The sequence below is a fragment of the Pan paniscus genome, chromosome 12, assembly GCF_029289425.2.
Source record: "Pan paniscus chromosome 12, NHGRI_mPanPan1-v2.0_pri, whole genome shotgun sequence".
In the NCBI taxonomy this organism is placed as follows: Eukaryota; Metazoa; Chordata; class Mammalia; order Primates; family Hominidae; genus Pan; species Pan paniscus.
The window spans coordinates 14,633,173-14,921,530 of NC_073261.2; the positions used below are offsets into that span (position 1 = coordinate 14,633,173).

Sequence of the window (288,358 nt, forward strand, 5' to 3'; positions counted from 1 at the left end):
GGTGCCCATTCTGTGTGGAGAAAAGAGGAGCCCTTGCCTCAGCCCCCAGAGGCTAGGGTGGGGTGGCTGAGTTTTGGGGCCAGGTTAGACACCTCTGGGGAAGCCTGAAGTAGCATGGATGGTTTCAAAGCCAGCGGATGAGGTGGCAGGACAGTGACAAGACCCCAGGTCTCCATCATGCACCTGAGCTTACTGAGCCTTCACCTGGTGTCTCTGCTGAGTCTCTGACAGACCAGGAGGGAAGGGACTGGGGGTACCGACCCCCAGAGAGAGAAAGTGGCAGTCAGAGGACCTGGGTTTGAGTCCTGGTTCACCCCTTCCTGGCTGTGTGGCCTTGGCAAACTACTCAGACTCTGGGAACCTGTTTCACCTGCAAGATGGGGATGAGAATCAAACCCACCTTGCAGGGCTGTGAACATGCGTTCAGACCAGTGCATGCAAAAACCTTCACATAAAAACCCTTCCTAAAGATGGGGAGACAAGTCTCCATGAGCAGCAGGTAACCAGGGACTGTGTAGGGGCTGGGGTCCTGTTTTCCCTGCAACCTGGGAAAGGCCTGATGTGTGGGGCTGGAAGGCCCTGGGCAGGTCACCTGACCTCTCTGGGCCTCTGTTTCCATCACACACTGATGGGCTGAGCACACTGGGACTCTGGCTGTGCAACTCCTTGGCTCTGCATTTGTTCACCCAGCGTTCCTGAGGGGCCCTTGGTAGGCAGAGAAAGTTTGTGGGCTTCAGGCATGGGCCCCAAGATTCAGATACTCTCAAGCCTCCTGGGGAGTCTGACTCAGGGGAGCAGACAGGCCCACCAGCCAGGGTGATTCTTGCTCAGCTCCTGGAGGGTGGAGCTGGCCCCACAGGCCTCCCCAGAGACACGGCCCTGGACTGCCACTGATTACTCCCAAAAGGGACATCTGTGGCGGTAGCGGGACCAAGATGCCACGAGCAAGCACCCGGAGGCCCCCAGTGTGAGCCATGGAGTGGAGGGGAGGGGAAAGGGCAGAGTCAGGACGTGTAGGAATGGTTGCTTTTTTTGAAGCACAAGGGACCCTTTTCTCCACCGCAGCTGACCTGATGCTTATGCCGGGAAGGAGGAGGGGCGGGCTCTGTCCTTGAGGTCCCTCAGGAGTAGAAAGAGATCAGAGTGGGAGACTTGGGTCTGAGGTCTGAACTTGAGCCTACACCAGTTTCTCCATGGTGTTTCCATCACGTCCCCCACCTCTTGCCTCGAGCCTCACACCTTCCTAACAAACCCTCCCCTGGAGAGGAGACCCCGGGTCCACAGCACCCCGGCCCCATTGGCTTTCTCTCTCCAGGCCGTTTTAGACCACTCCCACTGCCTGGACTGCTTTTAGAAGCCCCCACTCACCCTCCAAGGCCTTACGGAAGCACCGCCTCCTCCAGGAAGCCTTCCCTGACCTCCCGGCAGAGTCAGCAGAGCCCACGGTACTTGCAGACTGGTCAAGCTGGTCTTGGTATTTCTCACCCCAGTTGGAATGGTTTGTTCCGGCTTCCTGACTAGATGGGAACTCCCTGAGGGCAGGCCCTGTGTCTCATTCACCCCCAGGGCTTGTGGAATCATTGAGTGAAGCATGTGCCAATTTACCCATCATCAGGAGCCTCCGGGAACTCTGGCAGACTTTCGGCCGGCAAGCCCACTTCTTCCATCTGCCCAGCAGCGAAAGAGATGAGGGATGCAGTCAGGCTTTCTTGGGCTGGAGCAGCCAGTCTTCAAGGTCCCATCCTCCACCTGTCTGTCTGCTCACCACCTCCCTCCTCTGTTCCCACTGTCTGCCAAGGCGCCCCCACACTCCTGTCCTCTCAGCCAGGGCTGGCCTCTAGAAGGGTCTTTGCTCCCAGATGGGCGTGTCCCCTTCCCCTGGGCAGGTGCTGAGGTCTCTTTCCACCACCGGCCTCTTGGGCCCCAGAGGGCTGAGAGCCCCCCACCCCAGCTCCTTGCCCTCCCCGTCCCAGAGTGGCTGAGCCCTCCACGTCCTCCGAGCGGGGGCTGCAGTGGCTCTGTGTCCAAGCAGGGGTTCTGGATCTCCCCCAGTGTGGGGGCCACAGGCCTTGGTGGCTGCTGGGGAAGCCCGGGGCCGGCCATGCTGGGCGCAGGTGGCGGCAGGGGTAGCAGTGGCGGGTGGGCGTCAGTCGCTGAGCACGGCCCCTGGGAGCTCGCTGGTGAGCGTGTGCCAGCGCTCGATGCGCTTGTCCTTGTTCTTCAGGCAGTCAAACCAGTGCTTCAGGCGCTCCCCCTTGGCGGGGATGCCCAGAACCACACCACCTGCAGGAGGACAGGAGGGGCAGCTGGGGCACAGGGACCCCCAACTCCCAGGCGTGGGGCCCATGCCCCCTCCCAGGTTCTGTGCTCGAAGGCCAGCCTCTCCCACTGCCCACTGGGTTCTGAGCATGAACAGGACCTGACCTCCATGCCACACTCTGGCCCCGTCAGGGCCCAGCCATCCTGTCTCTCTTCCACCAGGGCAGGGATAGGGGCAGGGTGCAGAGGCAGCATCAGGGGTCAAGGAATGGGGGCCTGAAGAGGGGAGAAAGGGCCGCGCAGCCGCACTATGCACAGCCACCAGGCCCACTGGGAATTTGGGGCCTCTAGGGCTCAGAGTCCAGCCCGAGGCACTGCCCATCATTGTCTCTTGTCTGTGCTCCACCACAGAGTGCTGTGTGACCCTCCCAGAACTCCTTCCGTCTCTGGGCCTGTCTCTTCCTGGGGCACAAGGGTCAGGCTGGAGAAGGTCTGACCTAGGGGCAGGTGGTCCATGGCTCCAGCTTTCCCCATGGACCAGGAAAGAGGGGCTGTGGCCTGATCCAGGACAGGCACACAGTGAGACGGTGTTCCCACTATGCCCCCTTACCAATGAAATCGTTGGATTTTCCAATGTCGTAATCCCAAACGGTGACCTCCAGGGACTTCTTGGCCAGGTCCCCATGCTTGATCTCGTAACAGAACTCCTCCTGGCAAGAAGGGAGTGTTAGGGCTGATGCCACGAGGCCTGGGCCTCGGCCGGGGGCCAGGAGGGGTATGAGGTGTAGGGAAAGAGGAGGGACAGGGGTGATCAGTGCTCAGAGTGGATGATGGGTGGATGCTCACATGTCTCGCCCACTTCCCCGAGCGCAGGACCTGCGCTCCAGCCAGAGGCTGCAGAAACGGCACCAACAGCTGGAGAGTGAGAGCCGGACCCTGGCTGCCAAGATGGCTGCCCTTGCCTCCAAGGCCCATGGTGTGGCCGCCTCCTCGGCCATCCTGGAAGAGACCCAGAAGCACCTCCAGAGGTGGGGTCTGTCCTCCCACCCACCTGTGTGTCACTCCTCCATGTGAATTTAAGGTCCCACAAGATGGCACCCACAGGACCGGGGTGTCCAGACCTCCTCCCTTATGAGTAGAGTCATTCTGGGATAGGAGGGTCGGAGACCCCATTATGCTTCCTTAGCAGGACCCCCACAGTGCGGTCAGGCTAGTCATCTAGGCCATGAGGTGGGGCCCTGGCGCCCTTCCACTGCCTCCCTTTGTCAGATGGGGCTTTGCTCTATTCCCTGGTCTTGTTCTTCACGGGCCCTGGCTTGGCCAAGGAGAGAACCAGGAGCCTTGTGCTCACTCTGTTCCCACCCTCTCCAATCTCTTCCTCCTCCTAGACTGGAGCTTCTGCAGGGGCATCTGGCCATCCGGGGCCTGCAGCTGCAGGCCTCAGTGGAGCTGCACCAGTTCTGCCACCTGAGCAACATGGAGCTCTCTTGGGTAGCCGAGCACATGCCCCATGGCAGCCCTACCAGCTATACCGAGTGCTTGAATGGTGCCCAGAGCCTTCACCACAAGCACAAGGTAATAGCCCTCTTCTTCCTACAGGATTACCGACATCCGCTTCCCAGACCTTAGAAACCCTCTGCCCCTACTCAGGTGTCCTGGCCTCTAAGCCCTCACCCCTGGGTATCCCAATTTCCAAATCTCTGCCCCAGCTATTTTGACCCTGGGGGTCTTGCCATGATTGGGGCCTGGAGCCACATCCATGGCTCTGCTCCGGATGCCCCTGGGTTAAGAGCAACAGCCTCTCAAGCCACTCTGTGGCAGGAGCTCCAGGTGGAGGTAAAAGCTCACCAGGGGCAGGTGCAATGGGTGCTGAGTTCTGGGCGGAGCCTAGCAGCCTCAGGGCACCCCCAAGCCCAACACATCGTGGAGCAGTGCCAGGAGCTGGAAGGCCACTGGGCAGAGCTGGAGAGGGCATGTGAAGCGCAGGCCCAGTGTCTGCAGCAGGCTGTCGCTTTCCAGCAGGTAGGATGCAGAGAGGTGGGGTTGGGGGAAGAGGCAGAAGTCAGGGCTCCTTGAGGGGCCACCTGTGGGACTCTCAGGGAGGCGGATCAGTGGTGGGGGCTCTGGGCTGGGAGCTGATGGGTGCCCCTATGGGCACAGAAGCCCCTTTGATGCTGGAGAGCAGGGGCAGATGTCTCCAGGGCTGACGGAGGGTCCTGTCTGAGATCCTCCAGGTGAGTTGGCCCCACTCTTGGCAGTACTTTCTGGATATGTCAGAGCTGGAGGGCTGGGTGGAGGAGAAGCGGCCACTGGTGAGCAGTCGGGACTATGGCAGAGACAAGGCAGCCACCCTCAGGCTCATTAACAAGCACCAGGTACCACGTCCTGAGCCTCCCCTGCAGTGTGGTCTGGGTGATGATGGACCACGGGGAGAGGGCTGTCACCCTCCCTCTCTCAGAGGCACGGAGCCCTGCTCTTGCTTCCTGGAGACGCAGACAGCCCCATCCCCACTGCCCACCCAGATCCCACAGTGCCCCTTCTTCCAAGGCAACCTGGGCACTGTGATGTACACGCTTTCTCCCTTCATCTTCTTACGAGTCTTGCCTCTCCCTGTGGCCTTGGGGTTTCTCCGCCTCCTCTTGCTTCCTCTCTACCCCACCCCTGGCACTTTTCTCCTCTGTCAAGGTCACCTGCCCAGCCCGCTCCACATCTCCCACAGGTGTCTTCCTCCCAGGCTTTACCCGTCATCCTCTGAGTTAACCCAATGCCCTTCATGAAGCCGACCTCCTCCCACAAACATCCCCTGGCTGAAGGGAGGGAGGTCTCGAAGTCCCCTTCCTCACTCCTGAATTCGGACTCCCAGAACCACACAAGCTTCAAAGCCTGGAGCCCACGGCAGTCCCGGTTCCTGCTGTCACTGAACTGTCCTCCTGTCTGGGCATGTTTCCTGCACAGCCCCAGTTCCAGTGTGTTCTGCGACAGGACCTTCAGAGACGGTCTTTCTAAAGGCCTGTAGCCTTGGCCTCACGGAGCACCCATCTCCCGGCTATACTGGACAGCTTGTTTAACTCTGCCTCTCTCTTACACATGGATGTTGGGGTCCAGTCTAATGCCTCCTGTGCCCTCCCTTCCTTGGCCCAGATTAGCCAGCATTCACCTTTCCCTGCTAAATAATGAGCCCTCAGTGGGCACAGACCAGGTGTTCACTTTATGGAACAATAAGTACTAACTCCATCAGTAATGGGTAGATGGATGCTGGGTGGGTGGATGAATGAGTTGAGGTAGATGGATGGGCGTGTGAGTGGTGGGTGAATGGATGGGGATTGGTGACTGGATGGGTGGGGGACGGACAGGTGGGTGGATGAGTCACCCAGGCTGAGCCTGGCATGGGTCCTCATGCATCATAGGCTCTACAGGAGGAACTAGCCATTTACTGGAGCTCCATGGAGGAGCTTGACCAGACGGCCCAAACCCTCACTGGCCCCGAAGTCCCTGAGCAGCCGCGTGTGGTGTGGGAGAGGCTCCGGGAGCAGCTGCGGGCACTGCAGGAGTTGGCGGCCACACGGTGAGGACACCATAACCCCTCTCATCAGTGAGTACAGGAGGCCTAGCCACAGCTGACTGTTCCCATTCCATGGCCCAAAGTCAATCAGAACCCATGACCCCAGGCTGTAGAGATGCATTGGGAAAAGGGTGTGTGTTGCTCACCTCTTTCCATAAATTCTTCAGTGAGGCCCCACAACTCCCTGCAGTCCATCTCCCCACGTCCACACCCTCCTCTGCCCCTACACCTGCACTGCTGTGTCTACTGCTCCCTGAATCGTGAGCCGCAGGCTTGGACAGAGACCATGAGTAACCTCAGTTTTCAGACTGGCCCCTCTGGCTGGCCCGACTGGCCCCCAGGGGGGTGGGCAACTCACTTCTGGGGAACCACGGACTGTCACCACAGGGACCGGGAACTGGAGGGGACCCTGAGGCTGCACGAGTTCCTGAGGGAGGCCGAGGAACTGCAGGGCTGGCTGGCAAGCCAGAAGCAGGCAGCCAAAGGAGGGGAGAGCCTGGGGGAGGACCCCGAGCACGCCCTGGTGAGAAGAGGGCCAGGGTCAAGGAGGGTGCCCTGGGGAAGAGCCTATGGGGTGGGGAAGCTGGCTCTGGCGGGGCGGAGGAAGAAGGTGGCAGCAGAGCGGTGAGCCCTGGCTGAGGTGGGGCCTCCTGAGTGGAGCGGGCAGACGCCGTGGCTGTCCAAGCCCACATCACCCAGTTGGGCACTGAGGTGCCTCAATTCCCAGGCTGCTTGACGCCTAACCAGCCGGGGGCTACCCTGTCACCCACTCCCCTCTTCTCAGCACCTCTGCACCAAGTTTGCAAAGTTTCAGCACCAAGTGGAGATGGGCAGCCAGCGGGTGGCCGCCTGCCGGCTGCTGGCAGAGAGCCTGCTAGAGCGTGGGCACAGTGCTGGCCCCATGGTCCGTCAGAGGCAGCAGGATCTGCAGTGAGTGCCCAGCGGGCCAGGCCAGCATGGGGTTTGGGGGAAGGAGCTGGGCAGGCAGGGCCCAGAGTGGTAAGAGAGGATGGCATGCTGTGAGGGCCACGCTGGCCCTGGCTGCCCACAGGGCTCTGCACGGGGCCTAGCTGCAGAGAAGCTGAGCCCGCCACAGGCTCTGGTCTGTGAAGGGAGGTGAGGCTGGGTGTGCAGGTCAGAGTCCTGCTCCCAGGATTGAGAGCAGGAGCTGTGGGAAGATGGTGGGGCCAGACATCAGGGCCTTCCCCTGAGCTACCCCAGCTCCTATGCTCACTCGGGACAGCCCATGCCTCGTGTGGTTCCTAGCTGTCCACTTGGCTGATTTGGATCCACTCCCAGCCTGTGAGCTTTGAGGCAAGGTCATGACTTGCTCATAACCCCTAGCCCAGAGCCTGGCCTGGCAGAAGCCTTAGGAGCTCAGCCAGTTGCAGAGTTAGCGAGGAACGGAGAGATGTGGCCTCTGCCCACAAAGCGTCTGTGATCATAACCTGGGTGACGCACTATGAGTCAAAGCACAGGATGTAAGGAGTATCACAGCACAGATACCATGCAGTGCCGAGCATTACAGCAGCAAAGCACTGAATTCATGGTAAAGCTAGAAGACAGGCTCCCAGGAAGAAGGTGCGTAGGCAGGGCCACAGGCGGGAGAGGTTTTAAGAAGGAGGAGCTTTGGGCAAGTCCCGATACAACTCAGAGAGGAGCGGGCTGACCAGGCCTAGCGGGAGGAAGGAATGAGACAGCCCGGCAGCTGATCCCCGGCTGGTCTTCCACACGCCGTGGGCAGGGCCGCCTGGTCGGAGCTGTGGGAGCTGACCCAGGCCTGAGGCCACGTGCTCCGAGACGCCGAGACCACCCTCAGAGTTCACAGAGATCTCTTGGAAGTCCTCACCCAGGTCCAGGTGTGAGCCGGAGGGGTGGCTAGAAGTGGATACACTCCAGGCTCAGTGCCCACCCTCCATCCCTCATCTCCTCGGCATTCTCCCTTCCTCAGGAGAAAGCCACGAGCCTCCCCAACAATGTGGCACGGGACCTGCGTGGGCTGGAGGCCCAGCTGAGAAGCCACCAGGGGCTGGAGCGAGAACTCGTGGGCACCGAGCGGCAGGTGAGCCCAGCTGGCTGCCTCTCCGACCCAGGCCCCTGCAGCCCCCTCAGGCTGGCCCGCCTGTTCCTCTAGATTTTCCACTCTCCCTCAGAGCCTCCCATGGGCCTACTGTGCATGGCAGGACATGGCCCAAGGGGGCCAGAGTTCCCAGGCGAGGGATACATCTGCGAGATAATCAGGAGGACATGACCCTTGCCTCCCTGTTCCCTGCCCCTCCCGCAGCTGCAGGAACTGCTGGAGACTGCAGGCAGGATGCAGAAGCTGTGTCCGGGGCCTCAGGCCCATGCGGTGCAGCAGAGGCAGCAAGCTGTGACGCAGGCGTGGGCAGTGCTGCAGTGACGCATGGAGCAGCGTAGGGCCCAGCTGGAGCGGGCATGCCTCCTGGCCCGCTTCCGCACGGCGGTGAGGGCTTCTGCCCCTTGGGTGGCGTGTGTGTGCATGTGTGTGTGCTGCACCATGCATGGGCATGCACGCATGAGGCCCTCCAGCTCCGGAGGGAGAAGCATGGACTCGGGTGGGAGAGCACGAGCACACGGGATGTCAGTCTGGCTGGTCAGGGGCTGAGCACATGGGCGTAGCAGTGACACCTTAGGGTCTGGGTCAGTGCCAGCAAGGTGAGTGGCAGGGCAGTCATGCAGCGTCCCAGCCAGGGCTGGGAGTAAGAACTGCCCAGGAAAGCTCATAACTGGAGACCCAGATGTTAGACAGTGACCTCTGGATCAGTCAGTATCTATTTAATGTCTGTCTTCAGCTCCGTGCTGAAGCCACGGGTGGAGAGAGGAGGGCAATATAGAAGCTATGGACAGTGGAACTGCTGCCCTCATGGATCCCTGCTTCCTGGGGAGATGAGCCCGAAACCCAGAGAATCAGACTGGGACAGTAGGTCCTGGCCACGGGATGTCCCCGGCATCCCACTGTCCTGGGACCTGGCAGACCAGGAGGCCCAAACTGACACTGCAAAAAGGCTTGAGTTTAGGGACCTAACTGCTGATTTGCTAGCAGTGTGAGCTTGAGCAAGGCACTTAACCCTGGGTTTGTCATGCACTTAGAGTTTACAAGACTCTTTGTGCCATTTACCCTTCCTTCCTCCATGCAATGAGATATTTGGACAAGGGCCTGAAGTCCCTCCAGCACCAATCTTGTATAGTTGTACCCAAATCAGCAGAAGACTGTAAGGGTTAAATTAGTAATTCAGAGAACAAGGAGAGCAGTGCAATGTCAAATACCAGGGAAGGCTTTGCCAGGCAAAGGCGGCCAAGGGGCCTTTGAAGAGCAGGTGAACTTTCTTTCCCCATCAAGCAGTCTTGATGGGGCTGATCTTGCTAGCCGCCAGTCCTCTCATGGCCTCATCCAGGTGAGCTCTGTAGAGATGGGAAGGCAGGAGGAACAAAGGGCAGAGATGTGTCGTGGTGAGGGTCTGGCTCATGTAGGGGGTTCGTGGTTCTGGGAGGATCGGGTTGGATGAGAACGGAGAAACCAAGTGACAAAGGGCCACATGTGCCTCACCCGAGGCCCTGACCCAGGTCGGCTTGGGCTGTGTGAGTGGACTCAGGTGGGCTGCAGTTGCCTCAGCACCTGGTTTCCTGCTGCCCAGCCCAGCCCTCACCCGGCTCTCCCTCCATGTCCCCGGGATCAGGTGCGTGACTACGCCTCCTGGGCAGCCCGCATGCGCCAGGACCTGCAGGTGGAGGGGAGTTCGCAAGAGCCTAGCAGCGGCCCGCTGAAGCTCAGTGCCCACCAGTGGCTCCGGGCGGAGCTGGAGGCCCGGGAGAAGCTGTGGCAGCAGGCCACCCAGCTGGGCCAGCAGGCACTTCTTGCTGCAGGGACACCCACCAAGGAGGTGGGCCCCCTCCCCTGGTGCCCCCACATACCCTAGCTGACCAAGCTTGTGCCTGGCCACCTGGTGCCCCATCCTACTGTGCCATGCTGGCCTCTCCTCAGGAGCTTCCCTCAGGATCCAGTCCTCACCTCACCCACACCACCCTCCCCAGCTGAGGCTCCTCATGTGTCCATCCCCAGGTCCAGGAAGAGCTTCGAGCCCTGCAGGACCAGCGGGACCAGGTGTATCAGGCCTGGGCACGGAAGCAAGAGAGGCTGCAGGCCGAGCAGCAGGAGCAGCTCTTCCTCAGAGAGTGCGGCCGCCTGGAGGAGATCCTCGTGCCCCAGGAGGCAGGTCCCCTCCCGCCCTCACACTCCGCTCAGCCTCCTGCTCCTCCTTTCCATTCCCCTCTCTGCTCAGTCCCTTTCCTCCCGCCTCTCTGGCTTTTTCTCTAATATGAGGCAGCTGTGCACAAGTCCTTCCAGGTGGCCATGGTGAAGTGCTGAGGCCCCTGAGCGTCCACTGACATCCCCAGCCCCTATCCCAGACTGAGCCCCGAGGAAGTTGGCCAGAGGCTGGTCATGCTCCCCACATGGTGCAGAGGTTGAGGTGTCGCAGCCTCCCAACCTGGACTCCCACTCCTCACAGCTCCATGCCAAGCTCAGTGGGCACTCCTAAGGCCCTGCCATACCCAGAGTGCCCATGGGCACAGACTGCAGCTGGAGGGGCTGGCTGGCTGGAAGGCTTGGTGGCCTCTTTGACTTTTCTGTGGATCCAGGTCTCCCTGAAAACCAGTGCCTTGGGGAGCTCGGTGGAAGAGGTAGAGCAGTTGATTTGCAAGCACGAGGTCTTCCTGAAGGTTCTGACTGCCCAGGACAAGAAGGTAATGGAGTCAGGAGGCCTGGGCGTGGTCAGAACGTGGTGGTCGGGAGAGTCCTGAAGGGGGTCACGGGGCGCTTGGTGCGTTCCTGGAGGCAGTGCTGATGAGCCTGCGAGGCTGGGGGCCTGGTTGGGGTTGACTGAGCAAGTTGTATGTGTGGCTCAAGAAGAGGGCCCAGGGGGAGATGGGCCACACTGCAGAGACCCACACGGGGCATTCGGCTCTGTCCACACCGTGTGGTCCTTGGGGAGCAGACTGGTCTGGCTTGTGGCTGGGAGGATCAGACACCCCTCAGCCGTATGGGGCTGAGGTAAGGGCTCTGGGGCCCTCAAAGAAAGGACTGTGAGCCCTGCAGGCCAGGCCCTGCCCCAGCCCAGGGTGGGAGAGCAGCAGCTGTGCCCCTGCCCCACAGGAGGCAGCCCTGCGTGAGCGGCTGAAGACGCTCCGGCGCACCTGGGTGCGGGACCGGCTTCCCATCCTGCAGCAGCGCCGGGTGAGACTGAAGGAGCTGGCGGAGAGCCGGGGACACACCCTGCATGCCTCCCTGCTGATGGCCAGCTTCACCCAGGCCGCAACCCAGGTCAGAGGGCACCCCCAGCCCAGGGCCTTCCACTGGAACCACACTCGACAGTTTTCAGCCACCTTCACACCGCAACACTGTGAGGCGGAAACAGGTTCGGGGGTGGATGGCTTTCCCAGAGGCTGTGCTGGAGCCCAGAACATGGGATCTAAGCCCCTTTGCGTGGAGACCCCACCAGTGTCCCGAGCTCTAGCAGCGCCAGGGCAAGAGAGGTGGGGAAGGGAGCAGAGCAGCCCAGGGCCCCAGGAGTAGGGGCCACACCTCCAAAACGAGAGCCCACCCAAGGCCCTGCCCGGCTGCCTCCTGCAGCAACCTTCCGGAGCTGGAACCTTCAGGGCTCATTTACCAGGTGCTGCCCGCCCCACCCCTGAGGCCAGCCTCCTGGGAATGGCTGGGGGCTAGGCCTGTGGCGTCTGGGGCCTGAGGCTGCAGAACATTGCAGCATTCATGTCCCACCCCCACCCGTCTGAGGACTGGATCCAGGCGTGGGCCCAGCAGCTGAAGGAGCCGATCCCTCCTGGGGACCTGAGAGATAAGCTGAAGCCCCTGCTGAAACACCAGGCCTTTGAGGCTGAAGTCCAGGCCAATGAGGAGGTCATGACCTCTGTTGCCAAGGTAACAATAGGGCCCTCAGCCCCATGCCTGCCCCAAAGTGTGGCCCAGGGGCCATGTCAGTCTTAGGAGGAAGTGCAGCAGGCAAGATGTCCTGTGTCCCCTCTCTTCCTCCAGAAGGGAGAGGCTCTCCTGGCACAGAGTCACCCTCGAGCCGGAGAGCTCTCCCAGCGGCTGCAGGGCCTGCGGAAGCACTGGGAGGACCTGAGGCAGGCAATGGCCCTCAGGGGTCAGGAGCTGGAGGACAGGCGGAACTTCCTGGAGTTCCTGCAGAGAGTGGACCTTGCAGAGGCCTGGATCCAGGAGAAGGTGTAGCCCCAGCTGGGTGGGGGCTGAGAGATGGGGGGAGGAGCCCTCCCTTGACAGGAGGGATCCCCAGCAGCAGGTGCCAGGAGCCTGGGCTGGTGCTCAGAGCGCTCCCTCCCCACCCTCGGCCTTCACAGGAGGTGAAGATGAATGTTGGTGACCTGGGCCAGGACCTGGAGCACTGCCTGCAGCTCTGACGGTGGCTCTGCGAGTTCCGAGGAAACTCGGCCGGGGTAAGGGGGCCTTGCTGGGTAGAGGTTGGCCATGCATCCGGCACTGAAAATCCAACTGAGAGCAGGGAAAGAGTGTGGGCTGTAGAGCAGGGCGTGGGCGCCATGCCTGCTCCTCCTATGCCCTCGGGCAGGCTCCCTCCTCTCACCCGCCTTCACTCCTTCCTCTTTAGAATGGGGGTAGCACCCACCTCAGAGGTAAGAGAGCACGTGTGTGGTGGCAGGTACGTGAGTCTCTAGCTGTGATAAAACTGCATAGACCTATCCCCCACTGCCCCGCACAGATGCGTACTTGCAAAAACTAATAAAATCTGAATGAGGTCTGGTCTAGTTGGTAGTATTACACCAACGTCAGCTTTGTGGTTTTAATGTTATCATTATATAGGATGCTGCTGTAAGGGAAGCTGGGGAAGGGCACAGGGACCTCTCTGCAGGACTTTGGCGATTTCCTGGGCATCTATAATTATTTCAAAAAATCTTTAAAAGATAGGACATATGCCTGGGTGTGGCAGATAATCAGCGCCCACCTTCAGTGTGACTATTTCGGCGTCTCAGCGTCTTCTCCTCACCCCACACCCGCCCCCTCACACATACACACGCCAAACATCTATTTCTCTTATGTGGTATACAGGGAAAAAAAATGGCAAATGTATTGACAATCAGGTGTTAAAGACCAAATGTGCTAACCTTGTCCCCCGGTACATGTATGTATTACTTTTTAAGAGGCGGCAGTGCTTAAACCTAAGACATCCCTTGTTAATGGTGGAATTTCACAGACGCTGTGCCAGATACTGCAGTAGGAAGAGAGCTAGACTCTAAAGGAGCTGGGCTTGAATCCTGGCTCTGCCGCAAAGGAGCCAGGTTAGCCTCTGAGCTCTGCTCCGGCATCTATAAAAGGAGGGGAATGTCCTTCCCTGCCTACCTTGCATGAGGCACTTCATAGGAAAGTGCTTTGGAAATTTAAACAAGCTCTACAGATGCCAGAGGCAGGAGATCTGCAACCACACCCTGCGGTGGACCCCTCCCTGTGTACCTTTAAACCCCATCCAGTGTCCAAGCAGCACCAGCCTCAGCTCAGACGAGTCCTGGGGTGGGGACACCCAAACCCCAGGAAGCCAGAGCTCACTGTTCCATTCTACAACCTCCCTTTGCTTCTTTTCAACCAAGAAGCTGAATTTTCATTTTAAAAGTTTCTGTGGCTGGGCACAGTGGCTCACGCTTGTAATCCCAGCAGTTTGGGAGGCCAAGGCAGGCAGATCACTTGAGGTCAGGAGTTTGAGACAAGCCTGGCCAACATGGTGAAACCCCGTCTCTACGAAAAATACAAAACTTAGCCAGGCTTGGTGGCAGGCACCTGTAGTGCTAGCTACTCGGGAGGCTGAGGTAGGAGAATCGCTTGAACCAGGGAGGTGGAGGTTGCAGTGAGCTGAGATTGTGCCACTACAACAACAGTGCAACAGAGGGAGACTAGGCAACAGAGGGAGACTCCGTCTCAAGAGTCTCTGTTAGTAAGCATGTGCCCACTCTCCCCCTCCTACATGGTACCCAGTGCAGGGATCCCATTTTCTGGCCTTAGAGATGACTCTGGGGCTGCAGGCTCCAAGCTGATCTTGCTCACTTCACCTGGACGGGGTGACCTCAGGGACCTGCCGCAGTAGAGGAGGCAGGAGGCAGTTCTTCCCACTGCCCAAATATGCAGTTCCTCGTGCTCCGGGGCCCAGGCATGCTTCCAGTGCCTGCTGAGGTGGGAAGAAGGGGCTGTGCATGGGGGGTGCCAATGCCCTCACCCATATCTCCCCTGCAGGACACAGTGGGTGATGCCTGCATCAGGAGCATCAGTGACTTGTCACTGCAGCTCAAGAACCGGGACCCTGAGGAAGTCAAGATCATCTGCCAGCGGCGAAGCCAGCTCAACAACAGGCCAGTCCCAGGCTGGGGAGAACCAAAGGGCCGGGAAGAGGGGTGGAAGGCCACCTCAGGCTCCACATGACACCACCACCCCCTTGGCCAGGTGGGCGAGTTACCATGGCAACCTGCTCCGGTACCAGCAGCAGCTCGAAGGGGCCTTGGAGATACACGTGTTGTCCCGAGAGCTGGACAATGTCACCAAGAGGATTCAGGAGAAGGTACGTGGTGGAAAGAGGTCCCGGTCGGGGCTGTGAGCAAATGCAGTCAGGGGAGGGGGCGCTGCCTAGAGTCTCCCATGCGTCTCCCCCCTCACTGGCCTCTCCTGTTCAGCTGGGTACTTGGAGGTGGGTCCCAGCAGTCTGCACCAGGGACATCTGATGGGCTGGCCCTCGGGATCAACTCAGGACCATAGAAGCACCCATTGCAAGCTCAGTGGGGGATTCCCTGTCTCCTTTCTCCCCCAGATCTGGTCCCCAGATACATGGCAGGTCCAGAGGCCAGAAAACACACTCTCTGTTTCCTCCCATCCCTGAGGAAGCCCAAACCCTCGGGAGGTTTGCCCTGGGACTGTGTACATAACCACAGAGCCCCGGGCTGGAATCTGGCAGAGTTAGAACCCGGTCTAGGAAGCCCTTGTGTGAAACAGGTGCTGCTGCCTGTGCTGGGCATGCCTGGCTGTTTCCTCCGCTGGCTTCTGCCCTCAAATGACAGCACAGGCCTGTCTGTCCATCCTTGCTCTATTTTCTTTCTCGCTCCTCAAGGGATGAGAGTTGAGTGAGACTGTACAGGGAAGCAGCACACACGTGAGGTTCTTCCCTCAGAGGAGACTCCAAATCCAGAGTTGCTCCTCAGAATCGTCCCCCTCACATAAGGAAGAAATCTCTGGCCCTCAAAGTCGGGGCCAGGAAATCACGCTGGGGACTTGCTGTGCACACAGAAGCCACTGGTTGGGCCCTTTGCCAGGAAGGAGGAGCCGAAGCAAAGGCCCAGCAGGTAACTGGCCATGCCCCTCCTCCAGGAAGCCCTGATCCAGGCCCTGGACTGTGGGAAAGATCTGGAGAGCGTGCAGAGGCTGCTGCGGAAACACGAGGAGCTGGAGCGGGAAGTGCACCCCATCCAGGCCCAGGTAGAGGTGCGTAGCTGGCTGTAGAGCTGGGCCCAGGGCATCTCCTCAGTAGGACTCTGGGCACAAGTGGGGAGGAGGGGCTTTGGGATGCCAGGGTGGCCCAGAGCTCCCCTGCCCCAGCCTCTGACCCCGGCTTCCCCCACAGTCCCTAGAGCGTGAAGTGGGCCGCCTCTGCCAAAGAAGCCCTGAGGCAGCCCACGGCCTCAGGCACAGGCAGCAGGAGGTGGCTGAGAGCTGGTGGCAGCTCCGGAGCAGGGCCCAGAAGCGGTATGAACCCACAGGCCTTGCCCTTGCCGACCCATCCTCCAGCATCTCAGTCCCCACAGCTCCCCTCAGCCCGTGTTCCCCTAGGATTCCTTCTCCACCCTTCAAATAACTGTACTGTCCTCCCAGTAACTCCCAGCCCGTGGGCCCTCCTGTGGTTGAGGGGATTAAGGGACAGAAGACACCAGTGGGCATGGGGGAGAGGGGTTTGAAGGCCTGACGACTAGCTGATGAGTGCTGTGGGCAGGAGGGAGGCGCTGGATGCCTTGCACCAAGCTCAGAAACTCCAGGCAACGCTGCAGGAATTGCTGGTCAGTGCCCAGAGGCTGCGGGCTCAGATGGACACGAGCCCCACTCCTCGCAGCCCTGTAGAAGCCCGGTGTATGTTAGAAGAGCATCAGGAGTGCAAGGTGAATGGGCAGCTGGCCCAAGCCTTTCCCAGGCTCTCAGCTCCGCCCTGCCCTCCCCTTCCTCTCATCTCCTTGCTCTTGGGCCTCCTGAGTGTCCCGCCCTGCCTATCTCCTCCAGCCTTCCACTCCTCAGCTGCTTCCCCACCTCTCTCCTGCCTGCTGGGCTGCTTCCAGCCCCCAGTGATCTGAGCCCAGTCCTGTTCCAGGCCGAGCTGGACTCCTGGACAGACAGCATCAGCCTGGCCCGAAGCACTGGGCAGCGACTGCTCACAGCGGGGCACACCTTCAGCTCCGACATTCGCCAGGTGCTGGCTGGCTTAGAACAGGAGCTGAGCAGCCTGGAAGGGGCCTGGCAGGAGCATCAGCTACAGCTGCAGCAGGCCCTGGAGCTACAGGCAGGCACAGTCCCATCCCCAGCCTGCATCTCGCCCCCCCCGAACAGGGCCTGCGCTGACCCCACAGCCTCTGGTCAAGGCTAAGACTGGAGGGGCTGCTGTGCCAGGGACTTCCCCACCACTCAGCACTCTTGCCTTCCAGGACCCTGGTTCCCTAACTTGTGCCACTGGAACAGTCACTCCAACTGCAGTGGCTGGACCCTCCACCGACTGTCTCTTGCCTTTTCCTTTGTTCTCAGCTGTTTCTGAGCTCAGTGGAGAAGATGGAACGTTGGCTTTGCAGCAAGGAAGACTCCCTAGCCAGTGAGGGTCTATGGGTAGGTGCCCAGCAGGAATGGGCAGGAGGGGGGAATTATAAGAGCAGCATTAGGGGTCAAACCAGCCAGTGCTGCCTGAGCTCCCTAGGCCAGGGATCCTCCCCTTCTGGGCCATCTCCCCACCCTGGGCCACATCCGTCACTGGGCAGTTACTTACCCGTCATCTAGAGCAGTTCCCATGCAGCTGTGGGCAGGCCCCACCGCGAACACCAAGGAGCTTCTAGAGTGCCTGTGTGGGCCTGACCCATTCTTGCCACCTCACCCCTGCCCTCCTCGCTTCCCAAATGCCTAGAGGTTGGCTTTTCCCGCCACTGCCCCAACCCTGAAGCAGACGAGTGTAACTTATAGGAGACCTCAGAGGATAACTGGGGACTAACATGGTCCTCCAGGGAGTGCAGAGGAGGGAGCTTTCACCTTACATGAAAAAGCTCTGCTTGCCTCAGAGATTCTGGCTCTTGATCCCTAATCCAAATGCCTCCCCTGGCTGGGAATCACTGTCCTAAAGCTGGAAACAGCCTTGAGGGATGTGAGGGATGTGTTTGGGCGGAGCAGCCGCTCTGTGGATGAGCATTTGGTAGGATGGTTCTACGTGGGAAGGCAGGTAGCCTGGGATGGGAGGGGGAGGCTCATGGACAGTATTGGGTTCCCCACTCCCACCAGGACCCCTTGGCCCCCATGGAGCCCCTTCTGTGGAAGCACAAGATGCTGGAGCGGGACCTGGAGGTGCAGGCGGGAAAGATCAGTGCTCTGGAGGCCACGGCCCGCGGCCTGCACCAGGGTGGGCACCCTGAGGCCCAGAGTGCCCTGGACAGGTGCCAGGCCATGCTTCTGAGGTAGTGGTGGCTCTGGGGTGAGGGGTGCTGTGGGCAGGCTGGCACAGGCATCTGGCATCCCGGTTCTTCCCTTCCCACCCTTCCACTACTTGGCCCAGGCTCACCAGCCTTGTCCAAGGACTGAGGTCAGATGCCGGGGGTCCCCACCACCCCTGGCCCTGCAATGTGTCTGCCTGTTATGGACATCAAACACCACGTGGAAAATCCCACTTCCTTCTTCATTCAGTTGAGATCAAAGGGAGTTTAAAGAGAGGCTTATGCTAGGAGACCAAGAGGAAATCATCTCACGAAACGGAAGGTCTCAGGGCACAGAGGTCAAGCATCGGCCTTCCAGGGTCACAGCCCTGAGTCCCTGTGCTGCCCACTAATGGCAGGACTCAGACAAGTTCCTCCTCACGGCAGCTGAGCCTCACATCCTGGGCTTTAACGGCTGTGATGAGGACGAAAGCACTGTGCTGGCCCCACAGGCAGGCTAGCAGAAGTCTTAGCTCATCTAACTGAAGTTCAGACACAGATGCATGTGACCTGCATGGCCCATGAGACCCCAGCTCTGCAGTTTTTTTTCCCTGTAAAAGCTCATCGGGTTTGGCTGCTTCATGCAGCTCCTCAGACTTTTAGATCAAGGCAGGTACGGTCAAAAGCCAGATCCCAGACTGGTGGGGGCTTTTGTCCTTCTCAGAGAGCCGATCAGAGAGCCAACCAGCACCCACAAATGCCATGGCTCCTTGTGCTGGTGTCCTGGCAGTGGTCGGGGCCACCCCCTCTCCATTCTTGCAGGTGGACCACACCTGGGTACCTGTGGAGGTCTTTGAATTAACAGAATGCAAACTTTGCTTTGCTGGTCTCTGTCACCACCCCCTCCCCCAGTCACCTTAGGTGGTTCCTGGCAGGCTCAGCTTCCCCCAGCACAGTGCCACCCTGACTTCTAGCCCCTGGCTTCTGCCCTCCTGCAGGAGGCAGATCGTCCCCTGTGCTTGTGTCTGCCCCAGTTGCCTCCTCTCACAAGGTCACACTGGATTAGGACCCACCCATATGACCTCATTTTCACTTAATTACCTCTTTTAAAGACGCTGTCTCCAAAAACACTTCTGGAGTTAGGCCTTCAACATAAGAACTCAGGGGTACAGGCTGGGTGCAGTAGTTCATGCCTGTAAACCCAGCACTTTGGGAGGCCGAGGTAGGTGGATCATTTGAGGTCAGGAGTTCAAGACCAGCCTGGCCAACATGGGGAAACCCTGCCTCTACTAAAAATACAAAATTTAGCTGGGCCTGGAGGTGTGAGCCTATAGTCCTAGCTACTCGGGAGGCTGAGGTAGAAGAATTGCTTGAACCCGGGAGGTGGAGGTTGCAGTGAGCCGAGATTGTGCCACTGCACTCCAGCCTGGGTGACAGAGTGAGACTCTGTCTCAAAAACAAAAACAAACTTGGGGGTACAAAATCCGGCGCATAACAGACACAAATACAGAGGGGGAGTGCAATGTATCTTTATTCCAAAGGAAACTCCAGACTCGGAGTATATTCATACCCGAGAAAGCCTAGGCTGGACGGGCACCCCACCTGGCCCCGGGGGTGGCTCCAGGCCCATGAGCCTCTCCTCCTGGCAGGAAGGAGGCGCTCTTCAGGCAAGCCGGGACCTGCCGCCATCGCCTGGAGGGGCTCCGGCAGCTGCAGGCCTTCCTGCAGGACTCCCAGGAGGTTCACCTCACTTGGAGAGGGAGGCGGTCATGGTGGGGAAGGAGTCGACCCAGGGAAAGGCCACCCTTCCTCTGGGGTATCCCAGAGGTCAGGGGAAGGGGAAAGCCCTGGACAGCAGGCCTGTCCTCCCCACGTGCCCAGGTGGCTGCGTGGCTGAGGGAGAAGAACCTGGTGGCCTTGGAGGAGGGTTTGCTGGACACAGCCATGCTGCCAGCACAGTTACAGAAGCAGCAGAATTTCCAGGCGGAGCTGGACGTGAGCATGCACCAACAGCAGGAGCTGCAGCGGGTGAGGCCCTGCAGGCAGGAGGGTGGTGGGACAGCTCTCCAGGCAGAACACAGGACAGTGCCCCAGAGCTGGTGCTGAACCACAGTAACGGTGGCCAGCGTTATCCAGTACTTTTTGTGTGCAGGCACCTGGCTAAGCGGTTGTTTAGGCAGAAGTGTAGTGAGAAGAAGTTGCTTTCCGGCGGGTGGGGGGGGGGTGGGCACCCTCTCCAAAAATGGCACCTTTTCAGTAATTTTAAAGATAACATTTTGATGTGAACAGGACATAGCCACCAGTCCTGTGAGGGAAGGAGTCAAAACATAGCCACTTTGAGACAGGGTCTTGCTCTGTCACCCAGGCTGGAGTGCAGTGGCAAGATCTCAGCTCACTGCAACCTCCGCCTCCCAGGCTCAAGTGATCTTCCCAGCTCAGCCTCCCAAGTAGCTGGGATCACAGGCCCACACCACTACATCCAGCTACTTTTTTGTATTTTTGGTAGAGATGGGGTTTTGCCATGTTGTCCAGGCTGGTGTCAAACTCCTGAGCTCAGGCGATCCACCTGCCTCAGCCTCCCAAAGTACTGGGATTACAGGAATGAGCCACTGTGCCCAGCATAGCACTTTTTAAAACATTCTCTTTTCCACCTGCAAAGGCAGGTCCTGACCCCAGGCTGGCTCCCTCTGATATAAATCACCCTGCTAAGTATTTTATATGACTTATCTCATTTAAACAAAATAACCATTATTTTTTCTATGATACGGATGAGGAAAATGAGGCTTAGGTAAAGAAAGTTGCTCAAGATCATGCAGCTGGACTGCAGGGACTCTGCAGCTCTAGTGCTGGTGGTCAGAGTCAACACAAGTGCCCTGGTACCGGCAGTTCTGAGTCCACAAGGTGTGTTTCATGTTGTGGCTGCAGGAGGGACAGAGGCTGCTGCAGGGGGGCCACCCAGCCTTGGAGGCCATCCAGGAGCGACTGGAGGAGCTGGGAGCACTCTGGGGTGAGCTGCAAGACAACTCCCAGAAGGTGGCCAAGCTCCAGAAGGCCTGTGAGGTGAGGTTGTGCAGGCCGAGGGTTGGCTGGCCGGGCTCCAGGCCACTCCCCTCCTGCCTACCTCACTGTCTACCCTAGGCTCTGTGTCTGCGGTGGAGCATGGAGGAACCGGAGAACTGGCTGGAGCCCATCGAGGTTGAGCTGAGAGCCCCCACTGTGGGCCAGGCCCTGCCTGGGGTGGGCGAGCTCCTGGGCACACAGAGGGAGCTGGAGGCAGCAGTGGACAAGAAGGCCAGGCAGGCTGAGGCACTGCTGGGCCAGGCCCAGGCCTTTGTGAGGGAAGGCCACTGCCTTGCCCAAGATGTAGAAGAGCAGGCCCGGCGGCTGCTTCAGAGGTAGATCCACCCGTGCCCTCAGCTTCTCTTCCCTGCCTTCCTGGAGGGACCCCCACCCCTGCCCTCTTAACTGATGTCTTCTCACTTTCTCCCCTTGCCCATGGTGAGGGCCACAGCTGGGTGATCTGTGTCACCAGGTATCCCTAATACTGACACCCTGGTCCCTGCCTCCCTTGGTCCCACCCTCCACCGCTGCAGGTTCAAGAGCCTGAGGGAGCCCCTGCAGGAGCGCAGGATGGCCCTGGAGGCCCAGAGCCTCCTCTTGAAGTTCTTCAGGGACGCCGACGAGGAAATGGCCTGGGTGCAGGAGAAGCTGCCTCTGGCCACTGCCCAGGACTATGGCCAGAGCCTGAGTGCGGTGCGGCACCTGCAGGAGCAGCACCAGGTGTGGGCCCACCCGGGGAGGGCCGGCCTCGCACGTGAGCAGGGCTTCTCAGCCAAGCAAACGGCACTCTCTGTGGCCCAGCCAGGAACTCTCTGCCTGTGGGGGCTTTTGGGATGCCCTGGATTCTTTGGGAGTCATGGGGACAGGGAACTCCTTGGGGACAAGTTAGTGGGGTCCCGTGAAACTTCAAGCACAACTGTGGGAGTCCCCCAAGGGTCAGCAACATCCGCATCCTCCTGCCTCCTCCCCCACAGAACCTGGAGAGTGAGATGAGCAGCCACGAGGCTCTGACCCGGGTGGTGCTGGGCACTTTGCCGCCCACGAGGTGGCCGCCCGGGTGCAGCAGCTGGAGAAGGCCATGGCCCACCTGCGGGCAGAGGCGGCGTGGAGGCGGCTTCTGCTGCAGCAGGCTCAGGAGGCCCAGCAGTTTCTGACTGAGGTAAGGGGAGTGATGGGCAGGGCACAGCAGGCAGGCCTGGAACACAGGGCGAGTGCGGCCGGGAGGTCACTCCGGGGCTCCTGGCCTGGGCACCTTTCGTCTCCTCCACTCAGTGGTCTCCTGCCTCCAAGGGCTTCCTTCCACATGTTTCCCAGAACACAGCTGCTGGCTGGGTTGGCTTTTGTCTTTTTTCCCTCTAGATCAGTGGTTCTCAACCAGGGCTTTACATGAGAATCACCTGGAACCTTCACTCGGACAATTATACCTCAATTACTTCACGATGGTGAATACAATGGTAAAGGAAGAAAAACTGAAGTAAATAGGCTAATAAATGAGAGGGAGAAACACTGCAAGGAATATTTGCTAAAACTTGGTTTTAAGTGACAAAATCTATGCCTATGAACCAAGAATAAAATGTCTATTTTGCATGGAAAAAAGCAATCACCTGGACCCTTTACAAAACACTGCCGCTCTGGCTGTGTTCCGGACCAGATGAGGCTGCTTAGGAGTGGGGCCAGGCCGAGGGAGCATGACAGCTCCCAGGTGATTCCCCTGTGCAGCCAGGCTGAGAATCGTGGCTGTAAATCCTGAGCCCTGGAGGGTGCCCCGGGAAAACGGATCTCCACTCTGTCACCCCCAGCTCCTGGAGGCGGGATCCTGGCTGGCTGAGCGGGGCCATGTCCTGGACAGCGAGGACATGGGCCACAGTGCTGAAGCCACACAGGCCCTTCTGCGGCGGCTGGAGGCCACCAAGAGAGACCTGGAAGCGTTCAGCCCACGCATCGAGCGGCTGCAGCAGACAGCAGCACTCCTGGAGAGCAGGAAGAACCCAGAAAGGTGGGCGGAAGCCACACCATCCGGGAAGGAGCAGAGAGAAGCCCCCTACAGAGATGGCAGGAGACTGCTCCAGCCTGGAAAGGAAGGGCTGCAGTCCAGACTGTCGCTCTCTTCCCACAGCCCCAAGGTGCTAGCCCAGCTGCAGGCAGTTCAGGAGGCCCACGCAGAGCTGCTGCGGAGGGCGGAGGCCAGGGGGCACGGCCTGCAGGAGCAGCTGCAGCTACACCAGCTGGAGCGAGAGACCCTGCTCCTCGACGCCTGACTGACCACCAAGGCGGCCACCGCCGAGTCCCAGGACTACGGGCAGGACCTGGAGGGTGTCAAGGTGAGTTACTCCTGAGCAAACCTCACGGGGAGTGGGCAGAGGCTGAGGAAGGCCTGCCTTGGGATGAAAGGGTTGCTGGGGAGTCAGCAGAAAGGAGCCTGGAGAGGGTGTCCTAGGGAGGATCCCGATGGTTCCAGAACCTGGGCTGAGGGATTTCAGAGCCATCAGAGTCTGCTGAGCTCTTCATGAGCTTTGAGAGCTCATGATACCATCTCGAGTGACCCTGCTGGGCCTCATACCTTTGCAGGTGCTGGAAGAGAAGTTTGATGCTTTCAGAAAGGAAGTGCAGAGCCTGGGCCAGGCCAAGGTGTATGCCCTGAGGAAGTTGGCAGGCACCCTGGAGCGGGGTGCACCCTGGAGCGGGGTGCACCCAGGCGCTATCCCCACATCCAAGCCCAGAGGAGCTGCATTGAGGCCGCTTGGGAGAGGTTGGACCAAGCAATAAAAGCCCGCACAGAGGTAGGTGATCACAGGCCGGGCCAAGCTAAGGGGTGTCACAGTCTTCAAAAAATCCCTCTAAGCCCTCCTTACCACAGGCTTTGGTTCCAACAAGACACACACCCTGATGGCCTCAAGTGAATGCGTCTTCTCCCTCACCTGCTCAGCTTTCTTCCAGGAATTGGCTGCAGCCCCGGACATTCCATCTCTGTAGGTCCTGGGCTGGGGCTGCCTCCTGAGCTGACCCGGTCCCCCAGCCCCATGAGAGGCACTGCAGGTGGTACTGCCAGGGCCAGCCAGATCCCCGAGAACCGGCCTGCTCCCTCACGTGGACCCAACACCTCACGTCTGCCTTTCCCTGAGATGCACGAGGCCCTCTCCTCTCCCCGCCCTCCCCACCCCCTGGCCTGCCGCAGACTCATATCATCACGTTCACTGAGGGCTGCAGCATGGAGGATGGTTTCTGTACCTGGGGACACATCAAGCCCCATGGTCCTCCTTGTTCAAAAGGAGGTGGCCCAGAAGGCCATGTCTCCAGGGAGAAACGAATCCTGGGAGCAGAGAACAGCCCTGAGCAGGTCCTTTCTCCTCTCCCAGAACTTGGCTGCAGCCCATGAGGTCCACAGCTTTCAGCAGGCAGCGGCTGAGCTCCAGGGAAGGATGCAGGAGAAGACGGCCCTGATGAAGGGAGAGGACGGAGGCCACAGCCTGTCATCTGTGCGGACCCTGCAGCAACAGCACAGGCACCTGGAAGTGAGGCCCACGCCCTGCAGCCTGCCTGTCTGAGCCCCTGCCCGAAGGCGGTGGCTGAGGGGACCTATCTCAGCCCTCCCACCCCAGCCTGCTTCAGCCTCTTCTCCAGAAACCCAGATCCTTCCCCGAGGGGCCCTAGGACTTGGCCCAGCTTGTGCAGCAGAGTGGAGGTGGTTCCTCAGAGAGGCCTGGTGCTCCTGAATGCAGAGCATGCATCGGCTCAGTTGGGGGACTGAGGCCTGATCTCATGCTCTGGTTGCAGAGAGAGCTGGAAGCCATGGAGAAGGAGGTGGCACGGGTACAGACGGAGGCCTGCCGACTGGGCCAGCTACATCCTGCAGCTCCGGGGGGCCTGGCCAAGGTACAGGAGGCCTGGGCCACCCTGCAGGCGAAGGCCCAGGAGTGAGGCCAGTGGCTGGCGCAGGCTGCACAGGGCCATGCCTTCCTCGGGCGCTGCCAGGAACTGCTGTAGGTGTCCTACCTCAGCTGCCGGCTCAGCTCTACCCTGTGGGGTGGGGGTATCCTGGCTCTTGGGGGAGCTGGACCCTCCCTCCCCTGCTCCCCAGCCAGCCCTGACAACAGCTCCCTTCCCTGCCCCACAGAGCATGGGCACAGGAGAGGCAGGAGCTGGCGTCCTCCGAGGAGCTGGCTGAGGACGTGGCGGGGGCTGAGCAGCTCCTTGGGCAGCATGAAGAGCTGGGGCAAGAAATCAGGGAGTGCCGCCTTCAAGCCCAGGACCTGCGGCAGGAAGGACAACAGCTGGTGGACAACAGCCACTTCATGTCTGCGGAGGTGTGAACTCAGAGGGTGGGCCTGGGGTTGGGCTCGGGATACAGCCTGATTGCCCAGGGCCCCTCACAGGCATGGAAACCAGCGGGAAAGGAAGGCTGGGCGCAGACAGGGAGAGAGGCTAGGAAGGGGCAGGTGCGGGTCTCACAGCCTTCCCTCTGCACTTCCATTAACACTTGGCTCTCCAGCCCTGCCCTGCCCATGGTGGGAGCCCTACCCAAGCTGTCACCCATAGCAGCCCCTCCCCACCAGGTGACAGAGTGCCTGCAGGAGCTGGAAGGGCGGCTGCAGGAGCTGGAGGAGGCTTGGGCCCTGCGCTGGCAACGCTGTGCCGAGAGCTGGGGCCTGCAGAAGCTTCGGCAGAGGCTGGAGCAGGCTGAGGCCTGGCTGGCCTGCCGGGAGGGCCTCCTGCTGAAGCCCGACTATGGGGTGAGTGGGGGTCCTGCCCCTTAGCTGGCTACCAGGCTCTGGGCCCCCCCTAAGCTGGGCCTCACCTGAACATGCTTCTTTCCAGCACTCAGTGTCAGATGTGGAGTTGCTGCTGCACAGACACCAGGACTTAGAAAAGCTGCTGGCAGCCCAGGAAGAGAAGTTTGCCCAAATGCAGAAGACAGAGGTGACGACTGCCTCGGCTAGGGGCTGAGGGCTGGTGGGGGAACAGTCCCTCTCAGCCTGCAAGTCAGTGTCTCCCAGGGCACTGAGCCCTCACCCGGCCCTGCCTTACCTGCTCCTTTCCCTGGCCAGCTGCGGTGGTGGGAGAGGCACCATTGTGGACTGGGTGTGAGCCTCTAGAGCCAAAGCTGAAAGAGCTAGTGATGGGCAGGCAGGCCCCCTCTGACTGGGAGGGCTGGGGGAGGGGAGGTAGACGGGAACCCGAGGTGTGGCTGGTCTCCCTGACCTGGCTCACCTTGCCCACCTTGCTCACTCCCCAAGATGGAACAGGAGCTCCTGCTGCAGCCACAGGAGCTGAAGCCCGGGAGAGCTGGCAGCTCGCTGACATCCTTTCAGTGGAGGCCCTCTGGACACCAGGGGCTAGGAGCACAGCTGGCTGAGACGAGGGACCCCCAGGCAGGTGTCCCCATGGGGCTGCAGGCACCCCTGCCGTGGTCTCCCTGGAGCATGCAGTGGGGCTGGGGCTGTGGGGGTGAGGGCCCACACCCTGGAGCCAGTGCTGGGAGCCCGGGCACAGGAGCTGAAGGTCATTAGGAATAAAGATGGCTGTCTACAGCCATACCACCCTGAACATGCCCGATCTCATCTGATCTTAGAAGCTAAGCAGGGTCAGGCCTGGTTAGTACTTGGATGGGAGGAATAGAGAGAGCCGGGGGCAGTGGGTGCCTTGCCCACCTTCCTGAGGGTGCTGGTCCTGACATTTCTGGGCCCCATCTTGCATTTTCAGGATGCAAAGGGTACCCCCACCATGGAGGGGTCTTTGGAGTTCAAGCAGCACCTGCTGCCTGGCGGGAGGCAGGTGAGTGCCTGGAGATTCCTTCTCCAGGCAGCTCCCCACTTGCAGCAGCGCTTGAGTGGCTCGAAGAGCCATCTGGGCCTGGCACCCTTGCACTGTGAACTTGGGCAGATGCCACCCCCCACCATGCTGTCCAGGCAGTTTGGCTCCTTGGGACCCTTCCCAGCTTCTGCCACCACCCCCACCTACCCACCCCCCCAGGAGGTGCTGGGATTCCTCCTCCCCACCTGCTCTTCCCCTTCTGCTTGGTTTCCCGTCAGAGCCCCTCTGTGGCTTCCCTTTCCCCATTGGGACTTTGGTCCAATCCACCGCTTTTCCTGGGAAGCTCCAGACACACGGTGAGGCGTGGACAGGCCCTAGCTCTGGCTTCCTGCGTGTGGCTCATGCGACCTTCCCGCCTCCTCTCCACAGCCTAGCTCGAGCTCCTGGGACAGCTGCCGCGGGACCTTGCAGGGCAGCTCTCTGAGCCTGTTCCTGGATGAGAGGATGGCAGCGGAGGTACCAGGCGGGGTAGGGGAGATGCAGACATCAGGGTGCTGGGAAACAAGGCAGAGGGGCCCCAGGACAGAGGGACCCCACAGGGAAAAGCTGAGATGGCCGCAGTGACCCCTGCCTCTCATCTCTCCTCAGAAAGTAGCTTCCATAGCCCTCCTTGACCTCACGGGAGCCCGGTGTGAGAGGCTGCGGGGCCGCCATGGCAGGAAACACACATTCTCCTTAAGGTGAGCGGAGAGACATGGACTCCGGCATCGCCCCCAGCAGCCACCTGGCTCAGCGGGGGCTGGAGGCATGGGGGTCCCCAAAGGGACAGTGGAGTTTGACCTGTGACTGTGTGGGTGCCAGGCTGACCAGTGGGGCAGAGATCCTGTTTGCAGCACCGTCCGAAGAGCAGGCTGAGAGCTGGTGGCGAGCCCTGGGCAGCACTGCAGGTGGGCTTCAGGGGAAGGATGTGGGGAGGGCGGCCAACTCCCTGGGCCCCAAGCTCCTGGGCCCCTAGTGTTTTATGCATCCTAGGGAGGTTTCACAGTTAGCATCTCTAACCTCCAAGAAGTGGGACTTATTGTTTTTTCTCAAAGAATTTAGGTCCTGGAGAGGTTACGCAACTTGCCCAAGATCACATCGCTAATTAGCAGAGATGGGGCCAGTTTTGAACCCCCAGCTGTGTCCTGGTCCTGTTCTGCCCCTTCTGGAGTCTGCCACTCAGACTGCCCCAAGCCCTTCCTGCCACAATCCTCATGGACTGTGTTCCTCCAAGGGCTTTCCAGGCTCTGTTCTTTCTGATCTGGGTGCTTCTCTAACCTTCTAGTCCTCAGACAACTTTGAATGTCACCACCCTCGAGTTGTTTTGCAGACAGTAAGCAAGCCAGGTTCTACTTGGAGGAATATATAGAGACAACCCTTTGGACTTTCTTCCGGGGTCAGCGTGCTCTGCTGAGGCTCCGTGTGGACAGTGTGTTCAGGGAATGTGTCTGGGATCCTAGCTCTGTCACTGGTTCCCCTGGACTCTCCTCCCAGGAGTCTGTCTTCCCAGAAACCCAAAGGGATCTTGAGTTGTTCGACATTCCGGAATCCCCCACCTCCTAAGAAAGGCTCAGCCTTTCTTAACTCACCTGTGAGGAGTTTCCTAAGAGGCAGGATGCATGGGGGAAAAAACCTGCCCACAGGTGCTCAGCCCACCCCACACCCCCACGTGGGAAGGGCCTGGCATGGCCAGGCTGCCTAAGGCTGTGCTGAGCCTCCAGAAGCTGGAGGAAGGAGCAGCCAGACCTGGCGCCTGCAGATGGTCTGGGCCGGGCTAACAGTGGTTATTCCCTTGCTCTGCAGCCCGGAGTCTGAGCCCAGAACTCAAAGCCAAACCTGTCAGCTCTCTGAATGAGTGCACGACCAAGGATGCCCGGCCTGGATGTCTACTCAGGTGGGACACCTGGGTGGGGGAAGCAGGGCGGGGAGCCCTGGGCTTCAGTGGCTGGCAGGCGCTGTCCTCTGAAGCCTGAGGTTCTGGGCCTCAGAATTACTCTGTTGGGCTGTAGGGAAAGGCTTTTGGAACCCTCAGCTGCCCCTGCCCACTCTCAGCTGAGAGGAATCCAGGCCACAAAACCCAGATTTCCACAGACTCGACAGTGGTCCCCTCCCAGGGCTCACTCCATGCTCTGGTGTGAGGACCCTGTAGACGAAGCTGCCCAGGCTCCCTGTGCCCTTCCTGCTCGGCTGCTTGTGGGAGGAGCAGCCAGGTTTCCCTCTGCCCAGTGCTGAGAGCCTGCCTGGGTTTGTTTCCCGTGCACTCCTCACTTTCCTCCCTCCTCTCCCCTCTCCAAGGCACAGCACATTGGCAGGACAGCCAGACCCTGCCCCACCCTTGTTCCAACCCATTCTCTACCTGGTCCTCCCCTGCTTTCCCCAATCCCCACTCCATGGCAATGGAGAGGGCCAGCACGTCCCGGCCTGCAGGCCAGGGAGGAGATGCGAAGGTGGATGTGCGGGGGCAGGAGGCTCTTACCTGGCTCCTCAGTCCCTCCTTGTAGATCCCAGCATCATTTCGATGCTCAACCCCCCTCACCCACATCTCCTTCCCTTCCAAACCAGAGGGCTTCAGGCTCTCCAGGGGGAGGGGACACCTGAGGTTAGGTGAAAGTGGAGGAGGGACTGGAGACAGGCAAATCCTCCATGCATGGGCCCCATGCCAGGATGTGCCTAGACGTGCACACGCATATACAGCCGTGTGCCTGGAGGGCTCATACCATGAGGGGTGGCAGCCACGGCTGTGGTCTCCAGTGTAACCATCTGCTCCCAGTCCTGCAGAGCCCAACATATGATTTGATTTAGATGATGTGTTGCTGACGGGACAGGCCTTGTCCTGGACACAGTGGCTCCTGAGGCTACCAGGACAGCCATTTTTTCTGCTGTCTCTAACCCAGGGCTGGGGCCGCTAGGCCAGCTGACAGACGTCGAGTTGGGTTATGAAAGTCGAGGCAATTCCCACCCACTCACCCGTCACTGTGGTCGCTGCCGCAGCGCCTGTCAGCTCTGTAATCCACTCCCACGCTTATTCTAGGAGGCTGGCTGGTCCAGGGGAGGGCAGGGGCACCAGTGTTTGTTTGTTTGGAGAAGATTCTGGGGTGGCCATACCCTACTAAATTCATTCCATTTTCCCAACAGGTCTGATCCCTGAGGTGAACCCCAGTGCAACACCAAACTTCAGGGGCACAAGCGAGGACACATCTAAGGGACCAGAATGAGACTCAGCTACAGGCAAAAGGGCTCCTTCCCGTGGCTGCTTCAACCCAGTTCCCCAGGCCCAGCTTCTGGAATAGACAGTTCCTTCTGGTTAGATGGGTCCTACCATGTGGCAGGAAACAGCCATTGCCTGGCCTCCCCCTGCATTCCTGTCTGGGTGAAGAGGAGACGTGTTACGGCAGAGCAGGTGGGCAAGGCCAGGGCTACCCCAGGCCCATGTGGCCTCCTCCTTGCTTGGAAGGGGTGACTCTGAGCACAGGTAGACGCAGATGTGTGCAGAGAATGTGCTCTTCGGAGGAAGAACACTGATGAGCGAGCTCTGTACCAGCCCTTGCCACGTACAGCCCAGAGCCTAGAATGACATGGCCCTTCTCAGCAGTGATAACAGATGGTCTCAGCGCCTCACATTTGTATGAGTCTGTAACGTATCAAGTGCTCCAACTACTCAAGGTAGCGCAGAAGGGAAAACAGGCACAGGCCGGGGGGTTTTGGGTGATTACACAAATGGGCTTGGCCTCCTTACCCCACTGCAAACTGCTGAGGCGCAAGGGAGCTCCCAGCCCTCAGCCTGGACCCTGGGACAGTGCCACCTGAGCCCGAGGCTCTGAAGCACTGCGTGATGACAGTTCCCACCTGCAACTCAGCAGCCAGGGAATGAATGAGAGTTAGTTAGTTAGGGGTGGCAGGGGCCCCGGCCATCAGTGGGGCCTGCGCTGCCGCCTCCGCTGCACTGCCTGGCGCAGAGCCTCCAGCAGCTGCTCCTGGTTGTTGCAGACATTGTAATGTGTCAGGTGCAGCAGCTTGTCCACGTCCTCCTGGCTGTAGGTCACCTTCGTGTAGTGGTAGGGAGAGTCCGATGAAGACAGGTTCACCTCCCCAGCTGCCGCCTCCTCGGGTGGCCGCCAGACCCCTGTGGAGAGTGCAGCCTGGCATGGGGAACACGTTGTGGGGAAGACGGGTTTGGAGAGGCACAGGGGACGGAGGAGGTGTGGGGGACTGGGGCAGCAGGATGGGGAGGTGAACAGCAGCTCACCAGGGGCCGAGTACTCCCAGAAGGAGTCGCTGACCAGAGGAAAGTGCGGCACCACAGGGGCTCCGGGGCAGGTGGGGTGGGAGAAGGTGTGGCACTCCCGAGGCTGGAGCTGCTCTTCGGGGCTGGGCGAGATGGGCGGGAACGGGATCCCCTGCTCTTGGCAGAACCGGCCCAGGAGCTGCAACTGCTGCAGGGCAGGCAGAAGGGGCTTCAGAGGGACAGGGCCCCTGGCATCCTCAACACTGGGGCTGACGTAAGATGCACAGGACCTGGGGCTCAAATGCCAAAATGGTCTCCAGTGGGGCCTACGAAGCCAGTTGTTGGAAAAAACTCTCCACACCTGACAGGCCTCGGTGGCAGCTCCTCGGGCTAGACGGAGCCGGGTTACTCCCAGCATTCCAGTTCTGACACTGGGAGCCAAAGCAGACTCAGCAGGTGGGCCCAGAGGCCCAGGACCACACCTCGCAGGTCAGTAAAGGGGACCCAGATACCAGGAGAACCTCGCCAGCTTCCCAACTTCCGGAAAAGAATGAGCTCCTCTGGTGGCAAATTAAGATTCCAGTGTCCCAATCACAGCTCCTAAAGGAAGCTGAACCAGACACTGGACTCCAAAGCCCCTCTCTTCAGGGGACAGGGGCCACCCACCGCCTCCCTGGTGGGCTGCCCACCCTTCCCAACCTGGAAGGCTCCGTGGAGGTTGTAGTCCAATGACAGGATGAGGTCCATGTCCCGAGTGGGCTGCAGGAGGGGCAGGCAGCTGGTATTGATGAGGTAGCCAACATCCAGCAGGCACAGGTGGGGCTCCGAGGGTGTCAGCTGGTTGGGGAGCCCATCCAGAGTGGTAGCTGGAAGGTTGGGGAGAGCAGCAATTGTCACAGATACCAAGGGTACCAGATTCCTGCTGGAAGGAGAGACTCTGGCCTCTGGTCCCTGCTGAACCAACACCCCCACAGCCCTGCAGGTGGGCCCTGGGTCCCCAAGACAAGGAGAAAAAGACCCCTGTTCCAAGTAGTCCAGGCAATCAAGCTCAAAGCAGGAGAATGGGAGTGGACTGTGAGGGGTATCTGGACTGGGGACTCAAGGCTCAGGTGGCCATAGGAGGACTTTGGAGAGAAGCAAGTACCTTTCCATGTGGAGAAGTGAGGATGCTGAAAGTAGTCTTTGTGGAAATGGAGGCCACGCAGGAAATTATGTGTGGCCTGGGCCAGTGGACGCCACGGCAGAAGATTGGTGAAAAACTCAGCTATCCTGCCGGCTGTTGAGGGTGGTTCTTCTATCTTCAGAAGGGGGACCTGCTCCTTGTCTACACAGGCAAGGTAGGGAAATAGGGACTCCTGCACCTTTATCCCCACCTTGGTGGTGACCCTGGAGGGGGAAGAGGTGTGAACCCCCCGCCCCCTGGTGCAGCCCCAGCTGGCTGCCCCTTGGCACCCTTATGAAGGGGGTCGGAGCACTTACCCAGGTTGGCCTGGTTCCTGACCCAGCGGTCCCAGAACTGGCTGGGCTCTGAGGCCCAGTATAAGCTGTCCTGGAGGTTGGCTGCATACAGGTTGCTCCAGATACCTGAAAGAGCAGCCGTGAGGGAAGAGGGCCCCCGACTCTTGTCCCAACCCTACCCTTCCCCATGGCCAGTCCTGGCCCAGGAAACTCTTCTGACCGAGGCTGCCCTCTCACCCAGGACCCATTTTCCCTGCTCGGCCCAGCTTCCCCAGCCTGCCAGTGCCCCTCACCTTCTAAGAAGCAGATGCGGGACTCAGGAAGCCTCTTCATCAGCTGCCCCATAACTCGGAGCCAAAGAGCTCAGAGGGGATGAAGGCCCCGTACTTGGGGAAGCCGACCTCGTAGGGAGAGAACTCGCACCACCCTGTGAGGAGTCCACCCCTCAGCCTCGTGGTGCAGAGCCCTTAGGCACCCACACCCCCACCCCGACCCAGGGTTTTGCTTTAGGGCAGCTGAGGACCAGGAGGCCCAGGCCTTGTGGCCTGGGCTTTGTGCATAGGACCTAAGGCCCCTGCCTCCTTCCCAAAGGGCTGAGGGACCCCGGTAGGGTGCCAGTCTCCAGAAAGCAAGGGACCTGGCTCAGGAGAGGTGGGTGTGACATCTGCAATCTGCACACAGGCCCCGTCTCCCCTTATTCCACCAACTGCAAGGGCACAGGTCTCAGCTCTTGGGCCACTCACCCCCAAATTCAAGTGGTCAGGCTCTGCCCTTTGGTGTTGAGGGCACAGTAGATGGGCAGAGGGTTCTGGCCATGACTCAGGGCCTCCCGTTGATCTGAGAGCTTGTGATCATGGGGCTGGGGAAAGATGCGTAGAACCTAAACCCACAGCAGCCTGGGTGCCCAGGGCCTTTCCCACCCTGCTGTCCAGCACTGAGCCCCAGCTCCAGCCCTTGCCCTGGCTCTGCCCCCAGGCCGCAGCCCCCGCACCTCGTCATGCAGCAGCGCCTCGTTGATGAGGGCCCACAGGTTGGTGAAGCAGCTTGGGTAGCCCAAGCGGGCACGCTCGGCCAGCTCCTGCCGGTACCGCTGCAGCTGGCTGGGGGCCAGCACACCCAGCTTGTTCTTGGTCACCTGGGTCTTCAGCAACTCAGTGGGCCCTGCCAGGTCCTTCTGAGACCACTCTGTGTCCTCATAAAGGTTGGCCAAGGCCCTGGGAAAAGCCAAAGCCAGAGGGCTGTCACTGAAGGACCCCGTCTAGACCCCACGTGCCCCGGGCTTTCTAGGACAATGGCCTGGCAGGGACCTTCCCAGGGTCCCCTTGAGCACGTTTCTCCCTGGCACATTCATTCTCCCAGCCCTTCTAGTTTTCTCAGAGGCCTAGGAGAACCCTGGCACCAGCACCCCCTGCCACACAGGGTCCAGCATCAGCCTGCCCCCAGCTCACCAGGTGGAGCCCGAGGCCCCGGTGATGTAGGAGACGCAATCCAAGAGGCCCAGCTCCTTCAGGCCAGCCAGCTGCCCATACAGGGAAGTCATTGCCCGGATCCCACCACCAGTGGCCATAATAGCTACCACTGGGATCTGGAAAAGAAGAGAGCCAGGCCTGTAGAGGCCCTAGGGATGGGGAAGGCCAAGTCACAGGAAGAAGAGGTAGCAGGTCAAGTGGCCACCCAGCCCACAGCTAAGGCCTGATCACAGGTCTTGGGACCAGTTCTGAGTCAGCCCTGGGGGCCAGAAACAGCCTTTTGAGTGCCCAGCTCCTCCAGTCCTAAGGGCTCCAGGAAAAAATGGCCCAGGCAAGTTCTGAGCCTCATCTCCTTGCCCTCAGCCCCCGAGCCTGATGCTCACTTTCTGGAAGCCCCAGGGCCCGCCTCAAAATTTTCCCAAATTGCCATCACTCCCCCAGGAGATGGCCCAGGCTAATATGAACCTCCTGAAGCACCCTGGGCCAACAGGCCTCATACCAGATATCTGTCTCCCTCCTCAGACAGGCTAGGCTGAGAACCAAGAAACAGAGTAGGAAAGCCAGCCCCATGAGGTAGCTCCCATGTGGGCTCCAGGTGCCTCAAGCAACACTCTGCCTGTACCGAGTCCCTGCTAACACCAGGTGAGAGGAAGCAGGATGGGGACAGGCAGCTACGAGCTCTGGTCTAGATCGGGGACAAGCAGCTCCAGTGTTCAGCACCAGGAGCTAGGCCCAAGCAAGCCCGGGGACACCCCATCCAGCCCAGCCCCCAAACCTCATCCTCCTGCACGTCTCCATCCAGCTGCAGGGCCTGCCTCAAGGCCGCGGCCACCACCTGCTTCCTCCTGCTCAGGAAGGCCTGCTCCTCTGCACAGGGCCCGAAGCCCAGTCGCACGGCCAGCTCCCTCAGTCTGGCTGGGGAAGGAAGAGACTGTGAGACAGCTCTCAACCCTCCCCAGAGAATGGAAAGCCAGGTCTGCCTCACCTGTAATACCTACTGCCCTCCCTCTTCTCTCCAACCCTCAATGCCACTCCCGTGTCACAAGACTAAAGTTTGACACCTGGGGAGAGTGTGTCCATGTGGACATGCTTGGGAATGCAGCAAAGCAGACTGGCAGGACCCAGAATGCCGTGGCCGAAAGAGGCTGCTTGGGGTCCCAGGTGCAGACAGGCCCCCAGGCAGGCCCCATACCATAGATCCCCACCTCCAAGTCTCGTGTTCTGTCCCTTACCCACGGAGTTCAAAGCACTTTGGGAGGCTGAGGCAGGCATATAACTTGAGGCCAGGACCAGCCTGGCCAATGTGGGGAAACCCCGTCTCCACTAAAAATACAAAAATTAGTTGGGTGTGGTGGTGGGCACCCATAATCCCAGCTACTCGGGAGGCTGAGGCAGGAGAATCGCTTGAACCCCAGAGGCGGAGGTTGCAGTGAGCCAAGATCACGCCATTGCACTCCAGCCTGGGCGACAGAGAGAGACTCCGTCTCAAAAAAAAAAAAAAAAAAAAAAGGGCAGGGGGCGGGGCAGAAAAGGACCAATAATCCTGTGTCTGTGAGGTGAGAAGCCACTCTCTCAAGACAGAGGGCCAGGGTGGGCGACAACTCTACAAAGATCATTTAAGGTCCAGCCATAACAGCTTCCACCCAAAAGGGCGCAATTTCCCCTCTTCTCTCCCTTGGTTTTCCTGCCCTCTCTGCGCCCCAAACCATGTTACCATTTTCCATCCTCGCCTCCCTGCGTTTTCCAGCCAAACATTTATCAAGTGCTCCCCGGGTGCCTGGCACTGGGCCGGTCACTCACCCCTCTGACCATAGGTGCTAAGACTCCTCCCAGTACTCCTCCCGGTACTTCGTGCCCCCCCCCGAGCGCAAGCCTGAGCCCCTTCAGAGAGCATGAGGATGAGGGGCGGCTGTTTCTCCCCCTCACTCCTCCAGGCCTCCTCCAGCCCCGCGCCCTGGTTGTTTTCCAGGGCCTTGCCCAGTCCCCAGCCAGGCCTCTCACCCTGCTTCTTTTTTCAGCTCCACTCTCATCAGGGGCTCATGAAAACCGTGAAGGCCCCAGTCACAAAAGGTCGGCCACCTCCACCCAGCTCTGGTCCTCTTACCCTGATCCCCGGCGCACCACCCCCGCCCCGCCACTGTCTCCACAGGCGCCAGGCCTGAAGCAGGGATGCTCAGAGGACACTCCCCAAAGAGCCTGGCCCCAGCACCTGCTCAGGGTGTGACCCACGGAGAAGCGGGAAGCAGGCCCCTCCCTTTGTGGCCTGGGTCCCAGCCCCATCCAGGCACCTTGCTTCCTTCCCTGGGAGGCCAGTTCCTGGGACGTGGGGAAGACAAGCCTCACCACTTGACCAGAGGGCAGGGCACTCAGGGGCACCTTTAGTTGCTCCTCGGGGGCATCCTGCAGGGGACAAAGAATGGAGACCTAAGAATCTTTACGCTTCCACTCCTAGCAAAGACCTCACCAAACTCCCGCCGGCAGCCATAGAGGTCTGGGAGGGATGGGAAGGGGAGGCCAGCATGGGCCCACACATGCTGCCAGGGTGCCCACTCTGCCAGGTGGAGCAGAGGTCAGACTGGGAGGAGGTGCAGAGGGAGGGAGGAAGTTCTGGGGGCCCCACCTCGAGGGAGCGAGGCACACTACCTGCAGGTGAATACTCAGTTCCTGCTCCCAGCAGGCTGGGCAGTGGAAGCGGAAGGTGCCAGTGCCCACAGAGGCCTCCTGTGGACCCTCACAGGACCCAGGAACCACAAGCTGAACTCTGTGCTCTGAGGCTGGAAACAGGAACCAGAGCAGAGAGGCTGGGGACGGTATCTCTGCCCACAGAACCCATCTTGCTGCGTGGCCTGGAGGGCACCTCCCTCTCCCCGCTGAAATGGTCTGGTGGAGATGGATCCCCCACCACGGTCCCCCGAGAAGGCCTAAGGGGAAAGCTCAGGCCCCAGGGAGAATTGTCCAATGCTTAAAGGGGGAAGACAAGAGCTGAGAGCCAGGGGCTGTCCCAGTGGGTTGGGGACTCACACTTCTGGTCTCCTGTCTCCTCCAGTTGAACATGCAAGCAGGAGAGCTCCCAGGCCTGAGTCATGAACACAGCCCCTCAGACACTAACCCCACCCCCCATTCAGGGACCCCACCCTCGCAGCACCCTGGCTGCTGCTGGTCTGCACTTCATTACCTGGGCCCTTGAGATTGTATTCCCTTAACAAACTGAAATCCCAGGGTCCCCAGGCTGAGGCAGCGGTGGGCCTGTACCTCAAGTCGCTGGCATGAGGGAGTCCCGGGGACCCCAGACCGCCTCCCAGAGCACTGGGACACTCACCACCAGAACGCCATTGCTGACGAGCCACTCGCCACGGTCAGCCCTGGAAAGAGCCCCCAGAGCCCCCTTAGCAGGAGTCCAGGTTCCCACCCCACAGAGACCTGGGCATCCCCCAGGCACTAGTGCTGTCCTTCCCACACGGCACTCCCACCCAAACTGCCCCAGGCCCCTGACTCACAGACTCTGCAGGCAAAATTCAACTTCCAGGCGCCCCTCACCCTGGGAAGAGAGCCAGAAGTAAGTTAGAAAGGGTCAGAAGGAGTGCACATATGTCAGTGAGTATGAGAGACATGCGTGTGTGTGCATGTGTGCGCGTGGAGATTTCAACCCAGACACCAGCTAGGGCTGCCGTGGAAACACCGCCTTGCCTGAGGGCTCAGTGAGAAGCTCTCGCGCCGGAACTCCCCAGCCCGCAGAGTCCCCGCATCAAACAGTACTGACAACACAGGGTCATCTCCGGTCACCAGGTCCCGGTCAAAGACTTTCAGTTCCATGACATTCTGGAGGGGAAAAGAGTGACAGGGCTGCAGGAGGGAGGGGACAGAAACGTGAGCAGGGCAGCGGCAGTGGCTGGCGAGGATGTGGGTAGAGGCAGCGCTGATGCCTGGCCCACCTTGAGCTGCCTGTGGATCCTGAAGTGAAAGCTCTGGTTCCAGACAGGGCTACTGCTGTTCTTGACCGTGCGTGTCTGGAGCCTGTGGCTGCAGGCCGTGGGCAGCCAGAGAGTCACGTAGCAGTCAGAGGGGGTCACTGCGGGAAGGAACAAGTGCCCAGCGGTGGACAAGAGCCCTTCCCAGCCGCCCAGACCCACTTCCTTCCATCACCTAGAGCCTCATGTGGGTTAAGACTGAGGGGGAGGGGAAGTGGGGGCCAGAGGCAGAGCCCCAGCTGCCACCTTCCACCCAGAAGCTCCTCTCAGCTCCCTCCTCTAGGCCCTGCCCACTGGCCCACCCGCCTCCACCAAATCCAGCCACAGCACCCTCCTCCTCAGCACCCTCCTCCTCCCTCAGCCCAGCACAGGGGCCAGGGCAGTGCGCACTCACCTAGGTCCTCAGAGGGTAGGCGATGGGCCTGCAGGACACGAACCGTGAGCAGGCAGGTCCTGGACACCTCTGCCTGCAGAGGTGGGAGAGGGGAGACCTGCTACGGGCTGATGAAGCCAAGGGTGACAGGGGCCACAAAGGAGGCTGGAGCAGTGCCTCAAGGCCTAATCCTGAACCCCAGGCCCATCCTCCATCTCATCAGAATCCTGAATCAACAAGAGGAGACATGATATCTCCATCATGACGCCTGCCAGCACTTACACAATGCTCTGCGCCGGCTCTGGGCCAAGGGCTTTGCATACATTAACTCATTTATCGCACAACCACCTCATGCACAGATACTATTTACGATGGCCCACTCCACAAGGAAACTGAGGCACAGAGAAGCAGTCACTTGCCTGAGGTCCACAATTGGGGTTGGAGCCCGGGCAGGCTGGCTCCAGATTTATGCCTCACACAGACCTGCTTCCACCTTCTCGGGCTAGTATCCTTTAGGCTCTCCACCCCACATCCCCAGCCCACACCCCAGCTAAGCAGCTTTCCGGCTGGTCTTGGGTGGCAGGGGACATAAGCTATCGAGGGAGGGGAAGTAGCACATCAGGGCCTTGGGCCCCAGGCTGAGCTGCTCTCGTACCCTCCCTCCACCCCGGTCAGAAGAGCATCCTGGAAATGGGCTCTCTCCTGGGCAGGGGAGGCGGCTCCTAGCTCAGACCCCTCACAGGCTGTCATGTCCTCCAGGTCCTGCCAGGTCAGGCTGAAGATGGTCCCCTGGTAGCTCCCTCCAAACCCATGCCCCTGGTTCTGGGAATGCAGCCTGGCAGGCGCACCGGGACCAGGGAAGCCTGTGCCAACTGCTTCCTTTCGGCCTTCCACCTGCCTCCGCAAGGACCCTAACAGGTCAAGTCCAGGGAGCAACCAGGTCCAGGGCAGTGCTGGAGGGCCTCATCCACCAGGGTCAGCCCAGGGCCCTCACACTCCAGGCAACTGAGTCAGAGGAGCATGGAGGAGCCACTTGCTTCCAGGGCCTCAGGGCGGCAGCTGGGAGCCTCTGAGTCTCCAGGGCCCAAATCTATGGTGCCAGGGAGCTCTGCCAGGAGCCCGTTCCCAGGACAGAAAACACTCAGGACGGATCCCTCATCCCCAAGCCTCCTTCTCCCCTGGCTTCTGCCCACTACCCTGGTCTTGTGGTCAATAAACTCCCCTCCCTACCCCTGGAGAAGACCACAGCTCCCATAAGAAACATATTAACTAGGCCCCAGGTAGAGACCAGGGGTCCCAGTAGGGACCCAGGGCCCTGCCAGGCCTTACCACAGCCATGAGACTGAGTCCTCAGGAGCAGGAATGATGGGGCAGTGGCCACAGGATCAAGGACTGTCAGCTTTCTAACCCAGAGCCAGGGATGTGATGTCCCAATTGGTCCCAAGTCCCTCCTACCCGCCGCCTCTGCTCCACCTAAGCTCCACACCCACTCCTGAACCAGCCACCTGTCCAGGAAATGAGGTACCCTAAGCCTATACTAGAGCTCCTGATACCTCTGTGGCACTCGCCAGCCTTTACCAGCTGGGCCTGCCCCACCCAGCCCTGCAATCCCAGCCTGGAGAGCTTGCTGCCAGGGGCTGAGCAGAAGGAAAGCAGGGGTGAGTCCCAGAACAGCAGCCAAGGGAAGAGTGGAGTTCCCTGTCACAGGCCTTTCGCAACTCTGGCACCTGTTGGACAGGAATGCCCAGTCTTGATGGCAGGGCTCCACCAATCTGAGATGAACACCCGGGCCCCCTCACGACAGGCAGGGGAGTGGCTGTCACATAAAACAGCCCTTCAAAGCTAGGGGCTGAGTGGCCAGGGATGAGGCCTGTGGGTTGGCACTCAGGGGCAGGGGGTTCTTCTGCCTCCAGGGCATGGTTTGTTGGGGGGTCAGCGTGTGGAAACCAACTCTTTCCTCAGAGGGACAGCCCCAGGAGAGGCGGGGGCTTCCGTCCCTTCCTGCCTGTGCCTGTTATGGGAGAAACAGGGGTTATCCCCAGGGCACCAGGTCCCACCTGCTGCCCCTGAACTGGGGGAGGACAGTAACCAGAGGAGAGCTAGGAATAGCTCTCAAGGTCCTGGGCCAAAGAGGTCCGGACCAGAGAGCTACAAGACTCAGGTCTGCTTGCTTGTCCCAGGGAGGGGCTGCGGTGGCTCTCATGGACAGCGGGACTTGGGCAGCGGACGGCTCTTTGGGCCCAGGCTGGGATCCAGCCCTCACCCCCAGTGAAGGTCACCCTGAAGTTTTTACCTGAACCTTCAGGCCCTCCTTAGACCACAGAAGGCAACTTCAAGAGGGAGGATCAGAACATACGACTCATAAGCCAGGCGCAGTGGCTCACACCTGTAATCCCAGCACTTTTGGGAGGCCGAGGCAGGTGGATCACGAGGTCAGGAGATCAAGACCATACTGGCTAACACGGTGAAACCCCGTCTCTCCTAAAAATACAAAAAAATTAGCCGGGCATGGTGGCACGCACCTGTAGTCCCAGCTACTTGGGAGGCTGAGGCAGAATAGTGTGAACCTGGGAGGCGGAGCTTGCCGTGAGCTGACATCACACCACTGCACTCCAGCCTGGGTGACAGAGCGAGACCCCATCTTAAAAAAAAAAAAAAAAAAAGGACGTACGACTCACAGCTACCTTTTATTCAACATGTCCTGTGTGCCAGCTCCATGCTGGTCCTCATAGACATCATCTCCAAGCCCACAACAGCCCCGTGAGGTACAGCCATTATTATCTCTTTACTGACAGGACACCAATGCCCGAGACGCAGTGACTCGCCCAACATCACAGCGCTGGGGAGAGGTGCCGCTGCACCTGATCCCCACTCTGCTCACCTGTGTGGCAACTTCCTGAGAACCCTCACCCAGACCTGCCTGGCACCTTGAGTCCTTATAACCACATTCCAAGATCCTCCACAGCTGATCTCAAGCCATGCTGGACCCGGGGCCAGCAGCCAGCATGCACACTCCAGGCTCTCTCGAGAATTGACCCGGCCAGGGAGGGGCTGGCCCCATCCCCCGAGGCGTGCTTGGTCGTGTTCACCAGCGCTCCATCAGTCAAGGCCTGAAGCCTTGGTGAGGGAGTCGAGCAGCTGGAAGTAACTATACTTGAGGTCATATTCCATGTCATACCAGAAATTCACTGTGGGAAGAACGGGGATCTGAGCATGAAGATCCCTCTTCTGACCCAGAGCCTCCCAAGCCTCCCCCCAGAGGCCCTGCTGGACCTTGGCAGGGCCTGTCCCCAGGCGGCCTGGGCAACTCCTCACCTGCGATGCAGCCCTGGGACTGCTGGACGTGGTGGAACCACAGAGCCGGCAGATAGAGCATCTCACCGGCCCGCACCGTGCAGCGAAGGGCCTGGGCCTGACTGTAACTAGGGTACCGTGCTAGGTCTGGCGCCAAGGGGTCCAGTGGGATCCAGGGCACCTGGGAACACATCAGATGCCAGGGAGCAGCCCCCCAGACCCCCCAGGACTTCAGGCTCTGTCCCTTCCAAAGGTCAACACCACAGGCCCTGCTTGGCTCAGCACTGAAAGGCCTCAGACTTAGGGACTTTTCAGAGCAAGGTGCCACCTCCCCAGATCTTTTGCGCCTGCTCTTCAGAGCCAGGCTTCTGCCCTTCTCCCTCCCTAGAGCCCAAGAACAGGACAGACACCTTCTCCATGGCCTCTTCATCCACCACCTTAAAGGTGCCCTCTTCAGTTGGCTGGTAGGTTGCCGGCGTGTACAGCTCTGGAGCCCAAGGGAGAAGGGTGTGGGGGAATTGCAAACAGCCTGGAACTTGCCAGACCCTCCTCTACCCCAGCCAGCCCTGGGCAGGGGCAAGGGGATCAGGGGCCCTGGTGCACTGGGGATGCCACAGCCACACCTCAGGCCTGGGAACTGGCCTCCCAGGCTCTTGCTGCCTCCCTCCCCCTTGGGCCAGCTGTTCCCCAGCCCCTCCCTGCAGGCCACATCCCCTACCATAGGGGATGAAGGGCCGGTCGCTGGGCGGATGGAACAGGAAATGCTTCTCTCCTGAGACCACGCAGTAGAGGTTCTCATAGTGGTCCTTGTGCACTGCCAACAGAAAGAAGGCCCGGGGGCAGGGTATGGAGGGCAGGGGCACGGGAGGAGGCAAACCATCATGCTGAGAGCCCTGCACCCCAAGACGGCCTATGACAAAAGAGAAGCACGCACAGAGCCAGTGGGCTGGAGATGCCAGGTGTTCTGATGGGCATTCTGGAACTCTGCCTACCAGGGACCTGATGCTCACCAGGCCCTGGACTCCTCTTCAACATGAGGGGAAGTTCTCCTACACTTACCCCCTGGCCCAGCGGGCCTTCAGGGAGGTTTCTTTGGGTCTAGAAGAAACAATGCACCCGCCCCCAATGCCATGGGTCCATTCCCCGACCTCAGCTGTCAGGGGAAACCCTCTGTGGTGCCCGAGTCCTAGAAGCCAAAAGAAATCTTAGAGAACAGCCCAACCTCCACCCAGGGCCATCCCTCCACTCCTGGCCTCGTCTTCCCTCCCTCTGCCCCAACCTGCTCCTTCCCCACCTTTGTATTCCCCTTACACCTACAAGAAGTCACCGCAGCCGCCTCCCCCAGCCAGAAGTTCACAGCATTGGGCATCTTTCCTGCAGGGCAGAAGGCAGAGAGCAAGTTAGGAAGGCCAGGCTGGGGAAAGCTGCCATCCAGTGATGCCAGAGCCAAAACCTGGGTGAGCACAGAAGAATCCCAAGAAAGGGGTCAGGGAGAAGAGGCAGAGGTTGGGAAATCTTGGGGAAGGGGTCCTCCCTCCCTGGGGCAGAAGGAAGGACAACAATCTTTGGCAGTTCATCTATGATTAAGTCAAGGCCTGGGAATGTATTTAGTGAGCTGCACCAGATGCTGACAGGACCAAGCCCATAGGCCAGGTCATCACCTAAGGGAAAACAGGCTGACCCCCCTCCTTCCCATATCTTCCCTGTCCAGGGCCAGGACCACCCCACCTCCACTCACCCAGGGCTTCGGAGGCCCAGGGCACATGGGATTCCAGATCAGGCAGCAGCTGGGGCAGCTCGGTGGGCAGGTTGGAGCACTGCTTCTGCACATAGAGGACTCCAGGGTGCTGGGCCCGGCCCTCCGGCACATCCAGCATGAAGCTCAGGGGCAGGCGGCGCTCAGCTGGCATCATGAAGTGATCCCCTCTCACGGCATCCGCGTAACCATCTGGGGTCACGGCCACACTCACCTCTGTGGAGCCCACTGTGGCTCTAGAGGAATGGACACTCAGCCCATGCCCAGATGCCAGTAATCACTGCTCACACCTGACCCCAGGGCAGCTCCCACCTGAAATAGGGGAGGGACCACTTCTGGAGGGCCGGCCAGTGCTGCAGAGTGTTGCGGATGATGCACGGCCTGTTGGGGCAGACCCAGTCCCGGCAGAAGTGGAGCGGAGTTGGGGGTTTGTCCAGGTAGGGCACAGCAAGAGGCACGCAGAGCTCTGAGAGAAAGAAGAAGACAGGGGATGGAAGGGCTGATGTCTGCAGCACCCAGTCCCTGCCCAAGAGATGCCATCCCTGGAAAGGCCGCGCTGTGTCACTGGGAAATGCTCGTTGGTGACCAAAGGACCCTGGACAACCAGTAATAGAAAGATGAGGACGGAAAAATGAAAGCAGAAAGCATCACACACACACACCCGCATGGGCCCCGACCATCCACGGGGCCAGAGGCTGCTACCCAGCCCATAAGCCAAATCCCCTGTGGGGCTGTGTCTGCACAGTGGACCCTATGCCTTCCCACCCTGGAGAGGCCAGCCTCCTAGCATCTACCAGGAAAGGCCACCATGGAAGTGGCATTGGGAGCTCCAGAATGAGTAAGGCTGAGGCCCCATGGCCACGGGCTATTCTGGGTGTTGTGTGGCTCTGGGAAGCCCCCTTTAACAGTGACATTTACTGAGCACCAGGAATGTGCTCAGAACTTGGCTTGGCTAATCTGGGGCTATCAGGGATGACACAATCATCATCTTAAGAAATTTACAACCTTCTTACCCAGGAAGACAAACTACCAGATGACACCAATGGAGGAAAAGGAAGGGCTCGGCTATGGTTTGGGTCCTGCTGAACAGCATCACCATCTCCAGACACCCAGGGCCACCACGTACACTTCGGCAGGCTGCGTGGTGTGCCGCCTGCGCAGGGGTCTACAGTGGCCCTGTGTCACCTCTAATCAAAATCTTTTTGACTCAGCTTTCTCCTTCACTCCCGTCATCCTACTGGTTGGCTCTGAGTCCTGTTGATTCTGTCTCCTATGTCTCTCAAACCCACCGTCTCCTCTCCTCCACTGGCATCCACATTCCAGCTACCTCCTTTGGGTCCTCACTCAAATATCACATTGATAAGACTTCCTTCTCCGACTATACTTTCTAAATTTATAATCTGTCCCCCTGCCGCAAATCTTTATATTCCTTTCCGTATTTTTTCTCGTTAGCATTCATCACCATCTGACATGCTATATATTTTAGGGCTAGACGTGGTGGCTCATGTTTGTAATCCCAGCACTTTGGGAGGCAGAGGCAGGAGGATTGCTGAGGCCGGGAGGTCAAGACCAGCCTTGGCAACGTAGGGAGACCCCATCTCCACAAAAAAATTAAAAATTAACTGGACATGGTGGCATGCACCTATACTCCTAGCTACACTAGAGGCTGAAGCCAGAGGATCACTTGAGTCCAAGAGGTAGAGGCTGCAATGAGCTATCATCATGCCACTGCACTCCAGCCTGGGTGACAGAGCAAGACTTTATCTCAAAAAAAAAAAAAAAAAATGAGTGTGGGGTTTGGCCACTGCACACAGCTAGGCATGTGGGCTGCGGTGGGGCAGGCAGCTTCAGGTGCCAACACAGGTGCTGGTTTCCTGCAAGGCTGCAGCTAGACCAGGTGTACCATAAGCAGCTTCCACAGCTGACACTGGGAAGCATGGTGGTGCCTGGAAGCTTGCAGATACCAGGAACCGCAGAGCCCTAAAGAGGGTGTCAGAACCCCAGCTTGGGGAGCTCCTGGGTCTGGACTCCCCAAAGGGCCGCAGCTCTTCTTTCCTTCTGGTCACCCACAATGTGGCCAGCAAGACGCATGGTTCAGCCCTCTTCATGTTACAGCTCTTTTCGCCCTGCCACTCAGCAGGTCCCAATTCTTGTCCTGCATCCAGGAAGAATGAGGTACACACAGACAAGCAGAGGGTAAACAAGACAAAGAGGAGCTTTACTGAGCCATAGAATAGCTCAGAGGAGACCCACAGTGGGCAGCTCCTCCCCGCAGCTGGTCGTCCCATCGTCTCTTCTGGTCTGGCTGAGTCAGGGGCTTTTTATGGGTCTCACAGGGGAGGACGTACATGCCTATTGGTCCATGGGCAGCCACGGGTGGGCCGGAAAAAGCACCAAAAGTTCCCATTCCGGTCCATGGAACCGGCAGCCCAGCCCCCAGGCTTCAGGCCTTCCCTGGCTTGAAGGTCGGGCTTCACCGGGACCCGCCACCTTCCACCCAGGAACCTGTCTGCCTCTTGCCACCATTCACGGCACCCAAGCTGTTTGTGCCAAGGGGTGCCTGCAGGCCAGCACTGAGCTGCCCTCAGCCCCTCTTGGCCTCCCTCCCATGCTCGTTGGCACCCAAAGGCCAGAGGGGGCCAAGGAGGCAGGGGGCTGGTGTGTCAGCACTGCAATAGCACCCAGGCTCGGCCTCAACTTTGCTCCATGATCTGAGCAGGTGCTGACAGTGAGGAGAAGCCAGACAGCAGGATCAGGCACTTCCAAGCCTGCGGCAGCAGGAAGGGGCCTTCCTGGGTCCCCAAAAGTGCAGACATGCCTGGGTCCACAGCTGCAGCTTGGGAGGCTGCAGCTGCATCTAGGAGAGTGGGGCTCCTGCCTGCTCCTGGCTCCCAAGAGCACAGGGGTGCCTGAGTTGCAGTCCTGGCTTGGGTGGCTGTAATTGCGCCTAGGGAGTTCCCACTCTACCAACTTGGAAGGGGTGGGGCTCCCATTGTCCCCAGTTCCCGCCAGCTCTGTGGAACATGTGGCCCCAGCTGCCTCTCCTCTTCGCATTTTCCCCACAGCGGTGGAGGGCAAGGTGCATATGGCATGGCAGCTCTGACCACCCCAAGCAAATGAGCCTAGTAGTCCTGTGTTCCGGAAACAGTGAAGAAGCCAGTTTGCAGGAGCAGGGTCTTTGTGCACATGTGTGAGTATTTTTGTACTCACAAGTACAAGTCCCTACAAGTCCCAGTTGCACCTTTGGCAGGGTGCTTGCAGGCTTCTGGGATGTGGCAGGGAGCGAGGTTCAGGCTGCAGCAGAGGGTCTGGGCTTAGGAGCAGGTCCTGCCCAGCCATGTGAGGGTGGGGGTGGTGCAGTCGGCTGCCTCGGGGATGCAGGGAACAGGGGACTCACTACCACCACTGCTGCTCCCAGAGCCACTTCTGCTGCCCGACTTGTGCCTCCCCACTGCAGCCAGCATGATGACAGCATCTGCTTCAAACTGCCCGCCACTGTCATCAAAACTACTGGACTCAATCCTCTTGCCTCAGGAGGTGGGACTACAGGCACATGCCACCACACGATGGTGTCTCACTATGTTGCCCACGCTGGTCTTGAACTCCTGGCCTCAAGAGATGCCTCCCACCTTGGTCTCCTGAAGTGCTAGGATTACAGGCGTGAGTCCTGCACACAGCCTGGGATTCTGAAAATGCATGGAAACTGCCATTTTTTCACCCTTTGGACTTCTGCAATTAGGGATTTGTTTTACTTGCTCACCATTTCCTTTAGAGAATGGCTGCTTTCCTCTCCTGGGGCTTCCAAGTGAGAAAATTTCAAAAGGGATCCAAACAATTGCTTTGACCCCATAACTCTGCTAAGAATTTAATAAGGCCGGGAGCAGTGGCTTATGTGTTCCATGGCGTTCCAAAACTTTGGAATGCTGAGGTGGAAGGATTGTTTGAGGAATCTGAGACCAGCCTTGTCTCTACTAAAATTCAAAAAAATTATCCAGGCGTGGTGGCACATGCCTGTAGTCTCAGCTACTCCCAGGTGCTGAAGCAGGAGGATCTCTTGAACCTGGGAGGTCGAGGTGCAGCGAGCTATGATTGTGCCACTGCACTCCAGCCTGTGTGACATAGTAAGACCCTGTCTCAAAAAATATAAAGAATTTAACCAACAAACATACTCACACATGTGCAGAAAACGCTGCTCCTGCAGACTGGCTTCTTCACTGTTTCCTAAACACAACAGGCACACTCCCACAGAGGGCTTTGCCTGCACTTACCTTCTAACCTACTTCTTCTACTCTACAATGTACTCATTCAGTACACCTGTGGTTAATTGTCCACCTTCTCACTTAGAATGTAACAGGACATAGACTGTAAAAGACAGATTTGTTTTGTTCAGTGATGTATCTCAAACACACTGAACAGAGCCTGGCACACAGAGATGCTGAATAAGAATTTGTTAAATCAATCCTCAAAGTATTCGTTGCAGCATTATTGAAAACAACGGATTGGACATGACCTAAATGACTAAGTGAATACAGCACTAGCACACAGACGTGAAAAAGACTGAGGTAGAGGAATGTGAAATGATCTCCAAGATACACGGTGCAGAAGAGTGTGTTTAGCAGGCTACTATTTGTACAAAAAAAGGGTAAAAAGTCGTGTGTGCACGGATATAAACAATCTTTCTGTAAGAATGCAAACTGGGGCTGGGAGGGAACCTCGCTTCATTTACATTGCGTACCATTGTATATTACATACCCATCACATACACATGAGCCTGTGTTGCTGTTCAGTGGTAAGAAATCATTTAAAAATAGAAAAAAGAAGGAAGGAGGGAAGAGAGAAAGAAAGAAAAGGAATAAAAACCAAGCAGGGGAAGAGCCAGGGACCATTTGGTCAGCCTGCAATCCTCCCGAAGTGCGACAAGGGAGTTGAGGTCGGAGGCGGCGCACGTGGGGGAGGAATCCGACCACCACCTGTGTGCCTTCGATGAGCTTTCAACAAGGGCAACAGCAAGCTGCTCAAGACTGTAGGAAACACAGGGCTTCGCCGCGACCACGGTCAAGACGGCACCGGGCCTTGGGAATAACGTGAACAGAATCACCCAGGAAGCCGCGGGAGCGCGCGAACACGGGAGAAGGGAAGCAGGTTGCCACAGAAGAGCAACCCGAGCGGGGCCTCGGGGCAGTCGCACACACGAGGTTCCGAGCCCCCGGTGTCAGCGGCATCCCAGGGCCCCTCCCGTGTTCGGAAATCGCCGCAGCCTGTGGGAGAGCCACTCACCCCTCGCAGCGGCCAGGAATTCTCGTAACTCGCTCCGCGCGGCTTCCAAAGCCGCCTCCGCCATGGCTGCGTCAGCGCCGGCTGAGACCCCGCCTTTCCCCGACGCCCCGCCGCAGGCCACACCCCCAGCACTCGCCCCGCCCTTCCAGAGGCACCCGCCGCAGGCCACACCCCCAGCACTCGCCCCGCCCTCCCCGGAGTCCCCGCCGCAGGCCACACCCCCAGCACTCGCCCCGCCCTCCCCGCCGCAGGCCACACCCCCAGACCCTCGCCCCGCCCTTCCAGAGGCACCCGCCGCAGGCCACACCCCCAGCACCCCGCCCCGTCCTGCCCCTGGACACATACCGGGTTCTGCCACCGAAGCGGTGGAGCGACTGGCAGCGCCCGCTTCGGCCTGCCCCACTGGGCCGGCATCCCAGGGTTAACAAACAATTGTGTTTATTGACAAGTTCATACATCAGTACAAACGGGCACGTTAAAAACAGCCCCCCCGCCCCATGCAGCCGAGGATGAGGCGGGAAGCGCTGCGACCTGCACAAAGTATAAAAGTTATAAATAAGGGGCTTTCAAAACAGGGCGGGGGCAAACCTGGAGTGGGGCGGCGGTTGCCGGTGGCCTCAGACATGCAGAAGGGGACGGGGCGCCGGCCGGGCCACGAGGCCCCCCACCCACATGGGGCAGAGGGCAGGAAAAGGGCGGCCACATTCGCACAAACTTCTGGCGAAGGGTAGCTGCCTCCTCGTGAAGGACCTGGCCCAGAGGGCGAACCTGAGTCCCACCTGCGGTGGGCGCGGCTGGTGTGGGAAGTCGGGGCACAGCAGGCACGGGCCCGCCCCCGCCGCCGCGGGAGTTCCAGGGCCATGCGGGTGGCGATGCTAGAGGAGTGGGGAAGGGCCAGGTTTGGAGCAGCTCAAGCGCACTCCGGCTGATGCCCCGGAGCTGGGAACCTTTTGTAACCCTTTTTCTTTTTTCTTTCTTTTTTTTTTTTTGAGATGGCGTGTAGCTTTGTCACCTAGGTTGGAGTGCAATGGCGCGATCTCGGCTCACTGCAACCTCCACCTCCACCTCCAGGGTTCAAGCGATTCTCCTGCCTAAACCTCCCGAGTAGCTGGGATTACAGGTGCCCACCACCACGCCCAGCTAATTTTTTTATTTTTAGTAGAGACAGGGTTTCACCATGTTGGCCAGGCTGATCTCGATCACCTGACCTCGTGATCCACCCGCCTCGGCCTCCCAAAGTGCTGAGATTACAGGCTTGAGCCACCACACCTGGCCCGGAACCCATTTCTTTATAAGCCTCTGCCTATGGTGCAGCAGGGCGGGTGAAGGGGCTCTCGTGGCCTGAAGCTGTAGTAAAGCTGCTCTGACTTACCTGCAGCAGAGGGGAGCAGTAGGGCCCAGAAAAACCTTTCCTCAACTCTTCAACTGCCTCACGACATGGTCCCACTCTACCTCCTAGGGTCCCCTATCTCCTTTCCCTCACCCCTAATTACTGCCCTTTTACATTCTAACTTATCCCCTCACCTCTGCCACTTACCTGTCCCATCTACCATTTTTCTAGTGTCTCCTTTGGCCCCAGCACCTCCCTCCTCTCAAACTCCAGTATCCAGCACACCCGTGGGTGCCCAGCACTGCCTTTGAGGAGGCTCCTTCTACCTAAACCAGGTGTCCTATGGGCCATCTCGTATCAGCTAGGCTGTGGACACCAAGAATCCAGAATCTGGGTTCACTTAGTGTACTGCACCCCTTTTCTGCTCCCTGATAGGTGTTCCACATAAGCCAGGGTGGTGAAGCTGAGGCAGGATGTGAGGAAACCAGGCACACAGCAGCCAGCCGGATACTCTGGCAACCAACACTCAACAGCGTGCTGTGCAGGTAGGTGTGTGTACATGTGTGCGCGTGCATGCGTGTGATCTCATCTGTGGCCAAGGTCCTCAGGAGGTAGGCCAGCGCCCTGTAAACGAGGGATGTTCCAACACAGGCTTCTGACTAAGCATCATTCAGGATGCAGGGAGAAGGTGGCCTCTGGGCTCCAGCAGCCGGCTGGGGTCCAGGGTGGAGGACAGGGAAGAACAAGGGGCTGAGGAAAGGAGGCCAGAGCTTCATGTTTGCCCAGGTGAGGGCTTACTGTCCTGCAGCAACGTCCCACAGCTGGCTCAAGTTCTGGCCAGGAGAGTAAGGGGTCACAGGGAAATACAATGCTGGGCCCCTCTTGGAGGGAAAATGGGAGTGGAATGTGCGGGCTCAGGTCCAAATACCAACTCAAGTCTCCTGATGGCTGGGGACACCCTGGACGGCCAGATGGCTCTGCCTTTCTGAGCTGCCAGGTATTGGGGAAAACCACCCTGCTCTGGCAGCCAGGGGAGTGCAGCTGGTGTGAGAGGGGAAGTGCAGGTAGAGGTGAAGGCCCACAGTTGGCTGACGGGCACTGAATACCACATCACCTCTCACCTCGACCCCAGAGTATCCTGTGTATGCTCCACCACAGGGAGCTAATCCCTGCAGTAATTTCAAATGGCTTCTAAGAGAGGGCCAGCCCTTCCCAGATTCCTAGATGGGGCAGGCTGCCCTCCTACCTCTCACAGCACCAAGATGACAAAGACCCAAGACCTGTCCCTGCCACTGGAGGGGCTGTGGAGGCAGGAGTTCCAAGGAAGTGAGGCAACAGTCAGGGAAATAAATTAATAAATGCAGGCCCCCCACGAGGAGCGGCTGGGAAGGCTGCTTTGCCTCTGAACACTGCTCCCTGCATTCCACTCCAAGCAGCCCCGCAGGTTTTGGTGAGGGGCAGAGGGGCTGCAGTTTGGAATCGCTGGGGCATTCATTCACTTGGGACAGGCTTCTAGAACTCAGAGTTTGCCTTCCATACGCCGTTCCATGGCTCGAAGCAACAGTTCTGAGTATTGCTCCAGCAGGGCCTGTGTCTGCTCGGCTCCCACAGCCCCAGGGCTGCTGCCTGGGCTGGACAGCACTGCCCCAGCCACAGCTTCCAGCTCCTGTCGCACTGAAGAGAAGGTGTCTCTGAGGAGCTGGGCAATCCGACTTTGCTCTGCTGAGGGCATCTTGCAGCCAGCCACCTGAAACAGCACCCCCAGAAGTGAGGTGGAGGAGCCTGTCAACAGACATATAAAAGGGAGGGGCCCCACCTGGGTCCAGCCTGCCTCAGAAGGGACTAGCTGGGAACTCTACCCGCCAAGATCAGCATGTATGGCCAGGGAACATGGGATGCAGGCAGACTCTGGGGGTGACGCCCAAGGAGGAACCCAATGGATTGCAGAACCATCTACATCTCATAAGCAACTCCTTATGACAACTCCGGCAGAATCTGCTTTCTCTTTCAAAGTTTGGGCCTTCTTGCACTGTCCCCTATGTCTAAGGGGGCCAAATAATTCATGGATATGAAAAAGGATGCCATTAATAATTACACTGGGACAACGACATAAACTGGGATTGTCCTGAGCCAACTAGGAGGTGTGGTCTCTTCAGGCCTCACCTCCTGAGGGAAGTCTCCAGCTCTTAACCAGAAATGACCACAGGTGCCCGGTACAAGAGGCTAGCCTGGCCTCTAACCCCCTCACCTATGCTGCCCAAGATGTTCTTGAGTGTGCCATCCTGTCAGCACAAGAGCCTTAGCATACTGTTCTGGACATGGTTATCCGAAACACCCAGCACTACTGATGTGCCCGCCCTCCTGCCGGGGGGCACCTAACACCCACCGAGTGGTAGAGCCGCACTGCCTGGCGCACGCTGCCGCGGAGCTCTGCCACCAGCTGCTCACACTGCTCCAGGCTCACCGCTGGCTCTGAAAGAGACAGATACAGCTCAGTGAGGCCCAGCATGTAGCCCTTTCAGGCCTCTGCACCCAAGACACTCAGAGCGGGAGAGACCTAGCCCTCAGCATTGCACCCCCCACTTGCCCTCAGTCCCTTCCTCTTGGCTTCTCTTCCAACGGCCTCCCCAACACCACACAAACAAGGTCCAGAGGAGACGGCCAGCCCCAAGTTCAGAAGCCACTGAATGGGCAAGTGAGTCACAAGGAAATCATGAAGGTTAGCAGGAGGGTCTCACCATCAGGGGTGTGACTTACGGACCTGCGACAGGAGCAGACAGGACAAGAAACACCAGAAGCTGTACCCACAGAAATGGGATGGAGCCAGACAGTGGCCAACAGAGAGGGGAGAGTAAGGATGGGGCAGGAGATGAGAGCTGGGGAGCGGTGCACACCTGAGTCCTGGCTCAGGGCTGCCCCTGGCTTGGTGCATTCCATGGGGTTGGGAGTCTTCTCAGGGGGTGGGGGCTGCAAGTTTTCAGGGCCTTGGAAGAGGCTGCTGACTGGCAGTTGCTGGGCACAGGGGCTGCTGGGCCCAGGATGAGCCTGGCACTCTGTCCTAGGCTTGGGAGTGGTGCCCTCCCCCAAACAGGCCCATCTCTCAGTTGTACTGTGAGCTTTTCCTAGGCCCACCGGGAAGCCAGGCTTTTCTGCCTCGCCAGGGGCCCGGCCTTTGGTGACAGGAGAGAATGCAGCCAGGGTAGGATGGTCAGGCAGTGGTTTGGGGATGTCCAGGACCAGGTGAGCCCGGCTGGGCAGGGCCAGCTTGCTGAGTGGTGAGACTCGGATGGGGGCATGAGCTTGAGGTTCAGCCACCAGGCCCAGGTTCTCCCCAACAGAGATACTGCAGGATATCTTGGCCATGGAACTGGTGGTGGGGTTCTGATAGGAGTGAGGCCGAGACGGACGGCCATCAGCTGGGGGCAGGGAGCCCAGACCATCCTGAGCTTCGATCTCCCGAGACAGCAGTGCGCCTGGTGAAGGGGCCTGCAGACTGGCCTCATGTCTTTCTGCAAAGGAGACAGAGGTATACACAGGTCAGGTGTTGAGGAAGGCATCCCAGGTGCCAACACCCAATCCCGAAGAGCTGCTGTTCCCCTCCACATGCCCATTAAGGGACACCTAGTGGCCAGCACAGTGGCACATCAGGGCCACACCAGGCCCTCCCTCCTCCAGCATGTACATGTGTTCCATACACCCTGCACCCTGGCACTGAACCCATCAGGCTCCTCACCCTGTGGCACCAGACTGTGCACAGACTGGGTCTTCTGGAGTCCAGAAAAGGGGCTGGCTGTGGCCACTCTCTTGGGAGCCCAGCTGCTGTCAGGGTTGAGACGGCATCGTGGCAACAGCACAGAGGCTGCCTGCTGGGGGCTGGGGTTGCCAGAGGACGGTTCCACCTCCGGGGGTGCTCCAGGGGGATTGGCACCATTGCCTCTCGGCTGCTCACCAGATGCCTGTGGCACCTGGGCTGGTCTCGACATCAGTGCCAGGCTTGAGGAGGCTTCCCTACAGGGAGGAAATGTGGGAGAAGGCCCAGAGAAGGCTCAATGCTCCTCCCTGCCAAAATGGCGAGAAACTCATAGCACCAGGGCACTAGGAGAGAACCAGCACAAAGCCAGATAGGGCTGGGGAAAGGCCAGTTAGCCCAAAACCGGGAGTGCAAAACACCCCGCGCATGGAGAGACAGAACACTGGAGAGGAGAGGGCAGCAGCCCTGGGAGGCCAGGAGAGCCAGAGCTGCTGCTGGGGGGTAGGGGGCCTCTGTACCTGAGTGGGCGGGTCTGTACTTGCAACAGGAATCGTGAAGAGATACTCCGAGACTCTGACCTCTCTGGGACCTGCACTGGGGCCCCTACCAAGGTCAGAGAAATCATGAATTGGGGCAAAAACCAAGCCCTTGCCCCAGCTTTTGCCTCCTTGAGACCCCCAGCCACAGCCTATACCCTGGGACCCTCCTCTCAGGTAGGCAAGGAGGGGAGAAGGGCAAATTGCAGGCACTAAATGCTGGCCCTCTGACCACACCTGGAGCAGCTCCACTGGCCAGAGTCTCAAAGTGCTGTTTTAGAAACTGCTCCTGGTCTGGAGTCTGGGGGCTGCCCTCCTGTAGCCCATAGGGGCCCATGCCTCCCTCCTCTTCTTCCTCTTCTTCATCGCCCTCAGCTGGCTCTTCAAGGTCTGAGGAGATGCCATCCACACTGAGGGGCTCCGTGCTCTCAGAGTCTGGGTGTGGGGAGGGGAGAGAGGCATCGCACTGCACCCATCTGTTGCCAGAGCCTCCCCACCCACCTCCAGGCCCCACCCCCCATGGCCCCTCCCTCCAGGCTACAGCTTCACCTTCAGTGGGGTGCTCTGGGCTGGAAAGGCAGCTGCTGCTGTAATCCACAGAGCAGGCACTGTCAGAGCTGTGCTTTTCTGAGCTCCTGCTGCCTGGGTACACTCTTCCCAGAGTTCCCCGGGCTGGAGCCTGCACTTGGAACTCACTGTCAGGATTCCAGCAGGGAGAAGAAAAGGCAGTGAGCAGGGGTAGGCAGCAGCCCCGCTGGACTCCTGCCTGTGATCAGGGTGAGGGATGAGGCAGTGGTGAGCTGGAAGGAAAGCCCTGAGTATCCTGGGGGCCAACCCTCCCTCGACTAAAGAACACTCATAGGGAGGGGAAGATGGGGGCACGAGGTCTGGCTAGGGCAGGATCCTTGCCTGGTATCCATGGTGGGGTTTTCACTTGGCTCCGGGTAGACAATACCATCTTCAATGGGTGCAGTTTCCAGATCTTGGGCAAAGACCCCTTCCTCTTGTGACAATAGTCGGATAATATGGGGATAGGAACAAGGTTGGGAAGCCTGAGGCCGAGGGGGCTTTTCATTCTGGGAACACACAAAGGGATGTTAACAGAGCAGAGGTGACAGATGAGGCAGTGGTAGCTGGGGGGTCAGCCCTGAGTATCCTGGGGGCCAACCCTCCCCTTGGAGAAGAGGTGGAGGTGAGTAAGGATGCGGTGTGCACTCATTCAAGGGGAAGCTGAAGGACAGACATCGAGAAGCCAGGCTGGGCTCCAGTTGCTGATGTGAGCTTCTGGATGAACTGTATTAGCACTCTGGGCTGCCAACCTCCAGCTACCACTTAATACCAAGAGTCCTCCAAGAAACCCAGCCCAGGGCAAAGGCCACTTTTGCCTCTCTACCCCAACCCCTCCCCTGCCTATCCTGATGACCAAACCATACAGCCCAGCCACCCCCATCCTGGCTTTGCAGTTCAGGTTACCCATGTGCCACAGGGGCAGAGCAAGCATAGCTGGACCAGTGCTCAGGTCCCAGCTAGTGGCAAAGGCTGCCTAAGGCCCCTTGGAACTCTCTAGAGAGCTGGGAGAAAGCAGGCTCACCTGGCTAGTGAGTGAAGTCTCAAGGGCCTGCTGCCCATGCTTCCTGGGACCAGATGGGATGATGGCCAGCGAGTCCTGGCTAGGGTCCTGCAGGCTTGGGGCCAGTGTTTCCAGCTGCCGCAGATCCAGCATGGATCTAACGCTCAGTTCCACACCTGGCTGAACCCAGCGCCCTCTTCTTCTGGGTCCCGGGTTGGCTGCAGGAGCTGGGTCCAGGAACCCCACGGACTCCTGTGCCTGGTGGGAGGTAGGGGGTGGGGGAGGAGTAACAACAACCACACAGTCAGATCAACAAATATCCACATATCCCTTACTATGTGCCTGGCACACTACACATGCTAGCTTACTTCATCCTCACAGCAACCTTTTGAAATGGGCACTAGTATCATCCTTGTTTTACAGATGAGGAGACTGAAGCACAGGGGGCTTAAGTGACCAGTCTGCGTCCCACAGACAGTAAGTGGCCTGCAGGTTAGTCTGGCTCCAGAGTTCACGCTCTTAGCTGCATTCCGCATCCTCTGGCACAGGAACCCCTAGTCTCAGCCTTCACCTGGTATCGTGGATGCCTCAGAGCTGGGGGTCTCTAAAAGTCTCCTACTCTGAGGACAGCCCCAGCAGCAACCACTTACTACCAAGAGTCCCCCAAGAAACCCAGCCCAGGGCAAAGGCCACTTCTGCCTGTCTACCCCAACCACTCCTTTTGCCTCTCTACCCCAATCACTCCAATAGCTGGGGGCCCCAAAGTCCCTTCACAGCACCAAGGACAAACCTATAGCCCAGGCCTGAGACCCCTGGCCCGGTCAGGGTGCTCCAGAGACACCACAGCATCATCACTCTGTGAAACTGTTGCTGACAACGGAAGGTACTGGTGCTTGGGAACTTGCTCTGAACACCTTGATCCCCCTTTGGCCACCCCAGGGCAGTCGCTGAGTTATGGGTCCCCTCATGGCCTTTTCCCTCTAACTATTCTGGAAGTTCTCCGCTTACCTCCTAACCGGGGTCTTTAGAACTGTTTCTCCAGATCTCCGCTCTTTGGATCCTTGATTTCCTGCATTTTAGTTCTAACTATCTGGCTTAGGGGTCCTTTGTCCTCTCCACCTTGAGCTCTTCTCTGATGATATTTACTTCCAGGCACCAGGCAGCTGAACAAGTGCCCCACCTCCCCAGTGCTGACTAACCCTGTGCTCCATCCACCCCAACTGGTCCACAGGAAGGAAATACCTGGGCTTTCTTCACCCCGCACCCAGGACCGGCCCAGCTGCTTCAACTTCCCCGACAAGCCCTTCCTTGGACACAGGAGTGCAGCGTGTGGGCAGACCCCATGCCCCAGTACCCTACCAGGCCCAGAGAGCCCTGTTCTCACAGCTCCCTTTGCCTCCTCTAACCTTGGAAGAACATTTTAACAATGGCGACTCACCTGACTCATCTCCCAGTGGGACAGGCTTCGGGGCAAGGCTGGGCTGGGAACCGAGGCTAGACAGAAACAGGCAGTCAGAGGAAGTGTCTCCTGCCCCCCCGCCCCCACCCAACCCTGGAGCCCTGGCCCCATCAGCCCATACCCTGTGTGGCCACAATGATGCCTCAGTTTCCTCAGCTCACACTGCTCTCACCCCACAGTCTCAGAAAAACCATATCTAGCCATCATACCAACTAGGACCTGTCTGCCCCCACACCCAACTGCCACAGACCCAGTGCCTTCTTGGTACTCTTGGCAAGGACGGGCAGTGCTGGAAGTTCTTCTTCAGTCCCCTCATCTTCTCCCTCCTTGTCACTGTCTGATGAGAGAGCCGGTCCAGGAGACAGCATTGATGGGGCCTGGTGCCTGAGTCCGAGACAAGGAAGGGCATGGGGAGAGGAGACTCAATAGGGGGAGAGGAGGCTCAATGGGGGAAGAAGGAAGAGGAGACTCAATGAGGGGAAGAGGAGACTCAATAGGGGGAGAGGAGACTCAACAGGGGGAAGAGGCTGACATCATGGATCCTTGTGTGAGAGGTAAGGTCTTGGGAGACAGAGTTGCTGAATGGCAGGCCCAAAGCATGGAGGAAGTGCAGTGAGGTCCCAGCAAGCCGTCTGCACACCCACCCATCACTTGCCCACATTCTGTTCTCACCGGTTGGGTCCAGAAGCCCTTCGGGGAGAGGATGGTCCTTGCTGCTTGCCGCCCCACTGACGCTGGCGCAACTCGGCCAGACGGTGCCTCATGCTGATGGTCATCTCAGAGCTCAGGCGCCACACAAAATGCAGCTGGGGTAAAGCCACACAGTTGGCTGAAGGAGGGGCAGGTGGAATGGCTAGCGCCATTCGTTCCCCTTATCCATGGACGTGTATCAATTACTTGCACTTAGTTTAGAATCTTTAGCCACTCCATGTTCATGGTTATTTCATTTATTCAATGTAGTAACATGTTTAAACCTCTCCCGTCCTGGAAAAAAAAAGTCCTACATTTAACCCTATCTCCCTCTTTAGCTTAAAGTCATCTGTAATCTTCCTTGCCATTTATTTACTCCATGTCCCAGGTTGAACAGTATCCACACACCCCCAAAAATTCATGTTCTCCCTAGGAATCTTAGAATGTGACTTTATTTGGAAATAGGGTTGTTGCAGATGTAATTAGTTAGGAGTGGACCCTTAATCCACTATGACTGGTGTCGGTGTCCTTAGAAGAAGAATAGAGGGAATGCAGAGGCACACGCAGAGAGGAGGCCATGTGATGATGGGGGCAGAAACTGGGATGATGCATCTACAAGCCAAGGAATGTCAGGGCTTGCAGGAAACCCCAGAAGCGAATGGAAAGGCATGGAGCAGATTCTTCCTAGCATCTTCAGAGAGAGCATGGTGCTGCCAACACCTCGTTTTGAACTTCTAGCTTCCAAAACTGTGAGAGAAAAAATTTCTGTTGTTTTAACAAGACACCCAGTTTCTGGTATTTTGTGACAGCAGATCTAGAAACTGAATATACCCTTTAAACCACCACCGTTTTCCTTTTGGTTCCAAGATTCTTTCGTGTATGACCTGCGAGAGCCAAATCCAGTCTTTATTTGGCCTCTCTGGAGCACGTGCAACTCATTTATTCCTTATTGATGCTTCTCCCCCACATCCTTCTCGGCCTCCTTCATTGCTTCCTAATCTCACAGCCAGCTACCGCATACTGGAGTCCCTGGGTTCATCACCACCTTTTCCCACTCTGTTCCTGCTCCACCGCAATCTCATCCAAATACCAGCTCTCCTCCCACCCCCATGCTGATGATTCCCCAAGCCCTCTGGCCTAAGCCTCTCTCCTGAGATCTACTTTGAGTTCCCCACTGCCACCTGGACATTTCCACCTAGAACTTGTACAAGCACTTCAAAAACTACATGGCTAAAATGGAAGTCATGGTCTAGAAGCCTCCTTCCCAAATAAACCTGCTTTTCCTCCTGTAACCTGCATGTCAATGAGAGGCTTCACGTTCACACAGGGGCATAAGCCAGACACCTGGCATCTTCTTGGGCTTCTCCTCTGCACCCTTGGCCGTGGTCACTGAAGCCAAAGGACTCTGCCCATAAGGGTTTGGGGAATGTATCCTCTGCATCCCTGCTGCAGCTGCTTCAGCTCAGCCTCTTACCACCTCTTGTGGCTAGCGGAGACCTCCACTACACCAGACTTTCATGCTGCTCTGGGAGCACTTTCTTATACCACCTTGTTTTAAGCCATTCCCCTGCTTCGAATGCTTCAGGGTTTCCTGGTCACCTGCAGGATGCTGTCCTTAGCATTCCTCCACTTGGAATAACAACACCTTGTAGCATCTGGCTTTCAGGAGTTTAGAGTGGAGGGGCTCTGCATTCAACTCCAGGACCTACCACATACTCGGTGCGTGGCCCTGGGCAACATACTTACTCTCTCTGTGCCTCAGATTCCTCACCTGAAAATGGAGATAATAATAGTACCTACCTCATAGGGTTGTTGTAAAGATTAAATGAGCGAATATGTTCAGAGTACCCGGAACTGTGTCCAGCATGTCGTAAGTGGGCACTAAATATTAACTGCTGTTGCTGTTAAGTATTACCTTTCCCCACTCATTTCTGTACAGCTTCCCATGTGCGTTGTTTTCCAGCCGATCAGAACACTCTTCCATCTTAGAAGAAAAAAAAAGAAGCCCCACCTGTGTTCCCCTGGCTCTTGGCCTTGACACACACTGTCTGGAATACCTTTCCCACCACCTCTCACCCCATGCTCCCTATGAACATACTTCGACTCATCTTTTCTAACCTAAGTGCCCTCCCCTGCAGTCAAGCATGCTCTTCACTGAGCCTTCGTAAGGCCCTTGTGCTCACCTCTATTGCAGCACAGATCACACTGCCTTATAAAGGACCATCTCCTGTCTCTCTGTCCATCTTTCAGAGTTTGCTGTATTGATCTTAGTGAGGTCAGCACGTGGCACTCAGCTAGACAAAGAAAGCAGGCTCAATAAAGGCTGGTAGAATTAAGTAAAGAATTGTATAAAGGCATTAAATAGAGATGGGGTACAAATATGTCCCAGGCTGCCTGGGATACTCCTGGTTTAGGCCATGGTCCTGATATAATTACTAACAACACCCTCTTTCACTGTCAAAAATATCTCCTTTGGACAATACACTATAAGGTCACTCTAGGTATTAGAGCTGTGATTCTCACCCTATCAGGCCCAATTTTCTCTTTGCTTAACAGCTATTTTAGAATACCCTATGCACTATCTTTAAATGGGATTGATAGGCAATAGAAACTGCCAATAACAGAATTTCAAAAAAACCAATGTAATACCCTAAATAGAATGCTAAATGGAAAATGAAGGAGATTTTTTAAAAAGTGGCTTAAACTAAAATTATGTGTGCAGTATTTTGATGTGTAAATGCTTAGGTCTTACACTTCTGGCCAAGATGGAGTAACAGAGACCAAAATTACTTTCTGACCTAAAACAACAAAAATACTGGAGAAAATATATGAAACTATGGCCCTCAAGCAACAAAGGGAATCAATCACTGGCATCAAGCATCAAAAGGCAGTGATCCTCAAGAAATGAGAAACAAATGAGGCTAGCCCCACAATTGACCTCCCAAACACCTTAGAAAACTTTCCAGGCCACAGCACAGGAAGAAAGAATGCAGATGGAGCTCAGAGATCTTCCTGAGTTGAGAGGACAGAACTGTGAGTCTGGGAAGGCCAATGTGGCTAGAATTCATAGGGCAGAATATTGAGGAGGAGAGGGCTGTACAGAGACAGAGCTCTGGAAATCTGAAGATAATACTTACCCTCCTTGACTGTTGAACAGAGTAGTGATCAGAGTATGCAGGTATGAAAATCGCCTGAGAGGCTGGACCCAGTGGCTCGCACCTGCAATCCCAGCACTTTGGGAGGCTGAGGTGGGTGGATCACAAGGTCAGGAGATAGAGACCATCCTGGCAAACATGGTGAAACCCCATCTCTACTAAAAATACAAAAATTAGCTGGGTGTGGTGACACACGCCTCTAGTCCCAGCTACTCAGGAGGCTGAGGCAGGAGAATCTCTTGAACCTGGGAGGCAGTGGTTGCAGTCACCCGAGATCCAGCAAAGCATGGGCAACAGAGCAAGACTCAGTCTCAAAAAAAAAAAAAAGAAAGAAAAAAGAAAACTGCCTGAGAATGGAAAAAGAATCATCCACAAAGAGAGCCAGCCCCTCTTCCCCCCTGGCTCTTGGGACCCCGATCGCAAGGTGGGGAGGCACCTCGCGAGGCGGAGACTGAGAGCCAGCTCCTCTTCCCCCACTGGCTCTTAGGACCCCCATCGCAGGAAGGGGAGGCACTCCCCGTGAGGCGGGGACTGAGAGACAGCCCCTCTTCCTCCTGGGCCCTTAGGACCCCCATTGCAGGGGGAGGAGGCACCCCCCGTGAGGCGGGTACAGAGAGCCAGCCCCTCTTCCCCCACTGGCTCTTAGGACCCCCATCGCAGTGGGGGGAGGCACCCCCGTGAGGCGGGGACTGAGAGCCAGCCCCTCTTCCCCCGCTGGCTCTGAGGATCCTCCGTGGACTCACAGCCTCTTTACCATATTGTGAGTAATATCATCTCCCCCTCTGGAGATTATGAACTCTTTCACAGACGGGTGTACACCCATCTGTATTGGGAGTAATATTATCCTCTTCCTCCCTGAATATTAAGAACAGTATCACAGGGGCGTTTCTACTCCCTGCGATATCGCGTGTCATATCCTCCTCTCCCAAGTTGCAATTAGAAGGAATATCAGTGGGGGCGTGTCCACCTGTAGGGAAAAGAAAGAGAGATCAGACTGTCACTGTGTCTATGTAGAAAGGAAAGACATAAGAGACTCCATTTTGAAAAAGACCTGTCCTTTAAAGAATTGCTTTGCTGAGATGTTGTTAATTTGTAGCTTTGCCCTAGCCGCTTGGCCCCAGCCACTTTGAACCAACCTGGAGCTCACAAAAACATGTGTTGTATAAAATCAAAGTTTAAGGGATGTAGGGCTGTGCAGGACGTGCCTTGTTAACAAAATGTTTACCAGCAGTATACTTGGTAAAAGTCATCGCCATTCTCTAGTCTCAATAAACCGGGGACACAATGCACTGTGGAAAGCCACAGGGACCTCTGCCCTTGAAAGCGGGGTATTGTCCAAGGTTTCTCCCCATGTGATAGTCTGAAATATAGCCTCATGGGATGAGAAAGACCTGACTGTCCCCCAGCCCGACACCCGTAATGGGTCCGTGCTGAGGTGGATTAGTAAAAGAGGAAAGCCTCTTGCAGCTGAGATGGAGGAAGGCCACTGTCTCCTGCTTGCCCCTGGGAACTGAATGTCTTGGTGTAAAACCCGATTGTACATTCGTTCAACTCTGAGATAGGAGAAAAGCTGCCCTGTGGCGGGAGGCGAGACATGTTTGCAGTAACACTGCCTTGTTCTTCTTTACTCCACTGAGATGTTTGGGTGCAGAGAAACAAATCTGGCTTACGTGCATGTCCAGTCATAGTACCTTCCCTTGAACCTAATTATGACATAGATTCTTTTGCTCACATGTTCTGCTGACCTTCTCCTTATCATCACCCTGCTCTCCTACTACATTCCTTTCTGCTAAAATAATGAAAATCATAATCAATAGAAACTGAGGGAACTCAGAGGCTGGTGCCGGTGCAGGTCCTTGGTGTGCTGAGCGCCGGTCCCCTGGACCCACTGTTGTATCTTTACACTTTGTCTCTGTGTCTTATTTCTTTTATCAGTCTCTCGTCCCACCCAACTAGAAATACTTACAGGTGTGGAGGGGCAGTCCACCACTTCATCCACCTTCTATCATATTGAAAGTAACATCATCTTCTTCCCTCCAGGATCGTGGGAATAATATCCCTGGGGGGTTTCCACTTTCTGCCATGTATGTAGTCATATCACCCCCTCTGCCGTGGAATATTATTAAGGACCATCTCACACGGGGGTGTATACTTCCTCCGATATTGGGAGTGACATCAACCTCTCGGTCTCTGAATATGAGGAAGAAAATCACAGGGCGGGTGTACACCTCATGCTCTATGATGGGGAGTCATATCTGTCTGTTATGGGGAGTAATATCATCCTCTCCCTTTCAGGATACTAATTACAATTTAACAGGCTGGGTGAACACAGCCTGCGATGCTGAAATTATTATCATCCTCTCCCCCTCTTCCTCCCCTGGCTCTTAGGATGCCCATCACAGGGGAGCGAGCCGCCCCCCGCGAGGCAGGGACTGAGCCAGCCCCTGTTCCCCCCCTGGCTCTTAGGATCCGTATCGCGAGGCAGGGTCTCAGAGCCAGCCCCTCTTCTCCCACTGGCCCTTAGGACCCCCATCACGGGGGGGGGGAGGCACCCCCCGCGAGGCGGGGTCTCAGAGCCAGCCCCTCTTCCCCCACTGGCTCTTAGGACCCCCATCGCAGTGGGGGGAGACACTCCCCGCGAGGCGGTGACTGAGAGCCAGCCCTTCATCCCCGCCCAACTCTGAGGATCCCCATCACACGGGGGAGGCACACCCCGTGAGGCGGGGACTGAGAGCCAGTCCCTCTTCCCCCCCTGGCTTATGACCCCCATCGAGGATTCTAAGATCCTTAGGATCGACCTGGAGGGCTGTGGGTATTAGGTGTCCAAGAAGAAAACTCAGATCTGCCGACGACCGCAGGTACCTTACTTGGGATTTACTATTCGACAGGTGTCCGAAAGCAGCCCGGGATCCGAAAGAAAGCAGGTCGTTTGCAATCTTCCGGAGCCTAAGGGCAGAAGCCTGGTGAGAGAATTCCTAGGAGCTGTGGGGTTTTGTAGACTGCGGAGCCCAACTTTGCAGGATTAGCCACGCCTTTGTATGACGTCACAAAGGGGGGGGACTGGGAACATTTGGAATGGGGATTCCAACAACAGCAAGTCTTTCATGAGTTAAACGAAAAACTTCTGGAAGCCCCAGCCCAGGGGCTACCGGATCTCACAAAGCCTTTTCCATTGTATGCGTCAGAGAAAAGATGGCAGCTGGACTTTAAACCCAAACTGTGGAGCCCTGGCTGAGGCCGGTGGCCTACCTCTCTAAACAGCTAGACAGGGATTCGAAAGGATGGCCCCCCTGTTTGAGGGCCTTGGCAGCAACTGCCCTGCTAGTACAAGAAGCAAATCAGCTGACTCTTGGGTAAAACCAGAACATAAAGGCCCCCCAAGCTGTGGTGACTGAAAGCCAGCCCCTCTTCCCCTCCTGGCTCTTAGGACCCCCATCGCAGGAAGGGGAGGCACTCCCCGCGAGGCGGGGACTGAGAGACAGCCCCTCTTCCTCCTGGGCCCTTAGGACCCCCATCGCAGGGGGAGGAGGCACCCCCGGCGAGACGGGGACTGACAGCCAACCCCTCTTCCCCCCCTGGCTCTTAGGACCCCCATCGCAGGGCGGGGAGGCACCCCCCGCGAGGCGGGGACTGAGAACCAGCTCCTCTTCCCTCCCTGGCTCTTAGGATCCCCATCGCAGGAAGGGGAGGCACCCCCCGTGATGCCGGGACTGAGAGGCTGCCCCTCTTCCCCCCCGTGTCTTGGGACCCCCATCGCAGAGGGTGGAGGCACCCCCAGCGGGGCGGGGTCTCAGAGCCAGCCCCTCTTCCCCCACTGGCTCTTAGGACCCCCATCGCAGGAATGGGAGGCACCCCCCGCGAGGCCGGGACTGAGAGCCAGCCCCTCTTCCCCCCATGGCTCTTAGGACCCCCATCGCAGTGGGGGTAGGCACCCCCTGCGATATGGGGAGTAAGAGCCACCTCCTCTCCCCCCCGAGTTATTACGATCCACGGTGGACTCACAGCCTGTTTACTATATTGGGGGTAATATCTTCCCCTCTGGAAATTATGTGCTGTTTGACAGATGGGTGTACACCCTCGGTGTGCAGAGGTTGTACACCCGTCTGTATTGGGAGTAATATCATCCTCTTCCACCCTGAATATTAAGAACCGTATCACAGGTGTGTTTCTACTCCCTGCGATATTGGGTGTCATATTCTCCTCTCCCACACTGAAATTAGAAACAATATCAGTGGGGGCATGTACACCTTCTGTCATATTTAAACTAATATCATCCTCTTCTCTCCAGGATCATGGGAACAACATCCCTGGGGGGGTGTGCACTTTCTGCGATAAATGTAGTAATATCACCCCCTCTGCCTTGGAATATTATTAAGGACCATCTCACACGGGGGTGTACACTTCCTGCGATATTGAGAGTAATATCGACCTCTCTGCCTCTGAATATTAGGAACAGTATCACACGGTGGGTGTACACCTCCTGTTCTATTATGGGGAGTAATATCTATCTGTTATAGGAAGTAATATCGTCCTCTCCCTTTCAGGATATTTATAACAATATCACAGGGTGAGTGAACACAGCCTGCAATACTTTAATTATTATCATCCTCTCCCCCGCGGGATACCAGGAACAATGTCACAGAAGAGGTGTACACTCCCTGCGATATTGGGAGTAATATCCTACGCTTCTTCCGTGAATATTAGGAGCAATATCACCGGGTGGCTGTACATTCATTGCTATGTTGGGAGTCATGTCATACTCTATCCCCTGGATATTAGGATCAGTGTCACAGGGTGAGTGTACACCTACTGAGATATTAAAACTAATATCATGCTCTCCATCCCTGGATATTAGGAACAATATCACAGGTAGGTGTACACCCCCTACGGTATTAGAAGAAATAATATGATTAATTATTAAGCATCAGTCTTAATAATATTACTAATTATTAAACATCAGTCTTAATAATTATCAATGGTAATATTAATTAATAGTATAACGTTATTAATCATCAATGATTATTTTAAATATGATTATGCATGATTAAAATTAATTATTAGTATTGTCATTTTTCAATATTAGTTATTAATCTTAATATTAATTATTGTTTTATTACCAACATCACTTATTGATTTAATTAAGTAACATTAATTACCGATATCATTATGTTATTATTAATAGTGAGGTTGCTATTAATTATTAATAGTAACCATTAATATTTTTAATCCGTAGTAACTTTTACTATCTTTATAGTAATTATTTATATCGATGATTTCTATTAATTGTTATTATATTTATGAATATTAATACTTAATATAATTGTTCCCGATATCCGAGGGGTAGAGGATGTTACTCCCAATATCACAGAAAGTGTACACCCCTCTATGATGTTATTCCTAATTGCCAGGGAGTAGAGGATGACATTATGAAAAATATCGCAGTGGGTATACATCCCTTCGGTCATCTTTTTTCCTAATATCCTGGGTGGGAGAGGATGATATGACTCCCAATATCGCAGGGGGCGTAGACTTCCCCCGTGATATTGTCCCTATCATCCAAAGGTGGAGAGGATGATATTTCTTCCAGTTTCGCAGGGGATGTACACCACCCCTGTGATATTGATCCTAATCAATATCGCAGGGGGCGAGAGGATGATGTTAGTCTCAATATTGCAGGAGGTGTACACTCCCTAGGGATATTGTTCCTAATATTCAGGGACAGAGAGGATGATCTCACTCCCAATATAGCAGGGAGTGGACACCCCTTCTGTGACATTGTTCCTAATAGCCAGCGGGGGAGGGGAAGATATTACCCCCAATATCGCAGGGGGTGTGCGCCCCCTTGTGACGTTGTTCCTTATATCCTGGGAGGGAGAGGATGATACTAGTGGCAATGTCGCAGCGGCTGTACACACCCACTGTGATATTGTTCCGAATATCTCGAGGGGGAGAAAATGATATTACTCCCAATATCCCAGGGGGTGTACATCCTCCTGTGACATTGTTCCTTATATTCAGGGGGAGAAGACGATATTACTCCCAATATCACAGGGGTTGTACACACCTCCTGCGATATTGTTCCTAATATCCCGAAGGGGAGAGCCAAATATTACTCTCAGTATCGCAGGGGGTGTACACCTCCTTTGGAATATTGTTCTTAATATCCATGATGGGAGAGGATGATATTACTCCCAATATCGTAACAAGTGTACAGCCGCCTGTGATATAGTTCCTAATATCTAGGTGGAGAGAGGATGATATTACTGCCCATATCGCATGAGTTGTAAAACCCCTTCCATATTTTGCCTACAATCCCGAGGGGAGAGGACGATACTACTCCCAATATCGAAGAAGGTGTACACCCCCCTGGGACATTATTCCCAATATCCACGTTGGGAGACGATGACATTATGCCCAATATGGCAGGGGATGTACACCCACCCTGGGATATTGTTCCTTATATCGAGAGGGGGATAGGGTGATATTATTCCCAATATCGCAGGGGCTGTACACCCCTCCTGTGATATTGTTCTTAATATCCTAGGAAAGAGAGGATGATACTACACCCAATATCTCAGGGGGTGTACACCCACCTCCTTCAGATATTGTTCTTAATGTACTCCACCTCCCCCGACCAGGGATATTTTTCCTTATATCCAGGGGAAGAGAGGCTAACATTATGCCCAATATCGCAGGGGGTGTACACACCCTCTGTGATGTTGTTCCTAGTATCCAAAGGTAGAGACGATGATGTTACTGGCCATATCGCAGGGGGTGTACACTCCTCTTGTGATACTGTTCTTAATATTTAGGGAGGGAGACAATGATAGTACTGTCCATATTGCTGGGGTCACAACACCCCCGTGATGTTGTTTTTAATATTCAGTTTGGGAGAGGATGATAATAATTTCAATATAACGGGGGACACCCCCCCCCCGTGATGTTGTCCCTAATGTCCAAGGGAAGAGAAATGATATGACTCACAATATGTCAAGGGGTGTACATCCCCTGTATAATATTCTTCCTAATATCCAGGGGGGATTAGAATGATATTACTCCCAATATCACAGGGGGTGTATGCGACCCCTTTTATATTGTTTCTAATATCTAGGGAGGGAGAGGATGATATTACTCCCAATATTGTAGGGGTGTACACCCCTCCCGTGACATTGTTTTTAATATTTAGGTAGGGAGTGGATTATATTACTCTCAATATCTCAGAGGGTTTACACTCTTCCTGGGATACGGTTTCTAATATTAAGTGGGAGAGAGGATGATATTATTCCCAGTATCGCAGGGGGTGTACATGTCCTGTTATTTTGTTCCTAATATCCAGGTTGGGAGAGGATGATATTACTGCCTATATCATAGGAGTTGTACACCCCATCAGTGATATTATTCCTCATATTCAGGGGAAAAGAGAATGACATTACTCCCAATAGCGCAGAAGGTGTACACACCCCTTTGATATTGTTCCTAATACGCAGTGGAGGAGACGATGATATTACTGGCCATATCGCGAGGGGTGTACACCTCCTCTGTGATATTGTTTTTAATATCCAGGGGTTAGAGGATGACATTAATCCCATGATCGTAGTGGGTGTACACCAATGCTGTGGTATTGTTCTTAATATCCAGGGAGGGAGAGGATGATATTACTGTCACTATCGCAAGGGGTAGACACTCCTTCTTTGATATGGTTCCTAATATCCAGGGGGGAGAGTATGATATTAATCCCAAAATCGCTGTGGGTATACACCCCTTTTTGATATTGTTCCTAATACGCCGGGGGAGAGTCTATGATATTACTGCCCATATCACAGGGTGTGTACACCAGAACTGCTATATTGTTTCTTATTTCCAGCAATGAAGAAGTTGATATTACTCCCAAAATGGAATGGGCTGTAAACCCCCCATAAGATATTGTTCCTAATATCCAGGGGGAAAAGGATGATATTACTTTCAATGTTGCGGCAGGTGTATAATCTGCCTGTTATATTGTTCCTAATATCTGGGGTGGGGGCGGCGGGGTGAGAACGATATTACTCGCAATATCTCAGAGGGTGTACACTGCCCCTGTGATATTGTTCTAAATATCCACAAGGGAAGAGATTAATATTACTCCCAATATCCCAGGGGGTACACATCCCCACTGTTATATTGTACCTAATATGAAGGGGTGGAGAAAATGATATTACTCCCAATAGCGCCGTGTGTATACAGCCCTCCTGTGATATTGTCCCTAGTATCCAGGGGCTAAAGATAGATATTACTCCCAATATCCAGGGGATAGAAGTTGATATTAAACCGAATATCACAGTGGGTGTACACAACTCCTGTCACATTGTTCCAAATATCCAGGCAGAGAGAGGATAATATTACTCAAAGCATTCCTGGGGGTGTAGACAGCCCTCTGTGATATTGTTACTAATATACAGAAAGGAAGAGGATGATATTACTCTCAATAAACAGAAGGGTACAATTCCCATGTGATGTTGTTCTGAATATCTAGGGTGAGAGAGGATGATATTACTCCCAACATTGCAAAAGTTGTAAACACCTTCTGTGATATTGTTCCTAATATCCGGGGGAAAGAGGATGATGTTACTCCCAGGATCGCAGGGGGTTGTACACCCCCCTGTGATATTGTTTCTAACATCCAGAGGGGGAGAAGTTGATATTACTTCAAACATCACCGGGGGTGTACACCCCACCTGTGATATTGTACTTAATATTTAGCGGGAGAGAGGGGAGTGATATTACCAACAACGTAGGGGAAAGTCAACCCCCTCTCCCCCGCTGGATATTACAAGCCATATGACAGGGAGGTGTCCACCCCCCACCATATGGAGAGTAATATCACCCTGTTCTCCCCCCACCTCCAGCTTCTTTCTGCTAAGGTCCCCTTGCCCCTCCAGGTGGCTTTCTTGGGCAGGGCATAAAAGAAATTACGTGGTTTTCTTGCTCAGATTTGTTCACAAGTCCACGAGAAATACTCAGGGAGTCTTGCAAAAATCCGGTGTTACAGCAGCTAAGTCAGCCAGCTAGCCGTGCCCTACAGTTGAGATGGCATGCCATGATTCCCCTCTCTTTCACCTGCTGACTCCTCCTCAGCCTTCCGGACTCTGCTTAGGTGCCTCTTCCTCCAGGTTGTCCGCTCCCGTCCCCACCCTTCCTTACCTGCTCTCCTAATACCATGGGCTGATCCAGCGCAGCATTTGTCGCACATCTTACAGCTGCCTGCCTCCAGTCTGTATCCGGACTCCACGACCTGAAGGTAACGGCTGCATCTGCCTTGATCATCATTGTATCCCTTGCTCCTACAACAGCACCTAACACAGAGTAATTCCTCAGTCAACATTTTCTGGATGGGTGAACAAAAAATAAATCTACACATCAAGTGAAAATTAGGCTGAGCAGAAATGAAGCAAGTGATAAAGTACAAGAGAAGGTTATACCTGTTATTCTAGGCATGCTAATTCTAATTTTAGAATTGCTGTGGTTATTTCATGTTACTCTGCCAGGCTTCAGTGTTAGGCAAGGGCAATTCTCTGTGTAAGCAGGGATAGCTTTCCTCAAAGGTCCTGTTGGTCCTGGGAAGTGATGGTACATGTGACTCATCCCTCAAACCAGAAGGCTAAGCTAAACTAGCAGGAGAGCTGCAGCAGGAACCTTCTGGCAGGAAAGAAACAGCATGCTCTGTGTACTACCCGTGTGTGACCAGAAATAAAGGATGTCCACCATGTGAAGACTGACCAGGACGCAGAGAGAAGGACGTCAGGCAAGATCCCGCCCGTGCTTCGGGACATAACATGTTTATTAGCATCATTAAGTACTAGCTGACATGCATAGAGCATTGAGTATGTGCCAGGCACTGTGCTAAGCACTTCACATACACTATTTCATGGGATCCCCACCATGGCCCTATAAGGTGAAACTTATAAATATCACCATTATATAGATGGGGAAATTGAGGCTTGGAGAGGTTAAGTTGTTTGCCTGAGGTCACAAAGCTAGTAAGCAGCAGAGCTGGAATCCAAACCAACAGAAATTCCATCTAGATACCCAACTCCCCACTGCCGTCTATCCTTGGAAACTAGACTAGTCTCCAAGGAAACATGAATCTACATTTTCTTTCAACTAATAAGAGCTCTTTCCTTATGGTAATTATTTAAATAGTTTTAATAAAAATTTAAAATCTATTTCAAGATTAAAGTTTCAAAGCCATCAAACATCAAATATATATGAAAATACATTTGTATACATTATAAACAGATATATGACGTGACATGAAGTGCTAGATCCAGTGCATCAGAAAATACACGCAAATATAAAATACCCGACAGCATTATGTAAAACATCAGCTGCTTGCCAAATCGGCATTAAATACTTAAGCACTGTGACCTGTTGCTTAAAGTATTACAAATCCAGCCTTATCTAAAAATCTCTATTTGTCCTAGGAAACTAATACTTTTTAAAAACAATAATTTGGTAATTTTAATAATATTTAGATCTATCTAAACTTAAAGCCTATATATTTACCACCCTTTTACATGCTTACCAGTATTACAGACACAATAAATTTTATCAGGTATTTTTGATAATGTGCTAGGAATTGTTTGAAATATAAAGAATAAGATTTCGTTTTCACCATCTCAGAGATTCCAGATAGTGATGGACACAGAAACCCGTGAAAATAACTGCAGGATGAAATAGATGAAATTATAGAAGCCCTATGTACCATGGAAAATTGGACATGGACATGGAAATTTTATTTCATATGCATACTCGTTAAAGAAAGAAGAAGCCTAAAAAAGTTAGCTACCTTTGGTTTTTATTACTTATGTCTTACACTCAAGTGAACTTTTTTCTGTCTAATCTAATATCATTCAAATCCTGAGTCCTTTTAATTAAGTTATCCTAAAATGAATTTTCATGAACACAGAATTTGTGCTATGACTCTATCTGCACCTCATGGATATTACCACATTTTAGATTTTATGTTTTAAAACACAAAACAATATAAAACCTAAAGTTTAAACATAAAATGTCTTTGGATCTTCAACTAAAATGCTAAAGATATAAAAAACTTTATTGTCCTCAAGATAAAACTAGATTTAAAATTGTCAATGAAATAGTTGATTGATCATTTATATTTCTATAAATATATGGAAAATAATCTATTTTTTAATTGTAAGACATTACAATTTTAGATTGTATTTCCATTTAGGAAAATTTCACATAATCTTTACCAGATCCATGCTTACTCTGATAAAAATTTGTTTTTTCAATAGTTGATTCTTCAAAATATCTTGACTAATCCTTCTCCCTCTACAAACAACATTATTATTTGCCAATATTCAAAAGTCTGAATAAACGACCTTATCCCTGGGAATATCTTGCCAAAAAACTATTACCTGCAGCTACAAAGTCCAGAATGTCAACTTCTTCAGAACAAACAGTTCAGTTTCTCCCATAAAAAATGCAAGGGAAACAAAAAAAGAGGATTGAGGAAATCTAAAAGAGATATAATAGCCCATATCAACCAAACACAATACGTAACCCTTATTAGCATTCTAATTCAAACCGACCAACTAAACAAAAAGTTTTTAGACAATTGAAGATATTTAAATATTGCCTGGATAAACCGATGCTATTAATGGATTATTTAGGTGTGATAATGGTATTGTGGTTACATTGATGGGAATCTTCTTTTTTATAAATGGGGTCTTGCTATGTTGCTCAGGGTGGTCTTGAACTCCTGACCTAAAGTGATCCTCCAACCTCTGCCTCCCAAAGAGCTGGGATTACAGGGAGGAGCCACTGCACCCAGTCTCATTGATGGAATTATTATCTTTTAGAGAAATATTCAGAAATACAATACAATGATAGACTATCTGGGATTTGATTCAAAATAATTCAGTGGGGAGGGGACAGTCAGCAGACAAAGAAGACACAACGTTGGCCCAGAGGAGAAGTACATACAGGTTAATTATACTAATCTCTTTATAAACATTGTTTGAAATATGACATAATGTATCCTATACAACTGATACCTTGAGTAACACAATAATAGTCCCCTTAATTTTAGGAACTACTGGTCATAAATATGCCCTTACATATAGACATCTCCTCTATACATAGCAAAATCACATTATTTGACAAAATGGAAATCTCTTAGGCTACGTTTAATCTTATTGTTCTCTTTGCCTGGATTTGGGAATAGAAACTGCTTCACTGGCTAAGTAAATCATAACTGTCCCAAAATATTCTTAATTACTGATTTCAATAAACATATCCCTTTGTTCTAAGAACAATTAAGAAAATGAAGTTTATGTTCAGGTAAACCTGACAATGTTAAGGTAGTTGAGTAACAGGGAAGTAATGATTGACTGAATTTCATACTGGATTCTCAAATCCTTTTTCTTTTTCTACTCTAATGTTTCCTTTGGATGGGGCGAATTCTAGTATTGTTAGCGATCACCTATGTAACTTTTTTGCAGGTGGTGTATATGGAATCAATGAATGCTTCAAACCAATTAAAAATAATTTCAGTGATTACATGAAAACACAGCTAGAAAAACTAAAGTATTTTTGTAGAGATTACGAGAAGGTTACATTAACAATCAGAATAAGGTTACTATTTAGACTGTAATCAGGTGTCAATGTGGAAAGAAATTTCTGAGCGTTTTTCCGGAAGGCTGGGGAGGAATGAGAATCATGACTCTCCACACTTCCAATAAAACGTGGTGAAGCACTGGTGCAAACTCTCAGAAGCCACCATTTGCTAAATCTCCCCGCCAGCCTTGTCAGTCCTTACCGCCGTTGGATTCCATTATTTTTCTCGTGGTTTCTGCTGTTTCTCTCAATTGTCTAACGACCGTTATTAAGTAAAAATGAATGAAACGGGGCCGTGTGATCTAGGCAGCCTGGAGATGAGATTTTGGAATCATAAGCTACCTTCCAATGTATAAACAGATTTTATGCATTTTGGATACTCAATGTACACAGAATCGGCACTGTAGGATGTGACTGCCCTGCCAGAAGGCACCTGCTCCGGACTTGCTGGCAACCGACAGTCCCCTCTGCTTGCAACCCTCGGCCGGCCGCCGGGGACCCCTAGTCCACCGGTTCCCGGACGTTCTCTCTACTCTCCAGCGGCCACCGCCTCCACTCCCACCCCGATAGTCCCGAACCTGCCGGCCCGAGGGTTCGCAGAGGGCCAGTCGTTGCGACAGCCCCGCGTCCCGGCCCCCGCGTCTCTTGGACCTTCCCCCCAGGCCAGCGCAGCCCAGCGTCCCGGGCAAGGTTCACGCTACCAGGATCCAGTGCGGGGCGAGGAAGTGGAGAGCTGCAGCCAGACTCCGAAGAGAGATTCCGGCTTCGCGGGGCGGCGCGGAGCCCGGAGCTGCCCACCTCCGCCGCCCGGGGAAGGCGGCTGGGATTAGAAGGTGGCTTCGGGCCCGCAGGGAGTCCAGGGGAGGGATTCCCGGTACCGCCGGCACCGACGTCGAGGGGTGCCTGGGTTCTTGGGGACCACGAGAGGAAAAAGAACGAAAATCACAGCGAGGAGGAAGGACGCGCAGAACGCACCCCCTGTGAAGCAGGTGCTCTGGTCGGGCGTGAGCCGGAGCGCGGTCTGGGGGAGTCTGGCGGCGCCGTTGCCCGCACGCGGCAGAGGCTGGTAAGAAACGCACAGCCCAGGGCGTGGGGCGGGGAACCGACCGCGCGACAAGAACACGCACAGCCCAGGGCGTGGGGCGGGGAACCGACCGCGCGACAAGAACACGCACAGCACAGGGCGTGGGGCGGGGAACCGACCGCGCGACAAGAACACGCACAGCCCAGGGCGTGGGGCGGGGAACCGACCGCGCGACAAGAACACGCACAGCCCAGGGCGTGGGGCGGGGAACCGACCGCGCGACAAGAACACGCACAGCCCAGGGCGTGGGGCGGGGAACGGACCGCGCGACAAGAACACGCACAGCCCAGGGCGTGGGGCGGGGAACCGACCGCGCGACAAGAACACGCACAGCCCAGGGCGTGGGGCGGGGAACCGACCGCGCGACAAGAACACGCACAGCCCAGGGCGTGGGGCGGGGAACCGACCGCGCGACAAGAACACGCACAGCCCAGGGCGTGGGCGGGGAACCGACCGCGCGACAAGAACACGCACAGCCCAGGGCGTGGGGCGGGGAACCGACCGCGCGACAAGAAAACGCACAGCCCAGGGCGTGGGGCGGGGAACCGACCGCGCGACAAGAAAACGCACAGCCCAGGGCGTGGGCGGGGAACCGACTGCGCGACAAGAAAACGCACAGCCCAGGGCGTGGGGCGGGGAACCGACCGCGCGACAAGAACACGCACAGCCCAGGGCGTGGGGCGGGGAACCGACCGCGCGACAAGAAAACGCACAGCCCAGGGCGTGGGGCGGGGAACCGACCGCGCGACAAGAAAACGCACAGCCCAGGGCGTGGGCGGGGAACCGACTGCGCGACAAGAAAACGCACAGCCCAGGGCGTGGGGCGGGGAACCGACCGCGCGACAAGAACACGCACAGCCCAGGGCGTGGGGCGGGGAACGGACCGCGCGACAAGAACACGCACAGCCCAGGGCGTGGGGCGGGGAACCGACCGCGCGACAAGAACACGCACAGCCCAGGGCGTGGGGCGGGGAACCGACCGCGCGACAAGAACACGCACAGCCCAGGGCGTGGGGCGGGGAACCGACCGCGCGACAAGAACACGCACAGCCCAGGGCGTGGGGCGGGGAACCGACCGCGCGACAAGAAAACGCACAGCCCAGGGCGTGGGCGGGGAACCGACCGCGCGACAAGAACACGCACAGCCCAGGGCGTGGGGCGGGGAACGGACCGCGCGACAAGAAAACGCACAGCCCAGGGCGTGGGGCGGGGAACCGACCGCGCGACAAGAACACGCACAGCCCAGGGCGTGGGCGGGGAACTGACTGCGCGAGGCTTTCGGCGCGTCTGGGTCTCGGGGAGAGAAAAGCGCTTCCTGGCACCGGGGGCGGTGGCACAGAGGCCAGGAGGAAGAAATCCGGGCCCTGGCCCGGGTCGGGCTTCCACCCCTGCGACCCGCCACAGGCCCAGGCAGGAAAGGTGGCGCGCGCGAGTGGAGTTAGTGGTTCAGAAAGCAAACCTGGCCAGGTGCTACTGCCTGAGGGTCGTCGGGCGAGTTTCTTCATTTCCCCGAGTTCCTTATTTCTAGTCTGGAAAACGGAGAATTCCATAGTGTCTTCTTCAGTGAGTGCTGCGAGTGCTGAAGGAGGATCCGGTGCCTGGCAGACCAGGAGCAGGGGGGAAACAGTTGGCCGATACTGTTACTATTATCAGCGTTATTAGCGGGCAGGACAGTGTGGGGGGGGGGCCGGGGGTAAGGGGCCTCCCCGCGCCTCCCAGCCCTTCGCGCTCGGCTCCAGCTCTTTGGCTTCCTTCCCTGGGCAGCTCTAGGCTTAGCTCTCAGCCATTTCTCAAGAAGACGATCCCGAGGGTCGAAGACCACCCTTGACCCTTGACCATGGACTCTTCGTGTAACTTGGAAGAGCCGTGATTTTAAAACCCAGCCTCAGGGTTACGGAAGCCCGAGATCTGGGAGGCGTCCGGGACCTCCCTCCCAGAACCGCAGGGCCCCGGCCTGGGATCCAGAGTGTGGCCTCTCGCTCTGTGCAGTCAGGAAGGCGGCCAGGTCTGGTCACCGCGCCAAGCACTACGCACCCCTGGGACGCGTCGTTGTGGGGGGGTGGGGGGGCTGGGGCGCCTCCACGACGCCTGGTCTGCCCGGCAAGTGCTTGGTGTCGTTGGTGGGTTCGTAGCTGCGACAGGTAAACGTCCGTTCCGCGAGCCGGGCAAGGCAACCCCTGCGGGTCGCACCCGAAGGCCGGACCTCTCCAAGCCGCCTGGGTGCTTCCAAACAGGTGGACCCGAAGCTCCTGTTTGATCGGAGAATAACGTTTAATTTACTCCGCCACTGAATTGATGGTTTAAATATTCATCTTTGGATATGGTTTAACATTAGGCAAAAATTAGGAGCTTGGAGGCGGTTCCGGGAAGGGGTGGGACCCTCAGTCACCCATGTTCGTAGCTGTGTTGGTCTGCCCTCCGGCAAGAGAAGGAAGATAATTGGGAGGGTGCCAAGAAAGCCTAGAGAAAGTCCCTTCTGGGTTCAGCGGCCGGCTGTAGCCGCTCTCCCAGGACGTTTGTTGACAATAAATGAAGGAAGGTCGGCCTGGAGACGTTTTCGCACAACGGACAGAGGGGAGTTGGAACGTAAACCAGGGAGAACCTGGCATGAAATAGGACCCCTCTATTCTCAGTTTGTTTCCAAACTCTTAGACTGCCCCAGCCCTGCCGGATTTGCTAAAAGTGGTCTATTTTGGGCGCTGGTGGTGCTGTGGGGCTGACGGCTACCTGTGCAAAGAAGAGGGAAGAATTGGAAGCTGGGGTCTGGGCAGCTACCAAAGGTGGGGCTTGGGAACTTTTCAGAACGTCCTCAGAACCGCAGGAGCCAAGAGGAAATCTCCCGTAGGGGATCTCAGGTAGGGCATGCCAAGAAATTCCAAGAGACGGGATGGAGAAGAGAAGCCGGAGAAAAATCGGCCAGTTAGACTACTGTAAAAATGTGTGTCTCCATGTTTGTCCTCCCTCCTGAAATAAGAAATTCATAGCTGGGGGTGGGGAGTAGATGGGGGCTGGGGGAAAAACTTTCTCACATTCACAGAGCAGCTTCCCTCAAAGCGGCACGGAATCGGGAACCCCACTCAGGACAGGGGAAAACGGCCAAGTTCCTAGAAATTTGTTTTCTTTGTGGGGAGCAATTCATGATGGGCGTTCTTGTCTGGTTTCCCCCCACTCCGTCCCCTGACGCCGAGTAACACTTAAACCTTTCTAGTTGCAAAGTCTTTTCAGAGTTTTTTTTTTTTTTAAGAAATAAGTTTTGAAAATTCTAGTGCTTAAAAAATGTATATATATATATATATATATATATATATATATATATTTATAGCCTTTTATTTTCCCTGAGTACATGTTGGCCACTACATTCCAAATTGATCTCAAGTGGTTTTCCAGCTTGTTGGGGGGTGATGAAAAATAAATGGAGAATATATTTACATGCCCTCCTATTCTTTTCTTTTAGAAGTCTCATAAATAGTAAATTTCCTATTTTAAAAGCCAGGACATTTTCAACCTCAAATATTTGGAATTTTTAAAGGCCATATTAAAATGCATTACTTCTGCTATCTATAATAAATATGAATTGTGAAAACAAACTGTTTGAGGGAAAATAATGTAGGTTTTAAAAAGTTCCATTTAGAAAGGGAAGAATGAGACGTAATAGAAAATAAACGATGTAGTGTAGTGACTTAGCATTTTATTTCGTCTATATAACTAGGCTTAATTTTAACACCTTAATTTTAACATTAAAGATGGCACGTCAGACACACAGATAAGAAATCAATGTTCTGAAATTAATATCCTACTTACATTAAACATCCCTATCAGGAAGACACAGAGAGTAGAAGCATTTTGCACTAGACTTAGGAATAATACTTCCAGTTCCAAGGAAGTGAAGAAGGGGGAACATGTTTGGCATCGGAGGCTGTGTTTTTGTTTGCTTGCTTGTTTTTCTTTTAATGCCAGAACAAAATACCCCACTCACGTTCATAGTACCCCAGGAAATGTGCAAATCGGGAAAGCCATAGAAGCCACAACCGAAGGCAAGAAAAGATGACGCCCTGCGAAGGTTACGTTCAGGTGGTTTTTAGAGGAACGTAATCCAGCTGTTTCTTTCTAACCATTTTGCAGCGAACAGAAGTTCGTGTTTGCTCTCCAGCGGGATTCAGATGCACACGCCCAGTATGGGCCGCGCAAGGCGGAGTGAGCAGCTGCGGGTCGCTCCCCACTCCCACCTGGCTCTAGGAGGGCCCTGCGGAGTTGGCCAGGGAACTGGGCGTGGGCGATACTAAAAAAACTGGTGAGGTCCCCTCTCCGCCCAAAGGGGCAGCCAGCGATGTCAGCCTAGAGCCCTCTGCCACTGCCTGATACCTCAGCAGCGCCGACGCGGCCGACAGGTGCCCGCCCAGCACCGCGCCCTTGGTGGGAGCGCAGCCGTTGGCGCAGTCCTCCTCCTGATGCTGCTGCTATTGCTGCAAAATTGTCCGAGCAGCGGCGGCGGCGGACACTTGCAGCAAAGGGGCAGCGGTTTGGGGATGCAACAGGCTTGATGGTCGCTGGAGCAGGTGGCAGTAGCTCCACGCGGTCGGGGACAAACTCTGCGCAGCCCCTGTACCCGCTCCCCTGACCCCTTGCATAATACTCTCAATGCTGAAAGAGATGCATCCGCCTCCCGGTGGCGACGCCAGACCCTTGCCCTCCTCCCAAGGCTGAGGACCAAGTGAGGGCTGCAGCACGGGAAGGGTGCCGGGGGTCGCCAGGTCCGCGCCTTCTGCTTTCTTCGGTGCCCCGGCATAGGCGGGGGCCGAGAGCAGTAGGTAGCGAAGAGGATGCGGGTGCAGCAGAGCGTAAGGGCGTCTCCCGGGGGCGGTGTTGGGGTAGACCCCCGGGACTGGCTGCCGCGGGGCAGGGGCCCCAAGCAGAGGGCCTGGGCGGGGGTTGTGCAGGGCGGCGTGTGCAGCAGGTAGAGGGAAGGGGTGGGGCAGGTGGGCTCCCGGGGTCAGTTGGTGGCGCTTGAAACGCTTCCTACGCCGGAGAAAGCTGCCATTGTCGAACATGTCCTGGGAGGCGGGGTCCAGGCTCCAGTAGTTGCCCTTGCCTGGGTGGCCCGGCTCGCGGGGGATCTTGACGAAGCAGTCGTTCAGCGAGAGGTTGTGGCGGATGCTGTTCTGCCAGGCGGGGAACTTGCGGCGGTAGTAGGGGAAGCGGCCACTCATGAAGGCGCAGATGCCGCTGAGCGTGAGGCGCTTGTGCGGGCTTTGCAGGATGGCCATGGTGATGAGCGCGATGTACGAGTAGGGGGGCTTTGCCGGCTGCCGGGCATCTTCAGAGGCCGCCGCAGACCTTGGCGGTGCCCTGAACTTGGTGCCAAACTCTGAGGGGTCGCTCGGGCCGCCGCCACCCTCGATGTGCTCTCGGGGAAGCGCAACCCCGCCCCACCGGGCCACCTGCAGCCCCGGCTGGAGCGACTGCTCTAGGAACTGCTGGCTCGCCTCCTCCTCCTCGTCTTCATCTTCCTCCTCTCCCAGGACATCGATTTTACCGTCTTCCCCATCGGAGTCCCGGAGGCTGCGCTGCGGTGTGGAGCGAAGGCGCTCAGCTCTTGGCAAGTTCATGGAGGAGCAGGTGCTTCAGTCGCAGGGGATATGGCGGCCGATCACCTGGCCTGGGGCGGGCTGAGCTGGAAGCCTGGGATGAATGTTGCAAGAAGCAGGAACGCTAGTGGTTACCCTTTGGGATGTTTTCGTCTGCTTGTTTCTACTCTTTTGCAACAACGTCCGGCAAAGATGCCTTTGCCTTTTATAAAAGCTTCTTCAAGACCATGTGTGGTGGACTCCCCCCTTTATAACCCTTCTTCCCGTACCTCGGAGCGGTGCCACTTCCTCCTAACGTAGTCCAGGGATGATGGTCTTCTGGGCAAACACCCGTCCGGAGAAAAGCCCAGCCCCCTCCTCCTCGCACCCACCTGCCACCAAGGAAGATGCTCTACTCATCCGGTGCAGCCAGACAGTTGGCAAGCCTTTGCACGGGTTCTGTTAAGGCGCATTTAAACCCGCGCAAATAAAAGCGAGGTAGGAAAGTATGATACTCAACATTCTATGACCACCTCGACATGCAGCCTTCCCTCCTGGAGAAAAGAAATGGTGGGGCAGGAGGCTGAAATGTACATGGTTGTTTGTAAAGGAATGTGTAACCGTAAAAGTATGTTTTTGTGTTTCACAGCTGGTAATCACCCATTTTCATTGGTAGAGTCTGTCCTTACCCAGAATGGTGACCGGAATTATATTTAAGGTTCTGACAATATTCCCAGGCTTCAGGGGGGTGTTGCTTTGCTCCTTCTACCTTCCTTCCCACCTCCCCAAGATGCTCTCCCTGATTCAAATTTTCAGAAAAGGTTCAAATGTCCCAGCACTAAATTGTGTAAGTTTATTCAGGGAAGGCAGGAGAGCTCACACGGAGTCCTCTGTCCCCTTGTAGCAATGGTTCTCCAATTTCTTTGAATATTTAACCACAGAAATACATTTTATATCACAATCTTACACATACAGACATAATACGTAACTAAGATGGCTTTCACGAAACAATATACTTACACTATAGTGATCACTGATATTTCCTTTTAAAAAAAAAATGGCCATAACCAACTAAATTGATTTCACACATACCAGTATGGGCCCAGTTTGAAAAATCCTGTTCTTACAAAGTGGCCCCACATACAAGAAATGCACCCACTCTATAAGGGCTTCTCTCTCTCGCTTTCCTCCTTCCTTTCTTCATCCTTTATAACCAATTCATTTTTAGAGACAGTGTCTATGTTGCGCAGGCTGGCTTTGAATTCCTGGGCTCAAGTGATCCTCCCGCCTCAGCCTCCTGAGTAGATGGGATTACAGGCGTGCCACTATGCCTGGCTCTGGCTCTTCATTCTTTTTTTCCTTTTTTTTTTTTTTTTTTTTGAGACGGAGTCGCTCTGTCGCCCAGGCTGGAGTGCAGTGACACAATCTAGGACCACTGCAAGCTCCGCCTCCCGGGTTCACGCCATTCTCCTGCCTCAGCCTCCTGAGTAGTTGGGACTACAGGCGCCGGCCACCACGCCCAGCTAATTTGGTTGGTTATTTATCTGGGACGGAGTCTCGCTCTGTTGCCCAGGCTGGAGTGCAGTGGGGCGATCTCAGCTCACTGCAAGCTCCGCCTCCTGGGTTCACGCCATTCTCCTGCCTCAGCCTCCCAAGTAGATGGGACTACAGGCGCTCGCCACCACGCCTGGCTAATTTTTTGTATTTTTAGTAGAGACGGGGTTTCACCGTGTTAGCCAGGATGGTCTCGATGTCCTGACCTCATGATCTGCTTGCCTCAGCCTCCCAAAGTGCTGGGATTACCGGCGTGAGCCGCCGTGCCTGGCCTCTTCATTCTTTCAGAAATGTCAACATTAAGTGCTTTTACTGTAATAAAACTTGGGACTTCAATGAGGCAAGAAGGGGCTGCAGTGTTGCCTTTAAATCAGTGGGTCGTCATTCACTATCTGCACTGGGGAGGGGCAATATGACAGCACAACTGTTCATCTCACTCGCTCCACATCCTTAGAAGTAACACGATTTTTAGATTGGCTTCATGAAAATTAGCTCAGAGACTAAAGTAGCACTACAGAGGAATAAAAAAAAAATCTGTTATATAAATAAGGATCTTATTAAAATACTAAGTAAGATACTATGCCACGGTATATATTCATAATTTAAAACCCACCTACTTGGGAAAACTTTGAGGTGCCATCTAATAAAAATGCAGCATGAAAGAATATTATGCCCCTGATAGTCACATAGTGTCTATAATTATGACAATGAATGTTCAGTGAGAAATCAAACGCCAACTGCAAGGGCAAAATATAATAAAAAATCGCTTAAAGTAGCTAGTGCCTTCAGGATAAAATCTGGAAAAGAGCTTTCTTGCTGATCTTTTTTTGAAACTTTGCTGCTCCTCAAGTTTTTACCCTTTAAGGCTCCTCAGTTTATATGAAGCTTGGAGGACAAATAACAGACAGGTTTGAGCCTAACAGATTTGTTGGAATCCCAAATTTACCAATGACTGCTTGTGTGACCTACTAAACTAAGCTCCAGGAGGGCCAGGCCAGGTGTCTTATTCAACCACAAAATCCCAGACGCCTACTCCCCAGCGCCCCCGGCATGTGAGGCACATTTCCTCCATCAGCATAGGAATCGGATGACCTGGGAAAGGGAGTATTGTTAGTTTTCCTAGCGCCAGCTTCAATAGGGATTGGGGTTATTTAAAAATACAGGAGAAAAATAAGGAGGCGCTCAAAAACAAAACACAAAACCCACATCGATGGAGGTATATCAAAGGGGGGAACAGGAGATAACTGAAAGAGTTCCCAATGGTCAAAGCTGGGATAATTTGAGCAACAAAATAAAGCAGTATTAAATTGTAACCCAAAGTATAAAATATTCATGTGTCCACACTGATAAACATAAATGATTGAACTAATAAAGCAAAAGGGACAACTGTCCCTTGCAGAAGAATTTCAATTAATTATGTAGACCACTCCCAAGAAAGTACACTACAACTCCCCATTCCTTTAGTGTGGGCTGTGCATAGTGATTTCCTTCCAAAGAGCACAGTATGAAATGGGGGGAAAGAGTAACTTTACAATGGAGAAACCTGACAAACACTCCTTCAGCCAGGTGATCAGGTCATCAACATCAACATCAATAACAGTCATAACCTTTTATTTCATGTCATAAAATGGTGACACTTACTTGTGTTAAAAAAATTTAATAACAATGTAATCATTATACCTCTGCAATCAGCTGAAGTTCTAAGAAAAAATGACAATGTTGAAAGTCGTACCATCATTATTATAAACTTTCATGTTCAGTATATGTAAACTCCAAAGCCAATTTCAAAAGATAATTTTGTGAAATACCATTCTTTAAAAAAAAGGATATTATATATAATTGTATGAATGTTAAATGTTTTACAGTACTGATTTGCTACATTTTATGTATGCTGTAAAACAAATACCATTTTAAAGTATATTGGAATTTGTAACTAAAGTAATAAATAAATGCTTGAAATATACCCAGTAGAAACTTATTTTTATTATCCAATCCTTTTGATAAGAAATGCCTCTAGTGTTACGTACAAACTTGATCTTCTTTGAAATGTGTTGTCCACTGCTTTTCTGTTTCTGTCACAGTAGCTATAAACAGCTGTTTAAGGATATCCTTATCTAAATTTCTGCCTGCAAACAAAACAAAATATGACGTGATTACATTATGCTTATTAAAATGACACAGTTCACCTATCAATTCCAGTTCATTAAATGCTTTATGGTGTTTAGAAATTTACAAAAAGAATAGTAATTGAGTGATTCCATCTTTAACTTTCCAGGTCAGTACATCAATGTCACATTGGTCCTTGGATTAACCACTTTTCTAAAACTGAAGAAGAACAAAAGTCCTAACAAGCTTTTACGAACGTTGTAACGTGATAAAGATGAAACACTGACCACAAGCTTAGTTTTAAAAGAGGACCTGAATGGTTAATCTGTTTAAGTGGCACATGATATCCCTTTCAAATATATTTTTCACTTTGTTTTAAAACTGTGAATCCTTTGAGACTTACCAATGAGGACCAATCGATTTGTTCTCTCAGTGTCATCCTTCCAGCTCACTGGAGTCTCCTCCAGATCATAGAGCTCATGGACACCCTGGACAATCACTTGTTGTGATTTGTCTTTGATTGACACCAATCCCTGCTCAAAGGAGAATTGACTGAACATTAATCAGCCTCAGTTCAAACTTAAAAGCAGAAATAGAGCATCAATGTTAATGGATTAATTACTGATATTCACTTAAAAAATACAAACTCTTAAGCTGAGAAAATTACTTAATTCCAATTATTTGTGAATTACAAGAAGTTTCTTAATGTTTTTAATTTTCAAAAAAGGTTTCTGTGTATTGATTTTTTTTTTGAACAATCCCCTTTTCTAATGATAAAGTTAATACATATATTAGGATGGTTTTTCAGTGTTATTTATCACAACCAAAACCTGAAACAAAATGATGAAATATGTATCATATCCTATTGATTAAAGATTTTATATAATGTTTCACAGTTTTAGTGGGAAAAGTTGAGAAGTTAAAGGAGTTTGGTTATATTAATTTGTTTTAGAAATGGGTTGCAATCAATGAACAATGATGAAATAAAGAAAAACTATTATATTTATCTGAATATGAGCTCATTGTGTATTGATTTGCAGAAATGAGAAACGAATTATCTGATAAACTGGCTCCTATGGGGATGAAATTAATTTATTTGAAATAATATTCTTAATTTACCAAAAACTTTGTGCACACTTGTGAACACACAAGAGTAGACACTCAACTGACTGGTTAAGCATACACTTTAGAACCACTGCTTCCTAGAAGAAATACCTTTCATGACTTAAATACCCAAATATCAAGTAATGTGAGTGGGTTTCTAAATACAGAACAAGAATTCTTCTAGTCCTTTGTAACTTTGTTTAGAGTATGACAAATGTTTAGTGTCTGCTAAATGCATCAGGAAGCATAATGTTCAGCAGAAGTGAGATGTGCAACATGATTTCTCTGTACTTGGGAACAGAGAGCAGAAGGCAACATTTCAAAGCACACAGGTTTGTTCTAGCTGCAACCCTAAAGAAAGTTGTGCAAATAAATCAAGCCTTATGCAGTGATTTCCAAAGCTCCTTTTCAGTCATGAAAATAATAAAGAAAAATGAAAGTAGATAAAGATGATTTGTACTAAAACCAGTGTTTCTGTTTAAAACCAAATATAGTTTTTATAACAGCCAAGAAAAGGACTTTGTCCGAAAGTCTGCAACAGTAAACTGTACCTTCAGCCTTATGACCTCCATGCAGTGATTGTCCTTGTTTCTCACATTCTTTTCCCACAGGAGATTCTGTATCAAGTGACATATTTTAATAAGACCATCGCTAATAGCAACAACTATGTAACAAAACCATTGATAAATCATTAATCAGTTAAAAATTGCATTCACCTGAATAAACATATTAAGATGTTCTTCCTTTGCATTTCCTGGTACTTCAAATGTGATTGTAACAATACTCTGTAAGTCAAGGGAAATAATAATAATTCTTTATAGTAATATCAATGTTTTTTAAATCACAAATTTTAAGATGAAAAGGAACATATTCATGGAATTTTACATTGCTTAAACCATATATATTAGGTATTATACTTTCCTCAGCATATGTGCTGTTTTTTTTGGAATTAGCAACTCCATTTACTACATTCTGCACAGGTACCAATGGATTTAGTATTTACACAAACTACTACCTTGTATTTTAAAAAACTCACTCAAAAACCCTGACGAAAGGGTCCTCATTATTTAATTCATTCTTTCATGGATTCTCAGCAATAAGAATATATGTAACACATACAATGTACTCACTACACAGGGCCAGGTACTTTTGCCTGAGTCACCTCATTTTATTTTTTGACTTACTCTTCACAACAATCCTGGGGAGTGAAGATAACTATTTCATTTTATAAATTGGGGAAAATAAGGGTCAAAAAAATAAGCTACCCAGAGCCAGGAATAAAACTCAAAACCAAAGTAAATTTCTTCTCTTAAAAAAAAAAATACAAAAGAAAGGCTTGGCTTATCTTTAACTGAATAAGCATGTGCCAAGAGGAGAAGAGTTCTTAGCGATGAGAATGATAGGATAATGCCCTCTTTGGCTTTAGTAAGGGTGACATCATCATGTATCGAATATTAACTTTAGGATTTATTTTTCTTCTTTATCTTGATAAATCTCTGTCTACCCTAAAGAAACAGAAGCTTAACATTTCCTCTAACAGGTCACCTAATTAAAACCCAAACCTCCCTTTGCCAATATAACCCCAAATTTCAAACTCAGAGATGAAAATACACAAGGGCTAAGCATAACATTATAAAAACATACACCCCACCTTGGAAAATAGAGGCTCAAAAGCCAAGCTCAAAATGAATTTAAAAAGGTAGAAAATAATATACTAAAGCACATCTTTGCATAACTTCCTAGAACTGCATATCTGGCCTAGCAATTTTACTCACCATTACATAATCATACAGGCTTACAGCAGAAAATACAAAAAGACCAAAACTATTTTATAATCCAAACTCAAGAGAATCGCTAAAGTATTAAAGACCAATTTAGGCAGAAACATATGAGACATTTCTTTCTTTCCATAGCTTACTGGGGAACAGGTGGTGTTGGTTAACTTCCTTAGTGGTGATTTGTGAGATTTCGGTACACCCATCACCTGAGCAGTATACACTGCACCCAATTTTTGTCTTTTATTCCTCATCCCCTTCCCACCCTTTCTCCCTGAGTCCCCAAAGTTCATTGTGTCATTCTTATGCCTTTGCATCCTCATAGCTTAGCTCCCACTTATGAGTGAGAACATAGCGATGTTTGGTTTTCCATTCCTGAGTTCTTTCACTTAGAATAATAGTCTCCAATCTTATCCAGGTCACCGCGAATGCCATTAATTCACTCCCTTTTATGGCTGAGGAGTATTCCATTGTATGTATATATATCACAGTTACTTTATCCACGCATTGATTGATGGGCATTTGGGTTGGTTCCACGTTTTTGCAATTGCAAATTGTGCTGCTATAAACATGCGTGTGCACGTATCTTTTTCGTATAATGACTTCTTTTCCTCTGGGTGGATACCTAGTAGTGGGATTGCTGGACCAAATGGTAGTTCTACTTTTAGTTCTTTAAGGAATCTCCACACTGTTTTCCATAGTGGTTGGACTAGTTTACATTCCCACCAGCAGTGTAGAAGTGTTCCGTGTTCACCGCATCCATGCCAACATCTACTATTTTTTTGATTTTTTTATTATGGCCATTCTTGCAGAAGTAAGGTGGTATCGCACTGTGGTTTTGATTTGCATTTCCCTGATCATTAGTGATGTTGAGCATTTTTCCATATGTTTATTGGCCATTTGTATATCTTCTTTTAAGAATTGCCTATTCATGTCCTTAGCCCACTTTTTGATGGGACTGCTTTTCTTGCTGATTTGTTGGAGTTCATTGTAGATTCTGGATATTTGTTCTTTTTCAGATGTATCTATTATGAAAGATTTTCTCCTTCTCTGTGGGTTGTCTGTTTACTCTGCTGACTGTTCCTTTTGCTGTGCAAAAGTTCTTTAGTTTAATTAAGTCCCAGCTATTTATCTTTGTTTTTATTGCATTGGCTTTTGGGTTCATGAAATCCTTGCCTAAGCCAATGTCTAGAATGATTTTTCCAATGGTATCTTTTAGAATTTTTATAGTTTCAGGTCTTAGATTTAAGTCTTTAATTTATCTTGGGTTGATTTTTGTATACAGTGAGAGATGAAGATCCAGTTTCATTCTCCTACATGTGGCTAGCCAATTATCCCAGCACCATTTGTTGAAAAGGGTATCCTTTTTCCACTTTACGTTTTTGTTTGCTTTGTTGAAGATCAGTTGGCTGTAAGTATTTGGGTTTATTTCTGGGTTCTCTATTCTGTTCCATTGGTCCATGTGCCTATTTTTATAACCGTACCATGCTGTTTTGGTGACTACGGCCTTATAGTATAAGTTTGAAATCAGGTAATGTGATGCCTTCAGATTTGTTCTTTTTGCTTAGTCTTGCTTTGGCTACGCGCATGTGTATGTTAAACCATCCCTGCATCCCTGGTATGAAACCCCTTGATCATGGTGGATTATCTTTTTGATATGTTGTTGGAATCAGTTAGCTAGAATTTTCTTAAGAATTTTAGCATCTATGTTCAAGGATATTGGTCTGTAGTTTTCTTCTTTGGTTATGTCCTTTCCTGGTTTTGGTATTAGGGTGATACTGGCTTCATAGAATGATTTAGGGAGGATTCCTTCTTTCTCTCTCTTGTGGAATAGTGTCTTTAAGACTGGTACCAATTCTTCTTTGAACATCTGGTGGAATTCTGTTGTGAATCCGTCTAGTCCTGGACATTTTTTTGTTGGTAATTTTTTAATTACCATTTCAATCTCCCTGCTTGTTACTGGTCTGTTCAGGGTAATTCTTCCTGATTTAAGCTAGGAGGGTTTTATCTTTCCAGGAATTTATCCACCTATTTTAGGTTTTCTAGTTCATGCATGTAAAGGTGTTCATAGTAGCCTTGAATATCTTTTGTATTTCTGTGGTGTCAGTTGTAATATCTCCCGTTTCATTTCTTATTGAGCTTATTTGGATTTTCTCTCTTTTCTTGGCTAATCTTGCTAACGGTCTATCAATTTTATTTATCTTTTCAAAGAACCAGCTTTTTGTTTCATTTATCTTTCGGATTTTTTTGTTGTTTTGTTTCAATTTCATTTAATTCCGCTCTGATCTTCTTTCTTCTGCTGGGTTTGTTCTTGTTTCTCTAGTTCTTTGAGATGTGACCTTAGATTGTCTGTGCTCTTTCCAACTTTTTGATGTAGGCATTTAGGGCTATGAACTTTCCTCTTAGCACCACCTTTGCTGTATCCCAGAGGTTGACAGGTTGTGTCACTATTGTCATTCAGTTTGAGGAATTTTTACATTTCCATCTTGATTTCAACTTTGACCCAATGATCATTCAGGAGCAGGTTATTCCATGTATCTGCATGGTTTTGAAGGTTCCTTTTGGAGTTGATTTCCAGTTTTATTCCACTGTGGTCTGAGAGAGTGCTTGATATAATTTTAATTTTCTTAAAATTTATTGAGGCTCATTTTGTTGGCTATCATATGGTCTATCTTACAGAAAGTTCATGTGCTGTTGAACAGAACGTATATTCTGTGGTTGTTGGATGGAATATTCTGTATATATCTTTTAACTCCATTTGTTCCAAGGTACAGTTTAAATCCACTGTTTCTTTGTTGACTTTCTGTCTTGATGACCTGTCCAGTGCTGTCAGTGGAGTATTAAAATCCCTCACTATTATTGTGTTGCTGTCTGTCTAATTTTTTAGGTCTATTAGTAATTCTTTTATAAATTTGGGAGCTCCAGTGTTAGGTGCATATGTTTAGGATTGTGATACTTTCCTGTTGGACAAGGCCTTTTTTCATTATATAATGTCCCTCTTTGTCTTTTTAAACTGCTGTTTCTTTAAAGTTTGTTTTGTCTAATATAAGAATGGCTACTCCTGCTCACATTTGGTGTCCGTTTGCATGAAATGTCTTGGTCCATCCCTTTACCTTAAGTTTATGTGAGTCCTTATGTGTTAGATGAGACTCTTGAAGGCAACAGATAGTTGGTTGGTGAATTCTTACCTATTCTGCAATTCTGTATCTTTTAAGTGGAGCATTTAGGCCATTTATATTCAATGTTAGTATTGAGATGTGAGGTACCACTCTATTCATCATGCTATTTGTTGCCTGTATACCTTGTTTTTTTGGTTTTTGTTGTTTTTCTAATTGTATTTTTGTTTTATAGGTCCTGTGATATTTATGCTTTAAAGAGGTTCTGTTTTGATATGTTTCCAGGATTTGTTTCAAGATTTAGAGTTCCTTTTAGCATTCTTGCACTGGTGGCTTGGTAGTGGTGAATTCTCTGTTTGTCTGAAAAAGCTGTATCTTGCCTTCATATATGAAGCTTAGTTTTGCTGAATACAAAATTCTCAGCTGATAATTGTTTTGTCTGAGGAGGCTGAAGATAGGGTTCCAATCCCTTCTGGCTTGCAGGGTTTCTGCTGAGAAATGTGCTGTTAATCTGGTAAGTTTTCCTTTATAGGTTACCTGGTGCTTTTGTTTCACAGCTCTTTCTTTCATCTTAACTTTAGATAACCTGACGACAATGTGCCTAGACGATGATCTTTTTGCGATGAATTTCCCAGATGTTCTTTGTGCTTCTTGTATTTGGATCTAGGTCTCTAGCAAAGCTGGGGAAGTTTTCCTCAATTATTCCCCCAAATATGTTTAACAAACGTTTAGATTTCTCTTCTTCCTCAGGAATGCCGGTTATTCTTAGGTTTGGTCATTTAACATAATTCCAGATTTCTTGAAGGCTTTCTTCATATTTTCTTATTCTTTTTTCTGTCTTTATTGGATTTGGTTAATTAGAAGACCTTGTCTTCAGGCTCTGAATTTCCTTCTTCTACTTGTTCAATTCTATTGCTAAGACTTTCCAGAGCATTTTATATTTCTATAAGTATGTCCATTATTTCCTAAAGTTTTGATTTTTTTTATTTATGCTATCTAGTTCATTGAATATTTCTCCCTTTACTTCTTGTATCTTTTTTTTTTTATATCCTTACATTGGGCTTCACCTTTCTCTGGTGCCTTAGCTTAATAACCAACCTACTGAATTCTTTTTCAAGTAAGTCAGAGATTTCTTCTTAGTTTGGATCCATTGCTGGTGAGCTAGTGTGATTTTTGGGGGGGTGTTAAAGAACCTTGTTTTGTCATACTACCAGGGTCGGTTTTCTGGTTCCTTCTCATTTGGGTAGGCTCTGTCAGAAAGAAGGTCTAGGGCTGAAGGTTGTTGTTCAGATTCTTTCGTCCTACTGGGTGTTCCCTTGATGTAGCACTCTCTCCCTTTTCCTATGGATGTGGCTTCCTGAGAGCTGAGTTGTAGTGATTGCTATCTCTCTTCTGGATCTAGCCACCCAGCAAGTCTACCAGGCTCCAGGCTGGTACTGGGGGGTAGTCTGCACAGAGTCGAGAGATGTGAACCATCTGTGGGTCTCTCAGCTGTGGATACCAGCACCTGTTCCAGTGGAGGTGGTAGGAGGGTGAAATGTACTCTTTGAGGGTTCTTAGCTTTGCTGGTTTAATGTACTATTTTTGTGCTGGTTGGCCTGCTGCAGGGAGGTGGCACTTTCCAGAGAGTGTCAGTTGTGGTAGTATGGAAAGGAACAGGTGATGTGTTGGGCTCTAGAACGTCCAAAAACATGAGATATTTAATCTCCACTGTTACTAGTAATAGGAAAAGCAGAAAAGTGCTTTCTTGCTTGATAAGAGAAGTACAAGCAGACTAAAAAAAGGTTCAAATTGAACTTGCAAATGTGAGACTTTTAAAAGTACTTATTTTGTCACAGCAGTCAAGACACTAACAACCACCTAAATGTCCAGGACAGTTGAATGGATAAAATAAATGTGGTAATATACATACAACCAAATATTATGTATCCTTAAAAAAAATCCTTTCATATACTACAACATGGATGAATCTTGAGGACATTACACTAAGTGAAATAAGCCAGTCACAGAAGGACAAATATTGCATGAATCCACTAATATCAGGTGTCTAAAACAGTAAAACTCATCAAATCAGAAAGTAAAATGGTGGTTACCAGGGGTTAGAGGGAGACGAAAATTGGGAGGTGCTGTTCAATGGGTATAATTTTAGTCATGCAAGATGAAAAGTTCTAGAGATCTGCTACTATATTGTACCCTTAAAAATTTGTGGAAGAAGGTAGGTCTCATGTTAAGTGTTTTTTACTACAATAAAAAATATACAGTCATGGATACATAAAGAGAAATGAGCTGTTGGGCAATTTTGTTGTTATACAAACATGATAGTGTACTTACACAAACCTAGATGGTATAACCTACTACACACCTAAGCTATGCTGTATAGCCTGTTGCTCCTAGGCTACAAACCTGTACAGCATATATGTTACTGTACTGAACAGTGTATGGAAATAATAACACAATGGTAAGTATTTGTGTGACAGTAATTTTTCAGCTCCATCGTAATCTTATGCAGTCTGACTAAAACGCTGTTATGCAGTGCATGACTATACTTATTTTTAAATCTTAATAAACATACTCTATTTTAAAACTATTTTTATAGCATAAGGTAATAATAATATGCATTTTTAAATGACAATTATTTTATTTCTTCATTAAAGGAATCACTACAATACCTAAAAGTCCACATAAAGATATACAGCAAAAGGTTGTCAAATGAAACATAACTGTCAGTTAAAAAAAAATAAATTTAGTCTTCAAAAATGTTTAAAATGTATTTTAATGCAAGTTGGAAAACTATATTGAGAATGTCGCAAAATACGACTCAAAATTGCTTTATTGTTAAAGATTTTAACTTAATAAATTTTTTTGAGATGGGGTCTCACTCTGTTGCCCAGGCTGGAGTAGAGTGGCACAATCATGGCTTACTGCAGCTTTGAACTCCCAAGCTAAAGCAATCCTCCCACTTCAGCCTCTCAAGTAGCTGGGATTACAGGTACATGCCACCATGCCTGGCTAATTTTTTGTATTTTTTGCAGAAATGGGGTTTCACCATGTTGCCCAGGCTGGTCTACAACTCCTGGGTTTTAAGCAATCCACCCACCTTGGCCTGTCAAAGCGCTAGGATTACAAGCATAAGCCACCACACCCAGCCTAAAGATTTTTATAATGATTTCTGCTTTTGTCAGGTTAAATATGTGACTTAATATTTTTAAGGGGTACGATAAACTCCAGTATGAGACAAAAAAGGCTTTAAAAATTAAGATAACGCATCATGGGGCTCAAGAAGGATGATCTATATTTTGGAACCAGATGTTTTCCTACACCAATAAACTCTTTTCACGTTAGAAAAACCCTGAAAAAATCTGTAATTCCCAGTGCAGAAGATAAGGGTCACAACTCATAGTTGGTTCTAATAATAAACTAAACATTATTTGTCACTTGGGTTTTCTCATCTACCTTCCCACTCTCCAAACCCAGGTGTTCTTTATGGGGAATAAACAAAGAATCCATGAAAAATAGATAACTGCATTAAAAATTCAGGGATAGAGCCTTAATAACACATACATACTAGGTCCTAGGTATTACCCATTTCAGAGTTTTTTTTCCAGTTTTTGTTTTGAATCTAAAATTAACTCCTTTTTCCATGTATGACGACACAGAAAGAAACAGAAAAGTGAGGCAATAATTGAGGAAACTAAAGCAAAATGAGGAATTGTCTCTAAAATAAAATTTAGGAACAACTTACTCAGGTTTGTTTATTTAGTCTGTTTCTTCTTTAACCCACTGGGTTATTTCTCCATTTTCTACTCTTTTGCAAACAATACCTAACATACAATAACTTTTATATGTTTTCTTCATCCAGAACACTAAGCCCCCTAATGTGCTTAAACTCAAAATCTGGACCTTCACACTCTATCCCTCTGTTCTTCTTTGCCTGTATAATATCTATACTATAATATCTGGCCACCAGGGACAACTGAATATATGGCATTATCATCCAAATCACTCTGCCTTCCCGATTTTTCTATTTCTAGGTTTCTCTAGTCAATCTAGGCTTGTTTCCCATCACCCCTTCTTTTCTTTCTGATCCATACTCAGTCAGACAGGATATTCAGGCAAGTCTACTGGTGAAACAGCTCTGGATTTATCCCATTTCTAGTCTCACTGTAACCAACATGTTTCAGGCCCTTATCACACAGTATCTTCCCGCATGGTCTCCTGACTCTAAAGTCCAATCTAGCTTACATAACACTCCTAGACAGCACTGCTTGAGTTCTCTTTGTCTAGCAAATTATAACCTAATACCTTAGACCAGGATTCCAGTACCAACTCTCCACTAAGACTTCTGTACCAGAGACCTACTCATCTATAAGATTATCACCTTCTCATTTTAAAACATCCGTATTGCTCTTTTCCTTACTTCTTCCCGTCAAAAAAAATCCTACTGTCAAAAAAAAATCCTACCAGTTCAAGGTTATTTTTTGTTAAGTAAGTCAGAATAGCACTTACCCCTTATTTGACTAGGAAGGGGCAAAAAGGAACTCTTTACAATTTTGGATATCTTTTGTATCTTGACCTGAGTGGGAGTTAGAAGGATGTGTGTTTGAATGTGCATATAGACAGATATATAGGTACAAATATATGTAAAAATACATTGAGGCCGGGCACAGTGGCTCACGCCTGTAATCCCAGCACTTTGGGAGGCCGAAGCAAGTGGATCACCTGAAGTCAGGACTTTGAGACCAGCTTGGCCAACATGGTGAAACCCCATCTCCACCAAAAAAAAAAAAAAATACAAAAATTAGCTAGGCATGGTGGTACATGCCTGTAATCCCAGCTACTCAGGAGGCTGAGGCATGAGAATCACTTGAATCTAGAAGGAGGAAGTTGCAGTGAGCCAAGGTCACACCACTGCACTCCATCCTGGGTGAGACTCCAGCCGGAGCGAGACTCCGTCTCAAAAAAAACCAAAAAAACAAAAACAAAAACAAAACCCAAACATTGAATTGTACACTAAAATTACACATTTGCATGCTTTACTGTATGCAAATAAATAAACCAAAACCAAAACAAACAAACAAAAAACTATCCTCATGAAGCATTTGATGGGGTTCAGGACATGCTATCCCAAAATATGGCAACTCAATATTTGAGAAAATGGCAGAATCAGGAAGGTCACTCTCACCTTCTCTCCTGAAGCAGGTCATAAAACCTAGGAAAGATTTTCTGACCTTCCGCTGATGCAGGTCATAAGACCCTCATTTAAGAGGTGCCCTCTCTATACACAGAGGAAAAGAACATCCTTAAGTCTGAATATGAAGGGTCACAGAGAAAAATCTGAGCAAACAGGCCTTGCTAAGTTCTTCCCAGTTTATTATTAGATCATACTGTTTTATCTAATTATGCTTCTCCATTACTATCCTCTTCCATATCATAACTAACAGAAAACATACACAGGTATGTTTTATGAAGGCTCCTGTGTCAAGTAAAACTTACTAAATAAATTTGTGTGTTGAAATTTCTCTTGATAGTTGGTCTTCTGTTAGAGAGACCTCAGCCACGAATCTAGTGACAGGTGAGGAAAAGATAAATTTCCTCCCTTACACCTCAGATCCACTAAACCAAATGAAATTGTTCATGCCTCTGAATCCCATAGCCCTTTGGCTGTGATACTATTTTCCCCTATGTTTATATTATCTAAAGCAGGACAGTGCATCAGAATCTCCTACAGAGGCTACAAAAATATAGATATGCCCTATTTAGTAGTAAAGTGACATAATGTCTGGAATTTGCTTTAATATACTACACCAAGGGCAATAGGTACATACAGGCTCATTATACTATTCTACTCTTATGCACGTTTGAAATTTCCTATTAAAATACATTTGTTTTTTTTAAATACTCCAGGCAAAAGAAATGTTGGGAGGATAGGTGAAATAAAATCAGCTAAATGTTGATGCCATTTAAACTGGGTGATGCATACAAGGGGTTTACTTTACTATTCTGTTTATTCTTTTATATCTTTGAAATCTTCCATAATAAAATGTTAAAAATATACATTAATATACACATACCCAAGTCCCAATCCTGGAGACTGAGGGGTGAGAACTACTGAGTTATCAAATTTTTTTTTTAAAAGGTCCACATGTGATTCTGATTTATACCCCATTTGAGAAACACAGCTTTTCATTCTTTTAACAAATATTCACTGAGTATCCACCAAGCCCTGTACTAAGCAATAAAGATTTTATATTTAAGGAATTTATAGACTAATGCAAGGCAAAAGCATTTCAACCAAACTACAAGGCATCATAACTGCCACAATAGGGGTTCATTCGAGATTCTATGGATGGAGACACTGGCCGCTCCAAATGTTCATGGTAAGTGAGTACTGCGTTTTCTTCATCTTTTCATCCCTATGATTCTTGGCATCATGTTCTTTACCCAGAAGCTCAAATGTGCTTCATGTTCAACTATATGACAGATACCGACTATCATAAAGAACTGGTTTTTTTTTTTTACCATAAATTCTATCTCCAAGGACTTGTATTTCTCTCATTTATTCATTTTAAAGATAAGTGAAGAGGAATATCCTATTAACAAAAGTTTCACAGGGAAAGGTGCCACAAACATAGTCGCAAACCTGCTCATAAATATGAACCAAAATGAATACAAATGCAAGTAGCTGTTATCTTGGCCCTATTACAACCAATAGCAATTCAAAAATTGAGTGATCACTTGAGAGAGAGGAAGGAAGATTAGGCACACTGCTCACTTACACATCCCCCACTCCACCCCTCAGGGTTTTAAGAGGAACAAAGAAGTTATCCTAAAGCTCTACGATCTATGATCTGCTTAACAGAAACGCAGGTACAGTAAAATTATATTTAAATTGTTCCTAGCATCTTAGATATTTACCTTAGGGATTAGAATTTTAGAGCATGAAAAACATCTTAAGGAGTTCAAATTTATAGTGCTACCTGAAGGTGAAACTCCAAGTCAATTTTTATTTAAATAAGCCATGCTTATATCAGACCTTTCTTAAACAATTCAACATACTTAAAAACAGACTGCCTATAGAACCCCCAGGCTGCTTTTAAGGAGTAATCCCTATCAGAACTAACCAATATGCTAAGCAATCTACAGAATGGAAAGGCTAGAAAGCATGATTTCCTCAGATTCTAAAACAAATCTGGTTTGATGAATTCCTATTATGTGTTAAGAAATAGAATTAGACTATGTCAAAAGCATTTAAGATTCCAAAAATTATCAACACAGTTCAAAAATACCATTTTAGAAAAAGTTTATAATAAAATAGTCCTAAACATAGCCTATCTAGTTAAAGAGGTCCTTTAAAAACATTGATTAGGAATTTTGGATTTAGATTTTTTTTCTTTACCTGATCAAGGTGAGGTTGTGTTCCTGGCACATGCTGAAGTTTTTTCTGCAAACTAAAAACAACTGATTAGAAATTCAGAGATGAATACACTTCTGATTTAACTTTATAAGTTATTTAGTGACACAAGGATAATGAAGTGACTTTCCATAACTGACTATTCTAATATTCTGTAATTCCAATTTTACAAGTTGTTCACAAATTCCAATAGAGAAAAGCTGGCAGATTAAGTTTTTTTAAAATTTCTTTAAAAAAAAACCACACATTCATATATATACATATGCACAGAATAAAGAGAAAAACTAGTCTTTTAGCAACACTATTTTGTATGGTTAAATATGTCAGTAAATTTCTTTACCATTCCAACAGGTTTAATACAAACTTAAATATATATATAACCATTCTAGTATTGCTTAGAGTTCCTTAACTTTCTCCTGCTTCCTAATATGAAAACAATGCTGGCACCTAAAGAAAGTTGAAAGGATAAATTTTCCTTTATCAATGTTTTCCCTTGAACTTATTAAAAAAGAAATAGTATCCATAAATATAAATTTCCTATATAGTCAGTTACCAATTGAGAGAAAAAGAAAGTCAGAATGTTAAAAATGCATTGTTCTGATATGAAAAGCACATGAAGATCAACATGGCATAACAAATTACAACCATAATAACTGTAGCATACATTTCAACACTGATGGGGACAGGACGGGAGGGGGAAAGGACTGAAAACCTTGCAGATGCTGTGCCTTGAAGAACAGTGAGGGGTAAATTAGTAACAGCAAGTTTAGGAAAGAGAAAGAACTTGTAGGAACTATTGGAGGGAATGAGTCTCTTTGGGGGGTCCTAGTAGGGAGAATGTCAAATTAAATCCTTCCCAGCTGGTTGCTCAGGAAAAGATTCTCCTGTTTAGCAGTTAAGCACACACAAAAAAGTCATGCAACGGCCTTCCCTATAGTGGTGAGATCACATTAAATAGCTACTTCAAGTGTCACTAAAGCATTATAACTGCTCTTAAGTGTATGTAGAATGAGATTACTTTAGAAAAACATTTCGAAAAATCATATGCTTTTCCCATATGTTCAGTATTTAATGTTGTTGGACAATGACTGCCTAAAACTTCATACACAGCAAAAAAAAAAAAAAAAAATCTAACAACGAACATTTAAGTTTAGTTCCCATAAGTCTCAGAATTTCATGCCCTCAATTTTTTCCCTATCATACACATTTTTAAAAGACTAATCTAGTGGATAAGGATATGCTATCAAAACCTGAAACTCATGAATCGGAAATCATCTTGCACATTAACTTGTAATCTTATAACAATTTTTGTCTCTGCACACATAAAATGTAAATTCTGCACGCATAAAATGTAAAAAATCTCAAACAGTTTAGTGTTTTGTATATTTAAATCATTATGTTCTATAACAAACAATAACTTAGGTATTGTCAGTAAGATGGAATTAGCAACATTTCTATTTCTCCCAAGTAAAAATATAGAATGATATAAAGAACTGGATGCCTTGATGAAAGTACCTGTATTACAGCAAATTATAGCAAAAGACAGAAGTAGAAAGGAAAAACAAAAATTGATATACTGAATATAGAGGTGGGAAATGATTGCAAACTATAATTCTTATTAGTGAAATAAAGCACTAAAGGAATATGTAAAGGGAAAAAATAAAATTTCAACTAAAAAATAGTCTAGTGTTTAACATATTAAATGACAACCAACTTGTAAGCTCTTGGACCCAACAGAGATAAATTAGTTTAAGAAAGGCAAATTTTGCTGGGTTCAGTGGCTCAGGCTTATAATCCCAGCACTTTGAGGGGCCAAGTAGGAGAATCACTTGAGGCCAGGAGTTCAAGACAAGCCTGAGCAACGTAGCGAGAGCCTGTCACTACAAAAAAGTAACAATAAAAAAATTAGCCAGGCATGGGTGCAAGCCTGTAGTCCCAGCTACTCAGGAGGCTGAGATGGGAGGATCACTTGAGTCCAGGAGTTCACGACTGCAGAGAGCCATGATAGCCACTGCATTCCAGCCCAGGTGTCAGAGTGAGACTCTGTCTCAATAAAATAAAATAATTAAATAAATATTAAAAAAAGAAAAGGCCAAGTGTGGTGGCTCACGCCTATAATCCCATTACTTTGGGAGGCTGAGGTGGGCAGATCACTTAAGCCCAGGAGTTTAAGATCAGCTTCGGCAACATGGCAAAACCTCATCTTCTACCAAAATAAAAAATTAGCCAGGCATGGTAGTGCGTGCCTATGGTCCCAGCTACTCATGAGTCTGAGGTGGGAAGACGGCTTAAGCCCAGGACACAGAGGCTATAGGGAGCTGACATCGCACCACTGCACTCTAGCCTGGGCAACAGACCCAGACCCTGTCTCCAAGGGGAAAAAAAAAAAAAAAAGAAAGGCAAATTTCATGCAGCATTGTTTCATTTGTTCCCCTTGTAAACACATTTAAATGTATCACAGGATCTGTAACTATCAAAACTGCCCACAGCATTAAATTAAAAATACAGTTCTAATCCAGACACGGCGGATGAAAGGGATCATGGCTAACTAGTGAAACAGCACTGATAGTCAAATGAAGGGCTGGAACCTTGAAGTAAAAAGAAGAAAAGGATCATCGAGAGAAAAGTTAGGATGGGCTAGACTTCTGGTTATTTCAGAAATGGGTAGCAAAAGACAAAGGCTCTTAACCTCCCAGAATTAGGTGACAACCTCAGCCAATCTATCTCCCTAGTAAAGCCAGAACTAAGATGGGAAAAAAAGACCATTTTTAAATGAACAAACCAAATTTATGCTTAGGGCTGTATTCGCTTAATGGAGGAACAGTCATTTCAAAATTAGTAAAACAAAAGCTTTATATGAAAAAACATAGTATAATTCTGAATGATTTTCATACAATCATTATCAAGCATAAGTGATACTGGATACCTGAAGCTGACATGAGGGAAAAAGGCTCAGGGAGATTTCACAACTTTGTACAGCAGTGGCTTGAAAGGATATAACTATATTTACCATAAAACAAGAAGTAGTCATTTTTACCTTACACAATTTATAATAATTTTTAGAAAAATAGAAATAACTCACATGTAATTCAGGTATACCAAACTTTCCTGCCTTCCTACTAAATGGAACTAGAAAAGCAAAATGCTGATTTTTTCCAGGTACTCTGAAAATACCTTTATAATTTTAACCATAATTTGTTTAGTCTAAAAAGGTATTGCTCCAATACCAGAAGCTACAGGTGAAAAACATATCTCTCAACTGAAGACAACTTCTTGAATAACTGTGTCACTGACAAGTTTACTCTCTGAGCTTCAGTTTCCAAACTGAGAAGGAGGAATAACTGCCCTGCCTGTCCCACACTTCTGGCTGCTGAAATAATCTCAATCAATTTATTTTTTCTTTCTTTATTTTTTTTTTTACAAACTACATGCAAATTTAAATTTTCCAATTCATAAAGTAAAAGGGGTCCAATAAAACACTATCATGTCCTACCTCACAGGTTACTGTAGGTATTGTTTTCAAAATGTGAACAATACTACAGACTGAAAGAGGAAAAAAAAACTAGTTGAAAGTAGAATTAGTTTTTAAGGGCATGGCTAAGGCAAAATTAGAAATATATATATAAGGCTGGGTGTGGTGGCCTACACATGTAATCCCAGCACTTTGGGAGGCTGAGGCATGAGGATCACCTGAGCCCAGGAGTTTGAGACCAGCCTAGGCAACATAGCAAGACCCCATACTTACAGAAAATTAAAAAAAAAAATTAGGCATGGTGACACATGCCTGTGGTCCCAGCTTCTTGGGAGGCTGAGATGGGAGGATCACTTGAGCCCAGGAGGTTGAGGCTGCAGTAAGCCATGTTTGTGCCACTGCACTCCAGCCTGAGTGACAGAGAACCCCATCTCAAAAAAATAAATAAATAAAAAGAAAAGAAATATATATAGGAATGGGAATTAGAACTCTCAAGTATAGAGCCACCCACTATGCCTACCCTTAAGCAAAACTGCCCCACCAATTCAAAATACCCAGAGACACGTCCATTTTCATGATCTTGTATGTACATATATGAGACTTATGAGATATTCATTGCAGCATTATTTGCAATAGCCAAGCTGTGAGAACAAGTTAAATGTCCACTAACAGAAAAAGGGATAAAGTAAATGCGGTATATGTAGAAAATGGAATATTATTCAGACTTAAAAAGGAAAACTTGCCATATGCAAAAACATGGATGAACCTTGATGACTTTATGCTACGTGAAATAAACTAGTCACAGAAAGACAAATAATGCATGATTCCACTTGTGTCAGGTAATTAAAATAGTCAACCCCACAGAAAGAGTGTAGAATGCTGGATGCCAGGGGCTATGAAGACAGGGAAATGGGAAGCTGCTATTCAAGGGGTATAAAGCTTCAGTTATAAAGAGTGAAACGTTCCAGAGATCTGCGGCACATCCTCATGCCTATAGTTAGCAATACTGTATTGTACACCTAAAACATTGTTAAGAGGGTAGATCTCATGTTAGATGTTCTTACTACAATAAAAAAAGAAAAAGATACTGATGCACAAGAATAACTAATCTTTCTTCCCTCCCTTACCAAAAAGATTCCCCACAGGAGAAGGCAGAAAACTAATCCATTATTAAAGTGAAGAGAGGAGAGAGGAGCCAAGATGGCCGAATAGGAACAGCTCCGGTCTACAGCTCCCAGCGTGAGAGACGCAGAAGACAGGCGATTTCTCCATTTCCATCTGAGGTACCGGGTTCATCTCACTAGGGAGTGCCAGACAGTGGGCGCAGGTCAGTGGGTGCGTGCACCATCCGCGAGCTGAAGCAGGGTGAGGCATTGCCTCACTTGGGAAGCGCAGGGGGTCAGGAAGTTCCCTTTCCTAGTCAAAGAAAGGGGTGACAGACGGCACCTGGAAGATCGGGTCACTCCCACCCGAATACTGCGCTTTTCCGACTGGCTTAAAAAACGGCGCACCAGGAGATTGTGTCCCGCACCTGGCTCAGAGGGTCCCACGCCCACGGAGTCTCGCTGATTGCTAGCACAGCAGTCTGAGATCAAACTGCAAGGCGGCAGCGAGGCTGGGGGAGGGGCGTCCGCCATTGCCCAGGCTTGCTTAGGTAAACAAAGCAGCCAGGAAGCTCGAACTGGGCGGAGCCCACCACAGCTCAAGGAAGCCTGCCTGCCTCTGTAGGCTCCACCTCTGGGGGCAGGGCACAGATACACAAAAAGACAGCAGTAACCTCTGCAGACTTAAGTGTCCCTGTCTGACAGCTTTGAAGAGAGCAGTGGTTCTCCCAGCACGCAGCTGGAGATCTGAGAACGGGCAGACTGCCTCCTCAAGTGGGTCCCTGACCCCTGACCCCCGAGCAGCCTAACTGGGAGGCACCCCCCAGCAGGGGCAGGCTGACACCTCACACGGCCGGCCGGGTACTCCAACAGACCTGCAGCTGAAGGTCCTGTCTGTTAGAAGGAAAACTAACAAACAGAAAGGACATCCACACCAAAAACCCATCTGTACATCACCATCATCAAAGACCAAAAGTAGATAAAAACCACAAAGATGGGGAAAAAACAGAGCAGAAAAACTGGAAACTCTAAAAAGCAGAGCGCCTCTCCTCCTCCAAAGGAACGCAGCTCCTCACCAGCAACAGAACAAAGCTGGATGGAGAATGACTTTGACGAGCTGAGAGAAGAAGGCTTCAGACGATCAAATTACTCCGAGCTACGGGAGGACATTCAAACCAAAGGCAAAGAAGTTGAAAACTTTGAAAAAATTTAGAAGAATGTATAACTAGAATAACCAATACAGAGAAGTGCTTAAAGGAGCTGATGGAGCTGAAAACCAAGGCTCGAGAACTACGTGAAGAATGCAGAAGCCTCAGGAGCCAATGCGATCAACTGGAAGAAAGGGTATCAGCAATGGAAGATGAAATGAATGAAATGAAGCAAGAAGGGAAGTTTAGAGAAAAAAGAATAAAAAGAAACAAACAAAGCCTCCAAGAAATATGGGACTATGTGAAAAGACCAAATCTACGTCTGATTGGTGTACCTGAAAGTGACGGGGAGAATGGAACCAAGTTGGAAAACACTCTGCAGGATATTATCCAGGAGAACTTCCCCAATCTAGCAAGGCAGGCCAACGTTCAGATTCAGGAAATACAGAGAACGCCACAAAGATACTCCTCGAGAAGAGCAACTCCAAGACACATAATTGTTTAGATTCACCGAAGTTGAAATGAAGGAAAAAATGTTAAGGGCAGCCAGAGAGAAAGGTCGGGTTACCCTCAAAGGGAAGCGCATCAGACTAACAGCGGATCTCTCGGCAGAAACCCTACAAGCCAGAAGAGAGTGGGGGCCAATATTCAACATTCTTAAAGAAAAGAATTTTCAACCCAGAATTTCATATCCAGCCAAACTAAGCTTCATAAGTGAAGGAGAAATGAAATACTTTACAGACAAGCAAATGCTGAGAGATTTTGTCACCACCAGGCCTGCCCTAAAAGAGCTCCTGAAGGAAGCGCTAAACATGGAAAGGAACAACCGGTACCAGCCGCTGCAAAATCATGCCAAAATGTAAAGACCATCGAGACTAGGAAGAAACTGCCTCAACTAACGAGCAAAATAACCAGCTAACATCATAATGACAGGATCAAATTCACACATAACGATATTAACTTTAAATGTAAATGGACTAAATGCTCCAATTAAAAGACACAGACTGGCAAATTGGATAAAGAGTCAAGACCCATCAGTGTGCTGTATTCAGGAAACCCATCTCACGTGCAGAGACACACATAGGCTCAAAATAAAGGGAGGGAGGAAAATCTACCAAGCAAATGGAAAACAAAAAAAAGGCAGGGGTTGCAATCCTAGTCTCTGATAAAACAGACTTTCAACCAGCAAAGATCAAAAGAGACAAAGAAGGCCATTACATAATGGTAAAGGGATCAATTCAACAAGAAGAGCTAACTATCCTAAATATATATGCACCCAATACAGGAGCACTCAGATTCATAAAACAAGTCCTGAGTGACCTACAAAGAGACTTAGACTCCCACACAATAATAATGGGAGACTTTAACACCCCACTGTCAACATTAGACAGATCAATGAGACAGAAAGTCAACAAGGATACCCAGGAATTGAACTCAGCTCTGCACCAAGCAGACCTAATAGACATCTACAGAACTCTCCACCCCAAATCAACAGAATATACATTCTTTTCAGCACCACACCACACCTATTCCAAAACTGACCACATACTTGGAAGTAAAGCTCTCCTCAGCAAATGTAAAAGAACAGAAATTATAACAAACTATCTCTCAGACCACAGTACAATCAAACTAGAACTCAGGATTAAGAATCTCACTCAAAACCGCTCAACTACATGGAAACCGAACAACCTGCTCCTGAATGACTACTGGGTACATAACAAAATGAAGAAATAAAGATGTTCTTTGAAACCAACAAGAACAAAGACACAACATACCAGAATCTCTGGGACGCATTCAAAGCAGTGTGTAGAGGGAAATTTATAGCACTAAATGCCCACAAGAGAAAGCAGGAAAGATCCAAAATTGACACCCTAACATCACCATTAAAAGAACTAGAAAAGCAAGAGCAAACACATTCAAAAGCTAGCAGAAGGCAAGAAATAACTAAAATCAGAGCAGAACTGAAGGAAATAGAGACACAAAAAACCCTTCAAAAAATTAATGAATCCAGGAGCTGGTTTTTTGAAAGGATCAACAAAATTGATAGACCGCTAGCAAGACTAATAAAGAAAAAAAGAGAGAAGAATCAAATAGACGCAATAAAAAATGATAAAGGGGATATCACCACCGATCCCACAGAAATACAAACTACCATCAGAGAATACTAAAAACACCTCTATGCAAATAAACTAGAAAATCTAGAAGACATGGATAAATTCCTTGACACATACACCCTCCAAAGACTAAACCAGGAAGAAGTTGAATCTCTGAATAGACCAATAACAGGATCTGAAATTGTGGCAATAATCAATAGCCTACCAACCAAAAAGAGTCCAGGACCAGATAGATTCACAGCCGAATTCTACCAGAGGTACAAGGAGGAACTGGTACCATTCCTTCTGAAACTATTCCAATCAATAGAAAAAGAGGGAATCCTCCCTAACTCATTTGATGAGGCCAGCATCATCCTGATACCAAAGCCGGGCAGAGACACAACCAAAAAAGAGAATTTTAGACCAGTATCCTTGATGAACATTGATGCAAAAATCTTCAATAAAATACTGGCAAACCGAATCCAGCAGCACATCAAAAAGCTTATCCACCATGATCAAGTGGGCTTCATCCCTGGGATGCAAGGCTGGTTCAATATATGCAAATCAATACATGTAATCCAGCATATAAACAGAACCAAAGACAAAAACCACATGATTATCTCAATAGATGCAGAAAAGGCCTTTGACAAAATTCAACAACCCGTCATGCTAAAAACTCTCAATAAATTAGGTATTGATGGGACGTATTTCAAAATAATAAGAGCTATCTATGACAAACCCACAGCCAATATCATACTGAATGGGCAAAAACTGGAAGCATTCCCTTTGAAAATGGGCACAAGACAGGGATGCCCTCTCTCACCACTCCTATTCAACATAGTGTTGGAAGTTCTGGCCAGGGCAATGAGGCAGGAGAAGGAAATAAAGGGTATTCAATTAGGAAAAGAGGAAGTCAAATTGTCCCTGTTTGCAGATGACATGATTGTATATCTAGAAAACCCCATCGTCTCAGTCCAAAATCTCCTTAAGCTGATAAGCAACTTCAGCAAAGTCTCAGGATACAAAATCAATGTACAAAAATCACAAGCATTCTTATACACCAACAACAGACAAACAGAGAGCCAAATCATGAGTGAACTCCCATTCACAATTGCTTCAAAGAGAATAAAATACCTAGGAATCTGACTTACAAGGGATGTGAAGGGCCTCTTCAAGGAGAACTACAAACCACTGCTCAAGGAAATAAAAGAGGATACAAACAAATGGAAGAACATTCCATCCTCATGGGTAGGAAGAATCAATATCGTGAAAATGGCCATACTGCCCAAGGTAATTTACAGATTCAATGCCATCCCCATCAAGCTACCAATGACTTTCTTCACAGAATTGGAAAAAACTACTTTAAAGTTCATATGGAACCAAAAAAGAGCCCGCATCGCCAAGTCAATCCTAAGCCAAAAGAACAAAGCTGGAGGCATCACACTACCTGACTTCAAACTATACTACAAGGCTACAGTAACCAAAACAGCATGGTACTGGTACCAAAACAGAGATATAGATCAATGGAACAGAACAGAGCCCTCAGAAATAACGCCGCATATCTACAACTATCTGATCTTTGACAAACCTGAGAAAAACAAGCAATGGGGAAAGGATTCCCTATTTAATAAATGGTGCTGGGAAAACTGGCTAGCCATATGTAGAAAGCTGAAACCGGATCCCTTCCTTATACCTTATACAAAAATTAATTCAAGATGGATTAAAGACTTAAACGTCCGACCTAAAACCATAAAAACCCTAGAAGAAAACCTAGGCATTACCATTCAGGACATAGGCATGGGCAAGGACTTCATGTCTAAAACACCAAAAGCAATGGCAACAAAAGCCAAAATTGACAAATGGGATCTAATTAAACTAAACAGCTTCTGCACAGCAAAAGAAACTACCATCAGAGTGAACAGGCAATCTACAAAATGGGAGAAAATTTTTGCAACCTACTCATCTGACAAAGGGCTAATATCCAGAATCTACAATGAACTCAAACAAATTTACAAGAAAAAAACAAACAACCCCATCAAAAAGTGGGCGAAAGACATGAACAGACACTTCTCAAAAGAAGACATTTATGCAGCCAAAAGACACATGAAAAAATGCTCACCATCACTGGCCATCAGAGAAATGCAAATCAAAACCACAATGAGATACTATCTCACACCAGTTAGAATGGCAATCATTAAAAAGTCAGGAAACAACAGGTGCTGGAGAGGATGTGGAGAAATAGGAACACTTTTACACTGTTGGCGGGACTGTAAACTAGTTCAACCATTGTGGAAGTCAGTGTGGCAATTCCTCAGGAATCTAGAACTAGAAATCCCATTTGACCCAGCCATCCCATTACTGGGTATATACCCAAATGACTATAAATCATGCTGCTATAAAGACACATGCACACGTATGTTTATTGCGGCATTATTCACAATAGCAAAGACTTGGAACCAACCCAAATGTCCAACAATGATAGACTGGATTAAGAAAATGTGGCACATATACACCATGGAATACTATGCAGCCATAAAAAAGGATGAGTTCATGTCCTTTGTAGGGACATGGATGAAATTGGAAATCATCATTCTCAGTAAACTATCACAAGAACAAAAAACCAAACACCGCATATTCTCACTCATAGGTGGGAATTGAACAATGAGAACACATGGACACAGGAAGGGGAACATCACACTCTGGGGACTGTTGTGGGTTGGGGGGAGGGGGGAGGGATAGCATTGGGAGATATAACTAATGCTAGATGACGAGTCAGTGGGTGCAGCGCACCAGCATGGCACATGTATACATATGTAACTAACCTGCACATTGTGCACATGTACCCTAAAACTTAAAGTATAATAATAATAAATAAATAAATTTTAAAAAAAAACTCAAGAAAAAATAAAAAATAAAAAAATAAAGTGAAGAGAGTTATTTGTGTGAAAACGCTAAGCTAAAATTTTCTATGTATTTCATGCATTTTCTCATAGAAAGAGTATTAGACATAGTGTTTGGTGTAGAAGTGTTAATGATTAGCCTCTAAAGTTAACTATCATTTACACTATAATTTCTACAGGAAAATGCAATATGATTTCCAAACCAATTAGTAAAACTTCCAAGAATATACCTCATTAAGAATGGTCTTGTATGCCAAAGGAATGGCAGGAAGCTTAAATCATGGATGCAATTGTGCAAATCATTCCTGTTAACTATGGGGAAAAAAGGTACATAACAATAAAAGTAACCAAATTATACAAAACATACCTTATTCCAGAGAGACTATCAAAGGCATGAAGATCTAATACATTAGAGAGATCAACTCTAAAAGGAAGAAAACTAACATGAGCAGTTGGAAATTCTGTGAAATACATCCAATTAATCAAGAAAAAAAACTCTGACTCTTAAAAAATTTTATATATAAAATTCATAGAAGTGGGCAAATGGTGTAAGATTTGAATCACAGTTGAATCAAGATTGAAAATTATTTGGTTATTACTTCAATGAATTAGGTTTTTTTTAAACTTTCAATTATCTTTTCAATCCTGAAATTTATGAGCTTTTCAAATACATTTTTATAGCTAAAAAATCAGCTAAAGAACAGAAACTTTTCCCAGCAGCTTATTACTCAAAAGATGAAACAAAAGAAATGACAAATAGAATTACCAAATAGGTACATTCCAGATACCTCTGCAAATTTTGTATTTCTTTTATACCCCCTCCCTCGATATAACATGTAATATAAAAATGAGGAGTCAAATAACCAATGTACAAAATATTAAGTTACTCTAGGACCCTGATCTTCACGTGATTTGATTTCATTCATTCAGAATGGGGCTGCATGTAGAAAGAAAATTCCCACCATCCGAATAGACATTATTTCTCTTAGAATTATTTAATGATAATTAAACTCATTTAATTGAATCCAATGATTCAAATCAGGTGAGAATAAATAACATATCACAATTAGCATTAAGTTTGGTTTAAATATAAAAAAGCAAATTTATAAAAACTGGTGATTGAGTTATAATTTTAACATAAGCCCAGAAAACCACAGAGGACAGGCCAGGCACGGTGGCTCACGCCTGCAATCCCAGCACTTTGGGAGGCCGAGGCGGGCGGATCACAAGGTCAAGATCAAGACCATCCTGGCCATGGACAACGTGGTGAAACCCTGTCTCTACCAAAAATACAAAAATTAGCTGGGTGTGGTGGCACGCACCTGTAGTCCCAGCTACTCGGGAGGCTGCGGCAGGAGAATCATTTGAACCCAGGAAGTGGAGGTTGCAGTGAGCCGAGATTGCACCACTGCACTCCAGCCTGGCACAGAGTGAGACTCCGCCTCAAAAGAAAAAAAAAAAAAAAGAACAGCAGAGGACAGTGATTTCTCATAATCAAAGCTAAGGTGAAGAAATATTTAAAGAAAATGACAAATGTATAATTTCAAATTTAGATTCCAGAAGCTTGCCAAACATTTGTTAAATTTTCTTACAAGGAAAAAAAACATCATTGGTCAGATTCAAGATTTTTTTTTCTTTAATGCACAAACATATAAGAAAAAACATCTCCTTTATCTTAGGACTGACCAACTGTGCCTGCTTTCTTTATTCTCAACAGTCTATCACATACTCGTACTCGTGGCAACAATACTGTGTTAGATTACGAATGCTTGTCTTGGCAAAAGAGAGACAAATTCCCATCTTATTACTCCAAAGTTCTATGTTAGTAGACTATAACAGCAACTCAAATTCTGGGCATTTTAGATGTACAGAATTAGAAAAATGATCAAGCAAAGAAGCAAATGTTCTATGAAGAAATTTTTGAATATCAGTTTACACTAAAAGGCCAAAGTCTTAATATTAAACATATTTCCTTTTTCACCCCCCACCCCTCCCCCCACTACTGAGCATATTTATATTGACAGGTCACAAACAAGGGGCACGGGGGCTCCACTTTGGGAGGCCAAGGTGGGCGGATCACTTTGAGGCCAGGAGTTTGACACCAACCTGGCCAATGTGGCGAAACCGTCTCTACTAAAAATACAAAAATTAGCTGGGTGTGGTGGTGCACACCTGTAATCCCAGCTACCCGGACGGTGAAGCAGGAGAATCGCTTGAACCCAGGAGGCAGAGGTTTCAGTGAGCTGAGATCGCACCACCGCACTCCAACTTGGGGGACAGAGTGAGATTCTGTCTCAAACCAGAGTGAGATTCTGTCTCAAAAAGATAAAAATAAATAAAAATAAAAATAAAAATAAACCAAATGAATGAAGTTTCCCTCCAAGTTTGTCATCTTCATCTTAGGAAATAGCTTAAAGTTTAATAAAGTTTACACATGCCAATTTTGTGAATATCAAATTCAACAGTTTGGAAACACAAGCTTCTAAATAAACTGTTTCACTGTGACAGTGTCCTTGAGAATACATGTCATCCAGAGGTAATTCTGCTTTATACTCAGATTCTTTCCATACTTCCAAAAAAGGATCAATATTAGACCTGTACAACAAATTACACTCTTTTACAGAAAATAATAAAATATCCAAGTCTCTCACCAAATTTTCAAAAAAGAGGAAAAGTGTAAGCTTCCAGATGAAAGTTTCTATAGCTTTCCCCAAATTTAGTACCACCATGAAAAAGAAATTCTTCACTCATTCAAGGCATACGACTAGAAAACTAATTTCCATGGCATCAAATTAATTTCCTCCTTTGGAGATAAAACCATGAAATCTTTTCCAAAGCATTAAAATCGCCAAGAAAAGAAAAAAAGAAAAAAAATACCATTACCAGCATTTTAAAACTGAGTAAGAGAATGGAGTAAACAAAAAAGGGAAAGAAAAAGCTTCAAAAGTTCATTTTTCTCCTCATTTCTTGAACTCTCTATTCCAGAAGTACCTAATGTTTTTCTTAAAAGGAGGCTTTCAATTTTTCCCTAGGTCTAAAGGCTGCTTTAAGTAGCCTAAGACCAAGGACAGGAGAGTGAAAACGAAGAGGGTTTTGGCTCTCCAAGGTGGGGGTGGAATTGCAGCTATTGCTTAGGGATATTTTCCAGTGGTCATCTCTTCAAACTCCAGTGAGTCTCACAAACAGGGTGCACCAGCCAATCCAAGTATCCAGTATCTACAATGCAAACTGTAGATACTATCCAAATTGACAGTAGATAGCTCAGTAAATAGCTGAGCAAACTGCAATGATAGCTCAGTCTTGAACTCTGGAAACAAATTTCCAAAAGCCTTCCCCAGTGGCACTTCAAACTCAAAAACGTTTACAAAACTAATCACATTTTCCAAACCTGCTTCCACCACTACCCGACCTGTTGCTCCTCCTTCCTGTATTTCCTATACCTCAGAGATTAGCCTCACATTGAATCTACCTCCCAAGAGTCATGTTGCTTTTAAAATCCTTCACTAACTCCTTGCTCCCTACAGAAGAAAATCCAAACTATGTATCATGGCATTCAAGACCCTTTGCGGTAAGTTCTCTATCTCTTCAGTCATACCACTTTTTCTGTGCTACATAATACCAAGTTTTCTAGCCATTCTAAAATATTCAAAGGCCCCTGGAATACAAAATCTTCCTTATACCTGGAAAGTTATCCTTACCCTACTCCATCTGTAAAAGCCTTATTCATTCTTTAAGACTCAGGTCAATGACTGCCTTCTCGGTCAATATTTTCCTGACTCTTTTTCAAGAAAAGTTGAGCAATCATTCCCTCTATCTTCCTATTATTATAGAACTCTGTGCTTTTAAAATTCTTGTATTAATATTAATATCTATTATGTTGCCTTTTTGTTTGTTTGCTTCTGTTTCCCCCCAATGACTGATCTCCTTAAAGGCAGAGTTTTTGCCTTATCCATTGCTTATATAGTCCTTAAAATGCTATGAAATGCATAGCAGGCAGTTTGTCAAATTAATTTAACTTATTATTGACCAGCTGTGTTTTGGTTTTCCTCTGTTCAGTCCACTTACGTTTCTAAAAATTAAGAAAAAGTCTAGAGAAGATTAAAATGACACATCTTCTAACCTTTTACTCCTACTTCTGAAATCTATGTGGTTCACTAGTACTTCCATTTGCTACTAAATCAACTTAAGTCTTACCACTAAGACGATGCTACACACTATTCCTTTTCCTTACTCTTAACTACTCAAGGTGAGCCTTTTTCTACACATGCTTATAGCAGTTTATTGTCAGTACTTGTCAGCTACAAAATGGTAAAAAAATTTTAAAAAACAAAAAATAAAAGAAAACTTCTATAAGAGTGACTTTGACTATTTTGTTAACCAAATCTCTGGGTTTTTTGTTTGTTTGTTTTTTTTTTTTTTGAGACAGAGTCTCGCTCTGTCGCCCAGGCTGGAGTGCAGTGGTGCGATCTCAGCTCACTGCAAGCTCCGCCTCCCGGGTTCACGCCATTCTCCTGCCTCAGCCTCCTGAGTAGCTGGGACTACAGGCGCCCACCACCAGGCTCAGCTAATTTTTTGTATTTTTAGTAGAGACGGGGTTTCACAGTGTTAGCCAGGATGGTCTCCATCTCCTGACCTCGTGATCCGCCCACCTTGGCCTCCCAAAGTGCTGGGATTACAGGCGTGAGCCACCGCGCCCAGCCCAAATCTCCAGTTTCTAAACTGGTAAGCTCAAGTTGCTATGCCTCAAGGAATTTGAGAGAATATTTAATGTAAGATTCAGGACCCAATAGTAAGAATTCTACTCAGGACATCTGATCTTCATTGAAAAGGATTCTAATCCAACTTCAGTCCTCATGGCAAGGAAGTACTCTTTCAGAAAGTCCCTAGATTCTCAGATGCATTGGTAAGCACCATACACGGAAGGATTCACAGAAGATTTTAGTCACTAGTCCCTAGATTCTCAGATGCATTGGTAAGCACCATACACGGAAGAACTCACAGAAGATTTTAGTCACTAGTCCCTAGATTCTCAGATGCATTGGCAAGCACCATACATGGAAGAACTCACAGAAGATTTTAGTCACTAGTCCCTAGATTCTCAGATGCATTGGCAAGCACCATACACTGAAGAACTCACAGAAGATTTTAGTCACTAGTCCCTAGATTCTCAGATGCATTGGTAAGCACCATACACGGAAGGATTCACAGAAGATTTTAGTCACTAGTCCCTAGATTCTCAGATGCATTGGTAAGCACCATACACGGAAGAACTCACAGAATATTTTAGTCACTAGTCCCTAGATTCTCAGATGCATTGGCAAGCACCATACACGGAAGAACTCACAGAAGATTTTAGTCACTAGTCCCTAGATTCTCAGATGCATTGGCAAGCACCATACACTGAAGAACTCACAGAAGATTTTAGTCACTAGTCCCTAGATTCTCAGATGCATTGGTAAGCACCATACACGGAAGGATTCACAGAAGATTTTAGTCACTAGTCCCTAGATTCTCAGATGCATTGGCAAGCACCATACACGGAAGAACTCACAGAAGATTTTAGTCACTAGTCCCTAGATTCTCAGATGCATTGGCAAGCACCATACACGGAAGAACTCACAGAAGATTTTAGTCACTAGTCCCTAGATTCTCAGATGCATTGGTAAGCACCATACACTGAAGAACTCACAGAAGATTTTAGTCACTAGTCCCTAGATTCTCAGATGCATTGGCAAGCACCATACACGGAAGAACTCACAGAAGATTTTAGTCACTAGTCCCTAGATTCTCAGATGCATTGGCAAGCACCATACACTGAAGAACTCACAGAAGATTTTAGTCACTAGTCCCTAGATTCTCAGATGCATTGGCAAGCACCATACACTGAAGAACTCACAGAAGATTTTAGTCACTAGTCCCTAGATTCTCAGATGCATTGGCAAGCACCATACACGGAAGGATTCACAGAAGATTTTAGTCACTAGTCCCTAGATTCTCAGATGCATTGGCAAGCACCATACACTGAAGAACTCACAGAAGATTTTAGTCACTAGTCCCTAGATTCTCAGAGGCATTGGCAAGCACCATACACTGAAGAACTCACAGAAGATTTTAGTCACTAGTCCCTAGATTCTCAGATGCATTGGCAAGCACCATACACTGAAGGACTCACAGAAGATTTTAGTCACTTGCTCACTCATCCACTTGAAGTAAGAAAAATCAATCACTGCATGTTTATTGTTCTATAATAAAGCAAATGCTAGACATAAAAGTTAGAAATGTCAAACACACTAAATTGTTACATAATAAACTAATCAAGACACAACTTTTATTCAGGACATGGATATTTCTGAAATGAAAACAAAAGAAGAGAATTGACTTAAAATGTTTATAAATACGAATATTATGACAGAACCAAAGCTATTTATGAGCATTATTTTTAAAAGCTTGTTTAAGTATTATGCACTTGTCTGTGTGACATTTTGTAAAGCGGAGAAAAATTAAGGAGAAAGGAATTGTAGAACACTAACAGGAAGAGGACAGATACTGAGGAATGGCTCGTGGTATAAGTGAGATTATCAGAGACTTTCTACAATGGAATTTGAAATGCAGGGAGCACATTTGGTGTATGGTTGTAGAGGACTTACACTAAGGGCATTCTTCTGCTACCTCTGCCAGCAGATGAGTGGCTCCTGAGAATGCATACCAAATTAATTCCCCAGCTGTTCACATGCATATAAGCAGCTGCTGCTGTTACTGCCTAACACTTATGGCAGTCTGGCAGCACCTCTAATCTCTGCCATAGCAGACAAGCCACTCACCTAAGGCCTCTGCTGTACTTCCAAAGAAAGAATTTCTCAAGTAGAGACTGAGTGGAACTAGACTGCCAGCTGTGAGCCTCAGAGCTCCTGGCTGCCTGTTGCTGAGTCTATTAGCTGCTGAGCCTTTCTCACCAAAAAAAAAAAAAAAAATGAGCTTAATAAAATAACCCTGCACAGAAATTTTCTGAAATTAAGATAACATTCAATGGAAAACAGAATTTAATCTACAGAAAGACACTTCACAGATGTTTTAGGAACAGAACCTAGAGAAAATGAAAGTCAAAATTTAATAAAAGAATTTGTCAGGAACTTCAAGGTAAAGACTCCATGTATTTTTTGGCAACTATAAAACACTAAGAAGGCTTTTTAAATATTAAAAAGCCATTTAAACACTTCAAATTAAGATTCCTCAATATACTTCAGATTTCTGTACTGAGTTACCCTCTCGAGTGTTTGGAAGTCTTTTCTTCCTCATTAAGCAAACACTTACACAGTGTTATCATGGCTTTGTAATCTTAGTTTTGAAGACAGGCAAATGTACTAGCCAAATATGCCAAACTAACTTATTAAGAGCATTCCAAACAACATTTTGGATCCAATTCTTTTAAATGCACTTAGATATTTCTTATATCAGAATCAAGCATATTTGTCAATTATTTAATGTTTATTATTAATAACTAAAATGATTTGTTATTAATAGGAATAGCTTTTTTAAAGTACCTTGATCTTTGTGTTTCTAAGATTTGTCCTAGTCCATTTATGGATCTGAAATAAATAATAAATGAGGAAGACAAAGTTTAAAAGTAAAAATTAACTTTTTAAAAAAGTATACAAAGTATATTGTTTCTAAAACAGGAAATAAGCATACCCAAATACATCTGGAACCAGAAAAAAATAAAAAACAGAAAAACAAAACTTGCTTTAAAAAATAATTGTGATTTTCCTTCAAACAATAAATCACATATATTCCACTCATACATCAATAAAACGTATATGCAAAAATTCGCACAACTGTCAGATTAAGGGCTACTTTGTGGTTAATAAAAAGACGCTTCACTTTAGAAAAAATAATTCATAAATAGTCAGTTATCCTAGTGTTCTTAAAAATGAGTAGATACTCAAAATTTTTACGGTGGTCACTTTTTTCCTCAGGCATACATGGTAGAAATGGCTATATACACACTAAAAATAAAAACCTAGTTGTAAGTTGCTTTGCCCCCAGCCTGTCCTTAGTATTCACAGTAATTCTAAGTCACACATCCCAGGTTCCTTTATAGAATAACCTCGTCAGTTCCCTAATTAGGCTCTCTACCCGTTATGCCTGTTCTCCCTCTTTTGATACTATAGAATATGGCTTTGTATGGCACCAAAAAGTACCTGTTAAATTCTTTTCAACACACTGTACACCTCATCTATTTATCTTTTCCATTGCCTATCATCAATCATCAATTCTCTATCATATATTCAATTGTCTTTAGGGTTACTTACCCAAGATTCTTGCTACTTGTTCAAGTTTGTTCTCATGGGTAAGGCTTCCCACATATAGTGATTCTGAGGCAAGTCTCTCCACTATTTTACAAAATTCTTAAATCTTCTTTTATGAATACACTCTAGTCTGATGGCTAATTCCTCTCAAACATGTTGACCTTTTTTCACCTCCCCAAATATCATTCTGAGTCAGTCACAAGTCTGATATCAAGGGAGGGTAAAAGCCAAAAGGGTGTGTAATTTATCAAATTGCTTCTTCCAAATTCATTTCTAGTACTGTTAACAAGCTGGCTAATAGTCAATATTGTCAGTGTCAAGAGATTTAGCTTAGGTCTCTATAAGGATATAAAAGTCAAGTAATAATTATCATTCCTTTTATGCCAAAAACGTTTGCTAAATAGATTGTGTTCTTCTTAGCAATCACAATGGTGCACAAGATTTATGAAGAGAAACAAGATTAGAAGACCAGTGTCAAAAAATGTAAAAGCAATCTTCATTCATCACTTTCTCCTTTTCAAAATCAGCCATCTTTTTCTTTCTTCCCTTTTTTACTATACCTTGAACTTACTATGTAAGCTAAGAAAAAAAATTACATAATAATAGCTAACAGAGCACTTACTATGTGTCAGCACTGTGCAAAGTTTACCAACATTGTCTCATGTAATACTCAAAGCAAACTTATGATAGGCATTATGCCTTTTACAGAGGAGGCTTTAAAAGGATAAATAAGCTCCCTAAGAAGACAATGAGAAACAGACCAAGGATTAGAACCCAAGCAGATTCCAAGGTCTGTGATCTTTAACACTATGCAACAATACCTACCCTCCACATGGAGACATATTTTTTTATAGTAAAGTTTAAGGACATTACTATTAAAATAAGATGAAATACGTGGAAAAAATATGAATTTCTTTCTTCCACAATCATTAATCATGGCAAATAATCTCCTAATGAGCCTTACCTTTATTGATTCAATTTATAATATATACTATATGAACTGAGATGACAGATTCAAAATCTAATGTCAGTAGAACTTATAAATACTAAGAATAGTAATTTTGAGCCATCACGCTCAAAGCATTGTACACATTAAAGATAACCAATAATAATAGCTACCGAATGTCTCTCTGTATAGGGCTTTTATTAGTTCAGGTCTTACAAAATAATTCAAAACAAAGTCCCTGAACTATAACCTCATTTGAAAAGTCCATCTTTGTTTTCAAAAGGAATGGGAGTCTCCAGAACAGTCAGCAAAATGACTGTTAGCACATATTTGAGCATCATTCACATTGTCCTGATTGTCCTATGCTGATCAGCCTTGGCTATGGACAAAGAAGATATTAAAGCAAGCTGGAAGACAAGGCATGGTTGACAGTTAAGGAAGATGAAGTCAACAAGAGTTCAGGGAAAACTGAGACCACTTGAGTCAGGGAAGACTTCACATAGGAAGGGGGGAGAGACAGAATAGGCTCTATAGAATAAATTTTTAAAAAAAAAACAGAACAAGAAAGAACTCAGGGATTGGCAGAGTGAGAATACATTATGAGTAAAGACAGGAACTGACAGGATGCATCCATGGGAAAGTGAATTAACCATCCTGGGTAAAGTTAGGGAAGACTGACATTAGGAAAGAGTCAAAGAGAAGACAGGAAAAGAAAGATGGAGTGTGAAGACCCTGAATATCAGTCTATTAACTGTGAACTATATTCTGCAAGCACTGGGGACTAATTTTATGTATTACCATTTATATAACAATTAGCCATCAACAATATATGTGATTCCCTAACGTTCTTGAAGCAGGTCAACCTTATACCTTGTTTCTACAGGGCAACAATCAGAGTAAAAAATACTCTGTGTATACAATATGGATCTGTAGGCACTTAACACACTTATCATTTTGTACCTAACTGTCGTTCTTAATTTCTTTACATCTTCTTCTGGAACCAAGTCTGTTTTATTAATGAGAATGATATCTGCCAAAGCAACTTGCCTAAAATAGCAAACAAAAAGAAATGTTAAGAAATTTTAAATAATATACACGCATGCAGATTAATACATCAAAAGAGAAATGTTAACAAATTAAAAATAAATAAAAACACCTCATGTAGATCAATACATCAGTTAAGAATTATATAGTGCTCTATAGGAGTGATTCAGTTTACTCCTAATCCGCTAATTTTTCAATGTGAATGAATTGTATTCATTACTATGCAAGTTCAGATTTCACATTACCCATTCGCAAAGTATTTACTAAGTTCTGTTACTTGCTACTCTTGTGCTACAAAGGTAAGTCTCAAAAAGTTTACAATCAAAAGGATGATTTTAAACTCATAATTTTCTTTGTGAAGAAAAGCATAAAATTCAGATATCCAATATGGTAAAAAGAAGAAGAGTTTACCTACTAAAATATTGTAATATTTACCAAAAATTTCAAAGAAATAGAATAACTTCACTTAATACTAAAAACTGTATTAAACAGGTTTTTTAAAACTATACTTCAGAGCTGGGCATGGTAGAGCACACCTGTAGTCCTGGCTACTTAGGAGGCTGAGGAGGGAGGATCCCTTAAGCCCAGGAGTTCAAGTCCAACCTGGGCAACATAGCAAGACTCCATTTCTTAAAAAAAGTAAGCTATACTTCAGAAGATATATCAGGATATTGCACAAATGTCTTCTTTATCACTATAAATATACTGTATATTATCTCTGTAAAGAATCCAGTTGACTGAATGCTAGATAACAAAGTAGATGATAATAATCAGAAGCTCTGTTTTCTATTAACAGGATAGTAAAACTGGAAATTCTTTCAATTTTCCTCAATTATTCAGGGTCTTATGCTTTATCTCAAAGAATACAACTAAATTCTCAAAACTAAATTCACTTTAGTTCACTGAAAGAGCAGGTTTCAACAGTATGTACATCACAAATCCAATCTGGCTATTTCCTATTTGGCCATAAGGAAAAAAGTTACAAAAATACTTAAGTTCAGCCAGGCACAGTGGATTCATGCCTGTAATCCCAGCACTTTGGGAGGCCGAGGCGGGTGGATCACCTGAGGTCAGGAGCTCGAGACCAGCCTGGCCAACATGGTGAAACCCCATCTCTACTAAAAAAATAAAAAATAAAAAAAAAAATGCAAAAATTAGCTGGGCATGGTGGCGGGTGCCTGTAATCCCAGCTACTTGGGAGGCTGAGGCAGGAGAATCGCTTGAACCTGGGAGGCGGAGGTTGCAGTGAGCCTGCACTTCAGCCTGGGTGACAGAGTGAGATTCTGTCTCAAAAAATAATAATAATTATTATTATTATTATACATATATATATATATATATATAATCTTCAATCCCAAAGAAATTGTATGACAAGAAAATATTTTTAAATGTTAATATTTCCCGAGTTCCTCAAAATTACAGAACTCCTGTGTTCAGCATTCACTTTATGCTACGACAAAAATGACTTTAAGTAAAAGTTTAGTTATGAGATCATTATAAATAGATAGCAATAATTCAACTAAGGGGAAAAAAGAAAATAAATTTTCCTTGACTATGTTTTAAAATTTCTTAGTTTGTTTTTGGTTTTCATCTTAGTGATTTTTCTCTTTACAATTAGCCAGCAATCAATATATACTTTAAATATGAATACCTGGTAGCTTCATTGATAAGGCCATCAGGTTTCTCTTCTGTTAAATGCTAAACAAAAAAAAGTTTGAATAAAGTTACTATAATACAATAAAAAATCTAATGTCAACACAAAGGATTTTACTTCAGAGACATTTTCTTGCATCTAATAAAAACTTCAACATGTTCTGTTACTGAATACACAAATCCAAAACTAACTTTTCTAGCTGAAAGCATTTTTCTTCCCCATTTGCAATTTTTTTCTACAAGTGAACCTGTGGGGTTTTATAGGGGGAGGAAGAGGGCTTAGGATTTCATACTCCTGACCTTTTCTTTTACTTAAAAGGAAAACCCCTTTGATTCACATAATGTCATAAAAACATAGAAGATTACAGTTCAGATTTTAGGTATTTTCCTTCTTACAAAACTGTTCTGGTTCTAAATATTCATTATTACTTATTTTAAAAAAAGGATAACCACTGAAATATAGTTTCTTAGAATCTAATATACTTCCCTTCACACCAAACCCCCATATTAGAATCTAAAATACTTCCCTACACCCCAGCCCACAATCATGCACCACGTGAACTCAGTACTAGGCCTTTCAAACACCCTAGAAACAAATAAGTGGTGGGAAGGCTGATTCAGCCCTGATTCTAGCCTAAAAGCAGTTTATCATTTAGAAACCCATACTTGCTAATCTGGCCTCTCAGTGCAACTGTTTATTTTACTGACCTCTCCAGAGTCAGGCTAACTCCAAAAAATATTTTGACACTGACTTAGAGCCCAAGTGGTAGTTTTCATCTCTCTGGAGGCAAGTTTTGTTGTCTGTTTTTTTTTTTCCCCCCTCATAATCCTGTTTACATCCCTAACGTCATCAACATCACAAGCTTCTTCTCTGGGAAATTACACTTTTACCCTCATTACCTCAAACCTCAATAGAGGTTCCCTGTCACAATAAAAAGCTGGCTACTGAGGTTTAGAGGCAACTAGATTATAGTAATACTCTATATTTGAAGCCAACTTTACAAATGAATTAAATCCTTGAATCTAACTTTATAAATTATATACATTTTTCTCATTTAGCTTTCATAATAATTATGGGAGATGGCTATTTTCATTTATAAAGGAAGAAACTAAATCTAACACCCTCATCATCACAGGATACTATATTTTATATACAATCACAGGGACTTTTTTTTTTAATTGAACACACACCCATCAAGTAAAATGAACATAATTTTAAAGTCTTTGTGAAATCTTTTATGCCACATAAAATCAGTTTGTGTACAATGCTACACAAATGTCAATAACCATATATCAGAGCCAAACCAGTTTCATAATTCATGGGGAGATGATCATTAGGGGTATCTGAATAGTTTGGAACCTCAGAGCAAGCAGGTAATAATTTTATTTAACAAGCTTGATTAGGTCTATAGAAGAAACATTTTTTCCTTCTAAAAGTTCAGCAAATTCTATTTTGAGGAAAACAAAACTGAAATAAAATCATGGCAATGATACTTCTACTTCAGGCAAAATCTTGTTCAATTCAACTGCAGACCCACTCTGCAAATATGGAAGTCACAGAACTTGACAAGTATTGTATCTAAAATCATTCGATGCCAAAAGATCAAGTTTAATATTTTTTCATAATTCATCTTGGCCTGAGGCTACAACAAGTCCTATTGTTATATACTCTGCCTCTAGAGAATGAGGCTGCTAACAGACCTTGGAATGGTGCCTGGCACAAAGGCTCAAGACATATTTGTTGAATGAATTGTAATTAACACCTCCTGTTGTGGGGATACATAAAAGATGTTACATGAAAAATGCCATCTAACATGCAGCAACAAATCTCTTCCCATTAAGCAGTAAATCTACTTAACAATGATATATTTTTGACAAGGCATCTGCCTCTGAATGATCCTATAGTACTGAAAATTCTTTTTAAACTGAAATATTTTTCAAGATATTATATTATTGACCTTATGAAAGCTTTTTTAACATATGAAATTGGGGTTATTTGGCTATGAGTTTGTGAGGCATAAAAATGATATGTCAGAAGAATTACAGATTTGTTTTTGCATTTCCATGCCTAAATATAACTAATACAATGTTAGTTTCACAAGGTAATGTGCAATGTTTTAAATGCATTTACCTCTCCAAAATATTAGAATTCTTCACTCAAAGCTAACAGTGGTAGACTAACGTTTTACTACTTCCAGGCAGTCAGAAAGTATCAAATATAAAAATAAATGAAAATCACCCCAAATGAGAGCCTGCCAATATTTACAGCTGTATTAAAATTATATGTAATCATACACAATTATAGCAGGATAAATGTCCTCTTCTATGCCCATAGGAAAGCCATACAAACATTTAAAAAAATAAGTGCATATTAACATTTATTTTCTTTAGACATCAGCCCTGCATTTCCCTCATGTGACTTCCTACCTTCCCAAGTCAAACTCTGCAAAAAGTATAAAATCAATGTCTTCTATTCAAAAGAACATTCTCCAATAATACATTATATACCATTTGGTCATTAAGTCAGATGACTTTCATTTATAAAATAAAACAAAATGGAAATTTTGGCATTCTATTCCACCTGTATAAGTAAATGAAGAAAAAATTTTTGCAAAATATTTTTTAAATATTTTATATTACATAGATGTCCAAAGTATTCCTTATCTCTGCTTAACAACTATGGCTTTTGCTTATATATCAAAAAAGACAAAAATAATTTCGATACTAATTAATCCAACATATTCAAAAGGCTAAGGATCAAAACCCCAATTTAACTTACCACAAGAAACAAAGGAAATTAAAGGGGAGTGGTGTGAGATGTTGGTCAAAGCATACAAAGTTTGTTATACAAGATGCATAAGTCATGGAGAGCTAATTACAGCATGATGACTGTAGTTAATTCTATTGTATACTTGAATCTGCTAAAACATAGATCTTAATTGTTCTTACCACCCCCTCTCAAAAAAATAGCAATGTGAGGTGATGGATAGGTTAACTAGCTCGATTGTTTTATAATGTAATTCACACATTGTATACCTTAAATATATATAATTTTTACTTGTCAATTGTACCTCAATAAAGCTGGGGGGGTTAGGGAGAGAAACAAAGGAACTCTCTGAAATAACACCACTGTAGACCTAACTTCATGAAGGGCTATAGGGTGTCCTTTTCTGCAGAAAGAAAGAAAGAAGCCGGACCGAAAAAAGAGAAAGAAAGAAAAGAAAAAACTATCTTAAAACCCACTGGCTATGAAAGAACATTGCTGTTGACCAGAGTGGAAATAAATCTAGTGTCAAAGACGTCTGGTGTCATTTTTAAAAAGCAGCAGCAGGAACTATTTCTTTCAAATGGATTGGTTACAGATGTAACACTATTTTAGTTTTTAAAAAATTATTGCATAATGTCAGTCTATTTATTGTTCTGGCCTTTTCCAAGCTAACTGTTTTCTGACTGAATTGTTTCAACAGATTGTGCAATATAACAGAGGAACCAAGAAGAAACCTCTCACTTGACCTTCTCTGGGTAACTTCATTCATTGCTTCTATTGCATTAAATGCTGTCACATTTGTGGAACTGAAAAGAACAATGTCAGTAGCCTGGGTGTCAAGTCCTGAGAATAGAGAGCTGTCATTTTAAGTTGTCCAATTCTTTGCCTATGATTAAAAAATGAATATTTCAGATAAATGGGTGACAATCCCATTAGCATGATACCCCATGATATCAATTACCATTTCGGTTTCAATTTGGCTGGCTGGCCACAGGATACCATTTCTCAGCTTTACTTGTGATGCGCTGGCTCTGTGAAGCATGACATTCTTAAATTGCTGCCCATTATCCAAGTGTCATTACTTGTACTGCCTCAGAATTCTCTGAATCACAAGCAGCTACTGAGGTCAAGCTTTGCAACCAGACGAATTGGACAAGTTGGAAAATTCTTTATATCAAGGCAAAGTTATTTATCTGGCATCCGACTTAGAAAATCTAAAGTTTCCATTATCCTGACAGTGTGTCAGTTTTGTGTAGGTATATTGATTTAATAATTTAAGAGGTTTTATCAAGGTAGCAGGAGGTTAAACGTTTACTGTGTTTGCATTATTCAGAATGTTGCTTTGTTTTTTTGGCCTCTATCATGCTGATAATAGATTCTATTTAACTCTTCTCCATACCCAACTATACATATAAAATTATTCCTATAATCATAAAATACATAAACAGTTTGACTTTTAGCATGGCATTTTCAGTCTATCAAAATAAAAAAAAAACAAAATGTCTTAGCAGTTATCTGTCACATAGGTATATCAAATTTTGTAATAAATTTATGGAAGAGGTAGATTCAAACATGCCTATAATAAACATTCAAAATGAATAATTTGGGGCTTTTTTGCTACCTCCATAAGCATTTTGCAAGAAATATGATTTCCAACAGTCATTGGAATTTTTCTGCGTGAAACTGTAATACTGTATTTGGGATCATTCTTTGATTCTTAAATTATATTCATAAATTCATAAATTGAGATTTTAAACTCTAAAAAAGGAGTTTTCTTCCAAACTTTTCAAATTAGGGCACTCTATCAACGAAGGACAGAAGGCCCAGTGAAGAGGTATTGGTAGCTATTTGACAAACCTGACATATCCCCTTAGAGCATAATTTCAGCAAAGATTTGGGGAAAAAAAGCAAACTTAAACATTAACAAGTTCAGGCCGGGCGTGGTGGCTCATGCCTGTAATCCCAGCACTTTGGGAGGCCGAGGCAGGTGGATCACTTGAGGTCAGGAGTTCATGACCAGGCTGGTCAACATGGTAAAATCCTGTCTCTACTAAAAATACAAAATTAGCTGGGCATGGTGGTGTGCACCTGTAATCCCAGATACTCAGGAGGCTGAGACAAGGGAATCGCTTGAACCTGGGAGGTAGAGGTTGCAGTGAGCCAAGATGGTGCCACTGCACTCCAGCCTGGGCAGCAGAATGAGACTCTGTCTCAAAAAAAAAAAAAAATTAACACGTTCAGATATGAGGTTGGATACAAAACAGACACTAATTTTTAAACACTGAATTTAAACTTCTAAGAACTTACTGCTTTGGGCCCTATCCATATGCTCAGATTGGGAACGGGTCAGTGGGTGGGATGATTTCATTCTCTTCTGCCTTTAGTGGTATTTCACTTGGGAAGTTGAGAAACATCATTTTACTGTATGTAACAACATACTTTTAAAGATCTTAGTAAATGCATTTTATAAATTAAACCTCATTTAAATGCATTCTAGGACCTTAGAAGTTAACAAAAACATTCATAGCAGGATGTCTTTTACACTTGATCTTAGCCAAAAGACCAAGAAGCGATGCAAGATGCCTTTTAATGGAGAGAGTCTTCTTACTAATCCTATGTGTATATCCTGATTTTCTTCAATATGTACTTTTTAAATTTTAAGTTCCAGGGTACATGCTCAGGATGTGCAGGTTTGTTACATAGGTAAACGGGTGCCATGGTGGTTTGCTGCACCTATTAACCCATCACCTAGGTCTTCAATATTTTTTAAAAACTCATTTCCAGTGTGTGTTTAATAGTAATTTAACAAGAAAAATAAGATCTCAGATGCTTTATCAAGCTCAGCTTCTTCTATGGAACGGAAAAACTTACCAATATTGGGGTTGAATCCTTGTGAAGAGTTATACATACCAAACTCTATCCTAACCCCATATGCTTATTACAAATTATAATTCCAAATTTTATCACCAAATCAAACTCAGAGTAATAGAAAAGAAATATTTAACACAAACTAATAATTAAAACACAAATTTCACCTATTGTTCAGGATATCTTTTTGAGAAAGGTTTTTGTTAAAGAAAATTTCAGATACAAACATAAAGAAAATTAAACAATCAATCCCCATATTCCCAGCTCTCAGTAATGAGCCACTCATAGCAATCTTTCAACTTACTTTTAATCCATATTTTGAATCCACAATAGTTATGATACCTACAAAGGAAAAAACATTTTAATCACTTTTTAAAAAGAATGTTTATTAATATTTATGCAACCATACTTCAGAATGAAAATTAAAACTAACCTATTTCAGTTCACAAATACTACTCAATAAAACAATGTACTGTTTTTTTCTCTTGCCAATGCTGCCATTTAATTAAATTCCAGTAATAAGTCAATGCGTTTCCTGAGTGGCTAGCACTACTTTAAGGCACTAGAGAAGATATAAAACAAATAAAAATTTTAAATTAAATAAGAAAATAAGATTTCCTTGGCACTGAAAAAGCTTACAATCCAAAATATAAGTCAAATTTCATAACATAGTCAAATGTGATAAGTACATAAGACAGGTTATTTCTAGTTTATTTTCACATAATCAAAATCAAGACTTTTCTTAAGATTTAAATTATTGCCTAAAGAATGAGACATCTTAAGGTATCATTCCTAACATCTCTCACCAAATCCAAATCCAACTCATAAATGTTTTACATAACATATGCCTAAGTTTCCAAACTACCAATTCATTTTGCAATCTCTGAATATATGCTGATAACAAAAGAATGAGTTTAATTATGCCTAAGGAATTCAACCAGTTACCCGCCACATATATTAGAGCTCAATGATGGGGCCCAGCTTAATAATTCTTAAATTTCTTAATGATTATTACTTTTGAAAAAGTAAGAAAATTTCGACTGGTTTTTAAAAAGGTGAAAAAGGGAAAGAGAAAGGGAGAAAACATAGTCGCTTAACTAAGAAAGTTTCTAATATATTTTAAATGAAGGCATCTCATTGCCCAAAAGTGTTCAGGTAAATAAAGTAAGGGAGGAGTGTTTAATTCTTATCTTCAAGAGAAAATAAAAGCAAAAATATGATCCTCATATTGCCTGGCGGATTAAAATAAAAGGCTCTAACATTATATTAAAGGCATAAATCAAACAACAGAGGATACAGAAAACCTACAAAGCATTTTGTTTTTTAAAGAAAACCTTAGTGGAAGCACTAAATTGGAAGTTGAGTGACATCGAGTTCCACCACTGTCTGGGGTTTTTTAATGTATATGAACAAAGATTTCATCATTAAACTAAAGTGTGAAAAGAACAACAATGCAAGGAATTAAAGTTATAATATGAATGAACAACAATAAGCTTAACCATAAAGATTTTACTTAAAAACAAAAGAGGCAGGGTGTGGTGGCTCACGCCTGTAATCCCAGCACTTTGGGAGGCCGAGGCTGGCGGATCACCTGAAGTCAGGGGTTCAAGACCAGTCAGGCCAACATGGCGAAACCCCGTCTCTACTAAAAATCCAAAAATTAGCCAGGTACGATGGTGCACGCCTGTAGTCCCAGCTACTCGGGAGGCTGAGGCAGGAGAATCACTTGAACCCAGGAGGTAAAGGTTGCAGTGAGCCGAGATCATGCCACTGCACTCCATGCACTCCAGTCTGGGCAACAAAGTGAGACTCTGTCTCAGAAAAAAAAAAAAAAAAAACAAGAAAGATAAAAGAAAACTGTTTTTTAACTTACCATCAAGGTAAATATCACTCCCTAATTCAGCATCAACCCAAAACATAGAAGCCACTGCACCTGAAAATATATAATATTCATCAAATAAAAATATTTCTTCACACTGAGAAACATGATTCTATCCATGTTTTAATTTGCCCTGGTAAAATTAACAGGTAAACACATATATCTTCTTATGGAAATTATAGTGATAGAACCTTTAACTATTTATACCCATTCCATTTCCATCTCTCGTTATTTCCTTTAAAAAAGACCAATTCTAACCACATATAAACAAAACATCATTCTTCTACCGATGCCATAATAATTTAATTAACAGATATTATCAAAGAATTTGAGCAGTATGGCTTTGTGCACATCAGACTTATTTTTCTCACCTCTTTAATATGATAATCATTCAATCATAAATAGTGAATTATCATTCTAAAGGAAAAGGAAAACAAAACATAGATAATTCCAAAATCACTTGCCCAAAAAATATTTACTTGTAATCTGTGTAGAACTAGAAGTAAAATTATATACTCTATGGCATTACTAATTATTTCTCACACTATTTATTTAGTACTGTATAAAACCTGGGTCTTAGGAAAAATTTTTCCTAAATAATAAATTAAAACTTGCTTTTGACAGAAATTGGTTCAGTACCAAACCACATACCCTGATTAGTATGCCACAACGCAAGAAAAAGAAAACTGACAGCAAGGAAAGTATTTGATTTTTGAAAGCATCACAGGCCCAGTTAGTGACAGGGCTGTCTAAAAGAATGAGTGTAGGAGAAAAACAAGGATAATCAAACTCATTCCAACGTCTAAAGCTGTCCACCTACTCTGACAAGATGTGGTCCCCCAAGCATCACTCGGTGTCAACAATGAAATACCTGTCAGCTGTTTACAGTGATTACTCATGCAAGATATAGCAAGGGCCACAAGATCTAATGGTTTCCTGATACCTATTTATTTTTTTCCCAAAAACTTAATAGTTTTCCAATTTGACTCAAATAGGATTTGTGAGTAACAGGGGCTGAATCAATGTCCGTTCTTTTCAAGGAAATTACTTTACCATGATTATTTAACTTAGAACTGGAGAGTGTCAGTCTCCAAAACGGGAAACAACTGAATTGCCAATAAGAATTTTGTTCACTTTCTTGGCTAAAACATGATTTTAATTAATGAGGGGGAAAATTAAACCTACTGTATCACTACTCCAAACAATAAGTCATTTAAAAAAGCATGAATTTTTTCACTCAGTAAAATATCTAACATACATAAATCATTTTGTAATTTTTAAAAATTCATTGATTTTTATTCCAATAAATAGTTTACAAATCCTACTGTTAATATTTGCCTCTTAAGTTGAAATGTAAGAGTATATTAATGCTTTATCCTAAAACTGGTATTTATCTTTGATATAATACTTGCCAGACTACATGAGAAAGATCTATTTAAAATTTGGATGTAGGTATTTAGGAGGAGTAAACATGAATGAACAAAATTGATCAGTGGCTCTCAAACCAGGGTGCTTTTCTCCCCAGGGAATATTTGGCAATGTCTGAAGATGTTTTTGGTTGTCTTAACTAGGGGAATGCTACTGGCATCTAGTGGGTAGAAGCCAGGGATGTTGTTAAATATCCTACTCTGCACAGGGCAACCCCCTCACAACAAATAATGATCCAACCCAAAATGTTATTTGTGCTGACACTGAGAAAACCTGAACTACATTTTAGAATCTCCCTTCTTCAAAATCTAATAAAACAAAAAATAAAAATAAAAAATAAAACAAAAAGGCCAACATTTTATTAGCAGCAACCAAATATAAAAGGGCCTGCCATAAATTTTGAAGACTGATAGTCAAAATAAGAAACAAAGTTATAGGTGATTGATGGTCATTCCCAACTCTACCCCTACCTCCAATAAGAGGTTGTAGGGAAATAGTTTACAAAATCCTAAACACTTACCAGAAATACACTCCAAAATGGCAAAAAGTTGAGCCGAGGAATGAATAAGCAACACAAGGAAAAGTCAACAAAAAAATTTCAAGAGTGAGTTTTAACCATCTCCATGCTTTGGGAAGGAGACGGTCAGGTCACATTCTAGGGCTCAGAACAAAGAGAAATGAGAGGTCTGAGGTCGAATGATGTCCCCATACAAGGCAAAGGAATTTTATTCATAAGCAGTTGGGCAGACCCAAGAGTGAAATACTTGGTACTTCAAGAGAGCAGAGCCTAAAAGCCACATTGCCCCCTTTGGCTCTCTGAATCACCACTTTTCCCTTCTCTTTCCCTCCACTCCAACAATATACAGCTTTCAAACTAGGGCTCAGGAGAAAAACAAACTTGGGTAAGGAGAGTGGAGTATTAAAAATATTTCCCATCAGCACCACATAGAAGTTCTCCCATATCAAGAAGAAACATGTATGCATATGTATTACAGCCTGACAAAAAGAAACACACACATACAGGGAATAAAAAGCAAGAAAGAACACAAAATGAAGAAATGAATAGGGCACACAAGTGGCAAAGAACCCATTCTGGAAGGATACATAACCCAATAAAAACTAAAGAAAATTCTCAACAACTTCATCATAATGAAGAACTTGAAAACAATACAACCTTATAATAAACAAGCTCAAAAGCAAGAAGCAGCAGAATAAGATGAAAATGCAGTTTGTAGTGCTAAAGAAACTTAGAGCCTATATAACACAATGACTTAACCAATTAATTCATTTAAAATATCAAAAACAGGACAGACACTGGAGAAAACAGAATTATTGACAAAAAGAAAGCCTTCAGATGATCACAGCATCTGAAAAGACAAAATCAAAGCAATTAGAATACATACGAAGAACAAAAGAAAATTCAGTATTAAAAAAACTGGTGTCATGAAGTAGAGGATCTAATAATTTGACCAAAAAAAAGTATTCATGGTAATAAACAAGGAAAATGTTCTTAGAAGAACTAAGGGCATATTATAATTTAGGGAAAAATGATTATAAGTGACACTTAGATATACCTTGTTTATATTACTGAATTTCGAAAATAAAGAAGAAAACTCTCAGGCATTTTAGATTTAAAAAAAAAAAAGTGCCTTCAAGGAGGGAGGGAGAAAAATCAGACTTTTCTACAGTAACACTAGATGTCCCAAAATAATAAAACAGTGACCACAAAGTTCTAATGAAAGTGTTCCCAAACAAGTTATTTTTCAGGAACGAAAGCAATAGACAGACATTCTCAAGCATTAAAGAAAACAGCAAGCATTGAAACTCAGAGACTATAATACTCACAAATTCTTCCTAATAAAAGGAGAAAACATTGGACAAAGAAATCCAGCCAATCAAACACTAGGAGATTATGGAACAACATTTACAAAGTTGAGGGGGAAAAAAGTGTGACTGATAAATTTTATACCTAGCCAAGTAATCCTTCAAGTAATATAAAAACAAAAGACAAATATTTTGAATCAATGAAGTGTATGAGAACCCAAAGAATGCATGCAGTACCTGTAACTTGAAAAGACTGCCTGACAATGAAATTCAATCAGGAGATAGACTAACTCGGGAATGGAGAAGCAACAGTACTGGTAGTGAGCACCAAAACTATTAAAACATAGAACTAAAAGAATTATGACAGAACCATGACAACATAAAGAATATGATCAACATGAAACTAGGCCAATTAATATCCTACAATGGCCTCTAAGTGTTCAAGTGAAAGGAACAGTCACCTGTTTCTCACTTTAAATCAAGAGCTAGAAATGATTATGCTTAGTGAGGAAGTTATGTTGAAAGCCAAGATACGCCAAAAGCTAGGTCTCTTGAGCCAGTTAGCTAAGTTGTGAATGCAAAGGAAAAGTTCTTGAAGGAAATTAAAAGTGCTACTCCAGTAAACACACAAATGATAATAAAACAGCCTTATTGCTGATATGAGGTGGTCTGGATAGATGATCAAACAAGCCACAATGTTCCCTTAAGCCAAAGCCTAATTCAGAGCAACCCTAACTCTCTTCAGTTCTATGAAGGCTGAGAGAGGTGAGGAAGCTAGAGAAGAAAAGTTGGAAGGTAGCAGAGGTTGGTTCACAAGATTTAAAGAAAGAAGCCATCTCCATAACATAAAAGTGCAAGGGAAAGCAGCAAATGCTGATATAGAAGCTGTAGTAAACTACCTAGAAGATGTAGCTAACATCATTCATGAAAGTAGCTACACTAAGCAACAGACTTATTTTTTATTTATTTATTCATTTATTTTGAGATGGAGTCTCGCTCTGTCACCCAGGCTGGAGTGCAATGTGCAATCTCAGCTCACTGCCACCTCTGCCTCCCGGGTTCAAGCCATTCTCCTGCCTCAGCCTCCCAAGTAACTGGGATTACAGGCTCCCACCACCAAGCCAGGCTAATTTTTGGTATTTTTAGTCGAGATGGGGTTTCACTATGTTGGCCAGGCTGGTCTTGAACTCCTGAACTCGTGATCTGCCCATCTCGGCCTCCCAAAGTGCTGAGATTGCAGGCATGAACCACCGAGCCCGGCCAGCAACAGATTTTTAATGGAGATGAAATGGCCTCTTTTTGGAAGAAGATGCCATTTAGGACTTTCATAGCTATAGAGAAGTCAATGCCTGGCTTCAAAGATTCAAAGGACAGGCTGACTCTCTTGTTACAGGCTAAAGCAGCTGGTGACTTCAAGTTGAAGCCAATAATCATTTACCATCCTGAAAATTCTAGGGCCATTAAGAATTATGCTAAATTTCCTCTGCCTGTTTTCTATAAATAATAAAGCCTAGATGCCAGCACATCTGTTTACAGCATGGTTTATTTTAAGCCCACCATTGAGATCTACTGCTTAGAAAAAAAAAGATTCCTTCAAAATATTATTGCTCATTGACAACGCACCTGATCACCCAAGAGCTGTGATGGAGATGTACAAGGAGATTAATGTTGTTTTCATGCCTGCTAACACAACATCCATTCTGCAGCCCACTGATCAAGGAGTAACTTTGACTTTTAAGTCTTATTTAAGAAATATATTTCATAAGGCTATAGCTACCATAGACAGTGATTCCTCTGATGGATCTGGGCAAAGTAAATTGAAAGCCTTCTGGAAAGGATTCATCATTCTAGATGCCATTAAGAACATTTGTGATTCATGGGAGATCAAAGTATCAACATGAATAGGAGTTCAAAAGATGATTCCAGCCCTCACAGATGACTTTGAGGGATTTCAGACTTCAATGGAGGAAATAACTGCAGATGTGGTGGAAACAGTAAGAGAACTAGAATTAGAAGGGGAGTCTGAAGATGTGACTCAATTCCTGCAATCTCATAAGAAAACTTTAACTAATGAGAAGTTGTTTCTTATGGACGGGAAAAGAACGTGGTTTCTTGAGATGGAATCTACTCCTGGTGAAGATGCTATGAACACTGTTGAAATGACAACAAAGGATTTAAAATATGACAGAAGCTTCATTGATAGAGCAGGGTTTGAGAGGACTGACTCCAATTTTGAAAGAAGTCATACTGTGGGTAAAATGCTATCAAATAGCATCATGTGCCATAGAGACATCTTCTATGAAAGGGAGAGTCAACTAATGCAGCAAACTTCATTATCATCTTATGAAATTGCGATAGCCACCCCAACCTTCAGTAACTGCTACCCTGATTGGTCAGCACCCATCAACATTGTGGCAAGACCCTCTACCAGCAAAAAGATTATGACTTGCTGAAAGCTGAGATGATCGTTAGCATTTTTTAGCAATAAATATTTTTAATTAAGGTATGTATGTTTTTTAGACAATTCTATTACACATTTTATAGACTACAGTATAGTATAAACACAGCTTTTTTTTTTTTTTTTTTTTTTTAAGAAATGGGGTCTCATGCTGTCATCCAGGCTGGAGTGCAGTGGTGCAATCATGACTCACTGCAGCCTCAAACTCCTGAGCTCAAGTGATCCTCCCAAGTAGCTGGGACTACAGGCCTGTGACATCACACCTGGCCAAAACACATAACTTTTATATGCAAGGGGAAACAAAAAAATGTGTGTGACTCACTCTATTGTGATATTCAGTTTACTGCAGTGATATGGAACTAAGCCCACAATATCCCTGCGGTATGGCTGTACAGTATAAGAATCACCTGAAGGGCTTATTAAAAACAGCTTGCTTGACCCCCTCCCTTAGAGATTCCGATTCAGTAGATCTGGGTTGGTCAAGAATTTGCCTTTCTAACAAGCTCCCAGCTGAGGCTGAGGCTGCCATTCAACATACTACCAAGTAGCACTGGCATAGAGAGATCCCTGGAATAAAATTTACCTACTTGTGTGTGTGTGTATGAATGTGTGTGTGTGTGTGCGTGTGCATGTGCGTGTGTGTGTGTGTGTATACAGTCTTGCTCTGTTGCCTGGGCTGGAGTGCAGTGGCGTGATCTCGGCTCACCGCAACCTCCGCCTCCCAGCTTTCAAGCGATTCTCATGCCTTAGCCTCCTGAGTAGCTGGGATTATGGGGTGCGCCACAACGCCTGGCTAGTTTTTGAATTTTCAGTAGAGACTGGATTTCACCATGTTGGCTAGGCTGGTCTTGAACTCCTGGCCTCAAGGGATCCACCTGCCTCAGCCTCCCAAAGTGCTGGGATTACAGGCATGAGCCACCATGCCCAGCCCCTACTTGTATATCAGAATAGTGAGATGATTACTTTTCAACTTTCTTCTTTGTATTTTTTAGGTATTTAAATTTTTTTACAATGAATGTTCCATCTTTACCCAAACAATAAAATCTTTATTGTAAAGAAAGTTAGAAGCAAGAAACATTAACATTTTTTATAACTACAATTTGTATAAAAGCTTTCTCTGTGATCTTTAGTTTTTCTTTCTTCCTCTGAAAAGCTGAATCGTGTTTAATTAAACTCTCAAAAGTATCAAGTTTTTGTCTATAAAATGGCAAAACTGGCTATGATGAAATAAACTGATATTTGCTATTTCTAATAAAAGCATACAATATATTTTTCTTTCTTACCAGATTCAAATATTTAACACCAACATATTAGTCCAAGTCCTATCATCAGTCAGATTTATCAGAAAGGTATGAAAACCCATGCCTACTATAAGGACCAAAATAGCCTAATTCAATACTACTTTGAAAACATGGGGACGATGTTATTATGTAATTGTTTTAATTACAATAACCACTGATCACATTTGAACTCTCAGGATACTTCAATATTTCTTTTGGACAACTATGACCTGTTTAGTAAATTACCCCCAAATACTTTAATATAGTTTTACAAATCGCCCCAATGCCAGAGACCCAGATCAAAAAAAAAATAATGGTATGGGTCAGATTCACAGAATAAGCACTAACTTTTATGCAAACTGAAAATGAAGATTTTATCTAAAAGTTATTTGGGGAAAATAAGCAGACTTTATCAAGAATTAGAGCTTGGTAAGAAGGTAACAGAAACCCATTGTTAGAAACAGGTTGACTCTGTGTAGCTTTCCATAGTAGAGTTCAGAGTTTCCTGTCATGATTCCCTTATCAATGCAGTATAATAACTACTTACACAGCACTTACATTGTATTAGGTATTATAAGTAATCTACAGATGATTTAAAGTATATGGGAGGATGTGCATAGGTTATAGGCACATACTACACCATTTTATGTAAGGGACTTGAACATTAATAGATTTTGGTATCCTCAGAGGTTCCGGAACTAATACCCCATGGATGCCAAGGGACAACTGTACTTAGAGGTAGAACGTCTCTGCTCTTCCTACATGTCCTTATTTTTAACAACTTCTGTTCTTACAAATAATCCTAAGTCAATCAATAAAACTTCAAATTCTATTAACAGCTTAAAAGTACCAAGAAATACTCTGTTCATTCATTCAACTGCCAAAGAAAATGACAACTGAGTACTTTTCCTCTTTTAAACCAAAAAAAGTTTTTGGTTTAATACTAACAAAAGCTTTAATACTCATTTTAGATATTCCTCTAATACATCTATTTACAATATATCACAGAACTATATTCTGGTTATTAATAATCTCACTTCTTACCAGGATCTGCTAATCCAGTGGTCTCTAACAGTATGTAATCAAATTTCCCCTTCTTTTGCATCAAATTCTCAATAGCTCTAAGGCCATTGTCCCTGGAGAATACCAAAACATAATTTACAGTTAATTACCTAAATATTTTGAAGTGATTATTATAAACACTTTAAAATATATTCAACAACCCGAGACAAAAGTACCCTTAGGAATGTGAAAATTTAACTCACTTCTAACCTTCTAACAAAATGTCCGTCCCATATTTACCAGTGAGAAAACAATAGATGCATATATATAATAGGTAAAAAGAAATCATATACATAATAATACTTTATGAAAATTAAAAGCAGAGGAAACTTTATCTGACCAAGTATCTTTTTATAGCTTTATGAAATTTTTAAAAACCAACATACAAAATAATGATAAAATTTATTAACTATAGTAGTTTAATATAATAGCTAAAGGGACACTGATATAAAACACCATATAATTCTATTTTACATTAGGATGCAAGGTTTTAATTTCCTTTTTTCTTATTTTATCAAAAGTGAAGGAAAATCCTTAATAGATTATATTTTGGTTGTTCAAGAAAGTCTGTTATAATTTTATCCTTGCCAAAACATTTGACACAAAGTCAAATACCTAAGGGAGTAAATGATGCCGAAGAGATTTAATTCACTAGAATACACAAAATTAACGTACAAGTAGTCATTTTTATAATTCATTCAACAAATATTTGAGCGCTACTATGTGTTGGGTAACTCTTCTAGGGTCTATGGTAGACTAGTGAACACTGTCCTTGGAAACTTAACTAGTAGAACATAATGTAAGGTTTTTCTCTTTTTTGATAGTCATTTTTTTTTATAAGGTTGAACACTTAGAAATATGACCAATGACAGATTAAATTCAGAGTAATCATTTTTTACATATGAGACTTTCATGCACTAGAGATTAAATAAGCCCTGACATCAAAAGCAATAAAAACTCAATAAAAGGACCAAAACATTAGAGCAGATAGAAAAGACAGCAAGAAACACTTTAAGAAAATGCTTCCTAATAAGTTTATTTTCTATTTGTTTGAAAATGCAATGAAGCAAACTGTGTAAATTCAGTTAAATTACTCAAGAAAATTAAAGCTGGAAATATAATCAATAAACATTTCTAGTAAACCATGTACACAGTAAACACATTCCTCACCTCACTGAACAGCAGAGGCAACCGTTTCTAAGTTCCAGCCACTCTTCATAGAGCTCTCCACCTTGGCTGACAGCTAAGGATTTCTCCAGCGCACTTCCTAGAATAATTAACAAACAGCACTCTTTAGCTTATGTCCATTAGCCAACAAAAAACAAAGATAAGGATAACTCAATAATGGAGATCTTAAAGCAGAAACTGCATTTTATAACTTATATTCTTTCATTTTATTCATGCAGCCTCGATATCTAAATTACAGTACACTACATTATTTTAGCTTTTATTTAAGATGACTTAAGCCCTGAAAAAGACACATCCTAAACTGATAAACATACCTACTTCCTCCTTAGGCCTCTTACTTGGCCATCCCCATTTCTTAATAAAGTAGCTACCTTGAAGGCATTTTTTTCTTTTCCAGGTTAAACTTTCTAAATAGACTAGTATGTTTTATATACTGGATTTTGTATGCCCTTCAACCTCTTAAGAGACTGCCTTATCTACCTTTTTCTTTTCATTCTTCTTCTAAATTGTTTCTGTTAGACAAACTGCTGAATATTCCCAACGAGTAAAAACCCTAGTTCATCTTGAGGAAGGTTTTTGGCCAGTGTACCATGTGCTCATTTAAAAATTAAACTTATAGGGAGGCCAAGGCGGGTGGATCACAAGGTCAGGAGATCGAGACCATCCTTGCTAACACAATGAAACCTCATCTCTACTAAAATTACAAAAAATTAGCCAGGTGTGGTAGCGGGCGCCTGTAGTCCCAGCTACTCAGGCGGCTGAGGCAGGAGAATGGCGTGAACCCGGGAGGCGGAGGTTGCAGTGAGCTGAGACTGTGCCACTGCACTCCAGCCTGGGCAACACAGCGAGACTCCATCTCAAAAAAAAAAAAAACCTAAACTTTTAGTCAAATTCACATATTTTCCTAGCAATACTTACTTAAGAAAGAATAAACTATATTTGAAATGCTTGTTATCTATAAGAATTATTTTAAATGTTTTACTTTTCCTCTAATAAAGAAATATACCAAACGGTGAAGTTCTAAAAGTCCACTAAGCAAATGAGCTCCCATAAAATCGAGTAGTTTTACACTTACATATTTTTTATATTTCAGCTAGGTATTAATAAAGAGCTTCTAAAGAGGTTGCTACAGAATTTGGACTATATACAGAACATTAATGAAACATGAAGAAAAGTATTGAGAATGCTGTGAAAAATAAAATTGCGAAAATGATCCAGGAAAAAATAAAGAAAATAGTAAGAATAAATGTAATCAGTGTGCAATAGGTTATTTAATAAGATGATGAAAAAAAGTCTGTTATTAGAAATCTCAGGATTTTTGCCTAAAAAGCACTTTTCTCTTTAGTTTATTAAAACCAGAAATCGAATATAACTGGCTTCCCATCCTGTTCATAAAACCTAGCTCTTTTACTTTTTACAACTGAAAAAAAATAGTACATTTGAAAAGAAATCGTTTAATAGATATTGTTTTTTGGCTAGAAGTGAGCTTTGATTACAATTCATACTTAAGAAGAAAAACTCCTATAAAGATAACAGAAGTATTGTGTCTAGAGCTATTTTTTTGACTACAGTTTAATATTTCAGTTGAGAAGTTAAGCACACTTATTTTCACAGATAACTTAAAATACATGAGGATAAAGACCATATGTTTACCTTTATTTTAAAAATATTGAGTTTTAACTGCATTGCAGATAATAAAAATTAAACAAAGTTAACTAATAACAGAAGCATTTTCAAATATTTTTCATGAGTTGCAATAGAGTCCATACAAAAGTGCCTTCCTAATTCCTAAAAAAAACATTTTTTGGCCAGGCATGGTGCCTCATGCCTGTAATCCCAGCAACTTTGGGAGGCCGAGGCGGGTGGATCACAAGGCCAGGAGCTCAAGACCATCCTGGCCAACATGGTGAAACCCTGTCTCTACTAAAAATACAAAAATTATCTGGGCATGGTGGCGCACGCCTGTAGTCCCAGCTACTCGGGAGGCTGAGGCAGGAGAATCACTTTAACCCAGGAGACAGAGGTGGCAGTGAGCTGAGATTGCACCACTGCACTCCAGCCTGGCGACAGAGAGAGACTCCATCTCAAAAAAAAATAAAATAAAATAAGAAATAAACGTTTTTTCATATGTCTAGATTTTTACTTCTGGAGTCATTTATTTCATGTAAAAATGTAGTTTAATTCTGTTAATAAGAATTCCAAAGTTATACAAAATAAAATTTTATTAAAACTAATTTCAGTATCTCAACCCATATAAATCTTAACAGAAATTAATCCAACTTTTCTAAAGCTATCCACATCAATACAATACCTTGCATTTTCATTTTTAAATATGGAATATCAATTCACCAGAGGAATAAACAGTCACACAAAATCTTGCAACATGACATTTATTGAACTTTACTTACCTTCCCCAAATTCATTTAAAATGACCGCTACTCTTTTACTATGTTGCTCTGTCAAAATATAGTTCAGAAGTGTTGTCTTCCCAGCACCTATAAAACATATTTTTTGTAAATAAAAAATTCAAAATAATTTTAAAGATACAAAAAACATATAAAGAATCCTAACGTTTTTGAGAATTTGCGTGCTATTTTTCATATATTATTTTAGTATAGAATATCCTAGAGGATAAGATTAAAGCATCCTTTGAAACCTGTTGCAAAATACTTTATGGAGACATAAAATTTTATAAATATTTACAAACACTCCTACAAGTTGAAACAGTTTCTTCAACCTAGCCTAACCTTCCCTAAAATTTACACACACTCTTTTATTTATAATGACCTTGTATTTCAACATTAACGAGACGCAACTTCAGGCTGACTATATGGCTACTTATAGTATGCTTTAAACAATCTATAAAAGTTTTTATGAAATGGGGAATAGAGCCAGGTAGTGTCGTCAATGGACAGAATGTTCAGTAAGATAAATTCATAAAGCTATACCAACTTTATCCAGCAGGTGGCATATGAAACCCAATATGTCAATCTCCAGTAGAAAAAAAATAGTCTTGTGAACCGTACACACTAAAATTCATAGAGGAAAAAAAGAAAATCCTAACTGCATAGTATTGTAGTTCAATTGTATGGCTATATCATTTCTTTATCTTTTTTTTTTGTTGTTGGACATTTGGTTTGTTTCCAGTGTTTTACTATTACAGTGCTGCTAAAAACTTTTACATGTAGGCTATACATGTCTTCTGAAATACATTAAGTTTTCTAGTATATAACTAGATCTTCCTATAACTAGGAAGATTTTACGGAGTATTAGGGTATTAATATCTTTTAGGTCATATTCCTTTCAAAGCTTTTTAAGAGATGAAGGCTTATATTTAGAGTACTTTAGGAAGCTCAACATCACAAAAATATGAAGTATAGAATGGAAGAGAGAGACTTAGGGCAATGAGGAAAATCTTAAAACCAGTCCAAGCCTGAGACAGAGGCCCTGAACATGAGTGTTTCACAGGGCAATGATGTGAAAACTGAAAGGAAAGGGTGAATGTAAGAAATCTTCTAAGAGAAGATTTACTAGGGCTTTTTAACCATATTATGAAAAAAAAAAAACACTTTAAGACATAGCTCATTCATTCGAAGGTTTCTAATACGTTACAGATTTATGCTGGGCCTTGGTGAAAAAGTGAACAAGATAGTCTCTGCCTTCATAGAGCTTAGAAATATTAAGGGAAGGGGGGAATGGAGGGGAATTCAGTGAATAAGGAGGCAATTATGTCACAGGGTGACATATTCAATAGGAGATGCACAAAATGCTATGGAGAACCTAAGAGGGACATCTAGCCAGAGGAGTCACAGTAAAAAAGTACCTATTCCAAGGGGCTAAAACACTTGGCACCTTTGAAGTAACATTAGTTCATTGTGCGGGGCCAATTTGGTAGGCTGGAAAGGTTGGCAAGATCCAGATCCTACAGGTCCTTGTAATTCATGTTAAGGAATTTGGATTTTAACCCATAGGGATGCCACTGAAAGGTGTGACGCAGTCGGATTGACATTTATAAAGATCATTAAGGCTAACATGCAACGAATAAATTAAAGGGCAGCAAGACTCCAGATTAGTCAGGAGGCTTTTAGAGTATTCCAAATGGTTGGGATCACAGAAGCAGGATTTGGGGGGATGGTAACAGACGAAGTTTCAGACATGTTAAGTTTTAAGTTGTAGGACATCAAAATAGAAATTACACAGGTGTGTAGCTAAAGATGGACAAAGGGGGAAGAAGGAGGGAGCCTTAAAAAGAAGCCAGAGAAGCAGGTGGAAAAATCAGAAGAAAAATGTAATAGAAGCCAAAGGAACAGTGTTTCAAAAAGGGAAAATGGTCAGGGATAGGAGTGAAACTATCCCTAGATTCAGCAACAAGGTTGCTGGTATTAATTCTCACTCCTGAGCTTCAGATCATTTTCTCCAATGATCTACTGACCTACCAGTGAGCAATACGGGAAAGGCCCGAGCGGCACGTTTGAAATACATTGTTTTGGACAAGAAATTTGTTCATCTTCTCAGCAGAGCAGCCTCTGAATAACTGTGGGGAAATGCCCAAAATAAATTCCTTTATAAAATTACTTCCGAGCAAAAAACGGGAATAAACTTACAGTCTACAAAGTTTTTAAAAAAACAAAAGCAGTTATTTCTTATTTTTACATAAAAGGTCACGAAGTGGCCCAAGTCTGTACCTGTCTCTAGCAACAACTAAGAATATTATTTCTCGGAAACAGTATCATTTTATTTACATTTCTTAACTTTTTCCAAACTTCTAATACAGTCATATATTTGTTCTAGCCCTTCTATTTAACTGTAAGGTTTAAAAATATATTTCTCAGACTTTTCCAGTAAGAAACTTCTAGTGTAAGTGCATAAACCGCCCTTCACGAAACTACCAACTTCACAAACTTGTGGTTTCGAGTATCCCTGTACACTCTCAACGTTCTTAGTTTGAGAAATAGTCTTGGAGGACAGAGATTTTATTCTTACTTCCTACGCAGTGGTTTACAAACAGACCTCCAAAAAAAAAAGCGTTTAAGATGGGAGCACTTCCTGCCAACTGGCTGGAGGACTGTGGCTCGTGGGGAAGGGGAATCTACCGACGAAAGCCCCACGTGTCGGGCATTTTACAGACGGGACATCCTTTCATGGCAATAGGTAGGTGGTTCCGGCCCTGTTTCCCAGGTGACAGGTATTTTTCCATTTTCAGGTGAGGTAGATGAGCGTCAGGAAGGTAAGATAACCTGGTAAGAGGTCACAGAGACAATTGGGGGGCGTGTCTTAGCTTCAAAGCCTTGTTTCAAAGGCTAACTTTCCATCTCACTTGAGAAACGGGAATCGAACGCAGAGGGGACCGGGCATCATTAACTCCCAAGATGAGAGGTAACCCACACGAGAAGCAAGTGACCCAGCCCCTACCTCAAAGACATTTGCTCTTGATCATGAGGCCCCAATGCCTCAGGAGAAGAGGCACCGGCAGCCCGCAAAATCCCACGACACCAGAGTTCACGGCATTTTGTGACTGGGATGGTTAGTTACCTAAATACCCGGTGATGATTGTGACTGGGATCTTGGCGCCGAGGCCAGACTTTTCCTCCTCCTCGCTTTGCGTCGTCTCAACGGGAACCAATTCAGGACAATCCTCCTCCTCATCCGCAGATCCAACAGCCGGTAACATTCCGGCCTACAGCACGTCCCTACCTCAGCTGAACCGCGGGGACCAACACGCCGGACCGCAGCCGCGCACGCCCAGCGCGCCACTCCAGGCCTGCCCGGGGCCTGACGTCATCACATCGCGACGCCAGCTGATCCCGCCCGGATTACCTGGGCTCTGGACGAGAAGTGCCTCGTCCCTTAGCCACACCCCCCGGGGAGGTGGGCCCTCCCCGACGACAGCTGGACACGCCCCTGGGCGTGTTCTGTGAACCTGAGCGACGCTGCGGAGAGTCCTTAGGGCGCACTAACCACCTGTCTGAAGGTGTCACTGGCGCCTAGAGCCTTAATAAGCTACTGGCTGTAGGTAGAGCTGAGGCCAGCCTGCTGGAAATCTGGAGTGGGTAGCCTGACCTAACCAGTTCCCACAGGGCATAGATTTTATCAACTTGATTTTTTAGTCTCGTTAAAAAAAAAAAAAGTTTTAATTCATAGGGGAAAGAATGGAAGGTTATAACATTACAATTTTAATTGTAATTTTTATACCTGAAGGATAACCAGTGACACTTTTTTCTTTTTTTATTATTACATATTATATATGTAATTCCAAATTTTTAGTATTCATGCATCACTTTTATTTACTTTTTTCTCATTATTTATTTGGACCTCAGGTAACCTAAGTTCATTAATCATATTTGCTGGTGCATGACACTCTCATCACTAATCCATAGATAGCCCTTCTTTCTAATATAAATTTATAGTGAACTCCTTTGACCTCATTCCTAACCTAAAAGCATTACCAGTAAGTTACACGTACCTATGTGCACCGCCCCCGCTTCCAATCCACAGCCTGCCCCATAAGATAGTAACAACAGTCATGAATTGGTTCTGGATTGCTGATCATACCCTGTTTTCTTTTTAGTTTTATCACATATCCCATGTATGTACTTAGAGAATATGTTGTTTAATTTTGGGTGTTTTTGAGCTTCATAAAATTATCCATATAATATATAAACTCCTGAGGCTTGCTATATTTTTCAGCATCACTGCTGTCTTGTATTCTATTGTGTGGCTACACGGCAATTTATTCATTTCCTCTCAATTGTTCCAGGTTTTGCTCTTATGAACAGGGCTGCTATGAACATTTTTCCTGACATATGTGTGTGCAACTTCCTCTTGAGTGTCTGTGTAAGAGTTGAATTGCTGGGTCCTAGATTATTCAAATGTTTTACTTCACAAGAAAATGCACAATTATTTTTCAAAATGTTTGTACAAATTGATACATTTTCTCAGCAAATTATAAGAGATCTCATTGGTCTGTATGTCAATATTATCAGGCATGCATTTTTCACCAATCAATTGAGTACAAAAGAAGACTTCATTGTGATCTTCATTTGCATTTCCTTGATTACTAACAAGGTTGAGAATCTTTTCATGTGTTTTGGCAATATTTAATTCTTAGAATGACCCTGTAGAGTGTTATCCCTCTTTCAAACATGAGGCACCAAGAGTTAAGTTACTTGTCCAGGTTAGGTCATAAAAATCTATCTGATGCACAAGTAGAAGGTTTTACTACTATCCTGATGCCAAATAAAAGGTTGACTTTTCCTTCCTTCTCTGAAATTCCCCATCAAATATACTGTGTGTATTCCATTAGTTCTACTGATAAGTACATATAACTTGAAAGTATTTATCACACCTTTTGCAGAACACAGTTAAGACAGAGGGTTTATATTTGTGCAAATGAGTATATTATATTCACACATACACTCGGTCTGAGAAATCAGGTCTTGAATGCTTTGCCAGCTTTGACAATGTAACCATGAACCAGCTGAGGAAGAAATAAGGCAAATACCTTAGGCATGGTGGTTCAGTTCACTTTATTCTACCAAAGGAGAGAAGCTGTGATGGGTAGCCCAAAATAGATAGCTTACGCCCTAAACACAATGGTTCATAAGCTTTTTCGTTTCAGGAATGCTATGAAGTATTGATTTTTTTGGCAACCTAAGGGAAGGAGTAACATTGCACCCACAGGCATCACACTATTTGCTTGATGTCCCTTCAGCACTGCATTACTGCCTGAATAGCAGCTATTACAGCCCTCACCACCTTCTTTGACATATTTTTTAAAGTACATTCTTGTGGGTTCCCAATATGGCACTGGCTGAATGTTATACTAAAATCCCTCTTTCTGTTTTTTGAGACAGGGTCTCACTCTGTTGCCCAGCATGGATTGCATTGGCACGATCACAGCTCACTGCAGTCCTAAACTCCTGGGCTCAAGTGATCCTCCCATCTCAGCCTCCCAAGTAGCTGGGACTCCAGTCATATGCCATTACATCTGGCTAATTTTTCTTTTTCTTTTTGGTAGAGACAGGGTCTCACTATGTTGTCCAGTCTGGTCTAAAGTCTCATCTCTAACAATGAGCAACCTGTAACCTATGAGGCCAGCTCAGTCAAGTTGACCAAATAGCATTGTTGTAACAGTATGTTACATTTCAAAAATAGTGGAGGCAATAACCTAAGCTCAGTGGCATGAATCCACACGTCACATTTTATTAGCAGTGTAATAATTTTCTAAAAGATTAGTATCACAGATGCTGTTTTTCTTTTGTTTTTCCTTGCATCTTGCTCTTTTCTTTACTATTTATGAAATCTGCATTTATTTCTGTGCATTCAACTTACTATCTGCTCTCATTTCCTGTGATTCTGAAAAATTGCCTCTTGAATATATATAGAGCATATCTACAAGAAATCATTTCTCTTCATTTTGTTCATAAATGAGTGTTTTTACTTTACCTTTATTTTTGAAGCATATTTTCACTGGATAATGAATCCTTGGTTGAGTGCCCTCCACCCAGCATGTAAGTATGTAATCTCACTGTCTTCTTGCCTCTATTGGTCCCATAAACAGTTAATCAAGGTTTTATTACTGTTTCCCTGGTATAATGAACCAGTTTTTTTTTAATACACTTGAGATTTTCTCTTTGTATGTGATTTAGCATTTGAACTATAATCTGTATAGTGATGCATGTCTTGATGTTTATCCTGGATAAGTTCCATTTTTTTGATCTTATAGACTAATGTGTTTCATTACTCTTGACACATTTTCAATATTTCTCAGGTCTCTCAGGTGTGCCATCTCCCAGAGATGCTTTATGTGTGGTTATTCTCTGCATTTCACCCTACTGTGTTGCTGTACATTCTCCATTTATGTTATGTCTTAGGCAATTTCCAGAGCAGCCTCAGGGCCAGGCTCTGGAGTGTGGGTGCACTTGTAGTGACAGCAGCTCTGGGCCTGGGGTGGGGCTGGTCCACATGGAAATGGCTCAGGGTCTGAGTTGCCAACACAGGATGAGGTCCTGGAGCCTGGATCTGTGATGATGCAGAGTTGGGGCTGGGAGGCAACCCCTTCCCAGGCTGCACAACAGTGGCTGCTGCTTGGGAGGATGTGGAAGGAAGGTATCTCAGCATCCTCCTCTCTGGGGTGATGTACATGCCCATGGCTTCAGGTATTTTTAGTGCCAAAAACCACCAGTGTCCACTCTGGAGCAGGCTGCTGTGATCCTTATCAATGAACACTAAGAGACCTTCATCAGGAAAGTTGTAAAGTGGAGGCAGCCTGGGGGATACTGAGATCCTCAGCTGCAAAGGCTGCAGGGTCCTCCACAGAGCAGGCCGTGGGGACTGCAGTGGCCCTGCCTCCCGGCCGATAACAATTGCCTCCTGCTTCTTTGCTCCTAGATGTCTCAAAACTCTCAGGTTTGCCATCTCCCAGTAATTCTTTCTGTATGGTTATTCTGGGCTTTTTTGCCCACTGTGTTTCTGCACTTCTTTAATTAGGCCCTTGAGCTCTCCAAGGGCTATTTTCCTTTTTGGAGAGCTGTCTAATTGTAGATTTTGCCTTTTTTCTGTGTGTTTGTGTTTTTTGGGGGGTGGGCATGTGAAGATTAGTATCTCCTACTCTGTCATCTTGCTAATATCACTCCCCCAGGGCATCATTTTGAGGGTACCCTGACACCATCATGGAATAATACTTGAGCATGTGGCTCTGAGAATTAGAGTATTTAGCATGTGGGAGGAATGTGAGTTGCTTTGGTCACAGGGTGCACTGAAGCCTGTTGGATCCTCCAAGATGCCTGTGAGAAGAGCTGCCGTCATACAGCTCCTTCTAACAGTGTGATTTGGATGCTCCTCCCATTAAACCTACTGCCTTACACTTCATTTCTGTTGACTCTTTGTGGGGTTCAGACAGTGGTAGAAGTAACACTATTTGCCTTCTGAGGCTATAAGATGCCATTTAGTGTACATAACTTCTGTCTACTCCTCTTAAGAAAGTGTTGAGGAAACCAAGTCCCCATATGAATAGGCAAAGAGCCCCAGCTGAGAACCCTATATCCAGTGTCAATCACCTTAGAGATGACACATTCCCCACCCACCCTCTGACTGCATTCTTTGAAAAGCCTGGCAGAAAACTTGGTGAGCCCAGGCAACATCCAGAACCACAGAGATGATAGGCAGATGATTGCAGTTTACATGTGTCATTAAGTTTCAGAGTAGTTTGTATTGTTTCCATCAGTAGTACCCAGAATATCAACTTATAGAAAGAATATGGAAGTAGAAAGTCAACTGTTGATAGTTAAATGAACATGAGTCCATTTTATATTTCTTAGATTTTTGCAACTTGTCTCTGTTTGACATAATAGTAAAATAAAAAGTTATAAAGAGGATGTGCAAATGTACAAAAGGTTATGGAGAAAGACTCAAGAAGACACAATAAATGGAAAGTTACTTCATGTATATGTATTAGAAAACTTAATATTGTAAATATAAATCTCCCCAAATTAATTCAATACAGTGACAATCAAAATCACTGTGAATTTTGTTGAAATTTAAAAGATGTTTCTAATTAGATGGACACGCAAAGAGGCAAAAAACAGTGATGGTAATCTTACATGAGGAAAACAAGAAGGAAGGATTAACACTTCTCACTACGAAATCCTATATTCAATAACCATACTGTGGCTGGGTGCAGTGATTCACACCTGTAGTTGCTGCAGTTTGGGAGGCTGAGTTGGGTGGATAGCTTGAGCTTAGGAGTTTGAGATCAGCCTGGGAACCATGGTGAAACCCCACTGCTACAAAAAGTATAAAAAAATTAGCTGGGCACGGTCGTGCATGCCTGTGGTCTCAGCTACTTGAGAGGGTGAGGTCAGAGGATTGCTTGAGCCTGGGAGGCAGAGGTTCTAGTGAGCTGAGATCGCATCACTGCACTCCAGCTTGGGCAACAAAGCAAGACCTTGTGTCAAAAAATAATTTAAAAATTTAAAAATTATTGTTCTAGTGAAGGGTGAGACAGATAACCCAGTGCAATGAATTAGAGAATCTGAAACCAACTCTGCATATACATAGTCACTCAATTTACAATAAAAGTTGTACAGCAATTGTCTCAAGGCACTTGTACTGAAAAAAAAATTAGACTGGGTAATTAATTAACAACACAAATTTATTTTCTCATGCTTATGGACACTGGGAAGTCCAGGGTCAAGGCACTGGCAATCTCAGTGTTTGGTGAGAACTGCTCCTGCTCCCAAGATGGAGCCTTGTGGCTGAATCATCACATGGTGAAGGTGGGAGGACCAAAGGGGTAACTTTATGTGAAGCCACTTTTATTAGGCATTAATTTTATTCATGAGTGCAGACTCCTCATAACCTAATCACCCAAAAGGTCCAACTTCTAATACTGTTGCCCTGAAGACTCACTTTGAATGGTAACTTTGGAGGGGACACAAACAATCAGATCATAGACGTGATTTAGTAGAAAAAAAATTATAACTCAATTATATTGGATAAATTAGATATCCACATTAAATCAAAATGAATCTTTACTGGTACATTTTATGTATACATGGATACAAATATTAATTCTTAATGAATCATAACCTGAAATGTAAAAGTCAAAAACATGAAGCTTTTAAAAAATTGCATGAAAAGGTATTTCATGACTATACATGTAAAAACAGATTTCATAAAGAAGATATACAAATCACTAAGCACAAAAAAAATTAATCAACTAGTTCTCCACTGAAAACTCAAAAAGCCAGAATTGTTTCTTTCCTCCACATGACTGCATCACCTCTCCATCAAGGGTTCAGAATTGGGCTGAACATGAGCTGACTGAAATGACAGAAGTAGGAATAGGAATAAAGTTAATTGAGCTACAGGAGTATTTTGTAACCCAATTCAAGAAAGCTAAAAATAATAAAAAATCATTTCAGACACACACAAAATAGCCAGTATAGAGAAGCAAATAACCAGCATGATAGATCTGAAAAACACACTACAGGAATTTCATAAGGCAATCACAAGTATTAACAGCACAATAGACCAAGTGGGGAAAAGAATCTCAGAGTTTGAGCACTGACTTTTTGAGATAAGATGGGCAGACAGGAGGAGAGAAAACATAATGAAAAAGAATGAACAAAACCCCCAAGAGATACTGGATTATGTAAAAAGACCCATTTTACAACCTATTGGCATACCTGAAAGAGATGAGGCAAATGGAACAAACTTGGACAATGTATTTCAGGATATCATCTATGAGAACTTCCCCAACCTATCTAGAGAGGTCAACATTCAAATTCAGGAAATTCGGAGAAAACCAGTAAGATACTCCACAAGAAGATCATTCCCAAGACATATAATCATCAGATTCTCCAACGTGGGAATGAAAGAAAAAATGTTAAAGGCACCTGGAGAGAAAGGCCTGCTCACCTACACAGAAAAGCCCATCAGACCATCAGTGGATCTCTCAGCAGAAATCCTACAAACTGGAAGAGATTGTGGGTCAATATTTAACATTCTCAAAGAAAAAAAATCCAACCCAGGATTTTATATCCGGCCAAACTAAGCTTCATAAGTGTGGAGAAATAAGGTCATTTTAATACAAGCAAATGCTGAGGGAATACGTCACCAACAAACCTGCCTTGCAAGAGCTCCTGAAGGAAGCACTAAGTATGGAAAGGAAAGACCATTACCAGCCACTACAAAAACACACTGAAGTACTCAGACAAGTGACACAATAAAGCAACCACATAAACAAGTCTGTGAAATAACTAGCTAACATCATGATGACAGGATCAAACCCACACATATTCATACTAACCTCAGATGCAAATAGGCTAAATGCTCCGGAAAAAGACAAGGAGTGGAAAGCTGGAAAAAGAACTAAGACTCTTTGGTATCCTGTTTTCAAGAGACTTATCTTAAGTGCAATGACACACATATGCTCAAAATAAAGAGATGGAGAAAATCTACCAAATAAATGGAAAACAGAAAAAAGCAGCGGTTTCAGTTTCTGACAAAACGGACTTTAAACAAACAAAGATCAAAAAAGACAAAGAAGTGCAAAATCTTCAGGCTCCAGGCAGCTGATGGTGACAGTAAAGTCTGTCTCCAACCCATGACCACTGAACCCCTCTGGGATTCTAGTGGCCCTGCTGGATGCACCATAGATGAGAAGCCAGGGAGCCGTCCCAGGTTTCTGCTGATACAAGGCTAAGGAGCTTCCAATGTTCTGACTGCACTCACAGGTGAGAAAGTCTCTTTCCCTGAAGACAAAGACAAGGAGTCAGGAAACTGCTTCTACATAACTTCTCTGGAGGTACCTGAGATTGGAATAAAACAGGAAAGTCACCATATAAACTGCATCAAGTGCACCATCACCATCCTCATAGCACAGCCGCAGTCACTGATCTACACTGAATTATAATTACTGTTCTTGCTCAGCAGGGATGCCAGGTCAGAGGAACCAAGAAGGTTGAGAGAGTTTCAGTGCAGGGCCATCTCCTCTTCCTCTCACCTGGGAGCTAGAGTAACAGGAGGCAGAGAAGCTGAGCTGGGGCTTCCATGAATCTTTCTGGGTCCTAATTGTGTAGCTCTTCCCCTGAGGTCTGACCTAGGCATTGATATGGGCTCCGGACACCAGCGTGGCTGGGAGGAACATGCAAAGAAGCATGGGAAGGTGCGGAGCTTCCAGCTACAGAGACCACCTGCCTCCTCTTCTTTTCATTGAGAAGCCCCTGCCCAGGTGGTCAAGTCAGAAAGGCTATTGACTTAGCATGGGGGTAGACCTTCTCCTCTCTGGACTCACAATTTAATCCCTGTTCTCCTACCTCACCAATAACCTAGGCTCAGACAGATGGTGTTTAGTACAAATCTCTTGAAAGAAAAAATAAAAACCTATGGTTTCTTTTTCTCTTTCTTCCTGCAACATGCCCATTCATCTTCCTTGCTGCATGATTGCACCTGGCTGAAGTCATTGATCAGAAATTCATCTTCTATACACACTTTTCCTTCGCAGCTTAGACATCTTTTCTATGAGCCCTGAAAACGTTCCATTCTTTGGAAGAACTAGTAAAGGACATCACTTTGTTAGGCCAAGCACTGTGGGTGCATGAGTGACCACAGCTGCAAAGATAAGCAGACTCCAGGCTCAGACTCATCATTGTGTGATTCCACTCCCTGCAGACAGATGATGGTGCGTCCACCTGGCCAGGAAAAATGGGGGTGGTATCTTCTCTTCTATAGAGCACTCCACTCTGCACAACACAGCCTTTCACACAGACTCAGACTCTTTTCCTTTTAACAGTTTTGAAAACCTCTGTTCACACCACTGATGGAAACAAGAATCTTATCTGGGGTTTTCTTGTTTTCCTCAGAGTTGTGAACATGTAGTGGTGAGTGAGGTTCCCCTGAACAGGCTGAGAAGCTCTTTAAATTACATTCCATTTAAAATTATGAATAACAATAGTGAAAATGTGTTTTCTTTCTTATGTATGTATCTAAGTAATGTATTCAGTTTTCTTTCTTTGCGAACAAACCTGAAATATCAATTATCTGACTCCTGATATAATCTGATAAGTTTCGTCTTTTAAATGGAAAGTCAATAAATCTACTATTGTTATAACTTACATAGTACATATTACATGTCATTACATATTAGTATAATATAATCAATTAAGTATGATAATGTTGTATTATTATTGTATGTTTTCAGGAAATACAACCTAAAATACCACTTGAGACAAAGTATATAAGATCTGAGAATTGTAATTTTCCTTATTTCCTAAAGACTGGGTAAGTAAAATGAATAAAAAAAAAAGGAAAAGGGAACATTGTCCATATAACAAGCAGTTTAATCCACTCTTTACAATCCTCCCAGACTTCTAGACATGCAGACTCCTGGGAAGAGTGCCCCACTCTGAGCACCTACTGTTTGCCAGGTACTCCCATTACACTGGGATGCAGCAATGCAAATAATAGACAATGGCCCCTGATCCCATGAAGCTCAAATTCCACTAGAGGGAGTCAGCCTATCAAGTGTAAAATCATAAGTAAATAAATTATATCATAAGTAAGTCAGAAGGCGAAAAGTGCTTCTGACAAAAGCATGGAGTAGGGTGTCCTATGAACACATACAGAGGGATCATTAAGATGGGAAGCACAGGGTTGGCTTTGGGAGTGAGGGAAGGAACCCAAGGGTCTGGGGGAAAGCCTCACCCCTGAGGGAGCAGTGAGAGTAAAGCTCCAAGGGCAGGACAGTGTGAGGCTTGTTTAGGGCAGAACTAGGAAACCTGAGAGTTGGGAGCCCGGTGAGTCTGAGGTAAGAGCCATGAAAGAGTTTTTATAATTAACAGGGAGGATTCAGGGAAAATGGGGCCAGGAAGGCATTGGAAGGAATTGGCCTTTTACTCTGATCATTCTCTTTGGCTAGGTCTCTTTGGAACAGGACCCTTGCTGGTCAACAGTTAAGCAGGTGCCTTAGAAAATCAGGCAGGTTCTCCAGGCAGAGAGCATCAGCAGCCCCAAACCTGGGCTTCCCAGACATGTCTGAGGACCACATGATTGGCAATTATACCTTCTGAAGTGGCAGATACATTCTGGATTCATGGCGAGATCCAGAGAATCCCTCTTTTTTGCATTTGCATCTTCATTCTCATGCCATCAAGACTTTTAAAGACTGTAGTTTAGACTCTCATTCCTGTTTTTAGAAGAAAAATTCTACTTGGAATTCCAAGAGTGGTGTCTCCTTTATGATATTAATTCCAACTCACACCATAACTCAGACTTCGTAGGTGTAATCATCTCTGTTCTTAATGCAATCAGGACAGGGTTTGCCCTGTCTGTGCCGCTGGGGATGACGTGAAGGAAAGATAGTTAAGGTATAGAGGAGGCTTCATGTCACTTTCTACAGAAACTTCAAAGTGTGGATGCAATTTGGGAAATGTTCTCAGTAGATGGAGGCACCAGGAGGAGTAGCTAGGACAGTGCAGACTCACACATCTGCTTCTCTGGGGGGGTTTTGTTATGGCTTGTAACACTGTGAATGGGTAGTATAATCCTGTAGACAGTAGTAAGTTGCAACATCTTCAGGCTGCAGGCTGCTGATGGTGAGAGTGAAATCTGTCCCAGATCCACTGCCACTGAACCGAGATGGGATCCCCGACTGCAAACTGGATGCAGCATAGATCAGGAGCGTAGGGGCTTGCCCTGGTTTCTGCTGATACCAGGATAACCCATTGCTAATGCCCTGACTTGCCCGGCAGGTGATGGTGACTCTGTCTCCTACAGATGCAGACAGGGAAGATGGAGACTGGGTCACCTGGATGTCACATCTGGCACCTGAGGTTGGAAACATAAAAACAAACATCCACACAATCAATCACGTTATGAGAAGCCCTCCCTGAAAATCCAGCCAGTACCGAATACACTGGCTGAGTAAATTCCTAGTGTTCTCCTTCCTTACCTCGGACCCAGAGCAGCAGGAGCCCCAGGAGCTGAGCGGGGACCCTCATTTCCATGCTGTGTCCTGGCTGGGACTGACTCCTGCACAGGGTGTGACCAGCCTATAAAAAAGTCTTCAGGGCAGGGAGGGGGCTGGGCTCTGGGAACATGCAAATCAGCAGGGGATGGGGCCCACTGGGCACAGCTGCAGGGCTGGCTCATCTCAGTAACTCAGCACAAGGACAGCGTCCTCAGGGTCTCAGGTCGGACCAGGGCAACACAGATTTGTCTTTAATCTGTTTCTTGCTGGGAGTCAATTTGAAACAAAGGATATTTTTTGATAATTGTCGAAATTTGAAATACTGCTGAGTACTTGAGGGAGTAATGTATTCCATTGGCGTATGGGGATTATTTGGGAGAAATTCTTCTCTGTAGGAAACTCAAAGTCAAGTTTTTAGAGTGTGGAGTCAGCAGGTCTTAAAAATACTCTGAAAGGGAGGGGGGTACTTTGTGGTATAGTTACATTTCTGTGAGTGTGTAATTGTTCCTTCTTAAAAAAAAAGGAAAAATATCAAGATAATGCTAAATATATTTGTAAGTATTCTATAATAACCTTAAACCATTCTTATTGTCAGTATAAGGTCAAGCAATTCACTGCAGGTGCACAAAGATGGTGCTATAAGTCCTTAATGTGTGTACCACTTACAGTTGCACATTTATGCAAACCTATAGACCTCAATAATGCCCAGAGATTATATGAGCTGCATCTTATTTTTGCTTTGGGGATCTCTATATTATACCTCCTTTTCTGTCATTGGGTATGTTCCCCAGGGTTTATCAGCAGGAAGCGCTGACTAGTGATGCCGGATCTGATTACTTCAAAAAAAAGTTACTTGTTTCTTCCTCCAATTATAGGAGCATGGATTAAGATAAACTTGAAATTACCTAAGGATCAATTGTCTCTAAAGTAAGAAGACCAATACCATATCCACTGAGTAATGTTCTGAGCTGCACTGCCCACCAGCCTGTCCCTGGGTGCTCTGGAGTCTGGATTTCTGGAGAACATGTAAAGGAGAGAACTTGGGAAAGATCAGGACAGTGAACCCTCTCTCCTAGTGAGGGCAGCTGCTGCTCAGTGCATGTCCCTGCCTTGCACTATCAATGCCACTTTCCTCTTTCACTGTTTAGCAGTAAGAGCGGACATTCTGACCAAGATGCCAGCCTCCTGTCTGACATCCAGGAAAGAGAGTCTCCATCTCCTATCAAGCAAATGCCCACATATATGGAGAAATCACTTGGATTTGGATAAAACTGGACGCAGATTCGGACTCATTACATCTCACATCATCTCAGCCTGGTTCAGCAGCAGAGGAAGTGGATCCACCTACATCAGCATCAGTGGCCTGCAGCCTGGGGTTCTGGGGAGTATTACTGATTCCTGAGTAGAAGTGGCCAAATCACTCTGGTGTGGCATCTGCACACACCCTCCTGCTGCCCATTCAGGGGCCTGAATTTTAAGGAAACTTGCTTGCGTAGGGTGAAATGTCAAAGTTTGATTTTGCCCTCTAAAGGTTTGCTTAAAATGAATGGACAAAAGACAAATAATAGGAGAAAAAGGCAAACAAATTTATTTAACATGCAGAGGAAAATATCAGAGGAGAGAGATTACCCAGATAACCCAGTGAGGTCCAGGTGCTTATACATCCTTTATCGGGGAGAGGGAGGTGGGGACTGTAACCAACCTAGGGAGAGTAAATGATGTAAAATAAAATAAATGGATCCTCAAAAGAATAGTTAATAGCCTGACTGGATGAAATCAACTTCCAATCTCTTTTGAATTTAACTCCTAGTGCATGTTAATATTCCCTGATAGATCAACATTCCCAGGGAGGGTTTTCTTTCTTTCTTTTTTTTTTTTTTTTTGAGACGGGGTCTCGCTGTTGCCCAGGCTGGAGTGCAGTGGCGCGATCTCGGCTCACTGCAGGCTCTGCCCCCCGGGGTTCACGCCATTCTCTTGCCTCAGCCTCCCGAGTAGCTGGGACTACAGGCGCCCGCTACCTTGCCCGGCTAATTTTTTGTATTTTTAGTAAATACGGGGTTTCACTGTGTTAGCCAGGATGGTCTCGATCTCCCGACCTCGTGATCTTCCAGTCTCGGCCTCCCAAAGTGCTGGGATTACAGGCTTGAGCCACCGCGCCCGGCCATTCCCAGGGAGGGTTTTCATGACAGTTGGCTTCCTTCTGGAGTAACTGATGTAGGAAAAGAGCCTTTGTCCAATTGATGTTTTCTAAATGCTTTGAGTTTGAAATAAGCACCACACAAATGCAGCATATCCTGAGATGTTATTTCCCAGATCCCTTCTCTTGCAACTGACTTGCCAGGAAACACCATTCCAGAGGGATGCAACTCCAGGGGGAAAGTACAGGTGCTTTTTTCTGGATGGATGCATCTGTCCATGTCTGCATCCAGGCCTTTTTCTTTCACTGTGCTTCTGCTGGTTCCCCATTCCCATCTCTGCCCCTCACTGCTCTCTCTGAGAAAGGCAGCCCTGCCTGCACGCATGGCAGACCACAGGGCTTGGAATGAGCCTTCCCTCATCACTGTGTCCCCTCAAATCTATCTGCTGTTACCTTAATCCCCAAGGCAACAGCATTGAGAGACAGGGCCTAATGGGAAGTGTTTAATCATGAGGGCTCTGCCCTTATGAGTAGATATAAGCCACTATAAGCCACTATCTTTAACATAGATTTTGATAGTCTGTGACTAATTAAATAATTTTCCTCGTCTTCTCAAAAGCTTCATGTGAAAGCAGAAGACCCATAAGAAGACATCTAGAGACTGGCCCTAAAGTGCTTTTCTCCACAGGAATGTCACCCAGGCACTACATCCAGGAGTCTCAGGTGCCACTGGATTCCCATCCTCAGTGAGGCAGAGCTGGGAGAAGGCACGCAGCATTCAAATTTCCTTCAAGTCACTTGCTTAAGGTATACATTGAAGGTTCAAACTAAATTGGAAATATTTTTGTTGTTTTTTACAATTAGCACTTTATTTTTTGTTATTTTTTAAATATATATATATTTATTATACTTTAAGTTCTAGGGTACATGTGCACAATGTGCAGGTTTGTTATGTATGTATACATGTGCCATGTTGGTGTGCTGCACCCATTAACTCGTCATTTACATTAGGTATATCTCCTAATGCTATCCCTCCCCCCACCCCACCACAGGCCCCAGTGTGTGATGTTCCCCTTCCTGTGTCCAAGTGTTCTCATTGTTCAATTCCCACCTATGAGTGAGAATATGCGGTGTTTGTTTTTTTTCCTTGTGATAGTTTGCTGAGAATGATGGTTTCCAGCTTCATCCATGTCCCTAAAAAGGACATGAACTCATCATTTTTTATGGCTGCATAGTATTCCATGGTGTATATGTGCCACATTTTCTTAATCCAATCTATCATTGATGGACATTTGGGTTGGTTCCAAGTCTTTGCTATTGTGAATAGTGCCGCAATAAACATACGTGTGCATGTGTCTTTATAGCAGCATGATTTATAATCCTTTGGGTATATACCCAGTAATGGGATGGTTGGGTCAAATGGTATTTCTAGTTCTAGATCCCTGAGGAATCACCACACTGTCTTCCACAGTGGTTGAACTAGTTTACAGTCCCACCAACAGTGTAAAAGTGTTCCTATTTCTCCACATCCTCTCCAACACCTGTTGGTTCCTGACTTTTTAATGATCACCATTCTAACTGGTGTGAGATGGTATCTCATTATGGTTTTGATTTGCATTTCTCTGATGGCCAGTGATGATGAGCATTTTTTCACTTCTCTGTTGACTGCATAAATGTCTTCTTTTGAGAAGTGTCTGTTCATATCCTTTGCCCACTTTTTGATGGGGTTGTTTGTTTTTTTCTTGTAAATTTGTTTGAGTTATTTGTAGATTCTGGATATTAGCCCTTTGTCAGATGAGTAGATTGCAAAAATTTTCTCCCATTCTGTAGGTTGCCTGTTCACTCTGATAGTAGTTTCTTTTGCTGTGCAGAAGCTCTTTAGTTTAATTAGATCCCATTTGTCAATTTTGGCTTTTGTTGCCATTGCTTTTGGTATTTTAGACACAAAGCCCTTGCCCATGCCTATGTCCTGAATGGTATTGCCTAAGTTTTCTTCTAGGGTTTTTATGGTTTTAGGTCTAACATTTAAGTCTTTAATCCATCTTGAATTAATTTTTGTATAAGGTGTCAGGAAGGGATCCAGTTTCAGCTTTCTACATACGGCTAGCCAGTTTTCCCAGCACCATTTATTAAATACGGAATCCTTTCCCCATTGCTTGTTTTTGTCAGGTTTGTCAAAGATCAGATGGTTGTAGATGTGTGGTATTATTTCTGAGGGCTCTGTTCTGTTCCATTGGTCTATATCTCTGATGGGACATATCTCAAAATAATAAGAGCTATTTATGACAAACCTACAGCCAATATCATACTGAATGGGAAAAAACTAGAAGCATTCCCTTTGAAAACTGGCACAAGACAGGGATGCCCTCTCTCACCACTCCTATTCAATGTAGTGTTGGAAGTTCTGGCCAGGGCAATCAGGCAGGAGAAAGAAATAAAGGGTATTCAATTAGGAAAAGTGGATGTCAAATTGTCCCTGTTTGCAGATGATATGATTGTATACCTAGAAAACCCCATCGTCTCAGCCCAAAATCTCCTTAAGCTGATCAGCAACTTCAGCAAAGTCTCAGGATACAAAATCAATGTGCAAAAATCACAAGCATTCTTATACACCAATAACAGACAAACAGAGAGCCAAATCATGAGTGAACTCCCATTCACAATTGCTTCAAAGAGAATAAAATACCTAGGAATCCAACTCACAAGGGACGTAAAGGACCTCTTTGAGGAGAACTACAAACCACTGCTCAGTGAAATAAAAGAGGATACAAACAAATGGAAGAACACTCCATGCTCATGGGTAGGAAGAATCAATATCATGAAAATGGCCATACTGCCCAAGGTAATTTATAGATTCAATGCCATCCCCATCAAGCTACCAATGCCTTTCTTCACAGAATTGGGAAAAACTACTTTAAAGTTCATATGGGACCAAAAAGGATCCCACATTGCCAAGTCAATCCTAAGCCAAAAGAACAAAGCTGGAGGCATCACACTACCTGACTTCAAACTATACTACAAGGCTACAGTAACCAAAACAGCATGGTACTCGTAAAATGCTATCCAACAGCATGGCACACTACAGATAAATCTTTCATCAAAGGAATCAATTGATGCAGCAAACTTTACTGTTGTCTTATTTTAAGAAATTGCCACAGCCACCTCAATCTGCAGCAACCACCACCTTAATCATTCAGCAGCCATCAACACAGAGGAAAGACTCTTTATCAGCAAAAATTAAAATTCACTGAAGGCTCAGATGATCATTTGCATTTTTAGCAATAAAGTAGTTTTTAAAGTATGTAATTGTAGACATAAGGCTATTGCACACTTTATAGACTATGGTATAGTATAAAAAACTTTTATATGCAGTGTAAAACCAAAAATTCAAGTTCTTGTTATATTGTGGTTGCCTGGAACCACACCTGCAATATCCCTGAAGTATACCTGTACAAGAAAATATGGATAACATACTAAAATAAATTTGGGAAACAATTCATTAACAGAATGATAGTTCTGAAGTAGAAATAGATATGATAACAAAAATAAATAGAAATTCTAGATATAGAGAATACAACAAACTAAAAATTTAATACAATGCTTCAGCAGCTGATTTTATTAGCAGAAAAAAAGAATCAGTGAGCTTAAAGAAAAAACATTTGAAATGATTCCATCAGGGGAAAAACAACAACAACAAAAAAGAATAACAAATGCCTATGGCAATTATGGGACTCAACCAAACAACCCAACTTTCATATAATATCAGTTTCTGAAGGAGAAGAAAAAGAAAAAGGCCTAGAAAGCATATTTAATGAAATAATGACTAAAAATTTCCCAAACATGAAGAATGATGACAACATCGAGGTATGAAAACTGCAGAGGTCATGAATCCATTTCAATCCAAGAGGAGTTTATCAACACACATCACAATGAAGTTATTAAAAATGAAAAACAAAGGATACTGAAAACAGCAAATAAACAAGAAATACATCACATTCAAGGAGCTTCAATATGGCTTTCAGTGGATTTCTCTGCAGAAAACCCTACAGTCCACAAGAGAGAGGAATGATGTATTCAAAATGCTAAAGCAAACAAGCAAGCAAACAAACAAAAATGCCAATCAACAATACTGTGCCCGGCTGGGTGAAGTGGCTCATACCTGTAATCCCAGCACTTTGGGAGGCCGAGGCAGGTGGATCAGGAGGTCAGGAGTTCAAGACCAGCCTGGCCAACATGATGAAGCCCCATCTCTACTAAAAATACAAAAATTAGCTGGGCATGGTGGCATGGGCCTGTAATCCCAACTGCTCGGGAGGCTGAGATTGCAGTGTGCAAGCTTGAACGTGGGAGGCGAGATCACACCACTGCACTCCAACCTGGGTGACAGAGCAAGACTCCATATTGAAAACAAAAATGCTGTGCCTAGCAAAGCTGTCCTGTAGAAATGAGGGAGAGGGAGATATAAAAACCTTTCTATACAAAAAAAAAAACTAAAAAAGTTTATAATCAATATCCCTGATTAATCAGAATTACTAAAGGAAGAGCCTTACATTGAAATAAAAGCCTAACTAGTAAGAAAAAACATAAAAGTAAAAAGCTTCAATGCTATCAGTAATACACAGTCATGCTCAAAATGCTCTAATATTCTAAGGGTGGTTTGTAAAGCAATTTTATCCCTACTAGTAGGATTAGCAGACAAAGCTATTGAAAATAACTGTAGCTACAATAAATTGTTAAGGTATATAAATATGAAATAGAAGTGTAAATTTTGACATAAAATTGTACAATTGTGTGGGAGAGAGAATGAAAATGTAGACTTTTGGATGCAATTAAAGAGAAGTTGTTATCAGAAGTTGTTAGAGTAGCTTGTTATAAGAATATGATATTTTATGTAAGTTTCATGATAACCACAAAACCTATAGTAACTGCACAAAATAAAAAAGTTTATTTTGCAATTTATCCAAAATTTTAAAGCATATCACCACAGAAAGCCATCAAGCTATAAAAGAGTTCAGCAAGAGAGAAAAAGGAAACAAAGAACTTATAAAACAATCAGAAAAAAATTTACAAAGTGGCAGTAGCAAGTCCTTCCCTATAAATAATTACCTTGATGGTAAGCGCATTACATTGTCAAATAAAAGGACATAGAGCATCTCAATGGCTAGAATAAAAAACAAGATTCAATCATGTGCTGCCCTACAAGAGACTCACTTTACTAGTCAAGACATATATAGGCTGAAATTGAAAAGATGAAAAAAGATATTCCATGCAAATGGAAACTAAAATAGAGTAGGGGGAGCTATACTTATTATTAAAAGAAAGAAACTAAGTCAAAACCTATAAAAGAGATAGGGTTCACTGCATAATGATAAAGGAGTTAATTCATCATGAAGACATAATACTTGTAAATATATATGCACTCAAGGTCACAAGACCTAAATTCATAAAGCAATTATTAAATAATCTGATGAGAAAAATATACTGCAATACTATAATAGCAGGAGACCTCAATACCCCAATTTCAATAATGGAAAGATCATTTAGAAAGATAATAAATTAAGAAACATTAGATTTGAATTGCACTTTGGAGCAACTGGATCTAACAGATATACCCAGAACATCCTAGCCAACAGCAGAAGTGTACCTGTTCTTCTGAAATGTGGGTGGAGCATTCTCCAGTATATATCATATGTTAGGCCACAAAACAGATCTTAACAAATATTAGAGAATTGAATTATAGAAAGAAAATTTTTGCATCCCAAGGGCATAAAGCTAGAAATCAGTAACAGAAGAAATCTTGAAAAATACATAAAATGGCAAAATATAAAATATTTGAAGCAGAGTTTCGCTTTTGTTGCCCAGGGTGGAGTGCAATGGCACAATCTCGGCTAACTGCAGCCTCCGCCTCCCAGGTTCAAGCAATTCTCCTACCTCAGCCTCCCAAGTAGCTGGGATTACAGGCGCCCACCACCACGCCCAGCTGATTTTTTGTATTTTTAGTAGAGACAGGGTTTCACTATGTTGGCCAGGCTGGTCTCAAACTCCAGACCTCAGGCAATCCACCTGCCTCAGCCTCCTAAAGTGCTAGGATTACAGGCGTGAGCCACCATGCCCAGCCTGAAGCAGAAATTAAAAGCCTCCCACGAAAGAAAAGCACAGGACCAGAAGGCTTCACTGCTAAATTCTGACAAACCTTTAAAGAACTAATACTAATTACTCTCAAACTCTTCCAAAAAAGTGAAATAGAGGAAATACTTCCAAACTCATTTTATTAGGCTATCATCATTCTGATACCAAAGACAGACAAGGACACTACAAGAGACAAAAATACTAGGTCAATGTCAGTAATGAACCCTGATGCAAAAATCTTCAACAAAATATTAGAAACCAAATTTAAGAATATATGAATGGAATCATTAACCATGATCAAGTGGGATTTATCCTTTGAATGCAAGCTGGTTTCAACATATGCATATGAATACATGTGATAAAATGCATGAACAAGGTCAAAGACAAAAATCATACGATTCTCTCAATACATGCAGAAAAAGCACACGAAAAAATTTAAAACCTTTTCATGATGCAAGCTCTCAACAAATTAAGTGTAGAGAAAATGTATCTCGACACAAAAAAGAACCATGTATGACAAGCTCTTAGCTAACATTATTCTCAACCATGAAAAGCTGAAAGCTTTTCTTCCATGTTCAGGGACAAGACAATGATGACCACGCTCACCACTTCTTTTCATCATAACAGTGGAATTCCTAGGCAGAACAATTAGACAAGAAAAGAAAAGAAAAGCATCCTACTCAGAAAAACAATAAGTGAAATTATCTCTAATTGCAGACAACATGATCCTGTATACAGAAAACCCTAAATATTCCACCAAAAACTGTTAGAACTGATGCATGAATTCAATAAGGCTTCAGGATACAAAATAAACCAACAAAGATCAGAAGTGTTTCTGCATACAAATAACAAACTATCTGAAGAAATTTTTTAAAGATCCCAAGTACAATAGCAACACAAATTAAATACTTAGGTGTAAATTTAAGCAAAAAATTAAAAGTCCTGTATATGAAAAACTATAAAACACCAATGAACAGAAATTTAAAAACACAAGTAAATGAAAAAAAAATTCATGTTTGTGGATGGGATGAATTAATATTGTGAAAATGAACAAAATACCAAAAGCAACATATTTGATGCAATCACTATCAAAATTCCAATGCCAGTCTTTTACAGAAATGGAAACAAAAATCTTGACATTTGTATTGAACAGACCTAAAATAGATAAAATAATCTTGAGCAAAAAGAACAAAGCTAGAGACAGCATGCTACCTAATTTTATTACATATTGTAAAACAATTGTAATCCAAATAGCATGGTAGTGGCATATAAATGGACAAATTGGCTAAACAAAATGGAAAACCCAGAAATAAACCCACACACAGTCAACTTATTTTTGACAAAGGTGCCAAGGACATACAATGGTTAAAGGATAGTCTGTTCTACAAATGGTGTTGAGAAAACTGAATATCCACAGGAAAAATAAAGTTAGTCCCCTAACTTACACCACATACTAATACCAACTCCAAATGAAGATTTAAATAGAAGGCCTGAACTGTAAAATTACTAGAAGAAAACATAAGAGTTAAAGCTCCACAACACTGGTCTCAGCAATACTGTTTTTGATGTAACCCTGATAGCAGTCAACAAAAGCAGAAATAGACAAATTTGTTATGGCTTAGTTTTGAATTTCTGGTCATTTACTCAATCTGGTCGTTACTTTCCCACACTTCATGGTTACAAGTACCAGCCAAGAGGTGGATCCACCTTCCTACTGCAGTATCTGAAAATCACTCTGTTCTATCCTCTGCCTGACCCTCTCTGGCATTCTTGGGATCTACATTTTGATGGAAATGTAATGCTCTGGAACCCTAGGCATATATGAACCAGAAACATGTATGCAGACTCTACTTACAGACAGCAACATAGTTGGAAATATAGTAATCAAAGTTGGATAGGAACAAATATTTTATATCTGTTTCTTAGAGATCTGGATTCCACTAAAACGGATTCATGGGTGTCAGGGCATTAGGGGTGTGGACTGATAACAAACCTCTCCAATAGCAGACAAACAGAGAGCCAAATCATGAGTGAACTCCCATTCACAATTGCTTCAAAGAGAATAAAATACCTAGGAATCCAACTTACAAGGGAGGTGAAGGACCTCTTCAAGGAGAACTACAAACCACTGCTCAAGGAGACAAAAGAGGATACAAACAAATGGAAGAACATTCCATGCTCATGGGGAGGAAGAATCAATATCGTGAAAATGGCCATACTGCCCAAGGTAATTTACAGATTCAATGTCATCCCCATCAAGCTACCAATGACTTTCTTCACAGAATTGGAAAAAACTCCTTTAAAGTTCATATGGAACCAAAACAGAGCCCACATCGCCAAGTCAATCCTAAGCCAAAAGAACAAAGCTGGAGGCATCACACTACCTGACTTCAAACTATACTACAAGGCTACAGTAACCAAAACAGCATGGTACTGGTACCAAAACAGAGACATAGATCAATGGAACAGAACAGAGCCCTCAGAAATAACGCCGCATATCTACAACTATCTGATCTTTGACAAACCTGAGAAAAACAAGCAATGGGGAAAGGATTCCCTATTTAACAAATGGTGCTGGGGAAACTGGCTAGCCATATGTAGAAAGCTGAAACTGGATCCCTTCCTGACACCTTATACAAAAATCAATTCAAGATGGATTAAAGACTTAAACGTTAGACCTAAAACCATAAAAACCCTAAAAGAAAACCTAGGCATTACCATTCAGGACATAGGCATGGGCAAGGACTTCATGTCTAAAACACCAAAAGCAATGGCAACAAAAGCCAAAATTGACAAATGGGATCTAATTAAACTAAAGAGCTTCTGCACAGCAAAAGAAACTACCATCAGATTGAACAGGCAACCTACAAAACGGGAGAAAATTTTCACAACCTACTCATCTGACAAAGGGCTAATATCCAGAATCTACAATGAACTCAAACAAATTTACAAGAAAAAAACAAACAACCCCATCAAAAAGTGGGCGAAGGACATGAACAGACACTTCTCAAAAGAAGACATTTATGCAGCCAAAAAAACACATGAAAAATGCTCACCATCACTGGCCATCAGAGAAATGCAAATCAAAACCACAATGAGATACCATCTCACACCAGTTAGAATGGCAATCATCAAAAAGTCAGGAAACAACAGGTGCTGGAGAGGATGTGGAGAAATACGAACACTTTTACACTGTTGCTGGGACTGTAAACTAGTTCAACCATTGTGGAAGTCAGTGTGGTGATTCCTCAGGGATCTAGAACTAGAAATACCATTTGACCCAGCCATCCCATTACTGGGTATATACCCAAAGGACTATAAATCATCCTGCTATAAAGACACATGCACACGTATGTTTATTGCAGCACTATTCACAATAGCAAAGACTTGGAACCAACCCAAATGTCCAACAATGATAGACTGGATTAAGAAAATGTGGCACATATACACCATGGAATACTATGCAGCCATAAAAAAGGATGAGTTCATGTCCTTTTTAGGGACATGGATGAAGCTGGAAACCATCATTCTCAGTAAACTATCACAAGGACAAAAAACCAAACACCGCATATTCTCACTTATAGGTGGGAATTGAACAATGAGAACACATGGACACAGGAAGGGGAACATCACACTCTGGGGACTGTTGTGGGGTTGGGGGAGGGGGGAGGGATAGCATTGGGAGATATATCTAATGCTAGATGACGAGTTAGTGGGTGCAGCGTGCCAGCATGGCACATGTATACATATGTAACTAACCTGCACATTGTGCACAAGTACCCTAAAACTTAAAGTATAATAATAATAAATTTTAAAAAAAGAAGTTACACGATGAAATTTTCAGTATCTAGAGGTATGAGAAATAAATGCATACCTAATTTTGAGAAATCCTGACTCTGAGAAGCACTTCTGCAGTCCCAGTAAAAACAGAGTAGCAGCAGCCCTGCTGAGGTGATGCTGGGCTCATTCTCCATGGGAAAGACTGTGCAAGTCTGCAGCAACAGGTTATGAGTGTGGCAGTCCCAGAACAAGGGCACGTTGGAGACAGGGTGTAGCTAGGGAAATTGCGTGGTGCACATTTGAGGGTAGCAAATTATTTCTATGAGGCTCATATTGTTAGCAAGGAAGGACTTTTTTTTTTTTTTTTGAGATGGAGTCTCACTCTGTCGCTCAAGCTGGAGTGCAGTGGCAGTGATCTCAGCTCACTGCAACCTCACCTCCCGGGTTCAAGCGATTCTCCTGCCTCAGCCTCCCGAGTAGCTGGGACTACGGGTTCGTGCTACCACACCCAGCTAATTTTTGTATTTTTAGTAGAGACGTGGTTTCACCATGTTGGCCTGGATGATCTCGATCTCATGACCTCGTGATCCGCCCGCCTCGGTCTCCCAAAGTGCTGGGATTATAGACTTGGGCCACAGCGCCTGGCCGCAAGGAAGGACTTTTAATGCCCACCCTCCTAGTTCCATGCAAACACACACATGCACACTCGCTAGGTCCAAAGAGTGTGATGAGGGGAAAATAGAGACATAGTTGCAGCATCTGGATTAGGGCTGAGCCAGTAGGAAACATTAATCAGGGCATCAGGAAACCAGAGTTCTATTCTAAGCTCAGTTTGTAACGTCTTTGTGGACTTGAGCAAGTCACTTTCCTATTCTAAACCTTGTTTTATTTCCTTTGCAAATGAGGAAGTTGAAATACGTGATCTCAAAGATTCCTCACAGTTCTTCACCTCATGAGACAAATGTAAATCAAGTAACATTCGCTATTGTGATTAGAAAAACTGCATTTACACACGTTAGCCACTAGAGGGGACGTGCGATTGTTACGTGGCTGAAGGTTTCCTGTATTTCTTTATTTTTTATTTGGCCGCTAGAGGGCACGCCTGCCCTGCACTTAAAGCTGACTACTTTTAAGGAAAGACAAAGGAATTCTTGGATTTCTCCATTTTCCTCATCACCTGTGCTTATCAGAGAATTCCAGGGGCAAGCTACCCTTTCCAATTCATCACTAATTTATAAACAAAATAAGGAGTAAGGAATGCTTCTTACTTACTTACTATAACATATTTAAGAATGAATGCTCAAAACGAAAGTAATTTATTTAAAACTTGTGTTGAGTCATTATGACTGCAAAATTTTTGCTCATGTTTTTCATATGCTATTCACTTGCAAATTATTAGAACTCTACATATTCTGTTCATCTCAGCATTATTTATAACAGGGAAAAATTAGACACTAGACAAAAATCTAAAAACAGGGGACAGTAAGGAAAAAGCAAATGGTTCTTTTAATCATCATCACTAAAAGTGGTTGTGACTTAAAATAATGACATAAAAGATGCTTCTACATTGTTGAGTAAAACATCAAGATAAACTTAAAATTATATTTCAAGCTTAACATATTCATTTAAAAAGAGAAAAGAAATTTTAGAGAGTTTATCTTGTTGGATTATCAGATGTTATTTTTCTCTTTTTAATGCCATATACTTTTCAAATTTTCAGTGGACTGGTATTACTTTTGTATTTAAAAAAGAAAAATATAAGGAAAAAGAAACCTGTCATGCACTTTCTAGTGGATTTTACTTACCAGTCATCTCTGTGTTTCTGGCATCAGCAAACTGAGCCAGAAACTCAGTGCCTCCCATTTCTTTTTTTTTTTTTTAGATGGAGTCTTGCTCTGTCACCCAGGCTAGAGTGCAGTAGCTCAAACTTGGCTTGCTGCAACCTCTGCCTCCCGGGTTCAAGTGATTCTTCTGCCTCAGCCTCCCAAGTAGCTGGGATTACAGGTGCCCGTCACCGCACCCGGCTAATTTTTGTATTTTAGTGGAGATGGGGTTTCACCATCTTGACCAGGCTGGTCTCGACTCCTGACCTTGTGATCCACCCGCCTTGGCCTCCCAAAGTGCTGGGATTAACAGGCGTGAGTCACCGCGCCAGGCCGAATGCCTCCCATTTCTTGTATTCACCTTAAAAACTCCTGGAATGAAGGACTCCCTCCTCCCTCATCTAACCTATTATGTGTGTGGTGAGTTCTGACTATGATATCATTCCTGATGTGAAACCGAAGTCTCTCTAAGTCCATCCATTGGTTCAGTTCTGCCTTCTGACAGAGTCCACACCAGACTTCACATTTCTCCCAATCTTCTTTGTCCTACAAGGGCTTTCTATTCTTCAAGCTAAAGAGACACCAGTGATTCCGTTCGTTCATTCAGTTAACATTTAGGGGCCACAGCTTGTGCTATGTCCTGAGATTTGCCAATGAGCAGAGCTCAGAGTATTGAAAAGACAAACACACACGCCAGGCATTTTACTATGCTGTGTTGTGTGCATGACAGGAGCACACAGGGCATCCAGGCACCAGTGAGAAGGGCCTTTCACCAGACTTGAGAGGTCAGCAAGGGTGCTCTAAGGAAACACCTTCTAAACCGAGAGCTTGAAAGAGTGAGACAGGAAAGCAGTAAGAGGGAGCGTTCTGAGGAGGAAATCTCCGAGGTGGGACAGGGATGCGTGTGGAGAGAACGCCCTTCCCATCTCCACTCTTCATGAAGTCTCTATTCTGTCAGGGTCTGTCTGCCCTGTGAGCTGTTGAGGACAAAAGCCGTTTTATAAACATTTTTATTTCCTCCCTCTGTTTTCCTTAAACACCTAGCCCGGTGCCTGGAACATAAGAAGCCATAATGAATTTTTGTTAGATAAGTGAGGAGTGCTGAGTAGAGCAGAAATGTCACGTGCCTCAGTTGAAATATGGGTCATCAGTTTTCTTTCTTTTTTAACTTCGAAGTCAAGACTTGATGATCTCTGAGAGCTTCAAGATACCATTAAAGATATAATCATCCTCATGTACTTGAGCTTTGTTTTCACCCATTATGTTATGACTGCTGTCCATTGTTCCATGTCACAATTCTCCATCTTTCTTTATTTTCTTCCATTTCAATTAACTCATTTATTTACACGTGGGAATGGAACATATAATGTAAAATCCACAAGTAAGACTTCCCAGATCCTCAGCTTCTTTCTCTGGCATTAGCCACTGTTTCCAGTTTCATGAGCATCTGCTATGGTTTGAATGCATCCCCTCCAGAAATCAAATATTACAAATATGATAGTATTAAGAGGTGGGGCCTTTTGGAGGTGATTAGGCTATGAGGGCTCTGCTGTCATGAATAGGATTAGATTTGCTTAGAAAAAGGCATGATGGAGGAAGTTAGAATCCTTTTGCCCTTCGGTCTCCTGCCTTGTGAGGACACAGCACTCCTCCTCTCTGGAAGAAGCAGCCTTCAAGGCAACATCTTGGAAACAGAGACCAGACACTTACCTGACAATGAACCTAATGGCCCCTGAATTTTGGACTTCCTAGCCTCCAGAACTGTGAAAAAAACAAATTTCTGTTCTTTATAAATTACTCAGTCTATGGTATTCTCTTATAGCAGCCCAAAACAGACAAGACTCTAGGAAATCAATTTGTATTCAGCACATCAACAAAATTATTTACAAATGGGACTCCCCCCAATAGCGGGGTGTCACTAAAGAGAGGTGCCCATAAGCATGAGACAATGACCACGTGGCATGAGCAACGAACTATGATGAATGAGCACATGTTACCACCACTAAAGACAAAACTTACATGATAGATGACAACAAAATAATTTCTTATTATGAATTTCTCATTGTATCCCTCCATTTAGTCAGGAATCTGGCTCTGACTCGCACCTGAAGGACAGACAAGGACTTTTGTTTCCAAAAGCATAAACTGAAAGGAGAACTCACAGAGTCTACAGAAAAGAGAAAAGACATTTGTCAACAGAGAGTGTTTATTTATCTTTTTAACTGGAGGGAAAGAGCAGGGATGAGGAGAGGAGACGCCTTCGGTATTGGGAAAAAACAATATTGTAGAGTTTTCCATCCTGGTACTAAAAAAATTATAAAGGCCAATAGGCAATGACTGATAGCAATAAAACAAGGAAAGGGGCATAGCCTAATACAGTAAAGAAACTGGTGACTCAAAGAGAGAAAGGAAAAGAACATTCTGGAGCAAAATAGAGAGGGACAGCATTTAGCTCCTACGTTCCAGTTCCATCCTCCAGCCCCACCCTCCACATCCACCTCCAAATCCGGAGAATTTTTACTAACACAGCCAAAAGCATAGTGAAGCACACTGACACTGAAGGGTGTCCTTATATGATCCTCCGTTTGTTGGTGACTGGTGGAAACAGATGCTGGGGAGAAACAGGAGAAACAAGGTGGAGGGACATCAGGGTGCACTTCCTCTAAGAGAAGTCAAGGCTACACATGGAATGAGGAAAGCAATCCAATGCCCAGGGGAGTCCTCATGGTACTGAAACAGGAAGAGCCATCTGTTGCCCAAGCATTCTAACCAATGCTCAGAGCCCTCAGCTGCCCTTTCCCTCTACTGCCTCCCCATTCCCTTGGGCTACCAGGAAAAGTGGAGATGTTAATGGGCTCCAATCAAAGGCCATCAGGAACACACCTGTAGTTGAAGAAGTGAGGTTATTACTGGTTAAGTGAGGGAGAATACAAACTACAGGGAACGGTGGGGTGTCTCACTAAGAGGATGTCAGAAAGGACTTAGAGTATTTGGGGTAGTGTTAGGCAATAATCTGGGAGAAGGGTTTCAGGAAATGGGGCTTTGATCTGAACTGGGTGTTGTCAGGAATTGGGGGTAATTCTAGCGTATTAGGGTATCTTAATAAATCTTACGTAGAAAGATGTAAACCTGTATTAAAGCCTTAATGGGTTAAGGCTATAATTGGTAAAGAACGTTAAAGCTGTAGTTGGTGAAGAAACAGTAGTTATTCATCTTAGCTAGAATAGAGAGACATTGGTCATTTGTGTGATATGAACAATGCTCATGCTTTGCTCATGCTCAGACATGATTATGAAGAGGTCTTGTTTTTGTCTTAAGTACTGGCACAAAATGATATGGTCTGAAGGAGATGTTCTATGAAATTGTTGATGCTCACAAGAGAACATCAACATCCATCTGTGGGTGCCAGGCAGCTCACAGCATCGCCAACGCCCAGCAGATAGGACCAGGTCAACTCCTGGCTGCCAGACACACCTCTTCTCTTTCTCAGAGGAACACAAAATACCCAATGCCCATTCCATAGCTCAACAGGAAAACACATTCTCAGGTGAGCTGGAAAGAAAGTCGCTCATCTAATAATGACACAATTTTAAAAGACTGGTCAATTCAACTACATCAAAGACAAGCAAAAACAAAATTTTTCTCATGGCAAGAAAAGACTACCACCATAGTTGAAAAACAAATGAAAGAGTGGGAAAATAGGTTTGCAACTTATATCATAGACAAAGGGGTGCTATCTCTAATATACAAATAGTTCTTACAAATTTAGGGGAAATAGACCAACAATATATTGACAAAATTAAAAAGATATGCATAGAGATTTCATAGGAAAATAATTGGAAGTTGATCTTAAACATGTGAAAAGTTACACAACATGGCTCATAAGAAGATAAGTACAAATTAAAACTATACCAAGATGCCACTTCTCAGCTATTAAAATTCAATAATTTATTCAGATGGTGAGCCTGTTTGACAAGGGGAATTCTTATAAATTTCCGGAAGGAATACAAAATGGTGCAACTCTTATGGAAGGGAAATTTGGTATCGTCTGAAAACATGCATAACTGCATATGCATGTATATATTTTTCTCTCTCTCTCTTTGTGTTTCTCTTTTTCTGTCTCTATTTGTGTGTCTCTATCTCTCTCTCTTTCTTCTTCCCTCCTTCCTTCTCTACAGTGAGCAGTGAGCTCAGAGATCCCATAGAGTTAATTTGTTTTTGTTTCTTTTTGTTTGTTTCTTTGTTTTTTTTTTTTTTTTTTTGTTTTTTTGTCCGGTTATGAGGGTTTTTGTTGTTTTTGTTTGTTTGTTTTTTGGAGACAGAGTCTCGCTCTGTTACCCAGGCTAGAGTGCAATGGCATGATCGTGGCTCACTACAACCTCCGTCTCCCGGGGTTGAGTGATTCTCCTGCTTCAGCCTCCCAAGTAGCTGGGATTACAGGCTCCTGCCACCACGCCCAGCTAATTTTTGTATTTTTAGTGCAGATGGGGTTTCCCCATATTGGCCAGGCAGGTCTCGAACTCCTGATGTCAGGTGATTTGCCTGCCTTGGCCTCCCAAAGTGCTGGGATTACAGGCATGAGCCACTGTGCCTAGCCTGAGTCAATTTATTTTAATCGTTTTTATTTTTTATGTTCTTGTTGATCTATTTTTGACTAGTAAGAGCCCCTATGTCCTTTTGACTCAAGCCATTACACTTTGATAACTTCCTAGCTTTCTGGCATGGAAAATATTCCAGGATCATCTTGTATGTTTCCTGCCCTAGACCCAGAATCAGCCATTCTTTCAAGGAAACTTGATTCCTTATCCTTTAAGGAACCCTGTTTCCTTTCATTGGAGACCAGGATTAAGAGGACCACACGCCAGTTATGGGCAACTCATTGCCATCACATTGTGGTTACTTGTGAGCTTTACAGCAGGAAAAGGTAATAATCCATTGAATACCAATAAAAGCAACAAGTATACCAACTACTTAATATAAAAATTGGCATTTTAAGGGAAAAAATAAGCATTTATCCAAACTTTTATGTATGAACTGTAAAGAACAAAATAGTTCTAGATGACGAGGAAAACCGCTATGACAAGAATGAAGTTAAAAACTCACCAATTTCAGAGCCTAATAAAAAATGTTCAGGCAGCAATATTCATGTATTAAATAATCTATGACTACCTGAATGCAATAAACCTTAGCACCAATAAAATTGGAGTTAACAGACATTGGAAGTCTCCGTTATGAACCGGCATGAAGCACACCTCATTTTCTGTAAAACGTCCTTTCCACAGAAGTTACACATGGATTCATTAAGCCTGTAGTACTAGCTTCCATTACAAGAAATATAGGAAATAAAGAAAGAGAGTAAATGACACCACGAAGAAGCAAATACACAAATCTAAGTGGTAGGAAAACCAATCTGGTTAGGACAATTAGCCTAATATCTGCAACAGGTTAGTGGCGTCAGGCTAAGAGGGCAGAGGGGCCAGTTTAGATGAGAGACTCAGGGGTCATGACAATCAGATTTCATGTGTTACCCTTTATTTGGATCCTGGGCTCACAAGCCAACTATAAAACAATAATGTTCATATAGTTGGGAAAATTCAATTATGAGAAAGGTAATAAATGATACCAAGGAATTCATGTTAATTTGGGTAGGGATGATAATCAGGGTCATGCTATGACTTTTGTGGCTTCTAGGAACTTTTGTCTATGTGAGCTTCCTCTTCCATAAAAACAATATTTTATGACCTCATTTTCGTTATTTAATATAATCCAATATGAACTTAATATTATAGATTAATATTGTTATCTTTATTTTTTGCCTTTAAAAGAAATAAAAATTAAAACACTTTCCTGGGCCCCTGAAAGTACTGTGGGTCTTAGGCACTGCGCCTACTGTGTTCAATGGACGAGTCAGCCTTGGTGATAATGCCACAAAGAATTGGAAGAAATTCTTCACAATTATTTTACGCTATAGAGTAAATTAGTAAGAATTTAACTCAGAAAACAAAGAGCTCAAAGAGGATAAAATAAAATGGAAAAAAACTGAAAAGGAATTTGTAATTTTCCAGACAAAAATTGAGAAGCCACATAGTTAAATACATATCATTAAATAATACATACATTAGAAATAGCAAGGAAGAGAATAGTCATCCTTAAAAATATTTTGCTGACAGAATAAAATCTGGTAGCAATCACAATGATTCGTAAAACAAAGACTAAGGTTAAAGAAATTAGTCTAAATATCCCCAGTTCTATTTACTGATCCACAACAAAATAGATTACCTGCAACATTCTAGCCATTCTCCTCTGGTTGAGCTCTGGGTGGCCTATGTCTCACTAAAAGTGTGGTGCCCAGACTGGAATAGTGTCCTAGTTATTGTCAGACTGACAGACAGTAGGGCAGAACTCTCACATTACTTGTTCGTATTGGTGTAAACCAAGGGTAATAATTGGTTTATCTAAATTAATGCAAGAAAACAGATCCTGCTGGGAATCTCAAAGAAGGAGGCACTGTTATTCTTGGGAATTTGGCTAGCACCACGGTACCTGGCTATGCAGTACCAGCTTCACAAAAGAGTTTTAGAAGTGAGACACCTCTGGTTCCAGGCATGAGAGAGTAAAAGTACACTTTTACTGTGAAAGAGTAAGAGTAAGAGTACCCTCTGACTGTGGTAAACTATCAAAACTAAACAAAATATGTAAAGTAACTGTTTTTCAGATATTGGATAACAGACAATGCAGGCTTGTGATCCCCTGGACATGGGTTATCTTAAATCTTTGGCCAAATACTACAGCCTAGCAGAGAACAGCCATGGGGAGGGTGGGGTATGGAGCTGAACAGATTCCAGAGATCACATGTACTGAAAGAATTTGGAGTTCTGACCATGTAGAGTGAAGAGATGTTGCTGAACACCCTGAGCATTCAATTTAGATTCCAATAAAGGCCATGACTTAAGAATAGGATTTCTCTCGCCATAGAATAAGGGAAACTCCAGACTGACCTTAATAAAGTCTAAAACAAACACTCAATAAGATCAAGCTTATCCACCAATAAATCAGTAAAATCCATGACTCCTTAAAAGAAAACAATAAAGTCCAGACTCTCAGAAACATAGCCTCCACAGTGGCCAGGACACAATATAAAATTATTAGATATTTGAAGAAGCAGGCAAATCTAGCCCATAACCAAGAGTAAATAGAGTCAGTAGAAACAGACCCAGGCATGATATTGGAATTAGCAAACAAGGATTTTAAAATAGCATCATAAGTGTGCATGTTCAGAAACTTAAAGGAAAGAGTGACTATAAGTGAACAACACATGGGGAAAAATCAAGAAAAATAGTAATTATAAAAATTAGAATTAAAAATTCAATGAAAATTCTACAGCTAAAAAACACAACATCCAAAAGAAAAATTTATTGCCTTGGCATCAAAACAGACTAGAAAAATGCACCAACCAAAAGGTAATGATATCAAAGAGTGAAATCAAAATGATGGCCACAAAACACCCCTGCCTTCTCTACTATTCCCTCATGGAGGTGTTTCCTCAAGATAAAATGGTTTACTCATTCACTGTCCCCTAGATACACCCCTTTTTTTTTTTCAGTTTCCAGGTGTTTGCTCATACTTTTCCCTTATCTGGCTTTAAGATTTAATATGAGAAAAGTGATGTGGGACAGTCAATGTCAGGAGGCACAGTCTGCACCACTCACTGGTAATGGAATGAGAGTCTAGACATGTACTATCCTGGGACTGAATTATCTACAGGTCAGACAATATTTGTTTTATACTATCTCCTCTAATGTCTTTCATTATAGAATGTAAAACTCTCATCTCAGCATATTATTTTTCTAAATGTTGGAAAAATATCCCCTTTAGAGAGTATAATTACAGCGTTTCTACACTCGTGCTATCGCAACTGTTTCCTGTCTCTACATCCTTATTAGGCTGTTCTTGTGTTGCTATAAAGAAATACCTGAGATTGGCTGGGCGCAGTGGCTCATGCCTGTAATCCCAGCACTTTGGGAGGCCAAGGCAGGCGGATCATGAGGTCAGGAGTTCGAGACCAGCCTGCCCAACATGGTGAAACCCCATCTGTACTAAAAATACAAAAATTAGCCAGACATAATGACACATGCCTGTAATCCCAGCTACTCAGGAGACTGAGGCAGGAGAATTGCTTGAACCTGGGAGGCAGAGGTTGCAGTGAGCCAAGATCGTGCCATTGCACTCCAGCCTGGGGGTGACAGAGCGAGACTCTGTCTCAAAAAAAAAAAATACCTGAGATTGCATAATTTATAAGAAAAGAGGTTTAATTGGCTCATGGTTCTGCAGGCTGTACAGGAAGCACAGACCCAGCATCAGCTTCTGGGGAGGCTTCAGGAAATTTCTACACATGGTAGAAGGTGAAGTGGTAGCTTGTGTGTCACATGGTGCAGGCAGGTGCAAGAAAGGGAGTGTGGGGGAGGAGCCACAAACCTAATCAATGGGATCTCACGAGAACTCACTCACTACCCCTAGAACAGGACCAAGCCATGAGGGATCCACCTCCAGGACCCAAACACCTCCCCCCAGGCCCTACCTCCAACACTAGGGATTACAATTCAACATGACATTTGGTGGGGACACATACTCAAACTATATCAACATCTGTCTGGGATCCCAACCAGTTATATTTTTCTTTCCTATACGGTTATTGGTTTTTATCTCTGGCATATTTAAATACTACAAAAATTTCTAAACAATCTAAATATTATTATTATTATTATTATTATTATTATTATTTGAGACAGAGTCTCACTCTGTCTCCCAGGCTGGAGAGCAGTGGCGCGATCTCGGCTCACTGCAAGCTCCGCCTCCCGGGTTCACGCCATTCTCCCACCTCACCCTCCCGGGTAGTGCCCGCCACCATGCCTGACTAATTTTTTTTTTTTTTTTTTTTTTTTGTATTTTTGGTAGAGACGGGGTTTCACCGTCTTAGCCAGGTGGGTCTCGATCTCCTGACTTCATGACCCGCCTGCCTCGGCCTCTCAAAGTGCTGGGATTACAGAGCAATCTAAAAATTATTTAGACCCAGCTTAGTCGCTACCTTTCCATGGGGTCTTCTTTCACTTCCCAGCCACTATCTTCTCCTGAACTCTCAAAGAACTTGTGATCTTACCAACACATTTGAGTTGCATTTCTGTAGTAGTTGTTTTGTATACATGTGTTACATCTTATTCAAGACTCTGAACTTCCAGAAATCAGGGACAATATATTCTATAATCACAGTTCCCATAATGCACAGGACAATGGACTTTATATAATGTTTCTTTTTGGTCCTTATCTCTGATCAAACAAGAAAATATAGAGTCATCCTGTCTACTCTTGGAAGGAGTAATCAATATTCACCAAAGGATCAGTAAACAGAAGGTCAGTACACAAGTCACCTGTGTCTTGAAGGTTTGTGGTAATAAATGTTGTACGGAAGGGTCAGAGGAACTAAATTGCAGGTGGGTGAAAACTAAGAAGCTACTCAGAGAAGGATTTTGAAGGAAGGCTGTGGTTGGGAGTGGTGTATGTGTGGAAAGGGACAGCGGCTTCTAGTCGTTGGGGTATTTGAGAGAGAGAACGGGGACAATGACTGGGGTTCCTAAGTGGTTAGATGAAGGGGTCAATCTGGCCACAGCATTTGGGATATGGGAAGCAGTGGGGGTCTATTTGGGAGACGCTAAGTGCAGGACAGGGAGGACTGAATGTAATGAGCTCAGGCCTTAGAACCCAGGGAGAAGCACAGATAGAAAGGAGCACTGTGGGAATGGAGTCACCAGTGACACACCCTCCTTCATAGAACCCCACTGGTCAGTGTGGGGACCTGCACCAGCAACCACCAGACAGGAAAGGAGAATGAGCGACAGCACCTTCTGTCAGAGAGAGAGGAGTTGGCAGCACCAGCAGTCCTGGCTCCCCTAGGCACCAGGCTCTCTTATTCCTAGAACCTCCACATTTGAATGGTGTGTGTCTTCCTTAATCAAAGGCTGGACTTTCTGGCAGTTTGTGGTTTAATTTAATTTGCACGGTACTTCATAATAGTTACTGTTATATTAACTGGTATATAACATTGGGGAAAATAAGGTTTTTCTCTGACGATAATTGCCTTTTTAAATGATGATAATTGCCCTTTAAAAACAAGTAATATTCTCGCAATACTCCTTTTTCATGTTGGCTGGTCCAGTATGACTATACTTTAAAATAAAGAATCAAATCCTAGTTTCCATTCTTCAGTTAATACTACTTTGTTGCAATATTTTTATGATTTTTTTCAGTTACAATTAGTTTTTTGCAAGGGCTGACTGATTTGTTGATTTTCTAACTGTTTTAATTACTTGGTTAGGTGTTCCATGTAGAATTTTATTTTTCTTTTTAAAGTCTGGATTAATGCCACGTATTTTATACTTGCCACCGCTTTTCCCACATCCTACACGGTTATTGGTTTTTATCTCCGGTATATTTATCTTCTCTAGATAGTTTAGTGCCTTGTTTTTAAAATTTGTGATGATGAAGTTATTGAGTATGCATTTTCCTTGTTAATATGTTCATTTTTTGTTCTAGAAATTGATATTACACTATAAGCCTATTTGAAACAAACCAACAAAAACAGGTGCCCCAGCTTCTGCCTACAGGAATTCTCAGTAGGATCTCTTGATAGGAGGTGGGAGAGACTGTGAGACTTTTTTTAGGGGGAATACAAGAAAATGCCTCTTCACGCATTTTCTAAGGAAGCCCTCAGAAAGCTCCACCAATGTCCCTGAACTTTGGCAACTGTGAATTATAAAGACTAGGGCTCCACTGGGGACTGGAAAAGTTCTCTATATACATAAGAATCACCTTGTAGACTTTTTAAAAGATCAGAACCTGGATGCCACCACAAGAATCAAATCTCTGGGAGGTGCAGCCAGCTTTCCAGGTAATTCTACCCAGCAGCAAGACTTGGGAGCCAAAAAGCCAGGTGATAAAAAGCTCAACTTCAGAGCTATAAATGTGGGGAAAATCCTTTCCAGCACTTGAGACCATGGGCCAGGGGCAGAATAAACAACTGGAAAAGATGGCCGAGCGCAGTAGCTCATGCCTGTAATCCTAGCACTTTGGGAGGCCAAGGTGGGTGGATCACCTGAGGTCAGGAGTTCTAGACCAGCCTGACCAACATGGCAAAACCCCATCTCTACTAAAAATACAAAAATTAGCCAGGCACGGTGGCTGGCGCCTGTAATCCCAGCTACTCAGGAGGCTGAGGCAGGAGAATCACTTGAACCCAGGAGGCGGAGGTTGCAGTAAGCCGAGATCGTGCTACTGCACTCCAGCCTGGGCAACAGAGCGAGACCCTTTCTCAAAAAAAGAAAAGAAAAGAAAAGACACCGCAGAGTACCAGCAGGGAGAATAGGAAGCCAAGTGCTAATGTCCATCAGTCCAGGTGCTGTACCTATGCTTTATTGGACTTCTCCTCCTGCATGTGACAAACTGGCAAGGACAATAATTTTATGAATCTGATTATTTTGAAACAGGTATTGTTTACTTCCAAAAAGAAAATTAGTTTGTTGTACTTTCCATTCTTCTTTGCTTTATGAGTTCTTATGACTTGGGAGTTATTTCTCCTTGACAAACTTTCAAGGTTGTCAATCTGGTTGTTAAATTGCACGACTGTCTAAATTATGGAAATTAAGTTATCTGCTTTCTGCTTGGTCTCTTTCCTTAATTCTGCAAATCTGTTCCCTGTTACCTTTACTCAAGTGTTAATGACTTCCAGTTTGTATCTGAGGTTCTAACTGTCTTACATCCAAGAAATTAATTCTTTAGAGCTTTTAAGTAGAAGGGGCACAAGTGCCCTGAGCTAGCTATGGGGTCTTGGACAAAGTCCCCTCTCCTCCAGCCTTTTTTCCTTTCCCAGGCAACAGAGTGGGTGGGGAGCTGACCCTAAGCCAAGGGAGTAGGGGAGAAGGGGAGGTGTGGGGACAAGGGTCTGCTGTGCTCACCTTCTTTGATTTTAAACCACACACTTCTACATCTGAAAAACCTGCTATAAAACCTTTCATTTCTTGCTTCCCTGCTGGCTTGATTTTCTCCTCTCATTTCTTTCTTTTCTTTTCTTTATTTTTCATTTCTCCCTTCCTTCCTTTCTTCGTCCCCTCTTTCTTTCCCTCTTTCACTCTTTTGACATCTGTCAATGTTCATTTGTTTTCTGGACTTCTGACCACAGTTCTGGATTCACAGATATTAGCAGGAAAAATCTAGATATTTAATTTCTAATTTGGCGAAGCCCAAAAGATTTCATAGGGATTCCAACAAAAAGGAACTCATCAATAGTGACAGCTTGAGCCCTTACCATGTGATAACCCTTATGTGACCTTGCATTCATTTAGACTCTACTCAGCCCACAGCCACCATGCAGCTACCTCCAACAGGTACCGCTGCTCACCGCCTTCCAATCTGGTGATTCTAGTTGCTGGTACTTGTTAAACAAAATTATGAAAGGCTTTGTTCTGGGCTGAGCTACTGCATTAGGCCCCAACAGACCAGATCAAACTAAAATAGAGTCATGCATGCTAAGTGCCATGTAATCAAACTGAAACTTTAAGAAAGCAGATAGATCTCCAAACAGACCAGTTTCTGTTCTCTTAAAAATAGGAGATTCCAGCATAATAGGGAACTCCCCTTGGCCCTAACTGTTGACGTCAATGCCTAGAGTTTTGGTCAACTTCCTAAAGGGGAAATTGTTAAATTAAGTTAAAGCTACTTCCTTACATAATTTAAGTTCAGCCTAAAGGTTTCTTCAAATATTGTGAAGTATAACCTAACCGGATGTGTGGGCAAATTGTAACTTACTCTTGTATCAATCACGCAGTTTCAGCCAATCACAGGTGGCCAACTGTTCAAATCATGTTCAAATAAGGCAAATGCTGAACTGAAACCAATCCAGCTCTTTCTGTATCTTACTTCCATTTTCTGTCCATCACTTTCCTTGTTCTGTCCACAAATATTAGCCGGCCATGTGGCAGCCCTGGAGTCACTCCTAACCTATTCTTTTTTTGCAACTGCTGATTCTCTCATTCTTTGCTCAGTGAAATGCTGTTAAATTTAATTTGTTTAAAGGTCTTCTTTTAACATACTGAACTGAGACTTGCTTCCTATTCTCATAAGTTCTGCATAACACCTTACTGTCACCCAATCCAGTCTGTGTGTGCATTATATCCCCATTACTCTGGCCCTGGCAACAGACATATACTGTTTATGACTGATATAAAGGAACTAGCTCCACTTACGTAAAAACTGTCTACACCAGGATAATGAGAAGACAAGCCACAGACCAGGACAAAATATTTGCAAAATACATTTCTGATAAAGAACTCTTATCCAAAATATACTCAATATTAAGAAAATTAAAAAATCCTTTTTAAAAATAGGCTAAAGATCTTAACCTCTCCAAAGATATATGGATGGCAAATAAGCATATGAAAAAATGCTTCACCTCATATGTCATTAGGGAATTTCAAATTAAAACAACAATTGAGATACCACTACACATTTATTTAAATGGCCAAAATCCAGAACACAAACAATACCAAATATTTGTGAATATGTAGAGCAACAGGAGCTCTTCTTATTGCTGGTTGGTGGGAATGCAAAATGATACAGCCAACTTTGGAAGCCAGTATGGCATTTTCATACAAAACTAAACATGCTCTTATCATATGATCCTGCAGTTGTACTACCTGGCACAATCTCTAAAGGGATTGAAACTTAAGACCACACCAAAACCTGCACGTGAATGTTTATAGCAGCTGTGTTCATAATTGCCAAAACTTGGAAGCAACCAAGAGGTCCTCCAATGAGTGAATGGAAAAATAAACCAGTCTATCCAGGAAACAGAATATTTTTCAGCATTGAAAAGAAATGAGCTATCAAACCATGAAAAGATGTGAAGCAAAATTAAGTGCCTATAATTAAATGAAATAAACCAGTCTTAAAAGAGCACATAGTATATGATTTCAACTGTACCATATTCTGGAAAAGGCAAAACTAAGGAAACAGTAAGGTAAATACGTGTACATCCAAACTCATAGGATGTACATTAAGAGTAAACGCTAATGGAAACTGCAGAGTTTGGGTGATAATGATGTGTTAGTGCAGGTGCATGGATTGTTACAAACGTACCACTCTGGTGTACAGTGTTGATAATGGGGAAGTTGTGGGGTGGAAGCAGGGAAACCTCTGTCTCTTCTGCTCAATTGTGCTGAGAATCTAAAACTGCTCTAAAAAATAAAGTCTATTTTAAAAGAAAATGTCTCTACATATCACCCCAACCATGGAATGGAGGTGGGGACAGGGGGTAATCTTTTCCTCTTTCCACTCTTTGTCACTGTGGACAGGCATTTCTTTCCCAAAGGGAATTACTCTATTTGGGGAAGGAGGCGGTGTGGGAAAGCAAGCAAGACAGCCTGTCATTGTCCAGTATGCTACTTACGACAAGTAACTCTTCCCATCTGATATGGTTTGGCTGTGTCCCCACCCAAATCTCAACTTGAATTGTATCTCCCAGAACTCCCATGTGTTGTGGGAGGGACCCAGTGGGAAGTAAGTGAATCATGGGGGCCAGTCTTTCCCATACTATTCTCATGATAGTGAATAAGTCACATGAGATCTGATGGTTTATCAGGGGTTTCCACTTTTGCTTCTTCCTCATTCTCTCTCTCCACCACCATGTAAGAAGTGCCTTTTGCCCTCCCCCATGACTGTAAGACCTTCCCCAGCCACGTGGAACTGTAAGTCCAGTTAAACCTCTTTCTTTTGTAAATTGCCCAGTCTCAGGTATGTCTTTATCAGCAGCGTGAAAACTGACTAGCACAGTAAATTGGTGCCAGTAGAGTGGGGCATTGCTGAAAAGATACTTGAAAATGTGGAAGCAACTTTGGAACTGGGTAACAGGCAGAGGTTGGAATAGTTTGGAGAGCTCAGAAGAGAGGAAAATATGGGAAAGTTTGGAACTCCCTAGAGATTTGTTGAATGGCTTTGTCCAAAATGCTGATAGCGACATGGATAATAAAATCCAGGCTGAGGTGGTCTCAGATGGAGACGAGGAACTTGTTGGGAGCTGGAGTAAAGGTGACTCTTTAGCAAAGAGACTGGCAGCATTTTGCCACTGCCCTAGAGATCTGTGGAACTTTGAACTTGAAAGAGATGATTTAGGATATTTGGCAGAAGAAATTTCTAAGCAGCAAAGCATTGAAGAGGTGATTTGGTGCCATCCAAAACATTCAGTTTTATAAGGGAAGCAGAGCATAAGAGTTTGGAAAATTTGCAGCCTGATGATGCGATAAAAAAGAAAAACCTGTTTTCTGGGGAGAAATTCAAGCTGGCTGCAGAAACTTGCATAAGTAGCAAGGAACTTAATGTTAATCCCCAAAGCCACGGGGAAAATGTCTCCAGGCCATGTCAGAGACTTTCACAACAACCCCTCCCATCACAGGCCAGGAGGCCCAGAAGGAAATAGTGGTTTCCTGGGGCCAGGCCGAGGGTCCCCATGCTGTGTGCATCTAAGGAGCTTGGTGCCCTGTGTCCCAGCCACTCCAGCCATGGCTGAAAGGGGCCAATGTAGCACTCGGGGCCATGGCTTTAGAGGGTGCAAGCCTCAAGCCTTGGCAGCTTCCTAGTGGTGTTTAGCCTGTGGGTGCACAGAAATGGAGAACTGAGGTTTGGGAACCTCCTGCTAGATTTCAGAAGATGTATGGAAATGCCTGGATGCCCAGGCAGAAGTTTGCTGCAGGGGTGGGGACCTCATGGAGAACCTCTGCTAGGGCAGTGCAGAAGGGAAATGTGGGGTCAGAGCCCCCACACAGAGTCCCTACTGGGGCACTCCTTAGTGGAGCTGTGAGAAGAGGGCCACCATCCTCCAGACCCCAGTATGGTAGATCCACAGACAGCTTGCACCGTGTGCCTGGAAAAGCTTCAGACACTGCATGCCAGCCCATGAAAGTAGCCAGGAGGAAGGCTGCACCCTGTAAAGCCACAGGGGTGGAGCTGCCCAAGACCATGGGAACCCACCTCTTGCATCAGTATGGCCCAGATGTGAGACATGGAGTCAAAGGAGATCATTCTGGAACTTTAAGATTTGACTGCCCTGCTGGATTTCAGATTTTCATGGGCCCTGTAGCCCCTTTGTTTTGGCCAATTTCTCCCATTTGGAATGGTTGTATTTACCCAATGCCTGTACCCCCATTGTATCTAGGAAGCAATTGACTTGCTTTTGACTTTACAGGCTCATAGGTGGAAGGGACTTGCTTTGTCTCAGATGAGACTTTGGACTGTAGACTTTTGGGTTAATGCTGAAATGAGTTGAGACTTTGGGGGACTGCTGGGAAGGCATGATTGGTTTTGAAATGTGAGGACATGAAATTTGGGAGGGGCCTGGGGCAGAATGATATGATTTGGCTGTGTCCCCACCCAAATCTCAACTTGAACTGTATCTCTCAGAATTCCCGCGTGTTGTGGAAGGGACCCAGTGGGAGGTAATTGAATCACGGGGCCCGTCTTTTTCATAATATTCTCATGATAGTGAATAAGTCTCACGAGATCTGATGGGTTTATCAGGGGTTTCTACTTTTGCTTCTTCCTCATTCTGTCTTGCCCACTGACCTGTAAGAAGTGCCTTTCACCCTCTACCATGATTGTGAGACCTTCCCCAGTCACGTGGAACTATAAGTCCAATTAAACCTCTTTCTTTTGTAAATTGCCCAGTCTTGGGTATGTCTTTATCAGCAGCAAATGGACTAATACATCATCCCTCAACAAACTTGAGGCCACAGCCTTTGCACCTCAAAATCACCAAGCCCAGCCTCCAGTTACCAAAACTGATTAATCAGACAAGGAAGATCATAAGCTCCACACTCTTCCTCCATGTTATGGGACTACCACAGGAAACATTGCCTGGTTTGGATCATACGAGCATGCCTTTGCCCCAGTTTTGACGTAAGAGCACCGATGATTTTCTTCTGCTGTCCTGACTCTCAGACCTTTTCTTTGGACAGTGGTGCTGACTCCATTCCCCGCTCCCATTGGCCGAATGTGACTCAGGCTGGACCAATCAGAGCCTTGCATTCCCCTGGCCATAGTGGTTGGTTCCAGATCAAGCCACACCTAAATCCACGCCCTAAACTCTTCTGTCACTTGAGCTTGTACATTTCCTCTTTGTTTAAGCAGTTTTGGGTTGGGTTTGCTGTCGCGTGCAACCGTAACAGCATTGAAGATTCATCCACACAGAGCCTGGTGCCTGTGACAGTGTGCCCGTATAAGGCCAGCTGCCAAGAAGACGCGAGCCTAGCATCCAGCCTTGAGTTTCTATGCAACTGTGTTGACTGGAGACTTCTGAGGAGAGAAGAGGCCTCCAGGAGACAGGCTAGGGTGGGAAGCGTTAAGACAGGGTAGGTGCCATCAGGAGCCTCCAAACCTGCCCCAGAGCCACCAGTCTGCCTCTGCGGGCCTCTCTCTGACGCCCTTCCAATCTGTGCCCTTTCTGCAGCTGTCTTCCCTCCATTGTCATAAATACAATCATGCAGCCAAGTGAGTCCAGACTCAGCCAGCTCTTTCTCATCCATACCCAGGGCTCTGCAATCTGCTTTCTTCTCCTTCTCCCTTTGTAGCCCATAATTGTGATGATCTGCCCCACACACCAAAGTCCACTGTCTCAGAACCTCACCCCAGCCCCTCTGGGGGCCCTTGCCTTAACAGTCAGCCCCTCACTGACCACCCTCAGCTGAGGCTGAGGTTCCCTGACACATAGCAGTTCTCCGCTCTGGTGATGACCTAGAATCACTTGAAAAGATTGGACAAAACACTGAGGCCCGGCTGGGCACGGTGGCTCACGCCTGTAATCCCAGCACTTTGGGAGGCCGAGGTGGTTGGATTACGAGGTCAGGAGATCGAGATCATCCTGGCTAACACGGTGAAACCCAGTCTCTACTGAAAATACAAAAAATTAGCCGGGTGTGGTGGCGGGAGCCTGCAGTTCCAGCTACTCGGGAGGCTGAGGCAGGAGAATGGCGTGAACCCGGGAGGTGGAGCTTGCAGTGAACTGAGATCTCGCCACTGCACTCCAGCCTGGGCGACAGAGCGAGACTCTGTCTCAAAAACAAAAACAAACAAACAAAAAACACTGAGGCCTGGGCCTCATTTGCAGCTCTTCTGATTTAACTGCTCATGAGTAGGGCCCAGGCAACAGGATTTTGTAAAATTCCCCAGATGATTCTAAGGTGCAGTTATACAGTGTGAGTCCCTGCTCACAATTTCTGGGGAAGCTCCAAGCATGGCCCTTTGCACATGCTTGTTGCGTTTAAGGAAAAGTCCACACACAAATGCAAAGAGCCTCACGAGGCACTTCAAACTAGTGTCCCTTTTCTTCAATCCTCCCAGTGGTTTCCATGGCACCTGGAGTGGCCTAGAAGGCAGTGTCTGTGACTTGGCCCCTGTCTGCCTCTCCTTCCACATCTGGAAGCACTCTCCTATTGCAGACCATGAGGCATCCCCCCGGCCTTTATTCTGCTCCCTTATCCTGGTGACTTCCATCGCAAGCCTGACTTCTGTGCATCAGTCAGCCTGGGCTTAAACATCCCAGGCTACCCCAACTGAAACAGGTCTCCTCCCCAGTCACTCCATTGCATCATTTTGCTTCATTGTCATAGTATTTCGCACTATCTGAAATTACTTTGTTTTTTATCTGTATAAATTTACTTATTGCCCATCTTACATCCCCCTTCCCTCCAACACACACACATATCCAGTAAAGTAAGACTCAAGAGGACAATTCTGTCTGTTCTTTCATGTCTGTATCCCAGTACCTACTGCCTGGGAGTACACCTGGAGCTCAGCAAACATTCACTGACTAAATGGTTGCATTTTCCCCAGCAGGATGTACAGACGAAAAAAGACCAGAGGATATCAAATCTCACCACAAGGTGGGAGCATGCGTCCAGTCAATGGTGAGATCCTCTGTGCTGCGCACTGAGAGCACTCGGAGAGAAATCGTCAACGTGAGGCGCCTCTGGCTTTCCATCCTTCCATATCTGTCTAATTAACTCACATGCTAAGAAGACCAGCCATCAAGCCAGACAAGGAAGCTGGGACTTCAAATTTCCCCTACCTAGCCTCAACTATTCTCCCTTTATGATGGGCACATTAATATTCTTCCAAAATATCAGCATCATTTTGAAACTGGCTACAAAATACTTTAAAAGGAAAGATTCCACATGTTCCAGAAATAAAGTGCTTGAAATACTTTTGACGATGAGGATAAAACCCGTGTTTTAAGAGGAAGTTAGCTAAGGCTGGAGAGTTGGAACCCTCTGGCTTACTGATATTTATTGATCAATTACTGTATGCCCAAACATGTTGTGTAATAGTTGATCAGTAACTACTAAGTATAAACAAACTTTGACACTCCTTACCACAAATGGGCTTTAATAATAACAAACTAGTGAAGTTGGTTGGGTACAGTGGTTCACGCCTATAATCCCAGCACTCTGGGAGGCCGAGGAGGGTGGGTCACAAGGTGAGGAGTTCAAGACCAGCCTGGCCAGGTCTTTTGTATTTTTTGTAAAATACAAAAAATTAGCCAGGCATGGTGGCGGGCGCCTGTAATCCCAGCTACTCGGGAGGCTGAGACAAAGAATTGCCTGAACCCAGGAGGCAGAGGTTGCAGTGAGCCGAGATCATGCCACTGTGCTCCAGCCTGGGCGACAGAGCAAGACTCCATCTCAAAATAAAAATAAAAGTAAATTGGTAAAGTCCTTATTTTTATATAGATTTTTCCCATGTGTTTGGGAAGACAAAATGAACATTTGAAACATGAAGCAGTAAAGTGCTCAAATTTGGTAGTTTGAACAATTAAAAGTTAGGGTAACAGTAGTATGCTGTTGAAGTATGCTGAATGAAGTATGCTGTTGAAGTATGCTGAATAAAGAAGAGAGCAAGCAACTTGGAGAAAGAAAATCAGAGTCTTCTGCTTGGGGTCTTAGTCACTTTACCTCTGAGTAGCTGATTTGGGGGTGAAGCCCCCAGAACCACATATGTTTCATTTTCATAGTATTTAACACTATCTGCTCCATGCAAGTTCATTGAACAAATGAATCCATTTGTAGAGAGGGAATGATAATAATATTAACCTCTGTGGCTAGGAGGTTTAAATGAAATAATGAAGCCAAACAGGTTTTGTGACTCATAAAATGCTACAATATATTGTATATTATGATTAAATGCTAATCATACAGCCCGACAATAGGAGAGCCTGAGGCAGGCATGGAGGGGTCATTGTCCACCAGAGACCTGTGGGAAGGTTTCTTAGAGACGGGAGAGGGGCAAAGCACTAGAGCATCCTTCTCCACCTTTCTCCATCACTGGCAGCCAATCAGCATTTAGCCTACCCCACCAGGCAGCAGGAACCCCCTTGCCAATCTTCATGGAGAACACGGGTTCGCATCTGGGAACAAGTCCATGCTCCAAAGGCCAGAAATGCTTCCCTCTCGGCCAGATTCTTTCCAAATGGCAGAGGGTGACTTTTCAGCAAATGGGCTCTAATAATATTTCTGCCAGGACCCCTCCTACCCCCACCTCACACATTAACATCCTAGGAAGAAAGGCTCTGGAGCCATTCAGAATCTTATTATTGCCACTATAATTATTATAGTTATGACTATGACAATCATTATAAGGAAAATCATCCAAATGTAGTAAGGCAAAAAAAAAAAAAAAAAAAAAGAAGGGGACTTCATGGCTCTGAACAAAGTTAAAAGGCCAGCAGATAAAGAGAAATGTCAATCTTTCTTCTGCCAGGCCACCTCCAAGTGTGTGGGGAAGCTGGGTGTGTATTGCAGGGGTGCAGGGGAACTGCCCTATGGGAGAAAGAAGTCCTTTCCTTCTCCTTCCTGTCCAATACTTGCCTGTTCTCCTTTCCAAATGTCTCTAGCAGCCCTCATTTCCTCTCCATCCCTTCTTTGACTGCCTGAACTCAGGCCCTCATCACCTCTTGCCTGTATTATTGCAAGACCCCCCCTCACCCACCTTCCAGCCTCTGGGTTCACCCAGTCTCTCTAGTGTTGCCCCAAAGGGATCTTTTTAAAATAGATGGCATCAGGACACTCCTCTGTAAAAACCAGGCGGAGCTTCCCATGGAAAATATGAGAATATATGTGGAAGTCTTCTGCATGGCTTGAAAGGCTTCAGACTGGTGCTATTATTTGCATGTTTTTGTCCCTCAGAAATTCACAAGGTGAAGGTGTTAGGATGTGGGGCCTTTGGGAGATGATTAGATCATAAGGGTGGAGCCTATGGGAATGAAATTAATGTCCTCATAAAAGAGGCTGCAGAGAGGCCCCTCACCCCTTCTGCCATGTGAGGACCCTGCAATAAGGTGCTTTCTATAAGTCAGAACACGGGCCCTCACCAGATATCCAATCTGCCTTGATCTTGGACTTCCCAGCCTCCGGAACTATAAGAAATACATTTCCGTTGTTTATAAACCACCCAATCTATGGTGTTTTGTTATAGCAGCGTTATGTAGCAGCCTAAACATGCTAAGACAACTGGCCACTGCCTTATCCTATGGAGCCCACAGGCAGAAAGACAGATTCTTGGCTCCTGCACACACATCACCCATTCACATGCTTTATGTCCTCTTTTCTCATAGTCAGTCAAGTTGTTCTCATAGCCTGGAAGTACCTGTTCATCCTACCATCTACCTTTTGAAGTCTTTCAAACCTTGGCTCAGACCACCTGTTCCAAATATTTCTCAATGTTGGAATTATCTTATCCTCAGCCTCTCCTAAGTAGGTTATTTGCATTTAAGATACCCACCCTCAGATTTGGGCTACTAAGTTCACATCTCTAGCTCCCTGAGCCTGCAACCCGTGGGTGTCACCTCCTCCTCCAATATTTAGCATTAGTTAATAGTTGGAGCTGAACAAATGCCTGGTGAGTTGAAAGTATGTTTTATCGCTTTACCTTGGCATGTTCTTGCAATGATTCTGTGGGGCGAGCACATCACTGTGATGACCATGGTGCTGCACATGAACAAACAGAAGCCAAGCAACTTGGCCTGGGCCAGACACCCAGGTGATGGATCCATGCATACAGCCTAGCTCACTACAAAGGAAGCAAGGGTGGACCCACTCAGAGTGGGACACTGCACTGGGGAAGTGCCTGGGGTGACTCCATGGGTCACAGTATATAACACAGTGATTAAGAATCCAGGCTCTGTATCTGAATCTCAGTTTCATCATTTCTGTCTGTGCAATCCTGGGTAAGTTTCTTCATCTCTTAATTTCAGTTTGTTTGTTTATAAAATGAGGGTAATGATAGCACCCTCACAGGACTGCCAGGAGTAAATTAGATAGCATCAAATACTAGCATTGAAGCAGGCATATACCGATACGTAGAGTTTTGTTGTGATTAAATTAGCACTAAGAGTATTGACAAACGACAGAGTCATATTTCTCTTTTGTGCCTGGGAATAGTGAAGAGGAGTCCAAAGTACCATCCCAGGAATGAGGAGGAGAAGGAGAGGTTGGAACAACATCCCCTGGTTGCCTGAGCACATTCCCAAGATACCAGGCCACCCATCAGCATTTCCCAAGCAACAAGTCACTGTCATTTCCTCCCCCATGCCCTGGGAAAGTGCACAAATTGAGTTCATTCCACAAGCCACTGTCTCCTCTTCTCAGGCCCAGTCATGACCCTCCCAAGCTATTTGATACACAAAGGTCCAGGTATCAGCCATGTTGGATGTGGTTCTGCAGGCATCTTTAGGTACACAAAAGATGAAAGCAGCACGCTTGCAACGAAGTTAGTCAGTGCATGGAAGAGATGCCTTCTTGCTTCTTTGAATCCAGGTTAATGAAAGGTGAATCCAGTTATCCAAGTGGAAGGAAGACGGCGAGAAAAGATAAAGAGAAGTTTCAACAGTGATGAGGAACCAGGCAAGACCTGCTTCCTATGTTGCAGCAGAGGCTGAATAGTTCAGACCCTGGAGTCAGTCTGCCTGTGTTCAAATTTCTGTCCCATCACTTCCTAACTGCATGGCTTTGGGCAAATTATATTGGCATCTTCTATTTCCTTACCTGCAAACTCAGAGTGCTGCTAACATCTATATCATAGAATCATTGTAGGGATTAAATGGGATAATTCATGTAAAGTTCGTAGCACAACACTGGACACAATAAATGCTCACTCGGTTAAGAGGGTTAGTAGTGGTGGTGGTGATGGTGGTGATGGTGGTGGTGGTGGTGGTGGTGATGGTAGTTTGATCCTGATCTAAACTGGGTGAATAATTTTATTCCCATTTCACAGGTTCAATAAACTCGGGTTCAAGCAGTCAACGGTCTTGCTCAAGGTCACACAGTACATGGCAGGTCCAACTCAAGTTCCACTCTGTTTCTGCCTGGGAGCTCAGTGAGTGATCCAAATGCCCTAAGGAGGAGGAGCTGAGACCAGAATGGACATTCTTTTCTGAAAATCAGAGGACAAGAAAGATCCAAACCAAAGACCAAACTGAGCTAGGTAAAACATTAAAACATTCCAAATCATTACTTAGAACTAGTTAAGAGCATGCCTACTGAGAAAGTCACTCTCTTCTACTTCCCTGAAATTGCCAACTTGGGCAAGATTTCACCATTCTCCTCCCCAGTATTCATCTACCTCAGATGTAGTACTTCTGTACTCAGATGTAGTGCTTCAAGGGAAGTCTTACAACCAGGAACAGAGGTGAAGTTTCCCCTAGAAGGAGCCCTAAGTCTATGGGTTTGAGCAGCAAAGGCAAGGAGGCTTCAATCTTGAACCCAAGCTACTTCAAGAGGGTCTGGGCTGCAGAAAAAGCCCACCTGTCTAGGACCTGTCCTGTGAGCTATTGTTCTACCCCCAGGTGAAATCTACTCAATAAAAGCATTAAGACAGCATTTATTGACCAACTTACTTAAGGGCCAAAGGTCAGGAACTGCAGCTTCTATTAGGACTAAAAGAAGAGAGTGGCCTCAAAAGTTACAAATGACCTGGGGGAGTTATGAGATGTGGTACTCACCACTCTTTGGTTATGACTGTAATGTTGCTGGGAGCTAGACACTTGTCATGGCTGAGGCCCCAAGTATCTGTATGTGACATGACAGGTGCTCATAGACACCTGTCAAATAAATAAATAGAAGTCCCATCACTCCAAGTGAGCTTTGTGGCACACTCTCACAGCCACTCCTTCCTTTGGTTTTCCTGGCAGCTCTGAGAGTTAACCTCAGCATGCATTCTTAGCCACCAGTACACACAAGTCTCTTCTGGAGGCATCTCAGTGATAAGAGCAGCACAGAGTTTCTGAGCACAAATCTTATGAGCTTTCCATGATGCCACATGTTGAGGTGCCAGAGTGCTGCTTGGTACATTCTGAGTACCTGTCACAGCTCCCTGCTTCTTTCTTCCCTTTCTCCAGCACAGGCTTCAGGGGGCACCAGATATTTGAGCCCCTGGTGGGATTTTACCTTAGGTTGTTCTGGATGTCACTCTCACTAGCTTCTCTGACTAGAAAGAACCAACTGAGACATTTGCAAAAGAATTGTGAGTTTCAAGTCGGAAGACCTAGGATCTAGGACCAGCTCGGCTCCCTGCTAGCCGAGGATCCCTGGCAAGTCAAGAAGCATTTCTATTCCTCAGATTCCTGATCTGGGGTGTGGAGAGGCCAACTAAAGGAAACAGGAATGTGACATGACCTCGATGGTCCCTGACACATTACAGGTCCTGGAAAAACTGTTGTCGGGGATAAATATGAAAATGCATGCTAAGCAGTTATCCTGGGGCATGGGCTCAAAAAACATTGCTACTACACTTGCTGTTTCTGACCAGCTTTAATCCCTGGGGTGATGTCTGTCTAGCATCCTCACACTGGGAGCTGCCTCACTCCCACCACTATGGTTTTCACCTCCCCAGATCCCTGAAAAACACCCCTGCCTCTCTGGTCTCCCCAGGGTCCCCAATCTCTCTGGGCTTCCCCTTGCCCAGTCCACTGGGCATGAGTCTCATCCAGCCTGGATGCAGAAGTCAGGCCCCTCCACCATCCTCTCTAACCTACTGCAGCCCCTGCCTCTCAAAGTTCCACCAAGTCTGTGGCAAAACCTCAGGTCAGGCTGAAGGTCCCCATCAAGCCTTTGCTGTCTCTCTCTCCCGCTAAGCAGAATCTTAACCATCTCATATTCATTTTAAGCACATTCCCTGTCCTGGAGCCCAGAACCTTCTCCAGGCCTCTGGAGCACCTGGTTGCACCCTTGCCTCCCTCTTCAGTGAGTGACTTTGCCTTCTTGTTCTGGGGAGTCAGGCCCCCTGGGGTGGGTGCTTCTCTGCATCCCATCAGGACCACAAGGCACATGGGGACATCAAGAGAAGGGAAGAAAAATGGGAGGGGTGACATGGGATGGAGCCATGGCATCCTGGCAGTGGAAATGGGCTGGAGTGTGGCCCTGGGGACTCACTGACCACTAAGCCTTGAGGGAGGAAGCGAGGCCTGATAGCGCATCTGGCATGTGGTAGCCACTCAGTAAATATCCACGTATGCGTGCCCAGTGTTGACATTTAATAAGCATGTTTTATTGTGTTCAACACCATCCCAAGAATGCTGGTGTCCAGGATCAAGCTGCCCATATCCCTGCCTTTTATGGACTCCAAGTGTGGGGAGGAACTGAAGAAGGGGAGACCTGCCCAATTTCCATAACCCAAGATAACATGCTAGAGAGAGCACACAGTCTGTCGGGAGGCTCATTCATCTGCTTGGTGCAGGGGAGACATTGAACATGTTCAGTCGCAGATTTGTCTGAAGAAAAAAGACCAAAGGAAGTGCAGGGAGCAGGTGGGAGGGTGTATTCTGCTTTTCAGAAATCATGTGTCCTCAGAGGATGCACCTTCCAAAGCCCTTACCATTCGGGCAGCCAGCAGCAATGGCACCCGCCATCTTGGGGACACGAGCTGCCCATCTGGTTTGTCCTCTGCGCCTCTGCATGGAGTGGGATGCAGGCCAGTGAAACTGCTCTGTAGACAGGTCAGCAGAGGGAGTGGATCATGACAGGAGCTGGGAGATTGGCTTCTCATTTGGGCCCTGCAGCTGACCGTGTCACACTGTATGACAAAGAACATCACCCTTCTGCCCAAGGGCCTCCGTTTGAAATTAGGATCTTGGCCCAGATCAGTGGTTCTCAAACTTGGATGTGCAACAGGACCATCTGGAGGGCTTGGTAAAACACAGCTGCCCCCACTCCGCCACCACCAGAATTTCACACTCAGCAGGTCGGAAGTGGGGCCTGAGACCGATTCTAACAAATTCCCAAATGGGGCTCATGCTTCTGACCCAGGGGCCACACTTTGAGAACCACTGGCCTAAATAATGACTACAGCTACTTCCAGCTGTGAGATTTTAGAATTTTGTTTCTAAGAAGCAGTGTAATACGGGAAGAAGAAATTAAGAAATAAAGGAGGATTTGAGAAGACACATGAGGCCTGGTGCAGTGGCTCACACCTGTAATCCCAGCACTTTGGGAGGTCAGGTGGGAGGATGGTTTGATGCCAGGAGTTTGACACCAGCCTGGGCAACATAGCGAGATTTCATCTCTACAATAAAACTTTTTAAGAAATTGCCAGGTGTTGTGGCATGCACCTGTAGTCTTAGCTACTCAAGGCTGAGGTGGGAGAATCTCTTGAGGCTAGGAGTTCTAGGTTACAGAGAGCTATGATCACAACACTGCACTCCAGCCTGGGCAACACAGTGAGACCCTGTCCCTAAAAGAAGAAGGAGGAGGAGCAGGAGGAGCAGGAGGAGCAGGAGAAGTAGGAGGAGAAGAGGAGAAATTTCTGAACAGTCCCCTCAAGCAACAAGCAGGTACCTGGGCATTGCCCAGTCCTGGCAGAAATGGGGCTGTGGGCCTAGCAGGACTACTCTCTCCTTTTTTCTGCTCTTAGGATTTCTTTTCATTTGGTTTTCATTGGCTTCTACATCTGAGACCATATTTCACAGCAGCTGCTGGAGTCTGTAATGAAATACTTTATGGGAAAGCACTTTGAAAATATGAAGGAAAAGGCAGGGGGGTTATTTTGAACATCTGTTTATATTTTCTGTTTTACCTCCATCAAAAAAGCAAATGATAGTTGCAATAAAAGACAGAGTTGTAGTTGCTGGGAGAGAGTTGAATGGGATGGAACTGAAATTATTTGAATTAAATAAGAGTCTCGTTATCCCCATGCATAGGAACCAAATACTGAATAGATGTGGAGGGAAGCCTGGGTGGCCCCAGAAATGAAGGAGACATGCTCTCCCCTAGAACTGGGGAGGAGACATGCTCTCCCCTAGAACTGGGGAGGAGACATGTTTTCCTCTAGAACTGGGGAGGTGACATGCCAAGGTGCCACAGGGCACAGGCGTGCAAGGGCCATGGACACGGTGTGTTCATTTTCAGAGGATCTGGGAGCCACTTGCTGGCGAGTTCTTTCATACCTTGGGCCTTGAACTCTTGTGGGCCAAAATGCCTTGAGATCTGTGGTCAGAACATTCATTCAGTGCCCAGGGCCCAGAATGAGAGTTCAAGCTCCCTGACCCCTGGTCAGTGTCATTTCCACTGTCTCAGTGTCTTTCATGGTCTTGAGGTTTCTCACCTACAAGTACAGCAGAGCTCCCTTAGACTTGGATCTGACCCCTTTTTATTTGGGGTTTTCTTTCTATGCAGGTTCAGCTGCTCCTTCTAGACACCTACACCTGCCTCTTATCCCAACACACAGAAGCATATAGATCTGCAGGGACCAACCAAAAAGCAAACTAAACAGTTTGCTCATGAACAATATCACCTTATATGGGAGCTCCGGGATCCCTGCCCCAGGCCCTGTGCCTCCACGGGCTCTGCTCTGGCCTCCTCAGCCATGACTCTTCCAATGAGGAGAAGCACCTGGGGGACCAAGGGGATAAGCCCACCTGCAGCCCCTCCTCACATAGCCCATGCTCCAGTACACACGGCTAACCTGGGGGTAGTCAGGGGGTGGTCAAAGGGTGGATATTTTGGGGGAGGCCTTTGAAGGGTCAAGATGTCCACCCATCTGTGCACAAGCCCCTCAGGATTCAGACAAGAACTGGGAATGGGGTCAAGGGAGGGCTCAGGCATTCATTTGCACTCTTGCATGGGTCCTGCCAGCACTCAGACCTGCCTATAAAACTCAGTTAAGTGCCAATTTTCCAGAGGAATTGCATTCTATTTGTATAGGGAAAGAGGCTAAGGAGACACAGAGCAAGCCAGCATCCTGGCAGTCTTCAGGCCTGTGCCAGGTCTGGCTGGAAAAGCCCAGGCAGACAGTTGCATGGCCTGCAGAGCCCAGAGGCCCCACTGTGCTGGTGGAGTTGTCCAGCATCACACAAGAGCCCTTCTCAGAGGGGTCAGCCATGCTCTTCACCAAAGTTGTTTCAGGCCAAGATCCCAGCTACTCTTGAGAACACCTGTAAGTGGATGGTCGGCCAGGGTGGCGCCAGGCAGCCCAGCCTCAACAACCCCATGACCTTCTCCTGACCTCTGCATAGGGCCAGGTTGGGCAAAAGCCCCAGGTTCAGCCACTGGGCAATGTGGCATGGAAACACATTTGAGGCACCAAAGACCTGTTTTCCATGGGCATCACCAGAATTGAAACAGACTGGAACACTGAACTATTACCAAGAAGACAAATAGAAGTCTTAGATTTAACACCCCAAAATCAGTTGAACAAATACCAAATAAAAGATATCCTAATTCACCAGAGCATTAAAACCTCAGTGTGTCAGCAAACCACAGCTTGTATGAGCCAATTCTCTGCTAAAACAAAAACAAAAATCAAATGCAAACTTAGACTGCATTCATAGAAGTATAGGGTTCCAAATAAAGGAATTAGAAATGGCCCAGGCCACATTTAATACACTGTGCTCTGTTGTGGTAACACATTTTTTAAACCACAATTACAAACCAAAATATTCTCTAATCCACAAATTAATATGGCAAGGAGGTTGGAATGTAGGCTTTGGAGTATTTTGAAGAAATGGCTTTTTAGCCCAGAAAGAAGATAAACTGGGGAGATTTGAGAGCTACCTTCCAATAATTGATGGATCATATGAGAGATTGCTTGTTTCAATCTAAGTACTACAACAGGATTCTGAGAAACACACCCCACAGAAATTGACACATACCCCACAGAGAGAAATTGACACAACTTTTCTAGAGAACCACATGGCCCTCAATGTTAAGGCCATGAAGAATTCCCACATCCTTTGGCCAGGACTTCTACTGCTAGGAATTTATCTCAAAGAAGTAATCAGAATGTGGCAAAGATTTTCCTACAGTGGTATTTATGGCAGTGTTGTTTATAATATTGAAAAATTAGCAACAGCCTAGGTATCCAAAACTAAGAATACCTTACACACATTGCAATATATCCATGCCACAGAAAATTTGGTGACCATTAAAAATATTTAATATGTTTTCAAAGACTTTAATGATATGAGAAATGTCAGAATGTCAGTGAAAAGAACAAGCTGTATACAAAATCTACAGTCAATGTGATTCCAATTTTGTAAAACCTATGCCTGCCCACACAAGCACAAATAGGAAGAAACATACCAAAATGCTAACAGTGCTCATCACTGCAAGTTATATATATTGGGGATGCTTTCCAAATTATGTTTTCTATATTTTTCAAATTGTCTGCAATGCATGTGTCAACTTTATAATGAGAGAAAAGTACTTAGCATATTTGAAGAGCAGTTATATGCTGAATGAGTGACAGATTCAGGGATGACTTGAAGCTGGAACTGCTCAAGAACAGCTTCCCAATGAGGTGTGACCTTCTCTCTGGGAGTGTCCAGGTCTGCACTGGGTGGGGGAGTTGAACAAGAGAGTGGCCAAGTGTGAGAAAGGTTGGGATGAAAAGGAAAATGACCTTTACTGAGCATCTGCTACAGACTGGTTTCTATGTTCCAAAGCTGAGATTAAAAATCAAAATAACTTCTGCAATGAACTAAAGCTGGTAAGCGTTGGAGCTGAGACCTGAATCCAGGACTTCCTGGCTCTGAAGCACAAATTTGAAGCAGCCTTCTTCACCTGCAGGAGCCAGGCCTGCATCAGTCATCTGTTTATAAGGCCAACAGCCTGATCACCTCTTGCAATCAACCAACAGGTAGGAAATCTTGCAATTGGTTACAAAAAATTGTCTACTGACAGATTTGTGTGGCCTTCAAGTAGAGACATCTCTTGGACAGGAATTGCTCAGGGAGTCACTGGACCACAGCTGGATTCTCAGAGTCCACTGTTCCCTCATCACCACACTTCTTAAAGGCCAAGTGGCCTTACTTGTTATGTGGACCAAATCTCCAGCTGATCGACTCCTTTATAAGCCTTTACGATGGAGTCCCTTCTATTCCAGAAGCTCAAAGCTACCTCCAGAGGAAAATAAGCCATCAAGGTTTAAGATAGCCTATACTGTCCCCTCACCTTTACTGTCTTCTTAGCCATTTTGCTAAAGTGCCAAAGAGCACATGGCTCACCTCTCTGACCCAGACCACAATACTGAGTCAACCAAGGAAGTGACTCAAGGAACAGAGTGAATTGGGGATACCACTGAGGGCTCCAGACACCAAACCTGCAACGGTGATACATCTGTCTCCCACTAAGATTTTTGACTTCTAAAGGGTTACTTGAGTAAATGAGTTTTTATTTTCATGAGGGATCTTCAATGGGGTCCAGAAAAAAAACAAGTTATCTACATAATCATTCTTAGAACCTTCTGAGCACTGATGCATTCCTGAGCTGTCAGCTGCTGCTCCTCTCCCTCCCTCCCCACACCAGCTGCACACACACACACACACACACACACACTCACCTTCCTGCTAAAGACTCTGAGCACCAAAAAATTTGAACTGTTCCTGGCTGTAGCCAACAGAGTATGGAAAGCAATTGTTTTCAGCAAAGTCTTGCCCAAATGTGGAAGATGAATGTTCTCAGTGGACAGGCCCAACACCAAGCTCCTAAGGAGCACCTTCCTACCTAAGGGAGGGAGATGTACAACCTGCATTGACAGACGCAGGGCCATCAGCTCTGAGGGCAAATGCCCCTTGCAGAACCTGTCAAGAAATAAAATTGTCTCCCATCTGAGAACTAGGGGTAGGGGTGAGGGACTTGAGGGAGAAGTATGTTTCTTGTTTTCTGATTTCCAGGGATTTTTAAACAGCCCTCAGTTTTTTTTTTAAAAATAAGGGCTATATTATAGCTTTAAAAATAAGGGCTATATTTCCAAATCCTTCCTAAACTGATATATTTTCTAAGAAAAGGCAGTCTTTGAGCACCAACATATATTTAAGAGAGTCAGAAATGCCCGGCATGGGACACTTGGCTCCCATCCTTCATGAAACTATTTTCAGAGCATCTAAATATTTTCCCCAGACAACCCTAATAACCCACTGTGGGTCTCCAGCTATAGGACCTTGGGAAATTCATCTGACATCTCTGGATGTCACCCTCCTGCTCTATAAAATAAAGGTGTGATCATCAAGATGCCTCCCAGTTTTAAATTGTATGATTCAACTCAACTGTGAATTGGTATAGACCAAGGGTTGGCAAACCACAGCTTGCTGGTCAAATCTGGGCCTTGCTAATTGCGTAAATAGCATGTTAATAGAGCCCAGCCATGCTCATTCATAGGTACTGTCTATGGCTACTTTTGTACTACAATGGCAGAGTTGAGCATTTAGGGCAGTGTTGATCCACAAAGCCAGAAATATTTACTCTGATCTTTTACAGAAAATGTTTGCTCACTCCTGGTTTCAACCACTAGAAACTGAGAGCTTGAATTTGACAATGGGAAGCCAGGCGTTCTGTAGGGAGCTCACAGCAATATGTTCATAGGATGGGATTCTATTTATATTTTCAGCCTGTGCCACCTCTTGGGATCACACAGCAGGCAGCAAACTTATGGAACGTGGTAAGTAGAACTTTCTTGTCATTGTCCTAAAACTGCTGGTTGTAAGCTTCAGTGAGTGCCACCTTGGCAGGCAGGCTGTCTCCCTCTCGGTTCTCTCCACATCCTAGAGATTTCCATCATGTCCTGCTCACTCTGCCTTTTTTCAGATTTTACTGCTTTTTAAAAATCTGTCCTCAAACAGAAGCCTTTTCTTCCCCTTGAGTGTTTTAATTGCTCTTCTCTGGACCATGTCCAGGATCATTATGTCTTCACAAGAGCCTGTGACCAGACCTACACACTTTCAGGAGCAGACACTGTGGTTGCAAGCAAAGAGAAACACTTTGGCTATGGAGCTCTGGGGTTGAGGGCTGGGCTTTGTGATCAGACCTGGGTTAGAATCCGGACTCTCACACCTTCTAGATATGTGACCTTTGTCCGTGACAGCATCTCTGCTACAGACTCTAAAGTGGTTGTGCATAATGGGTCAGGGAGATGACAAGACACGATGTTCAGTGCAGAACCTGAATATTTATTCATTCAGGTATACAGTTTGCTGACGGTGTTCTGTGTGTGGACTCCCATCTTCAGAGAAGCCAGCTGCGATTTCAACTATACATATTTGTGTGTGTGTATATATAAATGTATGTATATATGTACATATATGTGTGTATATGTATAGTATATATGTGTGTACATATATATATAGTTGAAATCATAGCCGAAGTCTCTGAAGACAATTCACAAATATACACACACACATATACATGCATATGTAATTGTATATACAGTTGTATACTATATATATCTATATATTGACTTATATACATGTATACATATATATACATATATTTATGTATTGAAAACTAACAAAATTTATCTTCCTAACTGAGCATGAGGCCCCTTGCAGGGACTCAGCTTTACTCATCTTTCTGTATACCTAGGGATGTGTGAAATATCAGACTACCTTGCTGAAGGGACCCTACAGGCCACCTTGTAGCCCAGAAAAAAAAAAGTCCAGTAGAATTGAGCCATAAATGAGAAGCTGTAATCGCAATAAATACCTGCGAATTCATATTCTAAAGTGAATGGCTCTTGGAATTCTTGTTTTAAAAGTTATTTAGCAAACATTTATTGAACACTTAATATGAGCCAAACCCCTTCAAGTAGGGTGTGGCCTTTGCATTCCTAAGTATTGGTTTACAGCTCATTAGCCCTTTGACAAGACAGCTGGGGTTGAAGAGAAATGTAACCCTGGAGTGTCCCAAGCCATTGTCACCTGGAGGTAATGTATCTCTGCAGCGTTAGGGAAAGCCCGTGAGAACATAAGCTTTATTCACCAGCACCAAAGGTATGCTCTAGCATTTAGGAAATGCACAATGCCTCAACTCCTTCTGGAATCCCACCTGGGCACCCAGCATCCTGCGAGTACAATTCGTCTGATTTTTTTCCTAAGCAGGTTGCCTGAACTCATCTGCCCCTTAGCTGCTAGAGTGAGCTACTCTGCAGTTTCAGGGCCACAACAGATACTGACCATAAGAGTCTAATCTCAGACACGGTTTAAACACAGATGGCCCAAGGAACTCCATCTGAGAGCTGAGGGGAGCCCAAAATGTCTCCCTGCCTCAGCCCCAGGTAACTCTGGGTGCTTTAGAAAGCAAAAAAGTTGCCAAAGGCCTCTGCTTGAGGCTCCCATTACCCCTGAGCAAACCCCTATCTCTAATAGGATCACGCATTAATGACAGAGACAGGTCCTGGGAAGATTAAAGGCTTCGTATAATTAAAAAGATAAGAGTGGGCCTGGGAGAAGGAAATTGGGATTCAATTAACACAAGGACTCTCCCCCCAGCACTCCCCCGCTATCAAATGTTCCACTCAGAAGGGCCTTCCCGACTTGCCCGAGAGTGAAAGGCTGAAGGGCTCTTATTTATGGCCTGCTTGGAGTTGGGCCTGGGGCCTTCCTTGGCTGGGGAGTTTGTTTACTTAGAGTTCAAGAGGGGAGGGGAAGAGCAACACAAATCCTGCAGGAGGAGGCCACAAGGTGCTTTTGACTCCTTTTCTTTCCCTCTTAGTTCCTCTGATCTTCTTGACAGGGGAAGAAAAATACTCAATAGAAGGTCTATTTCCTTCCTCCCTCAGCCTGAGGCTGACACAACAGGCTAAGGGTCACTGCTGAGAAAGCTCTGTGGGGTTATTTGTGTTGGGAAAGCACAGCTGCTTCCCCCTTTCCGTCTTTCTCAGGTTTCCGTGGAGGCAGAAGGAAGATAAGGTTGGAGAAGCAGCTGCCTAAATGGCCTGTGGGCCTGAACATGAGGGGTGCCCGGCCCTCAGGGACCCCCACTTCTTGTGTTCTTTCAAAGAGTTTTCAAGGTGGAAGAAAGCAGAGTTGACTGGGGTTGCAGACTAAGCTGACACAGGTAGGGTGGGGACAGTGTGGCAGGCTCCAGCAAGCACCGGATCAGTACCTTCAGCCCTAGTACTTCTCAGCTAACTAGTGGTAAAGGTGGGCCTGGGCCTCAGGACCTTATGGAAATAGACATGAAGGTCCATTTGGATGGATGGACTGTGTTTTAAAAGCCTCTGCTTTTGCTAATGGATGGTGAAGCCCGTATGCTGTTGCACCCTCTCCCAGACTCTCTTCACAGGGACCCACAGACTCCTCCACTAGAACCCTCCCCAGCAGACAGCAGCTCCCCTTCAGTTGGTCTGTGGGCACTCGAAGCTGTGTGCAACCAGGCCAATGAGGTTGGTGAGGCTAAGGAGGATAGCCTTGAGAAAAACCAAGCCAGGACGTCTGGGATCAAGAAGACAGAACACACTACAACAGCTGGAAGGAGTGGAGAAATGTACAGATAAAGCAAAATAATCAGGATATGAGATCTCGTTCCATGCCCAGTTAATCATCTATAAGCTGTATTCAAGGCTGCACATTAACTTCACGAATACGCCACAGACACCTCAAGTGCAAGAGGTTTAAAGCCAAACTCCATGTTTTAACCACCCAATATGTTTCCTTCCTGTGTTCCCAATTCCAGAAAATGCCTCGGTTAGGACTTTCTGAGCCTTAGTTTTTCAACCCACAAAATGGAGGGAGCAATGCCTGCTCTGTCTACCTGGGCTGCCGGAGTCAGGTGAGAACCCAGACAGAAACACACATTGGAAAATAACAAATGTGAGGAAGACAGAGACCAGAGCATGCTCACTCACTGCCAACATTGGTCACCTCGTTATTGACTCTCAAAGGAGGAACCCCGTCTCACATGAGCATGTGATGGCACCATGCAAATTGCAATGGGCTGCACCAGCAAAAGAATGACAAACCAATGAGGCTGGCACCATAAGACAAGAGCACCAGAGACTTCCTTCAGATGCTACGCACAGACATTTCCACAGAGAGCCGTTAGAGACTAAAACTGAATTTTAGTATGAAACAAGGGACTGACAATGACAGCAGGAATTTTCAGCAAGAAGGGAAAGGAGAGCAACACATAGCGGGCTTGAGGGAGGGCTAATTGGAGCAAGCAGGGATGTGGTTAAAAGGGGAGGACCTCAGCGGTAATCAACTATATCGCTTATTTCCCAGTGGAACCATTTAAACTGAGAGAGGATGTGGAGGTTAGCCTCCAGCATGTCTCACAGTGATCCCCACCTCCTGGAAATCATATCCTTGTGTAGTCTCCTCCCAGACTGAATAGGGGTGACCTGGAGAACCAATAGGGTATTGAGGCGATCACAGTGTTTGACTTCTGCACCTGTGTCATAAAGCACATAATGACATCTGCCTTGGATCACTCACTCTGTGGGAAGCCAGCTTCCCTGTGGTGAGGACACTCAAACAGTCTTAGGAAGAAGCTTCCATGGAGAGTAACTGCAGCCTCCTGACAACAGTCAGCAAGGAACTAAGACTTCCTGCCAACAGCCACATGAGTGACCCATCTTGGGAGATGATTCTCCAGCCCCAGTCAAACCTTCAGATGATGTGGTTCCAGCCAACGTCTTGAGAGCCTGTGAGCAGACTCCCAGTTACACCACTCCCAGATTTCTGACCCATTATACTATGAGATAATTAATAAATGATTGTTGTTTCAATTCACCCAAGTTTGGGGTTGTTTGTTATACATCAACAGATAACTACTACACAGGGTGTATTTCATTTCTAATTACTTTCTGTATTTTTACACTATATCCACAGTCATTACCTCATCTGATTCTTACACTTACTTATTTTCTCTGGCTCAAAGATTCATAAGCTGTGTCTTGGAGAAGTTAAGTAGCATTTCCAAATTCACATTATGCATGGTGGCAGATCCAGGTGAAATTCCAAGCATTCTGACTTCTCATGTTTTCTCTCTGCATATAATCCAGATGCTGAAATCACATTCTGTGGGCAGCTGCATCATTGAACATTGTCTGGAGCCTGCTCTATTTTGAAAGAACTCTTTGCTGCATGCTCTAGGGCACAGATGGAGGCAGCATCATAGGTGGGTTAAGGAGTTACCTCATCTTTGGCACAACCTGCTAAGCTAACCTGAGTACTCCCAGCCATTATTCCACAAGCCTCTACCGAGTGCCTCCTGTATGACAAGTGTCATGGAACTCATATCAACAGCATGCATTTCCTGGAGGCACAGTTCAATAGAGAGCTGGGGGTGAAAAAAAAAGAGAAAAGAAAAAATAAGAAAGCTATAACATTTGAGCTTGAAATGTCACAGGGAGCCAAGGAAGTTGTCTGATGGATTGCCCTGTCATCGCCAAGCCAAAAGAAAAAAAACTTTCAGATCCATCAATTTGTTCCTGCCCTTTTAATCCAAACAATATTTTACAGCATCAGAACGCAAAGAAATTATTTTCTTAGACATTCAACTCCGCATGTGGACTGCTGAGCACTTAACCAGAAAGCAGCAAGTGAGAACTGTAGGTTGTTCAAGTGTCTGCACATCTGATTGATCCAGATTGAATGTATAATATACTGGAACACATATGAGAGCCTACTGGTGACATATGTTCATTCATTCATTCATCCATGAGGAGTTGACATCTCTTTGCCATAGACAATGAATTTGAAGAGACACCTGTGTACACGTGCACCAGCTGCCCAGGATGAGGACTGCTCCTGCCTGCTCTGGACCTGCTCCTCCCTTTGGCTGGCTTTCCAATTAGTGTAGACTTGTTGTCCAGTATCCTAGCCTCTCCTTGGGCCACATTTGAGGATACCACCATCCACCCCTTGGATCAAATGTTTGGCTCTTGGGCTCAGACCGTGTTGGGATATAGCTTTATTTGCAAAGTAGGCTGAAAGATTCCCTCTCCTGACAAGGAAAGCTGATTGGCAGTATGAAGAGTACATTGCAGAAGTTTTGAGGAGGACAAGTACTTACAATGGCTTTACAGGGATGGCTGGCCAAGTGAGATAGAATTTAACATGGGTATTTGTCAGCCCTCAAACAAGTCCTGCCTTCTTTCCTCCAGGTCTTTATTCACACTGCTTCTGCCTCCTCTAAGCAATCCTTCCTGATTTCCCCCATCCCCTCAGTCAGTGTGCTTTCTCCCTGTCCCCTCGTTGTTGGTTCCTCTATCTTGGTGATCTGCTTTGCATGTGAACGACCCATGTGTGCGTCTATTTCTCTCACTATATTGTAATATCCATGGGGCTTAACTGTGTCTGTATTCCTACACAATGTCTAGCACAAGGAATAATAAATCTTTATTACAATGACTTGAATGGGAAGAAATGTAAAGTGGGCATGTCCTGTATTGCTTGTGGGATAAGTGGAGTCATGATCTGTTTGTTCATACAAAGACTTGTACATGAATGTTCCTGTGAGCCTTATTCATAATCGCCAAAAACTGGAAATAACTCAAATGTCTACATCAATGCAATTGAATACTACTCAGCAATAAAAAGGAAAGAACTACTGGCGTATGCAACAACATAGATTAATCTCAAAGGCATCATGCTAAGTAAAAGAGCCAGACATAAAAAACTGTATACTGTTAGATTCTATTTATAAGAAATTCTAGAAAATGAAAAACTGTAGTGACAGAAAGCAGACTAGTGGCTGTATGGGACAACAGATGGCAGGAAGTGGGTTGAAACAGTGGGAACATTATTTGTTCCCAGGGACACAGGGAAGTAATAGAAATGAACTAATCCTGATTGTGGTGAAATTTCCACAGCTGTGTTCATATTCTCACACTCACCAAACAGTATTTTTAAAATAGATGAATGTTATTGCATAAAATTATACTTCCAGAAAGCTATAGAAGAAAATTGGCCAGAATGTGAAGGATTTTGGGTGCAACTTAAGATGTTTGAAATCTATCATTGGCTATAGAAGCACTAAAATGTTTGAAGAAGGGAGAAATGGATGGTGTTGGAGAGAAGATACTGGGTATAAGAGTTTTTTTGGGTTTTTTGTTTTTTTGGTTTTTTTGAGAAGGAATCTCACTCTGTCACCCAAGCTGGAGTGCAGTGGCGCTATCTCGGCTCACTGCAAGCTCCACCTCCTGGGTTCGCACCATTCTCCTGCCTCAGCCAACCGAGTAGCTGGGACCACAGGCGCCTGCCACCACACCTGGCTAATTTTTTGTATTTTTAGTAGAGATGGGGTTTGTCCATGTTAGCCAGGATGGTTTTGATCTCCTGAGCTCACGATCTGCCCGCCTTTGCCCCCCGAAGTGCTGGGATTACAGGCATGAGCCACTGTACCTGGCCAAGGCTTTTTGATGAATTATGAAATAGAACAGAGAAGATTATGGCCTAGGTAAAGGTGGGAACAAAGGAAATAGAAATGATCAGATGGATGCAGGAGACTCAGCAATGAAATAATCACAGACCCTGCGATTGAGGACTAAAAAGATGCATGTTTTGGCTGAGCCTTTAGTTTGATGATCTTGGTGAGAGATGCTTGTACAAACCTGGAGCCAGCTTGGGGAGAAAGTGGGTGGATCCAAGGTCCCGAATTCTACCATGGAAACAAATTTAGAAACTTGGTTTAAGCTAGATGCCAAATTGATTCCACAGGATTGCCAAATATTAGGAGGGCAGGGACAAAGATACTGGCATTAGTGATGTGAGGAGGCATGAGACTCCATGTGGAAATGGAGGCTTATGGACATGGACTCCTTTTGTAAGGGCCTGCCCTCAGGAAGCCTCTCTGTCTGCCAGGTGAAACGTGTAAGAGGGAGCCAAGGAACTAAAGGGATGATTTAGGCCTGAGTGCCAGAGAGCATTGCACCACCACTGATAGACCCGGAGAACCCAGAATGGGAGATGCTCAGGGACAGTGGTGGTGAAGAGAAAATACAGAAAGGGAACTTTGATGGCATCCAGTCCTACCTACCTCGCCAAAGAAGACACTTCTGCTATGTCCCCAGTACCATTTGGGTTGAGCATTCTTCTAGAAACATGAAGTCTACTGCTTTGTGAAGAGTTGGCTCCATTACTGGACAGCTCTAAATGCAGGTGATGATGATGACGATGATGATGATGATGACGATGATGATGATGATGATGATGATACAAAGAGGAGCAGGAGAAGAGGACAGCTAACATGTATTGAGCAGTCTCCTTCTGCCGGACATTCTTCTAGGCTGTACATGCACTGTCTTATTTAATCCTCAAAATAACACTATAAGATAGGCACTATAATTATCTATCCTCGTTTTGCAGATGACAAAATGAAGGCACAGAGAAATGATATAGCTTGCTCAAGGTCATACAGAAGTGGTCGACCTGGGATTTGAACCCATGTCATCTGATGGCAGAGCCTTCACAAGACTGGCATGTGTTGCTTGCTAGTGATTCCATATCTACCTGTCTGTAATTTCTGTCTAATTCCATTTTCTGTAGGAATTCAAATCAGTAAACAGAAACTTTTTTGCATCTTTTCAAATGTGTTAAGACAGCAAAGTGTACATTTTCTCGGATTTTCTCTTCTGTATGTTAAATACATCCATTCTATCAAGTGTTCCATAAGAGGAGATCATTCTAGTGCCCTTACCATCTTGGTGCTCCTTTTTGAATATCCCTGAGTTGGTCATAATTCTCACTGAAGGTGAAAGCTAGAAGTAAACACAGTACTCCCAGTATGATTCAATCTGAATGGAGTAAAATAAGAGAATGTAGTGCATTATGGTTCCCTGTGTGGGGGTAGAGCAGATGGCAAAAAGACTAGGCCTGGAGAAAAGCCCACTGTAAAAGGATGGGGTGATACTGAATCAGAAAAGAAGACGAAACAATGAGTTTAAGGAGGATAAGAACTGAGAACTTAAACAGATCTGCTGGCTTAGGGAGAGTCATTGGGAAGAAATGCAGGAGCTACGGAAATAGTAGGTAATGAGCCAGCAGGAGGGACTACGTGTTGTCCTCTCTGGTTACAAAAGGAAAGGGAAAAGGACAGTGGCTGGTGGGAGGTGGAACAGACAGAAGGATCAAGTAAGAGGTTGTTTACATGCTAGGAAAGTGAGGATGGTGCATAAGGCAGGGAAAGGATTGTCAATAGAGAGGAAAGGATGCACGAGAGAAAGACTGAAGTTGCTGCAGCCAGAGTCAGATGGAGGCAGCAGGTGAGATGAAAGGTAAAGGAAGCACTTTGTGGGTAGAGACAGCAATATCTGAAGGTGCAGAGAAGGAGGGCTGATAACACCTCTCACATAGTGCTTCATGTTGTGCAAAGGTTTTCCATGTTCATTATCTCATGGGATCACACACCAGTCCTGAGAGGGGAAATACTACTATTTGTAGTTTACCATGGAAGACAATGGAGAGTCAAAGAAGGTAAGTGACTTCCCCAGTGCTATGAAAGGAATACAATTTTCTGATTTCTTGTCCCTTTTCCTGAGTCTATGACGACAGCCTATTACACTGTGTCCCAGAGAGCTCAGTAAGATGTGAATCAAGACCATGTCCCAAAAGGGAACCAAGAGAAGTGAATTGTTGAGAGAAATTAGGAACTAAGGAGAGCTGGGAAAATTGAGCACATTGTTTAGAAAAGGGGTCAATGAGAAATAGAGAGTTGGTCTGTCAACATCAAGAGCATCAAGGAAGATAGCCTAAGTCTGCACTAATTTAAAGGAAGCCAACCCCAACCTACTCCTGTGTCCTGAGAAACAATACTCCACCCATTAATCCCACTGAATTTAATGAATGCCACAGTGCATCAGAGAAACAGTAGGTGACTCAGAGCAGGAGCAGGAGTTTTGTGCGGCCAGACACAGGGTACAAGGTATAAGATGTACATGAATCAGGATGATGGTCATGCCGGGCAGGATGTTACCAAAGATTGATGTGCCTGCACAGAGACCCATAGGAAAGAAAGAGGACTCGGTGGAAGGGGGTGATCTAAGAAGGTTTCTGGGGACTGCTGAGCCCAGAATTTCACACATGTATAAGCATGGTGGTGAGAGTAGCTACAAAAATTAAGAAACCTTAATGTTAGTGAATGTGTTTGGCTGAAGACAAGTCCTTTTACTAAAAGGGCTGTAAAGCTCTCCCATAAGGGTTGGCAAAGGAAGCCTTTGTAAAATCTGGTGTGGAGAAGGGGCATGATGAGTCAACATGGCATTGAAACTGTCCATGAGAAATCAGGTTAGGAGGCTAATGAAACACGGTGTGAAGGCCTAAACTAGGGTTCTGGCAATAATGATAGGAAAAAATGTTATGAAAGGGAGAATAAATTGATTTGGTTACTGAATAAGACATAGAGAATGAAGGAGAAGACAGAAGTCAAGAATGAGTCTTGATCATCAATGAAATCATAGCAATGTTGATGGATAAATAAAAATTAGAAGAGTCATAGTTAATGAGGAGAGGAGAGCTTAAGAGAACACAGGGAGATATGCATAGATACCTGGAGACACAGTCTGATGTTCTCATCAGTGATCAGGTCTAAGTGATGAGATTCAGAGGTCATCTATAAGGAGAGATGTATGACTCCTTGAGTGTGGGGAACAAGGTAGAGAAGCAGAAGGCCATGGTCTGAGCCTTAGTGACATCAGAGAAATTTTCTATCTGCTAGGGAAGTGGGAAGAAACATTTCAATTAAAAAGCATTTCAATTCAATAATGAGAGATACTGGAAAAAGAAGCTGAAGGCATCAAAGCTTAGAGATGGTAAGGAAGTCGTTGGTGCTCTTGGGTTGAGTACCTAAGACTGGTGAAGGGGAAGCACTATGTGTGTGTGTGTGTGTGTGTGTGTGTGTGTGTGTGTGTGTGTGTGTGTGTGTGAGAAGGATGGCCTGGAACAGGCAAGGAAACCCAGAAACTTGGAGTTCTTTCAGGCAACTGTCAAACTCCTTTAGCTCCCAGGATGCTGCTCTCAAGGTGTTGCCAGGGTAGGACCAAGTGCCCAAAGACGCTGGCCACATTTTTGAGGTTGGTAAAACCTGGTCTGGAACTCCTGGTGCCACGTTGGCATGTAAACAGGTATCTACTAGCCTCTCCATTGTCTCAAGACCAATATATGCTGGACAATCTTGGCCCTAGATGGAACTCCATAACAAATACATGAGGGGAAGTGCATTAGAAAGCATTTCCATTTGTGTACAAACAATACTTTAAAAACTGCTTGCATTTTTGGGAGTTGAGTTTGGTGGTTGCCTGGAAGAATGCCCAACCCCAGTTCTACTAGAAATCTTGGCCCAGCTAGTGATAATTAATGTTTTATGAAGAGTGTGAGCTGACCTACAAGAATACATATGAGAATGGTGGAAAATATGTTTGAAATTATCTCAGTACATAAAGGTAGAGTCACCATTTGTGTGTAACTAGAGAGTTTGAGTTGCCCAGCCTAAGTCTGAGACCTGCCAACCTCACCTCCTTGCTCTGTAAACTTGAGCATGTCTCAGACTCTCAGAGCCAACTTCAAATCTCAGACCATCTCATGGTGTAAAAAGAATAAAATGGACTAAATTACATAGCAGGACTTTATGAATTATAAAGTGATTTTTAAATTATTATATTTCCAATAAGTAGTAAAAGAGCCTTTCTTTAAGTTGGACTTCAGAACCTAGAGTTCAAGCATTTGACAATGACTTTCCCTGCATGACTTTTTCCCTCATCTGCTATTCCTAATTCAGTAATACATAGCAAGTTTCCTTTTCCCAGTTATCCTCAATCATTTTTAGCAGAGAAACTTCACAGCCCCATGCCCTCTAAAATGAGTTTGGAACTAAGACAGGAGGTTTGGGAGAACAGTTCGGTGATCTGAAACAAATAATTCATTTGGGGGCTTATGTCTCATTTTCTTGTAGGGTAATTCCAAGACCTGACTCACTTTGGGCTGAAGCTGTTAGAAAATGTCCATGTAGCCTTAGTTTAGGAGAGCTGCAAAACACCACCTCCCAGGCCCATTATAATGCCAGGAACTTTCACGTCCTTTACAATACAAAATTTAGTCTAATCCTCAAAGCAGCTTCTCGGGTTTAAACTACTATTCCTAGTTAACAGATGAAGAGTCTGAGGCTCAGAAAAATTGAAAAATGTGCCAAAAGTCACATATATATGTGCCACAGCTGAGATTTTAATCCTTTTTTTCAAGTCCACCCCTATATACCACCATTAAACCACCCCTATAAGGAAGAGTCTCTGTGAACCAAAGGAATTATTTTGAGCTCCTTCTCCCACTATTTGGACTCAAGAGTTTCATCGAATATGCTACTCTGTCAGCAGGGCTGAGATAGAGAAATTATCCAGTGGAAAGGATCACAGAACCCAGAAATAGATCCACATATATATGAACACCACTTCATATAAACACAACTGACAGTGCAGATCAACAAGGAAAGAACAGACTATTCAACAAATCTCACTGCAACAACTATTTAACCATACAAACCACCTAAATTGGAATTCTACTTCACAGCGTACATAAAATCAATTCTAGGTGGCTTAATAACTTAAATATGTAGGGTAAAATTTAAAACTTTAGAAGACAAAATGAGGGAATATCTTTGACTTTAAGATAGGAAATACTTTGGTTTTAAAACACCATATAAAAATAAAACTCATAAAGAAAAGATTGTTAACTTTGACTATGTTGAAATCAAGAATGTGGGTTCATCAAAACACACTATAAAAAATTGAAAAGACTAGGCACAATCTGGGAGAAAATATTTGCAACACATATAATCAACCACAGGTTTTCAGGACAGAGTTTCTGCAAATCAGTAAGAAAAAGGCAAACAGCTTAACAACGACAACAACAACAACAAATGTCAAAAAAATCACGAATAATCGTTTTACAGAAGAGGAAACACAAGTTTCCAATAAGCATACAAAAATCCATTCAACCTCACCAGTAAGCAGAAAAAATGGGTGAATGAATGGGGTGACCAGCTCAAAGCCTATATAACATGAATGTAATTAATAGAAGCTCTTGGGGCAACTGAGGGAAGAAAGCAGAAGAGCAGAAGCTAAGACCTGAGGTCTGCAACCAGGAATCTCTTTCTCTTATCTTCTGAATGCACTCAATCAGATAGAATTAGGGTCATCTAATCCAACATAAGCCTAATTAGGCCAGGCATGGTGGCTCATGCCTGTAATCCCAGCACTTTGGGAGGCCGAGGCAAGGGGATCGCCTGAGGTCAGGAGTTCAAGACCAGCCTGGCCAACATGGTGAAACCCCATCTCTACTAAAAATACAAAAATTAGCCGGGCATGGTGGCAGGCTCCTGTAATCCTAGCTACTCAGGTGGCCAAGGCAGGAGAATCACTTGAACTCGGGAGGTGGAGGTTGAAGTGAGCCAAGATCATGTCATTGCACTCCAGCCTGGGAGACAAAAGTGAGGCTTCATCTCAAAAAAAAAAAAAAAAAAAAGCCTAATTAAATCCTTCTTTATTAAATGAAAAGAAGAATGAGAGTATGTGAATTCTGCATTCTGCACAACCTCTCCACTAACCCCACCCTCACCAGTCTCCCTGGAGAATGCCCTCTTCTTTCTTGACTCCCTCCTGCTTTTTCCCTGACCCCTGCTCCCCAGTCTATGCCAATTCAGTCCTTTGAATGCTCTTTGATTGTAGACACTATTTACTGGTTTGCAAGCTCGATGCCCTTCTAGGCCCTTCTAGGCCGTAAGCTTGATGCAGGGAAATATGTCCCAGTCATCGGTTAATCCTGCACCTCTTACAGTGCTTGGCAAATCATATGTGCTGGACACTTCTTTTGAATCTAACAGACACTAAGTCACAGACCATGAAAAGCAGTGAATCTAAAGTCAATGACTCAAAACGCAAGTATTAATAGATTAACAGAGTAGGGATCTCAAAATGAAAAGAAAGGGCAAAAATACAAAGTAGACTCCAGGCTGATTACAACTAAGATATAAAAAAGCAATTTAAACCAAGCCCTGAAGTCTTGCTGCGTCCCCTGCTAAGCCAAGCAAGTCTGATGCACATAACACCCTTGCAGGCCACACACAGCCCAAGGGAGAAAGTGGTTCCATGAAGTTTGGGCTGGGATATCTTTGGAAGAGAGAATAAAAGTCAACTTTGTGGAAATGGGGCAATCCAGATTTTTTAAAATTGGGGTATTTGTCCCTAGAAAACACTCACATCATTGCATACTGAAAGGAGCAGGCCAGTGGCAAGGTGGCAAGGCCAGGGGTAGGTGCAGAAACACAAGGAGGTAAAGGCAGAGGGTGGGGACCCACCCACAGAGAAGTGTGAGCATCAGAATGAATCATGCCTGTTATCACTCAGGCCACTGTCTGCACTGAACCTGTACTAATTCTGCCAAAGTGGCCAAAACCCAGCGGAAATTCTTCTAACAGATACTTCTGGAAACTCCTCTTCCAAAAATCTCTCAAAGTTGCTTTACTTTGTCGTACATCAAATGCTTCCTTGCATCTGAATATAAAAACACAACTTGAGGAAGAGATCAGGTTAGAACTCATAATAGTTTCCGATGATTTCTTTTCTTCTTCTTTTTGGGAATATTCTCAAATGTTGACCAGTGTAGCCTGGTTAGTGAAAACCATTATTGCTCAGCTACTGGATTAAATGCCTAACTAACATTACAACACAAAGCAGGTACAACTTGTTGACCACTCATGGTGTGGTCACCGTCTTTAATCAGTGAATGTGTGTTATCCTTATAATAGTCGCAGTCGTGTCCTCAGGTCAGGATTGTTATCAACCCCGCTTTCTATATCACAAAACTGAGTCCTGAGCGATAAAGTAGCCTATACTAAATAAAAGCACTGAGATTATTCTCCAAGGCCATCTGATTCCATCTCCTTCTAGTTGATATTCATGAAGAAGGATTGCTCTTGGGAACACTGGGTTCTCTATACACATTGTCAGTTATTTCTGCAAACAACAATAACAACAACCATTAAACTACGGGAAACTCATGGGCAGGACTCAGCACAGAGCTGGGCATCATGCTTCTTTGTACATCTGCTGATTAATTTTGTTTGGAGGCCACATACAGCATCAGGAATTTGAGAATGTTAGCTAACCAATGAAGACTTCCAACTGCAGGGGGTCTGTCTTCTTTTCCTCTTCTTTCCCTTTCCTTTTTCCTTCCTTCCTTCCTTCCTGCCTGCCTACTATGTACCAAGTGTTGTGCTGTGAGCTGGGACACAGAGATTAAAAAGACATGGACCACTCAAAGGCCTTGGCATTTAGGTATGGGAACACACCAATGCTCAGTGCAAGAAAGGATACTCAAATTCCAGGGAGACGAGTGAATAGACAGAATCAAATGCACCTCCTTTTCTCTGGGTTCCTCGTTAGACTACAGGGCTATATTTCTAAAGGGAAGGGGAACTCCCAGGCGGGTCTGTCTGGTAAGTGAGGGCAAGTCTGCAAAGGAGCCCGACCACATTACAAAGAGGAAGGACGGTGCCTGTGACAAGAAGGAAGAGCCACGGAGCCAGGGTGGAGGCACAGTGCAGGACCTGGGAGAGGCAGACAGATTCCCCTATGGCAAACCCTGAAGAAGCGGGGAAGGGGCTGCAGGTCTGGGAAATAAGTTAGCGAGCAGCAGAATTCCATCTGACCAGTTGCACCCCCGATCCCACACTCAGCCCACTATCTCCCAAGGAGGACTTTGACTTCTCTTTGTCCTTAATCTTGTAAATAAGAAAGGAAAATGTAAATCACCTCAGCGCTAGAGAGTAGGACAGGGCTGGAGCCCGCCTTCCAGTGGGAGGGGGAAGATCCATTCCAATATTTATTTATTATTATTATTATTTAGAGGAGAGAGAGGGAAAAAAAAGCCAGAAATATTTCCAAAATGTCAACAGTATTAAGGAAATCTGAACACCTTAATCCATTTAAATGTCAGCTAGAACCAGGCGAAGGGTTTTCGGGAGGGGAGAATGAGGAAGTAAGGAGGGGCAGAGAGAATTAACGCCAGATTCCACATAATCTATCAAAGTTTCTTTCTTTTCTTAATATATTAAATATTAAATGCTTCTTTGCATCTGAGTGAGAGAGGAGAGAGAGAGGGACCAGGGTGGAACTCATAAATGCCTAGATAATTGGTTTTGAGGTTTTTTTTCTTCTTTCTTTCTTTCTTCTTGGCGGATTCTCAATTTCCCTATAAAAAAGAAAATTCATTTCCAGCCACTAATGTAATGTCAGCGTGCTGTTTACTAAGCATGGATGATGTATAGGGGGACACTACTTTCAGAGGACTACTTAATGATGCATAGAATTAAATCCTGAGCTCCTCAGCTGAGCCTCCTCCCTCCCTCCTGATTCCCAGGCTCCCAGTGCATCCTGGGAGAAGCAGGCTTGGCATAACCTGTCTCCCTCATTACTAGAATTCTGGGGTCTCTGCCGAAGAAGCTTGGAAATCACCCTTCACTTTAGCAGACACATTTGCCCTTGGCGTAGACCAGAGTGAGCTCCTGGGCAGTAAGAAGCTGATGGCCAGGGGAAAGCAGACTGTTCAGTGCTGAGGGAGATAGAAACAGGGAGTTCACAGGATGCACCAGGGTGTTGGGGTTTCCCTGTAGGGAAAGGGCTGGCCAGGGAGAGGGAGGGGTGGAGCTTCTCCCAACTCGCCCTCTGCCCCCTGGGAACCATGGCATTCAGATGTCAAGTAAAATATATTTCCCTAGTTCAGCTGCAACCTTAGGGGCCTGTGAGGCTGTCATTGCCAGAGCAGCACCTTGGTTCTCCTGCACCTGCCAGGCAGATGCATTGTCAGTGCAGGCTGCTCTCACAGTGGGCTGGCCAGCCTGGGTGGGCCTGGCCTCCGCTGAGGAGCTGCACCCTGCTGAGGGACTACTCCACCTTCCCCACCGGGGAAAAGTGATTCAGCCATGCCACCAAGGAGACCACCAACTGGTGGTCAGCACTGAGGAATTGGGAGTGAAGGCAGGAAGGTAGACAATGGGAGGGACCAGTGGGCTGAGGGGAGAGGGGGAAATGTAGCTCTCCGGCGGTGGGGGTGTTGGGAGGGGGTATCCAGACACACAGTCCCTTCTGAATCTCCACCAGGGTCACTTTGGCCCCCTTGAGTCTACTGAAACTGACTTCCCCCTAGGTAAACTCAGCGGCCTCATTTTCTTTATCCTCCTGAGCGTTTGCTATCACCAACCGCTCTTTCCTTTTGAAAGCCCTCTACTTAGGCGTTGTCAATGCTGCTCTCCAGAAAATTCAGTGAGTCCCTATCTCCTTTGTGGGGGTCTTGGGCTCTTCTAGTCTGTGCGCTGAGGATTTCCGATAGGATTCTTTCTTGATGGCTCTCTCCTCTGTATATTTTCACTCCCTATACAGGTTCCCTGTTTTTCATGAATCCAAAGCCCGTGTCTCCAATCTAACCATGAACCTGGGCTCCCAGAGTGTGCCCACAGCCTCCTCTAGCAGCAAATTCAGAACCGTTCCCCAGTCAGCTCCCTTCCCCACCACCCCACTTCTCCCCATGCTATTGCCATGGCTTTCAGATTAGAAAACTTAAAGTCATCATTGTCTCACTTTTCTTTTATTAAAATTTTGAAATGACCTTTGGCTTCCATCTTTCCTACTTATCCCCTGACCCCCATCACCCCTGATCCAAGTCCTAGGCCTAAACTCCTGCCAAGGTCCCCCAAATTTTGCCTTCCTGCAGTTGAATCATCCCAGCCTATCCTGAACTCTGAGCCCCACCTCATTTTCACAAAATACCATTTAAAACGCATCATTTTACAGAGGCTAGTCGCCACCCACTGAACTGTGTCCAGACTACACAGCCCTGAGCAGATCCTACTTCAAAGGAGAACCAAAGGGAGGGTTTTCACCAGCTGAACCTGTGGAACAACAGTTGGAGAAACTGAGTTTCCAACCTGGAAAAGGGGAAGTTAAAAGGTTGCCGAGCTTGTTTAGGAAATCAGAAGAGCTGCTCTGCAGCAAACAGGGAGAGATACTGATGACAGAGAGGGAGATATCTGAAATCAGTGAACACCTGAAACCATGAGCTAGGCTCCACAGGACTTTCCAACAGAGACATCTAAAGGTGAAATTATCTGCTTCCATCTTGAAATATTTCCCAACAAAGACTGATGATCACGTGTAGGGATATTACAGAAGAAACCCACATGTAGGACTGGGAAGGCATGCATAGTTTTTCTAGGAGGGTTTTAAAGTTCCTCCCCACCCAGAGGTCCTGTGATGCTGCACCTCGCTGTCCACACACACTCCGTGCAAGTCTTTGCCCATGTGGCTTCCCTATGAAGAATGGCCTCTTGCTGATCCTTCAGACCTCCTCCTCTGGGAGACCTACTCAGACTCCTCTGCTCTCTCTTCTTTGCTCAGCCCTTCAACCACACAATCTTGTATTGTACTCCCCCTCCCTACCCTTAACTTTTTCTAAGTGAGGATGAATCTGACCTCCTATAGTATATGAATCATAATGTATCTTTTGCAATCTCACTGTAGCTAACACAGAACCTTGCAAACACTGGCCATTAATAAAAACTCGATCCATTGATTGATTAAACACAATTACACACAAATTTCACTGCCCACCTTGAGTATTGCTGTGTGAGCCTTGCCAGTCAAGAAGTGTTGCCCAAATAAAAATTCTGTGTGTGGCTCTCCACCGTACACTGAACAAAATGCCATTTCCTAAGCATGACACTCAGATCCCAGCCCATAGTGATCCTGAGCTACCTGTTCAAATGTTCCTGCATTCCTTACTCTATCCGCTGGCCAAATCAGACTATATGCCATGCACTATTTTCACAGTCTCCCTGCCTCGAAAGCCCTTCCCATTTTTACGCACCTCGACATTCCTATTTGGTCTTCAAAAGGCAGCTCAGAAATCACCTTCTCAGTGGAGCTTTTCCTGATGACCTGTAAGGCAGCTTCTTTGCTCCCTCCTCCGTGCTCCCAGGACACTTTGGGCAGATCTCCATTTCACTGCTCACCATATTTTATTATAGTTAATTGTGTACACATCTGCCTTCCCCATCATATGATGTGCTTGCCCTTCAAGGGCAAGGACAATGCCTTACCCAACCCTCATCCCTCTAGTACCCAGCAGCGTGTGAGGTGTATAGGAAGAAGGAAGGAGAGAGGGAAGGTACAGAAGGAAATGGAGGAAAGGAGGAAGGGATACAGAAAAGAAAAGAAGGAAAGAAAAGGGAGGAGATGTTATGGGCAGTGGAGATGTTATGACAAGGATCCAATAAGGCACATTAACCTGGCCCATAAATAATAAGTGACCAAGAAAAGACATTTCATGAAGCTTCATGAGTCTGAAAAAGGAGATCTTTGCCTTCTCTCAGACAGATCCACTCTGGTCTGAATATACTTGATTCATGGCTACAGGTTCTCTGCATTACAGTCCATACTAATTAAAGTAAATGTTCTCTCCCTTCTGGGTCTTTAGTGTGCCCTGTTGCATAAGACAGAAGACAGTAACTATTTCCCAAAATAGTGGAGGTCTTGCCTGATGAGATAATTCAGTGCAGGGATCTGGGAGCATGTCTTGCCCCAGGAGTATGGTTTATTCAGCCATAGTGGAGTGGGAAGTTGGTCCTGGGCTTTGTGGTGGTAGTGGATGTGTTGGAGTAACTCTTGGCAGATTCGGTCCTCAGGAAAGTTCTGCCTAGGTATTGCTGCTAATTGGAATAACTAGGTGTCCCAGCTGGGCCAGAAGGGAGCCCCTGGAACACTCTCCTAGATGGAGCTGGAAAATACCTTTCTCTCAAAAATCTATGTGATCCCTTGATTACAGCAGAAATGAGATATTGCTCAAAAAAAATCTTAAACTGATTCTATAGGAGTTTGCACATAAGTAGACATGTCTGGTGAGCTACCTGGTGTTTCCTTATGGAAGCCCATTTGCAGAAAGGAATGATATGAACCCTGTGAGATAATTCACTGAAAGTAAGAAAGTCTGCCAAGGTGAACCAGACACAGCAGCAGGACCGGGGCTTAGGGTGACGGTGGCTCTGTGTGCAGCATTTGGGAACTCGTCCCCATTCAGCTATCCAAAAGACACAAAGAGAAGAAACGTCTGTGCGTTCGTAAATTGACTAAATTTTGTCCCACTAAATTGTGACCCTTTGAGGTACAGACAAAGCTATTTTGAGATCTTCCTCAATGAAGCACCGAGGACACAATGTTCTCACTTCCTACGAACACCAGTGGTTGAGCCAGTTGGCAGCAATTTGGGATGACAGAGAGAGCCCCTTATCATGGCAATCCTGGGACAAACAAAGACTCTTGCTCAATAGTAGAGGTGACAGGCCAAAGTAACAGAAGCCAGCATCAAATGGTAGCTCGGACTGCACAGCCTCCAGCAACTACCCCATGGGTAGTCCAAGAATGTTTGGGAGGAGGGAACTCAGTAAGACACTGTGAAGCAGGTGGGAGCTCAAAAGTAGCAAGGCTCAAAGCTATGATTCACATGTCATTATCCGAACCTACAGACTGGTGAGATGCAAGACTGAGAATACATTGTTTTGTTATTTTTGTTTTACCTTTTTATGTTTGTTTAAATACAGAGAGTAATCATTCAGGCCAGGGGAGATAATAAAATAACCCTAGCAGATGCTCATACCTTAGATCAACTCAGGACACCCTACAACTGTGTGCTCTAAGTTCAGGCTCGGTGTGTGGGGCAGGCATTCCCCAAAGATGAGAGGTCCCACCTGGGAATCTTGGCTTTACCCCCTGAGAGTCCAGGAAGCCTGGGGTGCTCCCAAGGATGAGATAGTGAAGGGGAGGCAGAGTTCAAAGCCCACCCTCAGGGTGTCAGAACAAGGACCTCCTCCCTTAGAGCCTCTGTGTGGCACCAAAAGAAAGGGATTTCAAGAGACCCTGAGAAGTCGGACACCTTGCCATCAGTCAGTCCACCAAGAGCTCTGGTTGGCAGCAGCTCTTTAGGTCTGAGCACCTGTTCCTAGGATTTAGTCACAGCCAGAATTTCCTTGTCTTGTTTTCTTTTCTGCATCCTTTGATTTTCCCCAACTAAATATAAATTCTTTTAGACTATGGCTTCTAGATTTTACCCTTTAGCATAATTCCCTAAATATAATATCCTGATCTCTCTCCCTTCTCATGTCCTCCACAAGCCAACCCACCTCCATTAGCAGGCCCACCATCCAAGATAATTGGACTGGCCCCAGAAGAAAATGAAGACCCTACAAAATCTGCCTCTCCCCCAGGGGGTCACCGGTGCCTCCAAATTCGGTCCAGCAGGCTTGGTCTCCTCTTTTCCCTCAGCCCCATCCCTTCCTGGTCAGCCCAGTATCCACTTTCCTGGGTCTTATAAATCTAGAGGTAATCTGCTAAACTCCTCTGGGTCTGAACATTAATGGCTGCTGTGAGTAAATGGGTTACCTTTCCCTGGAGTCTTCTCAAGTCACTATGGCAGGAGATTTCCACTCAAACCCTTCATATTAGTAGGTTCCTGAGACACCCATATTTCAGTTCTGTGGAAAGTACCAGGGTCAAACTACTGGAAGACTTAGGACCCCGGTCACACACCCCACCTACCCCACACTTTCTGCACTGTCCTGGGCCATCTCTCCCTCCTGAGGGTCTCCACAAATGGCTCAATTCCATAGGGTCTTGTTGATCTTACATCAAGCAGTGTAGAAACTTCTGTCTCTCTCTCCCCATTCCTAACACTTTCTTTCACATTTTCTTATTCATACTCACCTTCCTTTAAAATAATTCCATGGATCTTTTTTCAAAGTTAAAGTTAAAGAGACTTTTAAGAATCTTAGTTTGAGTCTGTGACAAAATAGGGGAAATATCGTCCCTGAGGATGACTCTTGAGACAGTTATAAAAGACTATAATAAAATTAGAACTTTACAATAAGAAGGGATTCCCAACTGCTACTCTCCTAGCCAGGAGTCGAAACAGGCCCTTCACAAAGGGAGCGACAGGGAGGATGGCAGGGAGGGGCAGTGAGGAAAGTGGGGAGTTGAATAAGCCTTGCCAGATTGGGAAATGAGACCCACAGGGAAACATGACTCCAATCCCTCCTTAGCCATAAAGCCTTGTTCACACACCCTCCCCAGCAGCACTTCCCACACACATGTGTAAACAACAGAAAGGGCTCCAGGGAGCCAGGCTCTGAGCAGGAGAAGGAGAGAGAGATCAGTCTGAACTCTCCGGGCTTGGGATTTAGGGAAAGTGTCCCTCAGTTTCCTTATCTGTAAACCTTAATAACTGAAGCTAACAGCTACTAAGCCATCGCCATGGCAGACACTGCCAATTTCTTTATGTGCATTCACTTACTCACTCCTCACGGCAACCCGATGAGGCAGGTCCTATTATGATCCCATTATACAGATAAAGAAACTAAGGCTTGGAGAAACAAAGTCACCAGCCAGAGCTTATATCGTGCAACTTCAGTTCAACCACAAGACTGGCTATTTTTCTACCTGCTTCTCTGGAGGCTTTTATGGCAGGACTTGTATCTTATTCCCTTGAAATACAGAATCTTCCTGGACCTTCTCCTTCTATGTTCCATTTTTGTCATCAGTAGGCTAGGGACAGAAAGAGGGTAGATGAATTTTCTTTGGTACTAAATTGGTCTATGGGTCAAGAGGAAAGTTAGCCAGGGATATCAACCCATGCACGTGGACAACACCTCCCCTATTTTAAATTTTTCTTCCACACATTTTCTTTTGGCCTTCATAGCAGCCTTCAAATATAAATGAAGCAAGTCTTCCTCATCTATAAAATGAGGGTAAAATTGCCTGTCTTGCAGGGTTGGTATGAAGACTAAATGATTATAGGACAGCCCTTAGGACAATGTCAGGCACACAGTTTACTCTTACCAAATGTGAGGTCCCTTCCCAAGTCTAGGAGAGTGATGGCACTGACATGGAGACTGGACAATGCATGGTCTCACAACTGTAATTCCAGCATCCCAGATTTCCTCCCTGGAAGCAAGCATGAGAGCATCCTGTGCCTCTTCTCTAGACTACCTTTCTCCCCGCCTGTTTCTTCTCCTCTCTCCCCACCTCAAATGCCCCAAAGCTACAAGTTCTAAAATAAATTTACAACATGGTACTGTGCTTTAGGACAAGAATGGGAAAGAAGACCCCAGATATGGAATGGATAAGGGATGTTTTCGGGGGTAGGATGCAGACATCGTCAGGGAGGGAAGGGCTCAGGTCACTGAGGGGAGGAAAGGTACATGGCACTGAAAGACACACAGATGAGTGCATATGCAGCACATGCACACACATGCACATGCATACACACATATATGTACACATTATCCAGTGCCTTGGTAGGCCACACCTCTGGCAGCAGTGGGTAGTCTTCACAAATGAGCCCCTGCTCACTCTAGAAAGCTATTCAGGAAAACTCTTCCTCTAGGAAATGTTTTTAGGGACTCTTCTGAGAAAGAGCAATTGGGGTTAATATATGCATATAATCATATATAATATAACTATGATGATAAAGGCTATGTTTAAAATGTGGCCAGCTGTGCCTGAGGACCAGCCCCCTTGGCTGGCCTTTTAGTCCCCATGGCTACCCCTGAGATATGTCCACAGTTCCTTAGGGCACCACAGAGTACACTTTGAAAACCACAACCTCAAACCAGAGAAGGAAGAAATGCAAGGTTCTGAAGTTGGGGACAGGGGACCATGGTTGACTCTCTGGTCACACGATGCAGGCAGTTGCCTATGCAGCTCTGGGGGGCAGATTGCCTGGTCCTCTGCTTGATGGCATTCCTGAACCAGAGCTGGATGGTCGCCTCCACATCTCTCGCTTTGTGAAATCCTTATAGAGTCCTGCTTTGTTTAGGCTTCCACTGTTTGGATTTTCTGTTATATGCAGGTCTGCTCAGGCCCCAGCTGATCCATCATGCTATTATTCCTCTCCTGGCCTCCTGCGTCCTGGGCTGACCTCCTGCATCCCGGGCTGACCTCCCACACTGATGCTCTCTCCTTCCCCCGGCCCCATTAGTGACTTGACAGCACTTATTCTCTTCCTCTGTACAAATCATTCAAGATGCCCTCCCTGTCTGATTCACTGCAGTATTCCCAGGGCTCAGATCCATGCTTGGCACACAGTAGGCACTCAATGAATGTTTCTTAAGCAGACAAACGAATTATCTCACTAACCCGGCATTGCTCTCATTATCTGACAGCTGCTCGGCCTACTCTCAAACCCTGACCCCTTGTCCTTCTCCTATCTCATATTTCTTACTGCCTATGAAAGATCTCTATTTGGTTGGCCTTCCAACCCCTGCAACAAAACTTGTCTGAAGCAAAGCTTGTTATCTTTCCTTCCAAGCCAGAGCCCATTCCCAACTTCCCAGTTATTGCTAGCAGCACAATTAGCCTTAGGACCGCACGGTCATTGCTCTTCATTTTTCTCTTTGCTTGGCGTTCACTCCCTCTTTGACTCCTGTCTGTTCTTTCTCAGCAAGGTTTCCCAGTCTCTGTACTCTCTTTTCTCACAGCAGTTCCTGATCCAGGCTTGGACTCTGCACTGGAAGCACCAGCGGGTGGTCTTCCTTCCCACTTTTCACCAACACCAGTCAAGTGCAGGTCCTGCCAGTCCCCTGACAGAGAGGGCCTTGAAAGTGAATGTCACAGAGAGCACACAGTGAGTGTGGGATGAGAGATGAGTAAAGGATGCCACATCTCCTTTTCCTTGAGGAGAAGGATCCTCTGTGTCTATCATACCTTTGCAATTAATACAATAATTCTGAAGACAGACTGGAGGCTCTTCTCAATTCATCAAGTTTATTGCATCCCTGAAACTAATCTAGAAATTTTACCCCCCTCCACTATCTTTACACCCTCACTCCTTCCCCCTTTCTCCTGATTCTGGGCCACAGCCATTCACTGAGTGGCTTCCACACAACAGCTGGGGAAGCGCCCATGACAGGAATCACTGCTGAGCTCCACAGCCTGCCTGCAGGAGGCAGAGGGTCCTGGCCTCACCCACCTACTGGCTTCTCCTGATTCTGTGTTCCCTGGCTTCTCCTTCATCACTCTCTGGAAAACACTTCAAAGCTTCCTGCTCTCTCAATGCTGACCCTATGGTACTATTTCCCAAATAAATAAATGACAAAGAAAGAAACAATAACTCTTCATATAGGCAGGGCAGGCCATTTTCTTCACCATCCACCTCCATTGCACACTCTAATTACCCGATCCTACCTGTAGGTGCTTCTCACATGAAGAATGGCAGAGAGGATTTTGCCTACCTTAGCATGCTTTCTGGGTATAACTCCATGTCCCGGATAAGCTTTTGGGCTCCCTGCACCCCACACCTCAGTCTGTTTGTGCCAACTGATTTATGCAGGGCTGGGAAGCTTCCAAAAAACAAACAAACAAACAATTTGGGATTTGGACATATACAGACATGTCTGATGACATTGGCAATGCCTTCATGAAAGCCAAATTGCAGTGATGAACTTTAGGAGATAGATCCCAAGGGAAAGAAGCCACCATTATGAACCAATCTTGAAACAGGACCTGAGCAGTAAATGGAAATGTTTCTGCATAGAATGAGGCCAACACTGCTTGAGCCTCCTTGCAGAGAAAAGGTCGTGCATATGCAAAGTGAAAAGAGCTGGAACATCTTGGAGCTCAGGCATCCCTGTAAAGGAGTCACAAAGGAAGAGAGAAGCCTTTCCCTTCCCATTCTGTAGATGTTCAGATAATAGCTGTCCAGAGAAAGTGGTGGTGGCCACACTTCAAGGGGCAGCCTGAGCAGAGTGATGATGGTGACATACGAGAAGCAAGAGGCACAGCAAAGAGATTCATGAAAGCATCATGGCAAGCCCAGAGTACCACCTGAGATGGCTAGGAGGAGCCACGGGAGGATGGCAGAAGGTGGTGGCCTCAAGTTCCTAGCCACACCTCTCCAGTCCCAGGAGCCAAGCACAGAGTCCCTTGTGACCTCATTGTACCCACAGGTAGTGAGGTGAAGAAGCATTTAGATTATATAAAGAATCCTCCATTCAAGGTACATCAAGCAAGTCCAAACAATTATGTAGGAAGAATAAAAAAGACAACAGGCTTGCAAAGCATTGAGCATATTTGCAAAAGCTGAGTATAGACAGTGCAGGTGCTGTTTGGTCAGGATTGAATGGGAGGGGGAGGAGAGGCCAGACTTTGGTGTCCACTCAGCCCATCCTGAGCCAGCACTGTCCTTGGAGTGATGGAGGGTTTGAGTAAGTACAAAAACACTGGAAGCCTCAGAGACTGGCAAGTCCAATCCCTCTTTTACATGAATAAGCACCTGGGCTTTCCACAAAAGAAAATGGTTAGAAGTAGCATTTGGGTGGCACATCACAGAAGGCCCACACACACATTAGCCTGGACGATCCTCACAATGTCCCCATGAGATTGTGCTGTCCTCACTGCAAAAGCAAAGAAATAGGAGGTTTGATAATATTAAAGAAAGTGCCCAAGGTCTCTTGGCTCCACTGCACACCATGCTCTGTGAAAGACGGAAGGGGTGGGAGGCAGGGGCTAGTGGGTTATGCAGAGGACAGTTTGGTGAGATATTGCAACCATTAGTTCAATACAAAGAATGCATGTGAGTGAATGAATGAAAGAATGAATGAAAACCTGTGAGATATTAATAAAGATCATCAAACACAAGCTGTGTAGGTTTTTAAGAACTGAATAATCTCATTAAATAGTGGGAAAATTTAAGATTCCAGAAAACTCAGAAAATATATGGGCCAGTGTTTGGTATACATCAGTTCGTTAAAATTATAGATGTGAAGACTCTACTCATAAACTACTGAATCAGAATATCTGGGGCCTCCTTATATTCAACAAGCTGCCCAAGTGATTCTGCTGTGTAAATTGGAGAACTAGTGATTTAGGTTATAGTTTAATTTGTAATAATCAAGACAAATAATTAAATGCCTTGTAATGACCACTCACATTCACTGATTGCCATCATGTCTCTTTCTGATAATAATAGTGAATCTACATGAGCACTTACTCTCTGCCATATATGTATATTCTGATTGAATTTTCATAAGAACTTCGCAGGGTGAGTATTATTATCTTCACTCAATAAAAACAGGGCCTAATGCTCAGAGGGATGGAGTGACTTGGTTAAACCGACATTGTTAGATTGTGGCAAAGCTGGTTCTGCAACAGGTCTGCCTGTCTCCAAGCCCATGCTCCCTCCATCAGAGCCAGGACACCCCTCCTTGTTTGCACTAAGTTGGACCCAGGGCTGGGCTGGGAGGTTCAGAAGAGTCTCTCATAACTTCAAAAGTGATGAGCATAATTCACAAATGTGAACACTTATCTATCATTGCAGCAACAAATAAGAACTTTTGAGAAGCTGGTGATGAAAGTTAAGAAGCATAGATAGCCTCCAAAAACTCTAGAAGAAACGGAGACCATGCCTGTGAAAGAATTATGAAACATTAGAGAGGGAGTTTGAGGGATAACAGAAGATGGAGAAATGGAGGCTGGCTTGAGAAATGTAAGTAGCCTAGATCTGGAATCTGGGAAGGAAGGGAGTGAGGGAGTACAGTGGAAGGTGCTGCAGAAAGGAACTTGGGTGAAAGGGGAAGGAAAGAAACTTCCAGATGAAAGGATTCAAGGATAAGCCTGATGTGATGGAGGTGGGTAGAATGAGAGCAAGAGCCAGGAGAGAGAGAAAGAGAGAGAGAAGAAGAGAGAGAGAGAGGCCTTGAGCGGATGATTCACCCATGCATGATTTGTAATATCATGCACTGGTCACTTGGAAAATGTTGGATCACTGAGTTACAAAGATCTTCCAAATGCACAGTAAAAAGCTCCACTGTACACCTGGAGGTAAATAAGAAAGCAAAGGCAAATGACCTTGAAACAGCATTGACCTCTCAGACACCCTGAAAGGATCTCAAGGAGTCCAGGAGTCTCAGGCTAACATCTTGAGAATTACTGCTGTGGTGTAATGAAGAGCATTCTGAACTGGGAATCAAACAAACAGCATGCTATATCGGACTCACCTTTTCATTAGCTTGGGCATGTCCCTGCACTTCTCTGAGCTCTGTCAGACAAGCTGGATGACTCACTATTTCTTAACAATTCCCCATGAATTCCCCCATCAGAGCATTTCTCTGTGCTGCCTAAGATAGACTCTTCTCTGCCCAGTTCTCCAACTGCCACCTGCCAACTGTACCCCTTCTTGAAGGCATAGCCAGTAGCCACCGTGATATGTTCTCTATTTCCCCTCTTCAGACACATCTCTCCTTCTTAGGCCCTTTACTGCCTGTGTTTGGACCTCTCCTGGGGATCTTATCTCACTCTGTCCTCAAAGTAAAAATGACCAGAATCCTTGTCTGGCACCCCCATCACCTCTGGCACCCCCTCTTCCCCTTCACAACTGGACTGTGAGTCCCTGAAGAGCAGAGACCACCAGGTGTTGTTCATGTTTGTGTCTCCTTCAGCCACTACCCAATGCCTGACACAGAGTAGGCACCCTGTGGAAGTGAAATTAATTGGTTAGCATGTTTCAGAAAGATCTATCTGTAAGGTTAAATGGATATTTATGGGAGAAGAGGCTGGGAAGAGGTGACTGGGAGGTGAAGGGAGAGGAATGGTGGTAAAGGGAAATAATGAGAAAACTGATGGAAGGGGCCTGAGGGGAGAGGTCAGAGTGTACACCTATGGGCTAAAAAGACGGGGTGTGATGGGGGCACAGTAAGAAGATATGAAGGGCATTTTATGGTGGACTTAGAGGATGGGGAGGGGAGTGGGATACTTGGGCAATGGCGTTCCATTGGACTAAGACACTAAAGAATACTTGGGATGAAAATCAGGAGACACTGGGTGGAGGAGCTGAGTCCTGGCTGCTGGATGACACCTTGAGTGAGTGAGGGGCACGAACAGAGGTGCTAGGAAGCCGACCCCATTATCTCTGCACACGGTGCCAGTGATGCCATTGGATCTCCTGTGTGGGGCTTCCCGAGAACCCCCCTTCCAGGCACCTGGAAACCCTTGCCAGCTCCCACACATCTGGTGATGAGCAAGCCCGCATGAAGCACAAGTGGAAAAGAGCAAGACACTCAAAACCTCTGTCTTTTTCTCTTCAAATATTTGCAGAGGGAGTGTGGCAGGAGCTCAGGAATGCGGTGCTTATTGCTCACACTACATTAAAATTCAGATTGGCTTGTGCAATATCCCTGGCATAACCGCTCTGTGCTGATATTTTTATAACTCTTAATATCAAACAAATTGCCTCTTCACTGAGACAGTTTAATGTGACGGGGGCCGTGCCCGCCAGCTTCCTCATGCCGGCCCCATAAAGATCACCGTTCTGTTACTGGGGACAGAGGAGCTATGAATTTACTGTCAAAAATATGACTGGATTATGCAGAGTAAATCTTGGACTGTATTAAAAGGATCATGGTGTTTTAATTTCTTTTCTCTCCCCATACACTCGCCACCACATCTTTTTTTACTAATAAAATAAGGTGGGGGGCCTCCATGTTGAATCATCTATGAATCATCTTTTTTGGCCTACCTTCCTGTTTTTGTCATATTCATGCCTCTTCTTCAGTCATCAATAGATGCCTTTGGCTCTACCTTACATTCAGTAGATGCCTCCTCTTTCCTTCATGATCTGGGAGAGAAAAAGATTTGAATGGATTTTTCTAGAAAATCTCCACCATACTTCAACTTCAGGGTCAACAGAATCTTCTCTCGTTTGGGTAACTTTTACCCCAATGGCATCTGGGGAGTAGAGAGAACTATAGTTGAACACTACACTCTTCTTCATGAGCTCATTCTATCAAACACTCCTTTTATTACAAAGACATGATTTCCTACATAATTAGGAAAAATAGACTGTATTTATTGAATAATCAGTTCTCCCTTTCGTTTATAAATCAAGGACCTAGAAAAATGCCAATCAGAGCAATCCATTGAGATAGTACGTATTCCCAAATTGAGTTGTTATAAATCAACCCAAAGCAAAGAAACCTGACATTTTACTAGCCCAAGTCACTTTACTGTAGGTAATCAGTCCTTTCCAAATATTGAACATAGTTTGTGAACTCTGCCCTCCCACCGTTACTGCCCTAGAGAGCCACTCAGAGACCCAGGACACTGAAGTTTAGAACAAGTGAGTAAGGTGTCCTCCAAGAAATACATTGATTGGAGGAGTTGTGTCAGTAGAAGTCTCAGTACAGCACATGCAAGTGCTAATAGCAGCAGAAACGCAAAGAACAAATGATCAAAGTGTTTTGCATCATCTTCCAGCCTTCCTGAGACCACACACTCCAGACTGACAGACAGACATACAAATGGACACCAGTCACACATTCTTGTTTTCAAGGCAAGGAGGAAAGCTTCCACTTGAAAAGTGCCCCATCACTTGAAAGGGTTACCTGTGTGAGGTCACATAATTTTGAGTGTTTTTCTCTCGTATCTTTATATGTCAAATCTTCTTTTTCTTCTCTACTTGTATTTTATGAAGTAATACTTAGGATGACTCCACCATTTTCAAGTTTTACATTTTCATATACTTTGAAATTGGTATCCTCACATAACATAGTTAACACCAATCAGAGGTAACTTCACCCAGTATTAAAACTTGGTGCACATTTGTTTCGTAAATGTTTTAGGAAGATTTGAACTGAATAATCTTTTTCTTTAAATATCATATCTTTTTTGTTTCCTATGGCTGAAGCCATATCCACTTCCTTTGCTTCCAGAACATGCCAGATTACCCTGGCTTGCAGAACTGGTCATCTTTGAAAATCTACAAAGTTGTAGAAAGGCTGATCTAAGCTAGGAACTCAGATCAGGCCCTGTAGAATTGTCAGCTATTAAAATATGTCACATCTTATGCTTATGAAACTAGGAAAAAGCATAAATCACGCTTTTATAACTGACTGCTATGGTCTGAATGTGTCCCCCAGAGTTCAAATGTTGGTAACTTAATCTCCAATGCAACAGTGTTAAGAGGATGGATATTTAAGGGTTATTGGGCTCCGTCCTCATTAATGGATTAATGGTGTTATCATGGGAGTTAGTTATTGATGGAGCAGGTTTCTGATAAAAGGGATGAGTCTGCCCTGCTTTCTCTCTTGCTCCTTCCTGCTCTTTTCCCCTTCCTCCTTCCCGGCTAGGATGATACAGCAAGAAGGTCCTCACCAGATGCAGCCCCCAACCTTGGATTTCCCAGCCTCCAGAAGAGTAAGAACAAAAAAAATTTTCTTTATAAATTACTTAGACTGTGGTATTGTGTTACAGCAACACAAAACAGACTAAGACACTGACTATGATAAAAATGGGATGATCTAGGCCAGGTGCGGTGCCTCACACCTGTAATCCCAGCACTTTGGGAGGCCAAGGTGGGCGGATCACGAAGTAAGGAGATCAAGACCATCCTGGCTAACACGGTGAAACCCGATCTCTACTAAAAATACAAAAAATGAGCCGGGTGTGGTGGCAGGCGCCTGTGGTCCCAGCTACTTGGGAGGCTGAGGCAGGAGAATGGAGTGAACCCCGGAGGTGGAGCTTGCAGTGAGAGAAGATCACGCCACTGCACTCTAGCCTGGGCAACAGTGCAAGACTCCGTCTAAAAAAAAAAAAATCTGAATAATGCAAAAGTTAGGAAATCTTGATAATAGTAAAAATTTAGAAACAATCAAAATGAACAAAAATATGTGCCTTGTTAAAAAAAAATCATCCATAGAGCATACAAACCTATTAAAAAATCACTGTAACAACTTAAAATTTTGTTTTAGAAGAAATATTTAACATGATATAAAAAGGGACCGGGCGCGGTGGCTCACGCCTGTAATCCCAGCACTTTGGGAGGCCGAGGCGGGTGGATCACGAGGTCAGGAGATTGAGACCATCCTGGCTAACACGGTGAAACCCCGTCTCTACTAAAAATACAAAAAAATTAGCCAGGCGTGGTAGCGGGCACCTGTAGTCCCAGCTACGCGGGAGGCTGAGGCAGGAGAATGGCGTGAACCCGGGAGGCGGAGCTTGCAGTGAGCCGAGATCGCGCCACTGCACTCCAGCCTGGGTGAAAGAGCGAGACTCCTTCTCAAAAAAAAAAAAAAAAAAAAAAAGGTATTTACAATTTAACATCGAATGAAATAAAGCAGGTCAAAACAATGTTTACAATATGACCTTGTGTTTTAATACATATATATTTTGAGACTTAAGATAAATTCCAAATTGTTCGTAGTAGAATAACAGGTGTTTATTATTTTCTTCTATGTTGCTTATCTCTGTTGTCTTAATGTTTGATGGAAAAAATAAGTGTATTGCTTTCAAAATAAGAGGGGAAAAAAAGTAGTCTGGAAAATTGTTTTCATTGCACATCTGTGGGAGTTGAAAATTGAGCCTAGAGCTTATAAGACATTCTTGCATTCATGCATCTCAACAAATAATACTTATGGCCTAAGGTAAGCTAGCCCTGTGGCACTGCAGAAAAACCAAAGACCCACTACCTGCCCTCTGACAACTTACAGTTCTGCCACCCAGACAAGAGAAAATCCTTGTCTGGGTGACAAGGATTCAATCCCTGCCTTTGAGGTGAGAAATGAGGGCTCACCTCTGCCAAGGGCCTCTGAGGCTTCCACAGCTCCTTGGACTGAGGTTGGAGCCAGCACTGCCTTCTGTGCCCTGAGGGTCCCAGGGGATCAGGGTGTGGCTGAAGTAGTCTGGGCCTGCAGCTACTTCCTCAAGTCCACTCTCCCACCCGGACTGCCTGTCCCACTGCCCTTGGACACCCACCTCGTCACACTCTTCTGTTTCTCCCCTTCCCATCCTCTCTGTCCGGTTTCTTCCAGGCCACCTCCAAAGAGACCTGCTGCTCCACCCCCAATCTGTTGCTTGTGCCTTCCTAGAGGTTTCTGCCCTTTTCAGCGCCACATCCCAGGAAAGGAGGAAACATGCTCCAGGGCTGGAAGTTCGTCTTTGAGGGAGGAAGTTCCCTGGAGTCTGCAGCAGATGGGGGAGGCCCCAGTGGGGCGCACGTGGATGCATTTCTGGGAGGAAACCAAGTACCATCCGCTCTCGCTCGCTCCCATCCAGTGTTTTCTTCCCCCAGTGAGTCTCTTAATTTTGCTCATTTATCTTAAAGAGCTCCGTAAGCGCCGTGGGCTCTGGTGGGGGGGTGGGGGGGCGCACGGGGCCTCCGACAGCCGACCCCCACGCCTGCTTCCCAGAGGAGCCATCCAGCGCGGACCAAATCTCATTTTCCTACAAATAGTTTGTCAGAAGCGGCAGGGAAAGTAATAAATCACGGAGAGCGAGAGCGGAGAGGGGAGGGGGGAGACTGGCGAGGGGAGGGCGGGGCCGAGGGGGCGGAGGGAGGGTTGGCGGCGCAGATGGAGGAGCGCGCGGGAGGGTGCGAGCGGCGGGGAGGGGCGCAGGCTAGGGAGAGACAAACGGAAAAGGAGGGAAGGAGATCAAAGAGACAAAGAGAGGAAAACACAAGGGAGGATGAGAAAAGGAGAAGGAGCCAGGGGAGTCCAGAGAAAGGAAGCAAAGGGAGAGGGAGAGATTGAAGAGAGGAACGGAAAAGACTGGAAAAGATAGCAAGGGGTGAATCAGGAAGCAGAGAAGGGGAAATAAAAGGAGAGGAGAAAATGAATCCAAAGAGGATGCAAAAAAGGAGGAAGGAGAGATGTCTGGTAGAGAGGCAGACCCGGAAAAGGAATGTGGGCGAGGGGGTGCTCCATGTGTCCTGAGCCCCCTCTATGCCCTGAGCCACAGGGGTGCCTGTAGTCTGACTCCTTGACCACGTCCTCCCCATCCTTATCCCTGCTGCCTGCTCCCGGTGGACTGATGCAGGATGCAGGCAAGGATGGGCTCATCTTGGTCCACTGTTAGCCGGCCTAGAGAGACAGTCATTGCAGTGTGTGTGTGTGTGTGTGTGTGTGTGTGTGTGTGATGGAGACAGGGAGGGAAACCTGCATACCAACTATTATGATGAAGACATGCGTTCTTAAGCAGGCTACTTCACTCTTCTGAGCCTCAGTTTTCTGATCTCGAAAATGGGAGCAATAATCTCTCTTTTCAGGCTTGGGAGAATTTAAAGAGATGACCCACAGGAAAAGCATCTACCACACGGTGCAGGCTGTTGATTAGGAAACGCAGCCTCCCTTGAGTTTCTGTGTGGGTGAACCTGGCTCCTGGGGCCCCGGGTGGGGGTGCCAGGCTTCAGAATCTGCACACTGCTTCACCACCCCCGCAGCCTGTGATCCCAAGCCAGGCCCTCTGATCCGGCAGCTGTCAACACAAGCACACTCCAGTGCTTTCTGCTTTGCTGTTGGCCTCCCTCGGGAAGCTTTGAACACTAGTGAGATCATCATTGTCAAACTCTCTGGGCTCTGGTGCAAGGGCAGTCAGATAAGGAGGAATATGACGTGCCAACCCTCCTCTTTGGTCCCCAGCCCCCAGCCTCACCCTGCTGACCTCTGGCTCCTGCTTAGCTCAGAAACTGTGGGCTCAGAACAAAGTTTGAGGTTCTGCTTCTCTGATTCACCCCTTTCTCATTCCTGATTACTGGCATGGAGCCAGGCACTGCAGGACAGAAATCAGGTAACTTTACAGATGGGAGGAATGAAGTGGTGCTTTTAGGGGCCTAGGTTGTGCTGGGCACCAAAGTAAACTGCATGAGGACAGGGACCTTGTCTGCATGGCCCACAGAACTATCCTGGCACAGTGCTGGCACATGTTGAGCTCATGAAATGAATAAGTCATTTGATATTGTGAATATGCATTCACTTATTCACACCTTATGACTAAAAAAAAGCTGTTATTCCATTTTATGGAAAGGGCAACTGAGACACAAAATCACAGGCAGGAAGTGATCAAACCAGGGGTTGAATCCAGAGCAATCTGTCTCCAAAGCATGTGTTCCTTCCGCTGCAGCCCACGGCCTCCAGGCATCCTGCCCGTTGATGCCTGAGGCACCGGGGAGTTAGGAATGGCAGAGACCCAAACCCATGATTCCTGCTGGACCTTCTCCTTACCCCCTAGATTCTGGAGAGGGCACCCCACAGAGCACTCCATTTGAGGTGGCCCATTCATTTCTGGGCTCCTTGCCATGGGCATTGTCCTCTAGCTCTGGACTTCAGGCTATGCCGCTCTCAGACCCTCAGCCCCAGCCCCCTGCCCTGCTTGGGACTTTGAAGATGAGGTCACATGCCTCAGAACTTCTCTCACCTCAGCTCTTAGGACCCCAGCCATACCTGCTCTGCCCCCGCTCCCCTCTAACCCTCCAGCAACGTGGGCTTTCTCTGGGGATCTCATGTCCAACCCTGACAAGCAGCAGAGCCCAGGGAAAAGAGAACCAGGTTCCGCTCTCCTGCCATGTACCAGCTAGATGACCCTGGGCAATTCTTTTCACCTCTCCAGGACTCAGGTTTCTCAACTGGAAAATGGGGATTTTAAAAAAAATCCATGCCTAACTCCCAAGGCTGTCACGAGAATGGATTAAGGCAAAAGGTGTGAAAGTGCTTTACAAATGAGAAAGCCTCCTATTCTTCACTTTCTTCTGATGGCAGATCCCCAGCTCTCCTTCCCAAGGTTCTTGCTCTCCCGGCACAATGTACCGTGAGCACTACACATGCCTGTCCACCTTTGCTTCATGAAGAACCACGATATGTCGCCATTCAAAATCCAAATAAAGCCTCACGAGTGAATCTACTTATGGGAGACAGAATAAAGCAATGGCTAAGAGCTCTAGCAAGAGTGAAAAATCAAGTCTCCAATTTTTAGCTCTACCACTTACTAACAGTGTTAACTTTGAACAATCATTTTACCTCTCTAAGCCTCAGTTTCCCCATCTATAAAGTGGGATAATAATAATGCCTGTCTTATCAGGTAGATAATGTATATGTAACATTCCTGTCTTATCAGGTAGATAATGTATATGTAGCACTAGGGACATATTAAATACTCAATAAATAGCTACTGTTGTTATCTCCTCTTGTTTTAGTCTCGACTCTTGAAAAATGAATCAGTTGTCAGACTTCATAGCTTGTGACCTCTCTCTCGATGGCCCCAGTGTCAGTTCCTTGGTGCATGTCCTTGTTTTGTCCTCCTGCAGTGATGACCACAGCCTCCTTTTCCGGCCCCCAAGTCACCCACTGCACTCTGTTCTGACCTTATCACCACCATGGGTTCCCAGGGAGCCAGACCACATGAGGAGGAGGGAATGCAGATGAGGGGAGGGGACCTGCCTAAAAAGTCACAGGGGTGCTACATGGGCAGAGCCGCTTCTAGGCTCATGAAGCCAATCATTTGGATTGTCCCCACCCAAAGCCCCAACAGGGCATCGAATTCCTTAAAGCCCAAGACTGGCTGCCTTTGTGAGTGCCCTTTCTCAAAGCCCTTTGCAAGGGTGCCTTCATGGCCCGGCCTCCCTCTGCCCATGCTCTGTCCCAGCCCATCTTTCCAGCCCCTTCCGATTACTGTCACTCTCTACTTCCTTGACTGTCTTGCCCTGCCAGTAAGCTTTCTCCCATATGATTCCTTCAGAGCTTGTTCTTGCATGTGCCAGGCCTCAGACTGGCTACTGTGGGAACAGGAGAATCTGAGGCACAGTCTTTGCCCTCACAGAACCCCAGTCTAGTGGGTGCCACATACCCAGTTAAACTCGCATCCTAACCTTGCAGCTCAAGCTGTCCTGTCAGTCCCTGAAGCCCACCTTCCTCCATGAAGCTCTCCCAGATTGGCTGACTAATTCAAGGCTGCTTCCCAAATCCTCCCAAAGGGCACCATTCCTCTTTGAAAGCTATACGCATCAGGTATTTTTATCTCCTTTTAAAAACTGCACCTCTCTCTCTCTCTCTCTCTGTTGAGATAATATATATGGCTGACATTTTTTAAAGTCCATTTTCAAAATGTATACTGTCTTGTCTGTGTTTCCTGAATATAAAGTCCATGCCAGCCATATTGTATTGCATTTGAAACCTCTAGAGGTAGGAATCTCAGTTCTGTGTGAGTCTCAGGGTATCAAGGCCCAGAGGCCACAGCAGGAGGGGGCAGCCAGGGCTGCCTTCGGGAGGAGAGGAAAGGCACCCACAGAGCAGCCGGAGCCACGCAGATGTCGTTGGAGGAGGAGATGAAATGCTGTGGATGTTAGGGAAGGAAAAATCCATTTCTGGATGTGGAGAATCCAGGGATGCACCCATCCTTGAGGACCAGCTCAAATGCTATGCCCAGCAGGACAGCTTCTCTGATCCCCCAACTGCACTTGAGCTTCTGAGGAAACACCCCAGTTTCCCCGGACTCACTTTGTGACACTTAGTGGATTCTCTATGGGAGTTTGGGACAGTTAAATTTGTGCACAACTTTGCTTTCTCTCTTTATGACTCAATTTGGCGAAAAAGAGGCCAGATTCGATCAACTTTTGTATCCCATCCCTCCACAACATCCCCCTAATGTCATGCCTCATACTAAGTAGGTGCTCAATAAATGTTTGAGGAGGGGAAGAAAGAAGGAAGGGAAAGAGAGGAAGGAAGAAAGAAAAGAGGAGGTAGAGGAGAATAGAAGAGAGGAAGAAGAGCTGGAAGGAAGATGGGAGGGAGAACGGAAGGAAGAAGTGAAGGGAGGAGCATTAAGGAAATGCCCGCAGGTGGAAGCAATCCCCTATAAATGCAGGGGCTCTTCTCCGTGCTCTTCCAGTGCCAACAAGGGGCCCTGGGAACAGATTTAATTTTCTATTATCACCCTGGGGATACAGCCCCTGTCTCCTAAGCACACTATGTGGAAACCAACACTTTATGGATAGCACTGAATATGTGTTTCCAATGAGAAGTAACAGCTGCAAACTCATTAGGATGATTAAGATGGCTCAGATCACCAACCTTGAGCAGGATCCAGTAAAATTAAAAAAATCCGTCAGCACCACTACCCCGTTTCAGAGCAGGAGGTTGCCAGGCAGAAGGGAAGTGCCAGCAGCCAGGGTCCTCTGGCCCAGGTGCAACTGGAGCTTCCAGGTGAGAACACAACCGCCAGATGGCAGACACATGGCGATGGCTGGGAGGTCCAGGGGCTTTGTGCCTTGCATATGGGGCAGGAAAAATGCAGTCTACTGAGGTGTGAACCAAATGGAAATGTATTCTCACATTTCTCTTCCTTTTTCTGAGACATAGTGGACCTCAGATTCTCATGCTGGTTTCTTTGTAGCAGGGTAAGGATTTGTCCCATGTGCAGGGGTGAGCCAGGCCCAGGAAGAGCAGCAGGCTGGGGCAGAGCTGCTTCGAGCTGATGGCATGGCTTTGGGCTGTTTGTTTGCCTGACCTTGTCCTAATCTGTAAAACCTATTCTTCCTGCTCAAGGTGGTACCATGTCACAGTTTGTCTATACAGACTTTCTAAATGGGATTTGGAAAGTTTTTTTTTTTTTCCTAGAAAAAATCTTAGACTGCAGCTCTCATTATTTCTATTCAACACAAATCCTTCTCCCTCTCCACATACATCTGATCTTTCCTTAAGTTTCACTAACCACATGACAGTCTCCTCTGCTCTGAAACTCACTCTGCCCTCTGTGTCAATGACCTGGTTACTCTTCATCACAGGCTTCCAAAAAATCTCCAGCCATTCACTCAGTCAGAGGATCCTTTATCAAGAACATGCTATATGCAAGGCTACAGGAGAAACAAAGATGGGTCACACAGTTTCTTTCTTTAAGGAGCTTCTTTCCAGGAGAACTAATTTAAACAAACAAGTAAATTATTATAGTATAGTGTCCTGTAGTTCATACACATAATGCCCTACAATGAATGTCAAAGTTGATCAAAATTTTAGAGGTCATCTAGCCTTTAAAATATCCACTTCTTCAAGGTGGCCTTACAAATCCCATCACAGCATCATCTTTGCACCTAGCATTTGGAAGGCCTAAGTTTTGTGGCTATGGAAAGAGATCAGAGCTTCTTGATGGAATTATTTAAGAGAAATGCCTGTTCTGGGTGTTTCCATGTCTCTCCCAATCCTGCTGGCCATTTGAATCCAGGGTTTAGCCTCTCCAGGCCTCAGTTTTCTCCTCTGTTAACCAAGAGGGTTGGACTACATGGCTTCTGAGACCGTTCCAGAGCTAACATTTTATGATCTATGATTAAGACTGAGATGACACTGTTCAGCCCGCTGTCCAGAGGGTGACCCACCAACTTTCATAAAAACAATCATCATTAACCTATGTTAATTGGTCAATAAAACCATCACAATTTTATAGTGTGAAACCTGAGACCTGCTGAAATCAATGCTACTGGTGAGCCAAGTGGAAGTTCAGCCTTAGAAACAAAATTGCTGACTAGTAACCCTAGTGTCATATTAGTCAAAGTGACATAGACTCAAACTTATTCTGGTTGAAATAAAAACAACTGATGGAGAAACTGAGTGGCATGTAAAACAATCTTGGGGTTGGAAGAACACAGGTCAATCAGACTGTGGGGGCTTCTTGGGGTAAGGACTGGTATAAATGAAATCCAGAACTATGTTCTTCTCCCCTTAAAGCACCTCCATCATAACCACATTGGAACCCAGGCAACCTGTGGCCAGTGAATCAGGCCTGGAGCCTCCCATCCTTTCTCAAGTTTAATCTGCTCATCATTTGTCTTATCTCAGATTTGGGGATCATCTCTTGTTCCTGATTCTCCACTTTCCCCTTGGATTTGATAGAATTCTGCTGATCTTTTAGGCTCACCCTCAAGATCTTTCTATTTTTATGCCACCCTATTCATAATGAGAGTTATCAAGTGTACCACCTACTATGTGCCAGATGATTGTTGTGCTTTATCTCAGTAAATCCTTCCAACAATTCTAGGAGACTGGAATTTTTCTCTCCAAAATTTTATACTAAAGGAAACTGAGGATCAGAGAGTTTAGATAACTTGCCAAGGTCATACACCGGTAATTAGGGGAGCCAAGATTGAAACCCAGGTCTGCTTTCATCCAAAGCTCTTTTTCTAACATCTAGACCCCTACCCCATTCAGCCCCTGGGCCAGGTCTACCTAGCACCCCTCAAGGAATAATTAGATAGTCACACTATGAATTATCGGTAACTTCACCTTGTCCAAGAGGGGCAACAAAATGTTGACAAGAGCAAAGTGGGGGTTGAAAGCTGACCTGACCTTGTCCTAATCCATAAAACCTACAGACTAGGTATTCAATAAATGTTTGAGGAGGGGAAGAAAGAAGGAAGGGAAAGAGAGAAAAGAAGAAAGAAAAGAGGAGGTAGAGAAGAATAGAGGACAGGAAGAGAGGAAGAAGGGCAGGAAGGAAGATGGGAGGGAGAGTGCAAGGAAGAAGTGAAGGGAGAAGCATTAAGGACATGGCAGCATGTGATTTGCATTTGAGCGGAAAGACAGAGACCACAGGCAAAAACTAAGAGGAGACAAACGATGAGTTTGGGAGTCAGGGAGGTAAAAGGAGCCAGACACAATGCAGGTGAGAGCAGAAAGCCTGATAAACCAATGCAGGATATGTGAGCCTGCAGTAAGAAGTGGCTTTTAGCATAAGGCACATCCTGCCAGGGAGAAAGAATTCCATTACAGATGCTGCATGTGGCTGGAAAGGCGGAATCCTTGAAGGTCAGCCACCCAGCTTCCATCATTCTGTATCATCTGTGCCAAGAAGGCTTCCAGGCCAGTACAGAAAGCCAAAGTCACTCTAGTTAGAGCTGTAGACTCTGTGTAGTAACTACCAGGTTAAAAAATACCAAAGTATACATGTAAACTTACAATCTATATACCTACCAGCTTCTCACTTATGAAGACTGCAGAACAATTGCCATAATATTCCAAAAGTTAGCGCTCAAATGTGAGTTGAAGTCAGCCATGGTGGAGTGCACCTGTAGTCCTAGCTACTTCAGAGGCTAAGGTGGGAGGATTGTTTGAGTTCAGGAGTTTGAAACTAGCCTAGGCAACATTGTGAGACCCCCATCTCGAAAAAAAAAATTGATAAGTAAATAACTTGTCAACATATTATAAGGAGGCTCTGCTTTGAGAAAACGTGTTATACAAATGTATAAATGCATCAAACTTTGTTCTGGAGGAAAGAATTCTTCAGGTTACCTGTAGGTTTGAGTTGCCCAAATTCAACTTAGACATGAGTTTTCTAGAATGCATCTATTGTGTAAAGTGATGATGATTTGCAGGTATACAACCCTAGAAAGCATTGCAGGCAGCCACACTGTGATCACCTGCCCATGCTACTGGAAGTTTATTTTCAACTTGGTATAGCAGTCAGCAGTCATTCTTGCTGTTGTGATATCACTAACCAGAAACACTCCAGAAACATACGTTTGCAAGTTAAACAAGGACATGACTGGTTATTATGTACATATTTAATTAACACTTCTATTTGTGTAAGTCATAATATGGTGTTATATGCCTATTCTCAATGCTTGATTAGCAATACATAATATTGTTAATGTTTTAATGAAGGATAATACCATGGTCTTTCCCAAGCACTCACACTGAACTAAGTCCCTAATATGTGAGAAACGTTAACTAGGAGCCACAGGCTTCCCAAGCTATGAGGACTGAATCCAGCTCTGGTTCTTTTGAGTTGTGGGTTATTGCTTAAATTGCTTCACCTCTCTGAGCCTCGGTTTCCCCATCTGTACCTTCTGAAGGAGACCTACCCTTGAAGCCCCGCCCTCCCCATGCTTTGCTCCCTTCTTGGAGAGCCACTTCCTCACCAGGCTACCTCCCAACAGGTAGCCTCTGAGCCTGCTGCCCATTCTGCCTGGCTCACTGTTCTCCCTTTTTAGCCCATACAGCTCCTGTCACCCTTCATGTCTCAGAGCAAGCATCAGGTTCTTCGAGAAGCCTCAGTGCAGAAAGGATCAAGTCAAATCCTTCCATCATCGTTCACATTTCGTGGCATTTATTGCTGATGCAGATTTCTGTGCATTGGTGTGATGATTTCATTCATGTTTATCTCCACCAGTGGACTACAGGTTTCTGAGAAGAGACACTGTCTGTTTATACTCACCACCATACCTCAGGAACCACACCATAGTGGGAGCTCAATTCATGTGTCATGGGTGAAGGGACAACATTAATCAATCAGTTGATATGAAACAGGATGACATCCACCTGAATCACTATCATCATAAAAAAGAATAGCTGACTCTCACCCTTACTGCACCCTCCCCCAGTACATGACCCTGACCTTCAGGAACATATCATCTCGAATCATAAACACCTGATCTTACAAGTGTCTCATTCCTTCTGCCAGCTGCCAGATGCCCACTGCCCACCACTGATCTACTGAGCCAGGGTGTCCTGAGTGAATAGCACCCTTAATGGCAGGCACAGGTAACCATGTGCCTCCACGCTTATTCTCCACTGCTTCCTTTTTTTCCCCAAATGAACATCTTGTCCTTCTTCCCTCTTTGCCTCTCTCTTTCAGAATCATCAGAAAACTCTAAACCATTTTATTTAACAAATCAGCTACTGGTTAGTATATTTAAAGAAATCTGTGCATTTTCTTCCTTCCCTTTCACTTTACCCTTCCCCTCTCATCTTTCCTCTCTCTTTCTCTCTCACCATCTTCTCCCTCTATCCATTCTATTTGTGAGCCAAAAATTGACCTTAATAATGACTGATAAATGCAAGAGCAGTGCTCAAGTGATCTGTCTGAATCAATGAGAAGGAAGGTGGAATTAGATGTCATAAAGAAATGGTGCCACCAACCTAAAAAGTCCTTGAATATGCCACATCCTTCTCCAGAGTCCCCTCAAAAGTCTACCCCTTCAACATCCCTTAATTGATTCTCTTTCTTCAAGAGGTCAGCATTCAGGGTACATGCAAAAACTAGTATATTCAATTTTCAGATGCATTGTTTAATTACTCACACAGCAACAATATTATATGCTTGTTCATCTCATTGAATGCACAGATATGCAGGGTCTTAGCTATACTGTGAGTGGTTGATTAGGGAAATCTAAGGATAATTTATATTATTGTTTCTACACAAAAGGTCTGGACTCCTGAGCTCCTTTGTAATTTTTATCCTCCCTTCTGAGAGTTGCAAGCAATCTGGTAATCATGGAGAAAGATCTCTCCATTGGAAATAAGACCACCCAAATTTTAAAGAATGCTGGCAATGGCCTGAGAATGCCAAGTCTTTGCTTTAGGATCTAGATGGAACTCCCAGACATTTGACCTGGAACAAGCTCTCAGCAGCATGGGCCCCAGGATCCAGGGTAAATGAGATTCATGCAAAGTCTGCAGCAGCAGCAGCAGCAGTACTTTGCAGAACTCCATTTCCACCACCCTGAAGGGATCTGCTATGCCTGGGACCTCTTTCTGCCTGTCTTTCTGGTATGGCTGTGCTTTTCCTCTGTCACCATCCAGCCGTCAAGGGGGCCTGCATTCATAAGATCATAAAAATCACAGCAGCAGCAACAACAGCAGCCGTCTTTCATGGAGCATCTCCAAGTGTGTGCCACACCCTTTGCAAACACTGCCAAACAACTTGCAGATGAGAGGATTCAAGCTAAATGACAGAGACTGGGTCAGGAAGCTGAGGTCTGAACATCTCTGGCAGCCCTCTTTCCTCTAAGCCCCTGCATCCCCTGTCCATTCTCTGTCCTAGGAGCTGACATGAGTGTGTCTGGGTTCCTGATCCAAGGAGTCACTTTATACACAGTAGATAAAACCCAAATTACAAGTGTGAGATGCATACAGAAACCAAGGTGAGCCCTAGAGAAAAGCAACCCAGATCCAGTCAGAGGGGTAAGGGGAGAGGGAGAAGAGCAATGGGCCTGAAAAGAGGAGCAGTAAGAGCAGGCATCCCCAGGTCCAAGACTCAGGATAGGGTCCTTGGGGAAGGTTAGGGCTCCACGATGCACACCTGTTCAGACATGTCATGGATTTCAAGGCAACTGGGACACCAAAGCGCCAGAAATGGAGCAATCACTTGCAGAGCATGTGAGCACACACACCTTAGGCAGAAGGTGGGGCTTTGCAATGTTATATATTACACATGGACCAAGTCCAATTTTCAACGCACCGGGGAAATGCACTTGTTAAAAGGTCTCTAAGAAGAATAAAGAAATTTAAGATGACTAAATAGGGAGCCAATTTAAGACGACTAAATAAGGAGCCACCCCACCTGTCCTGGCCTGCAAGCTCGTGTTCTCCCAAAGCAGGTCTTCCTGAAGTGGGACAGCTGGGCTGACCCTAGCTGATATTTTATCAGCCCACTTCAGTTTCTGATGAGCAGCGAACCACTGATTATTGCCACTAATGGCTGCTGTGTCCTATTTGTGGTGGTCTCGGGGGAGGAAGATCCACAAGCGTCTTCACAAATTCATTTCAGCTCCTCTCCTTCTTCCAGGCTGAGGCTTCCCCTCTGCTGCCAATCTCCCACCACCCCCCTTAAGATGAACAGGCTGGGTCACTATCCCCTATAGTTCCTTTGTAGGCTAGCAAGCCATATGAATTTCATAATTCTGCTTTTTCTTCTAACACAGGGCACCCAGGTCTACCTTATTTTTCCTGAAAAGAGAGAACTACAGGACACAGAGCAAGGCATTGGGGCATAGGAATGGCACAAGTCAGACTCCTGGGAGGGGGTTCCAGCTTTGCCACTTATCAGTGGGATCAGCTTGGCCTTGTGACCTGGCTGCTCTGAGCCACAGGTTTCTAATCTGTATAAGGTAGACAGGAGTAGCAGTTACAATGAAGGGTTCTCAGGATTACAGAAAATCGTGTGCAGGGCACCTGGCATGAGGGAGCTATGACTACTACTGTGTCAGCCCCACAGACACAAAATAATCTCTACCATATGGTTAGGTTTAAATCAGGTTAACAAATATCCATTGTGACCTGCAACACTAAGCCAAAGTACTATTTGGGAAATGAGAATGGAATATTAGACATGGTTTCTGTCTGAAAAAGCTTGTAAGTGATTTGACAGAGACACCCAAACCCCTCTCACCACCCCCGGCATAAACACACACTTCCATGCCCCTGCAGCAAGATGGTCAGGCTAGGTTGTTGAATGGAAGCAAATTCTCTAGTGGAGTTTTCTTCCCTTTGGTCCTCTGAGCTCTCCATGAGGTCTGTGGATTGTGGCCCCCATAGATTTATCTGAAAGATCAAGCAGAGATTCCTTACCAGAAAATAAGAAGTGGAGTGAAGAGCGGGGAGGAGGCCACACTGACAGTAGGAACAAGCCCTACTGTCAACTAGTCACGTTCTCTGCCTTAGTCTCTGTGCTGTGTGTGCATTCCAATCATTTAACTTAATCCTGAAACAGCACTGCAAATACTACAGTGGATGCTGTCCTGCTTCACCCTGATCCCCCATCAAGATTAAAGGACTCATTTCCCAGCTCTTGGACCTCTCTGAACTACCCTTTATGAAGAGAGCCAACTCACCCAAGGTCAAGCCCCACATCCAATGATGGTCATTATGGGGCTCTAAAGGCCTGGTCCCCCTCACCCCAAGTCAGTACCACTCTGCAGAACCATCCAGCTTCAGGGCTCTGCATCACCTACGTTGCTGCTCAGCTTCTTCCTCTTTCCAACTCTACTTCCTTCCCTTCCCCAGCAGATTCTGCTCCCAGAAACACTCCACAATAAACTTCCTGCACACTTATTTCCCTATGAAGAAACAGAGGCTCAGAGAAATTAAGTAGCTTTCCCTAGGTCAGGCAGCTTTTAAGTGATAGAGCTGGGCTCAGACCCAAGGTTGTATGACAATAAAACTGTCATTTTCAGTGCACAAGATGAAATCCCTTGTTAGAAATTCAGTGGCTCAAACTCTAAAATTCCCTGGAAGAAGTAGGATGCATACTTCAGACCAGTAAACATCCAAATGAGGTAAGTTCTTATAGTTTAAAACAGATTATAACACTTAGTCCCTTCTCCTACTGCGAAGGTGTCCCTAACCATCTATGCAGACTGTCTCATGTAACTAACAAGTGCAGCAGGGCCCAGCTGGACAGCCAGCAAGAGAAGCCCAAGAATCCAGCCATGGGGTTCTTACAAGCCACTTACAACTCTCAGCTCTACTATGACTTTAAAAAAGCTACTCACCATCTCTGGATGGGCTTCAGTTTTCTTATCTATAAAATGGAAGTAACAGTCCTGCCCCAAAATTGGTTTTAGAATTAAATGACATGATAAATATTTTTAAACTATCTTGAAATGAATAAAATCTTCCAGTTCAATGGGAATGCAGAGCCTAGAAAAGGTGGGAATAAAAGTGTGTTTACCCAGAAACCCAAGGCTACTTCCACCAGCTTCTCAGCCTTGAGACTCAGGTTTCACAGACTACTGATGCTCTCAGGGGACCGTCTGACTAATGTTCACAGTCCACCCTGGAGCAGCATGGGACAGGCACATGCAGGAGATTGGATGTCAGAAGACCCAAATTGCACAGTCCTAGTTTTCTCAAAAATGAGCTCTGTGAACTTTACAAGCCACCTCCCCTCTCTGGCTCTTGTTTTGTCTTTATTGAAGTGAGGAAGTTGGACTGGATGCTCCTTAGTGCTCCTTCCATCTCAGGCATGTAGAATTCTGTGATGCCTGGTGGCTTCTTTGGAAAGTGTTTCTCCTCATCCACTCTACTCCTCAATCTCAGACTTCAGCATGAATTCATTACACCAGCCTGCTAGCTCCACCCTTCTCTCCTGTTGGGGGCCAGGGGCAGGGGTGGTGGGGAGTGATGGCTTTGCAACCCAAGCAGGAAGCAGAAAAGGAAAGGACAGGATTACTAGCAAACCAAAGGTCACCTAGAGTCCCTGGTACCCTTGGACAACAATAAGCCCACACTGGTGGCTCTTTTCAGGAGGATGTATGAATGCTGCTTACCTAAATGCCAAGCCTTCACAGGCAGGTCTGAGTGTGTACCATGCTGTTGGCTCCCACAGGCAGGTCTGAGTGTGCACCATGCCACGTGCTGCCTGGTTATGCATTTATATCAAGCCTCACCACACACCCCATTGTTGACCCTATACAGCATCTCAGGAACTACACTCAGACCTTACTGTAAGTCAGAGCAAACACAGTTAGGAAGGAAAACATACTAGAGAGGAGTTGAGTAGATATACACCAAAGTGAAATAAACCACAGTTGTTCAGAAAGTCAATTTGCAAAGTTAATGACCGACAAGTTCTGCCCAGGCTAGGCCTTGCCACCTTGCCCCTCTGCACCTTGGCACCTGGGGCAACAGGAAGAGAGAGCAGCTGTAACTATCACCTCTTGGAAGCTTTGGCTTCCCCTTTTTGCAAAGCTCTGCTCTGAGAAAGATGTGCTTCCCAGGAAAAGAGAGTGGGTGATTTGGTTTGCAGGCATAGAGAATGTTTCCACAGCGAAAACTATCAGCAGTATGTTGCAGTTTTTAAAGAGATTGCTTTCACTTGAGAAAGGTTTTTAAACCAATGGAAAGGTTTCAGGAAGAAATACAGAACACTGGTGACGCTGAGGGCAACAGGAGAGCTTTCATTTTATTCATTCTTCATATGTTCATTCAAAAGTGCTTGATAAGTAGCTGCAGTTTACTTGAGTGTCAACCAAAACTGTGAGAATCCTAGTGTGATTTCAAATTGCCCTTTTAGGAAATTAAGTAGAAAAGTGATAACGAGTAACTTTTTGTCATCAGTTCTAAAAAGCCATTTGTGAATTTACTTTTATACAGGTTGTGTGACAATAGGGCCACCAGACATTTTGTATTATACGTGCCACTCCTGCCAACCATAGACGTGATATTTAGAGATGATTCTGAGCAGTTGCCGGAGAAAACATGACATATGCATAAATCCAAAGTCATTTACTAGTGTTGAGTTTAACTCTCTAGTTTAGAGATGATCACGAGTTCATCTTATGTGGCAACTCCATTGGCTGGGGTGCTGTGTTGAGACATCTCCTGAGGCCAATATGGATCAGTAGGAAAAAGTGCCTTAGGATCTGGGCAAGAGGGATACTTGGCATCCTGGCTGCTCCATCTTGAAGGCTGTATCCCAGCATCCTTCAGGCCTACTGATCAGGAGCATTCTCCAGCTGTTCATTTTCTCCTAGGACAGCATTCATGATGAGGTCTGGGCTCTTTTTTCCAGGGACAGGTCTGAACTGGAGAGATGAGTCACATGGCTAGAGCAAGACACCCAAGTGCTAGGCCCAGACTGTCTGCCACTTCCCTCTCTGTTCCACACAGCCAGCAACAGAGCAAGCTTTTTCCTCCCTGCAGAGAGCCAGTGTCAGGCACGGCTGAGGCAAGGCCGAGCAACCCTGGGGGCGATAGAGGGGAACGGGTTTCGGTTGGACAAGCCCAATAGACCTGTTTCTCCTGGGACCATGAAAAGCCTGTCCCCCACATTTGGCTGGGAGCTGACTGTAAAAGTTGCAGCTCCTTGAGAGTTAACTCCAGAGACAGCTGCACTCCTCACCTTGTGTCTGCATAATTAACCAGCAGTTGTTCCTGCTTTGTGGAACATGGACCAGGCAAACCCCGTGAGGTCCTGTGGGGACATTCTCAGTCTGACTGGCAGACAATTGGCAGAGGCAGATGCAGCTTCTGCAATGCTTGACTGAAGGGACTGAGGACAGTCCAATTTTTTCTTTCCCACCTCAAATCACATTTATCCTTCTCTTCTGTCTCCCTTCCTCAAGGCCCTCCCACCATGACCAGCCCCTCTGGACACTGACCCTGCTATTCCCCTGAGGTGGTCCAGATCAGCCCTGATATCTGCTTCTGGAACGGAATTTGAATTGAATCCCTAAAACCTTAAAATGTAAATTCTATCGTGTCTAAGCTAGAAGAATCTTAAATATCTTGTGGACAATCTCACCGTTATGAAGAAGAGGAAACTTCACCTTGGCGTATCCAAGGACACACAGCTGGCCAGGGCAGGGCTCAGGCCGACTCTAAGGGCTGATCATGGCCAAATTCCACTCACATTTCATCCTCCCCAAAACCCTACAAGACATTCAGTCCACAATCATCTGGAGCTGCATGATCTCCCTAGATAAGCTTCATGCCATCATTTTAACTCCCATTTCTATACCTTCAACACTAACATCTTATTTTAATTCCAGACCTATTTTTTTAGGTACCTAAGATTCCTCAGATGCAACCCAACAGAACCTTGTTGCCTTCTTCTTTCCTAAACCTATGCAATCTTCTGTGTTCTCGCCTGTCTCCATTACATTCTTCTGGATGTGGATCTATTCTAGGAGGGAAATGAGGTGCCTGTTCCTCTGGGAGGGAAATGAAACATGTCTCCCAGCCAGATGGCCACAGGGAAATTGCTCTGGGGCAGAACCTCAGACATGAAGATGAACATCAGGCTACCATGATGACTGGCTTCCCCTAGTGGACTCTCAGGGATGGACACAGAAGCTTGGACATCTGACATCTCTCTGTTCTCATCCAGCCTCAGCTGTCCACATTCAGGGACTGAAATTCCTTCCTCCCAAGGGATTCAATCTGTGGTAGTTCAATCTCTTTCCAGGGGAGGGAGGTGTGTTAGAACCTAGCACTTCCCAAAGGTGAAGTGAAACCTGCCTCTCTCTAAATTCCACAGTGCTAATTAAATATCCCATGTGACTGCCTATCTAATATTAAACATGACCCCCATGTTTCCCAGACCAAACATCTTTCCTTCTCTAGACCAAGCATCTCCAGGTCCCAGTGCTCATGGGACCTAACCCCAAACCACCCCAGATACACACCCTCTTTATGCCCATGGGGGTTAAACCCTGCATAAGGTGCTAGGGACAGACCTGGATAGAGGAGAACCTCACCTCCCCTGCCGTGTTCCAGCAGGAAGGTCAATCTGCTTGAAAACTGCCTGAGGTTATAGCAGTTGTGTGGGCCACTCAGTCCACAGCTCCTTTTCCCAATCCTCCAAGACAGTGGGGCCCAATTTCCATCGCAATGTCTCCTTCCTGCCCTCGGCCAGGACACCCACCTTGTTTTCTCACAGCCTCTCCTACATCTTTTTCAAACTCCTTCTCAGATCCCTCCTCTTCTATGGGTCTATGCTATGTGCACCTCCTTGCTGAAAGTAGGAGTGGGTCATTGCTCTTAAACATTACCTATAAAATGAGGAACTGAGCTGGGCAGTCACTAAGGTCTCTCCTCACTTATATATCCTGTTATTTATTTGTCTTATCTGTTAACTTAATCACAGCTTCTAGTTTGCCTTCCTCCTCAAGGGCACGATAGGGTCTGACCCAGTTCTATTGCTAAATAAACACTTGCTTATTAAATTGAGTTGATACATGTTAAGGAATGGAATGAACCAGGAAAGCGAGCTGTTGATAGGGAAAAGGTAGGTGCTGGTTCAGAAACACGCAGAGGAGGGGGCCCTTCCCCAGGAAGGTGACTTGGGTCAGGACAAGAAAGATGGGAATAGGCTAGAAGCAACGGACAACACTCAGAAGGGAAATAGGGGAGAGATCCTATCATGGCCACGCCTCTTGTTTAGGATTCCGGGTTAGGGTGGCTATCGAAGAAGAGATCGAAGGGCAAGTGATATGATTGTCGTTAGTCTAGGAGCTTCAAAATCAGGATTCGCAAGCCACTCACATCAACACTCTCAGCCTCCGTTTCCTTCACCTCCAAAATGAGAGACTTGTAGCAGAGCCTCAAAGTGTGGTTTGGGCTTGTTAGGAATGCAGGGTTCCGGGCCCCACTCTGGGATGGAATGGGCATTCAGCCAGATTCAAGGAGATGCATGCTAAAGTGTGAGAAGTGCTGTCCTGGACAACCTCTCTGAGATTCTAAAGCAGAGATTGTTAAGAGTGAGCCTCCATGATGCTCAGAGTCCGCTGCACCATAGAATCACCTGGGGAGCTTCGAAAATCCCATGCCCACAAGAGAACTTTCTGGGATGGTGGATTATTCTACATCTTCACCGGGGTGGTGGTTACATAAATGTCTACATTTGTCGAAACTCATGAACTGTACCCTTTCAATGGGGATATCGTAGTATGTGCAAACTATGCCTCAATAAAATTAATTAAAAAAAAGAACTATCCCTAAACTTAAATCATTACTTACAGTAAAGCTGTAATAAAGAATACTATATTTTAAGAATATCAAGACTGCCTTAAAATATACTGTATTTCTCCCCCAAAGAAGGGGCTGTGCTCAGGAATAAGTCTGAGTCGGCTCATTTTCTAAGGATATAAAAAAATGTTTCTTTACCTGATGCCAAAGCCCATACCAATTAGGTCAAAATTTCTGGGTATCTTTTAAGCCTCTCCAGGAAATTCCAATGGGCAGCAGGGCTGAGAACTGCTTGAGCGCCTCTTGCAGATGTTAGCAGTCAACCCTTACCATACCGCTGCATTGGGATCTTTCCGAGTGCCCAGCACTGTGCAGAGGGCAAAAGGTGGAGAGAGAGAGGAAAGCAGGCAACACACTACATCTCTCAATCATTGATGGTCTGGTTTGGAATACAAGGCTGGACCTACCCAAAAAGCATGAAGTTAGTACTGAGGCAGGGCCACTCTCACAAAGAGTTTGAGTCTCTGGTGTTTGGCTGGAGCCTCCATCCTTGCCCTACCCAGGCCTATCCCAGCTTCTTGGATAATGTCAAAAGGCATGAGTCCCTTTCCTAAGATGCCAGGCCCCATGGAAGACAGCTTTGTCCTGCCTCTCAAAGCAGATAAAGGCAGAGAGCACTGCCCTAGAGCTGCTGCTTCCAGCAGCCTGGTCTGTCTCCTGCTCTGCCAGCCCAGCAGAAGATGCCCAGACCCACCAGAGTGGCAAGGACATGGCGACTTCTTGGAGGTCACAGTTATTCACCTCTGAGGTTGCTTGTGAGAGTCCTCCTCTCAGCTCCCATCCCACCTCGGCTTTTATAGATTAATAAGTGGAGACTCAGAGAAGTCAAGTAGCTTCCCCAAAGTCACACAGCTAGAAAGGTAGAAGGGAGACCTTGAACCCATGCCCTCTGGCTCCAGAGCACATGCTCTTTCCAGAGTGCCACATGCTCCCCATTGGGTGGCAGGCTGAGATCTCCCCTCCCTTATGGATTAGCCAGAACCGATCAATTGCCCTACTATGCGGTACTGACTGGCTCCCTGGGACATGGGAGCAGGAAAATGAGGCAAAGTAACAACGGTGCTGTGTGTTGAGGGGGGTCAGGGTCTCTGGGTGACATCCCCTCAGCATGCAGTCCCCGGGAAATGCAGCCACCGGAGGGCACAGGTGCCTGGTGCTGCCTCAGAAGGAGGAACCACCATGTGCGAGGGGAATAATTCAACTCCAGGAGGCGAGGGCATGGCGAGCCCCGCTGCCCCTCCCCCTTTGCCAGGGCAACGTGGGATGTCAGACAACACTGTGGCCACCTCATTATTGGGCTGCTCGGCCATTGTCCCCGGGACAATGGTTTCCGGCCCTGGCTTTGTGTGGGGCTGCCAGCCGAAGTTATTAACCACGGGAGCTGCCTTTGAGGGACGTCCAAGGAAGGGGTGAAAGGTCACTGGAGCAGCGAGGGGAGCGGAAGTGGGAGGGAGAGGCAGCACAAAAGAAAGGGATGAACCCCCGTCCCCCTCCCCTGAAGGAGCCCCAAACAGAGCTGCGCCCAGAGGGAGGCATGCGGAGGCGCTTTCAGAGGAAGTTCTTGCTGCTGCAGCGGGACAGAAGCAGCTGGGATGGCTGACCATCCTGATAGGCCTTGGAGGTATCAGCGTGGATAGGGATACAGGCTGCACGTGGAGAGGACTGAATGGGTTGGTAGGGGGGACGGGAAACAGAAGGCGGCAGCAGAGGTTGTGTTTGGAGCTTCTCAACTCACTCCTTAAATAGGTGTTTGCTACTCAAGCCCTCTGATGTCCGTGACATCCGCTTGTGCCGCAACCCTCAGAGAAGCAAACTAGAGGGACCCCAATATGTTGGTCCTGGTAAAGAAAGCTGCCCTTCTTCCCAAGGCTGCCTGTGTCAGCCCCTGCAGGTCTGGACGGTGTTGGCAAAGACACCATGGTTTAAGCTTGTCTGGGCAGGTGGTCGTGGAAATTTGGCCATAGATGGAATTGCAGAGGTTGCGTTAGTTATTCAGTGTCAATCTGCTTTTATTGGGACAGGGAATCTGATGCCCAGACAGGGAGAGGACTCTATCAGGGGCACAAACCCAGCAATGGGCAGAACTGAAACTTGATACATTATCTGTTCCCTGCCCTTGAGAAAAACTGGGCCTCTGGTGTTTGGCTGGAGCCTCCATCCTTGCCCTACCCAGGCCTATCCCAGCTTCTTGGATAATGTCTAAAGGCATGAGTCCCTTTCCTAAGATGCCAGGCCCCATAGAAGACAGCTTTGTCCTGCCTTTCAAACCAGATAAAGGCAGAGAGCACTGCCCTAGAGCTGCTGCTTCCAGCAGCCTGGTCTGCCTCCTGCTCTGCCAGCCCAGCAGAAGATGCCCAGACCGCAGTGTGCTGCCCTCCAGGGCAGGCTAGAAGGCCTGGAGCTTTTGGTCATGAGGCCCCAGGAGGCCCATAGCCCGTCCAAGGTTGAGGGGTCAGGGTGGGAACTCTGGTCTCGCTCATCACAGTCTCTCCTCCAGCCAGCACACAAGGACGGGACACAGGCGTGGGTAGGTGGACCATCGGCTGAATTATAAGACAGCATTTATAGTTTATCTGCAAGTTTGGATATGCCAGGGCATTTGATGGGAAAGTATGAATTATTCTACCCAGCTTTTATATTTAAGGCTATATGTTTTTTAGAACTAGAAAGAATGCTTCAGTCCCACAATATGGTTGGTTGGAGAGGAGAAGAAAAAGGAGACATCGAAAAGAAAATCTAGTGCTGGGTGGATATAGAATGTGAGGATGTGGAGCTGGGAAAACAGAGGACGTGGTGGGATGGGGAAGGAAAGGTTGTGGAAGGCCTGCATCCCATCTCAGTTCCTCCACTGCTTCGTCCCAGATTCTGTTTTTGTTCCCCTGATTTAGACTTAGTCTGCCTCCATTCTCCCATCCCCTGTGTGCCCCCATCCTAGTCCTGCCTCACTGGACACAGCCTCTCCACGGCCTTCCTCCTCCCTGCTCCAGAATTCTACCTGGTGCCTCCCAACCCCACTCGACTCATTGTCTACCTGGCCTCTGAGGCCAGGCACCCTCATTCCCCTCTCCCACCCACCCCACCCAAGGAAGCCCAGCACAGACCGTCTCAGCTCACTCCAACATCACTTCTTTGCCAAATGCATTCCCAAACACCCTCATGAGCTTGCTGATCTCTCTGCCATCTCTCCCTGCCCCACTCCAAGGGCTCCTCCTGCCTGGTGAAGACTGCCCTGGGTACCCCAGAACTGAACCTGCAGCAGCCAGCACAGCTGACCTTGGGGGCAATAAGCAGCCAGGGAAAGGCTTTCTAAAAAAAAAAAAATTACTCAGTAAGCAGATTAAATGAAGGTAGAGACGCAGCCCTGCACCCCTCTCACACACACACTCATCCTCACACACAGCTATACCACACCCCACAAATGTTGCTCATGTTTCTTTGGTCATTCTGTCCATCCTCCTGTCTGTCCAAAGCCAACGACACTGCTCTACTCTAAATTTTTGTCCCAAAGCCCCCAAATACTGCAACCCTGATCCAATGCATGAAGCCACCCCAAAATACAGCAGAGGACACCAGGACTTTCATTTTCCCTCAGTATGGCCCATCCTTTGGGTATGCCAACTCCATGGCCACCAAGCACTGCATGTGGGACAGGGCACAGTTTGGAGGCCTTGGTTCAGCCACTGCCCCAGACCCAACTTGGCTCTCTCCTCACTAACACCTGAGAAGCCCAAACTTCCCAGTGTTTAGCAACAGATTAAACTCTAAGCCAACAACAACAGAACGGGGGGGAGTGAGTGGAAAGCAAATGAAATGTTAAAAAAAAAATTAAGCAGTACTTGCATTCTCATTAGTAGGAACATGTGAGATGAAGCACGTTATGTTATTAGGCATTCTCTCGATTCAGTAAACACAAGCTGAATAAATTTATAAATATCAGCATTAAGTGAGATTTAACGGGGAGCTGTTTATCTTCTGCCTGTCAGGCAGGCGGCAACGCTCTCCATGTATCACTCACCAGCCGTGCGGTCCTCACTGTCTTGCCCAGGTAAGCTGGGGCAGAGCCTGCTGCAGCCCAGCTCTGGTTGTGGGAGGGCTGGCACCAAGGAGCTGCAAGCTTACTTCACCTCATCTCACCTCACCATGCTGGTTGCGAGGCAGCCCGTGCGGTCCATGCTCAGGAGGTCACACTCCTACGCTGCGTCCCAGCCCCTCCAGCAGCACAGCATGTCCTGGGTGACTTTGAGGGTGCTATTTAACCTCTCTAAGCTTAAAGCTCCTCAACTGCAGCATCAACAGATCAGTGCCGACATGGTAAGGCCATCGAGAGCATCAAATGCTACTGTTCAGCAGGTGCCTGACACATAGTAGTTCCACAAGCAAATGATTTTCCTGCTTGCATCATTTCTAGCACAGAGCTGGAGGGAATGGCAAGGTGCAGGTGGCCACTGGGCCCTGCTATTCTACATGGGAGCAAGACAGCTGCTACGTGAAGGGGAATGACCAGGCAGCCACAGGGAGGACATGTGGCCTCAGGAAGCCTGGGTGTGTATCCTGGTTCTGTAAGGAACACATGTGGGGCTTTGTGTGGGTGACTCTCTGGCTCCCCAAGCCTCCCTTTCCTACTATTATATCCTTAAAGTGCCTCTGAGGCCAAGGCCTTTGTGGCAATTGTCAAATGAGTCCATATGCAGTGAGTATCATGTTGAGGGAGGACAAGGTCACCAAGAGCTGAGAATGTTTCTCCGAGTGATGAGACCTAGATATTGGGTACATGGAGGTCCTCGGTCCCTTTGTGATGCCGGCAGCCTGTTCCCTCCTTGCCTGGACCCCGCCTCGGCTCAGAAAACCAATTCCCTAGATTCCAAAGGCGTTCCCAGACCAATTAGCATGTCCTGCAGCTGTCAGCTCCCTGTGCCTAGCCTGGACCTCAGCCCATGTCTAGCACCCAGTCTCCCACACCCACACATATTCACAAATAAAAGAAAATAACAAATGACATAAATTCTTCACTCCTGGTCTGGCTTCCTGTGTGTAAACTGCTATGACAATACAAGACGCAGAGGCAGGCACCCAATAAAAGCTGTTGAAAATGTGACTGACACCAATTTTCAGCTATCCAGGAAGGCACAGATCCTTATAAGGTCCAAGCAGAGTCCTCGAGAATAGTTGAGAATTCCTGGGTTCCATATGAACACAGGAGATACCCACACAAAGGCTTGGATTTCCCAATACACGACTACCCCTGAACACTCCTTCTTTCCCTCGTCTCTCTGCTGAGACCTCTAGAGCCCAAGGATCCACCCACGACAACCTCTCCAACGATACCCTGATATGCTTTTCTTCCAGGCAGCATTTCCATAGAGCTGTGGGTGAAAGTCACAGGATGAAAATGTGCAATGGGACTGTATCCCCCACCAACACACTGCAGGGAGGGTGCACACAGAGTTCCCTCTCTGCCTATCCCAGGAATGGCCATCTAAGAATGATGCGATCTTTTCTAATAAGAAAGTAAATAAAGGTAGATGCCATATAAGAAGACCTTGGAGGACTGTGGGGATGTTCCTTAATGTCTCAGAACATCTGCCTCCATCAATGAAATGAAGGATTCAAAGCAGCTCATCCCTGAGTTGACCTCAATGCTGAACGCTAAACATCACCCTTAGGATGCTGTCTGGCTGGGCGGGGAATGAAGGATCTGGGAGCTGAGTTGCAGGAAGCTGCAGCAGCTCCCCATTTACAGATCCTCTAGTGCCAGTTTTTCAGGCTTCCTGAATAAGAGAAGCAGCCAGGCAAATTCCACCATTCAGCTACATTTACAGGAAGCTGGCTATTTGGGAGGCTCTCTACCAGAGGCTTTGGGGAAAAAAATGCAGAATTAATGTAAAGATCATATATTTACCTATGAGAGAAAAGATATCCAAGGATGCCCCTAGGCCTCATTTGATCTAAAACTAGGCCTGGAGCTACCTAATTGTCAAGTCAGTTCAGGCTTCTGTAACAAAAATACTGTAGACTGGGTGGCTTAAACAACAAACGTCTATTTCACATGCTGCTGAAGGGAACCAGCATGGTCAGGAGCATGGTGAGGGCCCTCTTCCTGGCTTGGAGGTGGCCATCTTCTTGCTGTGTCATCACATGGCAGAGAGAGAGAGAAAGAAAGAATGAGAATGAGAGGAAGCAAGCAGTTTCATATTTTATCTTATAAGGGCACTAATCCCATCATGAGGGCTCCATCTTCACGACCCAATAGCCTCCCAAAGGCCCCATCTCCAAATACCACCCCACTGGTAGTTAGGGTTTCAACCTACAAATTTGGGGGTACACAAATATGCAGTCCACAAAACTAATACCCCTAAGTTGTCTGCATATATATGCTTGTTCTGGTGCTGCTTTGAAGGTCTCAGACGATAGAATCAAGTGTAGATCAAACTTCTCTAGGCCTCAATAGGGTGAATCTAAAGATTGGGTCACAATAATGGCAATAAGCCACAATTCACTGGATTAATCTCACCTACTCCTTCAGGGGTCTATCCATATTCAAAGTAGCACAAGTACTTGTAGAAGTCTCTGAGCAGTATCACAAAGACTGACATAGATACACGCAAAATAGAAAATGGATAGATGGTAGTATGGGGTTTGGGGTGGTGTGTGTGTGTGTGTGTGTAAGTAAAGAGGATGTCTTGTGCTTGGGATACATGGGGATATGTTTCTTTCGAGGCTCTTCAGTGGCAATGCTTGCCCTGAGCTCAGGAGACAGGCCAGAGAGATATATCTGTTCCCTACTTAAAAGAGAGCACTGATGCATGAAGGTCGGGAGGAGGCCAGAGAATAGTGTGTTGAAAGAAGAGAATGTGACCAAGGCCCCAATATTAAAAATGAATCTTGAATTGGAGATGGGGAATGAAGAAAAAGTCAGAGAAGAGTGCACACGTGGAGCAATCTGAAAGAGAGGCAGAGCCACAGGGGTGCACAGTAACTGGGATGTGAGGGTAGTAGAGAGCTTCAGGAAGGAGGGAAAAGGCAATCATGACAAACACTGCAGGACAGTCACAAAGATGGGGAATGAGTAAAAGCCATTGAACTTGGCATTGATGACCTTCATGGGAACCATACAAGGAGAAACCTGTGGAATGAAACCTAACTACACAAAGCCAAGGAATTAGTTAGCAGTAAGGACATTAAGGCAGTCTTATGGGTTAAATCATACACACAAAAATTGTCAAAATTCTCATCCCAGTACCTAGAAATAGAACCTTATTTGAAAATAAAGTCTTTGCAGGTGTAATCAAGTTAAGATGAGGTCATTAGGATTGGTCCTTAAGCCAGTATGACTTGTGTCCTTGTAAGAGAGAGAAAGATGCCAAGTGAAGACACAGACATACAGAGAGAAGACAGAAGATGGACGTGGAGGCTGAAGTGATGCAGCCACAAGTCAAGGAACTCCTGGGTTACCAAAAGCTGGGATAGACAAAGAAGTATCCTCCCCTAGAGCCTTCAGAGGGAGCAAGGCCCTGCCACATCTTGATTTTGTAAGCCAGATCTCCAAGATTGCAAGAGAATGAATTTCTGTTGTCTGAAGCAACCCAATTTGTGGGACTTTGTTATGGCATCCCTAGAAAACTAACACAGGCAGTAAGTGCACTTTTATAAGAAATGTGTTCATGAAGAGATGGAGTTAAATGCTTTTAATAAAGAGAATGTTTGGTTTTCCTTGGACATACTTGAGAATGTTTACAGACTAAGAGGAAAGAATCTAGAGAGAGAGAGAGAGAGAAGTTGAAGATTCAAAACAATGGAAGGAAGGTTAATAAAATATGGAGGAGGAAGAAAAAGATTAAAAGGAGAACTCAAGTGGCATAATCGGCCAAAAAGGTGAGGGACACTTTGTCATCCCGGGCCAGGTGTCTTGGCCTAGATCCTATAGAAAGCAGAGCCTGAGGCAAGGATTGAAGTGCTGACATTTTATGTGGGGGAAGGGTGCAAGCTCAGGACAGTGAAAGTGAGGAATAAATGGAAGCAAGGCATGTGCAGATGGAAGGCCCTGTGATGAAACGCATTGCTATCCTAGTGGCAACTTCACACCAACCTGCAAAGATGCTGTATTAGTCAGCGTTCTCCAGAGAAACAGAATTAACACAACACAGAGATAGAGATAGATACATAGATATAGAGATAGATCTCTCACATATAGACCTATATATCTATACATGGAGAGACAGAGAGAGAAGAACAGGGGAGGGGGCACAGAGAGAGACACATTGAGAGACAGATTTATTATAAGAAGTTGGTTCATGTGATTATGGAGCTGAGAAGTCCCAAGATCTGCCATCTGCAAGCTGGAGAACCCGGAAAGCCAGCAATATAGTTCTACAGTCCAAGTCCAAAGGCCTGACAACTAGGAATTCCAATGCTGTAAGTTCCAGTTCAAAGGTAGAAGACTGATGTCCCAGATCAAGCAGTTAGACAGAGGGCAAATTCACTTTTCCTCTGCCTTTTTGCTCTATTCAGGCCCTCAATTGATTGGAACTTCTACATTAGGGAGGGCAATCTACTTTATTCAGTCTGCTGATTCAAATGCATATCTCATCCAGAAACACACCCACAGAAACACCCGAGAAATAATGTTTAGCCAGACACCTGGGCACCCCATGGTCTAGTCAAGTTGATACATAAAATTAACCATTACAGACCTACAGCAGGTCACTCATGAGACACGCTTGCTTGACATGCTGGGCTTCTCTGTAGGATTTGCAGGGAGAAATCATACCTTAAAGTATTCACAGGAAGGAGGAGGAGGATTTATCTGACCATCTTCCTCCAGTCTCGCATTTCCCACCAGTCAAGATTTACCCAACAGTGAGCAAATCCCCCTGGGCTTCTGGATTGCATCATCCAATCCCCATTCACCACAAAACCAAATCCCATGGTGTGATCAAGCCTGGAAAAGGAGGGAAAACTCAGAATTGTCTGGGCACCTAACGAGAGAAAATAGAGGCAGTTGAGGAAATCCAAGAAAGCACACAAAGTTTGTGTCCAAAATTAAGGGGGAAAAAAAAGAAAAACAAGTAAATGAAAATATAGAGACATTTTTAAAATACAGAGAAGTTGAGGAAACTGACTTTGAGTGGTAGGTGATGTTCAAAGAGAGCTCAAGTAAACTGTGGGAAAGGTAGGAATGGGGAACATGGCTGTAACCCCAAAACCTTAAGGACCTGCAATACATTTTTAAAAAGTAAAAGAAGCCTTGTTATAACTGCAATACTATAGAATCCTAGAAATTCAGAGCAGACATTAGAAATCACTTTCCTTAACCTTTTCACTTTAAAGATGAGGCAACTAAGGCCAGGAAAGAATTAATGGTAACTAACTTTCATAAATGTACAATGTTTGCTATGAATGAACCTGTGTGTGTGTGTGTGTGTCTGTGTGTGTGTGTCTGTGTGTGTGTCTGTGTGTCTGTGTGTGTGTGTGTCCCCAGGATGTCATCTACACATTTCTCCACCTGGTGGCTCCTGCCTGAATTACAGGCAGAGTCCAGCCAGTGGAAAGAAGCAGCAGAGGACACTGTCTTGGAATCCCAGAAGAAAATCTTAAGAGCTGAGACCTGAGACCTCCTTCACAAACCCAGGCCAGCTTCTCGTGGACTAGCCTTAGTCCTCAGAGACTCAGAATGTTTGCTGCCCCTCTCTCCAGTTCTGTGATCCCTCCTCTGTAGCTCCCTTTCCATAAAAGAAAATACCAACCGGGGGAAAGCAACCAACAAAAGGTATAATGTTTGACCAGTGGTCCTGGACACTAATTCTTTGAAGACTTCCAAGATGGTAAATGGAAAGAACAACCCACATGCATGCACATACATATACATATACAAAATGCAAAGACTAAGACCCAATTAGCCTCTCACTCTGTTTCTTTTACAGGAAGGGAAGTGTCACCAGCCTCAACTACTACTCCCCATCCCCTGCAACTGCCATTCTTTCTGACTTGTCTCTAGAAAAGGCCATGTGACCTCTCCCTCAGGTTGATCCATTGTCCCAGCCAGAATGTCCAGCCAAAGCAGAATAAAGCATCTACTGGACCTAAAGGAGTGCCCCTGATATCTCCCAACTGGGTTCTGAAAGGATCCTCTGAGGGGATTTTATCATAGACACATTTAAAATGCCAAGAATGAATCGATGTGTCACCAAATTTCAGTGTCAGTGCTAGAGGCAGGTTTACATCTCAAATGAAGTCCATTAAAAAGAAGAAGAAGAAGGAGGAGGAGAAGGAGAAGAAGAAGAAGGAGGAGGAGAAGGAGAAGAAGAAGAAGGAGGAGGAGAAGAAGAAGAAGAAGAAGAAGAAGAAGAAGAAGAAGAAGAAGAAGAAGAAGAAGAAGGAGAAGGAGAAGGAGAAGGAGAAGGAGAAGGAGAAGGAGAAGGAGAAGGAGAAGAAGAAGAAGAAGAAGAAGAAGAAGAAGAAGAAGAAGAAGAAGAAGAAGAAGAAGAAGAAGAAGAAGAAGAAGAAGAAATTCCACTTTCTTCTCTAGCTGTGAAAATATTCTCTGAGGAGTCTCCTGTCTGAACACGTATATGACCAAGAGTGGAATTTATCAGAGCAGATGTGTGAAAAAGAGTTTAGTGTTAGTTCTCTATTGCCATGTAACAAATTACCCCAAACTTAGAAGTTTAGAACAACAAACATTTATTATCCAGACATCTATTTCTGAGGGTCAGCAATCCAAGAGCTGCATAGCTGGGCGATTCTGGCTCAGGGTTTTTCATGAGGTTATAGTCAAGCTGTCAACCAGTCCTACAGTCATATGAAATCTTGACTCAGGCTGGAGGATCCACATCCACAATGTCGCCTAATTTCTGACTGGAGGCCTTGGGTTCCTAATGGCTGATGGCAGGAAGCTTCAGTTTCTCTCCACATAGGCTTCTCCGTGGGGATAGCTGAGTGTTCTCATGACATGGCAGTGGACATGTGATCCAAGAAAGAGCAGGGCAGAAGACTTGTCTTTCAAAATCTAGCCTCAGGATTGATATACCATCAATCTGCTGTACTCTACTGGTCGTATAGACTAACTCTGATAACATGTGAGAAAGAAATACACAAGGGCCTAAATAGTGGGAGGCAGGGAATACTTGGCCTTTGGGATTCTCTAGTGGCCACCTTTAAGGCTGGCTACAACATATTAGGTGGTAAATGCAACGGAACTCATGACTCCAATATATAGAATAAAAATAGAATGACTAATAAATACTGAAGATTGGTGGTGCTCAGATTTGAGCAGGCATCGGAATCACCTGTGTATTTAGCAATACACAGATTGCTAGAATCCACCCCTAGAGTTTCTGATTCAGTAGGTCTTGGGTGGGGTTGAAGAACTGGAATTTCAAGTAAGTTTCCAGATAATGTTGATGCTGCTAGTCTGGGGGCCACACTTGGTGTAGATAAGTTTGTCAAAATTTAGAATTTGAACATACCTTAAAGGTCTTCTGATTCAATGGTTTCCAAGTCCAGATGACCATCAGAATCACCTGTAGGAGATTCTTCCCCACCCCAACTCAACAGTCTATGATTTTTTAAACTCCTCTAGGCAATTGCGTGATCAATAAGGTTTGGAAATCCCCAATCCCAAAGTCTCCTCTGCTTAGCATCCCCAGCATCAACCCTCCTCTTAAAGAAGACTCTTAGCAAATTGTGGTGTATGTATATACCATGGAATACTACTCAGCCATAAAAAGGAATGAAATAATGGCATTCACAGCAACCTGGATAGAACTGGAGATCATTATTCTAAGTGAAGTATCTCAGGAATAAAAAACCAAACATCATATGTTCTCACTCATAAGTGGAAACTACGCTATGAGGATGCTAAGGCATAGGAATGATACAATGGACGTTGGGACTTGGGGGAAAGGGTGGGAGGAGAGGTGAGGGATAAGACTACACAATGGGTACAGTGTACACTCCTTGGGTAATGGGTGCACCAGAATCTCAGAAATCACCACTAAAGAACTTATTCATGTAACCAAACACCACCTGTTCCCCAAAAACCTATTGATTTTTTTTTTAAAGAAGACTTGTAGCATAGCAATAGGCCATTAACTCCCCCTAAGGTAATGCCCATTACAGTGTGGGCCGATCAACTACTTCAAACGTGCTGCTCACACTTAAGCAAAACTGACTTGTCCACGATGTTCACACATTGCTCACCAAGCATATGGATTCTCTCTCCTCATAACCACTGTCTAGTTTTCTAAAAAGGACTTCTATTTCACCCTCAGTCTTCTATTTTTTAGGCAAAATATCCTTCATTCCTATAATTCATCCTCAGTGGGCATGGTTTACACTGTTCTCATGGTTCCTAGTCCTTTCTGTTTCTCTTTCTCAGTCTCCTTCTTTGTAGGTAATGCTTAGAATGGAGCTATTAACCCAAGTGTGGTGCAACTCAAAGAAGTATAGAGGAAATATAGCACTTTTATCTTGGATGTGCTTTTCCTATTGGTCCCACCTAAGAATATAACAACCTTTCAGTCAGTCCCAGCACACTGGATAGGTAAATTATGACAAACAGATATTTAGAAAACTCCCAAGCCATCCGAGAAAGCACCCTCAATGAGTATCTTCGAGATGTCTAAGCAGCCCAAAAGATCTTGACTTCCTATTCTCTGAGAACTGCAATCTTTATTCACAAAAATGAACCCCCAATAGCCTCAGTGAGAGCGGACTGGACCAGGGTGTCATGCAACACAGGCTGGGATGAGGATTCTCTTTGATGAAAGAAGAGTGGTCACTCTCTTCGTGAGGATCTAATGGATAATCTCAGGACCTGCCTTTTGCCTGATGGAAAAGAGAACTTCTCTGCAGAGATAGAGAAGGAGAAGCCAATGTTCCAATAGAAACAGAGGGGGGGGGAGACAGAGAGAGAGAGTGGGGGGGAGAGAGAGAGAGAGAAAGGAAGGAAGGAAGGAAGGAAGGAAGGAAGGAAGGAAGGAAGGAAGGAAGGAAGGAAGGAAGGAAGGGAAAGAGATGGCCAGCAGCCCAGTGAGTGACCTTCTGGGTCCTGGTTCTGGTCATTTCTGAAACTCAGCTGCATCATTGACCTTGGGTTCCATAACCCATCTCTGCATCTCTATAACCCATCTCCTATATTTTTTGCCTAATTGGGCCTAATTGGTTGCCATTTTTTCAACTAAAGAGTGTCAGTGAATAGAATACAATTTCCAGAAGACCTTTGGCACTGCTCGTGCTATTATGTCTGCACTGGGTGGAAACAAGCCTCCCTTGTGGAGGGTTGGTATTTATTCCTTGGGCCTCTAGACCCATCAAGACCTTTCTTTTCACCTAAATCAGTTGAGGACCTGTCTGCACTCCATTAAGCCAGCACCTTTCCCACCCCCATCACAACCCACTCCAGGGTAAGCCCAATTTTATATTCAACAATAAAATCAACAAAACCTTTTAAAAATGTTTTGGAAATGTCCATTTGGAGGTGAAGAAAGCACTATGAGAAAACTGGAGCTTCCGCTCACACTGACCTGTACACACCACCTCACTCCCTCTCACATGGCTCCAACCCTAAAGTGGAATTCGCCTACATGAAAGCTGCCTTCCAGTCGGCTCTCCTACTTCCATATCTTCTCTCTCAACTATTTCTTCTTGGAACACTCAATTACTACTTACTGCTTTTCAATATTTATTGAGAACCTACATGTACCAGGAGCTGTGTAGGTCAGTGGGGACTCAGAGAGGATAAGGCAGTCCCAGGTTCTGGCCTCAGAAAGCTTCTAAGAATGCCCTCCTTGCAGCCCTCAGAATCCCACTACTCACAGAGCTCACTGTTCAGATCCTTGTCCTCATTCCCTTCCCATTCTCAGCCTGCCTGCATCTCCATCAAATTGCACCTGCCCTAAAGATCTATTCCCTGAGGGTCATGCTCTCTGGTTTCTGAATGATGGCAAGCTCATTGAAGGGTCCAGTGTCTGCTAATAACTCTGCTGAGCCTTTGGCTTAATATCATCACACTACTCCCAACAAAAATATTTGTGTTTTAACACATCTCTAAAGTCACAGTGCCTGAAATAGAGAAGAGACCTGACCTATTGGGTGTCATTTCAAGCAAGACGCTTGTCTTGTTCTTCCAAGTGACCTATTCACAAAGATTCCACTTTTCCTGGGCAAAGCCTGGGGATTCAATCTTGTCCAGATTCCAGTTCCCTTCCTGATGGTGTTCCCCAGTCCCAGAGACAGACTCTGGAATTGGAAGGCCTGGGTCCAAGTCCTGATTTCTGCACACAGTCATTAAATGACCTGACCTTGGGTATGGTGTTTAGCTCATCAGAACTTCACTTTGCTCATCCGTAAAACAGATCAACAGTTACCTCATCAATTGCTCATGAAAATGATATGAGATAATGTTATTAAATTACTCTGGGATATGAATGCTGCCATTATTTCAAGCAGTCTCCCCGCCTTCCCCCAACTCAGCACAGCACCCGTGGCAAAGGAGATGTGAGACAAGAGAGCTCAGCCCACTCGGGGTGCATGGCTGAGAAAGTGCTAATGAAAGACTTCCATCTTCTAGGTCCTTCACCAGTGGGCAGGGAAGGAGAAGGAGTGACTAAAGACGTGCTGAAAACACACCTCTAATATAAATCCTGAGCTCATCATTCCTTCTCCCGTCCCTGGACCTAGGTTTACCCCAGACCTAGAAGCGTATTAACTGCCTGACTTTTTGGGCTGACTCCAGACAGCAATGTGGTCCATTAGGCTCCCAGTTCCAGAGGCTCCACAGAGCAAAGTGAGAGGAAATGTTGCCTGCTTTCCTCAGGAGCATCACGTGAGGGGCTGTGGCATGACCTCTGGTGTCTACTCTCTGGAAGACTACAGAATGCTGGTGACTAAGGTATTCCTCACCCCTTCCACCTTTTTGTCCACAGTGTTTCCTCCTCTGTCTTTTACATGGGCGTCTACGTCTACTCCTGAGCCCAATCTATGACCCATGCATTCATTCATTCACTATGTATTGGTTGTCTACTCTGCATCAGACACTCTGCATGGAAATGAAACACAGCAACCCCCATTACCACACCCCACCCCCATGATGCCTGTCTCCTAGTCCAAGGAAGAGAAATTTGTAGAAAAGGACCATCTGAACTAGCTTGCAGAAGTGAGGGGGAGGGGGTGGGACTCCTGAGTCAGTCTGGGGTAATGAGTAAAAACTTCAGCAGAACTGGAGAAGCCCTGTTCTGCATCTCCCTTTCCTTATCTGTAAGAATCAGGCCTCCTTCCTGCTCTTGTCCCTTGGCTCCTAAGACCCTGGGGCAGCTGGAAGGGGTGGATGTTGGCCTGGGGATGGAGAGGGACTGGAGTGGGACAGTGAGCAGGCCAGGAGCAGTTTACAGACAAAACCTCAGGTCGGTTGAGGAAGCCAGAACCATGAGACAGAGGCGACTGGAGTCAGAAACAAACACCGTGATCTGGAGTCTCCCAGGTCTGTGTCTGAGCCTCCATCAGAGCACAAGTACTTGGAGGGAAAGGAGTCTGGTCTCACGCAGTCAGCTTCCTCTCCTGAATGGGAAAAGATGGACCTGGGAGACCAGCTAGATGGGGTTTAAACCCCAGGCCTGCCTGCCACCATCTACATGGCCTTGGTGAATTTGCCTGATTATCTTAAGCATCAGAATGTTCACCTAAGAAAACAAACAAAAAACATTTGTAAGGATCTGCCGCTGACAGTTCGTGTCCTGCTTTTCTCTAACAAGCAGTGCCACTTCGGGTGAAACATTCCTGCAGTTTTTAACCACCTGCTACCTGATGTCATAGTTCTTTGTGTAGACACCAACGCAGATTCCTCCTGAGGAGCTATGAGTTCCCGGCGAGAGTTGTGACCGTCCTTCTCTGGAATACCCACGGAACTCGGTCCAGTGTCTGGGGCACGTAGGTGATCAGAAAACAGCTGTCTTCCTCCTTCGTGCAGCCCGTGGAGAGGCGGGCTGTGAACGCGCTTTGCCGGGGGAGGATGGGGAAGCTACGGCGCCTCTCCTCGCGCCGGAGGCCCAGCCCTGCGGGGCGGAGGGGCTGGAAACCTGACAGCTCCAGCCCCGTGACAGCCGCCGCCTGCGGAGTCCCAGAGGGCAGCGCCGGGAAGCAGAGCGCGCGCTCGGCCCTGGTGTCCCGGGACGCTGCACGACGACGCTCCGTTAACCTCCTGGCTCGTTCTGATACTGAGGCTGCATAAAAAGAAGGATCCCATGCAAATGAAGGCCAGTGTAGCGGAAGGCTAAATACTTTTAATTAAAGGAAGGCACCTGGAGACCCAGCCGGTGGGAGGAGAGAACTAGAGCAAGTCCGCTGTGCTCTGAGCGGGGAGGGGGAGAGACACCCCGGCCCTGGAGGGGCTCCCCGTTCCTCCAGGGCCCTTCTCCTTTGCTACCCCACCCCTCCTCCCTACTCCTCCCACCTTCATCAGGCAGAGGGGACAGGAGGTGGCCTGACCCAGAGGAGTTAAGGGTGTGGCTTGGGCGCCTGGAGGAGAGGGGACTTTCTGTCCTTTGGAACAACTCTGACATTGTGTCTCTGACCCAGAGCCCTGGGGACTCAACCCTCAGACCCCGATCTGAAGGTGCGGAAGGAGAAAGTGATTGTCCCCAGGCCACTAGGCAAGTGAGAAACACTCAGGCCTCCCAGGACCGCCAACATCAGGGCCTTCTTGCTGCCCTGCTGCAAATTCTAGGCAGCAGTGAAGCCAAGGATAACACCCTGGGGAGCCTTTGGAGCACTCACATTTCTTCTTCATCATCACCCGCGTGACTAAAATTTGCAGAGCCCTTAACAAGCCCTGTGCCATGCGCTTCATCATCTCATTTAATCCTCACAAAACTCCTGAAATGAAGGTGTTCTCATTATTCCCATTCCACAGGTGAGGTCACTGGGGGTCCAGAAGGGCTAAATCACCTGTTAAGGCCCCACAGTAACTTGCATAGAGGAGTCTCCAAGACAGTCCAACTCAGAAGTTCAAGGTTGCAGACCTTTTTCCATACAGATAAGGGTACCAAGAATGGTGAAAATGTTGGACACACCGCGCTTTGGACAGCATCTGACACATAGTCGGTGCTTGCTCACAAAGTAGGTGTTCAGTCATTGCAATGGCCTCCTCCTTTAGCCAGACCTCCCTTCCCATGGTCAGGGTGAGTGTGTGTTCCCCTGGAGGATGACTCTGCAGAGACAAAACATGGGACACAGGGACCACCTGCTGGGCCCCAAGAGCCAGGGTCAGGGTCAAGGGCATCTCAGATGCCTGGGTCCTGACTTCTAAACCAGTGTCTTTCCTGCAAGTGAAGATGGGAAAGGGTGAGTACTGGCGCCATCTCTTCCTCTCTCTTTGAGGAAAGGTATGATGAGGATTGGGGATGAAGCAGAACTGATATCTCTGAACCTATAACTAATATCCAGAACCCACAATGGCCCTGGTTGGCTTTAAGCTTCTTGATTCGGATTCACCTTTTTTTAGCACTCACTACATGCCAGGCACTCAAATATCTTGCAACGTACCAAGCAAAGCTATATCCTTATTCACTTGCCTTTTAGAACCAAGGTTCCTGTGGACACCAGGCACAGTGACTCACACCTGTAATCCCAGCAACTTGGGAGACCAAGGCAGGAGGATGGCTTGAGCCCAGGAGTTCGAGATCAGCCTGGGCAACATGACGGGACTCATTTCTACTAAAATAAAATAAAATAAATTTGCTGGGTATGGTGGTGTGCGCCAGTGATCCCAGATACTCAGGAGGCTAAGGCAGACAGATGGCATGAGCCCAGGAGGTTGAGGCTTCAGACTGCAGTGAGCTGTGATCACACCACTGCACTCCAGCCTGGGTGACAGACTGAGACCCTGTCTCAAAAAAAAGGTTGCTTTAGTCAAATTGGATTCTACGTCATCATGCCATCTCCTTTGGGGTTACTTATAAAGAAAAAAATAAACGGCCCAAGCAGGGACTTCCTTGCAGTCACTGAATGGTCCTGTGGAGTGAAACCTACCAGTGACCTTGGCCTGAGTGTCAACAGGGTACAAAGCCCTGTAGAACTCCTTGCTCCTAGAAGGACAATAACAAACACAATCTTGTACAGACCAAGAGTTTGGTAGCACCAAATCCTTGTCTAATGGTCTGCTGAGAACCAGTTCTGGGAAGGAAGATCTTCAAGAATGGATAGTGACTTGATGGGAATTTCTGGACCCAGTCATGACAGAAGGGAATCTTTTGGACTTCTGAAAAATCAGCAAGTGCTCAACAGTCTTCACCAAGCAAAGCAAATGTTGGAGGACAATATTCAATGCCAATGTCATCAGGAGTCAAACAGTGATGATCTTGTCTACCACTCCTCATAGGGCCTGAAGCTGGAACGCGGTTATTTACTCCTTCTCCCCTCTACTTCTCCCTGGATCTCAGAGCAGGCCAGAGTAAGACAGTCCCACAGAAGTGACCTCATCCTCCCCCAGGGCCATTAGAACAATACCTTCCCCTTCGGGGCACCTGTAAATCAGGGCCCCAAAAGGGTCTGGCAGTGCTGGAATGAGGTGTGGCTTGGCAAGGAGACCTGCATGTTTAGTACAATGGCCTGATTGTGTGGATTGTTCCAACCCAGCAGCGCTCAAGTGGTCACATGTTCCCTGGGCAGCAGGTGCTATAACCTTTGCCCAGAGATTTGGAGCCTTCGGTGGTGAGACTGAGTGCTGACGAGGAGGAGAGTGGTCTGGCTGTCTCCCGCTGCCTTTGGGATCTGGGGAAGTCACTCCCTGACCCTGCCCATGGTCTGTGCCCAATTCTCACCCATATTCTACTCAGAGGGTCCTCAGCTATCCAGAAAAAAGAGAGAGGCAGGCAGCATGCCCAGGTAAACAATAAAAGGCTACTGAGTTTCTGCTTCTGCCACTCGCTGCCAAGAACCAATGAGGGGCAGGCACGGCTAAGACTTCAGTCCAGTGTTTATCTTATTAACTGCTGTGTGCTCAGCACCCAGCACCACACCATCACAATGAGGCCATTGTGTAACCCTTGCCACTCAGTCATTCCATCGAACACTCGTGTAAGCACAAGCTTTTACTGAGCATTGTCTCTGTGCCAGACACTGTTCTAGGTACTGGGGATACAGCAGTAAACAAAACCACCAAGAATTCCTGCCCTCATGTAACTTACCATCTACTAGGGGGAGACAGATGACAAATAAATAAGCGAAGTAGACAATATGTCAAATGGTGAAGAGAAATAAAGCAGAGAGAAAGGAATAAAGCCAGTGGTGGGGTGGTGGGGGAGGCAGGGCTGGTTTGCAATAGGGGGATTGGAGAAGAGTTCCCTGAGAAGCTATCTTGGAGCCAAGACTTGGAGCTGAGGGATCAAGCATCCCATCAGCCCATCTATGGCAATATTGGTCGTAGACCAGCATCCCCTCCTCAATTCTCTGATCTGACTGTCATCAGACAGAAACTTCCCCTGAGCTACTGGAAGATTTTGAGGTGGGAGGAGTTATATCTGCTTGCAGTGACTACTGGGCTTGGGGAAGCTGAAGCTCACCAAAGGACATGGGAGGATAGGATGGGGCTTACACTCATTCTGGTCTTCACAGGGCTGCAGCCCATCACCACCAGTCAAGGATAGAACTGAGAGTCAAAAGCTGACTATGACAATATTTCCCCACTCATCCCCATCACCACTTCCCTCTATCCTCAGGGCTGCCATCATCCCTTAGAATTATGGGAACACAGTGCCCCACCAACACCCCACCCTGCCTGCAGCCTGGCCTCCTCCAACCCATTCGCCACACTGTAGCCAGAAAGAGCTTTCCAAAACATGTCTGTTCCTTCACTTTCCCCAGCTAAGATCCCTTTGCTTTTTAGTATAAAGTCCAAATTTCTCAACATCCTACAAAGATTTTTGTGATCTAACGCAACACACTTTCCCAGACCCATCTCTCAGCTCTCACTGCAGATACACACACACACACACACACACACACGCACATACAAACATGCACTCTATTACTGTATTTTTATCTCCCACTACACTGAACTCAGTTCCCTAAATGTACCTGGCCCTCTCTGACTTCTGGACCTTTTTCTGCCAGTACCAGAACATTCCACCTTTACCTTCACATTCTCACATTTGCCTGGTGGATTCCAACTCTTCTTTCTAGTCTCTGCTTAGAGGTCTCTTTTTCTGGACAGTCAAGACTCTGTGGGGTACCCTCACTGCTCCCCGCACCTCCCCCTCTACACTCCAGCCACATTACAGCATGAAGCACGCCTCCCTACCAGGATTTGTTTATTTGTTCCATGAGGACATGGTTCTTGTTTCAGTCACCACTGTGTTCCCAGGTCCTAGTAGATAGTCCAGCACTTAGTAGATGCTCAGTAAATGCTTGTACAGCTAAATACATCAAAGGGGAGGAAGACAGGAAAATAGAAAGGGCTGTCCTGGTGAGGGAACCATGGCATTATATTGATCATCATAATTGCCTCATCCCTTACTTTTCTCCATTTCTTAATAGTTTACAAATCATTTTCATGTCACCCTGCTAATGAGATGTGGCTGTTACATGTATAGTTTTACTAAGTGTGAGAAACCTGAGAATTTGAGGTCACTGCTCAGAGCAGGGCGGTATCACGAACCCAGGTCTCTCTGACTTTGAGTCCAGGGTGCTTTCCAGAACTCACAAATCCTTGGGCTCTAGAATGGAGAGACTAAGTTTCAAACATGGCAGTACAGCTATCTCTTGAGTCCTGAACAAGAAACCATAAGACTGAACTCAGTCACCTAATTTGACCTGTCAAAGTGGCTTGAGGATCTCAGGGGGTCAACGTGTACCCTCTCTTTATTTCCTGGTTACCTGTGGGCAGTCAAGGCTGCTTTCAGGATCAGGAGCATTACCCAGTCAGGACACGCATCCTAAACTTCTGTACACCTTGGTCACTGCCTGGAAAATGGCAATGGCCCTGGACTGGGGAATCTCTCCAGGTACTCCCTTCTTACACTTCCCTACCTGCTTACCTTTCATCTTTAAAGGGATATTCAAAAGCTGCAAAAAGACAAGACAGACTAGGTTTAAGGGAAGCCAACTTGTCCATATTCATTCTAAAGGTGCCCAACCTGTACTCCCACAGTTCCATTTGTCACTTCTCATCTCTCCAGGAAAATATTTATGCATACAGTTCATTACAGAACAATCTTTTTTTGTGGAGTACACTATCTTGGCTCACTGCAACCTCCACCTCCTGGGTTCATGGGGAAACTGAGCCTGGAATGCCATGGCTCTGGAAGCCATGGGAATGGTGTCTTCTATTCTGGATTCTGCTCTCCAGAGCCACAGGTCTCTGGTAGCATGGAACTCTCTCTCAGAACTCAGAGGGTTCTCAGACAGTAGAACTTGGCAGCCCATTGAGCTGCTGGAGTAGGCTCTTGTCTGTGACTGTAGTCTTGGACACCGTAAGAGCAGACTCCTGAGCCCCAGAGAGTGCACACTCAGATCCAGGATGGAAGGGAGGAATCAGCTCACTCACACCTGAGAGACCACCTCCTCAGGTTGTCCTCATTGCCCCTTCTCCCCAGCCGCCTTGCCCCGCTGCCATTTTTGGGACCTCTCTCTCTCTCAGTATCCCTGGTATAATGACTGTGACACCACGCCAAGGTCCATGAGCAATGCTTCTCTGACATCTTTCTTGTGGCTAGTTCGACTTTCAGCCACTAACATTTATTGAGCACTCACTGTGCTACAAACACTTTGTCTGCCTTAAATATCATATCTTACGAGAGAAGTACCATTATTAGTCTCAGTCTTCAGACATAGAAACTCTGGCTCAGAGAAGTTGAGTGATTGGCACAAGGTCACACAGCCAGTATGAGAATGTGCCAGGGTTCCGGCTTTGGCCACCAGATTCCCAGCCCAGCAGTGTGACCCCTATGGTCTCTCTGCATTATGGAAGAAAGGGTACCAGACCCCAAATAGGAAAAAAATCCTTCTTTCAAGACTGTAGGCCATCTTCACTGGAGCAAGTGATTCTACTTAAAAAAATAAAATCTCAGAGCAGATGGGATCAAAATCTATAAAGTGCAGGGAATGTGGACAAAGTGAACAGAAATTACCACGGACACAGCACACTCCAGGAGGTTCAAAGGAGTGGTGTTTGGAACAAATAATAGGAAACGCTATGTGACATAAAATATGGTAGGCCTAAAAATAGAAAGAATTTTAAAACAAGTTTAGAAAATGTGTAAATGGATGACTCACTCATTCTTGCCACAAGTGTGTTCTGTGTCTGTGCTTTGCAAGCGCAGTAGGAGTTCAGTCGGAGAGCGATGGGATTCACCATGATCCCAGCCTTTGATTTCCTTTACATCCTTTCAGTTACCTACCCACCCTGTGGGCCTAAAAATCACATGTCTCGTTACTGGGGTCAAGCTTCTTCTCAACAGTCCACTAGTGGCCCCTAACACTGACACTGTTTTTTAAGTTTATTTTCTAGTTTATTCTAATGCTTCCTTGGAGTTATTACAGTTGTCCATGCCTTGGAGCTACTCCATGGGGTAGTGAAGAGAATGCTGGTTCAGGTGTTAGATGGACCTGAGTTCAGATCCTGCTTCTGCTGCTCAGCAATTGGGTGACCCAGAGCACCCTCTGTGGCCCAGTTGCCTTAAAGCCCTGGCTTCACTGGGTGTTGTGAAAGATAAATGGGGCTGTGTATAAGGCACTCCACAGTTCCTGGCATTAAGTAATACTTAGTAAATAACAGTAGTAGTAACTGTTGTTATTAGAAGGAAATACCATGCTTAGCATTCTCTTGGGGTAATGGTATGTCCACCCTGGTTTGGGGGCCATGAGTAGCAAGGATAGCCACCGAAGCATAGAAAGGAAAATGGGGCTCCAGACCCCTAAGCCCTCAAGTCTGCTCCTTCAGATGCAGGGAAGGCAGGCACTGTGTGGTCCACAACATGACACAAGAGGACACAGCCCTGTAGTGAGCCTAGCCCCATGAAGGAGTGGGCGAAGCACCCAAGTTTGCTCCACTCAGAATGTGCCAGAAGCCCTCCTGGGGTAAGCAAAAGGCCAGTTAGATCTCTTGAATCTTCTCTATGCCTCAACCTCGTTCCCTTGCCCCACTCAAACCTGCAGAGTCTCTGGTCCCTTCACCAGGCCCCTGGGCACTGCCAGGAGCTGGGGAGGATAGGCCCTATTCCGCGGTTTGTGCCCACAGCAGGAACTGCTGGCATTCCAAGGCCATAAAGAACAAAAGCCAACCCTGAATCTGATGAAAAGCCCTGGGCCTGGGTTTTTTCCTTGGCACTTCCCCAAGAACAGCTGTCAGGAAGGCAGCCACTCCAGGGCCCTGGCACTGGTCTGAGAGGATTCCTGCGTCCTGACTCCTGCTGCTCTGGGCTGGACCACAGGGGCCTAGCTGAGGGGAGGGCATTCCTGCCCGGTGAGCTGCTCTCCTCTCCCGTGGTAGGAAAGTTTTCCAGCCTTGGGGGTCTGACCTCACCCTGGCCACTCCCTGGGTTCCAGAAACTTCCTTCCTGAGGGGAAGGGGCAGGTGTGGAGAGTAGCAAAAACTAGGCTGAAGTGAGTAGAATTTATAATATTTAAGGCAAAGCCTGAGTCACTGGTGCTTTATTCGGCCACCTAGTTGGCCGTCTGCTAGCTGGGTGGCCTTGCTCTCTACTTACCTTCTCTAGAATCCAGTTTCCTCATCTGCAAGACGGGTTGCCAAAAGGGTCTAGCTCATTTTTTCTAACTTAAAAAAAAAAAAAAAACTATGATTACTAGAGAAAAAAATTGAGCTGTGTACGTCAATCCTTTTATCTCCCTCTGTCACCTTCCTTTTCGTGTCCCCAGGAAGTTTTTTTTCCACCCATTTGTAAGTACCAGGGTCTCCTTCCAGAAGCCCAGGCAACTGCTGCCAAAGGCTGTGGGGTGGGCAAAGAGCCCAAGGGACAAGTGCCCAGGACACATCTCTACCCAAACCAACTGGACAAATGCCACCAGTGGTTTCTTCCAAACTGCCTTCGGCAGCCCAGCCAGTGGCCCTTTTCCTTTCACCTGCCAGGACCTATATTTCTATTTCTGAGTTTTCAAAGCCTAGGGAGGTGGAGAACCTGGAATAATTAATGATTGATTTTCAGGCACTGCCACCAGGAGGCCCCAGGGCAGGCTGTCGGCCATTTCCTGAGTGCAGGGACAGGGTTGAAATCCCACGTGGCTTCGGCAGGATTGGGCAAGTCTGTGAGGGGAGAGGGTGGAGCGAAAACTGCCAGTGCCCTGAACACTTCTGCCCTCTGCAAAATGATGAAGTCGCTGCTGGAAGTTCTGCTGTGGTGCTGGCCTTCTGCCATTGACTCTCCCCTCTCTCTGGGTCAACAAATGTTAATTGCTGCCCTCACAGACACCCCTGCCCCACTGCTACCCTTGCACCCACGCCTGCACCCACAGGCACGGGCTCACTGGCCCTTTCCTCTCCAAGGCTCCTTTGGGAAAGGATTAGAGGAACCGACTTCCACAGCAAAATTTTAGAGGCATTTTAACTTGGCCCTCCTTGGATGTATTCCTCTGCCTTTGTTGTCTAATAATAATTAACTTTTGTACAGAGGTGTAGTTTTCAAAGGGCCTTCACATTCATAATTTTATTCGTCCTCACAACAAAGCTACGAGGTGGGTCTGACCCTCCCCAGCCCCCCGTCTATATCCACATCATGCAGAAGGGGAAACTGAGGTTCGGGCAGAAGAAATCATCCCATTCTACACAATTAGGGCTGGAACACTCACCTCTGATGCAAAGTAGAGAGCTGCTGTTTTCTTCCTGCAGGGATGTACTTTAGTCCCAACAATGGTTCGTTACGTAGGGGAAGCGGCATGGTGGCAAGTAAGCCAGGAGGATTGTTGGGAGCAGTGGTCTTCCCTTGAGGCTGGTCTCTGGGCATTGTGCCCAGAGAAACCAGGGTACGTAGGAGTAAGAGGAAGAGCTCATGGACCTACTGGAGTTCAAGGGTCTCAGTCACCTGAGCCAGCAGGTAGAATGACCCAAGTGTGCAAACAATCACCCACCCAATAGTCAGTTGAAACACGGCAGCTTATAAAAGACCCCCAAACCATCCCACTCCCGCACTCTAATCAGCTAGGATGACCAATTCATCCTGATTTGCCCAGGAAAGTCCCAGTTTTAACTCATATCTAGAAAACACTGTTGGTTTCGTCCAGGGCAAACCAGGGCACTTTATTACCCTACCACCAGCCCAGTGCATTACAGCTGAGTCCAGAAAAGAAAGAACATCTTTTGAAGGCTCAGCAGATCAGCATAGAATTAAACAAATCGTGGGATATTATGCAAATTCAAAAACCACTGTAGTTAGGCAATTACCTAGGATTGTTGGAATGTTAAACCTGAAAGAATGTTCATTTCCACAAAGAAACGCTCAGATCTGTGGCCAGATCTCTTGCATTTTCAAAGGCAAGCCAGAGTTAGTCTCTCGTCTCTACTTCTGTATTTTGATATTGGCAATGAATTACATTTTCTCAAAAAAAACACTGAGTTTAAAAAAATTATAACTAGTTGCCAGTTGATAATATTGCCACAAAAGCCTTGTAGGCATCAAGCCTGAGAAGAAAAGTTGGCAAATGAGGTATTCGTTTTAAAAAGTGAGTTCTAAGGCCTGGCCAGGCACAGTGGCTCATGCCTGTGATCCCAGCACTTTGGGAGGCTGAGGCAGGCAGATCACTTGAGGTCTGGAGTTCGAGACCAGCCTGGCCAATGTGGTGAAAACCCGTCTCTACCAAAATATAAAAAATTAGTCAGGCATGATGATGCATACCTGTAGCCCCAGCTAGTCAGGAGGCTGAGGCAGGAGAATCACTTGAACCCAGGAGGTGGAGGTTGTAGTGAGCCGAGATCATGCCACTGCACTCCAGTCTGGGTGACAGAGTGAGACTATGTCTAGAAGAAAAAAAAAAGAGTTCTAAAAGTCCCATTGAAAGTCTATTAGTCACAGTGCAAATTTATTTTAAAATTTCAAATATCATCATAGGAAGGCATATGATTTTTATTCTTAACTGAAAGCATCATGGATTTTAAGTTTGAAAAAATACTGTGATAATAGGTGATTTTAAAAATATATGTATTTCAAACCTTTCGTTTTGCAGAGGAGGAGACTGATGCCAAAGAGACAGAGTTAAAGCACCAGTTAATGACATTTCCTTGGCCTTGGTCTCAGAGAATTAGGAAGTACCAAGGAACCCAGGCCTGATTTCTGATTCTAATTAGAAGCAGGATCAGTCCAGGAGGCCTGTGTTTATCTCTGCAGCAGAAGTTCACTGCAGTCTCACTTCTTGCTCGTCCTAGATCTTCTCTGCTGAGTCTTCTGGTCACCTGCTATGTCACCTGCAGTCTGGAGAAGAGGTACTGTCAAGGTGTGGGGTGTGTTTTTCCCTGAGGAGTAACCTTGAACAGTGCACATTGTTTTTACCTTGAAATGAAATTTTAAAGATAAGTTTATAAATGGGACAGGAATGTTCTGATAACTTGCTGGATTTGTCCTCTAAGAAATTTTGCCCAAAAAGGGGATAGGAAAGGGAGAGGGTTCATTGCTTGGGCAGAAAAGATGTGCACAGGCAAGAATGATTGCATGAGAGTCAATGGTTATTGGTACGTATCAGAACCTTAGATTGGGTAGAATCTCTAAGGTTGTCAGAGCTGTTTGAAATGAGGTCGTATTAGATTCACCCTGGGGCATTGCCTCCCTGGTGGGAGGGAATCCTGGGTGGACGAAGAGAGTTTCTGCTGTGGCTGCCACACTCCACACCTCCCCTGCAGCAGAAGGACACAATCCAGGGCAGCAAACTGGCCCATGGGGTCCGGAGGACCTATGCCAAGATCCGTTTCCATCCCAACACCCTTGGATTGTCTCTCTCCGGGAGGGACTGCCAGAGAAGTTAGGGATCTGGAGCTTTGAAAACCACAGAGATATTTAAAATTACAATTTTAGAGAAAGATTTAAAATGATGAAGCAGCAACTATTTTTGTTTACAGCCCCTCTTTGCAAACGTGGAGGAAACACTTAGGGATACACATCTTCTTCTCTTTTTTCACAAGATGATTCATTTCTCCTAAATTGAGAAATGAGAAAGACTGCGTGGAAGGAGGTTGTGGATTGACATGAAAGAGAAAACTTTTTTAATTCAGAAAAATAGTTCATGTGTTTTCACACACGTGTACATATGTGCATACACACACACATCCAATCCCCCCGAATATCCCAGTTTCCCCTGCACCTTCCTTGCCCCCCTCCCACTGGCTTCTTAGCCTCCTGTCCCAGAACAACCCCACCAGGCCTGCAGAGCCATCACTGAAAAGGGCATGGCTGTCCTCTAGACTGTAATCCTGAGTCCAGAGGTCTGGCCAAAGATTGGGGGAGCATCCAGGCCTTGACCCCCAGGCCTGCCAGTGTTCCAGGACACTTGCTCACTCATACCCACTCACAATCTTACATGTACCCCGGTTCCCCGACTGAGAGAACTATGAGGAAGGAGGGGGCAGCTTTTGCCATCACTAAGGTAAAGAGGTGCCAGGTAGCTCTGCTCCGTCCCGGGGCTCACCAACCCTGCCGTCATTCCCACCAGTGGACCCCTTCTTAACCACACCCAGGCCCCCATATTGCTGAGGCTATTGATTCCTACAGACCAGGCCAGAGGTCAGCTCAGTCCTGTTCCTTTCTAAGGCCTTTCCACACAGAGATGAAGTCTAGGCCCTCAGTGCCCTTCCCCTGAACTCTTCCTCCAAGTTCAAAATCCTCAAGGAGCAAGAAAGAGGGCAGGTGGCTGCGTGTGTGTTCCAAAGGAGAGAGGCGAGGAGTTGCTGTGGAATGGGTTATGTGGCAATTGTGTTAGCCTGACACTGCAAGGGTGTGAACGCTGTCTGTGTAGAACAGAGGGAATGGCTTCAGGTGCTGCTCAGGATTCTTCCCTGGAAGAGGTCATAGCTGTGGTGAGAAGGTAATAGCATCTTGCCTACAGCCCTGAAAGCAGGCTCTACCTAAAGAATCAGGCATAAAACAGAAGTTCCCTCCTTCCTTTCACAAAAGAAAAGGCTGCTTCCCGGTGAGCAAACCAGGGGAGACAGGGGGCAAGAAGGGCATCCTGCAGAGACCATCCCTCTCACTTCTGGTGGTCAGTGACCCAGGAGGACTCAGAGAGCCTCATCCTCAGGCCCCTAGGCCTCTGTTCCCCACTCCTCCAATATTTCCAGGCCTGCTGAGTTAGGGCTCAGCTGCCTCCCTCTTCCCTCCGCTGGAAACAGAAGCTCCCGGCGAATGTTTCTAACTCCTGAGTCCACTCAGCCATGTCCCCCTTGCAAAATCCTCCCCTTCCCGCACCCCCCTGCACCCAGCCAGCCAATCCGCGGCCTGCGAGCCTCGCCAGACCCATCTCCCAGGGCCTCAGCGGGATAAAACCGGTCGGTGATGCCGGGTGGATGGGAACAAACTTCAGAAGGAGGAGAGACACAGGGCCCAGGGCACCCTCACGGGCGGACCCAAGCAGTGAGGGCCTGCAGCCGGCCGGCCAGGTACGTCACCCAGGGGTTAGCTGGAAGCCGGCTAGCAGTGAGGACGGGGGATGGAAGAAAGGAGAGGGTCCCAGGAAGCCTGGCAGCCTTTTCCCTCCCAAGTTAAACGGGATAAGACTGGGACAGCGGAGGGAGTGGGCACGGAGGTTGGAGTCTGGAGCTTCTTCAGCGCACTCCCAATCCTTGATCCTCCCGGGAAGCCTGTTAGCTAGGCTAGGCTGAGGTTGGCCCTACTTCGCCTAAAAATCCTCCTACTCCTGGCAGACGATGCAGGTGTAAAGGATAAGGCCTGGGGAGGGGGCCTGAGGATGCAGGCATCGAATCTCATCGCATCTCATGCCCTTCTCCTGGGTTTGTGCAGGGCAGCGGCAGGCGCGGCCCGGACCTACGTGAGTGAGCCCCGAGCCCTCGGCGGGCTGCGAGCGACTCCCCGGCGATGCCTCACAACTCCATCAGATCTGGTAAGAACGCGGTGTGGTCAGGACCCCCGAGCCGCCGCGCCGCTGAGCGTCCGTGCGTGCGCTCGGGTGGTTGGATCTCCAGAGCGTAAGCACGGGATTCGCGGGACCCACCCGCGTGGGGACCCAGCTGGGGGCGCCTGGGGCCTGGCCCTCCGCTGGAGCCGCCTCGCTGTTCTCGGGCACTGGGGTTCCACCCGGCCAGCTGAGCCGCCCTTCCCAGGTTTCCAGGGACCCCATGGAACGGTGAGGGGATCTCTGTGGAGTTAGAGGGGGTTTCCTTTGAGCTCCATTCCCAGCCTTGCATGGCGCATTAGTGTGGACATTCTTCGTGCTCTGTCCCTGGGCTGCACCGGTGCTGGACTTGCCGTTTCCCCGTCCCCGACCTCTAAGTCCTCTTCCTCGGGTGCGCGCAGTCCTTCCCAGTGACTCCCCTGGCTGGACTGTGAGCTCCCCGCATCTCTCAAGCCAACGGCAATGGAGCCGGTGGTCCCGGGCCTGGGAGCCGGCAGCGCACTCAGGTGCTCTCCGACTCCTCCTGGCCCAGCACCGGGCAGGCAGGGAGCCGCGCGCGGGGCGTCCGGCTGGTGAGGACTAAGCCGCTCGCGGAGTCAAAACCCCCTCCCCACCTGCGCCCGGAAGCAGGGCCTTCAAAAACACTCAAGCTCCCAGGCCGCGATGCCTGTTTTCCCCCTTCCCGGCCAGGGCTGGGCAGGGTCTTTGCTGGGAAGGAGCTCCAGGGTCAGGGCTGGTGGGTGCAGCCGTCCCCGCGCGCAGCGAGTGCGGACAGCGGCGGAGGCGCAGCGCGGCCCGCAGTGATGGATGGAGCCTGGCCGGCCGCACAGAAGGCGATTTATGGGGCCAGGGCGCATCGCTATCGATTTGGGCCGGCGAAGTGAGAGGAAATCAATATTTCAGAATGAATTCTCCGCGAATATGAAGTCCCGCTCTGCAAACGGGACATGTGTTATAATAAGGAGGGTCGGATCGGGCGCGGAGCGAGGCTGAGATCTCTATTTAGCCAAGCGCACTGCGGGGGCCCGGGCTGTGCGGCGCAGTCTCCAGTCCCAGGGCCAGGGCTCAACTAGGAGGGGAGCGGGAACCCCCTGGGGCGCCGGAAGAGTTCTCACTCGGGTTCTCTCTAGAGCTGCAGACGAATGCTCCCTCCCGGCCCCCATTCCCCTCAGAGACCTGGGCCAGAATCATCCGGCTGCCCCCCAGAAGGCGCGGGGTCCCTTCAAGGTCCTCAGGGTAGAGACCTCGCAGCCATTCCCCGGCGCGGCGGGGTTGGCGAGCCCTGGGACCGAGCAGAGCTCCCTGGCACCTCTTTACGGTCCGCGCCCTGGAACCACGAGCGCTCCTAGGCCATTGTCTAAGGTCAGGATCAGGTTTTAGTCCCTTAATCTTTAGCCAAACCGTGGTACGATACCAGACATCGCCAGGACCATCCCTGAGGCCTAATGTGCAGTGCCCGGTGCCCATGCCAAGCTGGTCCAATGGCACTTCTGCTCGGCTCTGGAGGTCCATCTTTCCTCCTTTCCTTCCGCTGACCCTTCCGGCGGTGGCTGGAGGAGTGGGTGCTCTCGGAAATCAAATTTACTGTGGCCGGGCTGGACCCTTACTCTCTGCCGCTGCCCAAGAAATGAGACGATGTCCCCGTCCCTCAGATGAGCTTTTTTTTTTTCGTGGCTACTTATTTTCATTCTAGAAGTACTCGTTAGAATAGATGGAAATAGAGTATGGAAAGAGTAAAAAAGGCACAATTTATTTTTACTGTAGTTTTATCAGTAACAGTCCCAGATGATGAGATGCGCGCTTTCCCACTAGCTTGGATGCAAATCGCGCTTGGGTTTTGGGAGGGAGCCCTCTGCCCCTGGACCTACCAGGTAATTTTTTTCCCCTTTCTTCTTTTCGGGAAGACAGAGGGGCTTCTTCTATCCTCTTTCCAAAACAAATAAACAAAGTGGCGAGGGAGGGAAGATGAGACTTTCTTCTCATAGTTTAATTTAAACGCTAATAAAACAAGAAAATGGCCTATAACAGCATAGACTGCTGAAGGCGCTCCCTGTTTCTTTTCTGAACCCTCCCTCGGCAAACCTGAGGGAGAGGCCGTCTGTCTTTCTGATCAGCTTACCTGACACTGTTGTCTGTAATTGGAGCTAAATTCATAAGCGGACCCCTCTTGTTTTTACAAGCCCATTTTCTCTCGGGTTGTAGCAGCTTCCCCCTTTTCCCCAGGCACCCCTATTCCTGAGATCGGCAGTGCCTAGGGAGCTCCCCTTAAGTGTTCTGTGAGCAGAGCCCGGGACGCGGGCAGCCACACGGCTTTTCGCGGGAGCGAGGCCGAGCGCACCCTTCCCAATAACCGGAGACGCTCAGGAAAACTTCCCTGCGCGGCCCCCGCCGCGCAGGCTGCCACGGCTGTCTCGCCTCGTCGCTGGCTGGTCTTGCCTTGCAGAGAGTCTTAGCATTGTCTTTCCTACAGCTTTATTCTGAAGGAACGTTGCACGCGAATCATTTTAACGTGCGCAGGTCAGCGATGGGCTGAACGTTCCTTAAAATCGCTATTTTTGTTGCATCAGGGACGAAATTCTCTAAAGCAAAAACATTTTTTAAAAAATTCGAAGATGCAGAAGAAATGATAAATGCCCCATATCTATAAAAGTGAAAACAATACTGTGCCAATGAGGAAGAGAGTTTTGTAAAAGCAAGCAGGCTGGCTGTCATTAAAAGTTATCTTAAATAACTTGTCGCAGCGCACTCCCACCAGCCCTGAAAATAGTTCATTCAAGTGGTAAAATAAGACAAGGCAGAGGACGATGTCTCTAACTTCCCAGATGTGAGATCTAAAGCCCCATTCCTAACTCTTGGTTTTAGAATTGAGGAAAGTGGAATAAATGCATTTGGAAAGGATCTGTTTTCTTCCCAGGTTTCCTGCCTGGGTTGAAAATAAGGTTTCAGGGAATGGAAGCAACTTTGAGGAACATAAAGAGGTATTGGGGTTCATCAATTCATCTTTGTTTCAAGATGGTTTATCCCCCCCACCCTCCACAATGCAAGTTAATTAGGAGATAATTTAGCTACCTTGTGAATTAGTTTTAAGATAAGTATCTTTTTAAGCTTTGTCACTTTAATTGCCCCACTGATTGATAAGAAGTAATTATTTCTAATTGACACTTTTTTGATGTCTATTGGAAGCATTTATTTGGAACTTTTTGGGGTTGGAAGGAAAGTTAATTAATTTTATCAGTCTACCCCCAAAAGGACTCTGCCTAATTTTGTTGAAGAAGACAAAGGAAGTGAAGGAAACCAAATAAAAAATCAATCTCATGGAATTTTAATTATTAAGGGACACTTTGGTTTAAATTAGAGGGCATCTACTAATATAATACGTCAAAACGTTCTATTTATGGCCTCAAATCTCTAATTTATTGAGATGCATTTTATAGGTATTCATTTTCCTATGGATACACTCAACGGCCCTTTATATGCTTCCTTCATTTTGGAGCAGGTTCCTCTGCTGTGTAAATAATTTTTGTGACAAGTAAAATCTGTCAAACTTGGTATGCCCAGAAAAAATGAAATCATTTTTGTAAGAGCCAATTGTAAGAAAGATTTACTAACAGTCATCCTTGTTCTGTAATTATTGATGGAGTTGGGTATAAAGGTGAAACTTTACTTACAGTGACTTGCCTTTTCATACCTAAACCTTGGAGTAAACAGTTTAATCATTCACATCCTCCAGAACATTTTGCTGTGAGAGAGAAAGGAGTGAAAGAATAAGGAGAAAAAGAAAGACACTGAAAGGAGGCAGTGGGGGTGGAAAGGAAAGAAAGGGACAAGGTAGCTGGAGAGAATAAAATGAAAGCATTCATTTCACAAATGAAGATAGCCAGGTGCGTGGAACCTTTGCCATTCAGTATAAGAAAATTGAAATCCTGCTTTCAAAATACATTTTTGTTAACACCAAATCTCTACCACAGTCTCCAAGCACCCCCTAACCACCAAGGGATACCCCCACTTTTCTACACCTTAAAAAAGAAGAGGAGAATTTTAGGAAGCTGGCTGATCCGGATCTTGGATATCTGGCTGTCAAAGTCTTTATTTGGGGTCCAGGAAAAGGAAGTAAGAAAACGCACATTGTGCTCTGGGATTTATAAAGAGATTCGAGTGTTGCTTATGTTTATTTTATTATTAAAGCCCCTGTGATCTTCATCTCCATTTTGTATGCACAATCTTTTCACAGATCGACTTGTGACTTATTGATATAGGAAAGCATTCCCACATTAACCCAAAGTAGAGACACACACACACGCACACACACGCACGTCTGGAATGAGAGAAACACAATCACACAGGACGCGTTCCTGTCAGGTTAATTTCAGCCAGTGCCTTTTTCAATCATTTATTGTAAAATCTTGCCTGCTTTTATTGATGTTTCTCCCTGATTATGTGGAGCTGCAAGAATGAGGAAATATTTTAAATGAAAAATAAATTTAAGACGTACAAACATCAGATAATATCACATACCAACCTCACTATTAGTGAAATTGAAAGAATATATAAATAATGCAAAAAAAAAAATCAGCAAGGGAGTTTAGTAATGGAAAATTCCCCTGCAATTAAATGAAACAGTAATTTAGTGAAGATATGCCTCAATGAATTAGCATTTATTAATTGGTTCTCATAAAAACAATTTGTGTGTGTGACTTGGGGAGGGAGATGTTTAAAGTATATATTGTCCATAGATAAAGTTCCTCAAATATTCATATCAAATTATGTCGTTATCACATTCTATTTTGTGAGAAATCCCAAGTGTTTCACTGGCGAGTTACACCTGTACACAGAGAGCTTGAATGCAAAGGAAAGGATTCCCATCTAGATCCGAAAGAGTAAAGCTGGTTCCCACTTCTCTTGGTACATTTCCAAATGTGAAACGAATGAGGGACACACTGGCAGAGTCTTCTATGCTTAGGAACATCCAAACCGGGCCGCAAGAAGACTCCCTGAGGACCCAGCTCTTCTGGGGCACAGCTAGCTAAGCCAGAGCTAAGCCAGGGCTGGTTTGTGGTTCTGGTCCCCCAGCCTGCTCCAGCATCCTCTCCAGCTCAGGCAGGAACTGCAGTTTGTAATCTCAGCGAGGAGCTTGCTAGGGTTGACTGGTGCATGGATGTGTTTACTTTCTCTCGCCACAGTTGGTCTGTCTTCAGTTCTAAGCATTTTAAAGCTGCTCTATTTATCAGTCCAAGAAGTGCTGAGTTCTCCGTTGAGCTGAGAAGCTTTGAGCTCTATGGTTCTGAGTACACGAGAAGCCAAAAGATAAAAGAAACTGTTTCATTTAAGAAAAAAAATGTTTTAAAAAGTGGGGGCAGGGGAATGAATGAGCCCACCTTCAAGACTGCAGATTAGTTTTGCTTTTGTTTTAGTTGAAAACTTGGTGCACTGCCCCACTTCGGGTCCTCATTCTCTTCAGAGATAGAATTTAGTATTGAAAAACACCCTCTAAGAGAGGAGAATATGCCCTCACGTTATCTTCTCTTAGAGGGTGTAGAGTTCTTTGCGGGAGGAATTCTTTCCAAATGCAGATTGGAACACCTTCGCCCCGGTTCTTCTGGGGAGGGAGCTAACACATTCTGCCTAGGAAATGCAGGCAATGACTACTTTCAGCAGGAGTTCTAGACATTCCTTTTGTGGGGAAGGAGTACAGAGCATGACAATCCAGGAGTCTCTTGGCTCCTGAAAACTCCACTCTGCCACACCAATCCTAGTTCATCCAGTCAGTGGTCAGTGACCCTGGGATGGATGGAATCTCTGCAGTGAGGTGGAGTAGGAAGAAGCATCCGCTCTTCTTTGTTTATCTACAGTAATGACACTTTTAAATGGATCTTGAAGATTCATAATTATTTCCTTAGGTCCAGAGTTAGGGCTGACAAGACTGTTTGGGTTGCTGAAAGCCCCCCTAGACCCCTTCCTTGGCCAGATAGAAATACAATGAGCAAATTTCTCTTATATAAGCCACTGGCCAGAAAAATATTCATAGGAAGGCTTCTGTCTTAAACCTGTAATTCATGTAACTGAGTCTGGGCTTTACCTTGCTTGGCTGGTGGGGGTCCTTCCCCAGGAATGAGTCTCGATAGAAACCAGCATCTCTTTACTGAGGCATGTCTAAGATCAAGGGGAAGAAAGTCCAAGAGTCCCCGAAGGATACTTGGATTCTGTTTCTGTGTTTCTTCCCGTGGACCCTCCATAGTCCTGAATGCCATATAAGATGCCAGCAATCCCTATGGCTCAGCCAAGCCAGCCTCACAGCTCCTCCTGCTCTGCCCATGTCACATTTACATCCAAAGAAAAAGAATGTCTGCACAAGAGCTGAGCATACCTGGCACTTAGTGAGCTGTCAATGAATGGAAGCTGTGATTCTTCTCTCTGAGGACTGCCACAGGTGTGGTGTGGTGCTGAGAGCAGATGTATTCATCATCTCATTTAATTCTCACAACTCTGCCAGGCAGGTATTGCTACGACATTTTTATAGAAGAGAGGGGAAGGAACTGGTGTTCAAAGAGGTTGATATGACTCCAATTCCCCTTTCCACTGCTCCCTACCTCAACCACCCAAAGTCCAGCTCATCAGAACTCGGCTACTAGATGATCGACACCTGGAATCCTAGTGGAAACTCCCATCAGAACCCTTGATAAGAAGGCTCAAGTGCCCGTGCTGGCAGTGACAGGCAGGGCCTTCAGTCTATCAGCTTGCTTTCCTCATCAGTGTTCCCCACTTTAATTAAAATACGCCCCTTTCCAGTATGGTTCTCAGTCTTCCCATCTGTGAAATGGAGAAGAGGTTCCTGCCTGGATGCCTCTCCTAGAAGTAGCTATGAGAAGGAAGGAGATGCTCAGTCACTTGGAAAGGCAGAGGGAGGGAGGCCTTACTTTCACACATCCCCCCAAGTCTGCCGTGTCTCCATCTGCCCTGGAAAAAAAGCAGCTATCCTCAGGCACCACAAGTTGAAGGACCCTGGGGAACTTACTTCCCTAACTTGGCATCTCCCAAGCACACTCAGCCTCCCTGCCTAGGTTCATCTTGGATGTGATGCAAACAGCTTCAGAGTGGCTGGGGAGGCTTCCCCATGCTGTTAGGGGCCAGCACTGGGGCCCCATCCACAGGCAGCATAGCTAGGAGTGGTGGCCACTGGAGGTGCCGGTTGTTATGTCCCAAAGCTTAGGTTCATCCCCTCTGCCACTTCCTCAGGATCCCTCTCACTCAGGGGCTTAAAAGCAAGGCATTTCTCTTTTGGAGCCTCTGCAGAGGTTCAGTTTTAGAACGTTAGCTTGAAAGAAAGGGATTTTATTTTAATGTTTTCACTTTTTCATGTAGAAAGTAGCTGCTTAGCTCCCGGGCTCTCAGATGAAAACCTCTCTTTGGTTTAAACAGAGAGAGAGATTGAGAAAGAAAAAATAATTCATTCCTCCCTGCTTTTAACTTTTTTTCGTCATCTTCAGCCACAATACTCATTGGTTTTGTCTTTTTTATTTGTCTTCTTAAATGGCCTTGGGGTGACATGGGTAGTTAGTGCTAATTAGTCCACTAGGACATATTGTGACTGTCAGGGCAGCACAGCAGAAGGGTCCAGGAGCTGGTTGGGTGACGCACCTAAGAGAGAAATGGCTTAATCTGCTGTCATCGGTGTGTACTACAGGGTTCGCGCACACCCAGGCCCTCTGTGTGTTGCAGTTTTGATTCTTCGGCATCTCCAGGAGGACAGTAGAACTTATTATTCTTGGGATAAACTCAGGGGCCATGAGGTGTCAAGAGAATGACAGGCTTTTGAAATCAGCGTGAAGCCAGGATGAAAGCCCCTGCCCTGCAGGCAGAAGAAGAAGGCAAAGCCCGGGCTTCCGTCTTGGCCCAGACCTTGCTGTTTTTGTGTGAACTTAGTCAAGTCAGATGTCTCTCTGGGCTTGTACTTCCTCTTTATAAAATATGGGGACGCTGCAGGGCTTCTGGGGAGTCATGTGAGTAAAACCTGTCTCCTCACCTGGCACATAGCTGCCACTCAAGACAATTTTCTGTGCTCCATGTAGTAGTCACCAAGGAGCGGAGTCTCCAGAACACATTCCCAAAGTCCCATTGTCGTCGTATTTCCTGTGAAACAGCCACCAGTAACTTGCAACCCAGTACTTCGTTCCATTTAAAATTTAGGACAGACCTTTCAATCATTCATGTGGACAAAATAATAGATCTACCACCTAGGAGTACTGGGATTAAATGAAGGGACACATAGAAAGTGCTGGCTATGACCTCTGCGGCTGTTATCTGCTGTTACCACAGCCTGAAATGGAAAAGGATGCCTTAGTTCACCTTACCAGAAAACCCAGTCATAGGGAAAACACTAAGCTTTTGATAGAATGGCTGTCTGTGGACTGTGTGTTGAAATCCAGAACATTCTAAGGGTTTAATAGAATTGGTCTTTGAGCAAAAATGAGCTCAAGTGGGTTTGCAGTTATGCTGTGTGTGCGGCTAAGACAGGACTGCAGGAAGACTTGCCTGGGGTACTTGTTTTTAATTGACACGGAATCATATATTTATTTTTAAAAAATTAAATCCACGAATCCTCCACCTTCTGCTTTCTTCTCTCTCCCTCCCTCCCCACCTGCCTCTGTCTCACAATTTTCTACTTTGGGTAATAATAATCCAGCTTTGGCCTGATAGCAAACCCTGGTTGACATTTAAAAATCTCTGTGATTAGCTGAGCACCAAATCTCTGACTTAAGCTTTGCTTTGCTCCTTTGCTTCAACACTGAGCAAGGTAGAAGGCACCTCTACAGGGCAGGGAGCTGGAGTCTTGCTCTTCCCTTTCAAGAAGGCAGACCCGCAGAACCAGGAAGAAGAATGATCAGACAAAACAACTCAGTGGTAGGAAAAGGACCGAACACTAACAACCCATTCGGCAGGAGCACCAAAGTTCATTTATCTTGAACAGTCACCCCAGCACGACTATGTTGTGGCTGTTGACAGGTAAACCCCATCTGGCTTTCTCGAGTCTGCTCCTCATTGTTCCAGAGCTGGTGTGCTCCATGACGGTCTACACTGGGGCTCCATCTCAGGGCTGCTGGGCAGTTTGTGGCAAAATGTGGCAGGGCTGCAGGTAGAAGTGCCGTGGAGACACTTCTGCCAAATGAAAATGCTTACTGGACACTTCCAATGCCTAGGCTCCATGCCTTCACAGATATGCAAACTTTCCCCTCTGTAGGCCTTACATCTCTTTGGCAGTATGAAAAGACCTGGGTCCTTCGAGCCTTGGGGACCTTCCTGGGCCCCCCATATTCCCTGGGGACATGGCAGTACCCCATACCAGGAAGGTCCCCATGGCCCATGGCCCACCCCCACTGCTGGCCATGGGGCTGTCTAGACAGGTGCCCCACACTGTGACAGGCCTGCCTGGGCCTCAGGGCTCCCCCTTTTGCAGGTGGCACCTGCTTTCAAGGGTCCTGCTTACAGTGACATAGCTGCTGTCCTGAGACTCTCCTTTCCTCAGGGCCTGGCTGGGGGCCATGCCATGTCTGCAAAGCACTTGGTCACGTGCTGCCCACATTCCAGCTGTCCTCACCCATCCCAGCTCCAAAGCCACCTCCCCATGAAGCTGTCCATGATTCCTCTTCCTCTTCCCCACCTCCCCAAGGTCTCCTAGCACTCTGTTTGTATGGCATGCCTTGCAGTCCAATTTTTGGAGAAGGCTTGATCTCTGTGGCTCGCAGCTTCCAGACTTGAGTTACTTGAGTACCTGGGACAATGTATGCCTCACACATCTCAGAAGCTTCATAGGCTTTCATTATGCTGGTCTACCTGGATCCAGAGTTGTTCAAGGCTAGAGGGGGCTCACAGATGAGATTCTGTCGCCACATCTTACCAGTGAGGAAACTGAGACCCAGAGAGGTATGCCCCGACCCTGGTCCCACAGCCCTTGTGGCAGAGCAGACACTCCATCTCATCACCAGGACACTTTCCATGACCCTGTGGTGACTTCCAGGGCATGTTGAGTTAGAGTGAGGGCTGACCCAACCCAGGGAGCCTTTGCTGTGGCCTCTGCTGCATAAGCAGGACCCAAGGAAATGAAGGGGCCTCCTTCGCCTGCTGACAGGGACTGGGAAGCCCAGTGACAG

At 46.3% G+C, this 288,358-nt stretch overlaps 6 protein-coding genes and 1 pseudogene across 13 annotated transcripts; 2 read left to right on the forward strand and 5 right to left on the reverse strand.

Annotated features, from left to right (window-relative positions):
- The first annotated feature begins 3,105 nt into the window (after window positions 1–3,105).
- Window positions 3,106–29,638, forward strand: LOC117979020 (spectrin beta chain, non-erythrocytic 5-like). Its single transcript, XM_063595063.1, is given in 48 exon segments — window positions 3,106–3,287; window positions 3,648–3,834; window positions 4,081–4,281; window positions 4,518–4,634; window positions 5,667–5,824; window positions 6,209–6,344; window positions 6,606–6,751; window positions 7,566–7,680; window positions 7,773–7,883; window positions 8,106–8,285; window positions 9,520–9,723; window positions 9,903–10,052; window positions 10,481–10,585; window positions 10,995–11,163; window positions 11,629–11,777; window positions 11,892–12,083; window positions 12,218–12,313; window positions 14,115–14,230; window positions 14,322–14,436; window positions 15,237–15,350; window positions 15,490–15,611; window positions 15,856–16,018; window positions 16,225–16,413; window positions 16,653–16,730; window positions 17,391–17,563; window positions 19,168–19,258; window positions 19,400–19,546; window positions 20,444–20,578; window positions 20,657–20,913; window positions 21,112–21,298; window positions 21,553–21,595; window positions 21,598–21,737; window positions 22,378–22,574; window positions 22,695–22,899; window positions 23,147–23,233; window positions 23,236–23,358; window positions 23,935–24,090; window positions 24,353–24,558; window positions 24,693–24,882; window positions 25,132–25,308; window positions 25,394–25,495; window positions 25,813–25,947; window positions 26,279–26,350; window positions 26,759–26,845; window positions 26,978–27,069; window positions 27,191–27,276; window positions 28,172–28,262; window positions 29,504–29,638. Coding segments are annotated over 48 exon segments (6,687 nt in total). The 3' UTR covers window positions 29,517–29,638.
- Window positions 29,639–29,983: 345 nt separating this feature from the next.
- Window positions 29,984–48,312, reverse strand: LOC117978193 (cytosolic phospholipase A2 beta-like; annotated as a pseudogene).
- Window positions 48,313–48,609: 297 nt separating this feature from the next.
- LOC117975333 (mitogen-activated protein kinase-binding protein 1-like) lies at window positions 48,610–64,420 on the reverse strand. The gene is made up of 17 exons (XM_063594687.1): window positions 63,478–64,420; window positions 62,646–62,869; window positions 60,662–61,646; window positions 59,708–59,818; window positions 59,440–59,508; window positions 57,507–58,271; window positions 57,085–57,218; window positions 56,814–56,869; window positions 55,397–55,633; window positions 54,715–54,881; window positions 54,355–54,500; window positions 54,043–54,240; window positions 53,788–53,872; window positions 53,252–53,526; window positions 52,413–53,027; window positions 51,905–51,990; window positions 48,610–51,265 (listed from the first exon to the last, which is right to left on the reverse strand). Exons 6-17 carry the CDS (start codon window positions 57,695–57,697, stop codon window positions 51,038–51,040), a joined length of 2,418 nt encoding a protein of 805 aa, XP_063450757.1. The 5' UTR covers window positions 57,698–58,271; window positions 59,440–59,508; window positions 59,708–59,818; window positions 60,662–61,646; window positions 62,646–62,869; window positions 63,478–64,420; the 3' UTR covers window positions 48,610–51,037.
- A 1,964-nt stretch (window positions 64,421–66,384) lies between these two features.
- On the reverse strand, window positions 66,385–77,917 carry LOC134728666 (uncharacterized). Its single transcript, XM_063595064.1, has 5 exons — window positions 76,771–77,917; window positions 76,416–76,630; window positions 75,841–75,979; window positions 69,860–70,011; window positions 66,385–66,543 (listed from the first exon to the last, which is right to left on the reverse strand). Exons 1-5 carry the CDS (start codon window positions 76,988–76,990, stop codon window positions 66,385–66,387), a joined length of 885 nt encoding a protein of 294 aa, XP_063451134.1. The 5' UTR covers window positions 76,991–77,917.
- A 135-nt stretch (window positions 77,918–78,052) lies between these two features.
- LOC117979224 (forkhead box protein D4-like 1) lies at window positions 78,053–81,303 on the reverse strand. The gene has a single exon (XM_034953531.3). It carries the CDS (start codon window positions 79,985–79,987, stop codon window positions 78,839–78,841), a length of 1,149 nt encoding a protein of 382 aa, XP_034809422.1. The 5' UTR covers window positions 79,988–81,303; the 3' UTR covers window positions 78,053–78,838.
- Window positions 81,304–83,093: 1,790 nt separating this feature from the next.
- On the reverse strand, window positions 83,094–142,304 carry ZNG1B (Zn regulated GTPase metalloprotein activator 1B). 7 transcript variants are annotated; one of them, XM_055107386.2, is made up of 15 exons: window positions 141,963–142,261; window positions 138,839–138,925; window positions 136,413–136,509; window positions 135,225–135,316; window positions 127,185–127,244; window positions 125,616–125,653; window positions 119,675–119,721; window positions 117,940–118,026; window positions 115,269–115,313; window positions 108,095–108,151; window positions 96,997–97,048; window positions 85,426–85,494; window positions 85,261–85,326; window positions 84,009–84,138; window positions 83,094–83,625 (listed from the first exon to the last, which is right to left on the reverse strand). In XM_055107386.2, the coding sequence occupies exons 1-15, from the start codon at window positions 142,099–142,101 to the stop codon at window positions 83,519–83,521; spliced, it is 1,173 nt and encodes a 390-aa protein (XP_054963361.1). In that variant the 5' UTR covers window positions 142,102–142,261; the 3' UTR covers window positions 83,094–83,518. The 7 variants fall into 7 exon arrangements, with proteins under 7 accessions (XP_054963361.1, XP_054963367.1, XP_054963364.1 ...); XM_055107392.2 differs by having other exon boundaries at window positions 141,843–141,979; XM_055107389.3 differs by lacking the exon at window positions 117,940–118,026 and having other exon boundaries at window positions 141,963–142,304.
- Window positions 142,305–228,920: 86,616 nt separating this feature from the next.
- LOC129396706 (uncharacterized) lies at window positions 228,921–261,464 on the forward strand. 2 transcript variants are annotated; one of them, XM_055107393.1, is made up of 2 exons: window positions 228,921–231,216; window positions 259,076–261,464. In XM_055107393.1, the coding sequence occupies exon 2, from the start codon at window positions 259,381–259,383 to the stop codon at window positions 259,678–259,680; it is 300 nt and encodes a 99-aa protein (XP_054963368.1). In that variant the 5' UTR covers window positions 228,921–231,216; window positions 259,076–259,380; the 3' UTR covers window positions 259,681–261,464. The 2 variants fall into 2 exon arrangements, with proteins under 2 accessions (XP_054963368.1, XP_054963369.1); XM_055107394.2 differs by lacking the exon at window positions 228,921–231,216 and adding an exon at window positions 250,668–250,776.
- Window positions 261,465–288,358: the final 26,894 nt, after the last annotated feature.

Coding starts and splice junctions, on each gene's coding strand:
- LOC117975333 (XM_063594687.1), bottom strand. CDS start 57,697: ATGGCGCTAGCCATTCCACCTGCCCCTCCTTCAGCCAACTGTGTGGCT. Junction 54,241..54,354: donor CCCAGAGCACCCCACTGAAG/GTGAAGCTGTAG, acceptor CCCCACACCCAG/ACTCTGAGAGCACGGAGCCC. Junction 51,991..52,412: donor AGCCCTGAGCCAGGACTCAG/GTGTGCACCGCT, acceptor TGTCTCTTTCAG/AGCCAGCGGTGAGCCTGGAG.
- LOC134728666 (XM_063595064.1), bottom strand. CDS start 76,990: ATGCCAGGTTCTCCCTGGTTTACGTTCCAACTCCCCTCTGTCCGTTGT. Junction 70,012..75,840: donor AGGCAGTAGCACCTGGCCAG/GTTTGCTTTCTG, acceptor ACTCTGTGTTAG/GTGCTGTTGTAGGAGCAAGG. Junction 66,544..69,859: donor CCATGGTATTAGGAGAGCAG/GTAAGGAAGGGT, acceptor TCTCCCTCCCAG/GATATAAGGAACAACGTCAC.
- LOC117979224 (XM_034953531.3), bottom strand. CDS start 79,987: ATGAACTTGCCAAGAGCTGAGCGCCTTCGCTCCACACCGCAGCGCAGC.
- ZNG1B (XM_055107386.2), bottom strand. CDS start 142,101: ATGTTACCGGCTGTTGGATCTGCGGATGAGGAGGAGGATTGTCCTGAA. Junction 119,722..125,615: donor ATTCAAAATATGGATTAAAA/GTAAGTTGAAAG, acceptor TTTTTTGTTTAG/CATTTAACAGAAGAGAAACC. Junction 118,027..119,674: donor CTTATCAATGAAGCTACCAG/GTATTCATATTT, acceptor TTGCTATTTTAG/GCAAGTTGCTTTGGCAGATA.
- LOC129396706 (XM_055107393.1), top strand. CDS start 259,381: ATGAAGTCCATTAAAAAGAAGAAGAAGAAGGAGGAGGAGAAGGAGAAG.